Below are 210,849 nucleotides of genomic sequence, written 5' to 3' on the forward strand. Positions count from 1 at the left end.
TATTCCTTCCACTGCCTAATGACGTCCCCAGTCGAGATCAATACCATATACAGTGTTGGTGGAAAACCGCTTTCCCCTCCTGAGTCGCTTGATGGTTTGCCAGAATCTTCTCGGAGCCCACCGAAAGTCATTTTCCATGTCCTCACCAAACTCCTCCCACACCTGAGCTTTAGCCTCAGCAACAGCTGAAGCCATGAGCCACTTGACTCTTCGGTACCTGTCAGCTGCCTCCGGAGACCCCAAGCCAACCAGGCTTGATAGGACTTCTTCAGCTTGACAGCCTCTCTCACCCGGGGTGTCCACCACCGAGTGTACGGATTGCCACCCCGCCAGGCACTGACAACCTTGCAGCCACAGCTCCATTCAGCCACCTTAACAATGGAGGTCCAGAACATAGCCATTTCGGACTCCATGTCACCGGCCTCCCCTGGGATGCAGTCGAAGCTATGCCAGATGTGGGAGTTGAAGATCTTTCTGACAGGTTCCTCTGCCAAACGTTCCCAGCAAACCCTCAGCACACGTTTAGGCCAGGCAGGTCTGTCCGGCATCCTCCCCCGCCATCTGATCCAACTCACCAGGTGGTGATCAGTTGACAGCCCTTTCCCCAACCCGAAGGCACAGGGAAATTACCTTCTCGTCCACTGGGGTAAACCCCAACGTACAGGCGCTAAGCTGGGGGGCTATGAGTAAGCGCACACCTGCCTTACGCCTCTCACCCTGGGCAACTCCAGAGTGAAAGAGCATCCAGCCCCTCTCAAGGAGATTGGTTCCTGAGCCCATACTGTGTGTCGAGGTGAGCCCAACTATATCTAGCCGGTACCTCTCAACCTCGCGCACCAGCTCAGGCTCTTTTCCCACCAAAAAGGATACGTTCCATGTTCCAAGAGCCAGTTTCAGTAACAGAGGATCAGAGCGCAAAGGCCCCTGCCCTCGGCTGCCATCTGATCTACAATGCACCAGACCCGGATTACTACCTCTCCCACAGGTGGTGTACCCATGGGAGAGTCGACCCATGTTGCTCCTTGGGGCTGAGCCCGGCCGGACCCCATGAGTGAAAGTCCGACCACCAGGCGCGCGCCAAGAAGCCCCTCCCCCAGGCCTGGCTCCAGGGTGGGGCCCTGGTAAGCCTACTCCAGGCGAGGGAAGCTGTGTCTCTGTTTTTACTCTCTTCATCTGGGTCTTTATGGATCACTCTTTGTCTGGCCCATCACCTAGGACCAATTTGCCTTGGGAGACCCTACCAGGGGCTATTGCCCCCGACAACATAGCTTCTAGGTTCACACAGGCACGCAAACCCCTCCACCACATTAAGGTGGTGATCCAGGGAGGGGATATGCATTTATCCTCCTGTTTTATAACTAAACAAATAATGGAAAATCCTATGAAAATCCCTTCTAAACCTTCTATACTTATTTATATTGCTGACACCTCCTAAACATTCCAACCTTCCAAAATAAACCCTTCCTCTTTGTTAAAAAAGAGAACTGAAAAAGGCCTTTATCAGGCATATCCAGCCTAAATTCTGCTGTAAGATCAAAAGGTTTATAATAGACAGCAAAACTTTCCCCTATTTTAGCAGGTTTCAGAAATACCAATGAATAATTAACTAAATAAGAAACAGAAACAAAAAAAAAAAAACATTCTATTCGACAATTAAACAAATACTGGAAAAAGCCCTTGAAAAATCTTGAAAAAGGAGAAATTTCCTTCCTCTTTGTTAAAAAGAGAAATGAAACAAAGATATTTAGTTAACCATACTATTTTTAATCAGGCACGTCCAGCTTCCTAATTTTTAAAATGACTGAATGCTGAATGCCTTCAAAGGTTTATGATAGGAAACAAACATTTCCCTTAGTTTAACAGGTTGCAGATATACCTACAGCCAGGCGGTGGTCAAATGTATTAACTCCACTATTTATAATAATATTATCAATAATGAAATTTTGTATAAAACTTATACATTTGAAATCAATTTTTATTTTTAACATATTAATACATAGTACATAGTTGAGTTATTGTGATTTAAGTTGATTAAATGGAGTGCAAATTGAAGTTTCCTACAATCCAACTACCAGTTTTAAACTTCAAAACTAGGCTCTGTAGCTGCTTTTTGTCAAATAAATAGCACAATGCTGTAACCACTTAGATTCTGGAATGCAGGCTCAGAACTCACACCAGTGTTGACTGAAAAATGGATTAGTAAAGAATTTAACTGGGCACAATATAAAATGCTGTGGGCTGCTTTTGTATGCCACATCGAAAATTAGGAACAAGGTCTGATTTTGAACATGTCCACATTACTACAGAAGCCGTGAATACATATAAACACATGCACATAATATATGGTGTTTTAAAACAAACAAGCACAATAAATCAAAAGGCTGCCACATATAATATTTGAATGCCCTTAATGAACTTAGTAATGTTTTCTCATTGCCACAGAGCAGGATAATTGTTATTTATACAAATATGGAACAAGCCAGGATATATATCATATGTAATATTAATTAATAATTTTTAAACTGAATTGGGTAATTAATTTATATCATATATTTATATCACACTTGGAGTTCTGAGGGAGTTTCACTGGACTGGTTCAATGAATCCTGAAGAAGGACCAGTGGATTACCAACATGAAGCAGGGTGTTAACTACTGTCTCTGACTGTATGTCTAGTAGATCAATGTTGTAGGTGTGCCTCAAAGAGTAGACAGTCAGTGCACACAATATTATTGATAATCGGTGTATAAAGGTTTCTATGGTGACACAAGGGTGACACACTTATAAATAAACAGTAAAAAGTGTCCTCAACTTAGGACAATCCTGTGGCACCTTTGCTGTTGGCATATGGATGCATGAACTTAGTCAAGTTGCCACTGGACATATCATCCAGCCCTAAGAAGGGTAACTTGAGCCCTAATCTATAGTTAGTATATTTAAATGGACTTTTACCAGTGCAAAAGCTGTCATTTTCCAGTTATGTTATGTCAAAATCTCTATTCCCTCCCTTTCCACCATTTTCATTTTCATTTCATGTTCTACACACTCTGTGAAAGTTTCAAAGTTGATGGACAAATATAGATCTTTTAAAAATTCTCAGAATGAACCATTTTTACACAAACCTATATTACAAATAATAGTATTAATCAATTAAACACTTAATCTAGGGGCGGCACGGTGGCGCAGCAGGTAGTGTCGCAGTCACACAGCTCCAGGGGCCTGGAGGTTGTGGATTTGATTCCAGCTCTGGGTGACTGTCTGTGAGGAGTTGGTGTGTTCTCCCCGTGTCCGCGTGGGTTTCCTCCGGGGGCTCCGGTGTCCTCCCACAGTCCAAAAACACACGTTGGTAGGTGGATTGGCGACTCCAAAATGTCCGTAAGTGAGTGAATGTGTGTGTGTCTGTGTTGCCCTGTGAAGGACTGCCGCCTGCTCCAGGGTGTATTCCTGCCTTGCGCCCAATGATTCCAGGTAGGCTCTGGACCCACCGCGACCCTGAACTGGATAAGTGGTTACAGATAATGAATGAATGAATGAACACTTAATCTAGTTAATCACAATGACATTCTGTTATTGATCATGATTATGGTAAAACGATAGTATTACCTTGTTTTATTTGGGACATAAATCAAGTCAAATAAAATGTATTAGTATTGCACTTTTTACAACTGATGTTGAGGTGCTGTTGTGGTTGTTGGTGATGGAGCATGATAAGTTCACATGGAACTGGTGTCACTGAGCATGCATTAACGGTGCCAGTGGGGCTAGATACAGCCTTAGTCACCAGAGAGGCCAGTATGGATTTACAGTTGTTGATACTTAAGGGTAAGGTAGGACTGTAAAGCTGGCTTGGAGGGGGGTGGATCTGGGATGCCAGACTTCATTTTTGAGTCTTCTGGAGGTGTCGTGGGCTTAATTTAGCAAAACACTAACAAGGGGAGGTAGCTACCTGATGACCCCTGTGAAGAGTCAATGATACAGTAGGTGGTTTGGGTACTTGGTCACACAGCTCCAGGGAGGTTGTGGGTTCAAGTACCACTCCAGGTGATTGTTGGTGAGGGGTTTGGTGTGTTCTCCCCATGTCCATATGAGTTTCCTCTGGATGCTCCGGTTTCCTCCCATGGTCCAAAACACACATTGGTTGGTGGATTCGCAACTCAAAAGTGTCCATAGGTGTGAGTGAATGTGGGTGTGGGTGTGTGTGTCGCCTGCTTTGGTGCTTCATATCAATGTCTACATGTGTTTACATGTGCTTTTTACTATGTGATTATGTTGTACAGAAAATATGGAGGGCAGGTAATAAATGTAAAAATGGTTGACCACAGTGCCACAGGACTGTCCAGACTTCTCAGAATCATTGTGTCTGCATTCGCTCACTGTCAGTAACACTAGACACACTCCGTAGACACACTCCGTTTTCTTTTATGAAGCGATAAGATACTTGTCATCTACTGATCAAGAAATTGTCAAATGTAAAATTTATTTTGCTGTAGGTAAAGAAAAATCGTGATTCTATAGATTGTTGGAATTCTGTTCCGATTTCTGTGCACAGTGTCACTAGAATACCAGTAGGATAAATAACTCAGTGTCACTGCTGTGTTTTCCACCTTGACGTAACTTTGTCCAACTTAGCAGTAACATTATGTGTGTCAGAGCCCATGCTGGATGATCCTGAAGCTGGCTGGTTATTCACCAATGTCTTATCCACTTATAAGACAAGTTAATCAGTAAGTCCTTTGTGACCCAGTACGTACATTAGCTTTTGCATTTCTTCAAGTGTGTTTGATCCTGCTCAACAATGCACTATGTATAATACAGGAATACATATGAACAAATTAGTTCATATAGAAATTAAATAAAAATAATAATTTATAAGACTTTGTGTTATATTACTATACATAAAATTTCCAGTGCAGCTTTGGGTGAAATTAAGAGGGTCAAATTCGAACATGACAAAGAAGAACAGAATCTAAACTAAAAAGCAGAATACACAGAGAAAGAAAATAGAATGCTGTGTGGTTTTCAGCTTACAAAAAATGAGAAGTGGTTTCTGCATTAATTTGAAACACCCAACTCCTGCTTGACAGACAAAATTAGACTTAAAATATTTCCAAGTTCTGCACCATATTTATTCTGGTTTTGAGAACTGGTTTGTTTTGCCCATATTTGGATGCATTGCAGAGAATAATGGACTCTGAGAAGAGATTTTGCAACTGAATACAAACACAACTGAACTATTCTTTCGTTATCTGCAAGACTTATCCAGAATAACTGGGCACAAGGCCGGGGAGCCAGTCCTTCACAGAGCGACAGAGCAAGGCTCAAACCCACAACCCCAGGACCCTGGAGCTGCATGACAGTAACACTTCCTGTTACACCACTGTGCCATATACAGTATAGTGTCCACGGTGTGAATTAATGGTGTGAATACTGTATGGGAATTATCTTACCCATTTTCATTTCTAGACCGAAGCTCTTGGATCTGTCTCCTAAAGATTACATTTCATAAAGTATTCGATTAAAAGAAACAACAAATTCATCATAGTGCAGTATGATTACAATGAGTAATATAAGAACAATAGCATGATGAACAAGTTGAATTATTTACATTTATTGACTGGTAAATAATTCACACTCATTTATATTTCTTGGTCACGAAGAAACATACTCCTTCAAATAAAAGAGCAGTTCTAGCCACAGCCAATACTGGAGCGATGATGTGTACATAACTCCTTTTCCCTTGAAAACAGACAGATGTTTCTAAAGTTAAATAAAGCCCCTGAAGATTTTGAGGTGGTTTGAGCAGGTTAATTATAATTTAAAACAAAAAGATGCATCTCATATTAGTGTTCAGGTAATTAAAGTAGAACTTAAGGTAGAGTTTATGCTGGGTATGTTCTATATATATATATAGAACATACACTGATATATATATATCAGTGGCGGATGCTGGTCTTTCAAGGAGGGGAAGCTCAATTTCGGCCTACATCATAAAATGTGTCAGTTTATTTATACGTAAATTCTACCCTCCGTTCCTTTTCAAGAAAATGATCTGTGACCCTGTCGTACCAACAAGGCGTCTTTTCCAGGGACTTGACTAGTGTCCTCTCAATGGCCAGCAGAGCTAGGCTGCTTAAACGGCCTTGGCCCATGTGAAGTGTGTCCGCCTGTGAGTGCTTTGTGACGGTGGAGGGGCTCAGCAGCACCCGCTAGAAACTGCGATAGAAGTCAGAAAGAGTGATAAAAGTCAGTCTCCAAACACAAGCAGCTACAAAAAACCCACCAGAAATAGAAGCTCGATTTGTCACTAGTCGTTTTTAAAAAAGAAAATGCTGCTAAAAGGATTAAGAAAGTCTGGTTCAACTCAGAACAGAATGAAAATGTAATGCTCCCATGGATCTTTACAGCAAAGGGTCGCTGATTCGCTCATTTCGCTGTCAATCAAAAAGGGATTCAGCCTCAGAGAGATCATCCAATCATCATGCAGAAGCTGAGCGTCCGGGCCAACCGAGGCCAGCCCACTGCCCCATAGTCCCCCAGTGACCCTGAGCGTCCGATTTCGCTGCTTTGCTATTGAACTCCGTGGACTCTCGGCGTCCACACTGTTTAAATCACCGTGAATCTGCGGGAATGATTGAGAGGAAAGATTTACCAGTGATAAGAAGCTGATTCTGAACAAAAGTTAATCGCGTTGTAGTGCATATTTATTCAATGACATGTACACACAACAGTATATATTCGATCACTTATTTTTTGACATTTTAGGGGAAGCCGAGCTTCCCTTGCAGTCTTAGAGCAATCGCCATGGAAATTGCAGGTGATTTTTGTGTGATCATCCGCCTCTGTTGGCGTCACAGTTAGCAGGGATTCCACCTCCCAGTTTCCATTACCGAGGGATCTGCTGCTCATCATCACTTTACCATCTTTATTACTCCAGGTGAGAGTGGGGGGGGTGGGAGGGGCAGGTGTGCTTGACAAAGCATTTTAATGTAGTTGGAACTCCTTCTTCCAATGTTTCTGGTTCTTGCACTTCTGGTGGATCTGGCCGTTCTACACAAAATAACAAAATGGGCCAATAATTATATCATTATAAAAAAATATATATAAAGACTTACATAAAATGACACAGAATTAAATGGAAATGGTTGAAAGTGAGAAATGTATGGTTAGTGTGAATACAAGTTACATGAAGATCTATATGCTTTTTGGAGTATATTATCTAAAGATACTTTTGGCAACACAAGACTGAAACTCATGGGGTTCTGAAGACAAAATGTAGCATACTTTCAGCTCCAGAGCATTTACTTACTATTGTAATCAAGTAATAAAAGGCAGGTGCCCAGACAGGGAACGAAATGGTATTGCATTACCAAATGTGCTGTCTACAACAAATTCTTACAAGTGTAAAAATGAATTTAACAACTCTACTAAAGATCATAAGTCAGGTTTCTGAAACACAACTGATTGACAATTACAAAAGTTGAGCAGACAAAATGTAAACCGTGGTCTTTAAAATGCCATAGAGACGCCTCAAGTAAACAGCAAACTATATTCAATATGTTATGCTCAAAAGGTACAAAAATCGTCTTAATATCCATTGGTGCATCTTAATTTATTTTCCCACAGGGTTAAGACAAATTTCCTGAGTTAAACTAGGATTTAGTTTGTGATTCCTGATAGCAGTTGCAAACAGAGTCATATTCAACAGAGGAAAGCATACTTACGGATCATGGTGAATAACACACATTTCTCCACAAAGGAAAATTTATCTGCCTCTATGAGTTCAGCTCTGAAACAGTACGGTCCATTGTCATGATCTTTGACTTCATCTATCTCTAAAGTGCAGTTGTGATCAGGAGCTCCCAAGTGCCCAGGCAATTTTGTGCGACCCTTGAAGTTGTCTGAAATTAGAGTTGAATCTTCATGATAGATGTTTATTTTCTTGTCATCTTTTTTGTGCCAGATTCCCCTTATACGTGAAGCTGATTCTTTTTTCCCAGGATAATTGAATGTGCAGGGCACGACCACATAGGATTCAACCAGTGCTTTCATTTCAGGTTCAACTTGTGCCGTCCAATCTTCAGAAAACCCAGTGGTGAAGATTGCTAGATTCAGAAAGAGAAACATATAATACACTTAAACTTTAAAAAAAAAAAAAAGTTTATTAAACCAAGTTTTTTACTGGACATTAGTCATTGCCAGTTATATCCAGATGTTAGGTTTCCCCAGTCAGATGACATTTTAACTTTTAAGATAAGATAAGATAAGATAACATTCACAAGTCATATTCTCATTTACAATGGCAGCCGAGCAAGCAGCAAGGGGGCTACTTGAACAAAGAGGGAATAAAAGGGTGTGTGTGGTGTGTGTGTATATAAGCATTTTATTGAGTTTTATTACTGAATACAGACCTTGAAGACAAAGCCACAGAAGGACTAATTTCCCCTTCATCTTCAACAGTGAATATAAAAAACCTAAAAATGATCAGTAAATATGAGAAATAAAGAACAAATCAGTAAAATTAACTTCTGAAACAGGACTCAAAAACATTAGTATCAGTCTCTTACATATATTCAGAAAGTTACATGGAACAGGGTATGATTGTTAAATGACATAGGTGAGTCTATTTTTTGTTGACATTGCTTATGTCTTTAAAGTTTTCTGTATCCATCCTAAAATTGACTCTGCTCACGTTAGACATATCTAATTTGCTGGTACACCTTATAGACACAAAGTCAAAGCTCATCTATTGCATGGTGTTTCTGGATATTTCTGGTTTACTATTCTCTGTCCAGCAACACGGCTGTGTCTAATCCACTCATACCAGGTTAACACACACTACCACCCCACCTCCAAGTCAGTGTCACTGCAACGTCTCAAAAAACTTGCCCTTCCAAGAAAGAGTTCCCCACCAAAACGATACAGCTGTGCTACTTTTATTAAACCTAAATAAAACCCTTTAGATTGTGTAGAACCCTAAATAAGTACCTTATTCTTGGAAGTCTGAAAATTAGAAAATTACAAATAGCAGTGGTTCCTACAGGATATTACTGGGGACCATAGGAAATTATCAGTCTAGTCCTGGCGTTACGTGCTCAGGGCAGGATTTCATCACTTTTTTGCTGGTCTGTAATATTTAAATAGACAGTGATAAAGATGTGGCTCAGAGACCTCCAGTAATATCAACTTTTCTATGAGAGCCTGAGAAAAAGAATTCGCAAGGTAGATAGAGCGACACATACACACTCACAAACACACACACCTCACTCCTTCACACCTGTGGACAATTTCGCACAGCCAATCAATCTACCAAGCTCTCACAGACAGGTACACAAAGTGGAGAACAGACCCTGCTGTGTGGCAGTGATGTCTATGCATCTGTACTGCCTTATATACCTATATTTTAAGTAGAAACATTTCTTTTAAGAGATTACGTTTTGGTGTGGGAAACAGTTAAATGGCCACATACAGTAATCTATGGCTGCTTTCAACCCATTTGACTCAGAGAAAACGACTGAGACAGTAGCCAATTTCTACTCGCTGTAAGTCGGTAGTTAAAAAGTGAAAAAAACCAAGCTGTATTTAGAATTAGAAACTACAAGAGATATTTTAATCATGTACTTAACCATGTCCTTGAGTTAAAATAACTTTAAGAAGAATGAAATAACAACTAAAATGGCTTTATCTACGTAAACAAATTTTACTTTTAATAAATGACTAAAAGTAATTTTCATTACACTGTTTTAGATGCCTTTGTCTGGATAGAGTCATCAAAAATTAGAGCAATACAAGTGTAACAGTCAAAACATTAAAATTTACAAGAACAGGATTGATTTATTAATATGAACTTTTAATCATTTAATGATGGTTAAGAGTGTCATCACTATTCCGTCCTCAATATTAGTAAATTAGAGCTCAGTTCTAAATCATTCAAACTGCATTTTATATTTCATATTCATTACATGATTATATTCTTGCCTTCCCTGAAATCTTGGTTTTATACCTGTAAATACATATAGAACATGAAGAACTTTCTCGGTGCTGTCTGTGTGAAGGAGACCGGTGTCTGTTCTTCCGTTATGAGCTCACGCATGACCTCTTCAGGTCAAAGAATGTGAAGATCCAGCCCTCAATGTGACCCATTAGTTACTTAAAAAAATTATGGCAACAAAGTGACACGTAATATTATTGAGTAGATTCTAATTTTCCAACTTTTAAGTAACATTCATTGAATAAATTAACTAAGTTTAAGCAAGAAAATTATGTTAATGTGTGGACAAAACTGTCCTGCGTGTTTTTTGATGCAAATAATTGGAACAGAAGAGGTTAACACAGAGTTTGAGTGAACAATCAAAACAGTTTATTATACAGAATTCTGGGAAGAACAGTACAGCATGCTTCTTCTCCCTTAGCTGGTCTGTTCTTCGCCTAAGTGACCTCTGACTCCCTGTATTATAATAATGGTAGTCCTTCCCCCTAGGTATATGTTTCACCTGATTGGCTCCCTGATGCCAGAGTCAGTCATTGCTAGGGTGTTGCTAAGGCCTTCCAATGACCTAGTGACCTCTCTGCTAGAAGACCCTGTTGTTTACTGCTGAGTTCAAGCAGTTAATCACACACCCCCTTCCCACACACCCCTTTTCCTGTTGCCCTGTTACGCAGATCATAAAGTTAATACTGTTTTTAACTAAATATTAATTGACCCCAGTCCCACTTTTTACAGTGTATGTGCGTGTATGTGTCTGTGTGTGTGGGTGTGGATGTGTGTCTGTGTGTGTGGGTGTGGATGTGTGTCTGTTCGTGGTGTGCCTCAACTGTATATGGGCACGAAAGTTTTTTAGAAATAGACTTCTCTGTTCATGCATGGTTAGTGGAAAATCATAAAGCATGACCCCTAACTCAATTCCTGCATTTCTGCATACAGTAAACTAACTTTAATTAAATGGGGTACAAAGTTAGCAATTACTAGTAAATTAATGAAAACTGTTGGAATTTTACAGTGAATTAATTGAATTTTACATGACTAGATTATAGCAGCATACAGCAATTCACTACACGCTGAACTAGAACCCTCTGAAGTAGTTTCCATGGTCTGAGCCTTCAAAATGAATGGCTATGTGACAGATTTGCAGAAGAGTTAGTGTTCCGGTGTATGATAGAAAAATGCCTCTGGAAGCCTCTCTCTGAAGAGGCCCTTATTGACTACTCCAACACTTTCTGTTGCCTACCTTTATGACCCCACTTGTAGTTTACATTCTGTGTGATTACTTGTTACGTGCATATTCTGTTTTTGCTGGAGAGTGTACAGGTCTGTGCAGCACCTATTTTCTTGTCTGACAAGAGAAGACACTTTTCCAGACCAGCTCAGCACACTGTTCTGTGCAACACTTACTAGGTTTCTGGGAAGAGTAGGAGACAAGCATCTGTTTTGCTGTTGTTTGCTTTCAAATATTTTGTTGGCAAAGTTAGAAAAATCAAGAATACATTTAATCAGATAAAAGTAAAATTTTAAAATGTAAAATTAAATTTTCAAGATTGTGTCAATGCACTCTGAGTACTCTGATCAGCTAGCCTGAAAGGAATTAAGAGCATGTGTTGTTTCTGCCCCCTCCACAGACATAAAGCCCATGGGTTGCCAGGTTGAGGAAAACAGAACGTACACAAAGACGAGTTTAGAACTTTGGACTGTTACAGCTAATGTGCCATAAACAGCCTATTTACACAGTGTACATCACGTCACTGAAACATATACCTACACTGACAAAGGGCAAAAGTTGAATGAGCTGCCAGTTTGATTTAACGTTTCAATAATGATTCAACTTCCTTATCGGTTCTTCCCTTTTCCCTTAAATGTGAATCTTAAGAGTCAGATGTTTACTAATCATTCACATTTTCATATTCCAACATCAAGTTCCACTGTACATGGGTCGGTTTATGACTCTAATACTGGAGCAATCGTTAATTTTATTGGTTTAAAACAAACAAACAATGACACTTACATTCCTTAATCTGCTCATGTTACTTACTTCATCCATGTAACACCCTCAATCCATGGAGTTTACATCCCTTGTTTGCTCTGAATATGCATTTTATTAACTTAAAACACACAAACAATGGAGTTTGCATCCCTAAACTGTCTTTCGTTACTGCATTGGTCATTACTCAGTAATCTAAAACACACAAAGCACTCAACAGTTTACAATTTTTATCCATGAATACATCTTAACTTTAAAAGACATTTTAACAGAAAATGTAATTGCCTACACCTTTCAAACATATCACTAGTATTTCTTCGTTTTACTTGGCCTCTGGTCATGGAGCTTTTTAAAAGGATGCCAATGCTTTTATGCCTGTTAAAATCTGATGTTATCTCTGTTCTCTTGTTCACTTGCATGGCTGTAGCACACTTTGTGTTTCATCTGGTAACCTGGGGTGGTGTACTGCACTGTGATTGGACAGAGGGCAGGATCTCAGGCCAAAACAAAATAGGGCTCCGCTCTAGAATGGGCCTCCTCATAGAAGAGCTGCAGCACTGCTCTAAGGGATGCCAGTAACTTAGACTGTTTCCTTCATCTCTAATAACACATACTGGTCATTTTATTATTTAGTACCGTATATATGCTACAGATTACTCCTTTAAGGTCCTTAGTCTGCCATGGTGTTATTTTATATATAAAACTTTGTAATGCACTCGGTTTAGCCATGTGGGTCTTAACAGCAGTCTAACTGCAGGTTGTTTGTTATTCATTACTTTGTATTGAACACAGCAAGGTTTACTTCTCAGGGAGTTTATTTTCATCTTAATGAGAGGGCATTCTCTTCATACTGCATAGAAGCTTTTTCATCAATAAAGTCAGTTCCTTCCTCTGTGGTCTCAAAGATCTCTGCAGGAAATAGGCAAATTTATACCTCTACACACTGTGAATTGTGATGAAATTTATTTTTACTAGTGCTTCCTTCAGTATCATTCAGTTTATAAAACTGTGTTTACATTTACATAATTTGTATGTAATCCTGGATAAGAGCCTTCTACATGACTAAATCCCAATGTAAAAAACAAATAAACAAATCAACAAAATATTTAAATTAGCTAATTATATTCTTACAACCATATTTAAAATATGAAATATTATATATAAAGGCTTCTAGGTTCAGTCACCTCTGGTCACAGTCTTGGAGACGTTTGGTTTGGTTTTCCCTGTGTCTGAGTTCCAGACAATTGTTCCAATTTCCTACAGATAATAAGTGGATTGGCTGTGAGAATTTGTCCACAGATGTGTGTGTGGGTGTGTGATTGGGTGAGTGTATGAATCCCTGCAATGGATTGCTCAGTGATTCCTGCTAGGCCTCACACCGATTTTGACCCTGAGCTGTGTTCATTCATTCATTCGTTGTCTGTACCCACTTTTCCAATTCAGGGTCGTGGTGGATCCAGTGCCTATCCAGAATCACTGGGCGCAAGACAAGAACACACCCTGGAGGGGGCACCAGTCCTACAAAGGCCAACACACGCGCACACATTTATTCACATCTACAGACACTTTTGAGTCGCCAATTCACTGTTTTTGGACTGTGAGAGGAAACTGGAGCACCCAGAGGAGGTCCATGCAGACACAAGGAGAACACAGCAAGCTCCTCATAGACAGTCACAGTACACATTCATCAGGAACTAACAATAAAACCACTGAGATGTGAAGTGAATAATTTTAAAATGTAACATCATGATGATGATGAAGTAATACTATAAAATCAATTAATTTAATAAATAAACCTCTGTCATGTCTTACAAACCACTTTTTGGTCTTTGTTTAGATGAACATTTCTCAATAGAAGCACATATATACCCTACTGTGGAAAAATCTTAGGCACATGCTAAAAAAGTTGGAAAGTAAAGATGGCTTTAAAAATAATGGAATTAATTATTTATTGCTTGAAAGATAAAGACAACAATGTGCAGTAAACATTAATAAACGAAAGAAAGTAGTAGATGGCAAAGACCTAAATTGTTTGCAGTTATGCACTGAAAGTGTTGTCTTTGAAATATCTGACAGTTCTCTTGTGAAATTTGGCATAAAGTGATGAGCAACTTTCTATTTTTTCTTGCAAAATCTGAGCCTTTAGGTTAATTCCCATTTTATGTGTTTTATATTAATCTGTTCATAGTATAATGCTTTAAAATATTGTGACAGGAATTTTCAAGATAATAGAAAAGCTAGCAGGGTCTTGTTTTTATTTCATTTCACAAAATATCCCAACCTTTCTGGAAATGTGGCTTGTAGATCCACTCCCGAAAGGAGAAACTAAAACAAAAAAAAAAAAAGGGGGAAGTGGCGTTCACTTAAATAAAGACATCACACTGGCTCTAAAAAGGGAACGAGAGTCAAGGGCAGTAACTCTAAAAGACCAAGTTAACCATCAGGAACAAGGGAATAGAAGTGAGTAACTAATATTATTAATAATAGCAGTAAACCTATTAATAGTAATACAACAATAATGCCACATTTCTGAATAGATAATAGATCATATAAAAATAATACTTCTTTGTCTGTGTGTTTGTGTCATAGAATTACTAAACTAGCTCATTTATTTAGAGTGAATTGGAAGTTGTTTAAAAGACATTACATGTTTATCTGCTGTTCTCCTCAAACACAATAATAAACAATATTCTTTGGACCCAGGTCCATAATTAAGACAAGAAGATGTCATGGTACTCATGGTGTTTGTGCCTCTACTGCCTTTTTCTTAAAGGTAAGTTGAAGAAATATTCATGTGTCTGCGGAGGCATTGTGTGTAAAATTTTGATTATTGTTTGACCCCTGGTCACAAGACCAGGATGAACTTAGCATATCCACATATGACTTTACTTAATTAAGTTTCGGTATTAGTACTAGTATTAATTTTATTGTTGTGTTTTAGCTGTGTAACACAACTGACTGTAGAAATGAAGAGACATTTGTTTCAAGCTCAAATACTTTTCTTTTTAAACAGATTGTCTGTGAATGTGGCTAGTTAGCCCTTTATTGGATAATTCTTTTCCACCATAAAAATCATATATTATATCTCTTTTTTTTCACATTAACACAGTTCCTTTGGGTCTTAATGAAATGTGTGTCATGCTATTGTCAAAAAAACCAGAAGGATCACACAACACAGCACCATTCTTACCCTATATAAGTAGCCCTGTTCAGAACATTCATTTGGAACTTTACTTCTGACTATTGAGGAAAAACCCACACACAATCTCAACTGTTCCATGCTCTGGCATCCTGAATTGTTCTTTCCACCTTAAGTGCAGCAGTTGTGTCCTGGTGCCTGTACTGCGTTTATTATAGATGTGAAATGGATACTGCTAAATGTAGCTGACAGTCAAAGCAATGCAGTTGGTGGTTTTCCATTGCGTGGCACCTGTTCTGCTCTACTCAGGTCTACTTGCTTTCTGGTCCCTGGTCCCTGATTCATATTCCACTACAAGCCCAAACCACCATGCAAGTATAGCCAGTGACATCACAAAACACTGTCTTTAGGAGTAACCATAAGCTTTGAAAACTGCATCAGTAACCAGCACTGATTGCCCATGATGTATTTGTGGTTTGGTTTTGTTTTTTTAGGACTGTGTTGGATCAAAGTAAATCTAATAGCAATTGACATAACTCAAATATATTCATGCAAATTTTTGCCTGTGTCAGATGCTTTTATAGTGCAAAATGTGCGTGGAGCCGTACCTGTGCAGCGCACGCAGGAGAATCGCCAGCGGCTCTATTCTCACATTCTGACACCAACTTTACCTGGAGTCTCTGGGGGGTAGCAGGATATAGTTACTGTAAGGTCCATGACAAATGTTTTGGGTGTTCATGTTCACATACTCATTTCCGGATTACCGTGCATGTGTGAATGTGCCAGTCTGGCTGTCTGATCAGGGAGCACTAGCTAACTAATTAGTTTCTGCCTACCAACTTTCCCCACAGCCACAAACCTGGCAGAGTTGATTGTATCAGAAAAGCAAAACTAAACATCTGTTGTTGTAATAGGCATAACACTCACCTTGCTTATAGGCAGGGGCCAGCAACCTTTACCAGTCAAAGAGCCATTTGGACTCCTTTCACACATTAAAGAAAACACTGGGAGCCACAAAATCCTTTTGAAATTTTATATGAAATAACACTGCATATAACAGGGTTTTTTTTTTTTTTTTTTTTTTTTTTTTTGCCTTTGTGCTATGAATAAACCAGGGGTCAGCAACCCGCAGCTCCAGAGCCGCATGCAGCTCTTTGATCCCTCTGATGCAGCTCAGCTTTTGAAAATAATTACTGAGTATTTAATTAAAATGTATTTTATTTTAGTTCGTTCATTTTCAAAATGTAATTCTATGAAGATTATGGCGATCTTGTAACATCTAAAATATTTTATTATTTAAAATATTTTGTCGCTCTTAATAAACGTCACAACTTCCAACGTGCGACACCCGCCAGTGTGCGGTCTCTTGAACTTTTTGACCGCTGACTGCACGGCGCCAGTAAAATGATGACGGCACGCAGAGAGAGGACAGCATTTTTGTTTGCTGCCAGTGGATAATTTAAGTTCAGCGTTTTTTCCCCCCCATTACTACAAGGACTCAAATAGACATTGAGTATTTTACTTAACCTTCAATGCAACGTCTTTTTTTAAAAAAGTTTAAAAAAATTTGTTGCATGCAGAAATGTTATTTCATTTTTCTGCAGTCGTTCATTAATTTCATAAATGTAACTTGTCCTGATTACATTCTGTCTCTCTTTAATATTGTTTGTCTCAGGTCATGTCCCCATAGGCCTTAAAACATCTGCCATCACAGCCATTCTGAAAAAGCCTGGCATAAACACAGCAAACCTTGATAATATCTGGTCTATTTCTAACCTTTCCCTTTTTAGGTAAACTTTTAGAAAGAGTGGTTGCCATTCCTGATAGACAACCTTTTTGAACTTTTTCAGTCTGACTTTTGCACAAAGTATATTCATGAGACAGCCCTTCTGTGGGATTTAAATGATCTCCTACTTGCTACTGATTCTGGTGCCCTCAGCATTCTTCTTCTTTTAGATTCTTTTAGATAGAGTGTGGCATTTGACACTGTTAATCTCAGCATACTCATCTCCGGTCTCTCAGCTATTGGCACAACTGACACTTCACTTTCATTTCCTACTTCACCAATATATTTCACTTTGTTGTTCTTGGTAAACACAAAAATCTTCCCCTAGTACTGCTGCAAAAGGTCAAAGTTCAGTCCTAGGCCCTATACTATTCATTATTTACATGCTGCCACAAGGTTAGATCATCCACAGCCATGGTCTTAATTTCCATTGTTATGCAGACTGCACTCAAATTTATGTGAACACAAAAATACCTCCACTCCGCCCCCTCCCACTGTCACCCTCCCACCTTCCCACTCTCCCACTATCACCCTCCCACCCTCCAACTCCCACCTTGTGTAATCTGTCCTGAACCACAGCAATACGTTTGTAAAGGGATGTGGTCTTGTGACTAAACATTGTGACTTATAAGCACATTAGAATTGAAAATGAAATTTTGAACGGCAAATGTTTAATGAACGGTAGTGTCGCAGTCAGGTTGTGGGTTCGATTCCCGCTCTGGGTGACTGTCTGTGAGGAGTTGGTGTGTTCTCCCCGTGTCTGCGTGGGTTTCCTCCGGGTGCTCTGGTTTCCTCCCACAGTCCAAAAACACACATTGGTAGGTGGATTGGTGACTCTAAAGTGTGAGTGAGTGAGTGAGTGAGTGAATGAATAAATGAATGAATGAATTTGTGTGTGTTGCCCTGTGAAGGACTGGCGCCCGCTCCAGGGTGAATTTCCGCCTTGCGCCCATTGATTCCAGGTAGGCTCTGGACCCACCACGACCCTGAACTGGATAAGCGGTTACAGATAATGAATGAATTAATGTTTAATGAGTATATTTGGCTTTACTATTTTCATTTTTTAATTTTCTTACTTTGTGAACAATTCCTGAATCAACATATTTCAGATTATTAAAGGCATGTGATTATTTATGGCTTTGCCACAGTCAAACAGACACAAAACCTCTTTTTTCATTCTTTGTCATTTCAGTGTGTTCCACTGAGGGTGACTCATGGCCTATAGAGGTCCCTTCCTCAGTAACTGGGCTGAAGGGCTCGTGTGTGGACATTCCCTGCAATTTCAATTTCCCAGGCTCGGACAGGAAATTCTCAGATTACACAGATTTCTTAAGACAAAGAAACTGTTCACTCAACATCAGACATTTACAGTCCAGTGACCGTGGCCCTTTCTTTTTCCGGATTGAGATCAAAAATTTTGAGAAGTACTCCTTCAAAAATCGTAAAGTCTCTGTTATTGTCAACGGTAGGTGCTTTTGAGGTTCAAGCACTGAAAACAACCTTTTATGCTATAAAGGAGAATAAGTCATTTTACTTCCAAAAACAAAATATCATTAATAAAAGGCATTATATTTTTAATCATTTATTAACAGAGATAAATTAAATATAATTGTGGTGAGACCTCTAAATATTATTAATTTAATATTAATTTAACTGCAGATTCAACTCCAGAACCTTTATATATTTCCTGTGGAGAAGGAAATGAAAGCAGGGAAGAAGGTGACCACTACCTGTTCTGTGTGTCACTCCTGTCCTTCTGACCCTCCTTGTCTCACCTGGAGCCACCAGGGGAATGTCAGCAGCCAATCCCAGCAGCAAACCAATGCTCAGTGGAAGATAACATCATCTTTGAGCTTTATCCCCTCCAAACTGGACCACAATACAGTGCTCATCTGCACAGCTCTGTTTTCAGGAGAGAGGAAATTTATGAGTTCCACACCTCTCAGTTTCACCTGTAAGTCCATTTAAATGCACCATTTAAATACTGACCTAATTTATACTGTATCATTTAAATTGTCATATTTTGAATAAATAGTTTTAGTACGAGACACGTCTGACTGAAAGTGAACACAGCAAAATGGTAGGTCAAATATAGATATACATATATACATAATATTTCTCATTATATAAATATTGTCGATGTCCAGTTAAAAACACATATTTATGGTTAAAAGGAACAATAAGTAATTTCACTGCCAAAAAAACACAAAAAGCAATATCATGTGATTTGTTTCTTTCAACATCAAATCACATGAGATAAAGAATTAAATTGTGAGTTTATGCTCCCTAGAGTGGGTCCCACACATAGAGATGGCCATGTTTACCTTAATTTCAGCTCTGATGCTTCCAGGCTACGAGGTGTCTATGTAACGGTCCTTTTTTTCCATGACATAAAGAAGAACCATTGGAGGAAATGACTGAAAGCGTATGCCCTGAAAACAATGTGGCTGATAGTATCAATGTATTTACTGTAGATCCTCCAGACAGTGTTGAGGTGGTCTTCAATTCATTTGTGAAGGAGGGAGATTCGGTCAATCTGAAGTGCTCCAGTGACTGCAACCCTGCTGCTCGCAGCTTCCAGTGGTTTAATAAGAGCGGGGCATTGTTGTCAGAAGGACACACGTATACACTGAAGAGTGTAAAAAGACACACTGAGCCCCTCTACTGCACGGTCACTAACGCAGAGGGACAAGCCAGGTCCAGACTGATACAGCTCAATGTATTGTGTGAGTAAATATACAGTGGGAGACTGTTGAATTCTCCATGCATTTTGTAAATGCTTCCTATAATTTCTCCTATAACCCATTGCCATGGATTTGTATTTTTAAAAATGCAGTTAAAAACAGGAATCAGGTTTTCTGTGACCAACCTGATTGTGTTTAATAAACATAAACCCATTTTGAATGAAAAGCCTGAAATACAAAAGCTGTGTGGTTTTACTCAGCTTTAAACAGATCTGTTAATATCCCACACAGCTAATGCAGGTCTATCTTTACCTCCATCTACATCAACCACATCATTTCTTCCCACCAGAACAGACTTACCACAGCCTTAACACTTAAAGCAATATGTATATAAAAACAACTGCCTTTAACTGACATTTTTATTTTATTGATGTATTTATTAATGTTTTTACATAGGTATGAAAATAATAAAAACATTTATTAAATTTCAACTTTTACAACAAAGTTGAATTATATATATATATATATAATTATATAATATATAGGTTGGTAAATGGTTATGTTTTATTAATGTGCATTAAAACAGTTTCACAATTTCAGAGGTATATATCTAGATTTCCTATCCACACACACACACACACACACGTCCTACATCTTAGGCTTTCTTTATCATCCCACCCACAACATCCTAAGTGATGGATAGCTGTTTCCCCCAGTTTATGGTCTCTCTAAAAATCACTGGCCCCAAGCTTATCTCAGAGGGTCTAAAAGACAGTGGAAATGTGTTGTAGTGAAATGAGTTCATGTTTCCGATTGACCAAAATGCAGAAAACTTATGGATGTGTGTTAAAATAAGTTAATATGAATGTACAGAAAAGCACCTGAAAAACGTCACCCAAACCGTTGGACATTTGGGCAAAATGTAAGGGGGAAAAAAAGAAGTGCCACAACAACATGCATTTACAAAAGAGTATGGGGTCATAAGAAGGAAATTAACACAAGTAAGAGATGGGGAAATAATATAATACCAAATCACATCCAACTGGAGAAGTTAGTAATCTCATTTTTTTTCCTTTTTGTTGTTTTCATTATTATTTTTCTTGTTATACTATTTTTTGCTTGGTGTCATTTTATAATTTTTTTCTCAAAGTTTTTTGAGCTCTTATTTCCTATTAGCTTTTTTTGTCCCTAGTTCCTTCTTAAACAGAGATAAGCAGGCCTCTAGTAACCTAGCAATCACCCCTCTACAAATGTGTGCTGATGAACACAGTTTACCATGGTCTTAAGTATCTCAATGTAAGGGAACTTCTTTGCTTTGTTATAATATGTTTGCCTTGTTATATGTCCTGCTTAAAGAGTGTTTCTTCAGTGGGAGTTATCTAAGTCTAACTTAAGACATAAAAAATCCCAGCAACACTTTTTTTCTGTGATAAACTAATGACATCGTATCAGACTCATGTTGCTAACACTGCTGTGCTGAGAATGATAACATATAAGATATCTATATCTTTATTTAATAATTTTTTATTATTCTCCTATTAAATTCTCCCCAGATCCCCCTGAGTTCAAACCTGGCTCTTCTTGTACCACAGAGATCTTCACAGTGACGTGTTTGTGCATGGTGGACTCTCACCCAGCCAGTGACATCAAGTGGTGGGCCTCAGATCCCTCAGAACTGCTCAACAGCTCCAGCAGTGAGAGACATGGCTCTCTTACCAGTGTGACTCTAAAGGGAAGGTTACACTCAGATGTTGTGCAGCCAGGGGAATTCCACTCTAACTCTAACAGTTCCTCAAAGCGGTGAGACTTCAAATCAGAGAAGTGTTTGCCTGAACTTCAGCAAAAAAAAAGTGCTACAAAGGGGTGGGGGGGATAGCTCTTCTGTGGCACTGTGCTAAATGTTTTTTGGCTTTGTCTATTATGCTTTATGCTTAAAATGATTGAAGAAATATGTCAAGCATTAAATTTGACAATTCCCAAGTCTGATGATGCTGAGATAATATTTCCTTTTAACAGAAGCACTTATGTACATTGCTGTTGCTGTCTCTGCATTTCTTGTGATCCTCATTATTGGCCTCACTGTGTGGATAGTAAAATGCTGGTAAGGATGCAGTATTCTTTTAAAAAGTAAATATGTTGAGAAATATACAACATCTTTATGAAAACTCTGAAAACACTGTTCTTCCTCTGAAGCAGGGGGACAGAACAGACTGAAATACGTATGAAGACTGAAAAGGATGTGAGTGGCAAATCTGACTCAGAAAGGTATTTTAGATGTCACTGTCACTGAGATATACACCTGTTTCAAAAAACAACCTCTCTAATGTTATAATGGTTATGCACTAATGTTTATATTCTTTTTATGAAACAAATGTTTTTGAAAACCAACCCAAAAACATTAGAAATATTCAGTTTTAACCGTATTTCACCTACCCCAGATCTAACTGATTTTCCAAGACCTTCGTTTTTTACTGAGGCTAACGTAGCCTTGAAATCCCATAAATCCATCTGCAAAACTCAGAATAACCGCAGTCTTAAAAGGTGCACTATCCAAGATTTTACACATTTATAAAACATAAAATATCTCTTTCCAATATAAAGGTTTAGAAAAATAAGCCATAATGTGTTCTGTTTTGCTCTCCTCAAGGCCTTGTTTTCACCCCAGGACAAAAAAATAGCCCCACCCTTAGTTTTCCCTCCCCAACAAAAAGGTCACCGCCCACAAAGTTTTCTCTGAGTAAGATGGCAGACTATACTATCAAATGTTCAAGACAACACAATAATTCACATGCTCCTGTGCTGAGAATAAAAAACACACACACAAAAAAAACAGCAAACAGCCGCTAGCAAATCGTGAGACAAGACAAGAATCAATGCTGAACTGACAATTCAGTAAAAACACTGTTCTGCTGAAAGGCTCCAACAGGGCTCTTAACTCACAGCTGCACTCACTCCAACACTCTCCCAGGTCAGTGACTCCTCCTCCTCCTGCTGATGTGTTGGGATGGCACCCAGGGAAAGGCTGCTTTCATTAAACTCTGAGAAAAAAAAGGTACAGTAGAGGCACATTGAAGGTCATTGAGGATACAAAGAGTGTAATGTACCTTTAAAGGTACAACCATGTTTAAAAGTCCAGTTATGTTCCCTAAATGTACATTACATTCTCGTCAGAAGGAGAGGTGAATATTTGTTTTCCTTTATAATTTTCATGATAGAACTGTGTCAAATAAAAAAGTCCTGGAGATGAAACCGGGCGAATGAAATGTGGTGCCACCACAGTGACAAATTTTCGGACAGTGTACCTTTGTTAGGGGAATTCCTGCTTCACTCACTGCTGTGTAGCGTCAGGTGGACAGGAAGAATAGATTTTCATGTTCTAAGTTAAATAACCACTGCCTTAATGCACAAGCCTGCTTTCTCTGCATTAAAAGTGAGGCTGAGTTTATAGTTCCTTAGTCAGAGTTCTGATTCCACCTTAAAAATGGGCTCAATATTAAACTTTTAAGGTTGTCATCACGCGAGGTGTGATTGAGCAGGATAGAGGGCGAGGTTGAAGCAAAGGACGTTGCTGAATAACTGTTTATGTTTGGCTCTGAGATGCTAGTGAGAACTCTGGTGTCAAAATCCTGGAATGTGCACATTTAAAGACAATTTTGGTCAGGTTTAATTTATTCAAATATGTGACAAAACCTTATTTAATTTTCAGAAAATTCAAGGTCTCAATCTACGACAGAAGTGAGCATGTGTATGGCAACATGGTGGTAGGTTCACTGTATCAAAACCTTTGCTTTCACAGTAAAAATGTTATAGTCTTGCAATCTAAAAAATGTACATAGTCAGAGGACTTCATAGAAATCATGTATGTTCATAAAGTAACAACAAGTAGCACTACTGTAGCTTTTGTAGATAAACTTTTAAACTCAATTCTTTTTAGTATGATATGATAGGAACATTTATCATTTCTGTTATAACCCTTTAGAATGTGTTCCCACTTGAATATGACTGTCAGGAACATTTCATACCACTACACTCTGCTTTATCAATTAAATATTTTGAAAATACTAAATTACTAATACTAACAATTACAGAAATGGTAAATTTGATCTAACATTTTTCTACCCTTGCAGCTTGAAGAGGAGCAAATTCCAAACCCATATGACTTTGTTTCTGCTGATGATGATGCGATTTATGCCAATGCATGAGATCCCAAGGTGTCCCAAGGACTTTGAATGGATATTTCGACATAGAGAGCATCTATATTTTCATCTATTTCCAAGCAAAAATATTATGATATTTATAAGCAATCTTCAGCAATACATTTAAACACACTGTTATGCCTTGTTGGATATGAAAAACCTAGTTATGTAAATTATGGTGGAATACACTGTAGTGTAAAATACTACACTGTTCCAGGAATAATATCACAGTTAAACATTTCAGATAGAGTTTTTTTCGAATTGCTACACTGAGAGTTGCAGTGATAATGGACAGTTCCAAAAGAGTTCCAAAGACAAAGGAGGCTCATAAGGATATGATATGAGGTTTAAGAGAGCTCCTCTTAAGTACTTTCCATGTAATAAATTACTCATGAAATTAAACTTAAATATAGCTGCACTGATCTTGTGACACTCAAACTTCAGCCTGGTTGTATCAGTATAAGATAGGTGAAGTGCTCCAGGAAATTTGAATGCTGCTCTTTTTTTCCACACTTTTTAGCTAATGTATCTATAGAATCATTCAGCAGATATGTCACTTCACAAACTCCCCTAAATAATAACACCAGGCCTAGGTAAATGTTCTAGGCATGCTCCTCTTCATCTGTTTTACGATGGGACATTTTCTAACACAGTTGACCAAAAATGTTTTCCACAGAGTCCACAGCATCTGACTGTATGGCAGTAGAACTGAGTGAAAAAACCCTGGTCAACACTATTGAGAGTTAGAGGACGGTTTAAGATCAAAAACTAATTCCAAAATATCTGACTTTGATAAGGGTCTTGAATGCAATCCAATATTCATAGTAATCTACATAGTGCACTTAATACAGTACAATGATACACTAGCTACAGTAAAATTAATCAACCATGCTGCTGGAAGAAAATCTTGTTTAATGTTCCCGTTTCATAAAGAAAAATCAATAGAAATTCTTCAGATTTATTTGTGGTTTGAAAGGTTCCATGCAAATTAAAGGCTATTTTCTTTCTGTGAACTTATCATTTTGGAGATGTCGCTGTCACACAGATCCAGGGTCCTAGGGTTGTGGGTTCAAGCCCTGCTCCAGTGTCTGCATGGTTTTCCTCCGGGTGCTTCGGTTCAAAACACACGTTGGTAGTTGGATTGGCAACCATAGATGTGAATGTGTGAGTGTGTGTTGCTCTGTGAAGGACTGGCGCCCCCTCCTGGGTGTGATCCCGCCTTGTGCTCAATGATTCTGGGTAGGCTCTGGAACCACTGCCACCCTGAACTTGATAAAAGCTTACAGACAATGAATGAAGAAATTAAATGTGCTGGTCTTACCTGTTACCTCCAGGGCAATAGTCACATAGTAATTTTGCCTGTGGTAGCTGTCAATTGGCTTTGGGTCCGTCCAGGGGTACAGTCTCTCGTGGTTGTGCTGCAGTTCAAGAGGCTGGATCTTCAAGCTGCAGTTTTTCTGATTTGCAGATCCTGCCAAGCTCGTCTTCCCTCTGAACTTGGGGATGATGTTCCGTTCTGACTGATCGTACACTAAAGGATACTGTGTTTCAGAGAATTCATACCATTTCACCTAGACATTGCTGGGCATGGTGCTTCGGAAGTCAAAGCTGCAGGGAATGACCACACACGAGCCACGGACCCCTCTGATTGTGTTAGGAATGGAGAAGCTCCAGTCACGGGAGAACATTGACCCTTTAAATAAATAGCACAAATAGTTGATAATAATGACTTAAATATACAGTACTACACAAGGGTTAAATGACATTTTCTACTGATTTTAATCTGGACATCACGCTTTCTTTCCTAAATGGCCCAATACACTTGATGACTACTTTTTTAAAAGCCAAAAAATGATGTTAGTGACAAAAAATGACAGTCTGAACTAACGAGTTCCACAGAGGTGCCAATTATCTGCCTTACATGCCCTTCTGCTCCAGCCTCGACCCCAGCTAATCAGCATTTTAAAGATCCATATTTCCACTTGCTCACTGCAAGCATCAGAACGAGATCCAGTTCTTGGTATAAAAAACTGTCTGAAGTTCACCGAGAGTGGGACATATCAACTAATAATTTCATTTCCAGTAAAGGATGGGGAAGAGTTTAGGAAATGTTTGGTAAGAAATTTATAGCTGGCTCGAATACATCCCAACAGCTAAAATCAGACTTTTTATTGTCCTGTCATACATATGGAAGTCAGGACAGCAGGACAGACACATTTCAAACCACTGGATTTGGAAACTGGAAAAAAGCTAATGAAAGATTTAAAGAAAACCAGAAAAGTTTTCTGCAATTTTAAAGCTGAAAGGATATGAACAGTAACATAAAACTGGAAATCAGCTGTGAATATATGAAAAGAGTTGATGACAACTGGCAGTATCTGAAGAAAATTAGCGAGACTTTACTCTTTTGTTGCTGAGCTGCCATTGCACTTTATGGTCACAATGAAACAGAGGAGGTGGAAAACCGTGGAAATTTTTTTTGGAGTTGATGGAATTAAGAGCTACCAACAGCCCCTTAACTGACCGGCTCAAGAGATGAGAGAGATCATTCAGTTATGTTCACAGCAAACACCAGAATGAACTAACATCCATTATGTCCAGTCAAGTTAAAAACTACATTAAACAGCATGTGCGAGAAGCAAATGTTTTGCCCTCATTGCAGATGAAACACATTGGCAGGCACGAGCAGGTTGCAGTGGTATGTTAAAGATATGTTAAAAAAGATCTTGTTGTGCACAAAGCATTTGTTGAATTTTATCACACTGACCAAACAGATGGTGAATCATTTTCTCTGCTCTTAAAAATGTTCTGGTGAATCTTGAACTTGATATCCATTACCTGAGAGCTCAGTGCTACGATGGTGCAGCTAATATGTGGAGAGCTTACTGTGGGGTTGTTTCAGGGATTTTGCTTCCTGCTTCCTTGCCGTCCAGACGCTTCGCTGCTTAGCTCTGCTATCTTTTATTTCTTTCCTTTTTATTTTTTAAAAACCTCCTTGTTTCTTTTTTGTTAGAGTATCTGCGCTTTTAAATATTTACAAGTCAGCAGCACTACAAAGCCGAAACTGGATATTTTCTGCTTTTGATACTTTTTAGAGTAGTGTAATTGCTCTAAGAACCAGGACTGTTCCAACAACCAGGACAGTTTCAACAGGCTGCAGCAGAAGAAACTTGTGAAATGCCTCATCACGTTTTTCAACACATTTGCTTTCACAATTGTTATGGACTTCTACAGAGAATGACAGCTTTGGAAAGGTTTTTTTGGAGCCTGCTATTAGAGTTGAAGGATTGGCATTTCGGTGCTGTATGATGAGTAACAGTTAGAGGGAGTACCGTCAGCAGACAGTGGACTGAGGACTTAAAAGGGCAGTGGACAGTGGAGACACACAGATCCAGAACAAAGGATCGTATGGATGGCAACACGGCCCTGAGTACAGCTAGAGATGGGCAATGGGTGCAGATTGAAACTAGACCCAAATGCCATTCTTCGTATAGCTCTGTAGTCTCAAATTCTACTCCTAGTACCACAGCCAGTCCAGGAAATTTAGCTGCTAAACCTCACACTGCTGCTGAGAGATCACAGCCCAGAACCAGACTAGAAAATCAGTCTTACTCACTTCAGCTGACAGCTGAAAAGCAGATTTGAACCACTGCATGCACCAACTTTCATGAGAATCACAAATACAGTGAACACAACACAGAAAGTGCCATATATATATATATATATATATAATTTCTAACAATTGTTTTATTATTATTACTTTTATATGCCTATAAAAACTTGTTGAATGTTATATGGATATATGTTGTTTATGGAAGCATGCTGTCTTGCACTCTGTCGTTAAGAGATACCACCTGGAATTCTCATCACAATGACAAATATAAAAAAAATAAATAAATAAAATGTGTGACATAGATTCTTTGGCAAAGTGCACTAGCTACTAAGTTAGCTCATTTAAATATCAGATTTCTCACAAACAAATCACACTTAATTATTTTATTACAGCACATGGGCTTGATCTTATGTTTTTAACTGAGATTTGGCTAAATGAATGTAGTGCAACATATGAGTACTTCTGTGCAGTTCAACAGATATTACTAGTAACTGTCTACTGGACTCCGAAGAACAGTGCTAATTTTTGATGAATTTACAGAGATGCTGTCTTTTATTTCTACTAACTTTGACCATTTTGTTATTGCTGGTGACTTTAACATACATACTGACAATCCCAAGTGCTATTTTGCTAAGGAACTACACATCATATTGGATTCTTTTGGCCTTGCACAGCATGTTACTTGGAGTACACATATTCATGGTCAGACACTGGATGTCATTATCTCAAGGAGTCTCAATATATCAGCCACTGTGAAGGATGTCATGTTGTCAGATCAATACTGTGTGCTCTTTGATATGTGGGCCTCACCAGTCATCATGGGCAGAAGGATCTGTGTCAGGAAAAGGATAAAAAACTGCACAGCTACACTTTTTATGAATAAAATGTGCACTACACCATGTGAACAATCTGACTCTGTTGATGATCGGCTGAATAGTTTTATCTCAAAAATCGTAAGTGTTATGGATGAGATTGTGCCAGTTATGAAGTGAAGGCTGTGTCTTGCAAACAGAGCACCATGGAGAAATGCTTCTGGTGTTCAAATCCAAAAGAAGGAATGTTGCAAGGCAGAATGCAGATGGAATAAAACAAGTCTTCATATTCACAAAAAAATCTATAAAGGCTACGTGAATAAAACATGACAATATGCAAAACACAACAATCCTATTTCTCTAGCCTCATCAACAATAACAAAAGCCTCTTCACTGTGGTCGACAAACTCATAAACTCACCCACACCCATGGCCCCTGAATTTGTATCAACTGAGAGATGTAATGAATTTGCATTATTTTAACACAAAAATCAGAATATCAGACGAGCGATTGTACATCCTCATCCAACAAGGAGTATGTACGCTCTACATCACCTCATAAAGACACCTTAGTTAAAATATCAGAGTTCAATACTGTTAATAATGAAATTTTAATTGACACAGTCATCTCAAGCCACCAATTACTGGTCTATAAATGTCTAAATGGGGTAGGACCAGCGTATTTATCAGATCTGCTACAGAGATATAATCCGAGCAGAAATCTCAGATCTTTAGGAATTAGTGCGTTAGTCCTGCCTTGGGTGAAAACTAAACATGGAGTCCCTCTAACTGAGAATATTAGAAGAGCCCTGACTTTAGACTCTTTTAAATCAAGACTGAAAACATTCCTGTTTGAGCAGCTTACAGCTCAGTTTAAATTAATTTGCACTTTTTATTCTGTAATGGCACTTCTCTGTAATGGTTCTTCTCTTTTATTGTATCATTTTAAATAGTTTGAATAATTTTTAATCATGTTTTCTTTTACACTTTTTATGCATTTCCTTTTAATGCACTATTTTAATTGTTTTAATGGACTTTTATTCTTTTTAATCTTGCTTTTAATTTAACTGTTTTTTCTGTAACACTTTGAATTGCTCTTGTATGAAAGGTGCTCTATAAATAAACTTGCCTTGCCTACATACATTGCCATTCGCATGTCCTTAACCTATGCATTGCGGATGTATGCCATAGCATTACAACTGAATGACACATGCTGGCCAAAGCTTCCTCTCTCTATAACTTCATTGAGGGCTCAGTTAAACGACACACTGTTTTTGAGTCAGTGCAGGACCAGAGCGACCACTTTTTTGGAAAAGCTGCAACACTAAAAGCCCTTAGTGACACCAGGTGGAGTTGTCATGCTGAGGCTCTCAAGACAACTTTGAGGCAATAGTTGACACATATAGTGAAATATCAGACAATGGGTCAATGTCGATGGGCAAGCCAACAGCCTACTGACATCAATAACTGACTTTCAGTATTTGTTTCCCTACATTCATCAAACGCACTCCAGTCACCAAGTTTAAATTATGCCATGGTCAAGAGCCTAGCTAGTAACGCAGTCTCTACTCTGTGACCATTTTTAAAAACTATGTAAGTACACGGTTGAGTTGTGTAATCAAAACAACTTCCGCAGCCCACAGCGTTCATGGAGGACGTCTGGCAGTGGGACAGTGACTGGATCAGATGCTGTAAGGAATTCTATTTTGGTGTAGTGGACAAAACTTTCAATACTTCTGTGATTGGTTTCAGGTAAATTACGTGGAAAGACTAATCGCATTGAACATCATTCTCAGCTCTAGATCACAGACTGATGAGGACCTTGCCTTTGTTTGTCAATGCTATGCTTTTCCCAAATACCAGACAAGTGCAGAACTGTCCCTCTCAATGCCATGCATTGAAAAGAAAGCTTCAATGACGTTTTAAATCATCAGATCTAAGAAATAGCTTAGTAATCATTAGTAAGCTTTTCAAGTTGTTCCTGACTGTGCCAGTGAGCAGCGAATCATGGGAACAGAACTTCTCTTCCTTGCTTATTAAATGTTAATAAACACTTAAAAGGCTGACCTTAAAATAAAGTGTTACCCTCTGAGGTTAATAATAAAAATGAGAGAAAATAATTAAAATGCTCTGCGAATGGTTAAATCACCTTAGTTATTGATTAATGATGTGGTAATAAGAAGCCAGTGATTTACCAATTACTGACATTACAGGTGACTGCTTCACAAGGGCATTAGCCTCAAACAACTGCATTTTTCAACTGCGTTAAATGTATTACTTTAACTTTTATCATACCTTTCATTAACTTACTATACAATTTCTCTAGTGCTGTATATTACTTCTATAATAATCTTTAATACATTTTTGGATATGTAATAATAACGTGTGTATTCATTTGTTGAAAACTGGACAAAATTTGTTTCTCTGTAAGTTATTGTATGTCTAAACATTGTCATTTTTAGTTTGAGTGTTCAAATATGTAAAATTACATTATTTCAAACTCTAGATAGCAAATTGGTGTCGGATTAATTTAAACTCATTTCAGACCTGTATAATCTCAGTTTAATAACCACTGTTCTTGACTTGACTTCATATACATAGTACAATAAATTAACTACTATTAAGTACTGTAAATGTGCAGCTTAAATACATAAAAAAAATCACAGTGAAAATTGCCGTGAATTTTAATGTTGATCGAGCTTCCACTTTATTTCCATGTTTCCTGAGTTGTGCTGCCAGATAACTGTCCATTATTCCAGGTGATGGAAAGTTGGGCTTTGAGGCACATGTAGGTCTAAGCAAACAATATCTGTTTCCATACCCTCAAGAAACTCAGTGCTGGAGTCAGGTGTGATCAGAGGTGTCTCAATGGCACCTATTGACAATTCAGATCAAATGTATTTGAGGACAGTGCAGTCATTTTTTGAACAGTGTGCAACCGAATGGTGAAAAGGGGCACATTAGAAAGACCTTGTTGATGTTCTTTGCTTTTCCAGAGACAGCACAATAGAATTTTTTACAAATTCAGAAAAGCCACTTACACTTGGCAGTATGTTGTAATGACCACCAGATGCTGAGAGACCCCCAGGATGTCTGACAAAACACTCAATTGTTTGACTTTCAGACTTCACAATGCCTTGTCGTGTGAGTATGATTTTCCACTTGCCGTCACCAATGTCTATGTTTTTCCACTGGTCACTGGTTCCTTCCTTTTTTTCTATCCCACTGAAACTCAGAGTAGGTTTGTTGTAAGGGCAGGTGTGGGAGGTGCTGCAGTGAACAGTGACAGTTTCCCCAATTTGACTACCTCCAGAGATCAGAATACTGGGTTTTTCTGTTGATGCTGCAACAGTTCAAAATTAACATTAGGGAGAAAGAGAGGCACTAGTCAAATGTGGTTCAATGTTGTACAGTTTTTGAAGAGAGCTGTTTGAGAAGCAAGAAAATACAGATCGAATTATTACTTTGAATATAAATTGTACTTGTAACATCATAGAAACTGTAAGTATGCCATCCAACATGTTCTGGGTCTATCCAGGTGTATATTTTTTCTTCATGGTGGGACAGACTGAGGTCCTTAATCAGCAGGCTGAAGTCCCTTTGGTTTATTCTCGGATATAAACTGTTTTTTCCTCTGAATTTTTCAATCTCATTTTGAGGATTCCAACGGTCATAAACTAAAGGGTAGCCTCGACTAACATACTGATACCACACTATTCGATCAGGGTTTGTAGGTGGAGAATAAAAGTAAGAGAATGAACACGGTATGACAAGGCAGGAACAATGTAGACCTTGAATGCTGTTTGGTATATTGACAGACCACGCCCAGGTCACACTGAACAGGACACCTGTACGCCAGAAAAAATAAAAGTGTGTTATTGAAAACTCTTTACAAATGGTAAATTCTATATATTTTGTGTATTTCCTGACGCATCTAAAACTCTGTACCGCCTTCTATTTCAGTAAAAAAGTATTAAGTGAATTGATTAAAGAAAAACAATTAGGAATCCATTTCTTTTCTTAGGGAAAACTGTGGTATTGATATAATAAAGTACAAGAGAATTATCATAACACTGACCGTTAAAAATTAAATGCAGTAGCAGAAGTCATGTTCTTGAATGCAGTCGAGCTGAACTGAATATAGAACTGACAAAAAAAAGTGAAATGTATTATTTTAATATTATTCTGCATTCAATTCAAAGTGTCATAGGTGTTTCTTCAGTTATTTCAGCTGAAATACTTTCCAGTTTAAACTGCAATAATCACAATAACTATAACTATATTTCAATAAGTTTGAATAACATCAAAAAGTTTCACTTATTTCAGTATGTCAATTCCTGGACTCTTCTACCAGAAATGAATGATTCGTGCAAAATACGTGAAAAGTCAGAGAGGAAGGAATTTCAGATTCACAGTACCATCACAATAATCTGTTATGTTCTGGGTGACTGATATAAAAACAATAGTGGTGACCATAAAATAATTAAAATTAATACTGGTTAATGGAAAAATTATTAGTAACTTCAGTGTTGGTAGCAATCACACTTTGTTGGGAAGCCAATCAAAGGCATGCAGCAGTTGATGGCAGGCGAGCAAGGCATCAGAGGTGAATAGCAGGAACAGTCTGTCCTCCCTGGTGAACAGACAATTTCTCAGAAATTGGAAAAATCTGTGGTTAGTTTTGGTTTTCTTTTTGGGGTGCATATGATATTAACATTGTGTTATGAGTCTCCAGAGACAGAAAGAAATATCCTTTGACCAACATCCCAGGGTCGGAGACACCAGTGGTCAGTGTTACATCGTGTCATGCAGGACAAGTGGACAATCAGTTACTAAGAAAAAAGTAACTCAGAGCGAGAATGGGGGGAGGGGGTGGGGTGTCCACAAGCTATAAAGGTAACTTTTGGAACTTGTAGAATGCCACTGTCCACCCCCCTAAGTGAGAAGCATCGTCCCAGGTTAAGTATCTCTGTGTCCAAAATTGAGCCATATTTACTACACAGTGCACTATTTTGGGAGAGGGGTGAAATGAGAATATGATAAAAAAATTCAAGAAAAATGTTATTGCAAATCACAAGCATGTTTAATCTGCTTAATTTACCAGATGAAATTATATGTTTTATTTCAAGCTTACACAAGTGAATACTATTAAAATAATAGGACTGGCGCCCCCTCCTGGGTGTGTTCCTGCCTTGTCATTTGTAGTTGGAACCCAAAGCACAGAGGTTTAAACACATGCAAATAGTTTATAATAAATTTTGGTGATTAATTGCTCAGTAGCCTACACCTAACAGCACTAGAGTTAAACACAGTTTGGTACTTTAATATAACACACTACTAACCAACCAGTACATCATAGCTGACAAAACAGGAGTAGTTTAAAACTTTAAATTTGGTATTTATGATTACTGTGCCTATTGGGGGAAGCGAGTGATTAACTGAATGAAGAAAAACAAGTGAATGAAAGGTACATTTATAAGATTATATATTAATAAATTCAGTTTAGAGCACCAAAACGAAACAGTGTACAGCCTAAAACTGAGGGGGCGGTGGACATGGCGAGGTTTCATATCGAGTTGGATGTGGACGAAATGAATTTCCGCAGGATGCAGACAGGCAGCTGTGGACGTGACCGGAGGCACCTTTTCCGGACACAGAATTAAGGAGAGCCCGAGTGTTTTTTATGTAAATAAAATCAAAATTCACTACGAGGCACCAAATAGAGAACTTTATGAAATGTTTTCATCATCAGCATGGGGATTAAACTTAATGGAAAACATTATCCTCAAGATTTAAAATGAGATTTCATCGTGCGATTGCGATGCGACGCTCCTCCGACATGTAACACTTAGAAAAGCGCCTCTCACTGCTGGGTCTTACGGAAAGTACCTTTCTTAATTACGTCGGGAAATTTCCCAACACTGCCGGAAACAGGCACGATCAGGATCTTTAGGAGACATTCCTGGTAAACAGCAGACACAGAAGGACCACCAGCTCTAACTAAAATATTGTTGCATTAAATTATACAAAAAAAATAATAAATACATGACCATAAAATGACCATATTAACTTTGTAAATGTATTCCTCATATGTAGTCCATAGCTGGGATATTTATTTCCTGTCCTAGAGGGCTGGTGTCCAACACAGTTTGATGATTTTCATGGTCAAACACAACAGGATCAACTCCTCTGTTAATTGCTGAGTTTAAATGGGTCTTTTTGAGTAGATACTAGTGTTTTGCACAGCATTTTCTGGGTGGACCTCTGGTGATTAAACTATATTTTTAGACAAAATGCCACATTTTAGCACTTATCCATTCACAGTCAAATTTACATTTTTTTCCTTCATTAGGTTCTTTTTGTTATTCTTTATAAATAAGATTAGTAAATAATTTTAATCCAGCACAGTGTCAACATTTTCAGCATTTAATCATTTTATATCAGGCTTATACTCATTATTATATCTCTCATTGTTGTTGGTAATATTTGTGTTAGTTTGTTTTCCAGAATAAAAGTCTCTGTGGATGTAAAATCTGTTTGAGGAGATTAATAATGAGTTATATTCTGTACAGGACAATAATCTGAGTGGTCCGATGGTGGATCAGCAGTGGTCTACAGTCAGTGGTGTGACAGCCTGTTTATGCCAGTGGACCGATATGTGCTCCCTTTCTGGGTCAGGATCGGCAGGCAGTCATCCCCGTCACCCAGGAAGCATTTGGGGGTTCAGTGCCTTGCTCAAGGGTACTTCAGCTGTGGATGTTCCTTCCGTGACCAAGCCTGGTCTATAAGCCACGGCCGCCCCCATATGTATGTAATTGTGCACTTAATATGTGATTTCCTTCCAACTTGTAAGCAGCAGACACAAAAACCGTGTGAACTGTGGGAGGAAACCGGAGCACCCAGAGGAAACCCACGCGGACACGGGGAGAACACACCAACTCTTCACAGACAGTCACCTGGAGCGGGAATCAAACCCACAACCTCCAGGTCCCTGGAGCTGTGTGGCTGCGCCACCGTGCCGCCCATATTATTATTTGATTTTGAATTATGTCACTCATGTCAACTCATAGAGCTGAGATAAATCGCCTTAAGATTAATTCAAATTGTTGAGCATTGAATTGTCGCTGAATGTGGGCTCTGTTACTCCCTCTGTAATGTGCACAACTGACAATCGAAATATAATATTTTTTCAATCCATCCATCCATCCATTATCTGTAACCGCTTATCCAATTTAGGGTCGCGGGGGGTCCAGAGCCTACCTGGAATCATCTGGCGCAAGGCGGGAATAATATTTTTTCAATCATTATTAATATTTAAAAATATCATAGGTTGCAGCCTTGATGACTGTAGTCCTGTATGCCAACTGTTCTATCTGCTGATATTTTACTGTAAACCATTCAGTCACAGTGTAGACACATCATAGTATGGGACCTAGTCATTTTCAAGTGATGCATTACTGTATTCATTCTACTGTAAGCCCTGCAAGAAACTGACCACACACACACAGACACATTAAAATGTGCAATTCAACATATTCAGAAGCAAATGTATTTACTTTTGTACCCACATAAGTGTGGGTATTGGAGCACAGCAAGTTTTCCAAATGAATAGTAATTAATAATAAAAATGTGACATCTGACTTTGCGCAGTATAGTAGATAAAACATTTCAAAAAGGTTTGCCTACATTTTGCTGCAAGTACGTTTGATAATAAGTAGAAGTTCAATGAGTAATTAGAATATTTAGCATATTACCACTGATTGAAAATCATCGACTTGAGATAAAAAAAGAACACTGGAAAGTTCAAATGAACAGACTGCTATTTGCATATTGATGATGACATGGATTGTGTAGCCACTGAATTTCTAATAATGTTGAATATTTTCATTTTAAGCAGTTTGTTTCAGGTGCCACTCATACAGGTGGTCATATTTTGGGCCTTGTTTTTGCTTTGGGGTTATATGCAGTTGCAAGAAAAAGTTTGGAATTTCAGGGTTTTCTGCATATATTTGTTATAAAATGTGATCTGATCTTCATCCAAGTCAAGGGTCCTGACAAATATGTCTAAAATAATAACCCAAAGAAAAACATGATTTTTCCAGTCTTTATTAAACACCCTTATTCTACATTCAAAGTGGAAAAAGTAAGTGAACCCATGGGATTAATAGCTGGTTGACCCTCCCTTGGCAGCAGTAACCTCAACCAGGTGCTTCCTGTAGCTGTAGATCAGACCTGCACATTGGTCAGGAGGAATTTTTTCCGATTATTCTTGGCAGAACTGCTTTATTTCTGACATATTCCATAGATGTCTCATGTGTACAGCTCTCTTCAAGTGAATCTATAGCATCTTTATAGGGTTGAGATCTGGGCTCTGACTTGCCAAGTTGCAAATGGCGGATTTAGTTTTTTATAAGCCATTCTGCTGTGGACTTGCTCCAGTGTTTTGGGTCATTATCCTGTTGCATCAACCAACGTCTATAGAGTTTCAGATGATGTACAGCCACGCACACATTATCCTGTAGAATTTTTTTATACACTTGGGAATTCCTCTTCCCCTCAGTGATTGTAACCTGGCAGGACCTGGTGCAGAAAAGCAGTTTCAAATCATGATGCTCCCTCCACCATACTTTATGGTTGGGATGATATTTTCATGGTGATGTGTAGTGCTTTTTTTACGCAAGATGTAATGCTGCATGTTCTTTCCAAATAGTTAAATCTTAAATTAATTAGTCCAGAAAACCTTATGCCAGTATCACTGTGGATTGTCTGTGTGGTCTTTTGCAAACTTCAAGCATGCAGCAATGTACTTAGTAAGCAATGGCTTCCTTTGTGGTGTCCTGCCATAGATACCCTATTTGTTCAATATTTTAATAACTGTAGACTCATGAACACAGATGTGAGCCTGTACCAATGACTCCTTCAAATCCTTGGCTGTCACTCTGGGTTTTTTCTTGACTGTATTGATGAATCTCTGTTGTGCTCTTGGGGTCATTTTGATTGGGCACCCACTTGTTGGCAGAGTAGCCACAGTCCCAAATTGTCTCCATTTGTAGATTGTTTTCCTTACTGTAGACTTGTGATATCTAAAGTCTTTAAAAATCATGTTTTAACCTTTTCCAGCTTTATTTAAATCAACAATTTTTGATTGTAGATACGCTGAAAGCTCTTTTTTGGTGAGGCATGGCTCGCATATGCATACACTCCTTGTGCAGAGCAATCTTAAAAAGTTTGAGTGGATCTTATCAGTCAAAGTAGCTCCCAAGTGTTCACATACTTTATCCACTAGCACTGTGTGTTTTTTATGGGTGTTCTCCATAAAGACCCAAATTATTAGAATGTTTGGGGGTTATTATTTTAGTCACATTATATTTGTCAGTACCTTTGATTTTGATGAGGATCAGATCACATTTTTGACCAATGTATGCAGAAAAACATGACATTCCCAGTGGTTCACATACTTTTTCTTGCAACTGTATTGATCACATCTGCTGTGAAGACCTTTTGATAAGTTATTATAAATGTATATTTTTAGTCTTTCTGGTAATACAGACCCTCTCTGCCCTAAAAAAAGCGTCCCATACTCGTATTATCACCCAGAATTCGGTCGACCAGTTCTCAGCACAATTCTGTTGTGACTTTAAGGTAAATTGTAATGATGTTGAGTTTTTAATACAATCTTTTAATGAGCATAGTTCTGTGTTACTGGAGAAAGCGGTACCTTTAAAGGTCAGGTCTTAGTCAATCAGTGATAAAGGTCTGTGGATGACAGATGAGGTTTGTTCTTTGAGACAGAAGTGCTGCAGGTCTGAGAGATTATGGAAGCCTACTGGGTTAGAAGTGAATCACCTGTACCTTAAAGATCTTTGTTGTTTTAATGCTTTATTAAAAGAGGCTAGGTCTGCTAACTTCGTTAATTTAACTTCACTTTCTAAAAGAAATCCTGAGATTTTATTAAATGCTAATAATATTGTTTCAACACCACGTGGAACATTGCCATGTTTTTCTGTCAATGATTGTAATAGGTTTCTCTCATTTTTTGTTGATAAGGTCATGACCATTAGGTCTAGTATTAAACCTGTGTTGTGCATTTCTAAAGTTAGTCTCTCATCATCTCCTTCTGTTTTGGAATTCTTCCAGCCTATCAGCTTTGAAGATATGTTGGATGCAACTAGGAAATTAAAGCCTTCCACTAGTGCTTTGGATTTGATACTTTTTTCTTTATTTTTAAAACTTTTACCAAGTATCTGCCCTGCAGTATTAAATAATATTAATTCCTCATTGTCTACAGGTTGTGTTTCGTCTTACTTTAAAAATGCTACTGTTCAGCCTTTAATGAAGAAATACAATTTAGACACAGCTGTGCTTAACAATTACAGGCATATACTGAAACTTCATTTTTGGCTAAAATTTTGTAAGATTTTGTGTCTGAGTGTACTCCATTATCCTGTGGGGTTTGGCAGGGTTCAGTTTTGGGGCCATAGTTTTAATATTGCATTTACAATTACATTTAAACGCATTAGTAGGTGGATTAGCGACTCAAAATTGTCCATAGGTGTAAGTGTGTGTGTGTTGCCCTGTGAAGGACTTGCACCCCCTCCAGGGTGTGTTCCTGCCTTGCGCCCAATGAATCTGGGTAGGCTCCAGATCCACCGCGACCCTGAACTGGATACGGGTTACAGACAATGAATGAAATTAATGAATTTTATTTAATTGAAAAGGACAACTGGCATTAACAAATTATGTAAAAAAAATCCAGTTCCAGCAAGGAATTATAAAATGAAATATATGAACAGGTGTCAACTCAATTTACTCATATGAAACATGTCTTCCCAGAGTTTTGGAAGCATGTACATGTCTAAGTCTAGTTAATTAATAATGTTAATCATCAAACAAATACAAAACATTTCCAGTTCTGGTTTAAGTGATTATCAGAGATTCTTTTGTCTTTCATAGAATTTTCACATCCATCATCTTGTATTTCCGTATAGCGTCCTCAGAGTTCAATAGCAAAGCAGCGAAGTGCAGTGATACAAGACAAGTCATTGGATAAATGCTGGGCTTTCAGCGATCCTTTGGTGTAAAGATCCGTGGGAGCATTAAATTTTCATTCTGTTCTGAGTTGAACCAGACTTTCTTAAACCTCTTAGCGGCATTTTCTTTGTTAAAAACGACTAGCGACAAATCGAGCTTCTACTTCTGGTGGGTTTTTTGTAGCTGCTTGTGTTTGGAGACTGACTTCACTCTTTCTGACTTCTATTGCAGTTTCTGTATAGCGGGTGCTGCTGAGCCCTTTCACTGTCACAAAGCACTCACAGGCGGACACACTTCACAAGGGCCAAGGCCGTTTAAGCAGCCTAGCTCTGCTGGCCCTTGAGAGGACACTAGTCAAGTCCCTGGAAAGACGCCTTGTTGGTACGACAGGGTCACAGATCATTTTCTTGAAAAGGAATGGAGGGTACAATTTACATATAAATAAACCGACACATTTTATGATGTAGGCCGAAATTGAGCTTCCCCTCCTTGAAAGACCAGCATCTGCCACTGAACTAGATGTGTACCAATATTTGCTTACAACTTTATATGTTACTGTTAGAACATTTATTAAAGCAGTACTGAAAATATGAGGTTAATCCACAAGATATACTATAATACAATTTCTATTAGAGTTATTAAGCTGTTAAATTAAAACAGTACTTACTTATACCCCACTGACAGGTCTGGACCCCTTCTGTGATAAAATAATTTTTGTTGGAATCAGGTTGTCAAAACAAATTTTATTTAAAAAATCAATGTTCAAAAACTCAAGCAGCACTGCTGTGTCTGATCCACTCCTGTTAGCACAATACACTCTAACACAACACCACTTCAAAAATGGTTCACCGGCCAAAACAACAGGGGGTCTTCCAAAGGCTGAAGGGGGGTAACGGTGTATGCAGAGCAACAGATACCACAATCTGTAATTATATAATGGACACTGAGTGCATTAACTAGAAAAGTTGTGATTTTCATAAAACAGTGCTGTTGCAGGTATCAAATTTTCATTTGTATGTTTGTGTTTTTGTTTGTATTTGCAAAATGACAACAAGTTTTCTTTGTAATAAAGATTAAAGAGAATAAACAAAGAACAGATTCTTTTTTTTTTTTTCTCCAAATTTCCCAGAATGTAGTATGTGTTTATGAATAAAATACATTCATTCATTCATTTATTGTCTGTAACCCTGTGTTCAGGGTCACAGTAGGTCCGGAGCCTACCCGGAATCTCTGGGCGCAAGGCGGGAACACACCCTGGAGGGGGCGCCAGTCCTTCACAGGGTGACATACACACATTCACTCACACCTACGGACACTTTTGAGTTGCCAATCCACCTACTAATGTGTGTTTTTAGAGCGTGGGAGGAACACCTGGAGGAAACCCACACTGACATAGGCAGAAAACACCACACTCCTCACAGACAGTGACCCAGAGCAGGACTCGAAACCACAACCTCCAGGTTCCTGGAGCTGTATGACTACAACACTGATTAAAATATAAAATATTTTAAAAAATCACCTTGAAAAGCGGCTCCAAATACTGCGCCTATTTCAAGGACAAATAAAAAACAGAAAACAAGTTATTTTGCCTTATTGTACAACTGTTAACATTTGTTCTGTGATTAGATTATTGGGATCTTGCCTTTTTTCAGGTTTTGGTGGTCTTAGAGGTGCACTGGGGATGAAATAAAACAATGTTACAGTGGAATATGATGAATATTTTACGTTCTGTTACACAAATGAAAGTAAATATAAGGAACATAAGGGTGGAACGCAAGTGTGAGAAAGGCTACATGGCCCACACACAGCTTTACGTTAAACTAAAGCCTTTAGCCATTGTGTTTTACTGCTTGTTTATTGATGTATTACTTACTTATGCTCCGTTATGTCTGGACCCCTTCTATGATTACAAAACAACATTAAAAGTGTTACTTAACTGAATGGATTTTAAATAATGCAGCACAATAACGGAATAAATAGTACAAAAAGTATACCAGTGATAATCACCTGGAAAAGCGGCTCCAGATGCTGCGTCTAATTCCATCAATACAAACATAATATGAACAAATTTAAATTAAAAAATGAACACTTAAGGCCAGATTCCTAGACAGGTATTAAGCCTAGTCCAAATCTAAACAGGGTTTGAATATGGATTTACCACTGAAAGGTGTCCTGGGCTTGTATTTACATTTACTGCATTTTGAAAACTCTCTTAACCGTATCATTTGAATTTGAAATTGATGTCTGGTGTAGAACTCCATTAATTTAATAGTTTAGTCTGGTGCTGAACTCTGGCCTTCTGAACAGAAACCAGCAGTGTCATCCACTGAGCTACACCACAAACCCCACAGCTTACCAACTTTAATCTGTGTCTCAGAAATTGCCCTAAAATGTTTGATAAAAAGTATAAATAGAATTGTACATGTAATTGGCCCTTATTAAAAAAAATATTAATAACAAACCTTTTCTCAGGTTTTGGAGGCCGTTCCGGTGCACTATGGAATAAATAATCAATGTTACATCAGTGCAAAACAGAAAAGATAAATGTTTCTTATTTACACACAGTGTACTCTGTCTCAACTTATGTGTCTATTTTCTTGAGTACTTACTTTTTTTTAAAAGATGTAATCCAGCTAGCAGTCCCATCAGTTCTCCTTTTAAATGCATATATTAAAGTGGATAATAAATACAATTTTCAGTTGTGTAAGAAACCTATAGTTTGTGCGTTGTGTAACTGATTATTTCCTTTGAATAGTGCTGTCACAGTAAGATACATGCAGTATGTGTATGGTGTTACTGAGCAAAGAGAAAGATGAAATTAGTGTTATAAAGAGGTTTTGAGAGAAATTAGAGAGGGTGCAAATAATTAAGGTCAGCGTAGTCTACAGCAGTGATAATTAAATCTGACCTGGAAATTTGGCTCCATAATGATCTCCTATCAAAAAAAAAAACACATTTTAAATAGTAAATGCTTGTAATGAATGTACAGTAACCCTCAAGCAGCTGTTTTAAAACTTTTCAGTTACATTTCTTATTGATTTATTTTGTAGTTTAGGGCAGTGGAAAATGTAATATCATCTGGTAAATCCACTGCATAATGATTTTTTAATAAAAATAAATGTTGCTTACTTCCATTCAGGTTCTTCACCATCTGAAGGCATTCTGTAATTTGGTAAAGAATTTGAAAAACAATAATGAAACTAGCGTTACAGCCCAAAGGAGGAGCTTAACAACATGTTAATATAATAACATAACAAAGAAATTAAAATGAACAAAACATACCGCCTAACCCTTTTCCTGTAAATTACAGCTCCGGCTACAGCTACGGCACAAAGAAGCAGACATAAAAACAGAGGTGCGAGGACGTAGGGTCCTATGGTCTCCATTCTCAGCCCCTCGTACCCTGAAAGAGAGTCTTCATTAGCATTCACTCATACACTGAAACATCACAGCATCATTTGTTTTCCCTTTTTGTTCACTCATGTGTCACAGGTAGATAAATAGCTCTCTCTTGTTGTTTTCCTTTCCAGAATGTCGCTGTACAGATGAGGTCTTCATCTTCTTTCTCGTAGCCAGTTGGTACGAATGTAATTTCTGAGGTTGTTTTCCACTGACCTCCACTGGACTCCTCATGGCTCACTTTCTCTCTGGCTGTGGGTATACTCCACTTTATAGTTGGAGGGTGTGAGGGGCAGGTGTGGGTGACAGAGCAACTTATAGTGAATTTTTTTCCTGGCTCCATCTCTTCAGGAAGAGGCGAAACCTCCGGCTTGTTTGGAGATCCTGCATTAAAACATGTATGTGTATTAAAGCAAGTTTAATAACACTTTTATAACACTGTGGTACATCTCTGAATCAGCGCAGTGGGGATTCTAATATTAGGATTTTAGTGCTGAGCTAACATTGATTCACATTTGTTTTTTAGTCATACATTTATTGGTGTTGCCGACATATTGGTTAATGATTGTCTGGTTTCAGAGCAGAGCGCTAATGAAAAGAAATGTGGAAAAAGAATATATTTATTTCACACACAGCTCCTCTCCCTGTGCAGGAGAACTTCAGATTTAATAAATTGAAGTCTAGGCCACAGGAAACTTGTTTATACAAGAAAACGTGTGTTACGTGCACGGAGTACACATGCTGTGTGTTTTTGTTTGTCTTGTCCTCATTCTCTCAGGGCTCCCGCGTGTTCGTCCGTGAGGTCATTGGCTGATTTCTTCTTCTTCTCCATCAACCAATGGAGTCATTCCTGCTACTCAACCGGCCTATTACAACCCTTCAAAGAGTCCGAAAGGGGCGGGCTTTTTCACCTTAAAGGATCTCGAGAGCGGAGCAGCGGGAAAAGTGAGAGCATTTTTTGTTCGTTTGAATGTGCGTTTCTTCCGGTGTGTGTGTGTGTGAATGGTTTTTGCGGCATTGTTTGGTCTCAGGAAAGCTTGATAATGAATGGGTGCAACCGTTCACTTGTGCAACGTTACACTTGATTGCAACTTTCTGCAGCTCTATGGTGTGGACAGGGTAGTTTGAGGCGTCTTACATACACACTCACGTTAGGAACCTCTTTGTATATACACACTAGGCTAGGGGCGGGTGCCACTACTGTATGTTGGGTGAGCTTAGCTTAAATTGGTTAATAAGAGGGTAGTTTGTAGTACTTTTATTTTTTACTTTTCTTTGGCACCGTCCTCCGTCCACCCTTAGGCAATTTAGGAGTTGTATATGTTTGTCTTTAAATGTTGGTTCTACTTCCCCACAGTTAATAGTACCCAATCTCACGTTATGTCTGTTGTGCCTCTTCATATTGTAGGTCAAACCCGTGTTCTGTGTTGTAAATATTGAGTGGCCTTTTTGTTTTGTTATTCTGTGTTCTACATTAAGTAAATGGGTAATTATTGACTCCATTAACTTTGTTTGCCCTTCCCTTATTTGCATCTGTTTTATATGCTCTAATGTTACTCCTCCTTTACCCCTAGTAATACGGGGAGGAATGTAATTAATGTATTTATTTCATACAGAGCTCCTCTCCCTGTGCTGGAGAAATTCAGATGTAATAAATTCAAGTCTAGGCCACAGGAAACTCGTTTATACAAGAAAACGTGTTTATTCATTCATTCATTTTCTGTAATCCTTATCCAGTTCATGGTCGTGGTGGGTCCAGAGCCTACCCAGAAACACTGGGTGCAAGGCAGTATCACACCCTGAAGGGGGCATCGGTCCTTCACAAAGTGACACACACTTACACATTCACTCACAGCTCTACAGGAGAAGTTTTAACACTGAGAAGACTTTACAAACCCAAGATTTGCACGGAGAGTTCTGAGAGCACATGCTGATGCACATGTGAATTTCTATCCTGTGAAGAAATGTTCTTCTCACCTTTCATGATGATGAAAACACAGCTGTGGTTAAAGCCGTACTTGTCGTTGTCTTTTTCTGCGCGGAAACAAAATGGTCCATTATCATGAGCTTTGACATCATCAATCTCTAAAGTGCAGTTCTGTTCGTCTATCTCCCCCAGCAGCTTTGTACGTCCTTTAAAGTTGTCCAGGACATTGCTCTTTCCAGGGTGAAACACATACCCCCCAGTGCTGGTGTACCACAGGCCTCTGAGGCGGGTAATAGTGTGTTCACCGGTGTTAAAAGTGCAAGGTATGACCACACAAGAGCGGGTCAAGACACTGATCCTGGGCTCTACATTGGCTTCATAAACGTGCATAGCTGAAAGAAAGAACAACTATGTCAACAATATATTTTGCATATGTAAATAAACCTTGTTTGCACAGAGTGAATATTATCGTGTTTTTCAGAATGTTATAATAAAGATATTATATTTTTGTTTAAGTCAAGTACCTACTATCATTTTCATATGGATCCACTATTTTGGGCACATGCTCTGAAAGAAAAGAAGAACATGATATGTGAAATGTAGAAATACACAGACCCAATGTGTGAAATTAGCTTTAACTGTGCAGTGAACTCACTTTGAACCTGTAAAACAACAGACATAGTGGTCTCCTCATTAAGAAACTTTGCGGTGCAGATGAGCTCCTTTCCATGATCTTCCATCGAAGCCAAAAATAAAACATTTGAAGAGGTGATCCAGCCTGACCCGCGGTTCTCTTTAGTCTCTACAGTCTCAGGCATGTCTGCATAGTTCCAGCTGATTGTCGGAGAATCTCTCTTGCAGGAATGGAAAACTTCGCAGGTGAAGTTCTTTGCGATCCCCTCTGTGGCATCTGCCACCTCTGGCTCGATCAGTATATCCTCACAAACACCTGAAACAGTAGAGTAGAAGAAAAAAACTGAGCAGATCTTTACAAACTCAAACTGAGTCCCAGCTGGGAATAGTGTAGAGATCTTGTACTGTACAAACAAATGGACCAAGCACACTTTGAAGGGTTGGTGAGATTAAAGGATTTTCAAACTACAATTTTGCATTCCTTCAACTGAGTGAAACTATTTAATACCAGTTTAACTGTTTTTATCACATGAGATATGTTTTGTACTGTAGTCAAATCATAGTCTAAGCATCAATATCTCATGTACACACTTTAAAACACATCATAATATAATGACCCCCTTGTTTCTACGCTCACTGTTCATCCTCTAGATCCCACTCTTCAGTTCATGCTCATGCTGCTTCAAGTGCAAGGGGAAAAAAAACATGAACGCTCTCCAGACTTTTTGTCATGTCATGTCATTTTTTGAACATCGCAAAACAACATGTGTTCATTGTGGATGTTAAAAAATGATATTAATATTTGATATTTACCGTTGTTGGATATTCCACCATTTTAACAATTTAACAAAGAGTTTTTACATCAAAACTCGTGCAGATCGTGCTTCAATGAAAATTTAAATGTATCAGACTTCCACTTCAGAGGTTGTTCATGCCTCCTTCTGGGAAACTCATTTGTTTTTGATAAAATCGACACCAATTGAATGCAGCATCAAAACCGAAGCTTTTTGAAATGAAAGTGAAACCATGGAACTCAAAAGTGATAAGGTTTGGGAAATGAAAGCGAAACTGAAAGAAGTGTAACTGAGAAGAAGCACGATAAAAAGCTCAAATAAGCGAGCCAATATGGAATATTCTCTCTATAAACCTGTTTTTAAAACTCTCAAAATTAATAACAGCCCTCTCCTTTTCAAAATTTTGATTATCAGTTATGGATTTTGATTTTTGGTTTTTCAAATGTTTTGGATTTGGATCTAAACAGGATCTAAAACATGTGGAGGAGCTGAGCTTCAGCAACTCTGTCTCAATTTTTTAAATCTACTTCTCGTACAATTTTGTAGAACAGAAATAAAGTCTAATGTTTTATGTCTGGATTTATAAAATGTGTTAGAATATGGTAATGTTTGTATAAAAAATCAAAATCATTCAAAATTATACAAGTGAAATAATCATGGGTTAATTTAGGATTTATTATCATGAGTAGTAGGCAATGACTAAAATTTAATTAATCAAAACATAGACCTTGTATATATATATGTATGTGACAGTATGTTGGATTAGATAGGTATGCTGAGTGAATCAAATCAAATTCTGTACTGTTTTTTGAGGCTTCATCATCATAAAAAATTACAATCACAATCAGAAGAATCCTATAATAATTACACAGATGGACAGTTGTCCAGACAGTTCTGGTAAGAAGAAAGGTGTGCATTTGGAGGAATGATAAACCAACAAGATAGGTTCTTGAATGACATGCTATTGAAAGGAACAAATGAAATATGGCCTCATACTTACACTGAGCATTGAGACTGATCTGAGCTTTGGACGTCTTCCCGCCTGGGAACTTAGCTTTACATGTTACGGTCTGGTCATCTTCCTTAATTTTAAAGGTGTGTTGTTTGGTGGTCATCCAGGCAGAGTTTACAGTAGTGAGGTGCTGTGTACCCTCTCCCATGTCGAGTGTGGGAGGACTGGGCTGACAATAATGGAGGACACTGTGATTTGCTCTCCCACTCGAGGCATGCCAGTAATGCTGAGTTTGGGTTCGTCAGCTTGATCGGTCATTAGAAAGCAGTAACAAAGGGGAATTCAGTCAATTATACTTTGTCTGTGTGTAACATGACTTATCATTAAAAGAAACAATCTGTTTATCTGTTACCTGGACTGGCCTCTCCAAGGTGTATTCACGCCTTGCGCCCAATGATTCCAGGTAGGCTCTGGACCCACCACGACCCTGAACTGGATAAGCGGTAAGAGATAATGAATGAATGAATGAATGAATGAATGTTACCTGGACTTCAACCCAGTTTTCATAGTTTTCCCTGTGGAATGTGTTAACTGGTTTTGGATCCATCCAGGGATATAGTCTCACTCCATTATGCTCCGTCATTAGTGGGTTAATATTCAAACTGCAGCTTCCCTCACTAGGCGATTCAAAGAGTTCTGTCTTTCTCCAGAACTTTCCAGTGACTTCTGCACTTTTATCTTCGCTAAACACTAAAGGGTACTGTGTAGTGGAGTACTCGTACCACTTCACCATGACATTGCTGGGCATTGTAGTTTTGAAGGTGAAGCTGCAGGGAATGATCAGGCAGGAGCCCTGAAGTCCTTTGATCTTACTCGGCATTGAGTATGTCCAGTCCAATGAAGACATTCCTCCTTTAATGTAGAACCAAAGAATGCCATCAGCAGAGAATGCAAAACTTACCAAATATTCACGTTTTCATGATGCTTAAATCTGCTTCTTATTCATATTTGCGGGTTCACCTTAAGAGATATAGCTGTTTCATTGTGGTTCATGTACAATCCAAGGTAGAAGCGTATATTAAGAAAAAAAGCAAACTTCAGCTTTTTCAAAGTTTCAGCCAAACAAACTAAAGCCAATAGAACTGTGACCTACAAAACTACCTTGACAAACTTAGACAAATGCAATAGATCATGATGAACTACATCATGATCAGGTTTGTGATTATTCGTGAAAGATTATTAAAATTTTTTGATAGTTCTAACTGAAACATTGTGCCTAAAGCAAGATGTGTGTATGGTTGTAATCTGAAAGATGTAAGTGCACTTACTCGTCACTTTTAAAACCATAGACTCTGAAGACTCTTCCTCTGAAAGCTGAGCTGTGCAGGTCAACATCTTCCCATGGTCATCTTTGGCTGCTTTGAATTTTAATCTAGAAAATGTATTCCAGGTGGTGGAGATCTTTTGTGTTGCAACATAGGTTGGCATGCTTTGGTAGTTCCAGGTGAGGATTGGTTTATTTTTTTGACACGTGTGGTGGACTGTACAAGTAAAGATCTTTTCTATTCCTTCCATGAGTTCTTTTTGTGTGGGGCTTATTTTAGGTTTCTCGAAAGAATCTGTTGGAAAAAACATAAGAATTCACAGATTCAAGAGTAATTTCTTTAAAAAAAAAATAATAATAATATTAAAACATTAGTAGAGCAAAGAGGGACCCTTCTTAGTGGAGAAAAGCAACTTAGTGGAGTAATTCCTAAATGTGAACAATTTATTATTTGCTGCCTTGAGACCAATGGGAGAAGTTGTTTTGTTTTTTTATCAACTAAAGAAGGGCTGGGGCTCACCACAGAGCTCCCCCACTGACTATTTAGGGGTTATTTGGAAGTTTAAGATTGTGTGGGAGTAATTTGTTCTGTTGTATGTTTGTGTGTGTGGTGACTAGCATGGGCAGAGCATTATGAAGTTTTATGTGAAGGTGCAAACCCTGGCTTTAGTCCCACACACATTAATCACACATTAAGCCCAATACTCTTTGAATTCTTGGTCATGTTTACTACACCCTTCTTAGGGTATATAAAGTGCAAATACAGCACTGTGTCTTATTTCCCCTTGTCCAGGTTATCATCCAGCTCACGGAAGTCCATGTAACTAAGATCCTCCAGATGTAAATTAAGGTTTAAGCAGAGACGACTCCTCTTCACAAATATCTTGTTTGTACAAAGATTGTAATGGTCCTTGTTAAATTCTACTTAGGGTTTTATAGCTCACATTAACAAAATGCTTAACACTAGAGACGTTAACACGAGGCGTAATAACTTAAAGGTGAGACTTAACATAAAACATTTTGAGACAGAAACAAGCACCGCAACTTTTTAAATGCACTTTAAAAGACTGTGCCAACAGACATGAGTTCACACACATGAGACAAAATCACTTCCACATCACATTCTAACTGATAAACATAGCTGTAAAATCACTGGGGGCTGAATATAACAAGCAGAAAATGACAGACAGCTTGATCTTGCAACTGGCTGATGCAAAACGTGATTGATGGCTAATAACAGTTTTTCAGTGGCTGATGCAAAATGTGATTGACATGTTCTAGAATCTTCACCCTCTTGGTCAGCGGTCTGCAATAGTGCCCCTTATGGTGCTATTCTTAAGTATGAGTGAGTGAGTTTGTATGTGAGTGTGCCAAATAGTGAGTGAGTGAGTTAGTGTGTATGTGAACATGTAAGTGAGATTCATGAGGTGCTTTCAGTCTAACAACAAGTGCAATACGATCACAAAATACACCACACATACTTTGGGTAATATTGGCTGTAAACTGTTTAAATATTAATATGTATTTTAATAACATTAAAGATGATAATAATTACGTTATTAATTCATAGTTTACTGATAAGGCTTGTAGTAATGAAGAGATCTATATCAGACTCACACAAGGGATTCAGCTGGACTTCAGTCACAGAACTCAGTCCATTCGAATAACTAACTGTGCACGTAGTGGACACATCTTCTTCCTGGATGTTCCAAGTAATTTCTTTGGTTAACTTCCATTTTCCATCACTCAGGGGTATGTGTGTATCACGCTTATTTTCACTAGAGACACTCAGCTTCAGTGTCGGGGGTGCTGGAGGACAGGTGTGTATCACGCTGCAGGACAAGGTGATTGGCTGTCCCACTCTCTCATTACCAATAATGTCCACCACTGGCTTATCAACGCTGTCTAGAAAACGTAAAAACTTTCATTAATGAGAGCAAAATAACATTTAATAACACTAAAATAAAGTAAGAGTAACATCTTTAAAAATGCAAATAGCAGGGAAACCTGTACATGAAGAGACTTTTTGAGACCTGAATCATTAGGCAGAAATCTTTGGGAAGGGAGAAATGAGTTTTAACTATTGAACATCTTTACTTCAGGTTTCTTTTATGGTTCCAATATAGATTCACATTAGGATTCTACACTCAAAGTAATAATTTTTACTTAAGTACTTTCCATGTAATAAATTACTCATGAAATTAAACTTAAATATAGCTGCACTGATCTTGTGACACTCAAACTTCAGCCTGGTTGTATCAGTATAAGATAGGTGAAGTGCTCCAGGAAATTTGAATGCTACTCGTTTTTCCACACTTTTTAGCTAATGTATCTATAGAATCATTCAGCAGATATGTCACTTCACAAACTCATCTAAATAATAACACCAGGCCTTGGTAAATGTTGCATGCTCCTCTTCATCTGTTTTACGATGGGACATTTTCTAACACTGTTGACCAAAAAATGTTGTGTGACTCAGGTCACCATTAATCCACAGCATCTGACTGTATGGCAGTAGAACTGAGTGAAAAAAACCCTGTTCAACACTATTGAGAGCTAGAGAAGGGTTTAAGATCAAAAACTAAGTCCAACATATCTGACCTTATTAAGGCTCTTGAATGCAATCCAATTTTCATAGCAATCTATACAGTGCAATTAATACAGTACAATGATACACTAGCTACAGTAAAATTAATCAACCATGCTGCTGGAAGATAATCTTATTTAATGTGCCCATTTCATAAAGAAGAATCAATAGAAATTCTTCAGATTTATTTGTGGTTTGAAATGTTCTGTGAATTTATCTTTTTGGAGATGTAAGGTTTTGTTGTGTCAGGCTATAATAAAAATAAGTTTTAAAAGTGCTGGGGCGGCACGGTGGCGCAGGAGGTAGTAGTTTGGGGGTTCGAGCCACATTCTGGGTGACTGTCTGTGAGGAATTTGGTGTGTTCTCCCAGTGTCCATGTGGTTTTCCTCTGGGTGCATGTGGTTTCCTCCCACAGTTCAAAAACACACGTTCGTAGGTGGACTGGTGACAATAGGTGTGAATGTCGTCCTGTGAAGGACTGGTGCCCCCTCCTGGGTGTGTTAGCATCTTTTCCCCAGTGATTCTAGGTAGGCTCTGGACTTACCACCACCCTGAACTGGATAAACGCTTACAGACAATACGTTAATAAATTAAATGTGCTTGTCTTACCTGTTACCTCCAGGGCAATAGTCACATCATAGTTAATGACTGCTTCACAAGGGCATTAGCCTCATTGTAATATCTTATCTTGCTATACAATTTATCTAGTGTTTTATATTACTTCTATAATAATCTTTAGTCTCTGTAAGATGTTGTTTGTGTTACCATTTTCAATTGGAAGATCCAGTGTTGTAAAATGACATTATTTCAAACACTAGATGGCAAAGTGGTGTCAGATTCATTTACTAACTTGCTTCAGACCTGTGGTAAAGAAATGATCTTAATTTAATAACCACTGATTTGTCCTTCCAGTTTTTGACTTGTCTTCATATACAAAGTACTAAAACTAAACCACAACAACATTAAACATCCATGACTTCTTTAACAATCTCTAATGACCTCTGAAGGGCTCCTTCCAAGCATAAGAGCTGGCTAAATTTATTAGTCATGCAAACAGAGTTCTACCCATTCTGTGCAATGAAAAAAGTCACCTAGAATATAAAAGCTCTGTAAAAGACAAAATAAGCTGTTAAACCAAGCCCTGCCCTTTTTTCTTTCAGTGTTACATATGACTGATTTAAGAAAAAAAACATGGGCGGTGCTTCTATCACAAAGACAACTCACACAGAAACAATTCTCTTTGTAGATTATTTTCCTTTAAGGTATTTTTCTTTTTCCTGAATCATTCTATGTAAGCACAATTGCATGAATGTGGTACATAAGAGATGTATGAATTTCATAGATCAGAAAATGTTACTCAGTCATACAGTAACCACTGTAGTGTTAGTGTGAAGGGACTGCTCACTCAATCTCAGGCAACCATCTAATATGATACTGAAAATGTTCTGTAAAAAAATCCAGTGTAAGAATTCAAATACTTATTGTTAATAAAAATATTGATTAGTAATTGAATCCATGAAAAGATCATTATTCTGAAATGAAATAGCAGATGAACTACTAGCACAGAGGCTGGGTTCAATAATGAAAAACAGGAGTGTCAGAATGATGGGGATTTCCATCATTTTTAAAGGTTCTTATTTTCCTTTTCTAATAACTCATTTCATGATGAGCATTTTAAGGAATAAACAGACATTAAGGACTGCTGCTATATTTTGTACACCGCAATTAGGAAATTGTATGTAAAAGCATTATTTTACCCCCTTTGCTAACCACATGTAAAAACTGAAGAAAAATAAATGACAACCACTTCCTACAAACCAACGACAAATCCACAGTTATACATATATTTACACAATATACACTGAACGATGTCTGGATTAGAAACACCTACCTTGTTTCTACACTCATTGTCCATTTTATTAGTTCCACTGACCACAAGGGAGCACTTTGAAGTTCTACAATTACACACTGTAGTCTACCTGTTTACCTTGTTTGCCCCCTTTCACTCTGTTCTTCAATTGGTCAAGACCCCCCAGAGGACTCCCACAGAGCACGAATGGTTTTGCTGGTGGATCATTTTCAGTTCTGCAGTGACATGAGTGATGACAAAAGGAAGCATAAGAGGAACTGGTTCTCAAAAACTTTGTGAATGCACTAATGCCAGGGGATTTAAAGTGTCATTTGTGGCTGGCATTTGGTGGCCATTGTCATGGAAATGCATGCAGGGACCACTGCAGTGCAAGGTGCCATGTTATACAGTGCACCCTATTGATGGTGGGATGGTGTGCTGAGCAGGCCCAGTGCAAGCTACAAGAGAAAGGATTATTTACTGAGATTCCCAGGGAGGAAAGCCAGATGCATGGGCTGTGGAGAACAAGGTAAGGAATCCCATTGAAATAGCCACTTGTGCTAGCAAGAGACTGGGGTTTGCCATGGGGCTTTATCTAACGACACAGGAGAGGTTGGAGCTGGCGGTGGGAGTCAGAGAGGACTTGTAGCTAGTGATGCTGCTAAGACTAAATTTACAACTAAGGCTGAGGCTATCTGCAAGGAACTGTGGAGCAGAGCCAGGTGGCAGGCAAAATGAACAGTCCTGGGAAACATTGAAATATAGTGTGGGATAGCTTTAACCACAGATGGGGATGGGTTGACTGTTTACAGTGATGGGGCATTAGAGCCTATGAGAACATTTGACCATTGAGGCTGGGTAGTTGTGGGATGATGGCCAGAGACTGGGTGGGACTGGGACTTACAGGGGAGCTCCCAGCATGCCATGCCTTTGGAGATTTGTGATTATTGGGATTAATTTGTTGTATGTTTAAGCTTGGTGTGTGGCATTTGAAGTGGGCAGAGCAGTGGAAACTCTCAGGAGGGCTTGTGTGATGGTGGATTATGACTCTGCCAATCCTGCCATACACCAAGACCAAATACTGCAATGTTCATTTGCTCATTTTCTACAGTTTTTTTATATACACACACGAGCACACTAGTGCCCTTTTTTGTATATACACACACAAACATGCACAAACGTGTTGTGTTTGTGTGTGTAGTATTATACACAGATTCTTATGGTGAAGTTACACTATAAATACCAGTAAAGTACACTCTAAAACATGGTATGTTACACTGTATGGACAAAAAACATACACTGATTGTCAGTCTGTATTAGGCCTATAAAATGTTACCAAAATTCTATACCTTATAATATTCATTGTCTGTAAACCTTATCCAGTTCTGGAAACCAGAGCACCCAGAGGAAACCCACGCAGATAGACACAGGGATAACACACCAAACTCCTCACAGGCAGTCACCTGGAGCAGGACTGGAACCCACAACCTTCAGGTCCCTGGAGCTGTGTGACTTTGAGTAAGTCATGTTTTTTATCAGACATCACATCAGGTGCTCAAGGGTCCTTAGAGAGGGGGGATCAAGATGGGGATTTACATGTACGAGCGTCACACTGGTCCATTTCTATATTTTGGAGGAACAGTACTCGGAAAAACTAGCCTGCTCACCTTGTGACCCACAGTTTAAGAACAGCTACCTGATAACATGTTCATTTTGATGTGTTTGTCAGCTCTGTCCTATCTGTGAAAATGATACCTGATGGTGTATTTTGGGAATCCTTTGGCCCCAGACAATACTTTACTGTGCCTAGTAAGACAGAGCTTAAAATATTGTGGTGTCCTCCACTGATATTTTCAGGTAACTATCAGGGAAAGCTGATTTATATTTAGTGCTCCACCACTTGTAGAGTTTGAGACATGTTTGGGGTTCTTATTTGTGTGTTGTATCAAGTGCTATGCAGTGAAATGTGTACCTTAGTAAGCCAGTACAGAGGTATGTGTGAACGTAATGTTTTTGGGTTTTGTGTGGCTGGCACGTAAAGATCTGTGGTTTACCCACTAAGAGCCAGCCCAATCAGATCTGTTTCTTAATTCACTATGCCCTAAGGTTTAATAAAGAGCATTCCTGGCCAGTATGTTTATGTGTCTCCTCTCCTCCTTTACTGCAGACTCTCTCCTAAAAGAGGCTGCCATATAATCTGACTGTTTTCTGAATGACGCGTTGCACATTGCACCATTCCACGGGACATTACTTTAAAGCAACCTTTCTCAACCTAGGTGGCATGGTGTCGATGCGCCATGCGCCAGCTCCAACTCGCGGTGGAGTGGCTTGTCTCTACCAGATCTGCGCTGCTGCCCGATTTGGACTGCGCATGCGCAGAATGCATTGCATGCTTGCATACATTTACTGGTATTTTACTAATTTCTTCTTCGAATATAATTGTAAAGAGACACTGCCCTCTTTGGTTGAACGCCATATGTTTCCAAAATTGTTATTAGTAATGTTTTGTTTAAACAGAAGAGTACCTCATCACGGATATTGTCAGTTGTAAATAAATACACTTTAGATGTAAAGGACAGTGAGGAAAGGCTAACTCATGTTTATGTTTACTCACTCACAAGTGAGACAAAATATGCATTTACTTTTCAAGCAAAATGTTCACTGAAATCTCCAATTAATCTGTCTTTGTGGGTGTTATTGCTATCAGATAGATGCAGAGTGTGCTGTGACTGAAAAAGCTGAGCAATGCTGCTCATGAGTTCACAGATGAAAGGAGATAAGACTAAAAGAAATTTACATATAACACATATTTGTATTACAAAGTATATTTCTTAAAAAAAAAAACCCACACACACATGGCATTATGAACATTACCATTTTGCATATTAATGTTTATTAAAATAATAATGGAGATACAGTAATTTTAAGAATGTAACAAATGTAAATAAACTAGTTTAGTTTATTAGTGAAAACTGAGTCATTTAATACGATTATCTAGAAGATAGATTTTCCTTTGTTATCAATGACATTTTTATCAAAAATAAAATGTTACTGTGTATTAAGAATAAAGAAAACAGTGGAATTTGATCCATTATATTTCTCAGTTTGTTCTTCAGTCTTTACCCCGATACCGGGCCGTGGGCCATTAGGTACCGGGCCGCACAGAACGTTTGAATTTTTCTTTTTTTTTTATTGATTATCAGTCTAAATGTTGATGTTTTATTTTGAGAAGTGACTCTGCACTCTGAAAAGTCATTCCGCACAGTAGCATACATGCGTAACCAGCCGCTACCCCAAAAGCTAGCAACAATGAGTGAAAAACAAACATCTTTGGCGAGCTTCTTTGGAAAGGGGAAAAGGCCCAATAAGAAGACAGAAGAAGAGCCTACGACTTCCAAGAAAACGAAATCTGCATTTAAAAGACAATATCAGGATTCCTACTTAAAATACGGGTTTATTCCTACAGGTGATTCGCAACCAAAACGAAACTACGGAACAGACTGTACGTAGCAGTACGGAACACACTTCGGGTGTCACTGTCTCCCATTACCCCGAGATGGGACCAGCTTGTTGCAGAGAAACAAGCTCACCCAGTAAACAAGGAACGTCCCTGGACGTTAAAAATAGGTCTAAAAGTAGCCTGTCCGTCAAGGACATTTTTAAAACGTCAATGGACGTCCAAAATCCATCTTAATAAGTTAGTTAAGTGGTGACCAATCGATAACGTCAGTGGACGTCCAAAATGCGTTTACATTTACATTTACATTTATGCATTTGGCAGACGCTTTTATCCAAAGCGACTTACAAAAGAGGATTTTTTTTCATACAAGTAGTTTATTTCGGGACCAATTAATAACGTCAATGGACGTCCAAAATACGTCTAATAGTCGTCTTTTCAATGTCTGTGTTTGGACGTCTTTTCAACTTTCATTTTCAACCTTAGGAGAACGTTGATTAGACGGCAGTCATTACGTTATTTCAACGTTGAATCAACGGCTAAAGGTTTACTGGGCAGTGCTCTCACTAACTGAAATTATTATTATTTGATTGACTTGTTCACCCTTTTATATAGAAATGACCAGTATTGTCACTTGAATCGAGTTTAGTTTTTTATTATAATTATTTCTTATTAGAAAGGATTTTCGTTCTAAAATAAATATTTTCGGTTACAGAGATATTGTTGATTAATTTATGAACAAATGTTGTTTATTGTCTGTTGATGTTTGCATTTGACATAAGACCACTACGGATGATTTATTATTAGATTACGTCATTAACGATTATCAGCAAATGTAGGCCTGAGCATATGAAGGCCGGTCCGTGAAAATATTGTCTTAGATGAAACCGGTCCGTGGCGCGAAAAAGGTTGGGGACCGCTGCTTTACCCTACTCATAAATGCTGTCTTTTTCCTGTTGAGAAACAAATGACAAAGACAAACACTGTAGCATTCACAATTAAGAACATTTTGAAAACACTTTGAATTCTACTAAATACCTTAAGTTCGGTGGTTTTAACCAGATAAATTAATAACAATATAAACATAACATTTGAACTGGCACACAATAATAATAATAATAATAATAATAATAATAATAATAGAATACAGAAAATACAAAATTTGAAAAAGTTGCAATATGATTTAAAATGCTATTTAGTTTACATTATTTATCACCTGTACCAATAACACTTTTGTGAAATAAAATTTAATGATACTTACACCAGATCGTTTGTACTGACTTTTGTTGCAGGTTGTTTGCTCACTGAGATAGTTTGGAGGAGAGAAAAAAAAAAAAAAAGAACTGAAAATAATTACCTCCAATGCTTATTATTTTCTACAGTGTAAAAATTTCAAGTCGATGTTCAGATAAAAGTGACCTGCAAAATACTATACTTTTAAAATATAATTATTTTAGCTTCAATTTTATTATTTTGGTTTTGGTCATGATCTTTAAATACAGAAAGCAGATCATTTTCATGCATTATACATAAATATCAGTCCAATCTGTCAAAATATATGTTTGGAGAATAATTTGGATCCAGGCAGTACTTACATAGTTGGTTTTTTATTCAGTCACAGAAAACATCTTATGCTGATAAGTTTTACTAAAAATTACATCATCGTACTTCATACACCATAAGCCAAACTAAGTTCCTTACTTTGTGCCCATATTCAGGTTAGGCTCACGACTCTGACGGCTTCTGTAACTGTAAAATGACAGTGAATACAAGTTAACAGTGAGTTGAGAAATGAACTGGCTTTATCAAATCATACTTACCAGCTACAAAATACTAATTACACTAGGTTTATGAGATACAGGGATTAAACATTAAATGCGATTAAAAAAACTCAGCAGAGTTAAGGCAAAATAAATAAATGCATGTTAATTGGTGACTGTTTTTATCTGTAATGCCCTTTCAAATTGTGCAATTCCATTTTGTTAGCTAACAGCAGTCTATTGACTAGCGTCATGCTGAGGGATGATGGGAGACGGAGAGGCCACTTTCCACACAAGCAGAGTAAGGATAATTAAGCTGTCTTTGGCTCCTGGCCATGAATGGTGTCAAATCTGCCCCAGTGTGTTAACATTGCATTCTTTATTCATATAATTAATATTGTTAAAGGCACAAAGCTCAGTATCCAGGAATATAGACATATGTCTCTGATTCTACACTAAAAAGGAAACTGCAGTAGAGAAAGATGTGTAGAATGATCCAGCAGAAGAATGCAGAAAGAAGTTATCTGATACTATATCATAGTGCTATGATCTTGACAATTTTTCCTGAACCCAAGGTTTAACAACATTTATTTTTCGTATGCGAAATAAACAATCAACAAAGGCCATACTGTTTGAATACAAATATTAAAATAATGTAGTGCACTCTTCCAAAATAGTCCTATGTTTGGATGAAACAGTTACAATATGGCCCCCACACATTAGTCTTTGGAACAGTTAAAGCAATACTTGCTTCTGGGCTCTCCTTACAGTTGCAGAATGTAGGTCAATATTACAGCATTATCTTGAAATAATGTCACCCCTGCCCCTCACTCATTTAGCTCACACCAAAAAGTAAAACCCAATTGAATATTTAATAATAATAATAATAATAATAACAATACCTTGAATTTATATAGTGTTTAAAGTGTTTACAAGAATAGTACAAATTTCACCAAAAATGAACAAAACATAGAAATACAGAGAGTACAATTCAGCATAGGTACCAGGGCAAGAGAATGTAGCAAGCCAGTGAATAGCACCCAACTACAGGGTTACTGCGGGCTGAAATTTATAAACAGAGTGGTAGATTCATAGGTCCCCACCAATGCCAAGAACAAATATACACCATTGATTACATTATTAAAAAACATGTCAATGTTAAACAGATTTCTCCACAGCCAATGAGCAAATTCTCAGCAACATCTCAGAAGTGAAAAATCATTTGCATGTTTGAATTACTCAAAATAATTTATACTACACACCCACTTGAGCCTTTTTAATTTTGCATCTTTTCTTATTCCATTCTGTCATGGACAGATTTGAACTTGTGAGTAAAAAGAAACACTACAAGTTCATTTTAAAATGACTGCCCACCATTCACAGCCTGCGCTCTGTCACTTGAGAGATTGCAGCTCCATTTCTCCACTCAAAAAGGTTAGCGAGTCTTTATAGACCCCTAGCAGGAACTTGCCAATGAGCATGGTGACAATAGGCTCATTTGCAGCTGCTCCAGATAATCTCATTTAATTGTAATAACGTCTATTACTAAGTTATTTTTTAAAATAAAAATGTTGAGATACTTAGACCACTTAGGGACATTCAAAGCCTTGTTCTAAGAGGTGTACTTGAAAATTTGAATCCACCCACCTGAACCTGTTGATTACAGAGTGAGAGAATACAATCAGGATTTTTGACAGAATACATTTAGAAACAACATCAACAACAATAACCATAATAATGATAACAGTAAAAACAACAATAATAAAATAATAAATAAATCCTTGGACGAGATCTACTTTACCTTCGGGACATTCTAGACATTCGGTTCCAAAGTCTGTGCATATACATAAATAAATAAACAAATAAATAAATATATTCAGGTGCTTTGAAATGTTTCTGTAAAGAACATTATGCTAAAGTTGTAATACGTTTGACTGGTAATCCAAAGATAATGAACTGATTAAGCATATTATAAAAATTACTTGTTTCTATACTTGTGCATTTCATCAGCTCGAATTACCATATAGCTACACCTTGTAGTTCCACCATTTCTGACAGGTTTCTATCTGTTTCTCTGAATACTTATCTCATTTTTACCCTGTTGTTCAATGGCCAAGACCACAATGGAGCAAATATTATTTGTGTGGTGGCTCATTCTTGGCACTGCAGTGAGATTGACATGGGGGTGACATGTCAGTAATTGTTGTGCTGGTAACCGTGGATCAGACACGGTGTGAGTGGAATTTTAAAACATATCAGTGTTACTGTCTGAGTAAGAAAACTCCTACAACCCAAAAACTACCCAGTCAACATCATCCTGTGACACTGTATTTGAAAATCTCTGCCCAGTTCAATGTTCATGCCACCTGTTGGCTGGTAACCAAACACATTAGTTCTTCCTTGAAGGAAGTGCTGCCTTCAGAACCATCTTGAGTGGTGATTTCTTCATGAGCATGGACAGCATCCAGTGACCGTTAGTGAAGGACGATAGGACAGTTAACTGAAAGTGTTTAGTAACAGATGGACTATGGTGTGATTTCCAAGTGGCTTGTGAATGGGCACTGTATAAACACACCCACAGCACTACTGTGTCTGATCCACTCATACCTGTGCAAGACATACATACATACATGCCACTACCAAAACTGTGTCCCTAGTGTGTCATGAATGATCAACCACCGCAGTAATACCTGCTGTGTGGTGATGCTGAAGCATGTGTGCAATATCATTCAAAATGGTTCTGGAAGCAGCACTGCCCTTGAGGCAGGAGGAACAGAACTGGATACCAGGGATAAATGTGATTGGTTAAAACCAACTCGGCACAGATTGGTTTGTGAGAAATTTTCTGTTTGTCAAAAATGTCTCTGGAAGAACAAATGTGCAATGTAACTTTTGTTGTTGCTGTAAATATAGTTCTGTTTCATAATGTGTTGAAAGTGCTGCAAAAATCCCAGTATTTTGTTTAACTTGAATGAAGGATAATGAAACTTCCTGCCTTAGAGGAAGCTGCAGAATGTTATAATGCTCTGCTGCATCTAAGGCATATTCTGAAGAAGTACATTCCTGCAAACTTAAGTCAATTAATATTTCATTTAAATATGTATAATTTTGGTTGAGTATTACATGCCCTAATTAAAATGTACAGGTTAATGGGTTTTTCCCTTCTTGAAATTAACATTGCAGCTGTCTTTTATACATTACAACTCCATGAAAAGCACAGTTTAATCTGTTGTTTCAACATTATCAGGAATTAATTAAAAAAAGACTGAATGTCAGCAAGGCATTTACTTACCCATTTTCATTTCTAGACTGGAGCTCTTGAATACGTCTCCTGTTGCATATGAAAAAAGCAAGACCACAAGACAATGTCATAAATAAAACAACAAATATTTCTATTGCATTGTAACACTAATACAGTGCAACATATAATTACAATGAATGTAAATGATGTCAAATGTTTGTATGTAAAAATAATATATATTCCTTAGACTTACTTATATTTCTTGCTCATAAAATAACAAATCCCTCCAAATAAAAGAGCACTTCCAAGCACAGCTACGATTGGAATTATGATGTGAGTGAATTTTGATTTTCCTGAAAAAAGTAAGAAATTAAATTAAGTGAATGAATAAGTGACATACACACTGACTAAGTGATTGTATCCCATGAAAACATTAACAGTAGAAGTTTACTGTAGAAGCAGACTAACTTATTTAACACTTTAAACCATCTACAGTGGAATGTTTTTGCCAATTTAACCTTAATTCTTCCTCTTTGCCATGTGACCGTTATTAAAAGGTGCACACTGCAGTGAGATTGGTTCATACTTGTCTGCTAGCTCCGCTGTGATTGCTCTGTCAGTAGGATTCATAAGAACAACTATGAACACTGCAATTTAAAATTGGATCAAGACTTGGATCAAGTAAACTATGATTCAAACTCTGGTGCACTTTGAAATGTAAAACTAAAATTGACCTATTGGCATCTACTCAAACAAACCCTTGTTCAGGAATTGTTTGTTGCTGTTGTGTCATGTTAATGTATTTAATCTTTTTTTTAGGAGCCTGCAAATATACAACAGATAGCTTCCATTTTAAAAATAAGATTATTGCACTTTCAAAACTTAACATATACTTATAGAAGCATTAATGCATGTTTCATTCATTTAGAAATTCACTTAAATCATTTGTTACAACCACTTCAGCCCATTCAACGTGAAAAGGTCAGGGTAACTCATGACTATTGTTCCAGAACGGGAGTTCCCAAACAAATTCTACATCTCCAAGTATTTTGTTATGTGCATTTTTAATGAATACAATTTAAATGAACTGTACATGAAATTAGAAACTCCATGTTTCATGACTGACATCCTGAGTGGATGTAGCCTCTTATTTTCATCATCAGTCTAATTCTGTGAGAATGCTAAGAAAACCAGGACTAAAATGCCAATGTAAACAGGTCAAATAATCTGAGCTTGTGAGATTCTGAGCCTGTGTTTAAAATAAATACTCAAAATGGTTCTGAGGAAGTGCTGCATTTGAGGCAGAAGAAATGTAATTGGTTACCAGCCAACAGGTGGGATGCACATAACTGGGTAGCACACGTTGGACAGAGATTTTTAAATATAGCAACATTAATCAATAATGCTTTGTCTAGACCCTCATGTTTGCCTGCTCTAGCTGCCAGACATGATATTGAAAGAAATAAACATACAATATACTATACACGTAGTTCTGTAAATCAGTGCCTCAGAATGATCTGCTGCTTCTGAGGTAGATTTGGATGAAGTAATTTCCTGCACATTTGTCTTATGACTGCTGCCTCAGAGGCAGGGCTGTGCAAATTTCAGAATTTAATTCAATTCCATGAGTGAATTTGAATTTGAATAGAATCCACCCTACAGGATGTTAAATTGAATTTGAATTGGAATTACAGGAAGTGGAACTGAATTCATTGCAATTCAGAGACATTCATTCTTATCACATATCATTGAGAATGTGACAATTTTATCAAATATTCTTCTTGTGGTAAAAAAAATAGGCCAATTTATTATAATAAAGTAATGTGTACATAAAGTCCATACAATAATATCTGTATGAAATCCATGTTGTAATCATATGTAAAATATACTGTAAAGCTTAACTGTTAAATACACCTTAACTGTGTATCTTGTTTTTTTTTTAATTTCATGAAAGTCCAATTTTACTTCCAGTAATTTGAATTTCAATTGCAATTCCGCTTCCTATTTGCAAACTCAATTTAAACTTCCTCAGAGGAAGCAGAGCATTTTTGTATAACATTGTGTAGCTCCTTCAGATGCAGTATACAAGCATGTTTTGATTTTCATTTCTTTCTCACTTAAAGGTGACATGGCTTACTTTTAACAGACAGGCGAGCAGTAGCTTCAGACTTCTTATTACCATGAAAATTGATGCTACAGGTGATTTCTGTGTGATCGTCCTCCTCTGTTGGAGTGAATGTCAGCAAAGACTCTACTTCCCAGATTCCATTATCGAGGTACCTGGTGCTCTGTGTGGCTTCACTATTGAAATGGCTCCAGGTGATGGTTGGGGGGTGGGAAGGGCAGGTGTGTGTGACAAAACACCTCAACGAAGCAGCAGTACCCTCTTCAAATATGTCAATTTTTACTATTTTTGGATCCTCTGGTTTAGCTAAAACATGAAATTGCACTGTTAATAATATTTAAATTAATATGTTGGTCCAGAACTGCAGTGCAAAAACAGGGAAATATGATAAATGATCATTTGTTCAAAATTATCATTACTATAGACATACTTACGCATCATGGTGAAGGACACGCAGTTTTGAGAAAAAGAATACATTCCTACATTTGGGATTTCAATTCTGAAACAGAACGGGCCATTGTCATGGTCTCTGACTTCATCTATCTCTAAAGTGCAGTTATGTTCTGGAGATCCCAAGTTCCCAAGCAGTTTGGTGCGACCTTTGAAATTTTCTAAAATATTAGTGGAATCTTCATGATAAATAAAATTTGTTTTGCTGTCTTTTATTTTGTGCCATATCCCCCTTATACGTGAATGTGGTTGTTTTTCTCCAGGATACTTGAACGAGCAGGGCACCACCACACAAGAAGAGACCAGCGCATTCATTTTTGGGACAACGTCTGCCATCCAAACGTCAGAAAAAACTGGGCTGAAGTTCACTGGAACCAGAAAGAGAAAGGAGCAAAGGAGGAAATGAATGAGATACTAAACAATAGAGTAGACTACACTGAATCTGAATATTTTACAATGATGTTTTATCACACAGATACCAAGTTTAAATGATACCAGTGAATTGAAGTGGAGAGTATTCCGAACAGAATATAGTTTATGCCATTAATATATATTATTTTCTAGTATGGATAAAATCAGTACTCCAACCACCCACTAAGTCCAGAAACATTGTGAATAAGTGAAATGTGGCATATTAATAAGAGTACAATAGTTTTTTTTTTTTGATTTACTACATAGTGTCCAGCATTTCTGACCCTCTCCAGTGAACAAAAGGTAGATATGTACCGTGAAAACAGAGCCAGATGATTAGATATCTCCCCTCTGCCCACATACTGGAATAGCAAACATATCAGATTATTAATCTGATCCATATAAATCCATATAATCATGAGGCTATTGGTGGCATGGTGTCGCAGCAGTGTAGTGGAAATAGTATGCACAAGTTGCGGTGGCATTAGCACTACATAGCAGAGTCAATGATAATTATTATTTTATTAATAATTAATTATTTAATTAATTTTGCTAAGCTCCATGTTTGGGAACCATTAACTAATATGTGGTGTCCTTACCTGTCTTAATTTTAGCTTAGACAAGTAATTCATCTTCACATATTATACAGCAGAATTAGCTAGAATTAACTATTATTAATGAATTATGCTCATTGTCCCGCCGTGGGTTCTTGACTCTGAAATGGAATCTGAACTAGAAATTATAATTCCATAAAGAAAGGTGCACACACAAACAAATAACCAAGGATTGGTTTTATCACATAACTGGTTTATTAATTGTAATATCAAATAATGAATATTAATTAGACATTCATATAATAAAGTGGATTACAGCGATATTTGATGGAACAGGAAGATTAATATATGAGGAAATTTCTCTGTGATAATTATTACCGTAAGGTCTAAGAAAGGGTATTGTTTATCCCAGCAAACTTTCAGTACCAACCCATGAGCCATGAGAGACATGAGACCATGTGACCTTACGTATCCTGAGATGGACAGGGAGCATGTTGCTGATGGTGCCTTCCGGCACGACTTCCTGGAGTATTGCCGACACAGGCCTTGTAGGTTGCAGTCGCAGGCGTTCATTTTCTTCCGAAGCTTTCAGACACAGCCGTCGGAGCTGGTGGTGTTCTGAAGGTCTCTGTGGGGATTCTTCGTCGTTGCTGATCTGCCGCCTTGTCTCTCCTGGGCAGGTTTCCTCATCTCAGAAGGTCATTCTGAGGGTGCCTGCAGCCGTCCTCTTCGTGGCGTTGTCGTCCTTTTGAGGGTCAGAGGTCTAAGGTTGCCTTCATGCTCTGGGTGTGGCGTTGAAATTTCACTAGGGTTAAACTATAGCTTTTCTTAATCTATAGTTTCTATCTGGACCACGCTTTAAAGGTCCAAGACTGTTTAAGAAAGCCATGAGTCTGACGCCTGCAGAGTCATTTCCAAAACTCAGGTCATTTTACTCTTTTAGCCTTGAAAAAGGCTAAAAGATATAACGGCCCAAGTATCTGGAGCCTTGAAGTGAAGAGTCGGAGAAAAAGGGGCAGAAGCCCAAAAAGATCAAAAAGCTTGTGTCATTTGGCGCCACAGGTTTTTAACCAGAGTTTAGAAAACCTGCCCCGAATACCTGATTCGTCCTCAATGAGGGAGAATTGGAGCTTTTCTTGCTCCTGATTGGCTGTTTCCTGTACCTTGGGAGTGGCATCACATAGAATTTATGACACTTGACAAGACAAAGACTTGACCATCCCTGAGTGAATACTTTGCAATATAAAAGATTATATGTGAGATATTCGCAAAAGATCAGCACACCAGTGTTTAGGGCATTTGCTCAAAAAAAGAGTTAAACATGATCACAGAAACCACATAGATGTAGCAATTTACTTTTATTTATTTCAGATTTTCTTTTGTTTAAAAATCAGAAAGCAGATGTGTAAACCATGCTACCAAAGACACATTTGCTTCTGTTTATGTTTCATTTTCCCTTTTAATATGTGAAAAGGTAGGTTTTCAATCAAGATTTAAAGATTAAGGGGGCATCTGAGCCCTGAACAGTAACAGGCAGTCTACTCCTGTGTTCCAGGAAGGCTTTTCCTTCCGCAGTGTTTTCTTAATGTGAGGTACTGAGTTGGCCGGCACAAATTTTATGTGATGAGTGATAGGGTATGAGAAGTTCGGTAAGATACTGTGGGCCTAGTCTGGGTGCTTAACTGGCCGCCTGCAGCCAGTTAGACAACATCTGGTGCACTACAATCTTAGCAGCTAGAATCCTACATCTAAAGGATGGGGCAACAGTGCTCTTCCAAAAGTGCCCTTTCAAAACTCCAGTAACTGGTCCCCTCACTTCCCAGCTGTTTGCAAACTGTTGTTAAAAGAAGAGAGGATGCTACATAATGGCAGACATTGACTTGTCCCAACTTTTTTAAGATGCACTGCTGACATCAAGTTCTAAATGAGTTAGTATTTTTTCCAGGAAAGGGGAAAAGTCTCATTTTTAACTTCGGACATGTGTTCTGTTGTATTGTGAATAAAGTATGGATCTATGAGATTTGCAATTCATTGCATTCTGTTTTTATATACTTTTATTTACACAGCATCCCTAATATTTATGAATTGGAGTTGTACAAAACTTTGTATATTACCAGTACAGTGGAAAAATTATGCATATTTCCTACTCATTTTAAGCATAGTAATATGAGTTTGCCATCTGTACTATCCCCATGTACATTACCTTCATAAATTATTGACTTTCACAATTTCTTAAGACATTTTCCTGACACTACCTGTTATGCCACCATGCCACCTGCATTAAAACGTGTTTGATAATTATACTATACATATATTAACTATGATAATTTACTATACATATATTAACTATGATAATTTATTATACATATATAAACACAAACACAGCTTTATATTTAAAAATTTGATACCACTATCAGAAAATATTATATTCTACACATTTCTACTATAACATTTTAAAGATTAAATTTAAGTTCATTCATTCATTCATTCATTCATTATCTGTAACTGCTTATCCAGTTCAGGGTAAAATTTAAGTTATTTGTTAAAAAAAGTTTTAATTTAGTAAATATTCTTAATATAAAATTATAAAATAAAATAAAATATCTAATAAATAATTTCCACTTACATTAGGATTTCTTGTTGTAGAAAAGTTAAGCTTTGTTTTGTTTAGGGCTGATTATGTTCTGCAGTCTGTGATCTTAGGTCTGTATTAAATACACTTATATAGAGATGTATTGACTCATCCCTGAATGAAGGTGGGCACATATTGCTGTCCAGCCCTCATTTATACCCAGTGTTATATAAAGTCTAATATGACAAGGCCTGTGTGTGTGTGTTAGTGTGTGTGTGTGTGTGTGTGAGTGAGAGAGAGAGAGAGAGAGAGAGAGAGAGAGAAAGTAAGTGTATTTTACACAGAGATCAAACTGACAGACTTAACATCATGCCAGAACTTGACTTGCCATTCATCAAACATCTGTATAAAGTGTATAACTGTGTCATCTTATAGTGATGGAGGCAATGCATTGTTATGAGTCTTGCATATAGTTTTTGTATAGCATGGTATCCAATTGGGAACCAAATTGCAGCAGTGTTTTCCACTATATTGGATAACACTGCTGCACTGCAGTTCTCAAATGAACACCATGCTACCACACGTAACAATTCACTGCCTCCAAACATGACAACATAACATGACAAAATTATACACTGATCACTCAGGACCAGGTCATATCAAATACTCCAAACCTAACTTTAGTGTGAAGAGAAAACTTTGTACAACAAGAATAGAATCTAGATATTAAGGTAAATGTTACTAAAGGAGTATTCCCAGGATTCATACATTTTGTATGAATAAGACATGTTTATATGGAAAGTCTGCATGAAAAGCAGCCTTAAAATTTTCACTAAACCTAACTTTAAACCTAAATACTAATCTAATACTTAATTTCATCCTAATCCTAAACCCAAACTTAACCTGAAAACCTAACCACAAAGTGAAAAAAAAGTTATAAATTCAGTGTTTTGTGTTTGTGTAATTCTATTACTAACAGAAAACCCTATGAAGTAACTCTTCATTGTGTACATAACTTTTGAGTGTATGTAGTGAAACAGAGTCAGCATTTTTTATTTTGTCTCAGCAGCTTCCATACTGCTAGTAACTAGAACTAGTGATATGCATTTCATCCATCCATCCATTTTCCACCGCTTATCCAGGTCCCAGTCATGGGGGGAAGTAGTCAGAGTAAAGAAACCCAGACCTTCCTCTCCCCACCCACTGCTTCCAGCTCCTCTGGGGGTATACTGAGGCGTTCCCAGGCCAGTTGAGACATGTAGTCTCTCCAGCTTGTTCTTGGTCTGCCCCTGGGCCTCCTCCCCATCGGACATGCCCAGAACACCTCACCAGACCTGATACTCTGAACTGCTGTTCGGTGCATAAGCACAAACAACCGTCAGAGCCCTTTCCCCAACCCGAAGGCACAGGGAAATTACCCTCTCGTCCACTGGGGTGAACCCCAACATACAGGCGCTAAGCTGTGGGGCTATGAGTAAGCGCACACCTGCCTTACGCCTCTCACCCTGGGCAACTCCAGAGTGAAAGAGCATCCAGCCCCTCTCAAGGAGATTGGTTCCAGAGCCCATACTGTGTGTCGAGGTGAGCCCAACTATATCTAGCCGGTACCTCTCAACCTCGCGCACCAGCTCAGGCTCTTTTCCCACCAAAAAGGATACGTTCCATGTTCCAAGAGCCAGTTTCAGTAACAGGATCAGAGCGTAAAGGCCCCTGCCCTCGGCTGCCATCTGATCTACAATGCACCAGACCCGGATTACTACCTCTCCTACAGGTGGTGGACCCATGGGAGAGTGGACCCATGTTGCTCCTTCGGGCTGAGCCCGGCCGGACCCCATGAGTGAAAGTCCGACCACCAGGCGCTTGCCGAGAAGCCCCTCCCCCAGGCCTGGCTCCAGGGTGGGGCCCTGGTAACCCTACTCAAGGCGGGGGAAGCTGTGTCTCTGTATTTACTCTCTTCATCTGGGTCTTTATGGATCACTCTTTGTCTGGCCCATCACCTAGGACCAATTTGCCTTGGGAGACCATACCAGGGGCTATTGCCCCCGACAACATAGCTCCTAGGCTCACACAGGCACGCAAACCCCTCCACCACGTTAAGGTGGTGATCCAGGGAGGGGATATGCATTTATCCTCCTGTTTTATAACTAAACAAATAATGGAAAATCCTATGAAAATCCCTTCTAAACCTTCTATACTTATTTATATTGCTGACACCTCCTAAACATTCCAACCTTCCAAAATAAACCCTTCCTCTTTGTTAAAAAAGAGAACTGAAAAAGGCCTTTATCAGGCATATCCAGTCTAAATTCTGCTGTAGGATCAAAAGGTTTATAATAGACAGCAAAACTTTCCCCTATTTTAGCAGGTTTCAGAAATACCAATGGATAATTAACTAAATAAGAAAGAGAAACAAAAAAAAAAAAACATTCTATTCGACAATTAAACAAAAATATAAAAAGCCCTTGAAAAATCATGAAAAAGGAGAAATTTCCTTCCTCTTTGTTATAAAGGGAAATGAAACAAAGATATTTAGTTAACCATACTATTTTTAATCAGGCACGTCCAGCTTCCTAATTTTTAAAATGACTGAATGCTGAATGCCTTCAAAGGTTTATGATAGGAAACAAACATTTCCCTTAGTTTAACAGGTTGCAGATATACCTACAGCCAGGAGGTTGTCAAATTTATTAACTCCACTATTTATAATAATATTATCAATAATGAAATTTTGTATAAAACTTATACATTTGAAATAAATTTTTATTTTTAACATATTAATACATAGTACATAGTTGAGTTATTGTGATTTAAGTTGATTAAATGGAGTACAAATTGAAGTTTCCTACCATCCAACTACCAGTTTTAAACTTTGACAGTCATCAAAACTAGGCTCTGTAGCTGCTTTATGTCAAAGAAATAGCACAATGCTGTAACCACTTAGATTCTGGAATGCAGGCTCAGAACTCACACCAGTGTTGACTGAAAAATGGATTAGTAAAGAATTTAACTGGGCACAATATAAAATGCTGTGGGCTGCTTTTGTATGCCACATCGAAAATTAGGAACAAGGTCTGATTTTTTAATGTCCACATTACTACAGAAGCTGTGATTAACATTATTTCAAAAATACATAATCATTTAATCCTAATGTTCAGAAAAATATGAAAAAATAGCAATTGATTCAGTAAAACTTATTTATTCAATCATTCATTGTCTGAAATCGCCTAGGTTTCAACTTATGTTGTAATTATATGTCAGAACAATAAACAAAAAGCAAACATATTCAACCTGTGTTCATCAAATACAACTGTGCAAAAATACTCCTGCATGTTCAACAAATGTATAGCAGCTTTTAGTTCATCATACTTAAATACTGTTTGTGTTAAGACAATTTCTTAACATCATTTATTAAATGTTAATGGAATGTAATTCCTTTCTTCAATCCCATATAAACACATGCACATAATATATGGTGTTTTAAAACAGACAAGCACAATAACTCAAAGGCTGCCACATATAATATTTGAATGCCCTTAATGAACTTAGTAATGTTTTCTCATTGCCACAGAGCAGGATAATTGTTATTTATACAAATATGGAACAAGCTAGGATATATATCATATGAAATATTAATTAATCATTTTTCATTTTTTAATTAATAATTTTAAAACTGAATTGGGTAATTAATTTATATCATATATTTATATCACACTTGGAGTTCAGAGGGAGTTTCACTGGACTGGTCCAATGAATCCTGAAGAAGGACCAGTGGATTACCAACATGAAGCAGGGTGTTAGCTACTGTCTCTGACTGTATGTCTAGTAGATCAATGTTGTAGGTGTGCCTCAAAGAGTAGACAGTCAGTGCACACAATATTATTGATAATTGGTGTATAAAGGTTTCTATGGCGACACAAGGGTGAAACACTTATAAATAAACAGTAAAAAGTGTCCTCCACTTAGGACAATCCTGTGGCACCTTTGCTGTTGGCATATGGATGCATGAACTTAGTCAAGTTGCCACTGGACATATCATCCAGCCCTAAGAAGGGTAACTTGAGCTCTAATCTATAGTTAGTATATTAAATGGACTTTTAACAGTGCAAAAACTGTCATTGTCCAGTTCTGTTGTGTCAAAATCTCTATTCCATCCCTTTCCAACATTTTCATTTTTATTTCATGTTCTACACACTCTGTGAAAGTTTCAAAGTTGATGGACAAATATAGATCTTTTAAAAATTCTCAGAATAAACCATTTTTACACAAACCTATATTACAAATAATAGTATTAATCAATTAAACACTTAATCTAGGGGTGGCACGGTGGCGCAGCAGGTAGTGTCACACAGCTCCAGGGGCCTGGAGGTTGTGGGTTCGATTCCCGCTCCAGGTGACTGTCTGTGAGGAGTTGGTGTGTTCTCCCCATGTTCGCGTGGGTTTCCTCCGGGTGCTCCGATTTCCTTCCACAGTCCAAAAACACACGTTGGTAGGTGGACTGGCGACTCCAAATTGTCCGTAGGTGTGAGCGTGTGAGTGAATGCGTTGGTAGGTGGACTGGCGACTCCAAATTGTCCGTAGGTGTGAATGTGTCTGTGTTGCCCTGTGAAGGACTGGCGCCCCCTCCAGGGTGTATTCCTGCCTTGTGCCCAATGATTCCAGGTAGGCTCTGCACCCACCATGACCCTGAACTGGATAAGTGGTTACAGATAATGAATGAATGAACACTTAATCTAGGCCATCACAATGACATTCTGTTATTGATCATGATTATGGTAAAACTATAGTATTATCTTGTTTTGTTTGGGACATAAATCAAGTCAAATCAAATCAAATTTATTAGTATTGCGCTTTTTACAACTGATGTTGAGGTGCTGTTGTGGTTGTTGGTGATGGAGCATGATAAGTTCACATGGAACTGGTGTCACTGAGCATGCATTAACGGTGCCAGTGGGGCTAGATACAGCCTTAGTCACCAGAGAGGTCAGTATGGATTTACAGTTGTTGATACTTAAGGGTAAGGTAGGACAGTAAAGCTGGCTTGGACGGGGGTGGATCTGGGATGCCAGACTTCATTTTTGAGTCTTCTGGAGGTGTCGTGGGCTTAATTTAGCAAAACACCAACAAGGGGAGGTAGCTACCTGATGACCCCTGTGAAGAGTCAATGATACAGTACGTGGTTTGGGTACTCAGTCACACAGCTCCAGGGAGGTTGTGGGTTCAAGTACCACTCCAGGTGATTGTTGGTGAGGGGTTTGGTGTGTTCTCCCCATGTCCACATGGGTTTCCTCTAGATGCTCCGGTTTCCTCCCATGGTCCAAAACACACATTGGTTGGTGGATTGGCAACTCAAAAGTGTCCATAGGTGTGAGTGAATGTGGGTGTGGGTGTGTGCGCCGCCTGCTTTGGTGCTTCATATCAATGTCTACATGTGTTTACATGTGCTTTTTACTATGTGATTTCGTTGTACAGAAAATATGGAGGGCAGTTAATAAATGCAGAAATGTAAAAAGGAGTACAAAGTTTTGTTCATAATATATAACACCGGCATTAGTGTTTTTCTTGTTCATTTTATTAAAAAAAAAATACTAGATGATATGTTGATTTTAACACACTAATTCCACAAAATGTCTCCCCACCCCTTCCCCTTTACAATATTTCAGGCAAAGACACACACTCAGGGGAAATAAGATTAATTCAGCAGTTCTCCTCTCTCTGTGAGATATAATACTGTGTAAATGTTGCAGAATTACAAATCCTCCTGCTGAGCTTGTGAACAGCAGAGAAACATATTTATTTCCTATAATTTATTTATATTAATCTTTGTAAATGACCCCATTCAGATCCACTGGGTGATAACGCTGTGTTTGAATCTCTGAGCTTTTTCTTGAGTTACTGAACCTCGACATGCCCACGGATGAAGCTACTCTTCTTTGGTTCCAGCTGGGAACTAATGTTTCCAGTTCGCAAACCAGTTTTTGTCAGTGGAAGCATGCTAAACAGTTCCAAATTTAGTTCATGAACCTGTACTGTTCCGTTTCCTTGTTGGTGGAAAAGTGCTATGTAAAATATGGCTGAACTAACAGACGATGTAGTAGCTCATGTACCTCATTACATTGTAAATGTGGCTTTAATGTTGGTCTGAAATGCAATTATGGGAATGAGGAATACGTATGAGATTATTGTGAAGCATTTTGATGAAATCAAACTAAGGAATTCATATTGCGGGTTTCAATTAATATATATTGGTTTTACATCGCACAAGTATATCTATATCCAAACCCGTTTATGACTTTGATAAGCTTTAGAACCAAAAGTATGGAGATTAAAAAATTATAAATCTACAGACAGAAGGAAAAGAAACTGGTAAAATGAGAAGCTGTGTTCAGCAGAGCTCTACAATATGCAAAATATGTACATATCCTGTGTCACTCAGATCATTTCTTAATTTTACTAAGTTGTGGTGTGAAACAACCAAGTGAAACAACCAAGGTTGTAAGAGAATTGTTAAGTTTGTTTTTAATATTGTATAATATTTGCATGTGTTATTCTCTGCCACAGTGTTAGCCTGATGACTTGGTGACATCTCATCTCATCTATACTTTTCCACTTGAGTCCCTTGAGTCCATTTCGGAGTCACTGTAAAATGGTACCATCTGGTACACTAAAAACACAAGTAATCAAAAAACATGGTTTGTCAATCAATATCAAAAGTTATTTGGGAGTATTAAAGGAGACAGCCCTCTTTATATTGACAAGGAAGTACAGAGTGTCAAGTGCCAAGCATGTTCATACAAATATGTTCACAAGCACAGAAACAAAAATAACAAAACACTGAAATACAAATTATGTTGAGGTTTAAAACATTGAAAAGCAGAAGTCCATGATCAGTAGCCCCTCTTCTCATGTTGCAGCAGAAATAAAAACATGTATTTTGTAATAGCTGCTAATTTATGCTAATTTATGAGACAATAAAAAATTTCTCTTACGTATTTGTTTCATTAAACAACTCGAGTGTGAATTCTGGCTTGATTTTTTCATTTTACCTGCAGTGAGTCCTTTTAAATCCGTATATATATGTATATGTACACACACAGTATCAGTCAAAAGTTTGGACCCATATTCTCATTAGTCATTTGTGGAATAGGGCATGTGGGCATGTCCAAACATTTGACTGGTTCTGTGTGTGTGTATATATATATATATATATATATATATATATATATTTTTTTTTTTTTACATTTTATTGAAGTGGTCACTGCTATTTGTGTTGCATCTCTTACTCGAATGAATATAAATCCGTACAAATTAAACTCGAAACATCACAAAGTGGTCTGATAATCACTGCATTCTTCATCAAACATTCCCATAAACATTCAGATCAGCCAAGTTGGTGTAATCATCCTCATCATAGCCCTGTGAATAAAAGAAAAAGAAATAAAGGCATTATTGTGTACAAGCATTTGTGCAAAATCACTACTCAAAATGGTTCTGGAGGCAGAAGGTACATAACTAGACACCAGCCAACAGATGTATTGAGGGGAGATTTTCAAATACTGTGCCATAAACCAATAAATCTCTGCCTAAACCGTCATGGTTTGCCTAAATGTCAGAAATGTGCAATATACTGTACACTGTTTCATAATTTGTTAGAAGTGTTGCAAATGTTTCAGTATTTTGTTTTGCTTTAATGGAGGATAATGTAACTCGGTGCCTCTGAAAAAGCTGCAAAATGCTCTGCTACGTCTGAGACAGATTCTGAAGTACTTTCCTCCACATTTGGGTTACGACTGCTGCCTTAGAGGAAGCTGCAGACTGTTATACAAATCCAGCTGCTTATGAGGCAGATTCTAAAGAAGTACATTTTGCACATTTGATTGCTGCATTTGAAGAAGAAGTAGAAAGACACAACATTATTATTCAAGCATTTTATAACATTCTGTAGCAACTTCAGAGTCAGCAGTCATAACATAAGTGTACAGGAATATACTTCATCAAAATTATTTTTAAATTATTACATTTATAAAATGTAAATTCCTATATTTTATGTATTATAAACTCTTCAGCTTCCTCTGAGATTACATTATCTTCCATTCAAGATAAACCAAATACTAAGATTTTGTAGCTCTTCCAAAAACAGACCTAGGGTTAGGGTTAGGTTTTTTTTTATAAAATTATATTGCACATGAACAGACGTATTATTGTTTCTTTATAAAAATACTGCTATTCAAACACAGAACATGCAGGTCATTAATTTGACACACAGCTAAATACAAAACATCTAGTAAATACTGCTAAAACAGACAATTTTCTTGTTGAGATATGTGTTTTTAAATTTCTGTCTTTTTGGTCAATGCCATTTCAGAAACATGTAGATTATCGTACAACGCAGACATGTGGGTACCAGTGGTCATCTTTCACTAATTCAAAAGTATTCAGGCCAAAGTACATTTTCCCTTCAAAGAATATACATAAAGAATATAAAGAATATACACCTAGAGGTCGTTTGTGCTGCAGGCTGATCCCTTCGATAACTCCTGTAACAGTAAAATTAGGCCGTTAACATATTGATAATACATACATGAATAAATAATAAGAGTAATATTATTGTTGTTGTTATTATTAATAATATTTTATTCATAATTATACATGAACTAAGTAATAATAATCATTATTATTATTATTATAAAATATAATCAACCCTGCCCTCTTCCACTGAAGCAATAAAAAACAAACTTTGACACACACTATATTTATAAGATACTGAGGAACTAGTGCATCCATTCCTAACCTCAAGGCTCAACTACATCAATGCTCTTCTTGCCGGGAGTTCAAACAAGGCATTAAATAAGCTTTAATTAATTCAGAATGCAGACAGCTTGAGTGGTCACCTGAACTCACAATACACTAGCCTATTCTCTGTCTCTTACATTAGAAAAGACAACCCATAAGATAAAGCCTTTTCTCAAAGATCTGCCTTGTTGTCTCTTCAATGTCCTGCCCTGATCAGTGCTGAAGCCCGTTTACTGCAGTTCTGCCCTAGTGTGGTCCTAACCCGGCTTTCCCCATCATGCTGCCTGCTAGCATAGGACTGCATTGTCAGAATGGAAGTTAAACCAGTTTATACTGTGGAGAGTGAGCTCACACACATCTTGTAATCTCACTAATGTTTAACTTTTTTGGCAAGTATACTTAAACTATTTCATAGTTAGACATGTTCCCTTCTCCAGATCTTCTCCAAGAGAAATTCAATCCACTGACCTGATCCTAAGGAGTACAAAATAAAACAAACCAAAAAAAAGGGTCATCAAAAGTATCCAGCACAAGTATAGGTTCTGACATCCTACAAAACTGCTAAACAATTTCTTTAAATGGACAGAACATGCTCACCTGCGTGAGATTCTGGAGATATGACTGAACACTCTGTGGACACAAAACAATTACAGTCATTTGGTTTGAGAAAAAAATAAAGTATACATTCGGTGCTTAGTTATAAAATTGTATATTGTTTCAGAAACTCATACAGTTCATTTAAATAGAGCCGCTATGTGATCATCAACAAATGAAATCTCAATTACTAATGCTACTGCTGCATTTACTTTTAAATTATTTGTGCCCATTACTGGTTTGAATATAGCAGCCCAACTGATATTATACAACTAATGGTTGACCACAGTGCCACAGGACTGTCCAGACTCCTCAGAATCAGTGTGTCTGCATTCGCTCACTGTCAGTAACAAAGTAGACACACTCCGTTTTCTTTTATGAAGCGATAAGATACTTGTCATCTACTGATCAAGAAATTGTCAAATGTAAAATTTATTTTGCTGTAGGTAAAGAAAAATCGTGATTCTATAGATTGTTGGAATTCTGTTCCGATTTCTGTGCACAGTGTCACTAGAATACTAGTAGGATAAATAACTCAGTGTCACTGCTGTGTTTTCCACCTTGACGTAACTTTGTCCAACTTAGCAGTAACATTATGTGTGTCAGAGCCCATGCTGGATGATCCTGAAGCTGGCTGGTTATTCACCAATGTCTTATCCACTTATAAGACAAGTTAATCAGTAAGTCCTTTGTGACCCAGTACGTACATTAGCTTTTGCATTTCTTCAAGTGTGTTTGATCCTGCTCAACAATGCACTATGTATAATACAGGAATACATATGAACAAATTAGTTCATATAGAAATTAAATAAAAATAATAATTTATAAGACTTATTATGTTATATTACTATACATAAAATGTCCAGTGCAGCTTTGGGTGAAATTAAGAGGGTCAAATTCGAACATGACATAGAAGAACAGAATCTAAACTAAAAAGCAGAATACACAGAGAAAGAAAATAGAATGCTATGTGGTTTTCAGCTTACAAAAAATGAGAAGTGGTTTCTGCATTAATTTGAAACACCCAACTCCTGCTTGACAGACAAAATTAGACTTAAAATATTTCCAAGTTCTGCCCCACATTTATTTTTTGTGATTATTTTTTGGTTTTGTGAACTGGTTTGTTTTGCCCATATTTGGATGCATTGCAGAGAATAATGGACTCTGAGAAGATTTTTGCAACTGAATACAAACACAATTGAACTATTCTTTCATTATCTGCAAGACTTATCCAGAATAACTGGGCACAAGGCCGGGGAGCCAGTCCTTCACAGAGCGACAGAGCAAGGCTCAAACCCACAACCCCAGGACCCTGGAGCTGCATGACAGTAACACTTCCTGTTACATCACTGTGCCATATACAGTATAGTGTCCACGGTGTAAATTAATGGTGTGAATACTGTATGGGAATTATCTTACCCATTTTCATTTCTAGACCGAAGCTCTTGGATCTGTCTCCTAAAGATTACATTTCATAAAGTATTAGATTTAAAGAAACAACAAATTCATCATAGTGTAGTATGATTACAGTGAGTAATATAAGAACAATAGCATGATGAACAAGTTGATTTATTTACATTTATTGATTGGTAAATAATTCACACTCACTTATATTTCTTGGTCACAAAGAAACATACTCCTCCAAATAAAAGAGCGGTTCCAGCCACAGCCAATACTGGAGCGATGATGTGTACATAACTCGTTTTCCCTTGAAAACAGACAGATGTTTCTAAAGTTAAATAAAGCCCCTGAAGATTTAAAGGAGATTTGAGCAGGTTAATCATCATTTAAAACATAAAGATGCACTAAAGTGCAGCTCATATCAGTGTTCAGGAAATTAAAGCTTAAAGTAGAGCTTATGCTAGGTATGTTCTATAAATAAATAAATATATATATATATATCTTAGCAGGATACAAATGTGACTAGGTTTGACAGAGGAGCTGATTTCACTCACGCTTTATATATATGAGGATGCTTTTAAAAGACTTCAGGCCGCCATGGAAACTGACATTGCAGGTGATTTTTGTGTGATCATCCGCCTCTGTTGGCGTCACAGTTAGCAGGGATTACACCTCCCAGTTTCCATTACCGAGGGATCTGCTGCTCATCATCACTTTACCATCTTTATTACTCCAGGTGAGAGTGGGGGGAGGGAGGGGCAGGTGTGCTTGACAATACATTTTAATGTAGTTGGAACTCCTTCTTCCAATGTTTCTGGTTCTTGCACTTCTGGTGGATCTGGCCGTTCTACACAAAATAACAAAATGGGCCAATAATTATATCATTATAAAAAAATATATATAAAGACTTACATAAAATGACACAGAATTAAATGGAAATGGTTGAAAGTGAGAATTGTATGGTTAGTGTGAATACAAGTTACATGAAGATCTATATGCTTTTTGGAGTATATTATCTAAAGATACTTTTGGCAACACAAGACTGAAACTCATGGGGTTCTGAAGACAAAATGTAGCATACTTTCAGCTCCAGAGCATTTACTTACTATTGTAATCAAGTAATAAAAGGCAGGTGCTCAGACAGGGAACAATTACTTACAGGTGTAAAAATGAATTTAACATCCCTACTAAAGATCATAAGTCAGGGTTCTGAAACACAACTGATTGACAATTACAAAAGTTGAGCAGACAAAATGTAAACCGTGGTCTTTAAAATGCCATAGAGACGCCTCAAGTAAACAGCAAACTATATTCAATATGTTATGCTCAAAAGGTACAAAAATCGTCTTAATATCCATTGGTGCATCTTAATTTATTTTCCCACAGGGTTAAGACAAATTTCCTGAGTTAAACTAGGATTTAGTTTGTGATTCCTGATAGCAGTTGCAAACCGAGTCATATTCAACAGAGGAAAGCATACTTACGGATCATGGTGAATAACACACATTTCTCCACAAAGGAAAATTTATCTGCCTCTATGAGTTCAGCTCTGAAACAGTACGGTCCATTGTCATGATCTTTGACTTCATCTATCTCTAAAGTGCAGTTGTGATCAGGAGCTCCCAAGTGCCCAGGCAATTTTGTGCGACCCTTGAAGTTGTCTGAAATTAGAGTTGAATCTTCATGATAGATGTTTATTTTCTTGTTATCTTTTTTGTGCCAGATTCCCCTTATACGTGAAGCTGATTCTTTTTTCCCAGGATAATTGGATGTGCAGGGCACGACCACACAGGATTCAACCAGTGCTTTCATTTCAGGTACAACTTGTGCCGTCCAATCTTCAGAAAATCCAGTGGTGAAGATTGCTAGATTCAGAAAGAGAAACATATAATACACTTAAACTTTTCAAAAAAAAAGTTTATTAAACCAAGTTTTTTACTGGACATTAGTCATTGCCAGTTACATCCAGATGTTAGGTTTCCCCAGTCAGATGACATTTTAACCTTTAAGATAAGATAAGACACGATAAGATAAGATAACATTCACAAGTCATATTCTCATTTACAATGGCAGCCGAGCAAGCAGCAAGGGGGCTACTTGAACAAAGAGGGAATAAAAGGGTGTGTGTGGTGTGTGTGTATATAAGCATTTTATTGAGTTTTATTACTGAATACAGACCTTGAAGACAAAGCCACAGAAGGACTAATATCCCCTTCATCTTCAACAGTGAATATAAAAAACCTAAAAATGATCTGTAAATATGAGAAATAAAGAACAAATCAGTAAAATTAACTTCTGAAACTCAAAAACATTAGTATCAGTCTCTTACATATATTCAGAAAGTTACATGGAACAGGGTATGATTGTTAAATGACATAGGTGAGTCTATTTTTTGTTGACATTGCTTATGTCTTTAAAGTTTTCTGTATCCATCCTAAAATTGTCTCTGCTCACTATGTTAGACATATTTTATTTGCTGGTACACCTTATAGACACAAAGTCAAAGCTCATCTATTGCATGGTGTTTCTGGATATTTCTGGTTTACTATTCTCTGTCCAGCAACACGGCTGTGTCTAATCCACTCATACCAGGTTAACACACACTACCACCCCACCTCCAAGTCAGTGTCACTGCAACGTCTCAAAAAACTTGCCCTTCCAAGAAAGAGTTCCCCACCAAAACGATACAGCTGTGCTACTTTTATTAAACCTAAATAAAACCCTTTAGAGTGTGTAGAACCCTAAATAAGTACCTTATTCTTGGAAGTCTGAAAATTAGAAAATTACAAATAGCAGTGGTTCCTACAGGATATTACTGGGGACCATAAGAAATTATCAGTCTAGTCCTGGCATTACGTGCTCAAGGCAGGATTTCATCACTTTTTTGCTGGTCTGTAATATTTAAATAGACAGTGATAAAGATGTGGCTCAGAGACCTCCAGTAATATCAACTTTTCTATGAGAGCCTGAGAAAAAGTATTCGCAAGGTAGATAGAGCGACACATACACACTCACAAAGACACACACACACTTCACTCCTTCACACTTGTGGACAATTTCGCACAGCCAATCAATCTATCAAGCTCTCACAGACAGGTACACAAAGTGGAGAACAGACCCCGGACCCTGCTGTGTGGCAGTGATGTCTATGCATCTGTACTGCCTTATATACATATATTTTAAGTAGAAACATTTCTTTTAAGAGATTACGTTTTGGTGTGGGAAACAGTTAAATGGCCACATACAGTAATCTATGGCTGCTTTCAACCCATTTGACTCAACTGAGACAGTAGCCAATTTCTCTATACGTATATCTCTCTAGACGTATATGTATAATTCTCAATACGAAGCTGTATTTAGAATTAGAAACTACAAGAAATATTTTAACCATGTCCTTGAGTTAAAATAACTTTAAGATGAATGAGATAACAACTAAAATGGCTTTATCTACGTAAACAAAATTTACTTTTAATAAATGACTAAAAGTAATTTTCATTACACTATGTTTTAGATGCCTTTGTCTGGATAAAGTCATCAGCAATTAGAGCAATACAAGTGTAACAGTCAAAACAGTCAAACTGCATTTTATATTTCATATTCATTACATGATTATATTCTTGCCTTCCCTGAAATCTTGGTTTTATACCTGTAAATACATATAGAACATGAAGAACTTTCTCGGTGCTGTCTGTGTGAAGGAGACCGGTGTCTGTTCTTCCGTTATGAGCTCACGCATGACCTCATCAGGTCAAAGAATGTGAAGATCCAGCCCTCAGTGTGACCCATTAGTTACTTAAAAAAATTATGGCAACAAAGTGACATGTAATATTATTGAGTAGATTCTAATTTTTCCGACTTTTAAGTAACATTCATTGAATAAACTAAGTTTAAGCAAGAAAATTATGTTAATGTTAATAAAATGCACAGTTAAAATGTGTTGGATTTAGTAATAACATGCCTAAATTTGAATTAATATAGCTCAAAAATATTGAGTAGGAAAGGACTATTTATCTGCGTAAACTTAATTAATATTTACTAAATATCTTGCAAGTATTGATTTACATTTACTAAATATCTTGCAAAAATTGAGTAGCATGTAATAGGTTTCTGGAGAAAGCTTGTTTCTATTTACTGATTATAGTAACTTTACATCTATTCAATAATATCACGTGGCACTTTGTTGCCATAATTTTTTTTTATTTTAAATCTACTTAATATGTCCTTTTGTGCCATGTTTGATTCAGCAGATCAATATGCATAAAAATAATACCAGGTAAACATTTATTCAACTCTTGCTAAATTTATTCATACAAAAATTGAAAATTGATACAACTACAACAAGTATCACAGGCAGAATATATTTTGGGGATGTGATGCAAGGTCAAAACTTGTTGGTGCACTTAAATCGCAACAATGTTTTGAGACTGCACTCATTTATTACCAGATCAATTTAATTAGAATTCAGGATGCACCTGCAAATAGATGAAAATTAGTTTTAACTTCATAGGAAAGTGTAATGTTTTGGTGTTGGTCTTTTCTATTCATCTATTTGCAGGTGCATCCTGAGTCCCAATTAGATTAACTGGGTATAATTGTTAACAAAATTTGATATCTTGTATTTGAAATACATTGTGTACATAAAATATAAACACACATAACCTTGCTGTAGTCAAATAATTTAAACCAGACTGTAGACAGTGAGTGGTTTCTATTCCCGCTCCGGGTGACTGTCTGTGAGGAATTGGTGTGTTCTCCCCGTGTCCGCGTGGGTTTCCTCCGGGTGCTCCGGTTTCCTCCCACAGTCCAAAAACACATGCTGGTAGGTGGATTGGTGACTCAAAAGTGTCTGTAGGTGTGTGTGTGTGTGTGTCTGTGTTGCCCTGTGAAGGACTGGCGCCCCCTCCAGGGTGTATTCCCGCCTTGCGCCCGATGATTCCAGGTAGGCTCTGGACCCACCACGACCCTGAATTGGATAAGCAGTTACAGATAATGAATGAATGAATGAATATCTAATGTTTAAAAGTGAGCTAATCTGGCTAAAATTGGCAGCTGCAAACCCTGGCTCACTGTTCAGTAACTGAGGCAAAAATCGGTGAGGCTCCTCCAACCTGTAATTGGAGAATAAAGCTTCTCACAGCTCCCTGTCCTTCACCTCTAAAAACCTGGACACAGGTCATACAACTTTATAGAAATGATTGGAATTGGAATTTCTTGCTTTTAATAAATACTAATTATATTGTTTATAGTAGTGCCCTCAAGTCACGCTCGAATTTGGTTTTACGTTTCAGATTCACAGCAAAAAAAGTAAACTGGGAACCATATCAGCTACAGCCTGTTTTTGAACACTACAAAATGTCCGAAACACAAATTAATGTAATTAAACAGTGAATATAACACCGTTTCTGACACAGAAATAACATCAGCAGTAAAAATTCAGAGTGATCTGAATGGTCTACTTTAACAGAAACAATCGGGTATATGGCGTGAAAAGAGAAAATGCGATTGGGAAATAGATTTTTTTTTAAACTTAGCAGAAAACCAAAGAGATTAAAAATAAAAACAAATGTAGCTAGGTGTTCCTGCACAATATTATGAAAACAGGCATTCGGATATATTGAGTAAGGAATACAAACATAATATGTAAAATGTTAAATGTTTAGTAAACAGACGAGTCGTTGCCTCTGACTTGGTGGTGCACAGTGTTCCTCTAATTTGCTGAACTCTGAGTTCAAACGCAGCTCTATGTAGTAAGTGAGAGTGAGCTACTGCTGCAATGACCGTTTGAAAGTATAGACTGTAAAAAAATCCTGTAAAAAAACAGCCAAATTACAACAGTAAGATGCTGTTATTTGTAAAATACGGTAATACTGTAAATAGGAAATCGTTATTTACAGTATTACCGTATGTTCAGAACAAGTAAATCATTTTACTTTACAGAACAGTATTTTCTCAAATCCGCCTTCAGCTCCGCCCACACTCAGATGCTGCCGTTGTAAAAAACCCTGAGGATTACTCTTCCCTGGTGTATCATTAACAAGGTAAGCTGCCTCAGTCAAATAATTTTTTGTTTTGTTGTGTGTGGACTTTCAGATTGAATAAAAGATTAGATGTCTCACTCAGAAAACCAGTACTACAGCATTAAGCTTTGAATGTGAGAGTTGGCTGGATTGCTAATGTTAATATTTGTTTAGTAACCTAAATCAACACGTGTTACATGTTAACTTAGTACAATATATATTTTTTTCAATAATTGCTCAACTGTCATTTAAAGCTGCTTCTCTGTATTTATTTGTCTGTGGTTCATCATTAAAAAGGTAACTGTTACCATAACGAGAGAATTTTAGTTTTCCTGCCTGGTAAAATTATCATTCATAAATATAAAAATCCCAAATATTAGTAAAGATATTACATATAGTTTTAACCTGGCTAATGTTAGCAGCTTGATAGTGCACGTTGACTAGATGGCTAGTTTGCAAGCTAATGCTACTCCTGATTTTGTAACTATGAGTTGACAGATTTTAAAATTACAGTACAATACAGTATTTTCTCAAAGCTGTTTTAGGATTGCTCTAGTATGCATCATTATTTTGAAAACCCGTTTACCATTTATTTTACCATAACCAAAAGGGTTTCCTCACTTTGCAGCAACTTTGAGTCTCTCAACACTGGGATAGCTCATGAAGTTACAGTGAAGGGCACAAAATACATGAGACATCAAAAAGAACATGTACATCTTGATTAGTGAACAAGAAGGCCTTGTAGTGGGAAAAATTAAAGTAATTCTCATTCATGAGGGTTTAGAACTACGGTTTATTACAGAGGAGCGTCAGGCTTCCTGACATGGATGCTTATAGTCTTAAACTACTAGAGAAAATGTGTTAACCGAAAGAATCTGCTAGATTACTACCTCTTGCCTGAGTATATGGTATGGGCATGCCATTACTAATTCTTCATCATTTCTTTCTGTCCTTGTACAGAGATGCCACTCTTGATTGAAGACATAAAGGCCATCATTCTCAAGACTTTGCCCAATGTTTCTGAAGAGACTTGTGTACCGCTGATCTCTATACCTCAGCATTGTGGAGTAGAAAATAAAGACGACGTACGATATGTACAAGAAGAAGATATTTGTGAAGTAATACTTGCCAGTAATTCAACTCAGGAAAACACTGGAGGCCTTCAAATTGGGTAATGTAGACCTTAAGTATATCATAAGGGTGGATCAGTGGTTTTCAGTGCTGTTCTAGACTACACTTTAAAAGATGGTTCCTCAATTGTTCTTTAATAAGGGGAATGGCTCTGTAGAACCATGTGTTTTACATAGAAACATTTCATGCTTAAATTGTTCTTTCATTACAAAATGGTTCTTCATATTGATGGGGAATGTGTTGTATGTGGTTCCATATAGAACCTTTTGAAAATGGCTCTATATAGCACCAAATAGTTATCGTCTATTGTTTCTATGTCAAACTTATAACAATAGAAGAACCATTTTTGGCGCTATATAGAACCATTTTCAAAAGGGCCCTACAGAGAACCACATACAACACATTCTCCATCAATGCAAATAACCATTTCAGCATGCAAAGAGCAAGCACTGGCTTGCACATTTTAGAGATTCCCCTGCTTGAACCACAAATTATTTAACTAATTACCACATTAACAAGCTGTTTGAGTTTAAATGGGTGTGTAAAAGCAAGGAAAAATACTTTAACTATTAAAACCTATAAAACTACTTCAGGACCAGGATTGACAACCACTTCATTTATGAACAATGTTTATTTGTTTAATGCATATCTAATATGACAAATATTTGTAGAAAAGAACATTTTAATTAAATGTAAATTTAACATGGGACTACCTTTATTCATTCTGTTGCCTTTCAGAGACAGAGACCCTCACTTTGAATATGGAAGTAAAATCAAGTCATTCACCACTCTCCAGCCCAACAGCATCCAACAGATCTAATCCATAACTGCATTCAGATTATTTTCTTTCCCATGGATATGAACAGTCAAGCTCACACTCCACATCACTGTCCCCAGAAACAGACAGCAGTAGCCCAAACACTGCCCTATTACACATTTCAAAGACATGGCCCGAAAGGTTTCAAGCCCAGTAGGAGGCCTCTTGTACTTTTCAGTTCATCCAGAGGTAAGACATTTTGTGTCTTACATTTGTCTGTTTGTTCTTGTGCATGCTTAATTTTCTAAATCACTCTGAAAGTCACAACCAATTTCTATTTTTATACTTTTGTGTCTCCAGGCACTTCGTTGGGATAAACCCAGAGAGAGGTTCAAAGACTAGCCAGGGCAAGGTGGTTTCAAAGAAGACCGGAAGAATCATGAACAAGAAATCTCTCACAGCCAACCCTCGTCTCTCCACACTCCTAAAGAATCTCATGGACTTTCAGTGGGACTTAATTTAGGCAAGCAATTTTCCACACACTCACGCTAATGCACCCACTGGTAGTGTGGGCAGATAGTGGAAATTGTACCAGTTTTGGCTGTTTAAAAGACTTTTTGGTTTAATTTTACTGGCCTCTCCCAGAAAAATCTAGTCCTCCTTTAATCATACTATATAATTTTATTTGAGCTTGAAAATGAGAGGGGCACAATGTTCAGACAATTCACAGAGTGTATTTGTTCTGAGGTTGTGATTATGTTGTCATTTTATTTAATAAATAATATACTTGAACATTTTTAATGCTGAACTTGTTTTTATTCAGTTTAGTCTATTTTTTAGAAATCTGATTTGTATGTCAGTGAAGTAATTTCACAGATTACTTACAGTGGGCAGCTGTCATGGGGAAAAAATGTAAATTGTATTTTATTACAATGGCAAGAAACTGTCAGTCAAAATACAGTATACAGACACTAAAATGATAATGAATTTCATGGTATTTTAATAGTTTGTTTTCAATACAATGGTAATCTGTAATTCAGAGTATAGTATAGAAACTGTAAAAATTACAGTAAAGAGCTGGAAACACTGCTGCCAGTATTTTACTGTATTTGTTCAGGTTCACGGTATTATAATGTACTTTAATGCCACGGTAATAAACTGTAATTCAGAATACAGTACAGAAGCTGTAAATATTACAGTAAAGAGCTGGAAACTCTGCTGCCAGTATTTTACTGTATTTACTGAAATTCACAGTATTTTAATGTCTTTTAATACAACAGTAAAAAAGTGTAATTTAAAATACAGTACAGAAGCTGTAAAAATTACAGTAAACAGCTGGAAACCCTGCTGCCAGTATTTTACTGTAATATTACGGGGAAATTTTTTATAGTGTACTCTTAAGGAGACTGAGCGTCGTGTCATGGCTTCATTATACCGTCAACAGACACATGAAACAACATGCAAACTACAGAAAGCACAACATCATCTTCTTAAAACTGTAATTCAGGACTGTAATCACAAAAACACTTTGTTTTTTAATCAAGCGTTGTTCCTCACCATCTGCTAACTCTCCAGGCTGTGCTTGAAACTGGTCTTGTGTTTACGAAGCACCAGTGTTTGTAAATAAACCGCCTCAGTCCGTTACCTAGGCCTCTCTCTCCCTGCACATAGCAGAGGCATCTGGTGTTTTTTAGACAGTGAAAAGAACTCTAAACATTGAAAACAACGAACAGAAATGAAGGTTACTTTATTCCTGCTCCATGGTTTTGCTGTTTCGGATCACTTAATGTGGTAATGCCTCCAAACTCCGGAGACGGCTAAATGCATTAGCGACAGTGCTACAAACTAAACATCTCGATTTACATATGAGTGTCTCTGGTAATTCAGTCAGTGAATTAAAAACTTACAGACAAGTTAAAATTCATCCACATACAAACAACTGTCGTTTTCCCCCTCAAACACACCGATCCACCTTAAAAAATGCGGAGTTTAGAACTGCGTGTCCCCACATTTAAGAGCGCCTCAAACAAAATACACAATTTTAGATAAAAATTGTTCTTTCCCTATTAATAATTTAAGAGCTGTTCACTTTGGGAAGTCCGAGGACGTTGAGAACCCAAGAATGCTGGTGTTCACGAGTTTCAAAATGCGTTGGGTGGAAGTGTGTGATTAAAATTAAAGACCTCCCAATGAGTAAAATCTATTACATTTTCTGGATCTTTGGTGTTACTGATAAAATATGAATAAATTCTATTCATCATATCCCAGCTAATTTTATTCAGCCAAAATTGTGTAAATTGCAATTAATACTATCATCATCATCATTTTCTTTTCTGCTTCTCCATTTCAGGGTCGCGGTGACAATTAATACTAATATTTATTTATTAATGAATTGCTAACTGTTCAAATTTGTTGAATTTAGCTCAATTTGATTTCAAACTACATAAAGTCTTTTTATTAAGTGCAAGTTACTATTAGTTTTTAACTAAATATTAATTGACCCCAGTCCCACTTTTTACAGTGTATGTGCGTGTATGTGTCTGTGTGTGTGGGTGTGGATGTGTGTCTGTGTGTGTGGGTGTGGATGTGTGTCTGTTCGTGGTGTGCCTCAACTGTATATGGGCACGAAAGTTTTTAGAAATAGACTTCTCTGTTCATGCATGGTTAGTGGAAAATCATAAAGCATGACCCCTAATTCAATTCCTGCATTTCTGCATACAGTAAACTAACTTTACTTAAATGGGGTACAAAGCTAGCAATTACTAGTAAATTCATGAAAACAGTTGGAATTTTACAGTGAATTAATTGAATTTTACATGACTAGATTATAGCAGCATACAGCAATTCACTACACGCTGAACTAGAAACCTCTGATGTAGTTTCCATGGTCTGAGCCTTCAAAATGAATGACTATGTGACAGATTTGCAGAAGAGTTAGTGTTCTAAAAATGTCTCTGGAAGCCTCTCTCTGAAGAGGCCTTTACTGACTCCTCCAACATTTTCTGTTGCCTACCTTTATGACTCCACTTGTAGTTTACATTCTGTGTGATTACTTGTTACGTGTGTATTCTATTTTTGCTGGAGAGTGTACAGGTCTGTGCAGCACCTATTTTTTTGTCTGACAAGGGAAGACACTTGTCCAGACCAGCTCAGCACACTGTTCTGTGCAACACTTACTTACTTAGGTTTCTGGGAAGAGTAGGAGACAAGCATCTGTTTTGCTGTTGTTTGCTTTCAAATATTTTGTTGGCAAAGTTAGAAAAATCAAGAATACATTTAATCAGATAAAAGTAAAATTTTAAAATGTAAAATGAAATTTTCAAGATTGTGTCAATGCACTCTGAGTACTCTGATCAGCCAGCCTGAAAGGAATTAAGAGCATGTGTTGTTTCTGCCCCCTCCACAGACATAAAGCCCATGGGTTGCCAGGTTGAGGAAAACAGAACGTACACAAAGACAAGTTTAGAACTTTGGACTGTTACAGCTAATGTGCCATAAACAGCCTATTTACACAGTGTACATCACGTCACTGAAACATATACCTACACTGACAAAGGGCAAAAGTTGAATGAGCTGCCAGTTTGATTTAAAGTTTCACCAATGATTCAACTTCCTTATCGGTTCTTCCCTTTTCCCTTAAATGTGAATCTTAAGAGGCAGATGATTATTAATCATTCACATTTTCATATTCCAACATCAAGTTCCACTGTACATGGGTCAGTTTATGACTCTAATACTGGAGCAATCGTTAATTTTATTGGTTTAAAACAAACAAACAATAACACTTACATCCCTTAATCTGCCCATGTTACTTACTTCATCCATGTAACACCCTCAATCCATGGAGTTTACATCCCTTGTTTGCTCTGAATATGCATTTTATTAACTTAAAACACACAAACAATGGAGTTTGCATCCCTAAACTGTCTTTCGTCACTGCACTGGTCATTACTCTAAAGTAATCTAAAACAAACCACTCAACAGTTTACAATTTTTATCCATGAATACATCTTAACTTTAAAAGACATTTTAACAGAAAATGTAATTGCCTACATCTTTCAAACATATCACTAGTATTTCTTCTTGTTTTACTTTGCCTCAAGTCATGGAGCTTTTTAAAAGGATGCCAATGCTTTTATGCCTGTTAAAATCTGATGTTATCTCTGTTCTCTTGTTCACTTGCATGGCTGTAGCACACTTTGTGTTTCATCTGGTAACCTGGGGTGGTGTACTGCACTGTGATTGGACAGAGGGCAGGATCTCAGGCCAAACAAAATAGGGCTCCGCTCTAGAATGGGCCTCCTCATAGAAGAGCTGCAGCACTGCTCTAAGGGATGCCAGTAACTTATGCTGTTTCCTTCATCTCTAATAACACATACTCTTTAAGGTCCTTATTCTGCCATAGTGTTATTTTATGTATCAAACTTTGTAATGCACTCGGTTTAGCCATGTGGGTCTTAATAGCAGTCTAACTGCAGGTTGTTTGTTATTCATTACTTTGTATTGAACACAGCAAGGTTTACTTCTCAGGGAGTTTATTTTAATCTTAATGAGAGGGCATTCTCTTCATACTGCATAGAAGCTTTTTCATCAATAAAGTCAGTTCCTTCCTCTGTGGTCTCAAAGATCTCTGCAGGAAATAGGCAAATTTATACCTCTACACACTGTGAATTGTGATGAAATTTATTTTTACTAGTGCTTCCTTCAGGTCGTGGTGGATCCAGTGCCTATCCAGAATCACTGGGCGCAAGACAAGAACACACCCTGGAGGGGGCACCAGTCCTACAAAGGCCAACACACACGCACACATTCATTCACACCCACAGACACATTTGAGTCGCCAATTCACTGTTTTTGGACTCTGAGAGGAAACTGGAGCACCCAGTCTCCATGCAGACACAAGGAGAACACAGCAAGCTCCTCATAGACAGTCACAGTACACATTCATCAGGAACTAACAATAAAACCACTGAGATGTGAAGTGAATAATTTTAAAATGTAACATCATGATGATGAAGTAATACTATAAAATCAATTAATTTAATAAATAAACCTCTGTCAAGTCCTACAAACCACTTTTTGGTCTTTGTTTAGATGAACATTTCTCAATAGAAGCACATATATACCCTACTGTGGAAAAATCTTAGGCACATGCTAAATAAGTTGGAAAGTAAAAATGGCTTTAAAAATAATGGAATTAATTATTTATTGCTTGAAAGATAAAGACAACAATGTGCAGTAAACATTAATAAACGAAAGAAAGTAGTAGATGGCAAAGACCTAAATTGTTTGCAGTTATGCACTGAAAGTGTTGTCTTTGAAATATTTGACAGTTCTCTTGTGAAATTTGGCATAAAGTGATGAGCAACTTTCTATTTTATCTTGCAAAATCTGAGCCTTTAGGTTAATTCCCATTTTATGTGTTTTATATTAATCTGTTCATAGTATAATGCTTAAAAATATTTTGACAGGAATTTTCAAGATAATAGAAAAGCTAGCAGGGTCTTGTTTTTATTTCATTTCACAAAATATCCCAACCTTTCTGGAAATGTGGCTTGTAGGTCCACTCCCGAAAGGAGAAACTAAAACAAAAAAAAAAAAGGGGGAAGTGGTGATCACTAAAATAAAGACATCACACTGGCTCTAAAAAGGGAACGAGAGTCAAGGGCAGTAACTCTAAAAGACAAAGTTAACCATCAGGAACAAGGGAATAGAAGTGAGTAACTAATATTATTAATAATACCAGTAAACCTATTAATAGTAATACAATAATAATGCCACATTTCTGAATAGATAATAGATCATATAAAAATAATACTTCTTTGTCTTTGTGTTTGTGTCACAGAATTACTAAACTAGCTCATTTATTTAGAGTGAATTGGAAGTTGTTTAAAAGACATTACATGTTTATCTGCTGTTCTCCTCAAACACAATAATAAACAATATTCTTTGGACCCAGGTCCATAATTAAGACAAGAAGATGTCATGGTACTCATGGTGTTTGTGCCTCTACTGCCTTTTTCTTAAAGGTAAGTTGAAGAAATATTCATGTGTCTGCGGAGGCATTGTATGTAAAATTTTGATTATTGTTTGACCCCTGGTCACAAGACCAGGATGAACTTAGCATATCCACATATGACTTTACTTAATTAAGTTTCGGTATTAGTACTAGTATTAATTTTATTGTTGTGTCTTAGCTGTGTAACACAACTGACTGTAGAAATGAAGAGACATTTGTTTCAAGCTCAAATACTTTTCTTTTTAAACAGATTGTCTGTGAATGTGGCTAGTTAGCCCTTTATTGGATAATTCTTTTCCACCATAAAAATCATATATTATATCTCTTTTTTTTCACATTAACACAGTTCCTTTGGGTCTTAATGAAATGTGTGTCATGCTATTGTCAAAAAAAACCAGAAGGATCACACAACACAGCACCATTCTTACCCTATATAAGTAGCCCTGTTCAGAACATTCCATTTGGAACTTTACTTCTGACTATTGAGAAAAACCCACACACAATCTCAACTGTTCCATGCTCTGGCATCCTGAATTGTTCTTTCCACCTTAAGTGCAGCAGTTGTGTCCTGGTGCCTGTACTGCGTTTATTATAGATGTGAAATAGATACTGCTCAATGTAGCTGACAGTTAAAGCAATACAGTTGGTGGTTTTCCATTGCGTGGCACCTGTTCTGCTCTACTAAGGTCTACTTGCTTTCTGGTCCCTGGTTCCTGATTCATATTCCACTACAAGCCCAAACCACCATGCAAGTATAGCCAGTGACATCACAAAACACTGTCTTTAGGAGTAACCATAAGCTTTGAAAACTGCATCAGTAACCAGCACTGATTGCCCATGATGTATTTGTGGTTTGGTTTTGTTTTTTTTAGGACTGAAGTTCTTTTTTTGTTCCTTGATGATATTAATAGATTGATAGATTTACCATGATCCAAAAATTGTGTTGGATCAAAGTAAATCTAATAGCAATTGACATAACTCGAATATATTCATGCAAATTTTTGCCTGTGTCAGATGCTCTTATAGTGCAAAATGTGCGTGGAGCCGTACCTGTGCAGCGCACGCAGGAGAATCGCCAGCGGCTCTATTCTCACATTCTGACACCAACTTTACCTGGAGTCTCTGGGGGGTAGCAGGATATAGTTACTGTAAGGTCCAGGACAAATGTTTTGGGTGTTCATGTTCACATACTCATTTCCGGATTACCGTGCATGTGTGAATGTGCCAGTCTGGCTGTCTGATCAGGGAGCACTAGCTAACTAATTAGTTTCTGCCTACCAACTTTCCCCACAGCCACAAACCTGGCAGAGTTGATTGTATCAGAAAAGCAAAACTAAACATCTGTTGTTGTAATAGGCATAACACTCACCTTGCTTATAGGCAGGGGCCAGCAACCTTTACCACTCAAAGAGCCATTTGGACTCGTTTCACACATTAAAGAAAACACTGGGAGCCACAAAATCTTTTTGAAATTTTATATGAAATAACACTGCATATAACAGGGTTTTTTTTTTGTTTTGTTTTTTTTTTTGCCTTTGTGCTATGTATAAACCAGGGGTCAGCAACCCGCAGCTCCAGAGCCGCATGCAGCTCTTTGATCCCTCTGATGCAGCTCAGCTTTTGAAAATAATTACTGAGTATTTAATTAAAATGTATTTTATTTTAGTTCGTTCATTTTCAAAATGTAATTCTATGAAGATTATGGCGATCTTGTAACATCTAAAATATTTTATTATTTAAAATATTTTGTCGCTCTTAATAAACGTCACAACTTCCAACGTGCGGTTTCTTGAACTTTTTGACCGCTGACTGCACGGCGCCATTAAAATGATGACGGCACGCAGAGAGAGGACAGCATTTTTGTTTGCTGCCAGTGGATAATTTAAGTTCAGCGTTTTTTCCCCCCATTACTACAAGGACTCAAATAGACATTGAGTATTTTACTTAACCTTCAATGCAACGTCTTTTTTTTTTTAAAGTTTAAAAAAATTTGTTGCATGCAGAAATGTTATTTCATTTTTCTGCAGTCGTTCATTAATTTCATAAATGTAACTTGTCCTGATTACATTCTGTCTCTCTTTAATATTGTTTGTCTCAGGTCATGTCCCCATAGGCCTTAAAACATCTGCCATCACAGCCATTCTGAAAAAGCCTGGCATAAACACAGCAAACCTTGATAATATCTGGTCTATTTCTAACCTTTCCCTTTTTAGGTAAACTTTTAGAAAGAGTGGTTGCCATTCCTGATAGACAACCTTTTTGAACTTTTTCAGTCTGAGTTTTGCACAAAGTATATTCATGAGACAGCCCTTCTGTGGGATTTAAATGATCTCCTACTTGCTACTGATTCTGGTGCCCTCAGCATTCTTCTTCTTTTAGATTCTTTTAGATAGAGTGTGGCATTTGACACTGTTAATCACAGCATACTCATCTCCGGTCTCTCAGCTATTGGCACAACTGACACTTCACTTTCATTTCCTACTTCACCAATATATTTCACTTTGTTGTTCTTGGTAAACACAAAAAGGCCACAAGGTTAGATCATCCACAGCCATGGTCGTAATTTCCATTGTTATGCAGACTGCACTCAAATTTATGTGAACACAAAAATACCTCCACTCCCACCCTGTGTAATCTGTCCTGAACCACAGCAATATGTTTGTAAAGGGATGTGGTCTTGTGACTCTAAGCAACATTGTGACTTATAAGCACATTAGAATTGAAAATAAAATTTTGAACGGCAAATGTTTAATGAGGCGGGCGGCAGGGTGGTGCAGCAGGAAGTGTCGCAGTCACACAGCTCCAGGGACCTGGAGGTTGTGGGTTCGATTCCCGCTCTGGGTGACTGTCTGTGAGGAGTGTGGTGTGTTCTCCCCGTGTCCGCGTGGGTTTCCTCCGGGTGCTCTGGTTTCCTCCCACAGTCCAAAAACACACATTGGTAGGTGGATTGGTGACTCTAAAGTGTCCGTAGGTGTGAATGTGTGTGTGTTGCCCTGTGAAGGACTGGCACCCGCTCCAGGGTGTATTCCCGCCTTGCGCCCATTGATTCCAGGTAGGCTCTGGACCCACCGCGACTCTGAACTGGATAAGCGATTACAGATAATGAATGTTTAATGAGTATATTTGGCTTTATTATTTTAATTTTTAAATGTTCTTACTTTGTGAACAATTCCTGAGTCAACATTTTTCAGACAGTTTCTAAAAGCATGTGATTATTTATGGCTTTGCCACAGTCAAACAGACACAAAACCTCTTTTTTCATTCTTTGTCATTTCAGTGTGTTCCACTGAGGGTGACTCATGGACTACATTTATCCCTTCCTCAGTAACTGGGCTGAAGGGCTCGTGTGTGGACATTCCCTGCAATTTCAACTTCCCAGGCTCAGACAGGAAATTCTCAGATTACACAGGAATCTGGTTCACTGAATCAAATGCCATAGCCTACCATTCAGACACTTCCAAAATCAGCGCTGAATTTCAGCATCGTACCAAACTTCTGGGTGACTTAAGACAAAAACACTGTTCACTCAACATCAGACATTTACAGTCCAGTGACCGTGGCCCATTTTTTTTCCGGATTGAGATCAAAGATTTTGAGAAGTACTCCTTCATAAATGATAAAGTCTCTGTTATTGTCGAAGGTAAGTGCTTTTGAGGTTCAAGCACTGAAAACAACATTTTATGCTATAAAGGAGAATAAGTCATTTTACCTCCAAAAACTAAATATCATTAATAAAAGGCATTATATTTTTATTCATTTATTAACAGAGATAAATTAAATTTAAATGTGTTGAGACCTCTAAATAAATTTGATTATGTTCAGTACAGCAGGACAACCTCACATGGTGTCTGTGTCATTAATATTTTTTAATTTAACTGCAGATTCTCCAGAACATTTTATATTTTCTGTGGAGAAGGAAATGAAAGCAGGGAAGAAGGTGACCACTACCTGTTCTGTGTGGCACTCTTGTACTTCTGACCCTCCTCATCTCACCTGGAGCCACCAGGGGAATGTCAGCAGCCAATCCCAGGAGCAAACCAATGCTCAGTGGAAGATAACATCATCTTTGAGCTTTATCCCCTCCAAACTGGACCACAATACAGTGCTCATCTGCACAGCTCTGTTTTCAGGAGAGAGGAAATTTATGAGCTCCACACCTCTCAGTGTCACCTGTAAGTCAATTTAAATGCACCAATTAAATACTGACCTAATTTATACTGTATCATTTAAATTGTCATATTTTGAATAAATAGTTTTAGTACGAGACACGTCTGACTGAAAGTGAACACAGCAAAATGGTAGGTCAAATATAGATATACATATATACATAATATTTCTCATTATATAAATATCGTCGATGTCCAGTTAAAAACACATATTTATGGTTGCATTAAAAAGAACAATAAGTAATTTCACTGACAAAAAAACACAAAAAACAATCTCATGTGATTTGTTTCTTTCAACATCAAATCACATGAGATAAAGAATTAAATTGCTAGTTTATGCTCCCTAGAGTGTGTCCCACACATAGAGATGGCCATGTTTATCTTAATTTCAGCTCTGATGCATCCAGGCTACGAGGTGTCTATGTAACAGTCCTTTTTTTCCATGACATAAAGAAGAACCATTGGAGGAAATGACTGAAAGCGTATGCCCTGAAAACAATGTGGCTGATAGTATCAATGTATTTACTGTAGATCCTCCAGACAGTGTTGAGGTGGTCTTCAATTCATTTGTGAAGGAGGGAGATTCGGTCAATCTGAAGTGCTCCAGTGACTGCAACCCTGCTGCTCGCAGCTTCCAGTGGTTTAATAAGAGCGGGGCATTGTTGTCAGAAGGACACACGTATACACTGAAGAGTGTAAAAAGACACACTGAGCCCCTCTACTGCACGGTCACTAACGCAGAGGGACAAGCCAGGTCCAGACTGATACAGCTCAATGTATTGTGTGAGTAAATCTACAGTGGGAGACTGTTGAATTCTCCATGCATTTTGTAAATGCTTCCTATAATTTCTCCTATAACCCATTGCCATGGATTTGTATTTTTAAAAATGCAGTTAAAAACAGGAATCAGGTTTATTCCTTATTATAAGATATCGTGATTGCTGCAGAATGTGGTCCGGCATCATCTTGTTGAAAAATGCAGGGTCTTCCCTGAAAGAGATGACGTCTAGATGGGAGCATATGTTGTTCTAGAACCTGAACATAGTTCTCTGCATTAATGGTGCCTTTCCAGACATGCAAGCTGCCCATGCCACAAGCACTCATGCAACCCCATACCATCAGTGATGCAGGCTTCTGAACGGAGCGTTGATAACAACTTGGGTTATCCTTGTCCTCTCTGGTCCAGATGAAATGGCATCCCACTGTTCCATAAAGAACTTCAAATCGTGACTCATCTGACCACAGAACAGTCTTCCATTTTGCCACACTCCATTTTAAAAGACCCCTGGCCCAGTGCAAACGTCTGAGCTTGTGGAGCTTGCTTAAAAATGGCTTCCTCTTTGCACTGTAGAGTTTCAGCTGGCAATGGCGGTGGGTATTGGCAAATTCTGGTATTTCTGCACTATCTTTCTGCGCAACAATGGTGGAATTGGTGATCCTCTTACCATCTTGGCTTCATAGACACACTGACACTCTGAGAAGCTCTTTTTATACCCAATCATGTTGTCAATTGACCTAATTAGTGTTAATTGGTCTTCCAGCTGTTTGTTATATGCTCAATTTCCTTTTTCCAGCCACTTGTTGAAATTTTGAATCAACATATTTTTCCTTTAAAATGTTACATTTACTCAGATTAAACATTTGATCTGTCATCTATGTTCTATTACGAATAAAACATTGACATTTGCCATCTCCACATCATTGCATTCAGTTCTTATTCACAATTTGTTTAGTGTACCAAATTTTTTGGAATCCAGTTTGTATAAGTTGGTAAATGGTTATGTTTTATTAATGTGCATTAAAACAGTTACACAATTTCAGAGTTATATATCTAGATTTCCTATCCACACACACACACGCTGTTTCCCCCAGTTTATGGTCTCTCTAAAATCACTTGCCCCAAGCTTATCTCAGAGGGTCTAAACGTGGAAATGTGTTGTGGTGAAATTAGTTCATGTTTCCAATTGACCAAAATGCAGAAAACTTTTAGGTAGAGGGTAGTAACTAAAACAATTTATGGATATGTGTTAAAGTAAGTTAATATGAATGTACAGAAAGGCACCTGAAAAACGTCACCCAAACCGGTGGACATTTGGGCAAAATGTAAGGGGGGAAAAAACAAAGAAGCGCCACAACAACATGCTTTTACAAAAGAGTATGAGGTCATAAGAAGGAAATTAACACAAGTAAGAGATGGGGAAATAATATAATACCAAATCACATCCAACTGGAGAAGTTAGTAATCTCATTTTTTTTCCTTTTTGTTGTTTTCATTATTATTTTTCTTCTTATGCTATTTTTTTGCTTGGTGACATTTTATAATTTTTTTCTCAAATTTTTTGAGCTCTTATTTCCTACTAGCTTTTTTGTCCCTAGTTTCTTCTTAAACAGAGATAAGCAGGCATCTAGTAACCTAGCAATCACCCCTCTACAAATGTGTGCTGATGAACACTGTTTACCATGGTCTTAAGTATCTCGTTGTAAGGGAACTTCTTTGTTTTGTTACAATATGTTTGCCTTGTTATATGTCCTGCTTAAAGATTGTTTCTTCAGTGGGAGTTATCTAAGTCTAACTTAAGACATAAAAAATCCCAGCAACACTTTTTTCTGTGATAAACTAATGACATTGTATCAGACTCATGTTGCTAACACTGCTGTGCTGAGAATGATCCAGTAACCAACTGTATGTTGCAAATATATATATATATATATATATATATATATATATTATTATTATTATTATATTATTAAGATATAGGTATCTATATCTTTATTTAATCATTTTTTATTATTCTCCCCAGATCCCCCTGAGTTCAAACCTGGCTCTTCTTGTACCACAGAGATCTTCACAGTGACGTGTCTGTGCATGGTGGACTCTCACCCAGCCAGTGACATCAAGTGGTGGGCTTCAGATCCCTCAGAACTGCTCAACAGCTCCAGCAGTGAGAAACATGGCTCTCTTACCAGTGTGACTCTAAAGGGAAGGTTACACTCAGATGTTGTGCACTGCTATGCCAGTAACAGCCAGGGGAATTCCACTCTAACTCTAACAGTTCCTCGAAGCGGTGAGACTTCAAATCAGACAAGCGTTTGCCTTCAGCAAAACAAAGGGGGGGGGGGGGGGGGTAAATGTTTTTTGGCTTTGTCTATTATGCTTTATGCTTAAAATGATTGAAGAAGTATGTCAAGCATTACATTTGACAACTCCCAAGTCTGATGATGCTGAGATAATATTTCCTTTTAACAGAAGCACTTATGTACATTGCTGTTGCTGTCTCTGCATTTCTTGTGATTCTCATTATTGGCCTCACTGTGTGGATAGTAAAATGCTGGTAAGGATGCAGTATTCTTTTAAAAAGTAAATATGTTGAGAAATATACAACATCTTTATGAAAACTCTGAAAACACTGTTCTTCCTCTGAAGCAGGGGGACAGAACAGACTGAAATACGTATGAAGACTGAAAAGGATGTGAGTGGCAAATCTGACTCAGAAAGGTATTTTAGATGTCACTGTTACTGAGATATACACCTGTTTCAAAAAACATCCTCTATAATGTTATAATGGTTATGCACTAATGTTTATATTCTTTTTATGAAACAAATGTTTTTGAAAACCAACCAAAAGCATTAAAAATATTCAGTTTTAACCGTATTTCACCTACCCCAGATCTAACTGATTTTCCAAGACCTTCGTTTTTACTGAGGCTAACGTAGCCTTGAAATCCCATAAATCCATCTGCAAAACTCTGAACTCAGAATAACCGTAGTCTTAAAAGGTGCACTATCCAAGATTTTACACATTTATAAAACATAAAATGTCTCTTTCCAATATAAAGGTTTAGAAAAATAAGCCATAATGTGTTCTGTTTTGCTCTCCTCAAGGCCTTGTTTTCACCCCAGGACAAAAAAATAGCCCCACCCTTTGTTTTCCCTCCCCAACAAAAAGGTCACTGCCCACAAAGTTTTCTCTGAGTAAGATGGCATACTATCAAATGTTCAAGACAACACAATAATTCACATGCTCCTGTGCTGAGAATAAAAAACACACACAAAAAAAACAGCAAACAGCTGCTAACAAATCGTTAGACAAGACAAGAATCATTGCTGAACTGACAATTCAGTAAAAACACTGTTCTGCTGAAAGGCTCCAACAGGGCTCTTAACTCACAGCTGCACTCACTCCAACAAACAGTCTCCTAGGTCAGTGACTCCTCCTCCTGCTGATGTGTTGGGATGGCACCCAGGGAAAGGCTTGGGAAAAAAAAGGTACGGTAGAGGCACATCAAGGATACAAAGAGTGTAATGTACCTTTAAAGGTACAACCGTGTTTAAAAATCCAGCTGTGTTCCCTAAATGTACATTACATTCTCTTCTAATAATAATAATAATAATAATACATTTTATTTTTGGCACATTTCAAGACTCTCAAGGTCACCGTACATAATAAAATCAAAGCCAAACAACAGGTATAAACAAAACTAGTTAGCTAAACAGGCTAATTACAGAGATACATAAAATCAAGAATCAAAGGACTAGGCTAAAGACTGTATGCTGTCCTGAACAGGTGGGTCTTGAGGCGTGATTTAAAAATGTCCAGGGACGAAGATGGAAGTATGCAGAGCGAGTGATGTTATTTATATGTGCTATCAAGGACGACACCCAGACTCCTTACCTGAGGGGAGGGGGAAACAAAAGTATTGTCAATGGGGATAGAGAAACTGTTTACTTTTGCAAGAGTGGATTTTGAACCGATGAGGAGAACCTTTGTTTTATCACTGTTGAGTTTGAGAAAATTGGAGGATAACCAAGACTTGACTTCCTCTAAGCAATTGCATAGGGAGGTGGGAGGGAGAGAGGAAGTGGGTTTGCTAGAAAGGTAGAGCTGGGTGTCATCAGCATAGCAATGAAACTGGATGTTGTGTTTATGGAAGATTTGACCAAGGGGGAGAAGATAGATTATGAAGAGAATTGGACCAAGGACAGAGCCTTGAGGAACACCGGAATTGAGAGGAGATGGCTGGGATGTGAATGTCTTTAACTGAATAAACTGAGTGCGGTCAGAAAGATATGAGGTGAACCAGTCCAATGGTGTGTTGGAAAAACCGATGGCTGATAGTCTATGGAGGAGGATAGAATGGGAGATGGTGTCAAATGCTGCACTCAGGTCAAGAAGAATGAGTATAGATAAAACACCTGAGTCTGCTGCAGTCAGAAGGTCATTTGTTATTTTGAGGAGAGCTGTTTCTGTACTGTGATGAGGACGAAACCCAGATTGAAACTGCTCATAGAGGTGGTTATTAGAGAGTTGGGAATGAATCTTTTGAAAGAAAAGGTAGGTTAGAGATGGGACGAAGGTTATTGAAGATGTTAGGATCTAGACCGGGTTTCTTAAGAATAGGGGTGACTGCATCAGACTTTAAAGACGAAGGGACAGATCCAGAAGTGAGGGAGGAGTGAATGATGGCAGTTATCTGAGGCAATAGTGAAGATAAACATGCTTTAACCAGGGGTGTTGGGAGAGGGTCAAGTTAAGAAGTGGAAGGTTTAGATTTATGGATGAGATCAGAGATATTGGAGATAGTTGGAAGGTGAAATGTAGTAAATGGGTGAATATAAGGGGCTGGAACTGGAGAAAATAATGTACAGAGAGTGTCAGGAAGCAATTGTTCAGATCAGATCAATTTTGGTATTGAAAAATGACATTAGTAAGTTGCAATGGTCAGCAGAGTAGAAATGAGAAGGTAAAGAGTCTGGTGGGCGGAGAGTGGAGGTGACCAAAGAAAACAGGGCCCGTGTGTTACCATCACCAGCTCTAATTAGTTGGGAGAAGTACTGGGATTTTGCTGTGCGAAGGTTGTCTTTATATAGAAGGAGATGGTTATGATAAAGATCCTTGTGGATTGTGAGTCCAGTTTTCTTGAAGAGGCGCTCCAGCTGGCGTCCAGTAGCTTTGAGCTGACATAGGTAAGTTGTGAACCAAGGAGCTGAATGGGTGAAAAAGACAGTCCGGGATTTTAAAGGAGCGAGTGAGTCCAGTAGAGAGTGAAGTCCAGTGTTATAGAGTTGAACCAAATCATCAGTAGTGGCTGGATTACTCGGATTAGGAAGACTGTCAATACCTGATAAAAGTGAGGTTAGATTAACATTTTTGGTATTACGATATGTAATGGTACGTGGTGGTCTATTTTTAGATAAAGCCATATTGATTTTGAATGAAATAACAGAATGATCAGAGACAGGGAGTTCGTTGGCAGTACAGTTGTGTGGAGTTACACCAGAACAGCAGACCAGGTCCAAGGTATGTCCTTTAGAGTGAGTTGGGAAGTTGACATGCTGTTGTAATCCGAAACTGTCCAGGCAAGATGTAAAATCCTTAGTAGTGGTGTGGTTTACATTGTCCATATGTATGTTGAAATCGCCAAGCAGAATAATATTGGAAAAATGTGAACAGAGGAAAGTGAGAAATGCTGAAAAGTCATTTAAGAAATCCTTATTAGGCTTGGGAGGACGATAGATAGTAGCCAGAACAGTTGGTTTTGGACCATGCAGCTGTATGGCTACTACTTCAAATGTGATGTAAACAGGTAAAGTGAGTGTGGTGGCTTTCAACTGCTCATGGTAAAGTATCGCGATACCTCCTCCTCGACCAGTAACACGCGGCTGAGAGATGTAAACAAACCCAGCCGGCGTTAGCTCATTCAGCTGGGAAAAGTCCCCTGGTTGTTGCCACGTCTCAGTAAGACTCCTTCTCCAGAAGGAGAGGTGAATATTTGTTTTCATTTATCATTTTCATGATAGAACTGTGTCAAATAAAAAAGTCCTGGAGATGAAACCGGGCGAATGAAATGTGGTGCCACCACAGTGACAAATTTTCGGACAGTGTACCTTTGTTAGGGGAATTCCTGCTTCACTCACTGCTGTGTAGCGTCAGGTGGACAGGAAGAGTAGATTTTCATGTTCTAAGTTAAATAACCACTGCCTTAATGCACAAGCCTGCTTTCTCTGCATTAAAAGTGAGGCTGAGTTTATAGTTCCTTATTCAGAGTTCTGATTCCACCTTAAAAATAGGCTCAAAATAAAACTTTTAAGGTTGTCATCACGCGAGGTGTGATTGAGCAGGATAGAGGGCGAGGCTGAAGCGAAGGACGTTGCTGAATAACTGTTTATGTTTGGCTCGGAGATGCTAGTGAGAACTCTGGTGTCAAAATCCTGGAATGTGCACATTTAAAGACAATTTTGGTCAGGTTTAATTTGTTCAAATATGTGACAAAACCTTATTTAATTTTCAGAAAATTCAAGGTCTCAATCTACGACAGAAGTGAGCATGTATATGGCAACATGGCGGTAGGTTCACTGTATCAAAACCTTTGCTTTCACAGTAAAAATGTTATAGTCTTGCAGTCTATAAAATGTACATAGTCAGAGGATTTCATAGAAATCATGTATGTTCATAAAGTAACAACAAGTAGCACTACTGTAGCTTTTGCAGATAAACTTTTAAACTCAATTCTTTTTAGTATGATATGATAGGAACATTTATCATTTCTGTTATAACCCTTCAGAATGTGTTCCCACTTGAATATAACTGTCAGGAACATTTCATACCACTACACTCTGCTTTATCAATTAAATATTTTGAAAATACTAAATTACTAATACTAACAATTACAGAAATGGTAAATTTGATCTAACATTTTTCTCCCCTTGCAGCTTGAAGAGGAGCAAATTCCAAACCCATATGACTTTGTTTCTGCTGATGATGATGCAATTTATGCCAATGCATGAGATCCCAAGGTGGGGCTTTGAATGGATATTTCGACATAGAGAGCATCTATATTTTCATCTATTTCCAAGCAAAAAAAAACATGATTTTTATAAGCAATCTTCAGCAATACATTTAAACACACTGTTATGCCTTGTTGGATATGAAAACTAGGAAAACCTAGTTATGTAAATTATGGTGGAATACACTGTAGTGTAAAATACTGTACGCTGTTCCAGGAATAATATCACAGTTAAACATTTCAGAAAGAGTTTTTTTCGAATTGCTACACTGAGAGTTGAAGTGATAATGGACAGTCTCAAAAGAGTTCCAAAGACCAAGGAGACTCATAAGGATATGATATGACCCGAATCCCGCATTTTGCGGGGTGAAAAACACACCTTATATAATCAGCTTTGTAAGTCTTGAATGTCTGAATGAGTCTGTGAGCTCCATATACCGTTAGAAAGCGCAGATCCTACCGTTTCTAAAAATAGCGCTTTCACCACGGTGCTGTGAAGCCTCTGGGAGTAATCCAGTGTGAAAAACCACGCTCCTTCAAAATTTTTGTCTTATATCCTTGTCATAAAAGATTCTAACGATATTCGCTAAAATCAGAAATAAAGACGCTGCAAAGGGACAAGAAAGACGGCGTTTACTTTCAGTTTCGTTTTGACTCACATAACGTCAACCCACGCTGTCTCTGGGCAGAAAAATATGAGTCATCAGCAAAAACATATTCCTATTATTGATTTATAGTTTTTCAAGGTTTTTGTAGGTTTCACATCAAATAACACTACATTAGATGAACAAATATAAACTAAAACGCTTAAATAATTATTTATTGTGTGTTTTCTAAATAAACAAGTATTATTTCATCATTTTTAAAAAAGATTATAATAATAATAATAATAATTGTAAATATTATCAGCATCTGAGAAAACTGCCAAAGTACCAAAACATTTTTTATTTGTTGGGAGATTGTCCATATTTGCCCTGAACTAAATTCCTGAAAGCCTGGGCCTGCTGTGACTGCCAGAACTTTATCAGTCATACATCCCAGAGCTTAGAATATCAAGAAAAATATGTCCGTCTGATGCTACAAATTTATTTTGTCACAGTAATATGACATGTAATAAATTACCATCAAAATGCTTATGTTTTCAACTAACAGACACCTCACACTAACAATTTGTGTCAAGATATCCGATGTGGGAATATGATTTCAAGGCTGTACATTGAGAAATATGAAAAAAAAAAAGCAGGCGCTAGGTAAAATTTTGGTCAAAACATGACAAATCTATAGAAAAATTGATTTATCGGTCAGCATGAAAACCTCAAGTGATTACATATTTGAGTAGCAAAGGTTCTTTAGAAAATAAAACAACATATTGAATATGACTATGTCACATAATTACTGTTTAAATGCAACTGAAAGAGGCACTGACAAAAAAACGGAATAGCAAAATAGCTATATATATATAGGGTCCATCGAGTTAAGAGAGCTCCTCTTAAGTACTTTCCATGTAATAAATTACTCATGAAATTAAACTTAAATATAGCTGCACTGATCTTGTGACATTCAAACTTCAGCCTGGTTGTATCAGTATAAGATAGGTGAAGCGCTCCAGGAAATTTGAATGCTGCTCTTTTTTTCCACACTTTTTATCTAATGTATCTATAGAATCATTCAGCAGATATGTCACTTCACAAACTCCCCTAAATAATAACACCAGGCCTAGGTAAATGTTCTAGGCATGCTCCTCTTCATCTGTTTTACGATGGGACATTTTCTAACACTGTTGACCAAAATTTTTTTCCACAGAGTCCACAGCATCTGATTGTATGGCAGTAGAACTGAGTGAAAAAACCCTGTTCAATGCTATTGGGAGTTAGAGGAGGGTTTAAGATCAAAAACTAATTCCAAAATATCTGACTTTGATAAGGGTCTTGAATGCAATCCAATATTCATAGTAATCTACATAGTGCACTTAATACAGTACAATGATACACTAGCTACAGTAAAATTAATCAACCATGCTGCTGGAAGAAAATCTTGTTTAATGTTCCCGTTTCATAAAGAAGAATCAATAGAAATTATTCAGATTTATTTGTGGTTTGAAAGGTTCCATGCAAATTAAAGGCTATTTTCTTTCTGTGAACTTATCATTTTGGAGATGTCGCTGTCACACAGATCCAGGGTCCTAGGGTTGTGGGTTCAAGCCCTGCTCCAGTGTCTGCATGGTTTTCCTCCGGGTGCTTCGGTTCAAAACACACGTTGGTAGTTGGATTGGCAACCATAGATGTGAATGTGTGAGTGTGTGTTGCTCTGTAAAGGACTGGCGCCCCCTCCTGGGTGTGATCCCGCCTTGTGCTCAATGATTCTGGGTAGGCTCTGGACCCACTGCCACCCTGAACTTGATAAAAGCTTACAGACAATGAATGGAGAAATTAAATGTGCTGGTCTTACCTGATACCTCCAGGGCAATAGTCACATAGTAATTTTGCCTGTGGTAGCTGTCAATTGGCTTTGGGTCCATCCAGGGGTACAGTCTCTCATGGTTGTGCTGCAGTTCAAGAGGCTGGATCTTCAAGTTGCAGTTTTTCTGATTCGCAGATCCTGCCAAGCTCGTCTTCCCTCTGAACTTGGGGATGATGTTCCGTTCTGATTGATCGTACACTAAAGGATACTGTGTTTCAGAGAATTCATACCATTTCACCTAGACATTGCTGGGCATGATGCTTCTGAAGTCAAAGCTGCAGGGAATGACCACACACGAGCCACGGACCCCTCTGATTGTGTTAGGAATGGAGAAGCTCCAGTCACGGGAGAACATTGACCCTTTAAATAAATAGCACAAATAGTTGATCATAATGACTTAAATATACAGTACTACACAAGGGTTAAATGACATTTTCTACTGATTTTAATCTGGACATCACGCTTTCTTTCCTAAATGGCCCAATACACTTGATGACTACTTTTTTAAAAGCCAAAAAATGATGTTAGTGACAAAAAATGACAGTCCACAGAGTTCCACAGAGGTGCCAATTATCTGCCTTACATGCCCTTCTGCTCCAGCCTCGACCCCAGCTAATCAGCATTTTAAAGAGCCATATTTCCACTTGCTCACTGCAAGCATCAGAACGAGATCCAGTTCTTGGTATAAAAAACTGTCTGAAGTTCACTGAGAGTGGGACATATCAACTAATAATTTCATTTCCAGTAAAGGATGGTGAAGAGTTTAGGAAATGTTGGTAAGAAATTTATAGCTGGCTCGAATACATCCCAACAGCTAAAATCAGACTTTTTATTGTCCTGTTATACATATGGGACAGGACAGCAGGACAGACACATTTCAAACCACTGGATTTGGAAACTGGAAAAAAGCTAATGAAAAATTTAAAGAAAACCAGAAAAGTTTTCTGCAATTTTAAAGCTGAAAGGATATGAACAGTAACATATAACTGGAAATCAGCTGTGAATATATGAAAAGAGTTGATGACAACTGGCAATATCTGAAGAAAATTAGCGAGACTTTACTCTTTTGTTGCTGAGCTGCCATTGCACTTTATGGTCACAATGAAACGGAGGAGGTAAAACATTTTTTGGAGTTGATGGAATTAAGAGCTACCAATAGCCCCTTAACTGACCGGCTATTCAAGAGATGAGAGAGATCATTCAGTTATGTTCACAGCAAACACCAGAATGAACTAACAGCCATTATGTCCAGTCAAGTTAAAAACTACATTAAACAGCATGTGCGAGAAGCAAATGTTTTGCCCTCATTGCAGATGAAACACATTGGCAGGCACGAGCAGGTTGCAGTGGTATGTTAAAGATATGTTAAAAAAGATCTTGTTGTGCACAAAGCATTTGTTGAATTTGATCACACTGACCAAACAGATGGTGAATCATTTGCTCTGCTCTTAAAAATTTTCTGGTGAATCTTGAACTTGATATCCATTACCTGAGAGCTCAGTGCTACGATGGTGCAACTAATATGTGGAGAGCTTACTGTGGGGTTGTTTCAGGGATTTTGCTTCCTGCTTCCTTGCCGTCCAGATGCTTCGCTGCTTGGCTCTGCTGTCTTTTATTTCTTTCCTTTTTACTTTTTCAAAACCTCCTTGTTTCTTTTTTGTTAGAGTATCTGCGCTTTTAAATATTTACAAGTCAGCAGCACTACAAAGCCGAAACTGGATATTTTCTGCTTTTGATACTTTTTAGAGTAGTGCAATTGCTCTAAGAACCAGGACTGTTCCAACAACCAGGACAGTTTCAACAGGCTGCAGCAGAAGAAACTTGTGAAATGCCTCATCAGTTTTTTCAACACATTTGCTTTCACAATTGTTATGGACTTCTAGAGAGAATGACAGCTTTGGAAAGGTTTTTTTGGAGCCTGCTATTAGAGTTGAAGGATTGGCATTTCGGTACTGTATGATGAGTAACAGTTAGAGGGAGTACCGTCAGCAGACAGTGGACTGAGGACTTAAAAGAGCAGTGGACAGTGGAGACACACAGATCCAGAACAAAGGATCGTATTGATGGCAACACGGCCCTGAGTACAGCTAGAGATGGGCAATGGGTGCAGATTGAAACTAGACCCAAATGCCCCAGACCCAAAAATTCTTTGTACAGCTCTGTAGTCTCAAATTCTACTCCTAGTACCACAGCCAGTCCAGGAAATTTAGCTGCTAAACCTCACACTGCTGCTGAGAGATCACAGCCCAGAACCAGACTAGAATATCAGTCTTACTCACTTCAGCTGACAGCTGAAAAGCAGATTTGAACCACTGCATGCCTTTCATGAGAATCACAAATGCAGTGAACACAACACAGAAAGTGCCATATATATATATATATATATATATATATATATATATATATATATATATATATATAATTTTAACAATTGTTTTATTATTATTACTTTTATATGCCTATAAAAACTTGTTGAATGTTATATGGATATATGTTGTTTATGGAAGCATGCTGTCTTGCACTCTGTCGTTAAGAGATACCACCTGGAATTCTCATCACAATGACAAATAAAAAAAATAAAAATAAATAAAATGTGTGACATAGATTCTTTGGCAAAGTGCACTAGCTACTAAGTTAGCTCATTTAAATATCAGATTTCTCACAAACAAATCACACTTAATTATTTTATTACAGCACATGGGCTTGATCTTACTAGTACTAGATATTACTAGTAACTGTCTACTGGACTCCGAAGAACAGTGCTAATTTTTGATGAATTTACAGAGATGCTGTCTTTTATTTCTACTAACTTTGACCATTTTGTTATTGCTGGTGACTTTAACATACATACTGACAATCCCAAGTGCTATTTTGCTAAGGAACTACACATCATATTGGATTATTTTGGCCTTGCACAGCATGTTACTTGGAGTACACATATTCATGGTCACACACTGGATGTCATTATCTCAAGGAGTCTCAATATATCAGCCACTGTGAAGGATGTCATGTTGTCAGATCAATACTGTGTGCTCTTTGATATGTGGGCCTCACCAGTCATCACGGGCAGAAGGATCTGTGTCAGGAAAAGGATAAAAAACTGTACAGCTACACTTTTCATGAGTAAAATGTGCACTACACCATGTGAACAATCTGACTGTTGATGATCGGCTGAATAGTTTTATCTCAATAACCGTAAGTGTTATGGATGAGATTGCGCCAGTTAAAGTGAAGGCTGTATCTTGCAAACAGAGAGCACCATGGAGAAATGCTTCTGGTGTTCAAATCCAAAAGAAGGAATGTTGCAAGGCAGAATGCAGATGGAATAAAACAAGTCTTCATATTCACAAAAAAATCTATAAAGGCTATGTGAATAAAACATGACAATATGCAAAACACAACAATCCTATTTCTCTAGCCTCATCAACAATAACAAAAGCCTCTTCACTGTGGTCGACAAACTTATAAACTCACCCACACCCATGGCCCCTGAATTTGTATCAACTGAGAGATGTAATGAATTTACATTATTTTAACACAAAAATCAGAATATCAGACGAGCGATTGTACATCCTCATCCAACAATGAGTCTGTACGCTCTTCATCACCTCATAAAGACACCTTAGTTAAAATGTCAGAGTTCAATACTGTTAATAATGAAATTTTAATTGACACAGTCATCTCAAGCCACCAATTACTGGTTTATAAATGTCTAAATGGGGTAGGACCAGCGTATTTATCAGATCTGCTACAGAGATATAATCCGAGCAGAAATCTCAGATCTTTAGGAATTAGTGCGTTAGTCCTGCCTTGGGTGAAAACTAAACATGGAGACCATCTAACTGAGAATATTAGAAGAGCCCTGACTTTAGACTCTTTTAAATCAAGACTGAAAACATTCCTGTTTGAGCAGCTTACAGCTCAGTTTAAATTAATTTGCACTTTTTATTCTGTAATGCCACTTCTCTGTAATGGTTCTTCTCTTTTTTATTGTATCATTTTAAATAGTTTGAATAATTTTTAATCATGTTTTCTTTTACTCTTTTTATGCATTTCCTTTTAATGCACTATTTTAATTGTTTTAATGGACTTTTATTCTTTTTAATCTTGCTTTTAATTTAACTGTTTTTCTGTAACACTTTGAATTGCTCTTGTATGAAAGGTGCTCTATAAATAAACTTGCCTTGCCTACATACATTGCCATTCGCATGTCCTTAACCTATGCATTGCGGATGTATGCCATAGCATTACAACTGAATGACACATGCTGGCCAAAGCTTCCTCTCTCTATAACTTCATTGAGGGCTCAGTTAAACGACACACTGTTTTTGAGTCAGTGCAGGACCAGAGCGACCACTTTTTTGGAAAAGCTGCAACACTAAAAGCCCTTAGTGACACCAGGTGGAGTTGTCATGCTGAGGCTCTCAAGGGCATCCTAGACAACTTTGAGGCAATAGTTGACACATATAGTGAAATATCAGACAATGGGTCAATGTCGATGGGCAAGCCAACAGCCTACTGACATCAATAACTGACTTTCAGTATTTGTTTCCCTGCATTCATGCAATGCATTGCGCTATCAAATGCACTCCAGTCACCAAGTTTAAATTATGCCACAGTCAAGAGCCTAGCTAGTAACACAGTCTCTACTCCGATAGCAATGAATACAGATGACCATTTTTAAAAACTATGGAAGTACACGGTTGAGTTGTGTAATCAAAACAACTACCACAGCCCACAGCGTTCATGGAGGACGTCTGGCAGTGGGACAGTGACTGGATCAGATGCTGTAAGGAATTCTATTTTGGTGTAGTGGACAAAAACTTTCAAGACTTCTGTGATTGGTTTCAGGTAAATTACGTGGAAAGTCTAATCGCATTGAACATCATTCTCAGCTCTAGATCACAGACTGATGAGGACTTTGCCTTTGTTTGTCAATGCTATGGTTTTCCCAAATACCAGACAAGTGCAGAACTGTCCCTCTCAATGCCATGCATTGAAAAGAAAGCTTCAATGACGTTTTAAATCATCAGATCTAAGAAATCATAGTAATCATTAGTAAGCTTTTCAAGTTGTTCCTGACTGTGCCAATGAGCAGCGAATCATGGGAACAGAACTTCTCTTCCTTGCTTATTAACTGTTAATAAACACTTAAAAGGCTGACCTTAAAATAAAGTGTTACCCTGTGAGGTTGATAATAAAAATGAGAGAAAATAATTAAAATGCTCTGGGAATAGTTAAATCACCTTAGTAATTGATTAATGATGTGGTAATAAGAAGCCAGTGATTTAACAATTACTGACATTAAAGATGACTGCTTCACAAGGGCATTAGCCTCAAACAACTGCATTTTTCAACTGCGTTAAATGTATTACTTTAACTTTTATCATACCTTTCATTAGAAGGACTGGCGTCCCCTCCAGGGTGTATTCCCGCCTTGCACCCGATGATTCCAGGTAGGCTCTGGACCCCCCGCGACCCTAAATTGGATAAGCGGTTACAGATAATGGATGGATGGATGGATACCTTTCATTAACTTACTATACAATTTCTCTAGTGCTGTATATTACTTCTATAATAATCATTAATAAATGTTTGGATATGTAATAAAAACGTGTGTATTCATTTGTTGAAAACTGGACAAAATTTGTTTCTCTGTAAAGTATTGTATGTCTAAACATTGTCGGATTAATTTAAACTAATTTCAGACCTGTATAATCTCAGTTTAATAACCACTGTTCTTGACTTGACTTCATATACATAGTACAATAATTTAACTACTATTAAGTACTGTAAATGTGCAGCTTAAATACATAAAAAAAATCACAGTGAAAATTGCCGTGAATTTTAATGTTGATCGAGCTTCCACTTTATTTCCATGTGTTTCCTGAGTTGTGCTGCCAGATAACTGTCCATTATTCCAGGTGATGGAAAGTTGGGCTTTGAGGCACATGTAGGTGACTGAGCAAACAATATCTGTTTCCACACCCTCAAGAAACTCAGTGCTGGAGTCAGGTGTGATCTGAGGTGTCTCAATGGCACCTATTGACAATTCAGATCAAATGTATTTGAGGACAGTGCAGTCATTTTTTGAACAGTGTGCAACCGAATGGTGAAAAGGGGCACATTAGAAAGACCTTGTTGATGTTCTTTGCTTTTCCAGAGACAGCACAATAGAATTTTTTACAAATTCAGAAAAGCCACTTACACTTGGCAGTATGTTGTAATGACCACCAGATGCTGAGAGACCCCCAGGATGTCTGACAAAACACTCAATTGTTTGACTTTCAGACTTCACAATGCCTTGTCGTGTGAGTATGATTTTCCACTTGCCGTCACCAATGTCTATGTTTTTCCACTGGTCACTGGTTCCTTCCTTTTTTTCTATCCCACTGAAACTCAGAGTAGGTTTGTTGTAAGGGCAGGTGTGGGAGGTGATGCACTGAACAGTGAAGTTCAAAATTGACATTATGGAGAAAGAGGCACTGGTCAAATGTGGTTCAATGTTGTACAGTTAATGAAGAGAAAAGTTTGAGAAGCAAGAAAATACAGATGAGATTCTGACTTTTAATTAAAATTGTACTTGTAACATCATAGAAATGGTAAGTACTCGATCCAACATGTTCTGGGTCTATCCAGGTGTAAATTTTTTCTTCATGGTGGGAAAGACTGAGGTCCTTAATCGGATATAAACTGGTTTTTCCTCTGAATTTTTCAATCTCATTTTGAGGATTCCAATGGTCATAAACTAAAGGGTAGCCTCGACTAACATACTGATACCACACTATGTGATCAGGGTTTGTAGGTGGAGAATAAGAGTAAGAGAATGAACACGGTATGACAGGGCAGGAACCGTGCAGGCCTTGAATGCTGTTTGGCATGTGGACAATCCACGCCCAGGTCACACTGAACAGGAAACCTGTATGCCAGAAAAAATAAAAATGTGTTATTGAAAACTGTCAGGAACGAGGGGCGAATTGAGGGAGGCGGACGCATTCGCTAAAACACGGGATAATTTAATATAAACAAAACAACGATACTTAAACAGGACACAAACAAACAAGGAGCCAAACAAGCTAAATAAAACAAAGGAAACTGGACAGGGAAAACAGGACAGACGGACGAAAAGCGACACGACGAAAAAGGAGAAGAAACGGGGAAACTCTAGAGACAGACGGACAGACTAAATAACATGACCAACTAAACACAGGATAAAGGGGAAATGTACGACAAACGGATGAGAGACAAGAGGGCTTAAATACTCACACAAACGAGACACACCTGGACAGATAACGAGGACGGGTAACACATGACACGGACGAGGAGGCGGAACAAGGGCGGAGACTCGAACATAAACAAAACATAGCCATGTGCGAATAAGGCACATGGCGGGGACAACAGACTGACAGGACGAAGGCGTGACAAAAACTCTTTACAAATGGTAAATTCTATATATTTTGTGTATTTCCTGACGCATCTAAAACTCTGTACCGCCTTCTATTTCAGTAAAAAAGTATTAAGTGAATTGATTAAAGAAAAACAATTAGGAATCCATGTCTTTTCTTACGGAAAACTGTGGTATTGATATAATAAAGTACAAGAGAATTATCATAACACTGACCGTTAAAAATTAAATGCAGTAGCAGAAGTCTGGCCATGTTCTTGAATGCAGTCGAGCTGAACTGAATATAGAACTGACAAAAAAAAGTGAAATGTATTATTTTAATATTATTCTGCATTCAATTCAAAGTGTCATAGGTGTTTCTTCAGTTATTTCAGCTGAAATACTTTCCAGTTTACACTGCAATAATCACAATAACTATAACTATATTTCAATAAGTTTGAATAACATCAAAAAGTTTCACTTATTTCAGTATGTCAGTTCCTGGGCTCTTCTACCAGAAATGAATGATTCGTGCAAAATACGTGAAAAGTCAGAGAGGAAGGAATTTCAGATTCACAGTACCATCACAATAATCTGTTATGTTCTGGGTGACTGATATAAAAACAATAGTGGTGACCATAAAATAATTAAAATTAATACTGGTTAATGGAAAAATTATTAGTAACTTCAGTGTTGGTAGCAATCACACTTTGTTGGGAAGCCAATCCAAGGCATGAAGCAGTTGATGGCAGGCGAGCAAGGCATCAGAGGTGAAGAGCAGGAACAGTCAGTCCTCCCTGGTGAACAGACAATTTCTCAGAAAATGGAAAAATCTGTGGTTAGTTTTGGTTTTCTTTTTGGGGTGCATATGATATTAACATTGTGTTATGAGTCTGCAGAGACAGAAAGAAATATCCTTTGACCAACATCCCAGGGTCGGAGACACCAGTGGTCAGTGTTACATCGTGTCATGCAGGACAAGTGGACAATCAGTTACTAAGAAAAAAGTAACTCAGAGCGAGAATGGGGGGAGGGGGTGGGGTGTCCACAAGCTATAAAGGTAACTTTTGAAACTTGTAGAATGCCAGTGTATATATAATTTAATATATAATATAACACACTACTAACCAACCAGTACATCATAGCTGACAAAACAGGAGTAGTTTAAAACTTTAAATTTGGTATTTATGATTACTGTGCCTATTGGGGGAAGCGAGTGATTAACTGAATGAAGAAAAACAAGTGAATGAAAGGTACATTTATAAGATCATATATTAATAAATTCAGTTTAGAGCACCAAAACGAAACAGTGTACAGCCTAAAACTGAGGGGGCGGTGGACATGGCGAGGTTTCATATCGAGTTGGATGTGAACGAAATGAATTTCCGCAGGATGCAGACAGGCAGCTGTGGACGTGACCGGAGGCACCTTTTCCGGACACAGAATTAAGGAGAGCCCGAGTGTTTTTATGTAAATAAAATCAAAATTCACTACGAGGCACCAAATAGAGAACTTTATGAAATGTTTTCATCATCAGCATGGGGATTAAACTTAATGGAAAACATTATCCGCAACATTTAAAATGAGATTTCATCGTGCGATTGCGATGCGACGCTCCTCCGACATGTAACACTTAGAAAAGCGCCTCTCACTGCTGGGTCTTACGGAAAGTACCTTTGGTAATTACGTCAGGAAATTTTCCAACACTGCCGGAAACTGGCACGATCAGGATCTTTAGGAGGCATTCCTGGTAAACAGCAGACACAGAAGGACCACCAGCTCTAACTAAAATATTGTTGCATTAAATTATACAAAAAAAAAAAATAAATACATGACCATATTAACTTTGTAAATGTATTCCTCATATGTAGTCCATAGCTGGGATATTTATTTCCTGTCCTAGAGGGCTGGTGTCCAACACAATTTGATGATTTTCATGGTCAAACACAACAGGATCAACTCCTCTGTTAATTGCTGAGTTTAAATGGGTCTTTTTGAGTAGATACTAGTGTTTTGCACAGCATTTTCTGGGTGGACCTCTGGTGATTAAACTATAATTTTATACAAAATGCCACATTTTAGCACTTATGCATTCACAGTCAAATTTACATTTTTTTCCTTCATTAAGTTCTTTTGTTATTCTTTATAAATAAGATTAGTAAATAATTTTAATCCAGCACAGTGTCAACATTTTCAGCATTTAATCATTTTATATCAGGCTTATACTCATTATTATATCTCTCATTGTTGTTTGTAATATTTGTGTTAGTTTGTTTTCCAGAATAAAAGTCTCTGTGGATGTAAAATCTGTTTGAGGAGATTAATAATGAGTTATATTCTGTACAGGACAATAATCTGAGTGGTCCGATGGTGGATCAGCAGTGGTCTACAGTCAGTGGTGTGACAGCCTGTTTATGCCAGTGGACCGATATGTGCTCCCTTTCTGGGTCAGGATCGGCAGGCAGTCATCCCCGTCACCCAGGAAGCATTTGGGGGTTCAGTGCCTTGCTCAAGGGCACTTCAGCTGTGGATGTTCCTTCCGTGACCAAGCCTGGTCTATAAGCCACGGCCGCCCCCGTATGTATGTAATTGTGCACTTAATATGTGATTTCCTTCCAACTTGTAAGCAGCAGACACAAAAACCGTGTGAACTGTGGGAGGAAACCGGAGCACCCAGAGGAAACCCACGCGGACACGGGGAGAACACACCAACTCTTCACAGACAAGTCACCTGGAGCGGGAATCAAACCCACAACCTCCAGGTCCCTGGAGCTGTGTGGCTGCGCCACCGTGCCGCCCATATTATTATTTGATTTTGAATTATGTCACTCATGTCAACTCATAGAGCTGAGATAAATGGCCTTAAGATTAATTCAAATTGTTGAGCATTGAATTGTCGCTGAATGTGGGCTCTGTTACTCCCTCTGTAATGTGCACAACTGACAATCGAAATATAATATTTTTTCAATCCATCCATCCATCCATTATCTGTAACTGCTTATCCAATTTAGGGTCGCGGGGGGTCCAGAGCCTACCTGGAATCATCGGGCGCAAGGCGGGAATAATATTTTTTCAATCATTATTAATATTTAAAAAATCATAGGTTGCAGCCTTGATGACTGTAGTCCTGTATGCCAACTGTTCTATCTGCTGATATTTTACTGTAAACCATTCAGTCACAGTGTAGAAACATCACAGTATGGGACCTAGTCATTTTCAAGTGATGCATTACTGTATTCATTCTACTGTAAGCCCTGCAAGAAACTGACCACACACACACAGACACATTAAAATGTGCAATTCAACATATTCAGAAGCAAATGTATTTACTTTTGTACCCACATAAGTGTGGGTATTGGAGCACAGCAAGTTTTCCAAATGAATAGTAATTAATAATAAAAATGTGACATCTGACTTTGCACAGTATAGTAGATAAAACATTTCAAAAAGGTTTGCCTACATTTTGCTGCAAGTACGTTTGATAATAAGTAGAAGTTCAATGAGTAATTAGAATATTTAGCATATTACCACTGATTGAAAATCATCGACTTGAGATAAAAAAAGAACACTGGAAAGTTCAAATGAACACACTGCTATTTGCATATTGATGATGACATGGATTGTGTGGCCACTGAATTTCTAATAATGTTGAATATTTTCATTTTAAGCAGTTTGTTTCAGGTGCCACTCATACAGGTGGTCATATTTTGGGCCTTGTTTTTGCTTTGGGGTTATATGCAGTTGCAAGAAAAAGTTTGGAATTTCAGGGTTTTCTGCATATATTTGTTATAAAATGTGATCTGGTCTTCATCCAAGTCAAGGGTCCTGACAAATATGTCTAAAATAATAACCCAAAGAAAAACATGATCTTTCCAGTCTTTATTAAACACCCTTATTCTACATTCAAAGTGGAAAAAGTAAGTGAACCCATGGGATTAATAGCTGGTTGACCCTCCCTTGGCAGCAGTAACCTCAACCAGGTGCTTCCTGTAGCTGTAGATCAGACCTGCACATTGGTCAGGAGGAATTTTTTCCGATTATTCTTGGCAGAACTGCTTTATTTCTGACATATTCCATAGACGTCTCATGTGTACAGCTCTCTTCAAGTGAATCTATAGCATCTTTATAGGGTTGAGATCTGGGCTCTGACTTGGCCGGATTTAGTTTTTCATAAGCCATTCTGCTGTGGACTTGCTCCAGTGTTTTGGGTCATTATCCTGTTGCATCAACCAACGTCTATAGAGTTTCAGATGATGTACAGCCACGCTCACATTATCCTGTAGAATTTTTTTATACACTTGGGAATTCCTCTTCCCCTCAGTGATTGTAAGCTGGCAGGACCTGGCGCAGAAAAGCAGTTTCAAATCATGATGCTCCCTCCACCATACTTTATGGTTGGGATGATATTTTCATGGTGATGTGCAGTGCTTCTTTTACACAAGATGTAATGCTGCATGTTCTTTCCAAATAGTTAAATCTTAATTAGTAATTAATTAGTCCAGAAAACCTTATGCCTGTATCACTGTGGATTGTCTGTGTGGTCTTTTGCAAACTTCAAGCATGCAGCAATGTACTTAGTAAGCAATGGCTTCCTTTGTGGTGTCCTGCCATAGATACCCTACTTGTTCAATATTTTAATAACTGTAGATTCATGAACACAGATGTGAGCCTGTACCAATGACTCCTTCAAACCCTTGGCTGTCACTCTGGGTTTTTTCTTGACCGTATTGATGAATCTCTGTTGTGCTCTTGGGGTCATTTTGATTGGGCACCCACTTGTTGGCAGAGTAGCCACAGTCCCAAATTGTCTCCATTTGTAGATTGTTTTCCTTACTGTAGACTTGTGATATCTAAAGTCTTTAAAAATCATGTTTTAACCTTTTCCAGCTTTATTTAAATCAACAATTTTTGATTGTAGATACGCTGAAAGCTCTTTTTTGGTGAGGCATGGCTCGCATATGCATACACTCCTTGTGCAGAGCAATCTTAAAAAGTTTGAGTGGATCTTATCAGTCAAAGTAGCTCTAGTCCACACCTCCAAACTCCCAAGTGTTCACATAATTTATCCACTAGCACATAATTTATCCACTATAAAAAAAGTGTTTTTTATGGGTGTTCTCCATAAAGACCCGAATTATTAGAATGTTTGGGGGTTATTATTTTAGTCACATTATATTTGTCAGTACCTTTGATTTTGATGAGGATCAGATCACATTTTTGACCAATGTATGCAGAAAAACATGAAATTCCCAGTGGTTCACATACTTTTTCTTGCAACTGTATTGATCACATCTGCTGTGAAGACCTTTTGATAAGTTATTATAAATGTATATTTTTAGTCTTTCTGGTAATACAGACCCTCTCTGCCCTAAAAAAAGCGTCCCATACTCGTATTATCACCCAAAATTCGGTCGACCAGTTCTCAGCACAATTCTGTTGTGACTTTAATGTAAATTGTAATGATGTTGAGTTTTTAATACAATATTTTAATGAGCAAAGTTCTGTGTTACTGGAGAAAGCGGTACCTTTAAAGGTCAGGTCTTAGTCAATCAGTGATAAAGGTCTGTGGATGACAGATAAGGTTTGTTCTTTGAGACAGAAGTGCTGCAGGTCTGAGAGATTATGGAAGCCTACTGGGTTAGAAGTGAATCACCTGTACCTTAAAGATCTTTGTTGTTTAATCTTTGTTTAATGCTAACTTCGTTAATTTAACTTCACTTTCTAAAAGAAATCCTGAGATTTTATTAAATGCTAATAATATTGTTTCAACACCACGTGGAACATTGCCATGTTTTTCTGTCAATGATTGTAATAGGTTTCTCTCATTTTTTGTTGATAAGGTCATGACCATTAGGTCTAGTATTAAACCTGTGCTGTGCATTTCTAAAGTTAGTCTCTCATCATCTCCTTCTGTTTTGGATTTCTTCCAGCCTATCAGCTTTGAAGATATGTTGGATGCGACTAGGAAATTAAAGCCTTCCACTAGTGCACTGGATTTGATACTTTTTTCTTTATTTTTAAAACTTTTACCAAGTATCTGCCCTGCAGTATTAAATAGTATTAATTCCTCATTGTCTACAGGTTGTGTTTCGTCTTACTTTAAAAATGCTACTGTTCAGCCTTTAATAAAGAAATACAATTTAGACACAGCTGTGCTTAACAATTACAGGCATATACTGAAACTTCATTTTTTGGCTAAAATTTTGTAAGATTTTGTGTCTGAGTGTACTCCATTATCCTGTGGGGTTTGGCAGGGTTCAGTTTTGGGGCCATAGTTTTAATATTTCATTTACATTTACATTTAAACGCATTAGTAGGTGGATTAGCGACTCAAAATTGTCCATAGGTGTAAGTGTGTGTGTGTTGCCCTGTGAAGGACTTGCACCCCCTCCAGGGTGTGTTCCTGCCTTGCGCCCAATGAATCTGGGTAGGCTCCAGATCCACCGCGACCCTGAACTGGATACGGGTTACAGACAATGAATTAAATTAATGAATTTTATTTAATTGAAAAGGACAACTGGCATTAACATATTATGTAAAAAAAATCCAGTTCCAGCAAGGAATTATAAAATGAAATATATGAACAGGTGTCAACTCAATTTACTCATATGAAACATGTCTTCCCAGAGTTTTGGAAGCATGTACATGTCTAAGTCTAGTTAATTAATAATGTTAATCATCAAACAAATACAAAACATTTCCAGTTCTGGTTTAAGTGATTATCAGAGATTCTTTTGTCTTTCATAGAATTTTCACATCCATCATCTTGTATTTCCGTATAGCGTCCTCAGAGTTCAATAGCAAAGCAGCGAAGTGCAGTGATACAAGACAAGTCATTGGATAAATGCTGGGCTTTCAGCGATCCTTTGGTGTAAAGATCCGTGGGAGCATTAAATTTTCATTCTGTTCTGAGTTGAACCAGACTTTCTTAAACCTCTTAGCGGCATTTTCTTTGTTAAAAACGACTAGCAACAAATCGAGCTTCTACTTCTGGTGGGTTTTTTGTAGCTGCTTGTGTTTGGAGACTGACTTCTATCACTCTTTCTGACTTCTATTGCAGTTTCTGTCCAGCAGGTGCTGCTGAGCCCTTTCACTGTCACAAAGCACTCACAGGCGGACACACTTCACAAGGGCCAAGGCCGTTTAAGCAGCCTAGCTCTGCTGGCCATTGAGAGGACACTAGTCAAGTCCCTGGAAAAGACGCCTTCTTGGTACGACAGGGTCACAGATCATTTTCTTGAAAAGGAATGGAGGGTAGAATTTACATATAAATAAACCGACACATTTTATGATGAAGGCCGAAATTAAGCTTCCCCTCCTTGAAAGACCAGCATCTGCCACTGAACTAGATGTGTACCAATATTTGCTTACAACTTTATATGTTACTGTTAGAACATTTATTAAAGCAGTACTGAAAATGAGGTTAATCCACAAGATATACTATAATACAATTTCTATTAGAGTTATTAAGCTGTTAAATTAAAACAGTACTTACTTATACCCCACTGACAGGTCTGGACCCCTTCTGTGATAAAATAATTTTTGTTGGAATCAGGTTGTCAAAACAAATTTTATTTAAAAAATCAATGTTCAAAAACTCAAGCAGCACTGCTGTGTCTGATCCACTCCTGTTAGCACAATACACTCTAACACAACACCACTTCAAAAATGGTTCACCAGCCAAAACAACAGGGGGTCTTCCAAAGGCTGAAGGGGGGTAACGGTGTATGCAGAGCAACAGAGATACCACAATCTGTAATTATATAATGGACACTGAGTGCATTAACTAGAAAAGTTGTGATTTTCATAAAACAGTGCTGTTGCAGGCATCAAATTTTCATTTGTATGTTTGTGTTTTTGTTTGTATTTGCAAAATGACAACAAGTTTTCTTGGTAATAAAGATTAAAGAGAATAAACAAAGAACAGATTCTTTTTTTTTTTCTCTCCAAATTTCCCAGAATGTAGTGTGTGTTTATGAATAAAATACATTCATTCATTCATTTATTGTCTGTAACCCTGTGTTCAGGGTCACAGTAGGTCCGGAGCCTACCCGGAATCTCTGGGCACAAGGCGGGAACACACCCTGGAGGGGGCGCCAGTCCTTCACAGGGTGACATACACACATTCACTCACACCTACGGACACTTTTGAGTTGCCAATCCACCTACTAATGTGTGTTTTTAGAGCGTGGGAGGAACACCTGGAGGAAACCCACACTGACATAGGCAGAACACACCACACTCCTCACAGACAGTGACCCAGAGCAGGACTCGAACCCACAACCTCCAGGTTCCTGGAGCTGTATGACTACAACACTGATTAAAATACAAAATATAAAAAAAAATCACCTTGAAAAGCGGCTCCAAATACTGCGCCTATTTCAAGGACAAATAAAAAACAGAAAACAAGTTATTTTGCCTTATTGTACAACTGTTAACATTTGTTCTGTGATTAGATTATTGGGATCTTGCCTTTTTTCAGGTTTTGGTGGTCTTAGAGGTGCACTGGGGATGAAATAAAACAATGTTACAGTGGAATATGATGAATATTCTACGTTCTGTTGCACAAATGAAAGTAAATATAAGGAACATAAGGGTGGAACGCAAGTGTGAGAAAGGCTGCATGGCCCACACACAGCTTTATGTTAAACTAAAGCCTTTAGCCATTGTGTTTTACTGCTTGTTTATTGATGTATTACTTACTTATGCTCCGTTATGTCTGGACCCCTTCTATGATTACAAAACAACATTAAAAGTGTTACTTAACTGAATGGATTTTAAATAATGCAGCACAATAACGGAATAAAAAGTACAAAAAGTATACCAGTGATAATCACCTGGAAAAGCAGCTCCAGATGCTGCGTCTAATTCCATCAAAACAAACATAATATGAACAAATTTAAATTAAAAAATGAACATTTAAGGCCAGATTCCTAGACAGGTATTAAGCCTAGTCCAAATCTAAACAGGGTTTGAATATGGATTTACCACTGAAAGGTGTCCTGGGCTTGTATTTACATTTACTGCATTTTGAAAACTCTCTTAACCGTATCATTTGAATTTGAAATTGATGTCTGGTGTAGAACTCCATTAATTTAATAGTTTAGTCTGGTGCTGAACTCTGGCCTTCTGAACAGAAACCAGCAGTGTCATCCACTGAGCTACACCACAAACCCCACAGCTTACCAACTTTAATCTGTGTCTCAGAAATTGCCCTAAAATGTTTGATAAAAAGTATAAATAGAATTGTACATGTAATTGGCCCTTATTTAAAAAAAAATATTAATAACAAACCTTTTCTCAGGTTTTGGAGGCCGTTCCGGTGCACTATGGAATAAATAATCAATGTTACATCAGTGCAAAACAGAAAAGATAAATGTTTCTTATTTACACACAGTGTACTCTGTCTCAACTTATGTGTCTATTTTCTTGAGTACTTACTTTTTTTTAAAAGATGTAATCCAGCTAGCAGTCCCATCAGTTCTCCTTTTAAATACATATATTAAAGTGGATAATAAATACAATTTTCAGTTGTGTAAGAAGCCTATAGTTTGTGCCTTTTGTAACTGATTATTTCCTTTGAATAGTGCTGTCACAGTAAGATACATGCAGTATGTGTATGGTGTTACTGAGCAAAGAGAAAGATGAAATTAGTGTTATAAAGAGGTTTTGAGAGAAATTAGAGAGGGTGCAAATAATTAAGGTCAGCGTAGTCTACAGCAGTGATAATTAAATCTGACCTGGAAATTTGGCTCCATAATGATCTCCTATCAAAAAAAAACACATTTTAAATAGTAAATGCTTGTAATGAATGTACAGTAACCCCCAAGCAGCTGTTTTAAGACATTTCAGTTACATTTCTTATTGATTTATTTTGTAGTTTAGGGCAGTGGAAAATGTAATATCATCTGGTAAATCCACTGCATAATGATTTTTTAATAAAAATAAATGTTGCTTACTTCCGTTCAGGTTCTTCACCATCTGAAGGCATTCTGTAATTTGGTAAAAAATTTGAAAAACAATAATGAAACTAGCGTTACAGCCCAAAGGAGGAGCTTAACAACATGTTAATATAATAACATAACAAAGAAATTAAAATGAACAAAACGTACCGCCTAACCCTTTTCCTGTAAATTACAGCTCCGGCTACAGCTACGGCACAAAGAAGCAGACATAAAAACAGAGGTGCGAGGACATAGGGTCCTATGGTCTCCATTCTCAGCCCCTCGTACCCTGAAAGAGAGTCTTCATTAGCATTCACTCATACACTGAAACATCACAGCATCATTTGTTTTCCCTTTTTGTTCACTCACGTGTCACAGCTAGATAAATAGCTCTCTCTTGTTGTTTTCCTCTCCAGAATGTGGCTGTACAGATGAGGTCTTCATCTTCTTTCTCGTAGCCAGTTGGTACGAATGTAATTTCTGAGGTTGTTTTCCACTGACCTCCACTGGACTCCTCATGGCTCACTTTCTCTCTGGCTGTGGGTATACTCCACTTTATAGTTGGAGGGTGTGAGGGGCAGGTGTGGGTGACAGAGCAACTTATAGTGAATTTTTTTCCTGGCTCCATCTCTTCAGGAAGAGGCGAAACCTCCGGCTTGTTTGGAGAGCCTGCATTAAAACATGTATGTGTATTAAAGCAAGTTTAATAACACTTTTATAACACTGTGGTACATCTCTGAATCAGCGCAGTGGGGATTCTAATATTAGGATTTTAGTGCTGAGCTAACATTGATTCACATTTGTTTTTTAGTCATACATTTATTGGTGTTGCCGACATATTGATTAATGATTGTCTGGTTCCAGAGCAGGGTGCTAATGAAAAAAAATGTGGAAAAATAATATATTTATTTCACACACAGCTCCTCTCCCTGTGCAGATTTAATAAATTGAAGTCTAGGCCACAGGAAACTTGTTTATACAAGAAAACATGTGTTACGTGCACGGAGTACACATGCTATGTGTTTTTGTTTGTCTTGTCCTCATTCTCTCAGGGCTCCCGCGTGTTCGTCCGTGAGGTCATTGGCTGATTTCTTCTTCTTCTCCATCAACCAATGGAGTCCTTCGTGCTACTCAACCGGCCTATTACAACCCTTCAAAGAGTCCGGAAGGGGCGGGCTTTTTCACCTTAAAGGATCTCGAGAGCGGAGCAGCGGGAAAAGTGAGAGCATTTTTTTGTTCGTTTGAATGTGCGTTTCTTCCGGTGTGTGTGTGTGTGTGAATGGTTTTTGCGGCATTGTTTGGTCTCAGGAAAGCTTGATAATGAATGGGTGCAACCGTTCACTTGTGCAACGTTACACTTGATTGCAACTTTCTGCAGCTCTATGGTGTGGACAGGGTAGTTTGAGGCGTCTTACATACACACTCACGTTAGGAACCTCTTTGTACATACACACTAGGCTAGGGGCGGGTGCCACTACTGTATGTTGGGTGAGCTTAGCTTAAATTGGTTAATAAGAGGGTAGTTTGTAGTACTTTTATTATTTACTGTTCTTTGGCACCGTCCTCCGTCCACCCTTAGGCAATTTAGGAGTTGTATATGTTTGTCTTTAAATGTTGGTTCTACTTCCCCACAGTTAATAGTACCCAATCTCACGTTACGCCTGTTGTGCCTCTTCATATTGTAGGTCAAACCCGTGTTCTGTGTTGTAAATATTGAGTGGCCTTTTTGTTTTGTTATTCTGTGTTCTACATTAAGTAAATGGGTAATTATTGACTCCATTAACTTTGTTTGCCCTTCCCTTATTTGCATCTGTTTTATATGCTCTAATGTTACTCCTCCTTTACCCCTAGTAATATGGGGAGGAATGTAATTAATATATTTATTTTATACCCTGCTCCTCTCCCTGCGCTGGAGAAATTCAGATTTAATAAATTCAAGTCTAGGCCACAGGAAACTTGTTTATACAAGAAAACGTGTTTATTCATTCATTCATTTTCTGTAATCCTTATCCAGTTCATGGTCGTGGTGGGTCCAGAGCCTACCCAGAAACACTGGGTGCAAGGCAGTATCACACCCTGAAGGGGGCATCGGTCCTTCACAAGGTGACACACACTTACACATTCACTCACAGCTCTACAGGAGCAGTTTTAACACTGAGAAGACTTTACAAACCCAAGATTTGCACGGAGAGTTCTGAGAGCACATGCTGATGCACATGTGAATTTCTATCCTGTGAAGAAATGTTCTTCTCACCTTTCATGATGATGAAAACACAGCTGTGGTTAAAGCCGTACTTGTCGTTGTCTTTTTCTGCGCGGAAACAAAATGGTCCATTATCATGAGCTTTGACATCATCAATCTCTAAAGTGCAGTTCTGTTCGTCTATCTCCCCCAGCAGCTTTGTGCGTCCTTTAAAGTTGTCCAGGACATTGCTCTTTCCAGGGTGAAACACATACTCCCCAGTGCTGGTGTACCACAGGCCTCTGAGGCGGGTAATAGTGTGTTCACCGGTGTTAAAAGTGCAAGGTATGACCACACAAGAGCGGGTCAAGGCACTGATCCTGGACTCTACATTGGCTTCATAAACGTGCATAGCTGAAAGAAAGAACAACTATGTCAACAATATATTTTGCATATGTAAATAAACCTTGTTTGCACAGAGTGAATATTATCGTGTTTTTCAGAATGTTATAATAAAGATATTATATTTTTGTTTAAGTCAAGTACCTACTATCATTTTCATATGGATCCACTATTTTGGGCACATACTCTGAAAGAAAAGAAGAACATGATATGTGAAATGTAGAAATACACAGACCCAATGTGTGAAATTAGCTTTAACTGTGCAGTGAACTCACTTTGAACCTGTAAAACAACAGACATAGTGGTCTCCTCATTAAGAAACTTTGCGGTGCAGATGAGCTCCTTTCCATGATCTTCCATCGAAGCCAAAAATAAAACATTTGAAGAGGTGATCCAGCCTGACCCGCGGTTCTCTTTAGTCTCTACAGTCTCAGGCATGTCTGCATAGTTCCAGCTGATTGTTGGAGAATCTCTCTTGCAGGAATGGAAAACTTCGCAGGTGAAGTTCTTTGCGATCCCCTCTGTGACATCTGCCACCTCTGGCTCAATCAGTATATCCTCACAAACACCTGAAACAGTAGAGTAGAAGAAAAAAACTGAGCAGATCTTTACAAACTCAAACTGAGTCCCAGCTGGGAATAGTGTAGAGATCTTGTACTGTACAAACAAATGGACCAAGCACACTTTGAAGGGTTGGTGAGATTAAAGGATTTTCAAACTACAATTTTGCATTCCTTCAACTGAGTGAAACTATTTAATACCAGTTTAACTGTTTTTATCACATGAAATATGTTTTGTACTGTAGTCAAATCATAGTCTAAGCATCAATATCTCATGTACACACTTTAAAACACATCATAATATAATGACCCCCTTGTTTCTACGCTCACTGTTCATCCTCTAGATCCCACTCTTCAGTTCATGCTCATGCTGCTTCAAGTGCAAGGGGAAAAAAAACATGAACGCTCTCCAGACTTTTTGTCATGTCATGTCATTTTTTGAACATCGCAAAACAACATGTGTTCATTGTGGATGTTAAAAAATGATATTAATATTTGATATTTACCGTTGTTGGATATTCCACCATTTTAACAATTTAACAAAGAGTTTTTACATCAAAACTCGTGCAGATCGTGCTTCAATGAAAATTTAAATGTATCAGACTTCCACTTCAGAGGTTGTTCATGCCTCCTTCTGGGAAACTTATTTGTTTTTGATAAAATCGACACCAATTGAATGCAGCATCAAAACCGAAGCTTTTTGAAATGAAAGTGAAACCATGGAACTCAAAAGTGATAAGGTTTGGGAAATGAAAGCGAAACTGAAAGAAGTGTAACTGAGAAGAAGCACGATAAAAAGCTCAAATAAGCGAGTCAATATGGAATATTCTCTCTATAAACCTGTTTTTAAAACTCTCAAAATTAATAACAGCCCTCTCCTTTTCAAAATTTTGATTATCAGTTTTGGATTTTGATTTTTGGTTTTTCAAATGTTTTGGATTTGGATCTAAACAGGATCTAAAACATGTGGAGGAGCTGAGCTTCAGCAACTCTGTCTCAATTTTTTAAATCTACTTCTCGTACAATTTTGTAGAACAGAAATAAAGTCTAATGTTTTATGTCTGGATTTATAAAACGTGTTAGAATATGGTAATGTTTGTATAAAAAATCAAAATCATTCAAAATTATACAAGTGAAATAATCATGGGTTAATTTAGGATTTATTATCATGAGTAGTAGGCAATGACTAAAATTTAATTAATCAAAACATAGACCTTGTATATATATATGTATGTGACAGTATGTTGGATTAGATAGGTATGCTGAGTGAATCAAATCAAATTCTGTACTGTTTTTTGAGGCTTCATCATCATAAAAATTACAATCACAATCAGAAGAATCCTATAATAATTACACAGATGGACAGTTGTCCAGACAGTTCTGGTAAGAAGAAAGGTGTGCATTTGGAGGAATGATAAACCAACAAGATAGGTTCTTGAATGACATGCTATTGAAAGGAACAAATGAAATATGGCCTCATACTTACACTGAGCATTGAGCCTGATCTGAGGTTCGGACGTCTTCCCGCCTGGGAACTTAGCTTTACATGTTACGGTCTGGTCATCTTCCTTAATTTTAAAGGTGTGTTGTTTGGTGGTCATCCAGGCAGAGTTTACAGTAGTGAGGTGCTGTGTACCCTCTCCCATGTCGAGTGTGGGAGGACTGGGCTGACAATAATGGAGGACACTGCAGGACACTGTGATTTGCTCTCCCACTCGAGGCATGCCAGTAATGCTGAGTTTGGGTTCGTCAGCTTGATCGGTCATTAGAAAGCAGTAACAAAGGGGAATTCAGTCAATTATACTTTGTCTGTGTGTAACATGACTTATCATTAAAAGAAACAATCTGTTTATCTGTTACCTGGACTGGCCTCTCCAAGGTGTATTCACGCCTTGCGCCCAATGATTCCAGGTAGGCTCTGGACCCACCACGACCCTGAACTGGATAAGCGGTAACAGATAATGAATGAATGAATGAATGTTACCTGGACTTCAACCCAGTTTTCATAGTTTTCCCTGTGGAATGTGTTAACTGGTTTTGGATCCATCCAGGGATATAGTCTCACTCCATTATGCTCCGTCATTAGTGGGTTAATATTCAAACTGCAGCTTCCCTCACTAGGCGATTCAAAGAGTTCTGTCTTTCTCCAGAACTTTCCAGTGACTTCTGCACTTTTATCTTCGCTAAACACTAAAGGGTACTGTGTAGTGGAGTACTCGTACCACTTCACCATGACATTGCTGGGCATTGTAGTTTTGAAGGTGAAGCTGCAGGGAATGATCAGGCAGGAGCCCTGAAGTCCTTTGATCTTACTCGGCATTGAGTATGTCCAGTCCAATGAAGACATTCCTCCTTTAATGTAGAACCAAAGAATGCCATCAGCAGAGAATGCAAAACTTACCAAATATTCACTTTTTCATGATGCTTAAATCTGCTTCTTATTCATATTTGCGGGTTCACCTTAAGAGATATAGCTGTTTCATTGTGGTTCATGTACAATCAAAGGTAGAAGCGTATATTAAGAAAAAAAGCAAACTTCAGCTTTTTCAAAGTTTCAGCCAAACAAACTAAAGCCAATAGAACTGTGACCTACAAAACTACCTTGACAAACTTAGACAAATGCAATAGATCATGATGAACTACATCATGATCAGGTTTGTGATTATTCGTGAAAGATTATTAAAATTTTTTGATAGTTCTAACTGAAACATTGTGCCTAAAGCAAGATGTGTGTATGGTTGTAATCTGAAAGATGTAAGTGCACTTACTCGTCACTTTTAAAACCATAGACTCTGAAGACTCTTCCTCTGAAAGCTGAGCTGTGCAGGTCAACATCTTCCCATGGTCATCTTTGGCTGCTTTGAATTTTAATCTAGAAAATGTATTCCAGGTGGTGGAGATCTTTTGTGTTGCAACATAGGTTGGCATGCTTTGGTAGTTCCAGGTGAGGATTGGTTTATTTTTTTGACACGTGTGGTGGACTGTACAAGTAAAGATCTTTTCTATTCCTTCCATGAGTTCTTTTTGTGTGGGGCTTATTTTAGGTTTCTTGAAAGAATCTGTTGGAAAAAACATAAGAATTCACAGATTCAAGAGTAATTTCTTACAAAAAAAAAAAATAATAATATTAAAACATTAGTAGAGCAAAGAGGGACCCTAAGAAGCATTTCTTAGTGGAGAAAAGCAACTTAGTGGAGTAATTCCTAAATGTGAACAATTTATTATTTGCTGCCTTGAGACCAATGGGAGAAGTTGTTTTGTTTTTTTATCAACTAAAGAAGGGCTGGGGCTCACCACAGAGCTCCCCCACTGACTATTTAGGGGTTATTTGGAAGTTTAAGATTGTGTGGGAGTAATTTGTTCTGTTGTATGTTTGTGTGTGTGGTGACTAGCATGGGCAGAGCATTATGAAGTTTTATGTGAAGGTGCAAACCCTGGCTTTAGTCCCACACACATTAATCACACATTAAGCCCAATACTCTTTGAATTCTTGGTCATGTTTACTACACCCTTCTTAGGGTATATAAAGTGCAAATACAGCACTGTGTCTTATTTCCCCTTGTCCAGGTTATCATCCAGCTCACGAAAGTCCATGTAACTAAGATCCTCCAGATGTAAATTAAGGTTTAAGCAGAGACGACTCCTCTTCACAAATATCTTGTTTGTACAAAGATTGTAATGGTCCTTGTTAAATTCTACTTAGGGTTTTATAGCTCACATTAACAAAATGCTTAACACTAGAGACGTTAACACGAGGCGTAATAACTTAAAGGTGAGACTTAACATAAAACATTTTGAGACAGAAACAAGCACCACAACTTTTTAAATGCACTTTAAAAGACTGTGCCAACAGACATGAGTTCACACACATGAGACAAAATCACTTCCACATCACATTCTAATTGATAAACATAGCTGTAAAATCACTGGGGGCTGAATATAACAAGCAGAAAATGACAGACAGCTTGATCTTGCAACTGGCTGATGCAAAACGTGATTGATGGCTAATAACAGTTTTTCAGTGGCTGATGCAAAATGTGATTGACATGTTCTAGAATCTTCACCCTCTTGGTCAGCAGTCTGCAATAGTGCCCCTTATGGTGCTATTCTTAAGTATGAGTGAGTGAGTTTGTATGTGAGTGTGCCAAATAGTGAGTGAGTGAGTTAGTGTGTATGTGAACATGTAAGTGAGATTCATGAGGTGCTTTCAGTCTAACAACAAGTGCAATACGATCACAAAATACACCACACATACTTTGGGTAATATTGGCTGTAAACTGTTTAAATATTAATATGTATTTTAATAACATTAAAGATGATAATAATTACGTTATTAATTCATAGTTTACTGATAAGGCTTGTAGTAATGAAGAGATCTATATCAGACTCACACAAGGGATTCAGCTGGACTTCAGTCACAGAACTCAGTCCATTCGAATAACTAACTGTGCACGTAGTGGACACATCTTCTTCCTGGATGTTCCAAGTAATTTCTTTGGTTAACTTCCATTTTCCATCACTCAGGGGTATGTGTGTATCACGCTTATTTTCACTAGAGACACTCAGCTTCAGTGTCGGGGGTGCTGGAGGACAGGTGTGTATCACGCTGCAGGACAAGGTGATTGGCTGTCCCACTTTCTCATTACCGATGATGTCCACCACTGGCTTATCAACGCTGTCTAGAAAACGTAAAAACTTTCATTAATGAGAGCAAAATAACATTTAATAACACTAAAATAAAGTAAGAGTAACATCTTTAAAAATGCAAATAGCAGGGAAACCTGTACATGAAGAGACTTTTTGAGACCTGAATCATTAGGCAGAAATCTTTGGGAAGGGAGAAATGAGTTTTAACTATTGAACATCTTTACTTCAGGTTTCTTTTATGGTTCCAATATAGATTCACATTAGGATTCTACACTCAAAGTAATAATTTTTACTTAAGTACTTTCCATGTAATAAATTACTCATGAAATTAAACTTAAATATAGCTGCACTGATCTTGTGACACTCAAACTTCAGCCTGGTTGTATCAGTATAAGATAGGTGAAGTGCTCCAGGAAATTTGAATGCTACTCGTTTTTCCACACTTTTTAGCTAATGTATCTATAGAATCATTCAGCAGATATGTCACTTCACAAACTCATCTAAATAATAACACCAGGCCTTGGTAAATGTTGCATGCTCCTCTTCATCTGTTTTACGATGGGACATTTTCTAACACTGTTGACCAAAAAATGTTGTGTGACTCAGGTCACCATTAATCCACAGCATCTGACTGTATGGCAGTAGAACTGAGTGAAAAAAACCCTGTTCAACACTATTGAGAGCTAGAGAAGGGTTTAAGATCAAAAACTAAGTCCAACATATCTGACCTTATTAAGGTCCTTGAATGCAATCCAATTTTCATAGCAATCTATACAGTGCAATTAATACAGTACAATGATACACTAGCTACAGTAAAATTAATCAACCATGCTGCTGGAAGATAATCTTATTTAATGTGCCCATTTCATAAAGAAGAATCAATAGAAATTCTTCAGATTTATTTGTGGTTTGAAATGTTCTGTGAATTTATCTTTTTGGAGATGTAAGGTTTTGTTGTGTCAGGCTATAATAAAAATAAGTTTTAAAAGTGCTGGGGCGGCACGGTGGCGCAGGAGGTAGTAGTTTGGGGGTTCGAGCCACATTCTGGGTGACTGTCTGTGAGGAATTTGGTGTGTTCTCCCAGTGTCCATGTGGTTTTCCTCTGGGTGCATGTGGTTTCCTCCCACAGTTCAAAAACACACGTTCGTAGGTGGACTGGTGACAATAGGTGTGAATGTCGTCCTGTGAAGGACTGGTGCCCCCTCCTGGGTGTGTTAGCATCTTTTCCCCAGTGATTCTAGGTAGGCTCTGGACTTACCACCACCCTGAACTGGATAAACGCTTACAGACAATACGTTAATAAATTAAATGTGCTTGTCTTACCTGTTACCTCCAGGGCAATAGTCACATCATAGTTAATGACTGCTTCACAAGGGCATTAGCCTCATTGTAATATCTTATGTTGCTATACAATTTATTTAGTGTTTTATGTTACTTCTATAATAATCTTTAGTCTCTGTAAGATGTTGTTTGTGTTACCATTTTCAATTGGAAGATCCAGTGTTGTAAAATGACATTATTTCAAACACTAGATGGCAAAGTGGTGTCAGATTCATTTACTAACTTGCTTCAGACCTGTGGTAAAGAAATGATCTTAATTTAATAACCACTGATTTGTCCTTCCAGTTTTTGACTTGTCTTCATATACAAAGTACTAAAACTAAACCACAACAACATTAAACATCCATGACTTCTTTAACAACCTCTAATGACTCTGAAGGGCTCCTTCCAAGCATAAGAGCTGGCTAAATTTATTAGTCATGCAAACAGAGTTCTACTCATTCTGTGCAATGAAAAAAGTCACCTAGAATATAAAAGCTCTGTAAAAGACAAAATAAGCTGTTAAACCAAGCCCTGCCCTTTTTTCTTTCAGTGTTACATATGACTGATTTAAGAAAAAAAACATGGGCGGTGCTTCTATCACAAAGACAACTCACACAGAAACAATTCTCTTTGTAGATTATTTTCCTTTAAGGTATTTTTCTTTTTCCTGAATCATTCTATGTAAGCACAATTGCATGAATGTGGTACATAAGAGATGTATGAATTTCATAGATTAGAAAATGTTACTCAGTCATACAGTAACCACTGTAGTGTTAGTGTGAAGGGACTGCTCACTCAATCTCAGGCAACCATCTAATATGATACTGAAAATGTTCTGTAAAAAAATCCAGTGTAAGAATTCAAATACTTATTGTTAATAAAAATATTGATTAGTAATTGAATCCATGAAAAGATCATTATTCTGAAATGAAATAGCAGATGAACTACTAGCACAGAGGCTGGGTTCAATAATGAAAAACAGGAGTGTCAGAATGATGGGGATTTCCATCATTTTTAAAGGTTCTTATTTTCCTTTTCTAATAATTCATTTCATGATGAGCATTTTAAGGAATAAACAGACATTAAGGACTGCTGCTATATTTTGTACACCGCAATTAGGAAATTGTATGTAAAAGCACCACATGTAAAAACTGAAGAAAAATAAATGACAACCACTTCCTACAAACCAACGACAAATCCACAGTTATACATATATTTACACAATATACACTGAACGATGTCTGGATTAGAAACACCTACCTTGTTTCTACACTCATTGTCCATTTTATTAGTTCCACTGACCACAAGGGAGCACTTTGAAGTTCTACAATTACACACTGTAGTCTACCTGTTTACCTTGTTTGCCCCCTTTCACTCGGTTCTTCAATTGGTCAAGACCCCCCAGAGGACTCCCACAGAGCACGAATGGTTTTGCTGGTGGATCATTTTCAGTTCTGCAGTGACATGAGTGATGACAAAAGGAAGCATAAGAGGAACTAGTTCTCAAAAACTTTGTGAATGCACTAATGCCAGGGGATTTAAAGTGTCATTTGTGGCTGGCATTTGGTGGCCATTGTCATGGAAATGCATGCAGGGACCACTGCAGTGCAAGGTGCCATGTTATACAGTGCACCCTATTGATGGTGGGATGGTGTGCTGAGCAGGCCCAGTGCAAGCTACAAGAGAAAGGATTATTTACTGAGATTCCCAGGGAGGAAAGCCAGATGCATGGGCTGTGGAGAACAAGGTAAGGAATCCCATTGAAATAGCCACTTGTGCTAGCAAGAGACTGGGGTTTGCCATGGGGCTTTATCTAACGACACAGGGGAGGTTGGAGCTGGCGGTGGGAGTCAGAGAGGACTTGTAGCTAGTGATGCTGCTAAGACTAAATTTACAACTAAGGCTGAGGCTATCTGCAAGGAACTGTGGAGCAGAGCCAGGTGGCAGGCAAAATGAACAGTCCTGGGAAACATTGAAATATAGTGTGGGATAGCTTTAACCACAGATGGGGGCTGTGGGTTGACTGTTTACAGTGATGGGGCATTAGAGCCTATGAGAACATTTGACCATTGAGGCTGGGTAGTTGTGGGATGATGGCCAGAGACTGGGTGGGACTGGGACTTACAGGGGAGCTCCCAGCATGCCATGCCTTTGGAGATTGCTATTTGTGATTATTGGGATTAATTTGTTGTATGTTTAAGCTTGGTGTGTGGCATTTGAAGTGGGCAGAGCAGTGGAAACTCTCAGGAGGGCTTGTGTGATGGTGGATTATGACTCTGCCAATCCTGCCATACACCAAGACCAAATACTGCAATGTTCATTTGCTCATTTTCTACAGTTTTTTTATATACACACACGAGCACACTAGTGCCCTTTTTTGTATATACACACACAAACATGCACAAATGAGTTGTGTTTGTGTGCGTAGTATTATACACAGATTCTTATGGTGAAGTTACACTATAAATACCAGTAAAGTACACTCTAAAACATGGTATGTTACACTGTATGGACAAAAAACATACACTGATTGTCAGTCTGTATTAGGCCTATAAAATGTTACCAAAATTCTATACCTTATAATATTCATTGTCTGTAAACCTTATCCAGTTCTGGAAACCAGAGCACCCAGAGGAAACCCACGCAGATAGACACAGGGATAACACACCAAACTCCTCACAGGCAGTCACCTGGAGCAGGACTGGAACCCACAACCTTCAGGTCCCTGGAGCTGTGTGACTTTGAGTAAGTCATGTTTTTTATCAGACATCACATCAGGTGCTCAAGGGTCCTTAGAGAGGGGGGATCAAGATGGGGATTTACATGTACGAGCGTCACACTGGTCCATTTCTATATTTTGGAGGAACAGTACTCGGAAAAACTAGCCTGCTCACCTTGTGACCCACAGTTTAAGAACAGCTACCTGATAACATGTTCATTTTGATGTGTTTGTCAGCTCTGTCCTATCTGTGAAAATGATACCTGATGGTGTGTTTTGGGAATCCTTTGGCCCCAGACAATACTTTACTGTGCCTAGTAAGACAGAGCTTAAAATATTGTGGTGTCCTCCACTGATATTTTCAGGTAACTATCAGGGAAAGCTGATTTATATTTAGTGCTCCACCACTTGTAGAGTTTGAGACATGTTTGTCCTTATTTGTGTGTTGTATCAACTGCTATGCAGTGAAATGTGTACCTTAGTAAGCCAGTACAGAGGTATGTGTGAACGTAATGTTTTTGGGTTTTGTGTGGCTGGCACGTAAAGATCTGTGGTTTACCCACTAAGAGCCAGCCCAATCAGATCTGTTTCTTAATTCACTATGCCCTAAGGTTTAATAAAGAGCATTCCTGGCCAGTATGTTTATGTGTCTCCTCTCCTCCTTTACTGCAGACTCTCTCCTAAAAGAGGCTGCCATATAATCTGACTGTTTTCTGAATGACGCGTTGCACATTGCACCATTCCACGGGACATTACTTTAAAGCAACCTTTCTCAACCTAGGTGGCATGGTGTCGATGCGCCATGCGCCAGCTCCAACTCGCGGTGGAGTGGCTTGTCTCTACCAGATCTGCGCTGCTGCCCGATTTGGACTGCGCATGCGCAGAATGCATTGCATGCTTGCATACATTTACTGGTATTTTACTAATTTCTTCTTCGAATATAATTGTAAAGAGACACTGCCCTCTTTGGTTGAACGCCATATGTTTCCAAAATTGTTATTAGTAATGTTTTGTTTAAACAGAAGAGTACCTCATCACGGATATTGTCAGTTGTAAATAAATACACTTTAGATGTAAAGGACAGTGAGGAAAGGCTAACTCATGTTTATGTTTACTCACTCACAAGTGAGACAAAATATGCATTTACTTTTCAAGCAAAATGTTCACTGAAATCTCCAATTAATCTGTCTTTGTGGGTGTTATTGCTATCAGATAGATGCAGAGTGTGCTGTGACTGAAAAAGCTGAGCAATGCTGCTCATGAGTTCACAGATGAAAGGAGATAAGGCTAAAAGAAATTTACATATAACACATATTTGTATTACAAAGTATATTTCTTAAAAAAAAAAAACCCACACACACATGGCATTATGAACATTACCATTTTGCATATTAATGTTTATTAAAATAATAATGGAGATACAGTCATTTTAAGAATGTAACAAATGTAAATAAACTAGTTTAGTTTATTAGTGAAAACTGAGTCATTTAATACGATTATCTAGAAGATAGATTTTCCTTTGTTATCAATGACATTTTTATCAAAAATAAAATGTTACTGTGTATTAAGAATAAAGAAAACAGTGGAATTTGATCCATTATATTTCTCAGTTTGTTCTTCAGTCTTTACCCCGATACCGGGCCGTGGGCCATTAGGTACCGGGCCGCACAGAACGTTTGAATTTTTCTTTTTTTTTATTGATTATCAGTCTAAATGTTGATGTTTTATTTTGAGAAGTGACTCTGCACTCTGAAAAGTCATTCCGCACAGACGCATACATGCGTAACCAGCCGCTACCCCAAAAGCTAGCAACAATGAGTGAAAAACAAACATCTTTGGCGAGCTTCTTTGGAAAGGGGAAAAGACCCAATAAGAAGACAGAAGAAGAGCCTACGACTTCCAAGAAAACGAAATCTGCTTTTAAAAGACAATATCAGGATTCCTACTTAAAATACGGGTTTATTCCTACAGGTGATTCGCAACCAAAACGAAACTACGGAACAGACTGTACGTAGCAGTACGGAACACACTTCGGGTGTCACTGTCTCCCATTACCCCGAGATGGGACCAGCTTGTTGCAGAGAAACAAGCTCACCCAGTAAACAAGGAACGTCCCTGGACGTTAAAAATAGGTCTAAAAGTAGCCTGTCCGTCAAGGACATTTTTAAAACGTCAATGGACGTCCAAAATCCATCTTAATAAGTTAGTTAAGTGGTGACCAATCGATAACGTCAGTGGACGTCCAAAATGCGTTTACATTTACATTTACATTTATGCATTTGGCAGACGCTTTTATCCAAAGACTTACAAAAGAGGAATATTTTTCATACAAGTAGTTTATTTCGGGACCAATTAATAACGTCAATGGACGTCCAAAATACGTCTAATAGTCGTCTTTTCAATGTCTGTGTTTGGACGTCTTTTCAACTTTCATTTTCAACCTTAGGAGAACGTTGATTAGACGGCAGTCATTACGTTATTTCAACGTTGAATCAACGGCTAAATGTTTACTGGGCAGTGCTCTCACTAACTGAAATTATTATTATTTGATTGACTTGTTCACCCTTTTATATAGAAATGACCAGTATTGTCACTTGAATCGAGTTTAGTTTTTTATTATAATTATTTCTTATTAGAAAGGATTTTCGTTCTAAAATAAATATTTTCGGTTACAGAGATATTGTTGATTAATTTATGAACAAATGTTGTTTGTCTGTTGATGTTTGCATTTGACATAAGACCGCTACGGATGATTTATTATTAGATTACGTCATTAACGATTATCAGCAAATGTAGGCCTGAGCATATGAAGGCCGGTCCGTGAAAATATTGTCTTAGATGAAACCGGTCCGTGGCGCGAAAAAGGTTGGGGACCGCTGCTTTACCCTACTCATAAATGCTGTCTTTTTCCTGTTGAGAAACAAATGACAAAGACAAACACTGTAGCATTCACAATTAAGAACATTTTGAAAACACTTTGAATTCTACTAAATACCTTAAGTTCGGTGGTTTTAACAAGATAAATTAATAACAATATAAACATAACATTTGAACTGACACACAATAATAATAATAATAATAATAATAATAATAATAATAGAATACAGAAAATACAAAATTTGAAAAAGTTGCAATATGATTTAAAATGCTATTTATTTTACATTATTTATCACCTGTACCAATAACACTTTTGTGAAATAAAATTTAATGATACTTACACCAGATCGTTTGTACTGACTTTTGTTGCAGGTTGTTTGCTCACTGAGATAGTTTGGAGGAGAGAGAAAAAAAAAAAAAAGAACTGAAAATAATTACCTCCAATGCTTATTATTTTCTACAGTGTAAAAATTTCAAGTCGATGTTCAGATAAAAGTGACCTGCAAAATACTATACTTTTAAAATATAATTATTTTAGCTTCAATTTTATTATTTTGGTTTTGGTCATGATCTTTAAATACAGAAAGCAGATCATTTCCATGCATTATACATAAATATCAGTCCAATCTGTCAAAATATATGTTTGGAGAATAATTTGGATCCAGACAGTACTTACATAGTTGGTTTTTTATTCAGTCACAGAAAACATCTTATGCTGATAAGTTTTACTAAAAATTACATCATCGTACTTCATACACCATAAGCCATACTAAGTTCCTTACTTTGTGCCCATATTCAGGTTAGGCTCACGACTCTGACGGCTTCTGTAACTGTAAAATGACAGTGAATACAAGTTAACAGTGAGTTGAGAAATGAACTGGCTTTATCAAATCATACTTACCAGCTACAAAATACTAATTACACTAGGTTTATGAGATACAGGGATTAAACATTAAATGCGATTAAAAAAACTCAGCAGAGTTAAGGCAAAATAAATAAATGCATGTTAATTGGTGACTGTTTTTATCTGTAATGCCCTTTCAAATTGTGCAATTCCATTTTGTTAGCTAACAGCAGTCTATTGACTAGCGTCATGCTGAGGGATGTTGGGAGAGGGAGAGGCCACTTTCCACACAAGCAGAGTAAGGATAATTAAGCTGTCTTTGGCTCCTGGCCATGAATGGTGTCAAATCTGCCCCAGTGTGTTAACATTGCATTCTTTATTCATATAATTAATATTGTTAAAGGCACAAAGCTCAGTATCCAGGAATATAGACATATGTCTCTTATTCTACACTAAAAAGGAAACTGTAGTAGAGACAGATGTGTAGAATGATCCAGCAGAAGAATGCAGAAAGAAGTTATCTGATACTATATCATAGTGCTATGATCTTGACAATTTTTCCTGAACCCAAGGTTTAACAACATTTATTTTTCGTATGCGAAATAAACAATCAACAAAGGCCATACTGTTTGAATACAAATATTAAAATAATGTAGTGCACTCTTCCAAAATAGTCCTATGTTTGGATGAAACAGTTACAATAAGGCCCCCACACATTAGTCTTTGGAACAGTTAAAGCAATACTTGCTTCTGGGCTCTCCTTACAGTTGCAGAATGTAGGTCAATATTACAGCATTATCTTGAAATAATGTCACCCCTGCCCCTCACTCATTTAGCTCACACCAAAAAGTAAAACCTAATTGAATATTTAATAATAATAATAATAATAACAATACCTTGAATTTATATAGTGTTTAAAGTGCTTACAAGAATAGTACAAATTTCACCAAAAATGAACAAAACATAGAAATACAGAGAGTACAATTCAGCATAGGTACCAGGGCAAGAGAATGTAGCAAGCCAGTGAATAGCACCCAACTACAGGGTTACTGCGGGCTGAAATTTATAAACAGAGTGGTAGATTCATAGGTCCCCACCAATGCCAAGAACAAATATACACCATTGATTACATTATTAAAAAACATGTCAATGTTAAACAGATTTCTCCACAGCCAATGAGCAAATTCTCAGCAACATCTCAGAAGTGAAAAATCATTTGCATGTTTGAATTACTCAAAATAATTTATACTACACACCCACTTGAGCCTTTTTAATTTTGCATCTTTTCTTATTCCATTCTGTCATGGACAGATTTGAACTTGTGAGTAAAAAAAAAAACACTACAAGTTCATTTTAAAATGACTGCCCACCATTCACAGCCTGCACTCTGTCACTTGAAAGATTGCAGCTCCATTTCTCCACTCAAAAAAAGGTTAGCGAGTCTTTATAGACCTCTAACAGGAACTTGCCAATGAGCATGGTGACAATAGGCTCATTTGCAGCTGCTCCAGATAATCTCATTTAATTGTAATAACGTCTATTACTAAGTTATTTTTTAAAATAAAAATGTTGAGATACTTAGACCACTTAGGGACATTCAAAGCCTTGTTCTAAGAGGTGTCCTTGAAAATTTGAATCCACCCACCTGAACCTGTTGATTACAGAGTGAGAGAATACAATCAGGATTTTTGACAGAATACATTTAGAAACAACATCAACAACAATAACCATAATAATGATAACAGTAAAAACAACAATAATAAAATAATAAATAAATCCTTGGATGAGATCTACTTTACCTTCGGGACATTCTAGACATTCGGTTCCAAAGTCTGTGCATATAAATAAATAAATAAACAAATAAATAAATATATTCAGGTGCTTTGAAATGTTTCTGTAAAGAACATTATGCTAAAGTTGTAATACGTTTGACTGGTAATCCAAAGATAATGCACTGATTAAGCATATTATAAAAATTACTTGTTTCTATACTTGTGCATTTCATCAGCTCGAATTACCATATAGCTACACCTTGTAGTTCCACCATTTCTGACAGGTTTCTATCTGTTTCTCTGAATACTTATCTCATTTTTACCCTGTTGTTCAATGGCCAAGACCACAATGGAGCAAATATTATTTGTGTGGTGGCTCATTCTTGGCACTGCAGTGAGATTGACATGGGGGTGACATGTCAGTAATTGTTGTGCTGGTAACCGTGGATCAGACACGGTGTGAGTGGAATTTTAAAACATATCAGTGTTACTGTCTGAGTAAGAAAACTCCTACAACCCAAAAACTACCCAGTCAACATCATCCTGTGACACTGTATTTGAAAATCTCTGCCCAGTTCAATGTTCATGCCACCTGTTGGCTGGTAACCAAACACATTAGTCCTTCCTTGAAGGAAGTGCTGCCTTCAGAACCATCTTGAGTGGTGATTTCTCCATGAGCATGGACAGCATCCAGTGACCGTTAGTGAAGGACGATAGGACAGTTAACAGAAAGTGTTTAGTAACAGATGGACTATGGTGTGATTTCCAAGTGGCTTGTGAATGGGCACTGTATAAACACACCCACAGCACTACTGTGTCTGATCCACTCATACCTGTGCAAGACATACATACATACATGCCACTACCAAAACTGTGTCCCTAGTGTGTCATGAATGATCAACCACTGCAGTAATACCTGCTGTGTGGTGATGCTGAAGCATGTGTGCAATATCATTCAAAATGGTTCTGGAAGCAGCACTGCCCTTGAGGCAGAAGGAACAGAACTGGATACCAGGGATAAATGTGATTGGTTAAAACCAACTCGGCACAGATTGGTTTGTGAGAAATTTTCTGTTTGTCAAAAATGTCTCTGGAAGAACAAATGTGCAATTTAACTTTTGTTGTTGCTGTAAATATAGTTCTGTTTCATAATGTGTTGAAAGTGCTGCAAAAATCCCAGTATTTTGTTTAACTTGAATGAAGGATAATGAAACTTCCTGCCTTAGAGGAAGCTGCAGAATGTTATAATGCTCTGCTGCATCTAAGGCATATTCTGAAGAAGTACATTCCTGCAAACTTAAGTCAATTAATATTTCATTTAAATATGTATAATTTTGGTTGAGTATTACATGCCCTAATTAAAATGTACAGGTTAATGGGTTTTTCCCTTCTTGAAATTAACATTGCAGCTGTCTTTTATACATTACAACTCCATGAAAAGCACAGTTTAATCTGCTGTTTCAACATTATCAGGAATTAATTAAAAAAAGACTGAATGTCAGCAAGGCATTTACTTACCCATTTTCATTTCTAGACTGGAGCTCTTGAATACGTCTCCTGTTGCATATGAAAAAAGCAAGACCACAAGACAATGTCATAAATAAAACAACAAATATTTCTATTGCATTGTAACACTAATACAGTGCAACATATAATTACAATGAATGTAAATGATGTCAAATGTTTGTATGTAAAAATAATATATATTCCTTAGACTTACTTATATTTCTTGCTCATAAAATAACAAATCCCTCCAAATAAAAGAGCACTTCCAAGCACAGCTACGATTGGAATTATGATGTGAGTGAGTTTTGATTTTCCTGAAAAAAGTAAGAAATTAAATTAAGTAAATGAATAAGTGACATACACACTGACTAAGTGATTGTATCCCATGAAAACATTAACAGTAGAAGTTTACTGTAGAAGCAGACTAACATATTTAACACTTTAAACCATCTACAGTGGAATGTTTTTGCCAATTTAACCTTAATTCTTCCTCTTTGCCATGTGACCGTTATTAAAAGGTGCACACTGCAGTGAGATTGGTTCATACTTGTCTGCTAGCTCCGCTGTGATTGCTCTGTCAGTAGGATTCATAAGAACAACTATGAACACTGCAATTTAAAATTGGATCAAGACTTGGATCAAGTAAACTATGATTCAAACTCTGGTGCACTTTGAAATGTAAAACTAAAATTGACCTATTGGCATCTACTCAAACAAACCCTTGTTCAGGAATTGTTTGTTGCTGTTTTGTCATGTTAATGTATTTAATCTTTTTTTTAGGAGCCTGCAAATATACAACAGATAGCTTCCATTTTAAAAATAAGATTATTGCACTTTCAAAACTTAACATATACATATAGAAGCATTAATGCATGTTTCATTCATTTAGAAATTCACTTAAATCATTTGTTACAACCACTTCAGCCCATTCAACGTGAAAAGGTTAGGGTAAGTCATGACTATTGTTCCAGAACGGGAGTTCCCAAACAAATTCTACATCTCCAAGTATTTTGTTATGTGCATTTTTAATGAATACAATTTAAATGAACTGTACATGAAATTAGAAACTCCATGTTTCATGACTGACATCCTGAGTGGATGTAGCCTCTTATTTTCATCATCAGTCTAATTCTGTGAGAATGCTAAGAAAACCAGGACTAAAATGCCAATGTAAACAGGTCAAATAATCTGAGCTTGTGAGATTCTGAGCCTGTGTTTAAAATCAATACTCAAAATGGTTCTGAGGAAGTGCTGCATTTGAGGCAGAAGAAATGTAATTGGTTACCAGCCAACAGGTGGGATGCACATGACTGGGTAGCACACGTTGGACAGAGATTTTTAAATATAGCAACATTAATCAATAATGCTTTGTCTAGACCCTCATGTTTGCCTGCTCTAGCTGCCAGACATGATATTGAAAGAAATAAACATACAATATACTATACACGTAGTTCTGTAAATCAGTGCCTCAGAATGATCTGCTGCTTCTGAGGTAGATTTGGATGAAGTAATTTCCTGCACATTTGTCTTATGACTGCTGCCTCAGAGGCAGGGCTGTGCAAATTTCAGAATTTAATTCAATTCCATGAGTGAATTTGAATTTGAATAGAATCCACCCTACAGGATGTTAAATTGAATTTGAATTGGAATTACAGGAAGTGGAACTGAATTCATTGCAATTCAGAGACATTCATTCTTATCACATATCATTGAGAATGTGACAATTTTATCAAATATTCTTCTTGTGGTAAAAAAAATAGGCCAATTTATTATAATAAAGTAATGTGTACATAAAGTCCATACAATAATATCTGTATGAAATCCATGTTGTAATCATATGTAAAATATACTGTAAAGCTTAACTGTTAAATACACCTTAACTGTGTACTTTGATTTTTTTTTTATTTCATGAAAGTCCAATTTTACTTCCAGTAATTTGAATTTCAATTGCAATTCTGCTTCCTATTTGCAAACTCAATTTAAACTTCCTCAGAGGAAGCAGAGCATTTTTGTATAACATTGTGTAGCTCCTTCAGATGCAGTATACAAGCATGTTTTGATTTTCATTTCTTTCTCACTTAAAGGTGACATGGCTTACTTTTAACAGACAGGCGAGCAGTAGCTTCAGACTTCTTATTACCATGAAAATTAATGCTACAGGTGATTTCTGTGTGATCGTCCTCCTCTGTTGGAGTGAATGTCAGCAAAGACTCTACTTCCCAGATTCCATTATCGAGGTACCTGGTGCTCTGTGTGGCTTCACTATTGAAATGGCTCCAGGTGATGGTTGGGGGGTGGGAAGGGCAGGTGTGTGTGACAAAACACCTCAACGAAGCAGCAGTACCCTCTTCAAATATGTCAGTTTTTACTATTTTTGGATCCTCTGGTTTAGCTAAAACATGAAATTGCACTGTTAATAATATTTAAATTAATATGTTGGTCCATAACTGCAGTGCAAAAACAGGGAAATATGATAAATGATCATTTGTTCAAAATGATCATTACTATAGACATACTTACGCATCATGGTGAAGGACACGCAGTTTTGCACAAAAGAATACATGTCTACATTTGGGATTTCAATTCTGAAACAGAACGGGCCATTGTCATGGTCTCTGACTTCATCTATCTCTAAAGTGCAGTTATGTTCAGGAGATCCCAAGTTCCCAAGCAGTTTAGTGCGACCTTTGAAATTTTCTAAAATATTAGTGGAATCTTCATGATATATAATATTTGTTTCTCTGTCTTTTATTTTGTGCCATATCCCCCTTATACGTGAATGTGGTTGTTTTTCTCCAGGATTCTTGAACGAGCAGGGCACCACCACACAAGAAGAGACCAGCGCATTCATTTTTGGGACAACGTCTGCCATCCAAACATCAGAAAAAACTGGGCTGAAGTTCACTGGAACCAGAAAGAGAAAGGAGCAAAGGAGGAAATGAATGAGATACTAAACAATAGAGTAGACTACACTGAATCTGAATATTTTACAATGATGTTTTATCACACAGATACCAAGTTTAAATAATACCAGTGAATAGAATTGGAGGGTATTCCGAACAGAATATAGTTTATGCCATTAATATATATTATTTTCTGAGTATGGATAAAATCAGTACTCCAACCACCCACTAAGTCCAGAAACATTGTGAATAAGTGAAATGTGGCATATTAATAAGAGTACAATAGTTTTTTTTTGATTTACTACATAGTGTCCAGTATTACTGACCCTCTCCAGTGAACAAAAAACATATGTACCTTGAAAACAGAGCCAGATGATTAGATATCTCCCCTCTGCCCACATACTGGAATAGCAAACATATCAGATTATTAATCTGATCCATATAAATCCATATAATCATGAGGCTATTGGTGGCATGGTGTCGCAGCAGTGTAGTGGAAATAGTATGCACACGTTGTGGTGGCATTAGCACTACATAGCAGAGTCAATGATAATTAATTATTATTTTATTAATAATTAATTATTTAATTCATTTGGCTAAGCTCCATGTTTGGGAACCATTAACTAATATGTAGTGTCCTTACCTGTCTTAATTTTAGCTTAGACAAGTAAGTCATCTTCACATATTGTACAGCAGAATTAGCTAGAATTAACTATTATTAATGAATTATGCTCATTGACCCGCTGTGGGTTCTTGACTCTGAAATGGAATCTGAACTAGAAATTATAATTCCATACAAGAAAGGTGCACACACAAACAAATAACCAAGGATTGGTTTTATCACATAACTGGTTTATTAATTGTAATATCAAATAATGAATATTAATTAGACATTCATATAATAAAGTGGATTACAGCTATATTTGATGGAACAGGGAGATTAATATATGAGGGAACTTCTCTATGATAATTATTACCCTAAGGTCTAAGAAAGGGTATTGTTTATCCCAGCAAACTTTCAGTACCAACCCATGAGCCATGAGAGACATGAGACCACGTGACCTTACGTATCCTGAGATGGACAGGGAGCATGTCGCTGATGGTGCCTTCCGGCACGACTTCCTGGAGTATTGCCGACACAGGCCTGGTAGGTTGCAGCCGCAGGCGTTCATTTTCTCCCGAGGCTTTCAGACGCAGCTGTCGGAGCTGGTGGTGTTCTGAAGGTCTCTGTGGGGATTCTTCGTCGTCGCTGATCTGCCGCCTTGTCTCTCCTGGGCAGGTGTCCTCATCTCAGAAGGTCATTCTGAGGGTGCGTGCAGCCGTCCTCTTCGTGGCGTTGTCGTCCTTTTGAGGGTCAGAGGTCTAAGGTTGCCTCCATGCTCTGGGTGTGGCGTTGAAATTTCGCTAGGCTTAAACTATAGCTTTTCTTAATCTGTAGTTTCTATCTGGACCACGCTTTAAAGGTCCAAGACTGTTTAAGAAAGTCATGAGTCTGACGCCTGCAGAGTCATTTCCAAAACTCAGGTCATTTTACACTTTTAGCCTTGAAAAAGCTAAAAGATATAACGCCCCAAGTGTCTGGAGCCTTGAAGTGAAGAGTCGGAGAAAAAGGGGCAGAAGCCCAAAAAGCCCAAAAAGATCAAAAAGCTTGTGTCATTTGGCGCCACAGGTTTTTAACCAGAGTTTAGAAAACCCGCCCCGAATTCCTGATTCGTCCTCAATGAGGGAGAATTGGAGCTTTTCTTGCTCCTGATTGGCCTGAGTGCCCTTCCAAAACTCCAGCAAATGGTCCCCTCACTTCCCAGCTGTTTGCAAACTGTTGTTAAAAGAAGAGAGGATGCTACATAATGGTAGACATTGACTTGTCCCAACTTTTTTAAGATGCACTGCTGACATCTATTCTAAATGAGTTAGTATTTTTTTCCAGGAAAGGGGAAAAGTCTCATTTTTAACTTCGGACATGTGTTCTGTTGTATTGTGAATAAAGTATGGATCTATGAGATTTGCAATTGATTGCATTCTGTTTTTATATACTTTTATTTACACAGCATCCCTAATATTTATGAATTGGAGTTGTACAAAACTTTGTATATTACCAGTACAGTGGAAATATTATGCATATTTCCTACTCATTTTAAGCATAGTAATATGAGTTTGCCATCTGTACTATCCCCATGTACATTACCTTCATAAATTATTGACTTTCACAATTTCTTAAGACATTTTCCTGACACTACCTGTTATGCCACCATGCCACCTGCATTAAAACATGTGTTTGATAATTATACTATACATATATTAACTATGATAATTTACTATACATATATAAAAACAAACACGGCTTTATATTAAAAAAATTGATACCACTATCAGAAAATATTATATTCTACACATTTCTACTATAACATTTTAAAGATTAAATTTAAGTTCATTCATTCATTATCTGTAACTGCTTATCCAGTTCAGGGTTAAATTTAAGTTGTTTGTTAAAAAAAGTTTTAATTTAGTAAATATTCATAATATAAAATTATAAAATAAAATATCTAAGACATAATTTCCACTTACATTAGGATTTCTTGTTGTAGAAAAGTTAAGCTTTGTTTTGTTTAGGGCTGATTATGTTCTGCAGTCTGTGATCTTAGGTCTGTATTAAATACACTTATATAGAGATGTATTGACTCATCCCTGAATGAAGGTGGGCACATATTGCTGTCCAGCCCTCATTTATACCCAGTGTTATATAAAGTCTAATATGACAAGGCCTTTGTGTGTGTGTGTGTGTGTGTGTGTGTGTGTGTGTGTGTGTGTGTGTGTGTGTTTGTGTATGTGTGTGTGTGTGTGTGTGTGTGTGTGTGTGTGTGTGTGTGTGTGTGTGTGAGAGAGAGAGAGAGAGAGAGAGAGAGAGAGAGAGAGACAGAGAGTAAGTGTATTTTACACAGAGATCAAACTGACAGACTTAACATCATGCCAGAACTTGACTTGACATTCATCAAACATCTGTATAAAGTGTATAATTGTGTCATCTTATAGTGATGGAGGCAATGCATTGTTATGAGTCTTGCATATAGTTTTTGTATAGCATGGTATCCAATTGGGAACCAAAATGCAGCAGTGTTTTCCACTATATTGGATAACACTGCTGCACTGCAGTTCTCAAATGAACACCATGCTACCACACGTAACAATTCACTGCCTCCAAACATGACAACATAACATGACAAAATTATACACTGATCACTCAGGATCAGGTCATATCAGATACTCCAAACCTAACTTTAGTGTGAAGATAAAACTTTGTACAACAAGAATAGAATCTAGATATTAAGGTAAATGTTACTAAAGGAGTATTCCCAGGATTCATACATTTTGTATGAATAATACATGTTTATATGGAAAGTCTGCATGAAAAGCAGCCTTAAAATTTTCACTAAACCTAACTTTAAACCTAAATCTAATACTTAATTTCATCCCAATCCTAAACCTAAACTTAACCAGAAAACCTAACCACAAAGTGAAAAAAAATAAATAAATCCAGTGTTTTGTGTTTGTGTAATTCTAACAGAAAACCCTATGAAGTAACTCTTCATTGTGTACATAACTTTTGAGTGTATGTAGTGAAACAGAGTCAGCATTTTTTTTTGTCTCAGCAGCTTCCATACTGCTAGTAACTAGAACTAGTGATATGCATTTCATCCATCCATCCATTTTCCACCGCTTATCCAGGTCCCAGTCATGGGGGGAAGTAGTCAGAGTAAAGAAACCCAGACCTCCCTCTCCCCACCCACTGCTTCCAGCTCCTCTGGGGGTATACTGAGGCGTTCCCAGGCCAGTTGAGACATGTAGTCTCTCCAGCTTGTTCTTGGTCTGCCTCCTTCCCGTTGGACATGCCCAGAACACCTCACCGGGAAGGTGTCCAGGAGGCATCCGAACCAGATGGCCGAACCACCTCAACTGGCTCCTCTCGACGTGGAGGAGCAGTAGTTCTACTCCGCATCCCTCCTGGATGACCGAGCTCTTAAGCCTCCCCTCTAAGGGAGAGTCCAGACACCCTGCGGAGAAAACTAATTTCAGCCGCTTGTACCCACTGAATATTTTACAATATTCTTTCGGTCACTACCCAAAGCTCATGACCATAGGTGAGGGTTGAGATGTAGATTGAATGGTAAATTGAGAAATTTGCTTTTCTGCTCAGCTCTCTTCACCACCACGGACCAGTCCGCATTACTGCTGATGCTGCACGGATCTGCCTGTCAATCTCCCGCTCCGTCTTTCCCTCACTCGTGAACAAGAACCCAAGGTATTTAAACTCCTCCACTTGAGGCAGGATCTCACTTCCAACCTGGAGAGAGCACTCCACCCTTTTCCGACTGAGTACCATGGACTCGGATTTGGAGGTGCTGATCCTCATCCCTACCGCTTCACACTCGGCTGCAAACTGGTCCAGCAAGAGCTGGAGGTCCCAGCTGGATGAAGCCAACAAGACCACATCATCCGCAAAAAGCAAATATGGAATCTTGAAACCGCCAAATCGGACACATTCCACCACTTGGCTACGCCGAGAAATTCTGTCCATAAAAATTATGAACAGAACCGGTGACAATGGGCAGCCCTGACAGAGTCCAACTTCCTGCCAGGCATACAAACCAGACTCCTGCTCTGTTTGGTAAAGAGCTGGTCCTGTGTTCCACGACTGGGGTGGAATCCACATTGTTCCTCCTGGATCCGAGGTTCAACTATCATTCGGACTCGCTTCTCCAGTACCCCCGCATAGACCTTACCAGGGAGGCTGAGGAGTGTGATCCCCCTATAGTTAGAACACACCCTCCGATCCCCCTTCTTAAAATGGGTGACCACCACCCCGGTCTGTCAGTCCAGAGGCACTGCCCCTGATGTCCACGCAATGTTGCAAAGATGTGTCAGCCAGGACAGCCCCACAACATCCAGAGCCTTGAGGAAACCTGGGGCGAACCACATCCACCATTCTCCTACCACCTCGGTAACCACAGTCCCAGTAATAGACAAGCCCTCCCAAGGATCCCCAAACTCTACTTCCTCTGTGGAAGATATGCTGGTGGGATTCGGTACCTGTCCGCTGCCTCCGGAGACCCCAAGTCAACCAGGCTCGATAGGACTTCTTCAGCTTGACAGCCTCTCTCACCCGGGGTGTCCACCACCGAGTTTATGGATTGCCACCCCGCCAGGCACTGACAACCTTGCAGCCACAGCTCCATTCAGCCACCTTAACAATGGAGGTCTGGAACATAGCCCATTTGGACTCCATGTCACCGGCCTCCCCTGGGATGCAGTCGAAGCGATGCCAGATGTGGGAGTTGAAGATCTTTCTGATAGGTTCCTCTGCCAAATGTTCCCAGCAAACCCTCAGCACACGATTAGGCCAGCCAGGTCTGTCTGGCATCGTCCCCCACCATCTGATCCAACTCACCAGGTGGTGATCAGTTGACAGCTCAGCACCTCTCTTCACTCGAGTGTCCAGAACATATGGCCGCAGGTCCGATTATACGTCTATAAAGTCGATCATCAAAATGCGGCCTAGGGTATCCTGATGCCAGGTGTACTTGTGGACACCCTTATGCTCGAATGTGGTGTTCGTAATGGATAAACTGTGATGGGCACAGAAATCCAATAACTGAACACCACTTGGGTTCAGATCAGCGAGGCCATTCCTCCCAATCATGCCCTTCCAGGTCTCACTGTCATTACCCACGTGAGCGTTGAAGTCCCCCAGCAGAACAATGGAGTACTCTACAGCACCCCCTCTTGGGTCCCCAAGAAGACCTGATACTCTGAACTGCTGTTCAGTGCATAAGCACAAACAACCATCAGAGCCTTTTCCCCAACCTGAAGGCACAGGGAAATTACCCTCTCGTCCACTGGGGTGAACCCCAACATACAGGCGCTAAGCCGGGGGGCTATGAGTAAGCGCACACCTGCCTTACGCCTCTCACCCTGGGCAACTCCAGAGTGAAAGAGCATCCAGCCCCTCTCAAGGAGATTGGTTACAGAGCCCATACTGTGTGTCGAGGTGAGCCCAACTATATCTAGCCGGTACCTCTCAACCTCGCACACCAGCTCAGGCTCTTTTCCCACCAAAAAGGATACGTTCCATGTTCCAAGAGCCAGTTTCAGTAACAGGATCAGAGCGCAAAGGCCCCTGCCCTCGGCTGCCATCTAATCTACAATGCACCAGACCCGGATTACTACCTCTCCCACAGGTGGTGGACCCATGTTGCTCCTTCGGGCTGAGCCCGGCTGGACCCCATGAGTGAAAGTCCGACCACCAGGCACTTGCCAAGAAGCCCCTCCCCCAGGCCTGACTCCAGGGTGGGGCCCTGGTAACCCTACTCAAGGCGAGGGAAGCTGTGTCTCTGTATTTACTCTCTTCATCTGGGTCTTTATGGATCACTCTTTGTCTGGCCCATCACCTAGGACCAATTTGCCTTGGGAGACCCTACCAGGGGCTATTTCCCCCAACAACATAGCTCCTAGGCTCACACAGGCACGCAAACCCCTCCACCACGTTAAGGTGGTGATCCAGGGAGGGGATATGCATTTATCCTCCTGTTTTATAACTAAACAAATAATGGAAAATCCTATGAAAATCCCTTCTAAACCTTCTATACTTATTTATATTGCTGACACCTCCTAAACATTCCAACCTTCCAAAATAAACCCTTCCTCTTTGTTAAAAAAGAGAACTGAAAAAGGCCTTTATCAGGCATATCCAGTCTAAATTCTGCTGTAGGATCAAAATGTTTATAATAGACAGCAAAACTTTCCCCTATTTTAGCAGGTTTCAGAAATACCAATGAATAATTAACTAAAGAAACAGAAACAAAAAAAAAACATTCTATTCGACAATTAAACAAATACTGGTAAAAGCCCTTGAAAAATCATGAAAAAGGGAGAGAAATTTCCTTCCTCTTTGTTATAAAGGGAAATGAAACAAAGATATTTAGTTAACCATACTATTTTTAATCAGGCACGTCCAGCTTCCTAATTTTTAAAATGACTGAATGCTGAATGCCTTCAAAGGTTTATGATAGGAAACAAACATTTCCCTTAGTTTAACAGGTTGCAGATATACCTACAGCCAGGCGGTGGTCAAATTTATTAACTCCACTATTTATAATAATATTATCAATAATTAATTTTTGTATAAAACTTATACATTTGAAATCAATTTTTATTTTTAACATATTAATACATAGTACATAGTTGAGTTATTGTGATTTAAGTTGATTAAATGGAGTGCAAATTGAAGTTTCCTACCATCCAACTACCAGTTTTAAACTTTGACAGTCATCAAAACTAGGCTCTGTAGCTGCTTTTTGTCAAAGAAATAGCACAATGCTGTAACCACTTAGATTCTGGAATGCAGGCCCAGGACTCACACCAGTGTTGACTGAAAAATGGATTAGTAAAGAATTTAACTGGGCACAATATAAAATGCTGTGGGCTGCTTTTGTATGCCACATCGAAAATTAGGAACAAGGTCTGATTTTTTAATGTCCACATTGCTACAGAAGCTGTGATTAACATTATTTCAAAAATACATAATCATTTAATCCTAATGTTCAGAAAAATATGAAAAAATAGCAATCGATTCAGTAAAACTTATTTATTCAATCATTCATTGTCTGAAATCGCCTAGGTTTCAACTTATGTTGTAATTATATGTCAGAACAATAAACAAAAAGCAAACATATTCAACCTGTGTTCATCAAATACAACTGTGCAAAAATACTCCTGCATGTTCAACAAATGTATAGCAGCTTTTAGTTCATCATACTTAAATACTGTTTGTGTTAAGACAATTTCTTAACATCATTTATTAAATGTTAATGGAATGTAATTCCTTTCTTCAATCCCATATAAACACATGCACATAATATATGGTGTTTTAACACAGACAAGCACAATAACTCAAAGGCTGCCACATATAATATTTGAATGCCCTTAATGAACTTAGTAATGTTTTCTCATTGCCACAGAGCAGGATAATTGTTATTTATACAAATATGGAACAAGCCAGGATATATATCATATGAAATATTAATTAATCATTTACATTTTTTAATTAATAATTTTAAAACTGAATTGGGTAATTAATTTATATCATATATTTATATCACACTTGGAGTTCAGAGGGAGTTTCACTGGACTGGTTCAATGAATCCTGAAGAAGGACCAGTGGATTACCAATATGAAGCAGGATGTTAGCTAGTGTCTCTGACTGTATGTCTAGTAGATCAATGTTGTAGGTGTGCCTCAAAGAGTAGACAGTCAGTGTACACAATATTATTGATAATCGGTGTATAAAGGTTTCTATAGTGACACAAGGGTGACACACTTATAAATAAACAGTAAAAAGTGTCCTCCACTTAGGACAATCCTGTGGCACCTTTGCTGTTGGCATATGGATGCATGAACTTAGTCAAGTTGCCACTGGACATATCATCCAGCCCTAAGAAGGGTAACTTGAGCTCTAATCTATAGTTAGTATATTTACATGGACTTTTAACAGTGCAAAAACTGTCATTTTCCAGTTCTGTTGTGTCAAAATCTCTATTCCCTCCCTTTCCAACATTTTCATTTTTTTTTCATGTTCTACACACTCTGTGAAAGTTTCAAAGTTGATGGACAAATATAGATCTTTTAAAAATTCTCAGAATAAACCATTTTTACACAAACCTATATTACAAATAATAGTATTAATCAATTAAACACTCTAGGGGTGGCACGGTGGCGCAGCAGGTAGTGTCGCAGTCACACAGCTCCAGGGGCCTGGAGGTTGTGGGTTCGATTCCCGCTCTGGGTGACTGTCTGTGAAGAGTTGGTGTGTTCTCCCCGTGTCCGCGTGGGTTTCCTCCGGGTGCTCCGATTTCCTTCCACAGTCCAAAAACACACGTTGGTAGGTGGACTGGCGACTCCAAATTGTCCGTAGGTGTGAGCGTGTGAGTGAATGTCTGTGTTGCCCTGTGAATGACTGGTGCCCCCTCCAGGGTGTATTCCTGCCTTGTGCCCAATGATTCCAGGTAGGCTCTGCACCCACCATGACCCTGAACTGGATAAGCGGTTACAGATAATGAATGAATGAACACCTTAATCTAGGCCATCACAATGACATTCTGTTATTGATCATGATTATGGTAAAACTATAGTATTATCTTGTTTTGTTTGGGACATAAATCAAGTCAAATCAAATTTATTAGTATTGCGCTTTTTACAACTGATGTTGAGGTGCTGTTGTGGTTGTTGGTGATGGAGCATGATAAGTTCACATGGAACTGGTGTCACTGAGCATGCATTAACGGTGCCAGTGGGGCTAGATACAGCCTTAGTCACCAGAGAGGCCAGTATGGATTTACAGTTATTGATACTTAAGGGTAAGGTAGGACAGTAAAGCTGGCTTGGACGGGGGTGGATCTGGGATGCCAGACTTCATTTTTGAGTCTTCTGGAGGTGTCGTGGGCTTAATTTAGCAAAACACCAACAAGGGGAGGTAGCTACCTGATGACCCCTGTGAAGAGTCAATGATACAGTAGGTGGTTTGGGTACTCAGTCACACAGCTCCAGGGAGGTTGTGGGTTCAAGTACCACTCCAGGTGATTGTTGGTGAGGGGTTTGGTGTGTTCTCCCCATGTCCACATGGGTTTCCTCTAGATGCTCCGGTTTCCTCCCATGGTCCAAAACACACATTGGTTGGTGGATTGGCAACTCAAAAGTGTCCATAGGTGTGAGTGAATGTGGGTGTGGGTGTGTGCGCCGCCTGCTTTGGTGCTTCATATCAATGTCTACATGTGTTTACATGTGCTTTTTACTATGTGATTTCGTTGTACAGAAAATATGGAGGGCAGGTAATAAATGCAGAAATGTAAAAAGGAGTACAAAGTTTTGTTCATAATATATAACACCGGCATTAGTGTTTTTCTTGTTCATTTTATTTAAAAATAAATACTAGATGATATGTTGATTTTAACACACTAATTCCACAAAATGTCTCCCCACCCCTTCCCCTTTACAATATTTCAGGCAAAGACACACACTCAGGGGAAATAAGATTAATTCAGCAGTTCTCCTCTCTCTGTGAGATATAATACTGTGTAAATGTTGCAGAATTACAAATCCTCCTGCTGAGCTTGTGAACAGCAGAGAAACATATTTATTTCCTATAATTTATTTATATTAATCTTTGTAAATGACCCCATTCGGGTCCACTGGGTGATAACGCTGTGTTTGAATCTCTGAGCTCTTTCTTGAGTTACTGAACCTCGACATGCCCACGGATGAAGCTGCTCTTCTTTGGTTCCAGCTGGGAACTAATGTTTCCAGTTCGCAAACCAGTTTTTGTCAGTGGAAGCGTGCTAAACAGTTCCAAATTTAGTTCATGAACCGGTACTCTTCCGTTTCCTTGTTGGTGGAAAAGTGCTATGTAAAATATGGCTGAACTAACAGACGATGTAGTAGCTCATGTACCTCATTACATTGTAAATGTGGCTTTAATGTTGGTCTGAAATGCAATTATGGAAATGAGGAATACGTATGAGATTATTGTGAAGCATTTTGATGAAATCAAACTAAGGAATTCATATTGCGGGTTTCAATTAATATATATTGGTTTTACATCGCACAAGTATATCTATATCCAAACCCGTTTATCACTTTGATAAGCTTTAGAACCAAAAGTATGGAGATAAAAAAATTATAAATCTACAGACAGAAAGAAATGAAACTGGTAAAATGAGAAGCTGTGTTCAGCAGAGCTCTACAATATGCAAAATATGTACATATCCCGTGTCACTCAGATCATTTCTTAATTTTACTAACTTGTGGTGTGAAACAACCAAGTGAAACAACCAAGGTTATAAGAGAATTGTTAAGTTTGTTTTTAATATTGTATAATATTTGCATGTGTTATTCTCTGCCACAGTGTTAGCCTGATGACTTGGTGACATCTCATCTCATCTATACTTTTCCACTTGAGTCCCTTGAGTCCATTTCGGAGTCACTGTAAAATGGTACCATCTGGTACACTAAAAACACAAGTAATCAAAAAACATGGTTTGTCAATCAATATCAAAAGTTATTTGGGAGTATTATAGGAGATAGCCCTCTTTATATTGACAAGGAAGTACAGAGTGTCAAGTGCCAAGCATGTTCATACAAATATGTTCACAAGCACAGAAACAAAAATAACAAAACACTGAAATACAAATTATGTTGAGGTTTAAAACATTGAAAAGCAGACGTCCATGATCAGTAGCCCCTCTTCTCATGTTGCAGCAGAAATAAAAACATGTATTTTGTAATAGCTGCTAATTTTTGAGACAATAAAAAAATTCTCTTACGTATTTGTTTCATTAAACAACTCGAGTGTGAATTCTGGCTTGATTTTTTTCATTTTACCTGCAGTGAGTCCTTTTAAATCCGTATATATATATGTATATGTACACACACAGTATCAGTCAAAAGTTTGGACCCATCTTCTCATTAGTCATTTGTGGAATAGGGCTAAGTGGGCATGTCCAAACATTTGACTGGTATATATATATGTATATATATATATATATATATATATATATATATATATATATATATATATATATATATATATATATATATATATATATATATTTTTTTTTTTTTACATTTTATTGAAGTGGTCACTGCTATTTGTGTTGCATCTCTTACTCGAATGAATATAAATCCGTACAAAATAAACTCGAAACATCACAAAGTGGTCTGATAATCGCTGCATTCTTCATCAAACATTCCCATAAACATTCAGATCAGCCAGGTTGGTGTAATCATCCTCGTCATAGCCCTGTGAATAAAAGAAAAAGAAATATAGACATTATTGTGTACAAGCATTTGTGCAAAATCACTACTCAATATGGTTCTGGAGGCAGAAGGTACATAACTAGACACCAGCCAACAGATGTATTGAGGGGAGATTTTCAAATACTGTGCCATAAACCAATAAATCTCTGCCTAAACCGTCATGGTTTGCCTTCTCTGAATGTCAGAAATGTGCAATATACTGTACACTGTTTCATAATTTGTTAGAAGTGTTGCAAATGTTTCAGTATTTTGTTTTGCTTAAATGGAGGATAATGTAACTCGGTGCCTCTGAAAAAGCTGCAAAATGCTCTGCTACATCTGAGACAGATTCTGAAGTACTTTCCTCCACATTTGGGTTACGACTGCTGCCTTAGAGGAAGCTGCAGCCTATTATACAAATCCAGCTGCTTATGAGGCAGATTCTAAAGAAGTACATTTTGCACATTTGATTGCTGCATTTGAAGAAGAAGTAGAAAGACACAACATTATTATTCAAGCATTTTATAACATTCTGTAGCAACTTCAGAGTCAGCAGTCATAACATAAGTGTACAGGAATATACTTCATCAAAATTATTTTTAAATTATTACATTTATAAAATGTAAATTCCTATATTTTATGTATTATAAACTCTGCAGCTTCCTCTGAGATTGCATTATCTTCCATTCAAGTTAAACCAAATACTAAGATTTTGTAGCTCTTCCAAAAACAGACCTAGGGTATTGCACATGTATTTTTTCCAAAGACATTTCTGGTAGTCAGAGCAGGCAAACATGGAGGAGCTGTACTGGTTTATGGTACAGTATGAAGTTTTTAGAATACAGCGTAAAGGCATTGTACAGAATGTAAAATAAACCTTAAAATCTTAATTTAAAATAAAAGGAGATTGATATGTGATGCAAATTTGCATCAAATGATAGCACAGAGATGGGTCAAATGTCATTCCAGCCACATTACAGCTGTGAGAGTGTCTCAGATACATTTGCTAACATGTAACTACCACTGTCTGATGATGTGGGGCTGTTTTTATTTCAATGAATTAATGGTGTCATAGAGTCATCAAATGAGCCTGTGACTTAACCAGTCATCAAAATGAATACAGAAAAGGATTATATTAATTTCATAATACGATTTAGTAAAATAAATATTAACAAATTAATAAAGATTTTTTGTGACAGTGATGATTTACATGTAGCTGAGAAATTGCTGGGTGGTTTTCTGGTTCCCACATGTTTTGGGCCCCAAGTTAATACCAAGTATGCTTAATGGCCTTGCCAGATCAAATGTGCAGTGCGTGAAATGACTTACTGCTGAACATGAATCCTTTGATTTGCTGTAGTATTTGTGTTCACTAAGGGGAGAGAAAAGAACAGAGAATTAGGGAAAGATTTAACTCTTTGCATGTGGTAATTTCTCTGTTTTAAAACGAAATATTTCAAAACCAGTTACATTCCTGTGACTGTCAGTTCATACTGTAACTGTACTGTGCTCTACCTCTTTGGAGATGGAAAGCGAGGTTTGGAGAATCCTGTGCTCATTGACACAGTGTGTATAGAGTTGTTTGGCCTGTGAGAACAGACGTATTATTGTTTCTTTGTGAGAATACTGCTATTCAAACATTGAACATGCCAGTCATTAATTTGACACACAGCTAAATACAAAAAATCTAGTAAATACTGCTAAAACAGACAATTTTCATGTTGAGATATGTGTTTTTAAATTTCTGTCTTTTTGGTCAATGCCATTTCAGAAACGTAGATTATCGTACAACGCAGACATGTGGGTACCAGTGGTCATCTTTCACTAATTCAAAAGTATTCAGGCCAAAGTACATTTTCCCTTCAAAGAATATACATAAAGAATATAAAGAATATACACCTACCTAGAGGTCGTTTGTGCTGCAGGCTGATCCCTTCGATAACTCCTGTAACAGTAAAAATAGGCCGTTAACATATTGATAATACATACATGAATAAATAATAATAGTAATATTATTGTTGTTGTTATTATTAATAATATTTTATTCATAATTATACATGAACTAAGTAATAATAATCATTATTATTATTATTATAAAATATAATCAACCCTGCCCTCTTCCACTGAAGCAATAAAAAACAAACTTTGACACACACTATATTTATAAGATACTGAGGAACTAGTGCATCCATTCCTAACCTCAAGGCTCAACTACATCAATGCTCTTCTTGCCGGGAGTTCAAACAAGGCATTAAATAAGCTTTAATTAATTCAGAATGCAGGCAGCTTGAGTGGTCACCTGAACTCACAACACACTAGCCTATTCTCTGTCTCTTACATTAGAAAAGACAACCCATAAGATAAAGCCTTTTCTCAAAGATCTGCCTTGTTGTCTCTTCAATGTCCTGCCCTGATCAGTGCTGAAGCCCGTTTACTGCAGTTCTGCCCTAGTGTGGTCCTAACCTGGCTTTCCCCATCATGCTGCCTGCTAGCATAGGACTGCATTGTCAGAATGGAAGTTAAACCAGTTTATACTGTGGAGAGTGAGCTCACACACATCTTGTAATCTCACTAATGTTTAACTTTTTTGGCAAGTATACTTAAACTATTTCATAGTTAGACATGTTCCCTTCTCCAGGTCTTCTCCAAGAGAAATTCAATCCACTGACCTGATCCTAAGGAGTACAAAATAAAACAAACCAAAAAAAGGGTCATCAAAAGTATCCAGCACAAGTATAGGTTCTGACATCCTACAAAACTGCTAAACAATTTCTTTAAATAGACAGAACATGCTCACCTGCGGGAGATTCTGGAGATACGACTGAACACTCTGTGGACACAAAAAAATTACAGTCATCTGGTTTGAGAAAAAAATAAAGTATACATTCGGTACTTAGTTATAAAATTGTATATTGTTTCAGAAACTCATACAGTTCATTTAAATAGAGCCGCTATGGGATCATCAACAAATGAAATCTCAATTACTAATGCTACTGCTGCATTTACTTTTAAATTATTTGTGCCCATTACTGGTTTGAATATAGCAGCCCAACTGATATTATACAACTAATGGTTGACCACAGTGCCACAGGACTGTCCAGACTCCTCAGAATCAGTGTGTCTGCATTCGCTCACTGTCAGTAACAAAGTAGACACACTCCGTTTTCTTTTATGAAGCGATAAGATACTTGTCATCTACTGATCAAGAAATTGTCAAATGTAAAATTTATTTTGCTGTAGGTAAAGAAAAATCGTGATTCTATAGATTGTTGGAATTCTGTTCCGATTTCTGTGCACAGTGTCACTAGAATACCAGTAGGATAAATAACTCAGTGTCACTGCTGTGTTTTCCACCTTGACGTAACTTTGTCCAACTTAGCAGTAACATTATGTGTGTCAGAGCCCATGCTGGATGATCCTGAAGCTGGCTGGTTATTCACCAATGTCTTATTTACTTATAAGACAAGTTAATCAGTAAGTCCTTTGTGACCCAGTACGTACATTAGCTTTTGCATTTCTTCAAGTGTGTTTGATCCTGCTCAACAATGCACTATGTATAATACAGGAATAAATATGAACAAATGAGTTCATATAGAAATTAAATAAAAATAATAATTTATAAGACGTATTATGTTATATTACTATACATAAAATTTCCAGTGCAGCTTTGGGTGAAATTAAGAGGGTCAAATTCAAACATGACATAGAAGAACAGAATCTAAACTAAAAAGCAGAATACACAGATAAAGAAAATACAATGCTGTGTGGTTTTCAGCTTACAAAAAACGAGAAGTGGTTTCTGCATTAATTTGAAACACCCAACTCCTGCTTGACAGACAAAATTAGACTTAAAATATTTCCAAGTTCTGCACCATATTTATTTTTTGTGATTATTTTTTGGTTTTGTGAACTGGTTTGTTTTGCCCATATTTGGATGCAATGCAGAGAATAATGGACTCTGAGAAGATTTTTGCAACTGAATACAAACACAATTGAACTATTCTTTCATTATCTGCAAGACTTATCCAGAATAACTGGGCACAAGGCCGGGGAGCCATTCCTTCACAGAGCGACAGAGCAAGGCTCAAACCCACAACCCCAGGACCCTGGAGCTGCATGACAGTAACACTTCCTGTTACACCACTGTGCCATATACAGTATAGTGTCCACGGTGTGAATTAATGGTGTGAATACTGTATGGGAATTATCTTACCCATTTTCATTTCTAGCCCGAAGCTCTTGGATCTGTCTCCTAAAGATTACATTTCATAAAGTATTAGATTTAAAGAAACAACAAATTCTAAAAAATTTTTTTTTTAAATTATGGCAACAAAGTGACACGTAATATTATTGAGTAGATTCTAATTTTTCAGACTTTTAAGTAACATTCATTGAATAAACTAAGTTTAAGCAAGAAAATTATGTTAATGTTAATAAAATGCACAGTTAAAATGTGTTGGATTTAGTAATAACATGCCTAAATTTGAATTAATATAGCTCAAAAATATTGAGTAGGAAAGGACTATTTATCTGCGTAAACTTAATTAATATTTACTAAATATCTTGCAAGTATTGATTTACATTTACTAAATATCTTGCAAAAATTGAGTAGCATGTAATAGGTTTCTGGAGAAAGCTTGTTTCTATTTACTAATTATAGTAACTTTACATCTATTCAATAGTATCACGTGGCACTTTGTTGCCATAATTTTTTTTATTTTAAATCTACTTAATATGTCCTTTTTGTGCCATGTTTGAGTCAGCAGATCAATATGCATAAAAATAATACCAGGTAAACATTTATTCAACTCTTGCTAAATTTATTCATACAAAAATTGAACATTGATACAACTACAACAAGGATCACAGGCAGAATATATTTTGGGGATGTGATGCAAGGTCAAAACTTGTTGGTGCACTTAAATCGCAACAATGTTTTGAGACTGCACTCATTTATTACCAGATCAATTTAATTAGAATTCAGGATGCACCTGCAAATAGATGAAAATTAGTTTTAACTTCATAGGAAAGTGTAATGTTTTGGTGTTGGTCTTTTCTATTCATCTATTTGCAGGTGCATCCTGAGTCCCAATTAGATTAACTGGGTATAATTGTTAACAAAATTTGATATCTTGTATTTGAAATACATTGTGTACATAAAATATAAACACACATAACCTTGCTGTAGTCAAATAATTTAAACCAGACTGTAGACAGTGAGTGGTTTCTATTCCCGCTCCGGGTGACTGTCTGTGAGGAATTGGTGTGTTCTCCCCGTGTCCGTGTGGGTTTCCTCTGGGTGCTCCGGTTTCCTCCCACAGTCCAAAAACACATGCTGGTAGGTGGATTGGTGACTCAAAAGTGTCTGTAGGTGTGTGTGTGTGTGTGTCTGTGTTGCCCTGTGAAGGACTGGCGCCCCCTCCAGGGTGTATTCCCGCCTTGCGCCCAATGATTCCAGGTAGGCTCTGGACCCACCGCGACCCTGAACTGGATAAGGGTTACAGATAATGAATGAATGAATGAATATCTAATGTTTATAAGTGAGCTAATCTGGCTAAAATTGGCAGCTGCAAACCCTGGCTCACTGTTCAGTAACTGAGGCAAAAATCGGTGAGGCTCCTCCAACCTGTAATTGGAGAATAAAGCTTCTCACAGCTCCCTGTCCTTCACCTCTAAAAACCTGGACACAGGTCATACAACTTTATAGAAATGATTGGAATTGGAATTTCTTGCTTTTAATAAATACTAATTATATTGTTTATAGTAGTGCCCTCAAGTCACGCTCGAATTTGGTTTTACGTTTCAGATTCACAGCAAAAAGTAAACTGGGAACCATATCAGCTACAGCCTGTTTTTGAACACTACAAAATGTCCGAAACACAAATTAATGTAATTAAACAGTGAATATAACACCGTTTCTGACACAGAAATAACATCAGCAGTAAAAATTCAGAGTGATCTGAATGGTCTACTTTAACAGAAACAATCGGGTATATGGCGCGAAAAGAGAAAATGCGATTGGGAAATAGATTTTTTTTTTAAACTTAGCAGAAAACCAAAGAGATTAAAAATAAAAACAAATGTAGCTAGGTGTTCCTGCACAATATTATGAAAACAGGCATTCGGATATATTGAGTAAGGAATACAAACATAATACGTAAAATGTTAAATGTTTAGTAAACAGACGAGTCGTTGCCTCTGACTTGGTGGTGCACAGTGTTTCTCTAATTTGCTGAACTCTGAGTTCAAACGCAGCTCTATGTAGTAAGTGAGAGTGAGCTACTGCTGCAATGACCGTTTGAACTCTCACAGAGACTGAGCGTCGTGTCATGGCTTCATTATACCGTCAACAGACACATGAAACAACATGCAAACTACAGAAAGCACAACATCAGCTTCTTAAAACTGTAATTCAGGACTGTAATCACAAAAACACTTTGTTTTTTAATCAAGCGTTGTTCCTCACCATCTGCTAACTCTCCAGTCTGTGCTTGAAACTGGTCTTGTGTTTACGAAGCACCAGTGTTTGTAAATAAACCGCCTCAGTCCGTTACCTAGGCCTCTCTCTCCCTGCACATAGCAGAGGCATCTGGTGTTTTTTAGACAGCGAAAAGTACTCTAAACATTGAAAACAACGAACAGAAATGAAGGTTACTCTATTCCTGCTCCATGGTTTTGCTGTTTCGGATCACTTAATGTGGTAATGCCTCCAAACTCCGGAGACGGCTAACTGCATTAGCGAAGGTGCTACAAACTAAACACCTCGAGTTACATATGAGTGTCTCTGGTAATTCAGTCAGTGAATTAAAAACTTACAGACAAGTTAAAATTCATCCACATACAAATAACTGTCGTTTTCCCCCTCAAACACACCGATCCACCTTAAAAAATGCGGAGTTTAGAACTGCGTGTCCCCACATTTAAGAGCGCCTCAAACAAAATACACAATTTTAGATAAAAATTGTTCTTTCCCTATTAATAATTTAAGAGCTGTTCACTTTGGGAAGTCCGAGGACGTTGAGAACCCAAGAATGCTGGTGTTCACGAGTTTCAAAATGCGTTGGGTGGAAGTGTGTGATTAAAATAAAAGACCTCCCAATGAGTAAGATCTATTACATTTTCTGGATCTTTGGTGTTACTGATAAAATATGAATAAATTCTATTCATCATATCCCAGCTAATTTTATTCAGCCAAAATTGTGTAAATTGCAATTAATACTATCATCATCATCATTTTCTTTTCTGCTTCTCCATTTCAGGGTCGCGGTGACAATTAATACTAATATTTATTTATTAATAAATTGCTAACTGTTCAAATTTGTTGAATTTAGCTCAATTTGATTTCAAACTACATAAAGTCTTTTTATTAAGTGCAAGTTACTATTAGTTTTTAACTAAATATTAATTGACCCCAGTCCCACTTTTTACAGTGTATGTGCGTGTATGTGTCTGTGTGTGTGGGTGTGGATGTGTGTCTGTGTGTGTGGGTGTGGATGTGTGTCTGTTCGTGGTGTGCCTCAACTGTATATGGGCCCGAAAGTTTTTAGAAATAGACTTCTCTGTTCATGCATGGTTAGTGGAAAATCAGAAAGCATGACCCCTAATTCAATTCCTGCATTTCTGCATACAGTAAACTAACTTCACTTAAATGGGGTACAAAGCTAGCAATTACTAGTAAATTAATGAAAACAGTTGGAATTTTACAGTGAATTAATTGAATTTTACATGACTAGATTATAGCAGCATACAGCAATTCACTACACGCTGAACTAGAACCCTCTGAAGTAGTTTCCATGGTCTGAGCCTTCAAAATGAATGACTATGTGACAGATTTGCAGAAGAGTTAGTGTTCTAAAAATGTCTCTGGAAGCCTCTCTCTGAAGAGGCCTTTACTGACTCCTCCAACATTTTCTGTTGCCTACCTTTATGACTCCACTTGTAGTTTACATTCTGTGTGATTACTTGTTACGTGCGTATTCTATTTTTGCTGGAGAGTGTACAGGTCTGTGCAGCACCTATTTTTTTGTCTGACAAGGGAAGACACTTTTCCAGAACAGCTCAGCACACTGTTCTGTGCAACACTTACTTACTTAGGTTTCTGGGAAGAGTAGGAGACAAGCATCTGTTTTGCTGTTGTTTGTTTTCAAATATTTTGTTGGCAAAGTTAGAAAAATCAAGAATACATTTAATCAGATAAAAGTAAAAGTTTTACATTTAAAATAAAAAATTCAAGATTGTGTCAATGCACTCTGAGTACTCTGATCAGCCAGCCTGAAAGGAATTAAGAGCATGCGTTGTTTCTGCCCCCTCCACAGACATAAAGCCCATGGGTTGCCAGGTTGGGGAAAACAGAACGTACACAAAGACAAGTTTAGAACTTTGGACTGTTACAGCTAATGTGCCATAAACAGCCTATTTACACAGTGTACATCACGTCACTGAAACATATACCTACACTGACAAAGGGCAAAAGTTGAATGAGCTGCCAGTTTCTTTTAAAGTTTCACCAATGATTCAACTTCCTTATCGGTTCTTCCCTTTTCCCTTAAATGTGAATCTTAAGAGGCAGATGATTATTAATCATTCACATTTTCATATTCCAACATCAAGTTCCACTGTACATGGGTCAGTTTATGACTCTAATACTGGAGCAATCGTTAATTTTATTGGTTTAAAACAAACAAACAATAACACTTACATCCCTTAATCTGCCCATGTTACTTACTTCATCCATGTAACACCCTCAATCCATGGAGTTTACATCCCTTGTTTGCTCTGAATACGCATTTTATTAACTTAAAACACACAAACAATGGAGTTTGCATCCCTAAACTGTCTTTCGTCACTGCATTGATCATTACTCAGTAATCTAAAACACACAAACCACTCAACAGTTTACAATTTTTATCCATGAATACATCTTAACTTTAAAAGACATTTTAACAGAACATTTAATGGCCTACATCTTTCAAACATATCACTAGTATTTCTTCATTTTACTTGGCCTCTGGTCATGGAGCTTTTTAAAAGGATGCCAATGTTTTTATGCCTGTTAAAATCTGAAGTTATCTCTGTTCTCTTGTTCACTTGCATGGCTGTAGCACACTTTGTGTTTCATCTGGTAACCTGGGGTGGTGTACTGCACTGTGATTGGACAGAGGGCAGGATCTCAGGCCAAAACAAAATAGGGCTCCGCTCTAGAATGGGCCTCCTCATAGAAGAGCTGCAGCACTGCTCTAAGGGATGCCAGTAACTTAGACTGTTTCCTTCATCTATAATAATACATACTGGTCATTTTATTATTTAGTACCGTATATATGCTACAGATTGCTCCTTTAAGGTCCTTAGTCTGCCATGATGTTATTTTATGTATCAAACTTTGTAATGCACTCGGTTTAGCCATGTGGGTCTTAACAGCAGTCTAACTGCAGGTTGTTTGTTATTCATTACTTTGTATTGAACACAGCAAAGTTTACTTCTCAGGGAGTTTATTTTCATCTTAATGAGAGGGCATTCTCTTCATACTGCATAGAAGCTTTTTCATCAATAAAGTCAGTTCCTTCCTCTGTGGTCTCAAAGATCTCTGCAGGAAATAGGCAAATTTATACCTCTACACACTGTGAATTGTGATGAAATTTATTTTTACTAGTGCTTCCTTCAGGTCGTGGTGGATCCAGTGCCTATCCAGAATCACTGGGCGCAAAACAAGAACACATCCTGGAGGGGGCACCAGTCCTACAAAGGCCAACACACACGCACACATTCATTCACACCCACAGACACTTTCGAGTCACCAATTCACTGTTTTTGGACTGTGAGAGGAAACTGGAGCACCCACAGGAGGTCCATGCAGACACAAGGAGAACACAGCAAGCTCCTCATAGACAGTCACAGTATACATTTATCAGGAACTAACAATAAAACCACTGAGATGTGAAGTGAATAATTTTAAAATGTAACATCATGATGATGATGAAGTAATACTATAAAATCAATTAATTTAATAAATAAACCTCTGTCACGTCTTACAAAACACTTTTTGGTCTTTGTATAGATGAACATTTCTCAATACAAGCACATATATACCCTACTGTGGAAAAATCTTAGGCACATGCTAAAAAAGTTGAATGGAATTAATTATTTATTGCTTGAAAGATAAAGACAACAATGTGCAGTAAACATTAATAAACGAAAGAAAGTAGTAGATGGCAAAGACCTAAATTGTTTGCAGTTATGCACTGAAAGTGTTGTCTTTGAAATATCTGACAGTTCTCTTGTGAAATTTGGCATAAAGTGATGAGCAACTTTCTATTTTTTCTTGCAAAATCTGAGTCTTTAGGTTAATTTCCATTTTATATTAATCTGTTCATAGTATAATCCATCCATCCATCCATTATCTGTAACCGCTTGTCCAATTTAGGGTCGCGGGGGGGTCCAGAGCCTACCTGGAATCATCAGGCGCAAGGTGGGAATACACCCTGGAGGGGACGCCAGTCCTTCACAGGGCAACACAGACACACACACATTCACTCACACACTCACACACACTTTCGAGTCGCCAATCCACCTGCAACGTGTGTTTTTGGACTGTGGGAGGAAACCGGAGCACCCGGAGGAAACCCACGCGGACACGGGGAGAACACAACAACTCCTCACAGACAGTCACCCAGAGCGGGAATCGAACCTACAACCTCCAGGTTCCTGGAGCTGTGACTGCGACACTACCTGGAATTTTCAAGATAATAGAAAAGCTAGCAGGGTCTTGTTTTTATTTCATTTCACAAAATATCCCAACCTTTCTGGAAATGTGGCTTGTAGGTCCACTCCCGAAAGGAGAAACTAAAACAACAACAAAAAAAAGGGGGAAGTGGCGATCACTAAAATAAAGACATCACACTGGCTCTGAAAAGGGAACGAGAGTCAAGTGCAGTAACTCTAAAAGACCAAGTTAACCATCAGGAACAAGGGAATAGAAGTGAGTAACTAATATTATTAATAATAGCAGTAAACCTATTAATAGTAATACAACAATAATGCCACATTTCTGAATAGATAATAGATCATATAAAAATAATACTTCTTTGTCTGTGTGTTTGTGTCATAGAATTACTAAACTAGCTCATTTATTTAGAGTGAATTGGAAGTTATTTAAAAGACATTACATGTTTATCTGCTGTTCTCCTCAAACACAATAATAAACAATATTCTTTGGACCCAGGTCCATAATTAAGACAAAAAGATGTCATGGTACTCATGGTGTTTGTGCCTCTACTGCCTTTTTCTTAAAGGTAAGTTGAAGAAATATTCATGTGTCTGCGGAGGCATTGTGTGTAAAATTTTGATTATTGTTTGACCCCTGGTCACAAGACCAGGATGAACTTAGCCTAACCACATATGACTTTACTTAATTAAGTTTCGATATTAATTTTATTGTTGTGTCTTAGCTGTGTAACACAACTGACTGTAGAAATGAAGAAACATTTGTTTCAAGCTCAAATACTTTTCTTTTTAAACAGATTGTCTGTGAATGTGACTAGTTAGCCCTTTATTGGATAATTCTTTTCCACCATAAAAATCATATTATATCTCTTTTTTTTTCACATTAACACAGTTCCTTTGGGTCTTAATGAAATGTGTGTCATGCTATTGTCAAAAATACCAGAAGGATCACACAACACAGCACCATTCTTACCCTATATAAGTAGCCCTGTTCAGAACATTCCATTTGGAACTTTACTTCTGACTATTGAGAAAAACCCACACACAATCTCAACTGTTCCATGCTCTGGCATCCTGAATTGTTCTTTCCACCTTAAGTGCAGCAGTTGTGTCCTGGTGCCTGTACTGCGTTTATTATAGATGTGAAATAGATACTGCTAAATGTAGCTGACAGTTAAAGCAATGCAGTTGGTGGTTTTCCATTGCGTGGCACTTGTTCTGCTCTACTCCGGTCTACTTGCTTTCTGGTCCCTGATTCATATTCCACTACAAGCCCAAACCACCATGCAAGTATAGCCAGTGACATCACAAAACACTGTCTTTAGGAGGAACCATAAGGTTTGAAAACTGCATCAGTAACCAGCACTGATTGCCCATGATGTATTTGTGGTTTGGTTTTTTTTTTTTTTTTAGGACTGAAGTTCTTTTTTTGTTCTTTGATGATATTAATAGATTTACCATGATCCAACATGATCCAAAAATTGTGTTGGATCAAAGTAAATCTAATAGCAATTGACATATCTCAAATATATTCATGCAAATTTTTGCCTGTGTCAGATGCTTTTATAGTGCAAAATGTGCGTGGAGCCGTACCTGTGCAGCGCACGCAGGAGAATTGCCAGCGGCTCTATTTTCACATTCTGACACCAACTTTACCTGGAGTCTCTGGGGGGTAGCAGGATATAGTTACTGTAAGGTCCATGACAAATGTTTTGGGTGTTCATGTTCACATACTCATTTCCGGATTACCGTGCATGTGTGAATGTGCCAGTCTGGCTGTCTGATCAGGGAGCACTAGCTAACTAATTAGTTTCTGCCTACCAACTTTCCCCACAGCCACAAAACTGGCAGAGTTGATTGTATCAGAAAAGCAAAACTAAACATCTGTTGTTGTAATAGGCATAACACTCACCTTGCTTATAGGCAGGGGCCGGCAACCTTTACCACTCAAAGAGCCATTTGGACTCGTTTCACACATTAAAGAAAACACTGGGAGCCACAAAATCCTTTTGAAATTTTGCATGAAATAACACTGCATATAACAGGGTTTTTTTTGTTGTTGTTTTTTTTGCCTTTGTGCTATGTATAAACCAGGGGTCAGCAACCCGCAGCTCCAGAGCCGCATGCAGCTCTTTGATCCCTCTGATGCAGCTCAGCTTTTTAAAATAATTAATAATTTTTAATTAAAATGTATTTTATTTTAGTTTGTTCATTTTCAAAATGTAATTCTATGAAGATTATGGCGATCTTGTAACATCTAAAATATTTTATTATTTAAAATATTTTGTCGCTCTTAATAAACGTCACAACTTCCAACGTGCGACACCCGCCAGTGTGCGGTTTCTTGAACTTTTTGACCGCTGACTGCACGGCGCCAGTAAAAGGATGACGGCACGCAGAGAGAGGACAGCATTTTTGTTTGCTGCCAGTGGATAATTTAAGTTCAGCGTTTTTTCCCCCCATTACTACAAGGACTCAAATAGACATTGAGTATTTTACTTAACCTTCAATGCAACGTCATTTTTTTTAAAAGTTTAAAAAAAATTTGTTGCATGCAGAAATGTTATTTCATTTTTCTGCAGTCGTTCATTAATTTCATAAATGTAACTTGTCCTGATTACATTCTGTCTCTCTTTAATATTGTTTGTCTCAGGTCATGTGCCCATAGGCCTTAAAATATCTGCCATCACAGCCATTCTGAAAAAGCCTGGTGTGGCGAGGTGGTAGTGGTCAGGAGAAATATACAATAAAGTGATCCTGCCGACTATGCCAAGATGTGGCGAGGTGGTAGTGGTCAGGAGGAATATACAATAAAGTGATGTAGCACGACTACGCCACCTAAGGGACTTTCAATCCTAGGAAATAAAAAGGGGGCGTTAAAGAAATAAGACACTCAGGTTCGTTCACACCAAGAGGCCAGAGACGTATTTCCAACACTTCCAAATTTATTAACAATAGGTTTTAAAACAGTTTCATGTAACCAACAGGACTGGGAAGACTATCAGCAGTAAAATAATTACTAGACAAGACCAAGTAGTAGAACAGGGCTGGGCTTACCACGGCAGAGACTGAGCTCAGAGGGAGTCCCCTATACCACCACCATATGTAATCACACCACACAGGTTACACACCCAGTGCTCTACACTGCAGGACGAGTGACCGGGACTCCACAAACCAACCCTATAACCTCCTGCCGTGACCCACAGCTCCTGTCTAAACAGGAGAGAGAGAGACAGAAGAGCAGAGAACAAATGTAAAAAATAATAAAAGAAAAATCAAAATTCACTCCAAAAAACACCACTCTTCAAACACACACACACCGAGCGCTTGCTGGTAACGATGATAACAAATTCAAATAAAAAAATACAAAAGAAATCACAGAAAACAAAAACGAAACAATGTAGTCTTTAAAACAGAACAAACTAAAACAAAACCAAGGCAAAACAATGTAGTCTTTGAAACAAAACCCAAGACAAAGCAATGTAGTCTTTGAAAGACAACAGCAGCACCGCAGGAACTGGACAAAAGCCAGGACCACCCAGGCTCAGGAACCTAAAGAAAACACAAACACTAAACAATACATTCGGCTAAAATCTAATTTTTAAAAGTAAGATAATCTGCATACCTACCAGGAGACAGTAGCACAGCGTTCCCCACTGCGGTTAAAATCAGAGGGTACAGCAGCAGTAACGACCCAACCATGCAGCACGGTTGCTACTATCACCCACCAGATTAAAAGAAATTTTAGTATCTCCCAATCTGATCATTAATAAAACAGGTCAACTAGCGTTAACATACCCTCGCTATGATGCAAACACCGGAATCCAACCAGCCGACACCGGCAATCCAAGCACAAGCCAACAGTTTCCGATCGTCACGGAGCAAGCCACAAACTTCAGCAACGTTAAACACTGCCAATACAGGGATCAGACGCCGGAAGAGAAACAGGAAATGCCTTGGCAAGCAAATCACCACTGCCGATACATATAGCGCAAGGAAGGCCCGCCCCCCTCATTAATTTGAAAGTCCCACCCCAAAATCCTCAGACTGGGAAGTATAGGAGGTAAAACCAATGGCAGAACTCCATCCTGCTACAATCCACCCCCCTTTTCGCATCGTCGACCCGACGATGAACGAGATGAAAAAAAAAAAAAACTAACACCAAGGTCTAAACAGGGCAGACTGTGCATTCAATACAAAACCTAATGGTTCACCTACCACCTCATCTACACTACCAGCTGGGCGGGGGAGATGATGAATATTAGAGTGCTGACCAGCTGTGGAACAAGCAGTCCGTCGCAAAGATGGCAATCCAGAACATGATTGACCATCTAAACGCAAATAATCCTTCGACTGAAAACTTCCCTGTGCAGCTATTTCCTCTGGACGCTGATCTACCAATACTCCCCCCAGGGAAACTGTAAGACTGGAGTTACTTAAAACAGATTCATGAGGTGGTAAACCCTCGGATACCAAGAGGCAAATGTCATCCTCTTCGCTGGAACTATCCGCAGGAACCACTGAAATAGGAACCTGAGAATTCCTAGGAGGAGAAGGAAAGGCTTCAGTCCGAACACAAGCTTTTAACATTCTTCGATGGACATGCCTGACCTTACTTAAGTCATTGACTGGGGCAATAGCATAGACAGTCCCGTCACCTGAAGGGGCCCTCACCACCCGATATACTACAGAACTCCAAACGTCCTGAATCTTATGCCGCCCCCGAGTACTAAGATCCCGGAGGTAAACCGACTGTCCTTCCTGTAAGGGTGCATCCCGAACCTGCCGCTCCTTCCTACGACCAGCAGCTGCTAACAACCGTTCATGAGCTCCCTCAAATGCCAACTTAAGCCTTGCCTGGCGCTCTGCCACCCAATCCTGGGTTTCCCCAGGCACAGGCTCTAGAACTCGACCCAACAAAAAGTCTATGGGAAGCCTAGGTTGCTGGCCAAACATTAAAAAGTAGGGAGATTCGCCAGTGCCCTGATGGGGGGTGGTATTATAACAAAAAACCACCTGTGGCAAATTTGATGCCCAGTCCCGCTTCTGGGAAGATGGCAACGTACGCAAAAGATTATGAAGAGTTCTATTAAAGCGCTCACACTGTCCATTACCAGCAGGGTGATATGGGGTCGTCCTAGACCGTTCTACTCCATAGAGGCGACATAATTGCTGCATCAGGACACTTTCAAAGCTCTTACCCTGGTCAGAATGAATACGGCTTGGAACACCGAACTTAAAGAACCACTCCATCAGCAGTACCTGTGCTACCGTCGAAGCTCGCTGATCCCGAGTGGGAACTGCTACGGTATATTTGCTGAACACATCCGTCATCACAAGCACAGTGTCCAACCCGTTTCGAGAAGGTTCCAACACCGTAAAATCAATAGCTAAGATTTCATTTGGCCTTGATGCTAGCAAATGTCCCATAAAACTATGTGGTACCTGCCCAGAATCTTTTGCAACTTGACATCGCTCACACGCTTGACACCACTGTTTAATGTCCTCAAACATCCCTGGCCAATAACAACGCTGCCTCACCAATTCTGAGGTCCGCTCAATTCCCTGGTGGCCATGTTCCTGATGCAGGCGTTGCAAGGTCTCCTGTTTAAGAACTGTGGGCAGGATAAGTTGGAAATTACGCCCCCCCCCCCCTCGGAACGAAACACCCGACGATATAACACCCCATCACGTTCCACCAAACAATCCCACTGGCGCAATAGTGCCATAGCGGGCCTAGAGACCTGTCATCGCTCTGCCGGAGAGGGCCGAACTTGTCTCCGCCAAAACCCCAAAATCTCTCCAAGAAGGGGGTCTGCATCTTGCAGGGACCAAAGGTCTAATGAGGAGTTACTTGGAAAAACAGAGACCACTGACTGAGTTACAAATGCCACAGGACCCACCCGTGAGGCCTGTTGAACTGACGTAGGAACAGAAGTACCTGGAACAACATGCTCAGCCAAATGGGGATCTGACAGATACTGGCGGGACAATGCATCAGCATTCTTATTACTGCGCCCAGACCGATACTTTATTTCGAAATCAAAAGCTGCAAGTTGTGCCGACCATCGATGCTCAGTGGCTCCCAATTTTGCCGACTGAAGGTAACTCAGGGGATTATTGTCTGTGAAGACCACGCATTTATGCCCCAAGAGATATTCGCGAAATTTTTCAGTCATTGCCCACTTAAGTGCAAGAAATTCCAACTTCATAGAGCTATAATTGTCCATATTTCACTCTGAGGGGCGAAGGCCCCGACTAGCGTAAGCCACTGGCCGAACACTACCCTCATGCTCCTGAGAAAGCACGGCTCCAAGACCACTATGACTGGCGTCAATCTCAAGGATAAAGGTCTGCGAAAAATTGGCATATGCCAAGACCGGAGCAGATACCAACTTTGCCTTTAGGAGTTCAAAGCTCTGTTCGCACTGTGGGGTCCAAGCTGACCCCAGGGCCTGTCCAGAACCTTTTTTAGTCTTCGTACCTACAAGGGCAGCCACCAATTTATGCAGAGGGCCTGCCAACTGAGCAAAACCCTCTACAAAGCGCCTATAATAACTGGCAAACCCCAAAAAGGAACGCAGCTTAGCCACACTGCGGGGACGCTGCCACTGGGCTACTGCCTCTATCTTAGCAGGGTCAGTGGAAACCCCCTTGCTTGAAATAACATGCCCCAAATACCTAACTTCTTGTTGGAAAAAGACACATTTACTCAACTTGGCTTTTAAACCCTCTTTTTGCAAATGCCCGAGAACCTGTTCCAGTCGTTGCAGATGCTGGGAAACAGATGAGGAAAACACAATAATATCATCCAAATAAAGAAGCAACGACTGATACTGCTGTTCTCCAAACATCCGTTGCATTAACCACTGAAATGTGCTTGGAGCATTACAAAGCCCAAATGGCATTCGATTCCATTCAAATAAGCCAAAGGGGGTACAAAAAGCTGTCTTGGACTTGTTCGGCCACTGGAACTTGATTATGCCCACTGGCCAGATCTAAAGTAGAAAACCAGCGGGCTCCTGAAAGGGCATCCAGGCTCTCCTCGATACGAGGCAAAGGAAAGGCATCTTTGCGTGTCTTACTATTAAGCAATCGATAGTCCACACACATACGCAGACTCCCGTCCTTTTTTTTTTACCAGGACGATAGGGGACGCGTAAGGACTACTACTCTCTCTCACGACCTGAGCCTCCAGGAGCTGATCTATATGAGCCTTTACCAACTCATACTCTGATGGAGGAATACGTCTATACCTCTGCCGAACTGGGACATTATCTAGAAAGGGAATCTCATGGGCAATGAGGTTGGTGCAACCCAGATCACTCTCATGAGCAGAAAAAAACTGAGCTATAGCTCTGTAAAAAAGATCTAACCCCCTTCTGTTCTAGATCTGTCAAACCCAATAAATCTAAAGCCTCTATCCCCTTCTGCACTTCGCTATCCACTACTTGGGATGACACCGTGGCAGCAGCGGCTCTAACCTCCGTAACCTGAGCGCTTCTTAAAAAGTCAAGACAGATATGGGGATAAAGCAAGACTTCTGTGGTCCCTACATTAACTATTGGAATATGGACAGTGCCTCGAGCAACCTGGACAAGACAGGGAGACGTCAACAAACCAGCGGGCAGCCCAGACTCTGAAGGCTCAAAGAGTGCAGACAAGCCACCATATAGCTCCGGACAAGTGCTAATAACCACCTTCATCACACCAGCAGGTATACGCACTGCACCCGGGCCTCGAACCCTTACAGCACCCATCGGGTCCCTAGGAACCTGGGCCGCAGACCGATGACACTGTTGCAAGGAGGACAGGAGGAGATTAGCCTAGCCACCATACCTGCCCTTGAGCCTGATGACACTCCCTCTGAGCCGTGGCTCCGCAGCTCAGCGGGCTTCAGTTTTCCGGCTGCTGGCAGGAACGAGAAGGTCTAGCTAGATTCTGAGGCAAGACCCTAGGAGAAGGGGAAACATGCTCCCCCTCACAGTCACTAGCAAAATGACCTGGCTGTTGACATCTCCGGCAAATAACACGCCCCTGACGAGGAGAATAACTAGGTCCAGAGGAGGTCTAGTTCGAGTTAGTTGATTAAGCTGCTCTTGCTGACGTTTCAACATGTCCTTTAACTCCCTCAATTCTGATGACTGAACAACACCCAATGGGGCTGGGCAGGCACTTCCTTGTACGCCATACTGTAAACCACAGGCCAATGGTAGAGATAAACTACGTCCCCTTGCACTGCCAGGCAACCCTTCCCTCTCCCATTGGATGGCTTTCCCTCGTACCTCCAGTAGGGTAGCAGTAGGCCGTTGACGAACAAACTGTTTCAACTTCCTACGAAGAGCACCATCCAAAACATGCTCCACGAACTGATCTCGAAGTAAAACCCCTACATTCATAGTCCCCTCAGGTGCATGTTGCTTTACAGACTCCATTAAGGCCATTAAAGCCAATGAGTACTCCTGCAATGTTTCTCCTTCCTGCTGTTTCCTTGAAAAAAAGGCCTGTTGCAAGGTAACATAAGACTGAGGACAGCCGTAAAGTTCTTTCAAAATGGCTAGAACTTTTTCAGGGTCTCCCATCTCTACACCAGGACGATACTTTATCTCCTCTCTAGCCTCTCCTTCTAAATGATCAAAAATAAAGAACGCCTGATCTTGCCCAGAGAGGTGACGGGCTCGCAAACAACCCTGTATCTCTTCTACCCATTCTGTTATCCCAATCCCAGTCTTACCATTAAAAAATGGGCACTTCCGATCACGAGGAACTACCACCAGACGCTCAGTAAGAACACTAGAAACAGCAGGCAAAACATCACTCACCTCAACAGAAACAACTGGGGTAGATGCATTAGAGCCAGTGGAAACAGCGGCCATTTCTTGATGCAACCGCTCATTATCAGCCTTAAGCTGCAACACAAGTTCCCTAAGCTGCTGCACCTCCTCCTCCATCCCCACCTAGGGAAATCTGCACCAAGTCTCAGGTCAAGAAAGAAAAAAAAACAATATATTTATACACTTTCCTCTCAGTTCCTCAACAAATGCTGCTGCTTTGCCTTAAATAGAACTATATATTAAATATATCAAACCCAAAATTAACAGGAAGGAAGTACGTCTCTTGCTCTCAAAGTGCGATCCAGCCGACTACGCCAAGATGTGGCGAGGTGGTAGTGGTCAGCAGAAATATACAATAAAGTGATCCTGCCGACTACGCCAAGATGTGGCGAGGTGGTAGTGGTCAGGAGGAATATACAATAAAGTGATGTAGCACGACTACGCCACCTAAGGGACTTTCACCCCTAGGAATTAAAAAGGGGGCGTTAAGGCCCAGAGGAAAGAAAAAAAGAAATAAGAAAGACACTCAGGTTCGTTCACACCAAGAGGCCAGAGACGTATTTCCAACACTTCCAAATTTATTAACAATAGGTTTTAAAACAGTTTCATGTAACAAACAGGACTGGGAAGACTATCAGCAGTAAAATAATTACTAGACAAGACCAAGTAGTAGAACAGGGCTGGGCTTACCACGGCAGAGACTGAGCTCAGAGGGAGTCCCCTATACCACCACCATATGTAATCACACCACACAGGTTACACACCCAGTGCTCTACACTGCAGGACGAGTGACCGGGACTCCACAAACCAACCCTATAACCTCCTGCCATGATCCACAGCTCCTGTCTAAACAGGAGAGAGAGAGACAGAAGAGCAGAGAACACAAATGTAGAAAATAATAAAAGAAAAATCAAAATTCACTCCAAAAAACACCACTCTTCACATCAAACACACACACACACCGAGTACTTGCTGGTAACGATGATAACAAATTCAAATAAAAAAATACAAAAGAAATCACAACTATCACAATCACAAACTAAAGCAAAACAAAACCAAGGCAAAACAATGTAGTATTCGAAACAAAACAAAACCCAAGACAAAGCAATGTAGTCTTTGAAACAAAACAGCAGCACCGCAGGAACTGGACAAAAGCCAGGACCACCCAGGCTCAGGAACCTAAAGAAAACACAAACACTAAACAATACATTCGGCTAAAATCTAATTTTTAAAAGTAAGATAATCTGCATACCTACCAGGAGAAAGTAGCACAGCGTTCCCCACTGCGGTTAAAATCAGAGGGTACAGCAGCAGTAACGACCCAACCATGCAGCACGGTTGCTACTATCACCCACCAGATTAAAAGAAATTTTAGTATCTCCCAATCTAATCATTAATAAAACAGGTCAACTAGCGTTAACATACCCTCGCTATGATGCAAACACCGGAATCCAACCAGCCGACACCGGCAATCCAAGCACAAGCCAACGGTTTCCGATCGTCACGGAGCAAGCCACAAACTTCAGCAACGTTAAACACTGCCAATACAAGGATCAGACGCCGGAAGAGAAACAGGAAATGCCTTGGCAAGCAACCCACCACTGCCGATACATATAGCGCAAGGAAGGCCCGCCCCCCTCATTAATTTGAAAGTCCCACCCCAAATCCTCAGACTGGGAAGTATAGGAGGTAAAACCAATGGCAGAACTCCATCCTGCTACACTGGCATAAACACAGCCAACCTTGATAATATCTGGTCTATTTCTAACCTTGCTACTGATTCTGGTGCCCTCAGCATTCTTATTCTTTTAGATTCTTTTAGATAGAGTGTGGCATTTGACACTGTTAATCTCAGCATACTCATCTTCGGTCTCTCAGCTATTGGCACAACTGACACTTCACTTTCATTTCCTACTTCACCAATATATTTCACTTTGTTGTTCTTGGTAAACACAAAAATCTTCCCCGAGTACTGCTGCAAAAGGTCAAAGTTCAGTCCTAGGCCCTATACTATTCATTATTTACATGCTGCCACAAGGTTAGATCATCCACTGCCATGGTCTTAATTTCCATGGTTATGCAGATGGCACTCAAATTTATGTGAACACAAAAATACCTCCACTCTGCCCCCTCCCACTGTCACCCTCCCACCCTCCCACTATCAACTATCACCTTCCCACTACCACCCTACCACCCTCCCACTACCTCCCTTATTTCCTGGGCCTGGGATCTGAGACACAGTATGTATGCCAACTTTCTGAAACTCAACACAGTCAAACTGAAGTCTTGCTCATTGGTCCTACTTCCACTCTATCAAAAAACACTCATCTTACATATTACTATGATGACGTGACTGTAAAATCTTCTTCAGTTGTTCATAGATGAGTACTTTTTGTCAGTAACTTGCCTAGAACAAGTGAATTTCTTACCTCGTACATTCAGCAACAATCTGTGATGTGTCAACACTTGTGATTCATTATATTTCAATGTATAATTACTGTTATTTTGCCGGTGTTAGGGACATCTTTCAGTGACAGTTTAGTGCTGATCCTACCCTAAATAATGAAGCTGATGAAAACCCAATAATAACCATATCATTCTACTCTCTATGTAATCTGTCCTGAACCACAGCAATATGTTTGTAAAGGGATGTGGTCTTGTGACTCTAAGCAACATTGTGACTTATAAGCACATTAGAATTGAAAATTAAATTTTGAACATCAAATGTTTAATGAGTATATTTGGCTTTATTATTTTTATTTTTTAATTTTCTTTGTGAACAATTCCTGAGTCAACATGTTTCAGACAGTTTCTAAAAGCATGTGATTATTTATGGCTTTGCCACAGTCAAACAGACACAAAACCTCTTTTTTCATTCTTTGTCATTTCAGTGTGTTCCACTGAGGTTGACTCATGGACTATAGAGGTCCCTTCCTCAGTAACTGGGCTGAAGGGCTCGTGTGTGGACATTCCCTGCAATTTCAACTTCCCAGGCTCGGACAGGAAATTCTCAGATTACACAGGAATCTGGTTCACCGAATCAAATGCCATAGCCTACCATTCAGACACTTCCAAAATCAGCGCTGAATTTCAGCATCGTACCAAACTTCTGGGTGACTTAAGACAAAGAAACTGTTCACTCAACATCAGACATTTACGGTCCAGTGACCGTGGCCCTTTCTTTTTACGGATTGAGATCAAAGATTTTGAGAAGTACTCCTTCATAAATGATAAAGTCTCTGTTATTGTCGAAGGTAGGTGCTTTTGAGGTTCAAGCACTGAAAACAACATTTTATGCTATAAAGGAGAATATGTCATTTTACCTCCAAAAACTAAGTATTAATATTAATAAAAGACATTATATTTTTATTCATTTATTAACAGAGATAAATTAAATATAATTGTGTTGAGACCTCTAAATAAATTTGTTTATGTTCAGTACAGCAGGACAACCTCACATGGTGTCTGTGTCATTAATATTTTTTAAATTAACTGCAGATTCAACTCCAGAACCTTTTATATTTCTTGTGGAGAAGGAAATGAAAGCAGGGAAGAAGGTGACCATTACCTGTTCTGTGTGTCACTCCTGTCCTTCTGACCCTCCTTGTCTAACCTGGAGCCACCAGGGGAATGTCAGCAGCCAATCCCAGCAGCAAACCAATGGTCAGTGGAAGATAACATCATCTTTGAGCTTTATCCCCTCCAAACTGGACCACAAAACAGTGCTCATCTGCACAGCTCTGTTTTCAGGAGAGAGGAAATTTATGAGCTCCACACCTCTCAGTGTCACCTGTAAGTCCATTTAAATGCACCATTTAAATACTGACCCAATTTACACTGTAACATTTAAATTGTCATATTTTGAATAAATAGTTTTAGTACGATACACATCTGACTGAAAGTGAACACAGCAAAATGGTAGGTCAAATATAGATATACATATATACATAATATTTCTCATTATATAAATATCGTCGATGTCCAGTTAAAAACACATATTTATGGATATGTATGGTTGCATTAAAAGGAACAATAAGTAATTTCACTGCCAAAAAAACAATATCATGTGATTTGTTTCTTTCAACATCAAATCACATGAGATAAAGAATTAAATTGCTAGTTTATGCTCCCTAGAGTGTGTCCCACACATAGAGATGGCCATGTTTATCTTAATTTCAGCTCTGATGCATCCAGGCTACGAGGTGTCTATGTAACAGTCCTTTTTTTCCATGACATAAAGAAGAACCATTGGAGGAAATGACTGAAAGCGTATGCCCTGAAAACAATGTGGCTGATAGTATCAATGTATTTACTGTAGATCCTCCAGACAGTGTTGAGGTGGTCTTCAATTCATTTGTGAAGGAGGGAGATTCGGTCAATCTGAAGTGCTCCAGTGACTGCAACCCTGCTGCTCGCAGCTTCCAGTGGTTTAATAAGAGCGGGACATTGTTGTCAGAAGGACACACGTATACACTGAAGAGTGTAAAAAGACACACTGAGCCCCTCTACTGCACGGTCACTAACGCAGAGGGACAAGCCAGGTCCAGACTGATACAGCTCAATGTATTGTGTGAGTAAATCTACAGTGGGAGACTGTTGAATTCTCCATGCATTTTGTAAATGCTTCCTATAATTTTTCCTATAACCCATTGCCAGATTGGATTTGTATTTTTAAAAATGCAGTTAAAAACAGGAATCAGGTTTTCTGTGACCAACCTGATTGTGTTTAATAAACATAAACCCATTTTGAATGAAAAGCCTGAAACACAAAAGCTGTGTGGTTTTACTCAGCTTTAAAGAGATCTGTTAATGTCCCACCTTCTCACAGCTAATGCAGGTCTATCTTTACCTCCATCTACATCAACCACATCACTTCTTCCCACCAGAACAGACTTACCACAGCCTTAACACTTAAAGCAAAATGTATATAAAAACAACTGCCTTTAACTGACATTTTTATTTTATTGATGTATTTATTAATGTTTTTACATAGGTATGAAAATAATAAGAAAAAAATTTTAATTTCAACTTTTACAACAAAAGTTGAATTATATATAGGCTATATACAAACCAAAAACGTTGGGACACTAAACAAATTGTGAATAAAAATTGAATGCAATGATGTGGAGGTGCCAACATCTAATATTTTATTCAGAATAGAACACAAATCACAGATCAAAGTTTAACTGAGAAAATGCATCATTTTAAGGGAAAAATATGTTGTTTCAAAATTTCATGGCGTCGACAAATCCCAAAAAAGTTGGGACAAGGCCATTTTTTACCACTGTGGCATCCCCCCCTTCTTACAACACTCAGACGTCTGGGGACAGAGGAGACAAGTTGCTCAAGTTTAGAAATAGGAATGCTTTCCCATTTATGTCTAATACAGGCCTCTAACTGTTCAATCTTCTTGGGCCTTCTTTGTCGCACCTTCCTCTTTATGATGCGCCAAATGTTCTCTATAGGTGAAAGATCTGGACTGCAGGCTGTCAGTACCCGGATCCTTCTCCTACGTAGCCATGATATCGTGATTGCTGCAGAATGTGGTCCGGCATCATCTTGTTGAAAAATGCAGGGTCTTCCCTGATTGACGTCTAGGTGGGAGCATATGTTGTTCTAGAACCTGAACATAGTTCTCTGCATTAATGGTGCCTTTCCAGACATGCAAGCTGCCCATGCCACAAGCAACCCTATACCATCAGTGATGCAGGCTTCTGAACGGAGCGTTGATAACAACTTGGGTTATCCTTGTCCTCTCTGGTCCAGATGAAATGGCATCCCACTGTTCCATAAAGAACTTCAAATTGTGACTCATCTGACCACAGAACAGTCTTCCATTTTGCCACACTCCATTTTAAAAGACCCCTGGCCCAGTGCAAACGTCTGAGCTTGTGGAGCTTGCTTAAAAATGGCTTCCTCTTTGCACTGTAGAGTTTCAGCTGGCAACGGTGGTGGGTATTGGCAAATTCTGGTATTTCTGCACTATCTTTCTGCGCAACAATGGTGGAATTGGTGATCCTCTTACCATCTTGGCTTCATAGACACACTGACACTCTGAGAAGCTCTTTTTATACCCAATCATGTTGTCAATTGACCTAATTAGTGTTAATTGGTCTTCCAGCTGTTTGTTATATGCTCAATTTCCTTTTTCCAGCCACTTGTTGAAATTTTGAATCAACATATTTTTCCTTTAAAATTTTACATTTACTCAGATTAAACATTTGATCTGTCATCTATGTTCTATTACGAATAAAACATTGACATTTGCCACCTCCACATCATTGCATTCAGTTCTTATTCACAATTTGTTTAGTGTACCAAATTTTTTGGAATCCAGTTTGTATAAGTTGGTAAATGGCTATGTTTTATTAATGTGCATTAAAACAGTTACACAATTTCAGAGTTATATATCTAGATTTCCTATCCACACACACACACACTGTTTCCCCCAGTTTATGGTCTCTCTAAAATCACTGGCCCCAAGCTTATCACAGAGGGTCTAAAAGTGGAAATGTGTTGTGGTGAAATGAGTTCATGTTTCCGATTGACCAAAATGCAGAAAACTTTTAGGTAGAGGGTAGTAACTAAAACAATTTATGGATGTGTGTTAAAATAAGTTAATATGAATGTACAGAAAGGCACCTGAAAAACGTCACCCAAACCGGTGGACATTTGGGCAAAATGTAAGGGGGGAAAAAACAAAGAAGCGCCACAACAACATGCTTTTACAAAAGAGTATGAGGTCATAAGAAGGAGATTAACACAAGTAAGAGATGGGGAAATAATATAATACCAAATCACATCCAACTGGAGAAGTTAGTAATCTCATTTTTTTTCCTTTTTGTTGTTTTCATTATTATTTTTCTTGTTATGCTATTTTTTGCTTGGTGACATTTTATAATTTTTTTCTCAAATTTTTTGAGCTCTTATTTCCTATTAGCTTTTTTGTCCCTAGTTTCTTCTTAAACAGAGATAAGCAGGCATCTAGTAACCTAGCAATCACCCCTCTACAAATGTGTGCTGATGAACACTGTTTACCATGGTCTTAAGTGTATGGTATCTCGTTGTAAGGGAACTTCTTTGTTTTGTTACAATATGTTTGCCTTGTTATATGTCCTGCTTAAAGATTGTTTCTTCAGTGGGAGTTATCTAAGTCTAACTTAAGACATAAAAAATCCCAGCAACACTTTTTTCTGTGATAAACTAATGACATTGTATCAGACTCATGTTGCTAACACTGCTGTGCTGAGAATGATCCAGTAACCAACTGTATGTTGCAAATATATATATATATATATATATATATATATATATATATATATATATATATATATATTATTAAGATATAGGCATCTATATCTTTATTTAATCATTTTTTATTATTCTCCCCAGATCCCCCTGAGTTCAAACCTGGCTCTTCTTGTACCACAGAGATCTTCACAGTGACGTGTCTGTGCATGGTGGACTCTCACCCAGCCAGTGACATCAAGTGGTGGGCTTCAGATCCCTCAGAACTGCTCAACAGCTCCAGTAGTGAGAAACATGGCTCTCTTACCAGTGTGACTCTAAAGGGAAGGTTACACTCAGATGTTGTGCACTGCTATGCCAGTAACAGCCAGGGGAATTCCACTCTAACTCTAACAGTTCCTCGAAGCGGTGAGACTTCAAATCAGACAAGCGTTTGCCTTCAGCAAAACAAAAGTGCTACAAAGAGGTGGGGAGGGGGGGGATAGCTCTTCTGTGGCACTCTGCTAAATGTTTTTTGGCTTTGTCTATTATGCTTTATGCTTAAAATGATTGAAGAAGTATGTCAAGCATTACATTTGACAACTCCCAAGTCTGATGATGCTGAGATAATATTTCCTTTTAACAGAAGCACTTATGTACATTGCTGTTGCTGTCTCTGCATTTCTTGTGATTCTCATTATTGGCCTCACTGTGTGGATAGTAAAATGCTGGTAAGGATGCAGTATTCTTTTAAAAAGTAAATATGTTGAGAAATATACAACATCTTTATGAAAACTCTGAAAACACTGTTCTTCCTCTGAAGTGTAAGCAGGGGGACAGAACAGACTGAAATACGTATGAAGACTGAAAAGGATGTGAGTGGCAAATCTGACTCAGAAAGGTATTTTAGATGTTACTGTTACTGAGATATACACCTGTTTCAAAAAACATCCTCTCTAATGTTATAATGGTTATGTACCAATGTTTATATTCTTTTTGTGAAACAAAGTTTTTGAAAACCAACCAAAAGCATTAGAAATATTCAGTTTTAACCGTATTTCACCTACCCCAGATCTAACTGATTTTCCAAGACCTTCGTTTTTTACTGAGGCTAACGTAGCCTTGAAATCCCATAAATCCATCTGCAAAACTCTGAACTCAGAATAACCGTAGTCTTAAAAGGTGCACTATCCAAGATTTTACACATTTATAAAACATAAAATGTCTCTTTCCAATATAAAGGTTTAGAAAAATAAGCCATAATGTGTTCTGTTTTGCTCTCCTCAAGGCCTTGTTTTCACCCCAGGACAAAAAAATAGCCCCACCCTTTGTTTTCCCTCCCCAACAAAAAGGTCACAGCCCACAAAGTTTTCTCTGAGTAAGATGGCATACTATCAAATGTTCAAGACAACACAATAATTCACATGCTCCTGTGCTGAGAATAAAAAACACACACAAAAAAAACAGCAAACAGCTGCTAACAAATCGTTAGACAAGACAAGAATCATTGCTGAACTGACAATTCAGTAAAAACACTGTTCTGCTGAAAGGCTCCAACAGGGCTCTTAACTCACAGCTGCACTCACTCCAACAAACAGTCTCCTAGGTCAGTGACTCCTCCTCCTGCTGATGTGTTGGGATGGCACCCAGGGAAAGGCTTGGGAAAAAAAAGGTACGGTAGAGGCACATCAAGGATACAAAGAGTGTAATGTACCTTTAAAGGTACAACCGTGTTTAAAAATCCAGCTGTGTTCCCTAAATGTACATTACATTCTCTTCTAATAATAATAATAATAATAATAATACATTTTATTTTTGGCACATTTCAAGACTCTCAAGGTCACCGTACATAATAAAATCAAAGCCAAACAACAGGTATAAACAAAGCTAGTTAGCTAAACAGGCTAATTACAGAGATACATAAAATCAAGAATCAAAGGACTAGGCTAAAGACTGTATGCTGTCCTGAACAGGTGGGTCTTGAGGCGTGATTTAAAAATGTCCAGGGACGAAGATGGAAGTATGCAGAGCGAGTGATGTTATTTATATGGGTTTGGAAAGACAGAGTGCTATCAAGGACGACACCCAGACTCCTTACCTGAGGGGAGGGGGAAACAAAAGTATTGTCAATGGGGATAGAGAAACTGTTTACTTTTGCAAGAGTGGATTTTGAACCGATGAGGAGAACCTCTGTTTTATCACTGTTGAGTTTGAGAAAATTGGAGGAGAACCAAGACTTGACTTCCTCTAAGCAATTGCATAGGGAGGTGGGAGGGAGAGAGGAAGTGGGTTTGCTAGAAAGGTAGAGCTGGGTGTCATCAGCATAGCAATGAAACTGGATGTTGTGTTTATGGAAGATTTGACCAAGGGGGAGAAGACTGAATGCGGTCAGAAAGATATGAGGTGAACCAGTCCAATGGTGTGTTGGAAAAACCGATGGCTGATAGTCTATGGAGGAGGATAGAATGGGAGATGGTGTCAAATGCTGCACTCAGGTCAAGAAGAATGAGTATAGATAAAACACCTGAGTCTGCTGCAGTCAGAAGGTCATTTGTTATTTTGAGGAGAGCTGTTTCTGTACTGTGATGAGGACGAAACCCAGATTGAAACTGCTCATAGAGGTGGTTATTAGAGAGTTGGGAATGAATCTGAGAGGCAACTGTCTTCTCTAGGATTTTTGAAAGAAAAGGTAGGTTAGAGATGGGACGAAGGTTATTGAAGTTGCTAGGATCTAGACCGGGTTTCTTAAGAATAGGGGTGACTGCATCAGACTTTAAAGACGAAGGGACAGATCCAGAAGTGAGGGAGGAGTGAATGATGGCAGTTATCTGAGGCAATAGTGAAGATAAACATGCTTTAACCAGGGGTGTTGGGAGAGGGTCAAGTTGAGAAGTGGAAGGTTTAGATTTATGGATGAGATCAGAGATATTGGAGATAGTTGGAAGGTGAAATGTAGTAAATGGGTGAATATAAGGGGCTGGAACTGGAGAAAATAATGTACAGAGAGTGTCAGGAAGCAATTGTTGGTGTATCAGATCAATTTTGGTATTGAAAAATGACATTAGTAAGTTGCAATGGTCAGCAGAGTAGAAATGAGAAGGTAAAGAGTCTGGTGGGTGGAGAGTGGAGGTGACCAAAGAAAACAGGGCCCGTGTGTTACCATCACCAGCTCTAATTAGTTGGGAGAAGTACTGGGATTTTGCTGTGCGAAGGTTGTCTTTATATAGAAGGAGATGGTTATGATAAAGATCCTTGTGGATTGTGAGTCCAGTTTTCTTGAAGAGGCGCTCCAGCTGGCGTCCAGTAGCTTTGAGCTGACATAGGTAAGTTGTGAACCAAGGAGCTGAATGGGTGAAAAAGACAGTCCGGGATTTTAAAGGAGCGAGTGAGTCCAGTAGAGAGTGAAGTCCAGTGTTATAGAGTTGAACCAAATCATCAGTAGTGGCTGGATTACTCGGATTAGGAAGACTGTCAATACCTGATAAAAGTGAGGTTAGATTAACATTTTTGGTATTACGATATGTAATGGTACGTGGTGGTCTATTTTTAGATAAAGCCATATTGATTTTGAATGAAATAACAGAATGATCAGAGACAGGGAGTTCGTTGGCAGTACAGTTGTGTGGAGTTACACCAGAACAGCAGACCAGGTCCAAGGTATGTCCTTTAGAGTGAGTTGGGAAGTTGACATGCTGTTGTAATCCGAAACTGTCCAGGCAAGATGTAAAATCCTTAGTAGTGGTGTGGTTTACATTGTCCATATGTATGTTGAAATCGCCAAGCACAATAATATTGGAAAAATGTGAACAGAGGAAAGTGAGAAATGCTGAAAAGTCATTTAAGAAATCCTTATTAGGCTTGGGAGGACGATAGATAGTAGCCAGAACAGTTGGTTTTGGACCATGCAGCTGTATGGCTACTACTTCAAATGTGATGTAAACAGGTAAAGTGAGTATGGTGGCTTTCAACTGCTCATGGTAAAGTGTCGCGATACCTCCTCCTCGACCAGTAACACGCGGCTGAGAGATGTAAACAAACCCAGCCGGCGTTAGCTCATTCAGCTGGGAAAAGTCCCCTGGTTGTTTCCACGTCTCAGTAAGACTCCTTCTCCAGAAGGAGAGGTGAATATTTGTTTTCATTTATCATTTTCATGATAGAACTGTGTCAAATAAAAAAGTCCTGGAGATGAAACCGGGCGAATGAAATGTGGTGCCACCACAGTGACAAATTTTCGGACAGTGTACCTTTGTTAGGGGAATTCCTGCTTCACTCACTGCTGTGTAGCGTCAGGTGGACAGGAAGAGTAGATTTTCATGTTCTAAGTTAAATAACCACTGCCTTAATGCACAAGCCTGCTTTCTCTGCATTAAAAGTGAGGCTGAGTTTATAGTTCCTTATTCAGAGTTCTGATTCCACCTTAAAAATAGGCTCAAAATAAAACTTTTAAGGTTGTCATCACGCGAGGTGTGATTGAGCAGGATAGAGGGCGAGGCTGAAGCGAAGGACGTTGCTGAATAACTGTTTATGTTTGGCTCGGAGATGCTAGTGAGATCTCTGGTGTCAAAATCCTGGAAAGTGCACATTTAAAGACAATTTTGGTCAGGTTTAATTTGTTCAAATATGTGACAAAACCTTATTTAATTTTCAGAAAATTCAAGGTCTCAATCTACGACAGAAGTGAGCATGTGTATGGCAACATGGCGGTAGGTTCACTGTATCAAAACCTTTGCTTTCACAGTAAAAATGTTATAGTCTTGCAGTCTATAAAATGTACATAGTCAGAGGATTTCATAGAAATCATGTATGTTCATAAAGTAACAACAAGTAACACTACTGTAGCTTTTACAGATAAACTTTTAAACTCAATTCTTTTTAGTATGATATGATAGGAACATTTATCATTTCTGTTATAACCCTTTAGAATGTGTTCCCACTTGAATATGACTGTCAGGAACATTTCATACCACTACACTCTGCTTTATCAATTAAATATTTTGAAAATGCTAAATTACTAATACTAACAATTACAGAAATGGTAAATTTGATCTAACATTTTTCTCCCCTTGCAGCTTGAAGAGGAGCAAATTCCAAACCCATATGACTTTGTTTCTGCTGATGATGATGCAATTTATGCCAATGCATGAGATCCCAAGGTGGGGCTTTGAATGGATATTTCGACATAGAGAGCATCTATATTTTCATCTATTTCCAAGCAAAAAAAAACATGATTTTTATAAGCAATCTTCAGCAATACATTTAAACACACTGTTATGCCTTGTTGGATATGAAAAACCTAGTTATGTAAATTATGGTGGAATACACTGTAGTGTAAAATACTGTACACTGTTCCAGGAATAATATCACAGTTAAACATTTCAGAAAGAGTTTTTTTCGAATTGCTACACTGAGAGTTGAAGTGATAATGGACAGTCTCAAAAGAGTTCCAAAGACAAAGGAGACTCATAAGGATATGATATGACCCGAATCCCGCATTTTGCGGGGTGAAAAACACACCTTATATAATCAGCTTTGTAAGTCTTGAATGTCTGAATGAGTCTGTGAGCTCCGTATACCGTTAGAAAGCGCAGATCCTACCGTTTCTAAAAATAGCGCTTTCATCACGGTGCTGTGAAGCCTCTGGGAGTAATCCAGTGTGAAAAACCTAAAACTCAAGGCGCTCCTTCAAAATTTTTGTCTTATATCCTTGTCATAAAAGATTCTAACGATATTCGCTAAAATCAGAAATAAAGACGCTGCAAAGGGACAAGAAAGACGGCGTTTACTTTCAGTTTCGTTTTGACTCACATAACGTCAACCCACGCTGTCTCTGGGCAGAAAAATATGAGTCATCAGCAAAAACATATTCCTATTATTGATTTATAGTTTTTCAAGGTTTTTGTAGGTTTCACATCAAATAACACTGCATTAGATGAACAAATATAAACGTAAACGCTTAAATAATTATTTATTGTGTGTTTTCTAAATAAACAAGTATTATTTCATCCTTTTTTAAAAAGATTATAATAATAATAATAATTGTAAATATTATCAGCATCTGAGAAAACTGCCAAAGTACCAAAAAATTTTTTATTTGTTGGGAGATTGTCCATATTTGCCCTGAACTAAATTCCTGAAAGCCTGGGCCTGCTGTGACTGCCAGAACTTTATCAGTCATACATCCCAGAGCTTAGAATATCAAGAAAAATACGTCCGTCTGATGCTACAAATTTATTTTGTCACAGTAATATGACATGTAATAAATTACCATCAAAAATGCTTATGTTTTCAACTAACAGACACCTCACACTAACAATTTGTGTCAAGATATCCGATGTGGGAATATGATTTCAAGGCTGTACATTGAGAAATATGAAAAAAAAAAAAAAGCAGGCGCTAGGTAAAATTTTGGTCAAAACATGACAAATCTATAGAAAAATTGATTTATCGGTCAGCATGAAAACCTCAAGTGATTACATATTTGAGTAGCAAAGGTTCTTTAGAAAATAAAACAACATATTGAATATGACTATGTCACATAATTACTGTTTAAATGCAACTGAAAGAGGCACTGACAAAAAAACGGAATAGCTATATATATATAGGGTCCATCGAGTTAAGAGAGCTCCTCTTAAGTACTTTCCATGTAATAAATTACTCATGAAATTAAACTTAAATATAGCTGCACTGATCTTGTGACATTCAAACTTCAGCCTGGTTGTATCAGTATAAGATAGGTGAAGCGCTCCAGGAAATTTGAATGCTGCTCTTTTTTTCCACACTTTTTATCTAATGTATCTATAGAATCATTCAGCAGATATGTCACTTCACAAACTCCCCTAAATAATAACACCAGGCCTAGGTAAATGTTGCATGCTCCTCTTCATCTGTTTTACGATGGGACATTTTCTAACACTGTTGACCGAAAATTTTTTCCACAGAGTCCACAGCCTCTGACTGTATGGCAGTAGAACTGAGTGAAAAAACCCTGTTCAATGCTATTGGGAGTTAGAGGACGGTTTAAGATCAAAAACTAATTCCAAAATATCTGACTTTGATAAGGGTCTTGAATGCAATCCAATATTCATAGTAATCTACATAGTGCACTTAATACAGTACAATGATACACTAGCTACAGTAAAATTAATCAACCATGCTGCTGGAAGAAAATCTTGTTTAATGTTCCCGTTTCATAAAGAAGAATCAATAGAAATTATTCAGATTTATTTGTGGTTTGAAAGGTTCCATGCAAATTAAAGGCTATTTTCTTTCTGTGAACTTATCATTTTGGAGATGTCGCTGTCACACAGATCCAGGGTCCTAGGGTTGTGGGTTCAAGCCCTGCTCCAGTGTCTGCATGGTTTTCCTCCGGGTGCTTCGGTTCAAAACACACGTTGGTAGTTGGATTGGCAACCATAGATGTGAATGTGTGAGTGTGTGTTGCTCTGTGAAGGACTGGCGCCCCCTCCTGGGTGTGATCCCGCCTTGTGCTCAATGATTCTGGGTAGGCTCTAGACCCACTGCCACTCTGAACTTGATAAAAGCTTACAGACAATGAATGAAGAAATTAAATGTGCTGGTCTTACCTGATACCTCCAGGGCAATAGTCACATAGTAATTTTGCCTGTGGTAGCTGTCAATTGGCTTTGGGTCCATCCAGGGGTACAGTCTCTCGTGGTTGTGCTGCAGTTCAAGAGGCTGGATCTTCAAGTTGCAGTTTTTCTGATTCGCAGATCCTGCCAAGCTCGTCTTCCCTCTGAACTTGGGGATGATGTTCCGTTCTGATTGATCGTACACTAAAGGATACTGTGTTTCAGAGAATTCATACCATTTCACCTAGACATTGCTGGGCATGATGCTTCTGAAGTCAAAGCTGCAGGGAATGACCACACAAGAGCCATGGACCCCTCTGATTGTGTTAGGAATGGAGAAGCTCCAGTCACGGGAGAACATTGACCCTTTAAATAAATAGCACAAATAGTTGATAATAATGACTTAAATATACAGTACTACACAAGGGTTAAATGACATTTTCTACTGATTTTAATCTGGACATCATGCTTTCTTTCCTAAATGGCCCAATACACTTGATGACTACTTTTTTAAAAGCCATAAAATGATGTTAGTGACAAAAAATGACAGTCTGAACTAACGAGTTCCACAGAGGTGCCAATTATCTGCCTTACATGCCCTTCTGCTCCAGCCTCGACCCCAGCTAATCAGCATTTTAAAGATCCATATTTCCACTTGCTCACTGCAAGCATCAGAACGAGATCCAGTTCTTGGTATAAAAAACTGTCTGAAGTTCACTGAGAGTGGGGCATATCATCTAATAGTTTCATTTCCAGTAAAGGATGGTGAAGAGTTTAGGAAATGTTGGTAAGAAATTTATAGCTGGCTCGAATACATCCCAACAGCTAAAATCAGACTTTTTATTGTCCTGTCATACATATGGGACAGGACAGCAGGACAGACACATTTCAAACCACTGGATTTGGAAACTGGAAAAAAGCTAATGAAAGATTTAAAAAACACCAGAAAAGGTTTCTGCAATTTTAAAGCTGAAAGGATATGAACAGTAACATAAAACTGGAAATCAGCTGTGAATATATGAAAAGAGTTGATGACAACTGGCAGTATCTGAAGAAAATTAGCGAGACTTTACTCTTTTGTTGCTGAGCTGCCATTGCACTTTATGGTCACAATGAAACGGAGGAGGTAAAAAATTTTTTGGAGTTGATGGAATTAAGAGCTACCAATAGCCCCTTAACTGACCGGCTATTCAAGAGATGAGAGAGATCATTCAGCTATGTTCACAGCAAACACCAGAATGAACTAACAGCCATTATGTCCAGTCAAGTTAAAAACTACATTAAACAGCATGTGCGAGAAGCAAATGTTTTGCCCTCATTGCAGATGAAACACATTGGCAGGCACGAGCAGGTTGCAGTGGTATGTTAAAGATATGTTAAAAAAGATCTTGTTGTGCACAAAGCATTTGTTGAATTTGATCACACTGACCAAACAGATGGTGAATCATTTTCTCTGCTCTTAAAAATTTTATGGTGAATCTTGGATTTGATATCCATTACCTGAGAGCTCAGTGCTACGATGGTGCAGCTAATATGTGGAGAGCTTACTGTGGGGTTGTTTCAGGGATTTTGCTTCCTGCTTCCTTGCCGTCCAGATGCTTCGCTGCTTGGCTCTGCTATCTTTTATTTCTTTCCTTTTTACTTTTTCAAAACCTCCTTGTTTTTTTTTTTTTGTTAGAGTATCTGCGCTTTTAAATATTTACAAGTCAGCAGCACTACGAAGCCGAAACTGGATATTTTCTGCTTTTGATACTTTTTAGAGTAGTGTAATTGCTCTAAGAACCAGGACTGTTCCAACAACCAGGACAGTTTCAACAGGCTGCAGCAGAAGAAACTTGTGAAATGCCTCATCAGTTTTTTCAACACATTTGCTTTCACAATTGTTATGGACTTCTACAGAGAATGACAGCTTTGGAAAGGTATTTTTTGGAGCCTGCTATTAGAGTTGAAGGATTGGCATTTCGGTGCTGTATGATGAGTAACAGTTAGAGGGAGTACCGTCAGCAGACAGTGGACTGAGGACTTAAAAGGGCAGTGGACAGTGGAGACACACAGATCCAGAACAAAGGATCGTATGGATGGCAACACGGCCCTGAGTACAGCTAGAGATGGGCAATGGGTGCAGATTGAAACTAGACCCAAATGCCCCAGACCCAAAAATTCTTTGTACAGCTCTGTAGTCTCAAATTCTACTCCTAGTACCACAGCCAGTCCAGGAAATTTAGCTGCTAAACCTCACACTGCTGCTGAGAGATCACAGCCCAGAACCAGACTAGAATATCAGTCTTACTCACTTCAGCTGACAGCTGAAAAGCAGATTTGAACCACTGCATGCCTTTCATGAGAATCACAAATGCAGTGAACACAACACAGAAAGTGCCATATATATATATATATATATATATATATATATATATATATATATATATAATTTTTAACAATTGTTTTATTATTATTACTTTTATATGCCTATAAAAACTTGTTGAATGTTATATGGATATATGTTGTTTATGGAAGCATGCTGTCTTGCACTCTGTCGTTAAGAGATACCACCTGGAATTCTCATCACAATGACAAATAAAAAAAATAAAAATAAATAAAATGTGTGACATAGATTCTTTGGCAAAGTGCACTAGCTACTAAGTTAGCTCATTTAAATATCAGATTTCTCACAAACAAATCACACTTAATTATTTTATTACAGCACATGGGCTTGATCTTATGTTTTTAACTGAGATTTGGCTAAATGAATGTAGTGCAACATATGAGTACTTCTGTGCAGTTCAACAGATATTACTAGTAACTGTCTACTGGACTCCGAAGAACAGTGCTAATTTTTGATGAATTTACAGAGATGCTGTCTTTTATTTCTACTAACTTTGACCATTTTGTTATTGCTGGTGACTTTAACATACATACTGACAATCCCAAGTGCTATTTTGCTAAGGAACTACACATCATATTGGATTCTTTTGGCCTTGCACAGCATGTTACTTGGAGTACACATATTCATGGTCACACACTGGATGTCATTATCTCAAGGAGTCTCAATATATCAGCCACTGTGAAGGATGTCATGTTGTCAGATCAATACTGTGTGCTCTTTGATATGTGGGCCTCACCAGTCATCACGGGCAGAAGGATCTGTGTCAGGAAAAGGATAAAAAACTGTACAGCTACACTTTTTATGAGTAAAATGTGCACTACACCATGTGAACAATCTGACTCTGTTGATGATCGGCTGAATAGTTTTATCTCAATAATCGTAAGTGTTATGGATGAGATTGCGCCAGTTATGAAGTGAAGGTTGTGTCTTGCAAACAGAGAGCACCATGGAGAAATGCTTCTGGTGTTCAAATCCAAAAGAAGGAATGTTGCAAGGCAGAATGCAGATGGAATAAAACAAGTCTTCATATTCACAAAAAAATCTATAAAGGCTACGTGAATAAAACATGACAATATGCAAAACACAACAATCCTATTTCTCTAGCCTCATCAACAATAACTAAAGCCTCTTCACTGTGGTCGACAAACTCATAAACTCACCCACACCCATGGCCCCTGAATTTGTATCAACTGAGAGATGTAATGAATTTACATTATTTTAACACAAAAATCAGAATATCAGACGAGCGATTGTACATCCTCATCCAACAATGAGTATATACGCTCTTCATCACCTCATAAAGACACCTTAGTTAAAATATCAGAGTTCAATACTGTTAATAATGAAATTTTAATTGACACAGTCATCTCAAGCCACCAATTACTGGTTTATAAATGTCTAAATGGGGTAGGACCAGCGTATTTATCAGATCTGCTACAGAAATATAATCCGAGCAGAAATCTCAGATCTTTAGGAATTAGTGCGTTAGTCCTGCCTTGGGTGAAAACTAAACATGGAGTCCCTTTAACTGAGAATATTAGAAGAGCCCTGACTTTAGACTCTTTTAAATCAAGACTGAAAACATTCCTGTTAGAGCAGCTTACAGCTCAGTTTAAATTAATTTGCACTTTTTATTCTGTAATGGCACTTCTCTGTAATGGTTCTTCTCTTTTATTGTATCATTTTAAATAGTTTGAATAATTTTCAATCATGTTTTCTTTTACACTTTTTATGCATTTCCTTTTAATGCACTATTTTAATTGTTTTAATGGACTTTTATTCTTTTTAATCTTGCTTTTAATTTAACTGTTTTTTCTGTAACACTTTGAATTGCTCTTGTATGAAAGGTGCTCTATAAATAAACTTGCCTTGCCTACATACATTGCCATTCGCATGTCCTTAACCTATGCATTGCGGATGTATGCCATAGCATTACAACTGAATGACACATGCTGGCCAAAGCTTCCTCTCTCTAGAACTTCATTGAGGGCTCAGTTAAACGACACAGTTTTTGAGTCAGTGCAGGACCAGAGCGACCACTTTTTGGAAAAGCTGCAACACTAAAAGCCCTTAGTGACACCAGGTGGAGTTGTCATGCTGAGGCTCTCAAGGGCATCCTAGACAACTTTGAGGCAATAGTTGACACATATAGTGAAATATCAGACAATGGGTCAATGTCGATGGGCAAGCCAACAGCCTAATGACATCAATAACTGACTTTCAGTATTTGTTTCCCTACATTCATCAAACACACTCCAGTCACCAAGTTTAAATTATGCCACAGTCAAGAGCCTAGCTACTAACGCAGTCTCTACTCCGATAGCAATGAATACAGATGACCATTTTTAAAAACTATGGAAGTACACGGTTGAGTTGTGTAATCAAAACAACTTCCGCAGCCCACAGCGTTCATGGAGGACGTCTGGCAGTGGGACAGTGACTGGATCAGATGCTGTAAGGAATTCTATTTTGGTGTAGTGGACAAAACTTTCAATACTTCTGTGATTGGTTTCAGGTAAATTACGTGGAAAGACTAATCGCATTGAACATCATTCTCAGCTCTAGATCACAGACTGATGAGGACATCAGATCTAAGAAATAGCTTAGTAATCATTAGTAAGCTTTTCAAGTTGTTCCTGACTGTGCCAATGAGCAGCGAATCATGGGAACAGAACTTCTCTTCCTTGCTTATTAAATGTTAATAAACACTTAAAAGGCTGACCTTAAAATAAAGTGTTACCCTCTGAGGTTAATAATAAAAATGAGAGAAAATAATTAAAATGCTCTGCGAATGGTTAAATCACCTTAGTAATTGATTAATAATGTGGTAATAAGAAGCCAGTGATTTACCAATTACTGACATTACAGATGACTGCTTCACAAGGGCATTAGCCTCAAACAACTGCATTTTTCAACTGCTTTAAATTTATTACTTTAACTTTTATCATACCTTTCATTAACTTAATATACAATTTCTCTAGTGCTGTATATTACTTCTATAATAATCATTAATAAATGTTTGGATATGTAATAAAAACGTGTGTATTCATTTGTTGAAAACTGGACAAAATTTGTTTCTCTGTAAAGTATTGTATGTCTAAACATTGTCATTTTTAGTTTGAGTGTTCAAATATGTAAAATTACATTATTTCAAACTCTAGATAGCAAATTGGTGTCGGATTAATTTAAACTCATTTCAGACCTGTATAATCTCAGTTTAATAACCACTGTTCTTGACTTGACTTCATATACATAGTACAATAAATTAACTACTAATAAGTGCTATAAATGTGCAGCTTAAATACATAAAAAATCACAGTGAAAATTGCCGTGAATTTTAATGTTGATCGAGCTTCCACTTTATTTCCATGTTTCCTGAGTTGTGCTGCCAGATAACTGTCCATTATTCCAGGTGATGGAAAGTTGGGCTTTGAGGCACATGTAGGTGACTGAGCAAACAATATCTGTTTCCACACCCTCAAGAAACTCAGTGCTGGAGTCAGGTGTGATCTGAGGTGTCTCAATGGCACCTATTGACAATTCAGATCAAATGTATTTGAGGACAGTGCAGTCATTTTTTGAACAGTGTGCAACCGAATGGTGAAAAGGAGCACATTAGAAAGACCTTGTTGATGTTCTTTGTTTTTCCAGAGACAGCACAATAGAATTTTTTACAAATTCAGAAAAGCCACTTACACTTGGCAGTATGTTGTAATGACCACCAGATGCTGAGAGACCCCCAGGATGTCTGACAACACACTCAATTGTTTGATTTTCAGACTTCACAATGCCTTGTCGTGTGAGTATGATTTTCCACTTGCCGTCCCCAATGTCTATGTTTTTCCACTGGTCACTGGTTCCTTCCTTTTTTTCTATCCCACTGAAACTCAGAGTAGGTTTGTTGTAAGGGCAGGTGTGGGAGGTGCTGCAGTGAACAGTGACAGTTTCCCCAATTTGACTACCTCCAGAGATCAGAATACTGGGTTTTTCTGCTGATGCTGCAACAGTTCAAAATTAACATTAGGGAGAAAGAGAGGCACTAGTCAAATGTGGTTCAATGTTGTACAGTTTTTGAAGAGAGTAGTTTGAGAAGCAAGAAAATACAGATGAGATTCTTACTTTTAATTAAAATTGTACTTGTAACTCATAGAAATTATAAGTACTCGATCCAACATGTTCTGGGTCTATCCAGGTGTATATTGACGCATCTAAAACTCTGTACCGCCTTCTATTTCAGTAAAAAAGTATTAAGTGAATTGATTAAAGAAAAACAATTAGGAATCCATTTCTTTTCTTACGGAAAACTGTGGTATTGATATAATAAAGTACAAGAGAAATATCATAACACTGACCGTTAAAAATTAAATGCAGTAGCAGAAGTCTGGCCATGTTCTTGAATGCAGTCGAGCTGAACTGAATATAGAACTGACAAAAAAAAGTGAAATGTATTATTTTAATATTATTCTGCATTCAATTCAAAGTGTCATAGGTGTTTCTTCAGTTATTTCAGCTGAAATACTTTCCAGTTTACACTGCAATAATCACAATAACTATAACTATATTTCAATAAGTTTGAATAACATCAAAAAGTTTCACATATTTCAGTATGTCAGTTCCTGGGCTCTTCAGATTCCTGGGAATTTCAGATTCACAGTACCATCACAATAATCTGTTATGTTCTGGGTGACTGATATAAAAACAATAGTGGTGACCATAAAATAATTAAAATTAATACTGGTTAATGGAAAAATTATTAGTAACTTCAGTGTTGGTAGCAATCACACTTTGTTGGGAAGCCAATCCAAGGCATGAAGCAGTGGATGGCAGGCGAGCAAGGCATCAGAGGTGAATAGCAGGAACAGTCAGTCCTCCCTGGTGAACAGACAATTTCTCAGAAAATGGAAAAATCTGTGGTTAGTTTTGGTTTTCTTTTTGGGGTGTATATGATATTAACATTGTGTTATGAGTCTGCAGAGACAGAAAGAAATATCCTTTGACCAACCTCCCAGGGTCGGAGACACCAGTGGTCAGTGTTACATCGTGTCATGCAGGACAATGGACAATCAGTTACTAAGAAAAAAGTAACTCAGAGCGAGAATGGGGGGAGGGGGTGGGGTGTCCACAAGCTATAAAGGTAACTTTTGAAACTTGTAGAATGCCAGTGTATACATAATTTAATATATAATATAACACACTACTAACCAACCAGTACATCATAGCTGACAAAACAGGAGTAGTTTAAAACTTTAAATTTGGTATTTATGATTACTGTGCCTATTGGGGGAAGCGAGTGATTAACTGAATGAAGAAAAACAAGTGAATGAAAGGTACATTTATAAGATTATATATTAATAAATTCAGTTTAGAGCACCAAAACGAAACAGTGTACAGCCTAAAACTGAGGGGGCGGTGGACATGGCGAGGTTTGATATCGAGTTGGATGTGGACGAAATGAATTTCCGCAGGATGCAGACAGGCAGCTGTGGACGTGACCGGAGGCACCTTTTCCGGACACAGAATTAAGGAGAGCCCGAGTGTTTTTTATGTAAATAAAATCAAAATTCACTACGAGGCACCAAATAGAGAACTTTATGAAATGTTTTCATCATCAGCATGGGGATTAAACTTAATGGAAAACATTATCCTCAAGATTTAAAATGAGATTTCCTCGTGAAATTACAGAACAAAATGCTGTTTTAAAAGAGGACCATCGAAACGTCATGACACTTATTGGTTTAAATGGATCCGCTGTGAGCACCTGCACTTCTGGCATCAGCTCTATCAGTTCAAGAGTTATGTGTAGAAACACTGTCCGAGGAGAACTTTCCACCGCTGCACCGCAGCTCCGGCAGAGGAACGCAACTCCAAACAGGAACGAGGCACCCTCTGTGGAGAAGGGCAGAGGCGGGCGGGAGACAAATAAAACCTTTCTAGGAGCTAAGGCTGGAAATCCGTTTTAAGCTGAACCTGTAGTTACTCCTTCCACCGTCCAAATAAACCACAGCGAGTTCGGGTTTTTTCTTTTCGCCCCCGGAGCCCGTGTGTTGGACCTAAATACACAGCTTCCAGCAGAGTTCGCAGTGTGAGCTCGTTCTCAACGTAAAACTATTAAAATATTAATATGAATAAAAATAGTCTTACCTCCCTTAAAGACACTTAGTAAACTGTATCAATTTCAGGACCCCCTGTTACAAAAGGGGCGAAAAAGGCAGTCATCTGTTCTCCTTGAATTCATTGCTAAAACGTATTGTAATCGACTTAAATGAAGATTTTTTACCTTAAAATGACAGCTTCACACCGATTGTGATGCGACGCTCCTCCGACATGTAACATTTAGAATAGCGCCTCTCACTGCTGGGTCTTTCGGAAAGTACCTTGGATAATTACGTCGGGAAATTTCCCAACACTGCCGGAAACTGGCACGATCAGGATCTTTAGGAGACATTCCTGGTAAACAGCAGACACAGAAGGACCACAGCTCTAACTAAAATATTGTTTACATTAAATATACAAAAAAATATATAAATGACCATAAATGTATTCATCATATGTAGTCCATAGCTGGGATATTTATTTCCTGTCCTAGAGGGCTGGTGTCCAACACAGTTTGATGATTTTCATGGTCAAACACAACAGGATCAACTCCTCGATTAATTGCTGCATTTAAGTGGATCTTTTTAAGTAGACTGGAGCGCCAGTCCTTCACAAGGCGACACACACACACGTACTCACACCTACAGACACTTGAGTCGCCAAATCCACCTACCAACGTGTGTTTTTGGACCATGGGAGGAAACCGGAGCACCTGGAGGAAACCCACGCAGACACATGGAGAACACACCACACTCCTTACAGACAGTCACCCGGAGGAAACCCACACAGACACAGGAAGAACACACCACACTCCTCACAGACAGTCACCCGGAGGAAACCCACACAGACTCAGGGAGAACACACCACATTCCTCACAGACAGTCACCTGGAGGAAACCCACGCAGCCACAGGGAGAACACACCACACTCCTCACAGACAGTCACCCAGAGGAAACCCATGCAGACACAGGCAGAACACACCACACTCCTCACAGACAGTCACCCGGAGTGGGACTCACAACCTCCAGGTCCCTAGAGCTGTGACAGAGACACTACCTGCTGCACCACCGTGCCGCCCCGATATCAGAATCATTAGAATCAGAATTTAGCTCAAGATAGTCTTCGTCTTCAGACACATCCTCCTCTATTTCACTGTAATGAACTACAGGAATTTCACTGGAATGATCTAATGATCAATGGTGACTTCCAGAGCCTCCTGGACTGTCATCCTTTTGTTTTGGCTGCTTATTTTGTAAAGGTCTGCCTGACACAGTGTAATGTTGGTAGGACTCCCATGCAGAGAATCTTTTATGTTTTGCCCCTCCTCTGTTTATTGTACACGGAATGTGGGTGGAGTTTTCCCACGAGAACATGAATGGTTCATGTCAAAAGTCATAACATCTGCACCTGTATATCTGTGTGTGTGTGTGTGCGTTTGGGGTGAAATATGTCTCACAGTTGCAAACAAAGAAATACTCTGACATTACTGACACCCTTTTACCTCCAGTTTGACTGCCGGGTCAAACTGACCCGAACCGTACCTATGTGATATAAACATGCAGGGGGTGGTTGCAAATATGTGAGATGAACCATTGTCATATTATATGTTGATTACACTAATTAAGGCAAGCAGTTTCATACTGAAAAAAATACTTTTAACTACTTTTCCTAGATGTTCAAACTTTAAAATGGGTCAATTTGACCTGCAACATAACAGGAGGGTTAAAATGTGTAATTCAACATATTCAGAAACAAATGTATTTACTTGGAGCACAGCAAGTTTTCCAAATTAATAATAATTAATTATAAAAGGGTGACACCTGACTTTTTGCACAGTATAGTAGATAAAACATTTCAAAAAGGCTTGCCTGCATTTTTCTGCAAGTACGTTTGATATCAAAATCAAATGTAAATGAGCCAGACAATTCAGCTGCTTGAAAATATTTATATTTACTTTTATTGAGACATGTTTCAGAATTAATGTAATGAAAATTTTGAGTGAGCTTGAAAGGGCACCATCATTTTGTCTTTATTGAAATGATGGAGTATGTCCTAGCTCAGGCAACACCACAGACACTTGTGAACATGGCTGTTGTCATCGAGGGAGCAGTGGTTATGGAAAGTTTTTTCATTTCACCACATTCTTCATTATGCTTTTTAAACTGTTGTATGCACTGAACTTGTACACAACATGGCATTTATGACAACACAGCAACCAGAGAACAAAATTTATTACCAGAATCGATGTCAAACGCTAAAACGTGAGCTAATCTGGTTAAGGCCATTATGTCCGTACTGGGAAAACCGAGACAGATTTTTCTTATAGCTAGGTAAACGCTTGTGAAATGTGCTGTAAAGCATCACGCAGTTCTCGTGAGAAATCTCAGCCTCATGGTTCTGAGATCATCTCCTCATGCTGCCAATTTTAGCCAGATTAGCTCACTTTTAAATGTTAGACATGAATTCTGGTAATAAGTGCTTTGTTGCCTGGTTTATAGTATAGTAACTCATATTTAAAATGTATTTAAATATGTGTTATACACTTGATATGAACCAGAATTCATTGATGCTATAAGTAGAAGTTCAATGAGTAATTAGAATATTTAGCATATTACCACTGATTGAAAATCATCAACTTGAGATAAAAAAGAACACTGCAATAGTTAAAATGAACAGACTGCTATTTGCATATTGATGATGACATGGATTGTGTAGCCACTGAATTTCTAATAATGTTGAATCTTTTCATTTTAAGCAGTTTGTTTCAGGTGCCACTCATACAGGTGGTCATACTTTGGACCTTGTTTCTGCTTTGGGGTTATATGCAGTTGCAAGAAAAATTATGTGAATTTCAGGGTTTTCTGCATATATTTGTTATAAAATGTGATCTGATCTTCATCCAAGTCAAGGGTCCTGACAAATATGTCTAAAATAATAACGCAAAGTAAAACATGATCTTTCAAGTCTTTACTAAGCACCCTTATTCTACATTCAAAGTGGAAAAAGTAAGTGAACCCTTGGGATTAATAGCTGGTTGACCCTCCCTTGGCAGCAGTAACCTCAACCAGGTGCTTCCTGTAGCTGTAGATCAGACCTGCACATCGGTCAGGAGGAATTTTTTCAGATTCTGCTTTAGCTCTGACATATTCTTTAGACACCTCATGTGTACAGCTCTCTTCAAGTAAATCTATAGCATCTTTATAGGGTTGAGATCTGGGCTCTGACTTGGCCGCTGCAAATGGCGGATTTAATTTTTCATAAGCCATTCTGCTGTGGACTTGCTCCAGTGTTTTGGGTCATTATCCTGTTGCATCAACCAACATCTAGAGTTTCAGCTGATGTACAGCCACGCACACATTATCCAGTAGACTTTTTTTATACACTTGGGAATTCCTCTTCCCCTCAGTGATTGTAAGGTGGCAGGACCTGATGCAGAAAAGCAGTTTCAAATCATGATGTTCCCTCCACCATACTTGGTTGGGATGATATTTTCATGGTGATGTGCAGTGCTTTTTTTACGCAAGATAAATGCTGCATGTTCTTTCCAAATAGTTAAATCTTAAATTAATCAGTCCAGAAAACCTTTTGCCAGTATCACTGTGGATTGTCTGTGTGGTCTTTTGTAAACTTCAAGCATGCAGCAATGTACTTAGTAAGCAATGGCTTCCTTCGTGGTGTCCTGCCATAGATACCCTACTTGTTCAATGTTTTAATAACTGTAGACTCATGAACACAGATGTGAGCCTGTACCAATGACTCCTTCAAATCCTTGGCTATCACTCTCGGTTTTTCTTGACTGTATTGATGAATCTCTGTTGTGCTCTTGGTCATTTTGATTGGGCACCCACTTGTTGGCAGAGTAGCCACAGTCCCAAATTGTCTCCATTTGTATATTGTTTTCCTTACTGTAGACTTGTGAATATCTAAAGTCTTTAAAAATCATGTTTTTTTAAAAAATCATGTTTAAAAATCGTGAATAAAATACATTCATTCATTCATTTATTGTCTGTAACCCTTATCTAGTTCAGGGTCAAAGTAGGTCCGGAGCCTACCCGGAATCTCTGGGCGCAAGGCGGGAACACACCCTGGAGGGGGCGCCAGTCCTTCACAGGGTGACACACACTCACACATTCACTCACACCTACGGACAATTTTGAGTTGCCAATCCACCTACCAACGTGTGGTTTTGGAACGTGGGAGGAAACCAGAGCACCTGGAGGAAACCCACACTGACACGGGCAGAACACACCACACTCCTCACAGACAGTCACCCGGAGCGGGACTCGAACCCACAACCTCCATGTTCCTGGAGCTGTCTGACTACAACACTGAATAATATACAAAATATAAAAAAGTATCACCTTGAAAAGAGGCTCCAAATACTGCGCCTATTTCCAGGAAAAATTAAAAACAGAAAACAAGTTATTTTGCCCTAGTACAACTGTTAACATTTGTTCTGTGATTAGATCAGTGGCGATTGCTGCAAGGGAAGTTCAGCTTCCCCTAAAATGTAAAAAATAAGTGATCAAATATATACTGTTGTGTGTACATGTCATTGAATAAATATGCACTACAACGCACTCAACTTTTGTTCAGAATCAGCTTCTTATCACTGGTAAAGACGCGGCTTTCCTCAGCGATCCTTTGGTGTAAAGATCCGTGGGAGCACAGGCGGACACACTTCACATGGGCCAAAGCCGTTTAAGCAGCCTAGCTCTGCTGGCCATTGAGAGGACACTAGTCAAGTCCCTGGAATAGACGCCTTGTTGGTACGACAGGGTCACAGATCATTCATCATTCATTCATTATCTGTAACCGCTTATCCAATTCAGGGTCGCGGGGGGTCCAGAGCCTACCTGGAATCATTGGGCGCAAGGCGGGTCACAGATCATTTTCTTAAAAAGGAAGGAGGGTAGAATTTATGTATAAATAAACCGACACATTTTATGATGTAGGCCGAAACTGAGCTTCCCCTCCTTGAAAGACCAGCATCCGCCACTGGATTAGATTATTGGGATCTTGCCTTTTTTCAGGTTTTGGTGGTCTTAGAGGTGCACTGGGGGTGAAATAAAACAATGTTACAGTGGAATATGATGAATATTTTATGTTCTGTTGAACAAATGAAAGTAAACATAAGGAACATAAGGGTGGAACTCAAGTGTGAGAATGGCTGCACGGCCCACACACAGCTTTACGTTAAACTAAAGCCTTTAGCCATTTTGTTTTACTGCTTGTTTATTGATGTATTACTTGCTTATGCTCCGTTATGTCTGGACCCCTTCTATGATTACAAAACAACATTAAAAGTGTTACTTAATTGAATGGATTTTAAATAATGCAGCACAATAACGGAATAAAAAGTACAAAAAGTATACTAGTGATAATCACCTGGAAAAGCGGCTCCAGATGCTTCGTCTTATTCCATCAAAACAAACATAACATGAACAAATTTAAATAAAAAAAATGAACACTTAAGGCCAGATTCCTAGACAGGGATTAAGCCTAGTCCAAATCTAAACAGGGTTTGAATATGGATTTACTACTGAAAGGTGTCTTGGGCTTGTATTTACATTTACTGCATTTTGCAAACTCTCTTAATTAGAATGAACTACAGTCCGTATCATTTGAATTTGAAATTGAAGTCTGGTGTAGAACTCCATTAATTTAATAGTTTAGTCTGGTGCTGAACTCTGGCCTTCTGAACAGAAACCAGCAGTGTCATCCATGCAGCTACACCACAGACCCCACAGCTTACCAACTTTAATCTGTGTCTCAGAAATTGCCCTAAAATGTTTTATAAAAAGTATAAATAGAATTGTACATGTAATTGACCCTTATTTAAAAAAAATAATAATAAAAACAAAGCTTTTCTCAGGTTTTGGAGGCCGTTCCGGTGCACTATGGAATAAATAATCAATTACATCAGTGCAAAACAAAAAAGATAAATATGTCTTATTTACACACAGTGTACTCTGTCTCAACTTATGTGTCTATTTTCTTGAGTACTTACTTTTTTTTAAAAGAAGTAATCCAGCTAGCAGTCCCATCAGTTCTCCTTTTAAATACATATATTAAAGTGGATAATAAATACAATTTTCAGTTGTGTAAGAAGCCTATAGTTTGTGCCTTGTGTAACTGATTATTTCCTTTGAATAGTGCTGTCACAGTAAGATACATGCAGTATGTGTATGGTGTTACTGAGCAAAGAAAAAGATGAAATTAGTGTTATACAGAGGTTTTGAGAGAGATTAGAGAGGGTGCAAATAATTAAGGTCAGTGTAGTTTACAGCAGTGATAATTAAATCTGACCAGGAAATTTGGCTCCATAATGATCTCCTATAAAAAAAAAACACATTTTTTAAATAGTAAATGCTTGTAATGAATGTACAGTAATCACCAAGCAGCTGTTTTAAAACTTTTCAGTTACATTTCTTATTGATTTAATTTGTAGTTTAGGGCAGTGGAAAATGTAATATCATCTGGCAAATCCACTGCATAATGATTTTTAATAAAAATAACTTCCGTTCAGGTTCTTCACCATCTGAAGGCATTCTGTAATTTGGTAAAGAATTTGAAAAACAATAATGAAACTAGCGTTACAGCCCAAAGTAGGAGCTTAACAACATGTTAAAATAATAACATAACAAAGAAATTAAAATAAATAAAACATACCGCCTAACCCTTTTCCTGTAAATTACAGCTCCGGCTCCAGCTACGGTACAAAGAAGCAGACATAAAAACAGAGGTGCGAGGACGTAGGGTCCTATGGTCTCCATTCTCAGCCCCTTGTACCCTGAAAGAGAGTCTTCATTAGCATTCACTCATACACTGAAACATCACAGCATCATTTGTTTTCCCTTTTTGTTCACTCACATTTCACAGGTAAATAAATAGCTCTCTCTTGTTGTTTTCCTCTCCAGAATGTGGCTGTACAGATGAGGTCTTCATCTTCTTTCTCGTAGCCAGTTGGTACAAAAGTAATTTTTGAGGTTGTTTTCCACTGACCTCCACTGGACTCCTCATGGCTCACTTTCTCTCTGGCTGTGGGTATACTCCACTTTATAGTTGGAGGGTGTGAGGGGCAGGTGTGGGTGTCAGAGCAACTGATAGGACATTTTTTTTCCTGGCTCCATCTCTTCAGTAAGAGGCGAAACCTCCAGCTTGTTTGGAGATCCTGCATTAAAACATGTATGTGTATTAAACTTTATAACACTGCAGTACATCTCTGAATCAGCGCAGTGGGGATTCTAATATTAGCATTTTAGTGCTGAGCTAACATTGATACGCATTTGTTTTTTAGTCATACATTTAGTGGTGTTGCCGCCATTGGTTAATGATTGTCTGGTTTCAGAGCAGAGCACTAATGAAAAGAAATTTGGAAAATGAATATTTTTATTTCATACACAGCTCCTTTCCCTGTGCTGGAGAAATTCAGATTTAATAAATTCAAGTCTAGGCCACAGGAAACTTGTTTATACAAGAAAACGCATTTATTCATTCATTCATTCATTTTCTGCAATCCTTATCCAGTTCATGGTCGCGGTGGGTCCGGAGCCTACCCAGAAACACTAGGCACAAGGCAGGAACACACCCTGGAGGGGGCAACAGTCCTTAGTCTCACTTACACATTCACTCACATCTATTGACACTTTTGAGTCGCCAATCCACCTATCAACGTGGGTTTTTGGAGCGTGGGAGGAAACCAGAGCACCTGGAGGAAACCCACGAGGATACAGGGAGAACACACCACACTCCTCACAGACAGTCACCCGGAGGAAACCCACACAGACACAGGGAGAACACACCACACTCCTCACAGACAGTCACCTGGAGCGGGACTCGAACCCACAACCTACCGGTCCCTGCTGCACCACTGTGACACCCACTCTTGAATTTGAATGTTTCAAATTTGACATATAGGTATAATTTAAATATTAAATGTTCAGATAAATATAATTAAAAACTTCAGACTAAGATTCTTAATGTAGTTCAGTGATTTAGCTCCTTATCCCAGAGTCTGATAGTTATTTCAGTTCTACAGGAGCAGTTTTAACACTGAGAAGACTTTACAAACCCAAGATTTGCACGGAGAGTTCTGAGAGCACATGCTGATGCACATGTGAATATCTATCCTGTGAAGAAATGTTCTTCTCACCTTTCATGATGATGAAAACACAGCTGTGGTTAAAGCCGTACTTGTCGTTGTCTTTTTCTGCGCGGAAACAAAATGGTAATGCTGAGTTTGGGTTCGTCAGCTTGATCTGTCATTAGAAAGCAGTAACAAAGGGGAATTCAGTCAATTATACTTTGTCTGTGTGTAACATGAATTATCATTAAAAGAAACAATCTGTTCACCTGTTACCTGGACTGGCCTCACCAGGGTGTATTCCCGCCTTGCGCCCAATGATTCCAGGTAGGCTCTGGACCCACCACGACCCTGAACTGGATAAGCGGTTACAGATAATGAATGAATGAATGAATGAATGTTACCTGGACTTCAACCCAGTTTTCATAGTTTTCCCTGTGGAATGTGTTAACTGGTTTTGGATCCATCCATGGATACAGTCTCACTCTATTATGCTCCGTCATTAGTGGGTTAATATTCAAACTGCAGCTTCCCTCACTCTTTCCAACTTTCCAGTGACTTCCGCACTTTTATCTTCGCTAAACACTAAAGGGTACTGTGTAGTGGAGTACTCGTACCATTTCACCATGACATTGCTGGGCATTGTAGTTTTGAAGGTGAAGCGGCAGGGAATGATCAGGCAGGGGCCCTGAAGTCCTGTGATCTTACTCGGCATTGAGTATGTCCAGTCCAATGAAGACATTCCTCCTTTAATGTAGAACCAAAGAATGCCATCAGCAGAGAATGCAAAACTTACCAAATATTCACTTTTTCATGAAGCTTAAATCTGCTTCTTATTCATATTTGCGGGTTCACCTTAAGAGATATAGCTGTTTCATTGTGGTTCATGTACAATCCAAGGTAGAAGCGTATATTAAGAAAAAAAAAGCAAACTTCAGCTTTTTCAAAGTTTCAGCCAAACAAACTGAAGCCAATAGAACTGTGACCTACAAAACTATGCGACCGACAAACTCAGAAAATACGATGGAACATAATGTACTACATCATGATCAGGTTTGTGATTAATCATGAATGATTATTTTAATCTTTTGATAGTTCTAACTGAAACATTGTGCCTTACATCAAAAGCAAGATGTGTGTATGGTTGTAATCTGAAAGATGTAAGTGCACTTACTCTTCACTTTTAAAACCACAGACTCTGAAGACTCTTCCTCTGAGCGTGGAGGTGCTGGAGGACAGGTGTGTATCACGCTGCAGGACAAGGTGATTGGCTGTCTCACATTCTCATTACTGATTCACCTCTAGTTTATCAACAGTATCTAGAAAAATAAACTTTCATTAATGAGTACAAAAATAACATCGAACAATAAGTTAAAGTAAAAGCAAACATTTAGAAAAACTGTCACTCTCTTTCAGCCAATTGGTGCCAGTACAAGATGGGTAGTGTTTCAATTGGATTTTATAGAATAATTTGCTTGACATTTGCTTGACATTTGGGTGGCACGGTGGCGCAGCAGGTAGTGCCGCAGTGACACAGCTCTAGGGGCCTGGAGGTTGTGGGTTCGATTCCCGCTCCGGGTGACTGTCTGTGAGGAGTTGGTGTGTTGTCTGCGTGGGTCTACTCCGGGTGCTCCGGTTTCCTCCCACAGTCCAAAAACACACGTTGGTAGGTGGATTGGTGACTCAAAAAGTGTCCGTGTGTGTGTGTCTGTGTTGCCCTGTGAAGGAATGGCGCCCCCTCCAGGGTGTATCCCTGCCTTGCGCCCAATGATTCCAGGTAGGCTCTGGACCCACCGCGACCCTGAACTGGATAAGCGGTTACAGATAATGATAATAATTGCTTGACGTTGAGATTGTGATTTTGGCTGTGGCTATGTGCATGCACAAAAAGAGCCCACTGTCCCACCTCCAGCTGAATGTGTGCTGCACCAAACTCAGCTTAAAAACCTATGGAGTTCCATGGAATCAAAATTATACTTATTTTCACTCCCTTGTCTACCTCATGTTTTATATGGCATTTCATGATAAAATATTCAGATTTTAAAAATCATTTATTATCAATAGAATGATAGGTTTGAGGAAAAACTGGTTTGTATGTGGCTGAGGTTTAAATTCTCTGTAAGTTATTGTTCTTTTGAATTACCACAGAAACTCATTGGTAAAACGAGTTGTTTAGTTTTGTAGCACTTTAAGTCTATGTTTACTTTCATGCAGTTAACACTCTTGTAAATCTTGAATCTTGTAAATCTTGTATATATGAACAAATTAAAAGTATGATTCCTGTTACATTCAAAACTAAGTGGGGACAGATGCATGTTTAGCACTTATAAATAATTTGGGAACTGAAGATACTAATTGTATACTAACAACCAGACCTCAGCATGAGGGATTTGCATGCCCGCCCACCTGAGGGACTGCAAATAGACTGAGGCACTTTTGCTGTGAAGGTGTTTAAGATTATGAGAACTAATTTGTAGTTTTAATTCTGGCTACCAGAGCTAGAGTGTCCAAATATAGGAGCTAACACTTCGAGTAAGGTGACAAGCAGACAAACATACTCATCTGTTTATGCTGCTCACATGAAGTCCTGGATTGTAATGATTTGCTCAGTGTAAGCGGATGTAAT

The 210,849-nt window shown here is 38.2% G+C and overlaps 8 protein-coding genes and 3 long non-coding RNA genes across 15 annotated transcripts; 3 read left to right on the top strand and 8 right to left on the bottom strand.

Annotated features, from left to right (window-relative positions):
- The first annotated feature begins 6,885 nt into the window (after positions 1–6,885).
- On the top strand, positions 6,886–24,893 carry LOC136686184 (myelin-associated glycoprotein-like). 4 transcript variants are annotated; one of them, XM_066659816.1, is made up of 11 exons: positions 14,375–14,431; positions 14,675–14,744; positions 18,089–18,361; positions 18,556–18,850; positions 19,371–19,622; positions 21,134–21,380; positions 21,597–21,681; positions 21,774–21,845; positions 22,549–22,632; positions 23,287–23,341; positions 23,708–24,893. In XM_066659816.1, the coding sequence occupies exons 4-8, from the start codon at positions 18,598–18,600 to the stop codon at positions 21,792–21,794; spliced, it is 858 nt and encodes a 285-aa protein (XP_066515913.1). In that variant the 5' UTR covers positions 14,375–14,431; positions 14,675–14,744; positions 18,089–18,361; positions 18,556–18,597; the 3' UTR covers positions 21,795–21,845; positions 22,549–22,632; positions 23,287–23,341; positions 23,708–24,893. The 4 variants fall into 4 exon arrangements, with proteins under 4 accessions (XP_066515905.1, XP_066515913.1, XP_066515886.1 ...); XM_066659789.1 differs by lacking the exon at positions 22,549–22,632; XM_066659808.1 differs by lacking the exons at positions 14,375–14,431; positions 14,675–14,744; positions 22,549–22,632 and adding an exon at positions 6,886–6,933.
- Positions 6,925–18,668, bottom strand: LOC136700439 (myelin-associated glycoprotein-like). The gene is made up of 4 exons (XM_066675836.1): positions 18,627–18,668; positions 8,408–8,470; positions 7,721–8,101; positions 6,925–7,046 (listed from the first exon to the last, which is right to left on the bottom strand). The coding sequence occupies exons 2-4, from the start codon at positions 8,445–8,447 to the stop codon at positions 6,925–6,927; spliced, it is 543 nt and encodes a 180-aa protein (XP_066531933.1). The 5' UTR covers positions 8,448–8,470; positions 18,627–18,668.
- A 17,691-nt stretch (positions 24,894–42,584) lies between the features above and the next one.
- Positions 42,585–47,087, bottom strand: LOC136686202 (myeloid cell surface antigen CD33-like). Its single transcript, XM_066659829.1, has 5 exons — positions 46,985–47,087; positions 45,213–45,506; positions 45,086–45,124; positions 44,608–44,949; positions 42,585–43,014 (listed from the first exon to the last, which is right to left on the bottom strand). The coding sequence occupies exons 2-5, from the start codon at positions 45,373–45,375 to the stop codon at positions 42,707–42,709; spliced, it is 852 nt and encodes a 283-aa protein (XP_066515926.1). The 5' UTR covers positions 45,376–45,506; positions 46,985–47,087; the 3' UTR covers positions 42,585–42,706.
- A 9,826-nt stretch (positions 47,088–56,913) lies between these two features.
- Positions 56,914–57,905, bottom strand: LOC136686258 (uncharacterized). Its single transcript, XR_010800305.1, has 3 exons — positions 57,855–57,905; positions 57,415–57,457; positions 56,914–57,106 (listed from the first exon to the last, which is right to left on the bottom strand). It is a non-coding gene; the product is annotated as an uncharacterized lncRNA (long non-coding RNA).
- Positions 57,906–61,220: 3,315 nt separating this feature from the next.
- On the bottom strand, positions 61,221–63,478 carry LOC136686267 (uncharacterized). The gene is made up of 3 exons (XR_010800308.1): positions 63,292–63,478; positions 61,408–61,507; positions 61,221–61,244 (listed from the first exon to the last, which is right to left on the bottom strand). It is a non-coding gene; the product is annotated as an uncharacterized lncRNA (long non-coding RNA).
- Positions 63,479–73,772: 10,294 nt separating this feature from the next.
- On the bottom strand, positions 73,773–200,373 carry LOC136686209 (Schwann cell myelin protein-like). The gene is made up of 15 exons (XM_066659839.1): positions 200,323–200,373; positions 114,008–114,080; positions 112,595–113,305; positions 111,779–111,866; positions 106,375–106,746; positions 95,924–96,095; positions 80,230–80,303; positions 79,536–79,916; positions 78,606–78,898; positions 78,259–78,358; positions 78,070–78,108; positions 76,654–76,686; positions 76,462–76,530; positions 75,759–75,800; positions 73,773–74,679 (listed from the first exon to the last, which is right to left on the bottom strand). The coding sequence occupies exons 7-9, from the start codon at positions 80,267–80,269 to the stop codon at positions 78,762–78,764; spliced, it is 558 nt and encodes a 185-aa protein (XP_066515936.1). The 5' UTR covers positions 80,270–80,303; positions 95,924–96,095; positions 106,375–106,746; positions 111,779–111,866; positions 112,595–113,305; positions 114,008–114,080; positions 200,323–200,373; the 3' UTR covers positions 73,773–74,679; positions 75,759–75,800; positions 76,462–76,530; positions 76,654–76,686; positions 78,070–78,108; positions 78,259–78,358; positions 78,606–78,761.
- Positions 91,607–103,927, top strand: LOC136700525 (myelin-associated glycoprotein-like). Its single transcript, XM_066675937.1, has 10 exons — positions 91,607–91,672; positions 91,916–91,985; positions 95,253–95,615; positions 95,857–96,147; positions 96,673–96,924; positions 98,943–99,206; positions 99,389–99,473; positions 99,566–99,637; positions 103,432–103,486; positions 103,853–103,927. The coding sequence occupies exons 2-10, from the start codon at positions 91,937–91,939 to the stop codon at positions 103,925–103,927; spliced, it is 1,506 nt and encodes a 501-aa protein (XP_066532034.1). The 5' UTR covers positions 91,607–91,672; positions 91,916–91,936.
- On the bottom strand, positions 122,191–128,445 carry LOC136700668 (sialic acid-binding Ig-like lectin 16). Its single transcript, XM_066675950.1, has 13 exons — positions 128,345–128,445; positions 126,574–126,867; positions 126,447–126,485; positions 125,969–126,310; positions 124,084–124,383; positions 123,883–124,003; positions 123,730–123,762; positions 123,511–123,537; positions 123,212–123,256; positions 123,065–123,097; positions 122,608–122,634; positions 122,474–122,500; positions 122,191–122,275 (listed from the first exon to the last, which is right to left on the bottom strand). Exons 2-13 carry the CDS (start codon positions 126,734–126,736, stop codon positions 122,191–122,193), a joined length of 1,242 nt encoding a protein of 413 aa, XP_066532047.1. The 5' UTR covers positions 126,737–126,867; positions 128,345–128,445.
- LOC136701455 (uncharacterized) lies at positions 138,322–139,257 on the bottom strand. Its single transcript, XR_010803799.1, has 3 exons — positions 139,207–139,257; positions 138,766–138,808; positions 138,322–138,457 (listed from the first exon to the last, which is right to left on the bottom strand). It is a non-coding gene; the product is annotated as an uncharacterized lncRNA (long non-coding RNA).
- LOC136700824 (myelin-associated glycoprotein-like) lies at positions 141,656–145,850 on the bottom strand. Its single transcript, XM_066675962.1, has 4 exons — positions 145,805–145,850; positions 145,067–145,450; positions 144,645–144,938; positions 141,656–141,873 (listed from the first exon to the last, which is right to left on the bottom strand). Exons 1-4 carry the CDS (start codon positions 145,848–145,850, stop codon positions 141,656–141,658), a joined length of 942 nt encoding a protein of 313 aa, XP_066532059.1.
- On the top strand, positions 168,200–191,468 carry LOC136686116 (myelin-associated glycoprotein-like). Of its 2 annotated transcripts, none has more exons than XM_066659668.1 (10): positions 168,200–168,265; positions 168,509–168,578; positions 179,735–180,097; positions 180,342–180,635; positions 181,162–181,413; positions 184,236–184,499; positions 184,717–184,801; positions 184,894–184,971; positions 188,719–188,773; positions 189,140–191,468. In XM_066659668.1, the coding sequence occupies exons 2-10, from the start codon at positions 168,530–168,532 to the stop codon at positions 189,212–189,214; spliced, it is 1,515 nt and encodes a 504-aa protein (XP_066515765.1). In that variant the 5' UTR covers positions 168,200–168,265; positions 168,509–168,529; the 3' UTR covers positions 189,215–191,468. The 2 variants fall into 2 exon arrangements, with proteins under 2 accessions (XP_066515765.1, XP_066515773.1); XM_066659676.1 differs by having other exon boundaries at positions 184,900–184,971.
- Positions 200,374–210,849: the final 10,476 nt, after the last annotated feature.

Source organism: Hoplias malabaricus, chromosome 1 (genome assembly GCF_029633855.1).
Source record: "Hoplias malabaricus isolate fHopMal1 chromosome 1, fHopMal1.hap1, whole genome shotgun sequence".
In the NCBI taxonomy this organism is placed as follows: domain Eukaryota; kingdom Metazoa; phylum Chordata; class Actinopteri; order Characiformes; family Erythrinidae; genus Hoplias; species Hoplias malabaricus.

What these genes read in the sequence shown, in the direction of transcription:
- LOC136700439 (XM_066675836.1), bottom strand. Translation starts at nt 8,447, where the DNA reads ATGAAGGGGAAATTAGTCCTTCTGTGGCTTTGTCTTCAAG. An exon ending in TCTGTGGCTTTGTCTTCAAG is followed by an intron (nt 8,102 to 8,407) that starts GTCTGTATTCAG and finishes TTCTGAATCTAG; the next exon opens with CAATCTTCACCACTGGGTTT. An exon ending in TGTGTTATTCACCATGATCC is followed by an intron (nt 7,047 to 7,720) that starts GTAAGTATGCTT and finishes TATTTTGTGTAG; the next exon opens with AACGGCCAGATCCACCAGAA.
- LOC136686184 (XM_066659808.1), top strand. Translation starts at nt 18,598, where the DNA reads ATGAAAGCAGGGAAGAAGGTGACCACTACCTGTTCTGTGTGTCACTCC. An exon ending in CACACCTCTCAGTTTCACCT is followed by an intron (nt 18,851 to 19,370) that starts GTAAGTCCATTT and finishes TATTTACTGTAG; the next exon opens with ATCCTCCAGACAGTGTTGAG. An exon ending in TCTAACAGTTCCTCAAAGCG is followed by an intron (nt 21,381 to 21,596) that starts GTGAGACTTCAA and finishes TCCTTTTAACAG; the next exon opens with AAGCACTTATGTACATTGCT.
- LOC136686202 (XM_066659829.1), bottom strand. Translation starts at nt 45,375, where the DNA reads ATGCCTGAGACTGTAGAGACTAAAGAGAACCGCGGGTCAGGCTGGATC. An exon ending in GGATCCATATGAAAATGATA is followed by an intron (nt 44,950 to 45,085) that starts GTAGGTACTTGA and finishes TCTTTCTTTCAG; the next exon opens with CTATGCACGTTTATGAAGCC. An exon ending in TGTTTTCATCATCATGAAAG is followed by an intron (nt 43,015 to 44,607) that starts GTGAGAAGAACA and finishes GTTTTAATGCAG; the next exon opens with GATCTCCAAACAAGCCGGAG.
- LOC136686209 (XM_066659839.1), bottom strand. Translation starts at nt 80,269, where the DNA reads ATGAAGGGGATATTAGTCCTTCTGTGGCTTTGTCTTCAAG. An exon ending in TCTGTGGCTTTGTCTTCAAG is followed by an intron (nt 79,917 to 80,229) that starts GTCTGTATTCAG and finishes TTCTGAATCTAG; the next exon opens with CAATCTTCACCACTGGATTT. An exon ending in TGTGTTATTCACCATGATCC is followed by an intron (nt 78,899 to 79,535) that starts GTAAGTATGCTT and finishes TATTTTGTGTAG; the next exon opens with AACGGCCAGATCCACCAGAA.
- LOC136700525 (XM_066675937.1), top strand. Translation starts at nt 91,937, where the DNA reads ATGTCATGGTACTCATGGTGTTTGTGCCTCTACTGCCTTTTTCTTAAA. An exon ending in TCTAACAGTTCCTCGAAGCG is followed by an intron (nt 99,207 to 99,388) that starts GTGAGACTTCAA and finishes TCCTTTTAACAG; the next exon opens with AAGCACTTATGTACATTGCT. An exon ending in GTGTGGATAGTAAAATGCTG is followed by an intron (nt 99,474 to 99,565) that starts GTAAGGATGCAG and finishes CTTCCTCTGAAG; the next exon opens with CAGGGGGACAGAACAGACTG.
- LOC136700668 (XM_066675950.1), bottom strand. Translation starts at nt 126,736, where the DNA reads ATGCCTGAGACTGTAGAGACTAAAGAGAACCGCGGGTCAGGCTGGATC. An exon ending in TGTTTTCATCATCATGAAAG is followed by an intron (nt 124,384 to 125,968) that starts GTGAGAAGAACA and finishes GTTTTAATGCAG; the next exon opens with GCTCTCCAAACAAGCCGGAG. An exon ending in GGTGAAGAACCTGAACGGAA is followed by an intron (nt 123,538 to 123,729) that starts GTAAGCAACATT and finishes TTTTTTTGATAG; the next exon opens with GAGATCATTATGGAGCCAAA.
- LOC136700824 (XM_066675962.1), bottom strand. Translation starts at nt 145,850, where the DNA reads ATGTGGGCAGAGGGGAGATATCTAATCATCTGGCTCTGTTTTCAAG. An exon ending in CATCTGGCTCTGTTTTCAAG is followed by an intron (nt 145,451 to 145,804) that starts GTACATATGTTT and finishes TTCTGGTTCCAG; the next exon opens with TGAACTTCAGCCCAGTTTTT. An exon ending in CGTGTCCTTCACCATGATGC is followed by an intron (nt 144,939 to 145,066) that starts GTAAGTATGTCT and finishes TTCATGTTTTAG; the next exon opens with CTAAACCAGAGGATCCAAAA.
- LOC136686116 (XM_066659668.1), top strand. Translation starts at nt 168,530, where the DNA reads ATGTCATGGTACTCATGGTGTTTGTGCCTCTACTGCCTTTTTCTTAAA. An exon ending in AGTCTCTGTTATTGTCGAAG is followed by an intron (nt 180,098 to 180,341) that starts GTAGGTGCTTTT and finishes AATTAACTGCAG; the next exon opens with ATTCAACTCCAGAACCTTTT. An exon ending in ATGTGTATGGCAACATGGCG is followed by an intron (nt 188,774 to 189,139) that starts GTAGGTTCACTG and finishes CTCCCCTTGCAG; the next exon opens with CTTGAAGAGGAGCAAATTCC.